Below are 288,358 nucleotides of genomic sequence, written 5' to 3' on the forward strand. Positions count from 1 at the left end.
CGTGAGGCCCCTTTTGTAGAGGGCAGAGACTGTGGGCATCTCAATCATAGTGCATTTTGCTCCTCAATCAGCAGTGCATTAGTTTCGAGTTTGGGTTGCAACAGAATCTTGGCAGTAGGAATTGTGGTCCTGGTGCAATTGGAAATGATTTGCTGTGCTGACAAGCAGGCCCTGTCGTACTCGATTTCACAGGCATAAGGGTGCAGCAGTAGAGTAATCTGTGCAGTCCCGGGCACATTTCTCCAGAAGCTCTGCCAGGCCATTGTTTTGATTTGATTTGATTTATTATTGTCACATGTATTAGTAGACAATGAAAAGTATTGTTTCTTGCATGTTTTGCAGACAACGCATACCTTACATAGGGAAGGAAGGAGAGACTGCAGAATATAATGTTACAGTCATAGCTAGGGTGCAGAGAAAAGATCAACTTAATACAAAGTAGGTCCAATCAAATATCTGATGGCAGCAGGGAAGGCGCTGTTCTTGAGTCGGTTGGTACATGACCTCAAACTTTTGTATCTTTTTCCTGATGGAAGAAGGTGGAAGAGAGTATGTCCGGGGTGCGTGGGATCCTTAATTATGCTGGTTGCCTTTCCGATGCAGGGGGAATTATAGACAGAGACAATGGATGGGAGGCTGGTTTGTGTGAGGGACTGGGCTACATTCACAACCTTTTGTAGTTTCCTGCGGTCTTGGGCAGCAGGAACCATACCAATCTGTGATACAACCAGAAAGAATGCTTTCGATGGCGCATCTGTAAAAGTTGGTGAGATTCGTAGCTGACATGTCAAATTTCCTTAATCTTCTGAGAAAGTAGTTGTTGGTGGGCTTTCTTAACTGTAGTGTCGGCATGGGGGGACCAGGACAGGTTGTTGGTACTCTGAACACCTAAAAACTTGAAGCTCTCGGCCCTTTCTACTTCGTTCCCATTGATGTAGACAGGGGTATGTTCTCCACCAAGCTTCCTGAAGTCATCGACAATCTCCTTCATTTTGTTGACATTGAGGGAGAAATTATTGTCGTCGCACCAGTTTACCAGATTCTCTATCTCATTGGACTGTGGCTATAGGGGTTTATTTTGGTGCTATGCTCAAAGTCTCATGTGTGGGCAAATTTTTGAAATTCAGTGGAGACAAATTGGTGAGTGCTGTCTGTCATGAGTCACTGTGGGTTCCTGTGTGTGGTAAAGTTCCTCTTGAGCTTGATGATGACTGTGTTACTCGTCACATTTGGCAGGTAGTCGAGTTCAAACCACCCGGAATGTGAATTGACTAAGACCAAATGTTGTTTACCGTTCCATTTGAAGATGTCAGCTGCTGTGAGTGACCATGGGCGGTCCAGGACTTCATGTAAGTAGAACATAGAACATAGAACAGTACAGCACAGAACAGGCCCTTCGGCCCTCGATGTTGTGCCGAGCAATGATCACCCTACTTAAACCCACGTAACCCGTATACCCGTAACCCAACAATCCCCCCATTAACCTTACACTATGGGCAATTTAGCATGGCCAATCCACCTAACCCGCACATCTTTGGACTGTGGGAGGAAACCGGAGCACCCGGAAGAAACCCACGCACACACGGGGAGGACGTGCAGACTCCACACAGACAGTGACCCAGCCGGGAATCGAACCTGGGACCCTGGAGCTGTGAAGCATTAATGCTAACCACCATGCTACCGTGAGGCCCCAATGTGCCCCATGTGCAGCGGTTCTTTTGCTTGATGCGGTTTGAGGACATTGTATGGTGCACATCTGGAGACTTCCATTTCCATGTCTGCGTACATGGAGGGCCAATACTGTGATTCCTTGGCCTTGTATCTGGTTGCTTCCAACTCCGGGTACCCCTGTTGAATTGCTGGTGTGGTACCTCTGAATAGCAGTATGAAGAGGCTTTTTAGGATAGTTATGAGTGGCTGATGATCAGTTTCAACAGATGCAGGACGACCTGTCATGAAGTCATGAACTTTCTGACAGGTGAAGACGAGAGTGAGGAGTTCCATTTTGATCTGTGCATAACAGATCTCAGTGTCAGTGAGGATCCTTGGTGCAAAGGCTATTGGTCTGTCATTCTGGATTCACTGTGCCAAGTCCGTGCTGGGAGGTATAGAACATAGAACATAGAACAGTACAGCACAGAACAGGCCCTTCGGCCCTCAATGTTGTGCCGAGCAATGATCACCCTACTTAAACCCACGTAACCCGTATACCCGTAACCCAACAACCCCCCCCCCCCCCCCCCCCCCCCCCCCCCCCTTAACCTTACTTTTTAGGACACTACGGGCAATTTAGCATGGCTACAGGCCAGAATGTCATTTTGATGGTTTTACAGGGGTGGCCTGCAAAGAGTTGCTCCACGCACTACAGGAAGACCTCATTACCAGTAGGCATACAATAAAAAAATCTCTGCACCCCGGAGACATGAAGTGGTAAATTTCAAAGATTCATCAACTTATGGGATCTGCCAGAACCCACATTCTGCATCCAGTATGCTTAAAACTGTGGGTGTGATGAATTTAGGAATTTCAGATAAATTGTATTTGATATATTTTGTGCAGTGATGGTTCAAAACCTGAGTTGGGATTAGGCGGCATGTGGTGCACTGGTTAACACTGGGACTGCAGCACTGAGGACACAGGTTCGAATCCCAGCCCTGGGTCACTGCCCGTGTGGAGTTTGCACATTCTCCCCATGTCTGCATGGGTTTTACCCCCACAACCCAAAAGATCTGCAGGGTAGGTGGATTGGCCATGCTAAACTGTCCCTTAATTGGAAAAAAAAATTGGGTCCTCCAAATTTATTTTAAAATCTATTTACAAAACCTAAGTTGGTATGAGTGCGGCTGCTGCAGTAGTGTTTCTGAAAATCCTGGTTTGAAAGACAGCTAAGCTTTCTGGAGCCAGAGGTGCAATCAAAGCATTGTAAATGTTTGGGCTAATGGACTTTCTTTTATTTAAGAGGATTCCCTGGAAAGTAGTTAATTCGAGACTTTGGGCTGACCCGGCGTGGGAACAGTGGCATTTTACGACTGAGAAAATAACGCAAAACGGCCACCGATCCTCCGTCTGGTGGGGGGCTAGCAGGCACGCAGCGTAGAGTACCCGGCTCTAGCTGCTGCGGATAAAGCCGGAGTATTGCCGGGTCCATGGCTGCACATGCGCGCGGTGGGGCCTGCAGCGGCTGCGGCGTTCAACATGGCGCCGGCCGCGTGAGGACCCGGCCTGCCAAATAGTGCGTCCCTTTGGCCAGGCCCGCCACCCCTGAACCACCTCCCACCTAGCCCCCTGCCTGCAGGTTGGCTCCCCCCCCCCCACCCCGACGGTGCTGGACTCAGTCCGCAGCCACCATGCCGGGTTCCCGAAAATAAAAGCACACGTGTCCCACGCTGTTGGGAACTCGGCCCATCGGGGGCGGAGCATCAGGGAGCTCCTCAGGTGATGTCCTGTGAGTACGCCATTTTGGAGGGCGCGGTGCATCCCGAAAACGGCGTTGCCGCAGATATCAGCTCCAAAGGGTATTCTCTGGCCAATCGCTGGACGCAATTTCAACGTCGGAGACTGGACAGTCCCACCCTTTATGTTCAGTTTAGTGAGATGATATTGTTAATGGGAGGAACCAAGTGCTGAAGCAGTCAGGTGTTGCGATTCAGACTTAGTCTGTGGGTGGAAGACAAGCTGAAAGGTTTCGGAAGAAATACATCCAGAGATTCTGAATTGTTCTGAGAGAATTCAGGTCTATCTTTTCAGGCAGTCTCCAAAGACATCTCTGTACAGCAAGTATTCTTGAGTGCTTACTGTATTTAAAAGTGGATTGGTTCTGAGAAGGTTTTGTTGTTTGAGTGGGAATAAAGATAGCAGTTAGGGGTTATTATGTCACGGTATTCATTAGCATTGTTGAAGGGACAATTGTGAACTATTTTCTTTTGTGACGTTAAAAATATTTACGACTGTGTATTACTAAAGTTTGTTGTAATATTCCATATCCTTATTTTGCATGAATCACTCCTAGAGCGAGATATCCTTTCCTCACAGTCTTACAAAATTAAAATAAACTATTTTAATAATCTATGGAATTCCTTGCCCAGTGAAGCAGTTGAGGCTCCTTCATTACATGTTTTTAAGGTAAAGATAGATAGTTTTTTGAAGAATAAAGGGATTAAGGGTTATGGTGTTTGGGCCGGAAAGTGAAGCTGAGTCCACAAAAGATGAGCCATGATCTCATTGAATGGCGGAGCAGGCTCGAGGGGCCAGATGGCCTACTCCTGCTCCTAGTTTTTATGTTCTTATTGAGGTTTCTGTCCAATATCTTAACAACTGTTGGGGTCTGATCTGGGGTCATAATTGTTGGGTATATCTGCTAGCACCTGTTCCACTATCTTTGTTGGGTGATGAGATTTGAACAGCGCTTTGTTCAAATGCACTGAGTCAATACATATCCTGACTTTCATTATTTTCTGCGGCCATCATTGCTGCAACCCATTCTGTGGCCTCTTCAATAAGAGTCATCACACCCAACTTCATCATGCAATGCAGCTCATTGAATACTTTCTAATTCTTGGCTATTGATAGTCTTCTCAGAGCACAGACTGTTGGTGGTACCAAGTCGTCTAGTCTCATGTGGTCATCCAGCAGAGGGCAGTAGAGCGGAGCTGCTGATTGGCTGTTTCAGGGAATATTTGCATCAGTGCATTGCGGTCACTGCATCCAGAATGTGTACCTGAGCAAGACACTCTCCGTGTTCAAGTGAAGGCAAGCATCCAGCAGAGGGCAATAGAGCGGAGCTGCTGATTGGCTGTTGCAGGGAAAATTTGCATCAGTGCATTGTGGTCACTGTATCTTGAAGGTGGTTTGTGGAGGAGCTGTTATCAAGTGACAGTAAGTAGCTGGGTAAGTAGTAAAGATTTAAATTGTCTGTGCATGCCCATAACAGCTGATTGTGGTTCTCGTGTGGGACACGGTGGTTGCTGGTTAACTATTTTATTTTTACCTGTATTTAAGTTGGCCAGTTCCTAAACCCTAGACACTACACTTGTAGTGTCCCCCACCCTTCCACCTCCTTTAACCTAAGGGGTAGAGTGAATAACAGGTAAGCTCTTTGTTTCTTTTTACTTTTTTATCTAGAGGATATGACAGGGAAGGCAGTGCAATGTTTCCCCTGCAGAATGTTTGAGGTGAGGGTCAGTGTCCCTGCTGATTTCACCTGTGGGAAGTGCACCCATCTCCAGCTCCTCAGAAACCGCATTGGATCATTCGGGAGGCAGAGGTGGTCATAGATAGTAGGTTCAGGGATGTAGTTACTCCAAAGAATCAAGATAGATGGGTGACGGTGAGAGGGGCTGGGAGGAAGCAGTCAGTGTAAGGATCCTCTGTGGTCGTTCCCCTCAGTAACAAGTATATTGTTTTGGATACTGTTGAGGGGGACGACCTACCAGGGATAAGCCACGGTGAACAGATCTCCAGCACTGAGTCTGTCCCTGTGGCTCAGAAGGGAAGGAGGGAGAGCAGGAGAGCAATAATTATTGGGGACTCGATAGTTAAAGGGACAGATAGATGGTTCTGTGGCAGCAAAAGGGACTCACGGATGGTATGTTGCCTCCCGGGTGCCAGGGTCCGTGACGTCTCGGACCGTGTTTTCAGAATCCTTAAGGGGGAGGGGGAACAGTCACAAGTCGTGGTACACAGCGTACCAACGAAATAGGTAAGAGAAGGCACGGGGATTTAAAACAGGAATTTAGGGAGCTAGGATGGAAGCTGAGAGCCAGGACAAACCATGTTGTCATCTCTGGTTTGTTGCCGGTGCCACGTGCTAGTGAGGTGAGGAACAGGGAGAGAGTGCAGATAAACACGTGGCTGCAGGGATGGTGTAGGAGGGAGGGTTTAAGGTACGTGGATAATTGGAGCACATTCTGGGAAAGGTGGGACCTGTACAGACAGGACGGTTTGCACCTGAACCAGAGGGGCACCAATATCCTGGGAGGGAAATTTTCTACAGCTCTTCGGGGGGGGTTTAAACTAATTTGTCAGGGGGCTGGGAAAACGAGTTGTAGTCCAGAAGCCAGTGTTGAGAGTAGTGAGGTACTGAGGAGGGTATCAAGGTCGCAGGAGTGTACCGGCAGACAGAAAGGTGGGTTGAAATGTGTCTACTTCAATGCAAGGAGCATCTGGAATAAGGTAGGTGAAGTTGGAGCATGGATTGGTACTTGGGACTACAATGTTGTGGCCATTACGGAGACATGGTTAGAACAGGGACAGGAATGGTTGTTGGAAGTTCCGGGGTATAGATGTTTCAATAAATGTAGGGAAGATGGTAAAAGAGCTGGAGGAGGAGCATTGTTAATCAAGGATAGTTTTACGGCTGCAGAAAGGCAGTTCAAAGGGGATCTGCCGACTGAGGTAATATGGGCTGAAGTTAGAAATAGAAAAGGAACGGTCACATTGTTAGAAGTTTTCTACAGGCCCCCAAATAGTAATAGAGATGTGGAGGAAGAAATTGCAAAACAGATTATGGATAGGTGTGGAGGTCTCAAGGTAGTTGGCATGGGTGACTTAAACTTTCCAAATATTGATTGAACCTCTATAGGGCGAACAGTTCAGATGGGGCAGTTTTTTTACAGTGTGTGCAGGAGGGTTTCCTGACACAATATGTGGATAGGCCGACAAGAGGGGGGCCACATTGGATTTGGTACTGGGTAATGAACCGGGCCAAGTGTTAGATTTGTTGGTGGGAGAGCACTTTGGAGATAGTGACCACAATTCGGTGTCTTTCACTATTGCAATGGAGAGGGATAGGGCCATGCGGCAGGGCAAGGTTTATAATAGGGGGAGGGGTAATTATGATGCGATTAGGCAAGAATTAGGGAGCATAAGATGGGAACAGAAACTATCAGGGAAAGGCACAAATGAAAAGTGGAGCTTGTTCAAGGAACAAATACTGTGTGACGTTGATAGAAATGGCCGTGTGAGGGTACCATGGTTCACAAAAGAGGTTGAATGTCTTGTCAAGAGGAAAAAGGAAGAGTATATAAGGATGAAAAAAGAAGGTTCAGTTGGGTCACTTGAGTGTTACAAGGTAGCAATGAATGAGCTAAAAAAAAAAGGGCTTAGGAGAGCTAGGAGGGGGCATGAGAAGTCCTTGGCGGGTCGGATCAAGAAAAACACCAAGGCTTTTTACTCTTATGTGAGAAATAAAAGAATGACCAGGGTCAAGGACAGTAATGGGAACTTGTGTATGGAGTCAGAAGAAATAGGAGTGGCGTTGAATGAATACTTTTCTTCAGTGTTCACCAAGGAGAGGGGCCATGTTTTTGAGGATGAGAGTTTGATACAGGCGGCTAGGCTGGAGGAGGTGGATGTTCTGAGGAAGGATGCATTTGCAATTTTGAAAAACCCGAGGGTCGACAAGTCCCCTGGCCCAGATGGGATATATCCAAGGATTGTTTGGGAGGCAAGGGATGAGATTGCAGAGCCTTTGACTTTGATCTTTGGGTCCTCACTGTCCACGGGGATAGTGCCAGAGGACTGGAGAGTGGTGAATGTTGTTCCCCTGTTCAAGAAAGGGAATAGGAATGACCCTGGTAATTATAGGCCAGTTAGTCTTACTTTGGTGGTCGGTAAGTTAATGGAAAAGGTCCTGAAGGATAGGATTTATGACCATTTGGAAAGATGCAGCTTAATCCGGGATAGTCAACACAGATTCATGCCTCACAAATTTGATTGAATTCTTTGAGGAGGTAACTAAGTGTGTAGATGAAGGTAGAGCAGTTGTATACATGGATTTTAGCAAGGCGTTTGATAAGGTTCCCCCATGGTCGGCTCATGAAGAAGGTAAGGAGGTGTGGGATAGAGGGAAATTTGGCCAATTGGATAAGTAACTGGCTATCACATGGAAGACAGAGGGTGGTGGTGGATGGAAAATTTTCAGACTGGAGACCAGTTACCAGCGGTGTACCACAGGGATCAGTGCTGGGTCCTCTGCTATTTGTGATTTTTATCAATGACTTGGAGGAGGGAGATGAAGGGTGGGTCTGTAAATTTGCTGATGACACCAAGATTGGTGGAGTAGTGGATGACGTGGAGAGCTTTTGTAGGCTGCAAAGAGACATTGATAGGATGCAGATCTGGCCCGAAAAATGGCAGATGAAGTTTAACCCTGATAAGTGCGAGGTGATTCATTTTGGTAGAAAAAAATTTGAATGCAGATTACAGGGTCAACGGCAGGGTTCTGAGGAATGTGGAGGAACAGAGAGATCTTGGGGTTCATGTCCACAGATCTCTGAAAGTTGCCACTCAAGTGGATAGAGCCGTGAAGAAGGCTTATAGTGTGTTAGCATTTATTAACAGAGGGCTTGAATTTAAGAGCCGCGGGGTTATGCTGCAACTATACATGACCCTGGTGAGACCACACTTGGAATATTGTGTGAAGTTCTGGTCACCTTATTATAGGAAGGATGTGGAGGCATTGGAAATGGTGCAAAGGAGATTTACCAGGATTCTGCCTGGCTTGCAGGATAGGTCTTATGAGAAAAGGTTGAGGGAGTTAGGGCTTTTCTCTTTGGAGCGGAGGAGGATGAGAGGCGACTTAATAGAGGTTTATAAGATGATGTGGACGTTCAGAGACTATTTCCTCAGGTGGATGTAGCTGTCACTAGGGGGCATAACTATAAGATCAGGGTGGTAGATATGGGAGGGATGTCCGAGGTAGGTTCTTTACTCAGAGAGTGGTTAGGGTGTGGAATAGACAGCCTGTTGTGATCGTGGAGTTGGACACTTTAGGAACGTTCAAGCGGTTATTGGATAAGGCACATGGAGCACACCAGAATGACAGGGAGTTGGATAGCTTGATCTTGGTTTTGGACAATGCTCGGCACAACATCGAGGGCCGAAGGGCCTGTTCTGTGCTGTACTGTTCTATGTTCTATGTTCTGTGTTCTATATTACAGGTCGCTTAGAAATAGTGTCACAGTTGATGAGGTCTTTGTACTCTATCATTTCTGGGGCCTGTTGTTGTCGAGCATGTACCTCTGGCCCAAGTGTGGTGAGCCCCTGTGTGATATTATCCCAAAGACTTAATAATGGGCTTACGTTCTGGTCAACTATATTGTTACCACACCCTTGGCGAGTGCGCGGTCAATTCCAGCCCCCTTCGACCCAAAGTCGTAACTTAAGTGAATTAACAAATAATTCTTAGCAACTTGTCAAGAGGTTTGGTCTTGACTGTTCCAATGAGTTACAGGCACCAGAGTTATAAGTACAAGATTAGAACTGTCTATTTATAACAAGGAAAACGATGTACATATAATAATAAAAATGTAACAATGGTCTGACAATCTAGCTATTCCCAAAACCCCATCCCACCCCCCACCCAGCCACACACAGGACAGACACACGGTGGAGAGGGGGGGGGGGGGGGGGGGGGGGGGGCGGGGAAGGTCCAAAGAATAACAGGAATTAAGAGGTATGAGATGGTTATTTGCTGCCAAGGTAGCGGTCTTTGTAGCCAGCGATCTCCGAAGGATGTCTTCAACCAGATTCTACGTCCACTCTGCCTTTCAACTGCTTCTCTGGTCTCTGTGCAGAGATTCTGGCTGTATTGTGCAGAAAGTTCTCACACTGGACGTTTCCCAGCCATTCAGGCTGGTAGGGAGAAACTGCTTGCAGCCTTTTAAACCAGTAGCATGTACCTCTGGCCCAAGTTCATACGTCTGGCTCCTGCCTGAGGTCGTTTCAACAGGGGTGACTTCTAAAGGTCTGGCTGCAACCCTCTTGAATCGCCAGGCAGAGAGTGGTGAGGGACAGCGAGAGAAAGAGATATAAAGCTGCCTCATGCTTGTATCTTTAACAGAACGCAGGACAAAATGGAGCTCTTCTCGTGACCCTCCATTCTACCGGAAGGTTCCGAATGGCTCCCCCAGTTGCAAGCGAGAACAGAATTGTCTCAGAATTCCAGATGCACTGATTGACTGCTTGCCAAGTTCATCAAACTGACATCACGGACTGTGCCGCAGAGCATAAAGGGAAGATCTGGGATCAGCCCAAATAGCAGCTTGTAGCCGAGGGATTCAGGGGGACCAGTTCAAAACCAAACGTCTTGCGATTTCAAAACAAGCCACCAGGACAGGCATTAAACGGACCCAAGAATTAGACAAGAGGTGTTTTTGATTTGACCAAATTGATCTGCAGTTTAAAACAAAACTGCAATGTTGCAGGGAAAGGGATTGAAAAAATAACATGAAACAGACAAAGATGTAACAAGGTCCTTGCAATATGAAACGTGAAGTTGCCCTGTGTGCAGTGGACACTGGCTACACCTTCAATGCGGATGATTTGTCCACCTGGATACTGGGGTTCGTGCTGCACTTGGGTCTAGTTCCCATAGCATTCAGCTAGGCACTACGTTACACTTAGTTCCAGCGACGACCTTTACTTTGTCTTTTGTTGCTGCAAATCATGTTCACGGTGGTAAAGATCGCATCCATTTCTGCAACGGTGTCGACACTCTCACAAGGGTGTTGCGGGGGGCTCAGTGATTTTTCTGCTTTGCCTGAGCCTCACTTCGATCACCTTGTTGACGCTTCCACACTTGGAGGACTGATCGGCTGCAATGAGGCTGGTGGCAAAGGAAGATTTCTGCAGTTTCAAACTGCAGCGTTTTGTGAAATGATTCCACTTGCCACATTTATTGCAACATTTCCCATATGTGAAACATTCTGATCTGCTTTGAGGATGATGTCCACCGCAGTTGGAGCAGGGTGTGCCCTGTACCGCAAAAAACCTGTTTCCCGCCTCAAATCTCTGCTGCTTTTTTCTGATTGTTCGTTTAACTTGCAGATGTTGATGGCTGTTTGTCATGTTAAATCTTTCTCTCGCAACAGCTGCTCATGGACAAGATCACTGTGGACCCCACAGACCCCTCGATTCCTGACTAACTCATCAGTAAGGGTGCCAAATGTACATTTCTTCACTAAAATTTTCAAGGTTGCAATATGCATGCGTGAGTGTACAGGCTTATATGTGTATGCATGTGTACGTGCGTGCAGGCTTATATGTTTATGCATGTGTACATGTGTGCAGGTTTAGTGTATGCACGTGTACGTGTGTGTAGGTTTATATGTGTATGCATGTGTACGTGTGTGCAGGTTTATATGTGTATGCATGTGTACGTGTGTGCAGGTTTATATGTGTATGCATGCATATGTGTGTGCTGGTTTATATGTGTATGCATGTGTACGTGCGTGCAGGTGTATATGTGTGTGAGTCTCTCCCAATTGTTTTCTGGAAGCCAGTTTCAAACTGCAGCGTTTTGTGAAATGATTCCACTTGCCACATTTATTGCAGCATTTCCCATATGTGAAACATTCTGATCTACTTTGAGGATGATGTCCACCGCAGTTGGAGCAGGGTGTACCTTATATGTTTATGCATGTGTACATGTGTGCAGGTTTAGTGTATGCATGTGTACCAGTGTGTAGGTTTACATGTGTATGCATGTGTACGTGCGTGCAGGTTTAGTGTATGCATGTGTACATATGTGCAGGTTTAGTGTATGCATGTGTACATGTGTGCAGGTTTATATGTGTATGCATGTGTACGTGTGTGCAGGTTTACATGTGTATGCATGTGTACGTGCGTGCAGGCTTATATGTTTATGCATGTGTACATGTGTGCAGGTTTAGTGTATGCACGTGTACGTGTGTGTAGGTTTATATGTGTATGCATGTGTACTTGTGTGCAGGTTTATATGTGTATGCATGCATATGTGTGTGCTGGTTTATATGTGTATGCATGTGTACGTGCGTGCAGGTGTATATGTGTGTGAGTCTCTCCCAATTGTTTTCTGGAAGCCAGTTTCAAACTGCAGCGTTTTGTGAAATGATTCCACTTGCCACATTTATTGCAGCATTTCCCATATGTGAAACATTCTGATCTGCTTTGAGGATGATGTCCACCGCAGTTGGAGCAGGGTGTACCTTATATGTTTATGCATGTGTACATGTGTGCAGGTTTAGTGTATGCATGTGTACCAGTGTGTAGGTTTACATGTGTATGCATGTGTACGTGCGTGCAGGTTTAGTGTATGCATGTGTACATGTGTGCAGGTTTAGTGTATGCATGTGTACGTGTGTGCAGGTTTATATGTGCATGCATGTGTATGTGTGTGCAGGTTTATATGTGTATGCATGTGTACGTGTGTGCAGGTTTATATGTGTATGCATGCATATGTGTGTGCTGGTTTATATGTGTATGCATGTGTACGTGTGTGCAGGTTTATATGTGTATGCATGTGTACGTGCGTGCAGGTGTGTATGTGTGTGAGTCTCTCCCAATTGTTTTCTGGAAGCCAGTTTCAAACTGCAGCGTTTTGTGAAATGATTCCACTTGCCACATTTATTGCAGCATTTCCCATATGTGAAACATTCTGATCTACTTTGAGGATGATGTCCACCGCAGTTGGAGCAGGGTGTACCTTATATGTTTATGCATGTGTACATGTGTGCAGGTTTAGTGTATGCATGTGTACCAGTGTGTAGGTTTACATGTGTATGCATGTGTACGTGCGTGCAGGTTTAGTGTATGCATGTGTACATGTGTGCAGGTTTAGTGTATGCATGTGTACATGTGTGCAGGTTTATATGTGCATGCATGTGTATGTGTGTGCAGGTTTATATGTGTATGCATGTGTATGTGTGTGCAGGTTTATATGTGTATGCATGTGTACGTGTGTGCAGGTTTATATGTGTATGCATGTGTACGTGTGTGCAGGTTTATATGTGTATGCATGTGTTCATGTGTGCAGGTTTAGTGTATGCATGTGTACGTGTGTGCAGGTTTATATGTGTATGCATGTGTACGTGTGTGCAGGTTTATATGTGTATGCATGTGTACGTGCGTGCAGGCTTATATGTTTATGCATGTGTACATGTGTGCAGGTTTAGTGTATGCACGTGTACGTGTGTGTAGGTTTATATGTGTATGCATGTGTATGGGTGTGCAGGTTTATATGTGTATGCATGTGTATGTGTGTGCAGGTTTATATGTGTATGCATGTGTACGTGCGTGCAGGTGTATATGTGTGTGAGTCTCTCCCAATTGTTTTCTGGAAGCCAGTTTCAAACTGCAGTGTTTTGTGAAATGATTCCACTTGCCACATTTATTGCAGCATTTCCCATATGTGAAACATTCTGATCTACTTTGAGGATGATGTCCACCGCAGTTGGAGCAGGGTGTACCTTATATGTTTATGCATGTGTACATGTGTGCAGGTTTAGTGTATGCATGTGTACCAGTGTGTAGGTTTATATGTGTGTGTACGTGCATGCAGGTTTAGTGTATGCATGTGTACATGTGTGCAGGTTTAGTGTATGCATGTGTACATGTGTGCAGGTCTATATGTGCATGCATGTGTATGTGTGTGCAGGTTTATATGTGTATGCATGTGTACGTGTGTGCAGGTTTATATGTGTATGCATGTGTTCATGTGTGCAGGTTTAGTGTATGCATGTGTATGTGTGTGCAGGTTTAGTGTATGCATGTGTACGTGTGTGCAGGTTTATATGTGTATGCATGTGTACGTGTGTGCAGGTTTATATGTGTATGCATGTGTACGTGCGTGCAGGCTTATATGTTTATGCATGTGTACATGTGTGCAGGTTTAGTGTATGCACGTGTACGTGTGTGTAGGTTTATATGTGTATGCATGTGTACGTGTGTGCAGGTTTATATGTGTATGCATGCATATGTGTGTGCAGGTTTATATGTGTATGCATGTGTACGTGCGTGCAGGTGTGTATGTGTGTGAGTCTCTCCCAATTGTTTTCTGGAAGCCAGTTTCAAACTGCAGCGTTTTGTGAAATGATTCCACTTGCCACATTTATTGCAGCATTTCCCATATGTGAAACATTCTGATCTACTTTGAGGATGTTGTCCACCGCAGTTGGAGCAAGGTGTACCTTATATGTTTATGCATGTGTACATGTGTGCAGGTTTAGTGTATGCATGTGTACCAGTGTGTAGGTTTATATGTGTATGCATGTGTACGTGCGTGCAGGTTTAGTGTATGCATGTGTACATGTGTGCAGGTTTAGTGTATGCATGTGTACGTGTGTGCAGGTTTATATGTGCATGCATGTGTATGTGTGTGCAGGTTTATATGTGTATGCATGTGTATGTGTGTGCAGGTTTAGTGTATGCATGTGTACGTGTGTGCAGGTTTATATGTGTATGCATGTGTGCGTGTGTGCAGGTTTATATGTGTATGCATGTGTATGTGTGTGCAGGTTTATATGTGTATGCATGTGTGCGTGTGTGCAGGTTTATATGTGTATGCATGTGTATTTGTGTGCAGGTTTACATGTGTATGCATGTGTACGTGCGTGCAGGTGTATATGTTTGTGAGTCTCTCCCAATTGTTTTCTGGAAGCCAGTTTCTCGTGTAGTTTAGATAATCAGGAGTGTTGACATGACTCGGATGTGATGGAAAAAAATCCTTGACAAACTCAAAGCTGGGTGGGCAGGGGAGAGATAGAGAAAGGGAATGGAATGATAATAAAGGACTGCGAAGTAAGAAAGAGAGGAGCGTAAGAAAGTGAAAGCGAGAGGAAATGGTAAGCGTGTCATATTAATGACAGTTCTTCAAACCCTCAAGCCAATTTCTTGTTTTGGATCAATATTTTTATGATGTTTCTGGAGATATTTTTCTGCAGAAGGGAACTACGTTAATGTAAGTTATCATGGAGTTGGTGCTTCAATCTCCCGCCTTCCACTCCCCCATTTACTTGGGATCATCCAAAACTCTGCTGCCCATGTCTTTACTCATTCAAAATCCCATTAATATATCTCCCGTGTGCTTGCTGACCTTCACTGGTTCCTAATTTGAAATCCTTATCTTCAATTACCTCCAAAGCCCTGACCTTCACCATCTCTAGAATTGCCTTAGCTCCCTCCAAAACCCAAGTTATCTGGAATCAACTCATTTTGGCAACTTGAGCATTGCAGGTTTTAATTTTTCCACCAATGGTGGCTGTACCTTCAGCTGCCTCAGCCCTACTCTGTGGGAGACATTCCCTCTCCCTCTCCGTCCCTCTCCCTCTCCGGCCCTCTCCCTCTCTGGCCCTCTCCCTGTCCAGCCTTCTCCCTCACTATCCTCCTTCAAGACACTCCTTAAAATCTACGTTTTGACCAAGATTTTTGTCATCTGCCCGAATTGCTACATATGTCTCTTGATGTCTACGTTTGTTTGGTAATGCCCCAGTGCAATGCCTTGGCATGATTTACTGAGCTCATGGTGAGATGGAGCACAGTGGTATTTTCACTGGACCAGTGCTCCAGAGACCCAGGGTAATGCTCTCGGAATCTGTATTCAAGTCCCACCACGGCAGCTGGTGAAATTTGAATTCAATTTTTTTTTCAATCTGTAAAAAAGTATCTAATGATGATCATGAAACCATTGTCAGAAAAACCCATCTGGTTCACTAATGTCCCTTTAGGGAGGGAAATCTGCCGTCCTTACCCAGTCTGGCCTACCTGTGAATCCAGACCCACAGCATGTAATAATAATCTTTTATTATTGTCACAAGTAGGCTTACATTAACACTGCAATGAAGTTACTGTGAAAATCCCCTAGTCGCCACACTACAGCGCCTGTTCGGGTACACTGAGGGAGAATTCAGAATGTCCCAATTACCTAGCAGCACATCCTTCAGGACTTGCTGGAGGAAATCCACGCAGGCACGGGGAGGGCGTGCAGACTCCGCACAAACACCCACCTGGTTGACTCTTAACTGCCCCTCTGAAATGGCTGAGCATCCTACTCCATTCAGGGGCAATTATGGTTGGGAAACAAAATGCTGGCCTTGCTTGCGATGCCCACATCCCATGAAGGAATGACAAATAAAAGAGCTCTGTATAAATGCAACTTGCTCTTGTTATTATTCACTAGATGTTTTTGACACCAACAGACAACTAATACTGCAAATTGCTCATTTTAATTCATGGTCATTTTATGGGAGTATTCAGAATCATGAGGAGTTTTGATGCGGACTCTATCGGAGAAACTGTTTCCATTGACAGGAGGCTGGGAAACCAGAGGATGCAGATTTCATGTAATTACATAGAACATAGAACAGAACAGGCCCTTCGGCCCTCAATGTTGTGCCGAGCCATGATCACCCTACTCAAACCCACGTATCCACCCTATACCCGTAACCCAACAACCCCCCCTTAACCTTACTTTTATTAGGACACTACGGGCAATTTAGCATGGCCAATCCACCTAACCCGCACATCTTTGGACTGTGGGAGGAAACCGGAGCACCCGGAGGAAACCCACGCACACAGGGGGAGGACGTGCAGACTCCACACAGACAGTGACCCAGCCGGGAATCGAACCTGGGACCCTGGAGCTGTGAAGCATTTATGCTAACCACCATGCTACCCTGCTACCCCCCAGGGTATTCGCAGGAGAACCAGTGGGAACAGGAGCTTTATTTTTTTTAAATCAGCAGAGTGGGTTGTTATGAGCTGGAATGCTTTGCCTTGAAAGGGTGGTGGATACAGATTCAATTTCAATCTTTAAAAAATAAATACTTGAAAAGGAGCCAGTCACAGGACTATCGGGTAACTTTTTTCAAAGGTTTGGCACAGACTCAATGATCCAAATGACCTCCTTTTGGCTGTTTAATTCTATTAATGTTAAAGATGTGTTTCGAAATGTTTCATTCAACAATACAACTTCACCCTCTCTGCTTCTTCAATGGAGGCTTTAAATAGCAGCCACTTACAAGGTGGTGTAGTGATGTTGTCACTGGACAAGTAATTCAGAGGCCTCAGGCTAATCTTCAAAGGTTCAATTCCCAGCTGATAGAATTTAACTGACAGATTCAATTAATTAATACATTTGGAATTAAAAGCCAGTCTCCGGAATGGTAATGAAACTCTAATCACTTCCGCCACAAACCCATTGGTTTACTAATGTCCTTCCGGCAAGCGAATTGCCATTCTTACCTGCATCTGGCAGGTAAGAATGTAGTTGAACCTTCTGAAATGGCCTCACAAACCACTCAGTCAATGCCAATGAGGGATGGGCAACACATGTTGTTTGCCTTGTTAGCGATAACCAACTCCCATGAAGGAATTCAAAAAATCATCATATCAGGGATCCATTACCAGAATTCACCAACAATAACTTCATGGCTCATAAAAATTAGAGCAGGATTAGGCCATTCAGCCCCTTGAGGCTGTTTCCTCCTTTCCCTTCGATGACCACGACTCATAGAACATAGAACAGTACAGCACAGAACAGGCCCTTCGGCCCTCGATGTTGTGCCGAGCAATGATCACCCTACTCAAACCCACGTATCCACCCTATACCCGTAACCCAACAAACCCCCCTTAACCTTACTTTTTAGGACACTACGGGCAATTTAGCATGGCCAATCCACCTAACCCGCACATCTTTGGACTGTGGGAGGAAACCGGAGCACCCGGAGGAAACCCACGCACACACGGGGAGGACGTGTAGACTCCGCACAGACAGTGACCCAGCCGGGAATCGAACCTGGGACCCTGGAGCTGTGAAGCATTTATGCTAACCACCATGCTACCGTGCTGCCCGAGGTGTTGTTGGAGACTGTGGACTTACATGGATCGGTCCATGGTTATGCTCGGCAAAATACTCTCAGTACCAGCTGACCAGGAAAATCTCCTGCACTCACCCTCTGCCATATTGAAAAGATTTGCCAGCTGATAATCAACTTTCTGGACACACGTTCCATGACCATAAAGCCCTGAAATAGGACTTGAACCTGGAGCTTATGGAACAGAGGTAGGAACGGTACCACTGTGCCACCAGACTTCCCAGCCTGCTTCACCAGCCAATAGGACCATCTTCAATCTCAATTACACCCTTCCAGACTATCCCAATATCCCTCAATTTCTTTAGTATCTTAACATCTATTGATCTCTGACATACTTTGCACTCTGCTGGAGGCTCAGTCAAGAATAAAAAACAAGTTAAAATTCCAAAGTAACTGAGCCTGAAAGAATCCACAGTTTGATACAGAATGGTGTAATCTGAGAAGCAGCCAGCTGGCCCACTGAACCAGATTATAAAGAATACTCTCTCACGCAGTGCGAAGGGAAAGGCTTTATTGTTCCTGATTTCTCAAATTTATTCTCAAATTCCAAGCATTTTTTTTTTCTTTTTCTTTTTAATAAATTTAGAGTACCCAATTATTTTTCCAATTAAGGGGCAATTTAGCACGGCCAATTCACCTAACCTGCACATCTTTGGATTGTGGGGGTGAAACCCACGCAGACACGGGGAGAATGTGCAAACTCCACACGGACAGTGACCCAGGGCCGGCATTCGAACCCAGGTCCTCAGCGCCGTAGGCAGCAATGCTAACCCACTGTGCCACCGTGCTGCCCTTCAAATTCCAAGCATGAGGGGCACGATTCTCTGCTCCGACGGCAGAGTGTCGGCGCCGGCGTCAAAATGGGAGTGTTTCACTCTGCAGTTGGCGCCCGTACCAGGACTCCATTCTGCGCCGTACAAGGGGGCTAATAGGGGTACGGCGGAAGGCAAGGGGGCGCGGCGCCAGAGCAGCATCGTAAATGCGGCGCCACGCAGTTGGCACGGCACCATGTCGCACATAAGGCCATGCGAGCGCACAGGCCACCGATGGAGCAACATGGTGCCACGCAGAGGAGCGCCCCGGTTCACAGGTCATGACCTGGAGATGCTCCTGGATGCCCTCGAGGGGCATCTGTACCCTGGACCCGGCCAGAGGGTCCCACCCAACGTGGCCTGGCATTTGTGGAGGGAGGTGGGCGCGACAGTCAGTGTCATAGCGTTGACATCCAGGACTGGCGAGCAGTGTTGCAAAAAGCTCAACGACCTACTGAGGGCAGCCAGGATGAGTACCCAGCAATGTGCCCATGGCACCAATCCCCCCCTACCCCTCACATATGTGACACCTACCCCCTCCCCAGATGGATGGTACAACCACAGCCGTGGTCCGCATGGCTGCAGCCACCCATGCAAGCTGCGTTGGCCGTGTGCCCTATGCACCTATGCCAACATAGATCCAACCGCATGCACAGGCCGCCTAACAATGCTGTCATCACCCCCACCATCTCCCGCAGGAGAAGAGCGCCCATAACCAACGGGAGCGTGCCTGAACCGGAAGGGGTGACCCTGATTTGCTGGCAGAGTGCTGAGGGGAAAGGGCTGATGGGAAAGGACTGAGGGGAGAGTGCCAAGGGGAGAGGGCTGAGGGGAGAGGGCTGGGCGGGAGAGGGCTGAGGGGCAGAGGGCTGAGGAGGAGAGGGCTGAGGAGGAGAGGGCTGAGGGGGAGAGGGCTGAGGGGAGAAGGTTGTGGGGGAGAGGGCTGAGGGGGAGAGGGCTGAGGGGAGAGGGCTGAGGGGGAGAGGGCTGAGGGGGAGAGGGCTGAGGGGGAGAGGGCTGAGGGGAGAGGGCTGTGGGGGAGAGGGCTGAGGGGAGAGGGCTAAGGGGAGAGAGCTGAGGGGGAGAGGGCTGAGGGAAGAGGGCTGAGGGGAGAGGGCTGTGGGGGAGTGGGCTGAGGGGGAGAGGGCTGTGGGGGAGAGGGCTGAGGGGAGAGGGCTGAGGGGGAGAGGGCTGAGGGAGAGGGCTGAGGGGGGAGAGGGCTGAGGGGAGAGGGCTGAGGGGAGAGGGCTGAGGGGGAGAGGGCTGAGGGGAGAGGGCTGAGGGGAGAGGGCTGTGGGGAGAGGGCTGAGGGGAGAGGGTTGTGGGGGAGGCTAGTGGGGGAGAGGGCTGAGGGGAGAGGGTTGAGGGGAGAGGGCTGAGGGGGAGAGGGCTGGGGGAAGAGGGCTGATGGGAAAGGACTGAGGGAAGAGTGCCAAGGGGAGGTCTGAGGGGAGAGGTCCTCTCCCGCCCAGCCCTCTTCCCTCAGCCCTTTTCCCTCAGCCTTTCCCCTCAGCCCCCTCCCCTCAGTCCTCTCCCCTCAGCCCTCTCTCCCTCAGCCCTCTCCCCCTCAGTCCTTTCCCCTCAGCCCTCTCCCCTCAGCCCTCTCCCCCTCAGCCCTCTACCCCTCAGCCCTTTCCCCTCAGCCCTCTCCCCTCAGCCCTCTCCACCTCAGCCCTCTCCCGCCCAGCCCTCTCCCCTCAGCCCCCTCCCCTCAGCCCCCTCCCCCTCAGCCCTCTCCCCGCCCCAGCCCTCTTCCCTCAGCCCTTTCCCCTCAGCCCTTTCCCCTCAGCCCCCTCCCCTCAGCCCACTCCCCTCAGCCCTCTCCCCTCAGCCCTCTCCCCTCAGCCCTCTCCCCATCAGCCCTCTCCCCTCAGCCCCTCTCCCCTCAGCCCTCTCCCCTCAGCCCTCTCCCGCCCAGCCCTCTCCCCTCAGCCCTCTCCCCCTCAGCCCCGTCCCCGTCAGCCCTCTCCCCTCAGCCCTCTCCCCCCTCAGCCCTCTCCCCTCAGCCCTCTCCCCTCAGCCCTCTACTCTCTGCCCTTTCCCCTCAGCCCTCTTGCCTCAGCCCTTTCCCCTCAGCCCTTTCCCCTCAGCCCCCTCCCCTCAGACCACTCCCCTCAGCCCTCTCCCCTCAGCCCTCTACTCTCTGCCCTTTCCCCTCAGCCCTCTGCCCTCAGCCCTCTCCCCCTCAGCTCTCTCCCCCTCAGCCCTCTCCCCTCAGCCCTCTCCCCCTCAGCCCTCTCCCCAGACCTCTCCCCCTCTGCCCTCTCCCCTCAGCCCTCTCCTCTCAGCCCTTTCCCCTCAGTACTCTTCCCTCAGCCCTCTCCCCTCAGCACCCTCCCCACAACACTCTCCCCTCGGCCCTCTCCCCTCAGCCCCCTCCCCCTCAGCACTCTCCCCTCGGCCCTCTCCCCTCAGCCCCCTCCCCTCACCCGGTACCACAACTCACACCCCTTTCCACCTGCCTAACCATGATGGTGTATTGTCGCGGTGACCGATCTGGAGCACCTGCCAGACACCTCCCGCATCCAGCGCCTGGACGACGAGCCGACGCAGATCAACCGGGCACATCAGGCTTACACCGCCCCCAGCCAGCGCCTGGGCGGCCAGCCCACAGGGACTCGAGCAGCGACGGGGAGGGCAGCTCCAACAACAGCCCTCCAGCCCAGTCCAGTGGTGACACGCCGACCCAGGACACCAGCACACGGGACAGACAGTCACGTCACAACGACACAGGACACCAGCACACAGAGGACAGACCGACATGAAAGAACACAACACGACACCACCACGGAGGGGACGGACATACAGGACATGGCACCCCAGGGGACCCCCGACCACAGGTCCGATGAAGACACTGAGGTTGTATCACAGCTGTCCACTGCTCTGCCACCACAGATACTCTCACCTCGGTTGGCCATTTTAGAGGTGAGGCTTCTGGGGCATTAACTGATGAGCACCACACAGCTGCTTCGGTACAGCAGGTGGAGGTAGGAGCAGCCGAGGGGCCGGACGGTGTGAGAGCAGCCCAGCCCCGGCAAACACCTGCGGCCCGGATGGGTCCCGGGTTCCTGGAGTTCCCCCGCCCACCCATAGACCCGAGGCAGTCAGGGACCCAGGGGCATGAGAAGGTGACGGCCGGTTTCCAGCACCTGCAGACGCAAGTGCAGGAGTGCATCCGAGTCCAGGAGCAGGAAATGGTGCCGGTCAGGAGTGCCACACAGGCCAACACCGCACGGGTGGCATCTGCGGTGGAGACAATGTTGGCGACGGTGTCGGGCATGGGACTGAGTTTGCAAGGACTAGGGCTATCTGTGTATGCGGCCTCCGTGGCCCAGGACAGGGCTGCCCTCTCACAGGCAGCCATGAGCCAGGGCCAGCTGAACATTGCAGAGGCGCTCAACAACCTGGCCCAGTCCCAGCAGGCCATGGCCCAGTCCCAGCAGGCCATCGCTGAGAGCATCAGCGCCATTACGCAGGTGATGGACGGCGTTGTACAGAGCCAGACAGGGAAGGCAAACTCCCTGAGCTCCATGGCTGCGAACATCCAGACCCTGGTCGATACCAGCGCGGGTCTCCAGGACTGGCAGCGTCAGGTGATGGTGGTGTCGCCCGGGTGCTGGATCCGCTCGCATTCCCATCCCATGGAGAGCCCCAGGGCCACCGAGCACACCGAGGGAGGAGGAGGTGCCGGGGCCCATTCCGGCTGCCTCTGCAGGGGAGGTGCTGGAACCCCGTGCCACCTCGGAGTCCCTCCCTACCGTCCCTGGTGCATCTAGTGGGCAGCGGGCAGAACAGGGTGACACCACGCCATCCCAATTGCCCAAGGTGCAGCCTGGCCCATCCAGGCTGGGCTGCCCCAGGAAACAGCCACCAAAGGTGACCCTAGTCACAGAGCAGGAATCACAGGAGTCCACCTCCAGTTCTGCTGTACCATCTGGGGGAACACCGAGACGTAGTCATAGGGCCCGTAAGGCCAGAAAGGTAGACACTGATAAGTTGGCACGGGTACAGGGCACAGAATAGTTAAATGGGCTAGGGCACATGTACAGGACGTCTGTTATTAAACACATTCCACACCTATGTGAGCTGCCTCTGTACTCTGTCCGATGCGTGCAGGGGCGGGGCGGGTGTGTGCCAGTGTATGTTAGGGGTGCTGCAATAGAGGTTGAGCTCCGGTGTGTGTGACGTGCAGCCCTGCGCCCCCACCCCCCAACAGTTCTCCCACGCCAACCCGCCCCCCCCCCCCCCCCCCCCCCCCCATACGACAGGGCCATGGGATGCAGTGTCTGGGCCGCATGCAGGGTCCACCCAGGTGGAGGGTCTTGATGTGGCCATGAGTCAGACATTGTCGAACGATGTATGGCTCGGAAACCATCGCCGAGCGGGCTGTCAACATTCACCATGCCTTGTACCAGACCCGCTTACACCAACAACCGTGTGCCCCAATCCCGTAGTGCCGCAGGCAAATGTGTCACGGAGGGGTGGTATGCATGCGGGTGATGTGGTGATGGGGAGGTGAGGGTGGTCGGTGGTGGGGGAGGTGAGGGTGAGGTGGTGGTGGGGGAGGCGAGGGTGGTCGGTGGTGGGGGGGTGAGGGTGGTCGGTGGTGGGGAGGTGAGGGTGGTCGGTGTTGGGGGAGGTGAGGGTGAGGTGGTGGTGGGGGGGTGAGGGTGGTCGGTGGTGGGGAGGTGAGGGTGGTCGGTGGTGGGGGAGGTGAGGGTGAGGTGGTGGTGGGGGGGGGGGTGGTCGGTGGTGGGAGGTGAGGGGGCTACGGTGTTGGGGGAGGTGAGGGTGCTCGGTGTGGGGGAGGTGAGGATGGTCGGTGATGGGGGAGGTGAGGGTGATGTGGTGGTTGGGGGGTGAGGGGTGGTCGGTGGTGGGGGGGAGGTGAGGGTGCTCGGTGGTGGGGGAGGTGCGGGTGGTCGGTGGGGGGTGGTGAGGGTGGTGGTGGTGGGGAGGTGAGGGTGGTCGGTGGTGGGGGAGGTGCGGGTGATGTGGTGGTGGGGGAGGTGAGGGTGAGGTTGTGGGGGGGGTGAGGTGGTGGTGGGGGGTGAGGGTGGCGGGGGGGGTGGTGGGGAGGTGAGGGTGATGTGGTGATGTGGGGAGGTGAGGGTGATGTGGTGGTGGGGGAGGTGAGGGTGGTCGGTGGTGGGGGAGGTGAGGGTGAGGTGGTGGTGGGGGAGGTGAGGGAGGTGAGGGTGGTGGTGGTGGGGGAGGTGAGGGTGATGGTGGTGGGGGTGGTCGGTGGGGGGGAGGTGAGGGTGAGGTGGTGGTGGGGAGGTGAGGGTGATGGTGGGGGGAGGTGAGGGTGGTCGGTGGTGGGGGAGGGGAGGGTGGTCGGTGGTGGGGGAGGTGCGGGTGGTGGTGGTGGGGGAGGTGCGGGTGGTCGGTGGTGGGGAGGTGAGGGCGGTCGGTGGTGGGGGAGGTGAGGGTGGTCGGTGGTGGGGGAGGTGAGGGTGGTCGGTGGTGGGGGAGGCGAGGGTGATGTGGTGGTGGGGGAGGTGAGGGTGATGTTGTGGTGGGGGTGGTGAGGGTGAGGTGGTGGGGGAGGTGAGGGTGGTCGGTGGTGGGGGAGGTGAGGGTGCTATGGTGGTGGTGGTGAGGGTGATGTGGTGGTGGGGGAGGTGCGGGTGGTCGGTGGTGCGGGAGGTGAGGGTGAGGTGGTGGTGGGGGAGGTGAGGGTGATGTGGTGGTGGGGGAGGTGAGGGTGATGTGGTGGTGGGGGAGGTGAGGGTGATGTTGTGGTGGGGGTGGTGAGGGTGGTGGTGGGGGAGGTGAGGGTGGTCGGTGGTGGGGGAGGTGAGGGTGATGTGGTGGGGGAGGTGAGGGTGGTCGGTGGTGGGGGAGGTGAGCGTGGTCGGTGGTGGGGGAGGTGAGCGTGGTCGGTGGTGGGGGAAGTGAGGGGGTCTGCCATCCCGTCTGGTGGCATTGCCCTCAACGGGGGACTGCCGTGTGTGCCGCCCTTGACCTACCCGCTGATGGGTCCACCAGTTTGGTGGTGGGGTTGGGGGGGGGGGGGGGGGGTGTCTGGCACATGTCAGGATGGCTGGGCCACTTGAGCTGCGACAGCGAACGGGTTGGGTGGACAGCCGCGTGTCCGCTGTCATGGAGTATGGCCGTCGGATCCACCCTGCCTTGGTGGGCTGCAGCCACCTGCAGCCTTTGTCGCCCCCACCACTCCTTCCCCACCCCCACCCCCACCCCCAGACGTGTGGCCCCCCACCCCCACCCCTCCCCACCTCCACCCGTGGATGTGTGGGACCATTCCTTACCCCACCCCCACCCGCGGATGTGTGGGAGCCCCCACCATCACCCCCACTCGTGGATGTGTGGGACTCCCCACCCCCACCCCTGCAGCCTCCCCCACACCGCCGCAGACACGGCTGTGCCGCTGCCCCTCCCGGGCTCCCCACCCCCAGCGCCGCCAACCACCCCCACCAGTGGCCGCTCCACGCCATCACACACATCCTCCCACAGCGTCAGCCAGCACGACTGGTTGACACTATTTTATAGCATGTTAGAACGGCGCCATCAAGTCACACCAGCCACCCGGAGAATCCCTGCTCCATCGGAGAATCGCCGCTACGGCCGTTTTCGGCGATTCTCCATGTGGCTGGGTGCCATGCGCGGGCGCCCTTTTTGGTAGGCATTGGAGAATGGCGTCCCGGCGTCGGAGCAGCATCGCGTGGCGATTCTCCGACCTGGCGGGAGATCGGAGAATCCCGCCCCAGGTTCTCACTGCTCTGTGACAAAGAAAACACTTCCTCAAACAACTGACTGGAGTCAGAACCACACACACAGACACACACATACACACGCACACATAAACACAGATACAGATGTGCCTGCATACACAGGCACAGACACACTGATACAGATGTGCCTGCACACACAGGCACAGACACACATTTACAGATGTGCCCACACACGTACAGATACAGATATGTCCACACACAGACACAGATGTGTCCACACACATAGGCACAGCCACAAATGTGCCCATGTGCAAACACACAGATACAGATTTGTCTATACACACAGACAGGTGCCTCCCCCACACACACGGATACAGATGTGTCGGCACATACACAGGCACACACATGCACTCACGTGCCCCCCCCCCCCCCACACACACACACACACGGATACAGATGAATCAGCACACACACAGGCACACATACACACACTGACGTGCCCCACACACCCATGCACACGCACACATACAGATGTGCCCACAAACATACAATAATTTATGGATTGTTACTGGAAACATGTGCCAGTTGGCATAAGGTCAACTATAAGCTCAACCTGGGTAATTTAATCGTATGGTTCTATTATTACTAGTAAGGATTACTAGCAGTAGGAAAGTTTATTCAGAGCAGTAGGGTTCAAGTTTCTATTCTCCAGTTTATTATGAATAATCTGTAAAGTTAACGCATTGCTGCTCAGTTACGAAACATGTGGAAATTCCTCAACACTTCCTGTGCACATAATGACCACATGCACAGAAAGTGTCACCATCTACAGAAACTTGAGCTCCCCAGTTTGAGCTCAAACGATGGCTAGTTCCACTCTGGCACAGCCGTGTGGCTGGGAGCTATATGAAAAGCACATTTAAAGAGTTGGTTGACCGACTGAAAGTCATCCACAACGACCTCTGCCATCTGGGGGTCACCCGCCTCGCCCACTACATCAGAGCCCGAAACCTGCCTTTCTCCAACGAGGAGGTAAAAGCAGTCACCAGGGGCTGCCCGATCTGTGCGGAGTGCAAACCGCACTTCTATAGACCAGACAGGGCCCACCTGGTCAAGGCTTCTAGGCCCTTTGAACGCCTCCCGATTGATTTCAAAGGGCCACTCCCCTCAACTAACAAGAACATTTACTTTCTAAATGTCGTAGATGAGTTCTCCCATTTCCCATTTGCTATCCCGTGCACCGACTGATGGAACCATCAATTCAGCGAACACGTGTAGTTGGATCTGAACAGAGGCTTTAATGCACTTACAATAGAGCCAGCCTATTCGTCGTTGAACTTCAGGTGAAATGGCAGGCTGGCTCTAAGGCACTGATCTTTATGCTGTACCGGAGCGGCTTTATACATCGGTCCCAGGGGGAGGAGTCCTGGGCGGAGCCAAGGGAGGAGCCCAGTACAAACTCTCGCGTACTCCCAGAGCGACTCCCCCTGGTGGTCGGATAGTGCAACTGCTTACAATGGGTAGATAACGAACATATATACATGGAGTGATACTGGCAACTATATATAGTGTGAATCACATTCACCACACCGACATGACCTCCCACACAGTCATTAGGATCCTGCATAGCATCTTCACCCTGTTTGGTTTCCCCAGCTACGTGCACAGCGACCGGGGTCCGTCCTTCATGAGTGACGAGCTGCGTCACTCGACAAGGGCATTGCCTCGAGCAGGACTACCAGTTATAACCCCAGGGGGAACGGGCAGGTGGAGAGGGAGAACGCGATGGTGTGGAAGACCGTCCTACTGACCCTCCATTCTAGAAAGCTCCAAGTCTCCCAGTGGCAGGAAGTCCTCCCAGACGTGCTCCACGCTATTAGGTCCCTCTTATGCACAGCGACCAATCAGACCGCCCACGAGAGGCTCTTCATTTTTTCCAGGGGCAGTACCACGGGGGTCTCACTTCCGGCATGGCTGAGGACACCGGGCCCGGTACTCCTGAGGAAATACGTCAGGGCACACAAAACCGACCCTCTTGTTGAGAAGGTGCGCCTGCTCCACTCCAACCCCCAGTACGCCTTTGTCGAGTTCCCTGACGGCCGTCAGGACACAGTATCCCTCCGGGACCTGGCACCCGCCGGATCCAGCACCCCCTCTACCCCCACAGAAGGACCCCTCACCTTACACCCCATGCTGCCGCCCCCTCGCGCTCCCGAGCCCACGAGCTCGCTCCACCAGTTCCATGCACCGCGCCAGCCAGTCCCCAGCGCCCCCAGTCCCCGGTTGAACCAGAAGAGTATGAAGCTCTCAGTGCTCCCGGAGTCGGAAAGGCATGGCGTGTTGTACCCGTTGATTTGGACCTCTGCCATCGAATTTCGCAAATGCTTCGGCCGTGATTGATCCAGAGTGACTGCGCTGAGTTGCGGGCCGCGTGACGAGCGCCCGGGGAGGTCGTACTCTTCCGATGCGTTGTCCAAGCGTGGAGATGCAGGTCGGGCCCGTGGATCACACGTGGCGGGCGGCGAGGAAGATGGCGTCCAAGATGGCGGCCCCCATGAGTCGCACGTGGCCGGCCGCATGAGGGAGGTTTGCCAAGATGGCGGGCCCCATGGAATGCACGTGGTGGGAGGGGTCGGGGTATAGGCCGCAGCGTTTCGGGCCCCACGGGCCTGCGGGTGTGGGGAGCGATTACTTTGTGCCGCTGGGGAGTTGGAAGCTGGGGCCCTTTTTGCAAGGCACACTCTCGCGTAGTGGCCTTTCCGCCCGCAGCTGCTGCAGGTCGCGCTGCGGGCCGGGCAGTGTTGCTGCGGGTGCTGATTCTGGCCGCAGAAATGGCAGGCTGGAGCAGCATAGTGGTTGGCTGGAGCAGCATAGTGGCTGGCTGGGGTGTAACTTAGTAATTCACACTGTATTTACCAATACCATTGTAAGCGCAATAGCGTTATCCGACCACTAGGGGGAGTAGCTCTGGGAATGCTCAGGAGTTTGTACAGGGCGTAGAGATTCTGTGGCTCAACCTCGCGTGCAGTAGACTTAACTTCTGTTCCTCTGTTGTTTCGGCTGTACTCGCTTCTGCCAGGTAGGCCTTAAAGCACCGCAGCCAGTGGGAGAAGATTTCTTTTGCCTCTGCATCCTGTGGATCGAGTTCTAGGCGTCCAGGCTTGAGGGCTGATTCCATGATCGATCCTGGCTGTTCTTAAGTAGATTAAATTGATGGAACCATCAATTCACGAGACACGTGCTTTAGATATGAACAGTGGTTTTAATCTACTTACTTCAGAGCCAGCCTGTTACCCGTTGAACTCTCGATGAACTGCAGGCTGGCTCTGGACATGGTTATTTATACAGCAGTCTAGGGGGAGGAGTCGTCGGCGGAGCCAAGGGTGGAGCCCTGTACAAACTCCTGAGCATTCCCAGAGCTACTCCCCCTAGTGGTCAGATAACGCTACTGTGCTTACAATGGTATTGGTAAATACAGTGTGAATTACTAAGTTACATTCACCACAGGTTACACTACAGGTTAGGAGAGTACAGGCAGAGAGGGAATGGGTGATCTCCAGACAGTCTAGGAACACCAGGCAGGGCAGTGCAGGACTTCCCTCAGTCCATCTCACTCACTACCCGGTTTACCATTTTGGATACTGAAAAGGGCAATGGATTCTCAGAGGAGTGCAGTCAGAGCCAAGTCAATGGTACCAAGGGTGGCGCAACTGCACAGGAGGGAGGAAGATGAGGGGGAGAGCAATAATAGTAAGGGATTCATTTGTTAGGGGAACAGAGGGCATTTCTGCATCCGCAGATGTGACTCCAGGATGATGCCTCCCTGGTGCCAGGGTCAAGGATATCACTGAGCAGCTACAAGATATTCTTATGGGGGTTGCAGGACAGCCAGAGGTTGCAGTCATGAGGATTAGGAGCATTTTAGAATTCAGCAAAGGAGGACCAAGAAATTGATAAAGAACGAGAAAATGGAATATGAATATAAACTAGTGAGAAACATAAAAATGGACTGTAAACATTTCTACAGGCATTTAAAGGGAAATATTAGCAAAGACAAATGTGGGCCAACGATGGCAGAGACTGGAGAATTTATAATGGGGGAATAAGGAAATGGCAGATAAACAAAACAAATACTTTGGGCGGGATTCTCCGCTCCGTCGGAAGTGGGAACCTCTGTCCCGGCTGCCAGCCAATGGGGTTTCCCATTGTGGGAACCCCCACACTGTTGGGAAATCCGCGGGGATGAATGCGCTGTCAGCGAAGCGGAGGATCCCTCCGACTGAGAATCCCGCCCTCTATGTCTGTCTTTATGGAGGAGGCAAGAAACCTTCCAGAAATACTAGAGAACCAAAGGACCAGCAGGAATTAGGAACTGAAGGAATTAGCATTGGTACAGAAGTAGCACGGGAGAAAGTATGTCGATAAATCCCCTGGACCTGATGCTCTACATCCCAGAGTGATAAAAGAGCTGACTGTAGAAATGGTGGATGCATTGACGGTCAACTTCCAAAATTCTCTAGATTCCAGAATAATTGCTGCAAATTGGAAGATTTGAAATGTAACTGCACTATTTAGGAAGGAAGGGGGAGAGGAAAGAGGGAAATGTTAGCCTGGTAGAAGTGAAAATGCTAGAATCCATCCCAAAGGATGTGTTGAGTACTTAGCAAATATTGGTGAGATTGTGAAGACGCAACATGGATTTATGAAAGGGAAATCATATTTGACAAACCTAATTGAGTGTGTTGAGGAGACAAACGGTTATGTGAAAACAGGTGAATTTGGTGTATTTTCTGAAGGCTTTCGCTAAGATCCCACACAGGTTAGGAAGCAAAATTAGAGCTCATGGGATTGGGGTTAATATACTGACATGCGTTGATCATTGGTTAAGGGACAAAACAGAGTAGGAATAAATGGGTCATTGTTAGGTTGGCAGGCTGTGAGTAGTGGAGTACCACAAGGATCAGTTCTTGAAGCCCATCCATTCAAAATCTATATCAATAATTTGATGTGAGGGCAAAATGTAACAATTCCAAAATAAGACATTCTGATATCTTACCATTAAACCACTGTCAGCATCTTCCATAGTTGTTCACATTGCCTTTAATACTCGCTTTGCCTTGTGCCTTACACATCTTTAATGCGATCTCTCCTGGCTCCCACTTATCAGTGACCTTCTACATTACAGGGGGTTGATGATAACGCACAGAGAACTGAGTGCTGGTGCTCCTCAATCTATGCCATTGCCGGATCCCTGCCTGTCCACTGAGTGCTCGCTCACACCAATGATGCATTGCAGAAGCAAGTGACAGAGACATCCTACTGGTTGTGCACAAGAGTTTTTATTGTTCAATACAGGGCAGCACTCTCTCGATGGGGTGGCCTCCCCAAACCCCACCTTGCACACCCCCCTCACCCTCTACCTACCCTGTCCCCCTCCCCTCCCCCTGTGCTCTCAGTGATTCTTGACGTGCCTGGCCCTCCTAGCTCCACCACTACATCTAGGTGTCTCCCCAGGGTGCACATCTGAGGTGGAGGCAGCCTGCTGCTGGCCTGCGATCCCCTGGTGGGTGGCCTCTGGGGGCTCTAGGGCTGGAGGGCCCCGGCTCACTTGTCGACGACGCGTGCACAGCCGTGCCGTCCTGTCCCCTGTGCCGACTGCGAGACGCGACCTCATCAGAGGGGTGGCACTCAAGGGAGCTGGTGGCCACTGTCGCCATCCCATGAGATGGGTCCAGGTTGGCACTCAGCGCCCCCTCGTCCAGGTCAGTGACCATAGGGCCCTGGGGTCCACCTTGGCATGGGCGTTACCGACTGAGCGACGCCTTGGACACTAATGGTGCAGATGTCATTCACCAGGCTCTCAACGCCTACGCCCGCAGCCTCTGAGACTCATCCAATCGGCTATGGATCAGCTGGTTCAAACACCGGATGCCTCTGCATCATCTGACTCAGTCACCCCTGGCGGTTCCCAATGTTTCCATCACGGTCCCGACGCCCTCGGCGATGCTCCTCAGTGACTGGGACACATCCCCCAGTGACCGGGCCACAATCTGCAGTGCCTCGGTAATGCCCACCTGCGACTGGGACAAGCTCCATAGCGCCTCGGTCATTCCACCTGAGACCGGGACATGTCCCGCAGAATCTCATCAAGGCAGCCTGTTACTGGATGAAGGCCCCCAGCGAGGCAGACATTCTGTCGAGACCCTCGGCCATGGCCGTTACCGGCTGAGCGACTCCTTGGACACTAATGGTGCCGATGTCATTCACCAGGCTCTCAACAGCTCTGCCCGCAGCCTCTGAGACTCATCCAATTGGCTATGGATCAGCGGAAGAGGCACTGACATCTCCCTCCGAATGTCCTGGCCACTCCCTACCATCTCCATCAGCTCCAGGTAACTCTGTTCCAGAGGCTCAGCATCCAGCTGAGGCCTGGGATCCAGCAGCCCTCCAACTACTGTCTCGCCTGGAGGTCCTTGCCTCCATCAGATGTGGATCATCTGCAGGGTGCGGCTCACCAGATTGTGCCACAGAAGCTTGTCCGCTAACATGTCCCACCGAGGTGTGTGTACCTGCGCTGGTGGAGGGTGGGGATGACAGCTGTGCTGTGACTATGATGGTGGCATCCTCAGAGCTGTCCTCCAAGGCGGTCTCCTGGGAGGCTGCAGAAGGTGCCGCCTGGGATGGGCTGGCGCCGTCAGCTGGAGGACCTGCAGGAGAACGGACATGTGGTCAATGGGAGGGATGCGTCAGTCAGTAAGACAATCACTACTCATGTTTGACAGGTCCCCGGGGTGGAGCCAGTGGCTCCTCACCTCTGCGGCATCTGCCAACTTCCACTTGGGTGACCGCCCTTTCCTTGGCCAACCTGGTCACCTCCAGGGCATGCTCCCTGAAGGAGGTGAGGATTCTCAAGTCCGGCACACCACTGCCAGTCTGGGCCCTCTCCTGTCGATTATGGCAGAGATTTTCCTGAGGAGACACAGAGAGTGCATTATTTGCCACATGTGGTGTGGCGGGGGTTAGTGTGAAGGGAGGGTTAAATGGGTGGGTGGAGGGAGGGTTAAATGTAGAGGGAAGTGGAGGGTGGGTTGGTGGTCATCTGGGGGGTTGGGGGGGTGGATGCTACCCGGGGGGGGGGTATTGTTGTCTACTCACTCGTGCTTCCCGGTGTTGGTCGGTGACCTTCCTCTGGCACTGCTGGCAAGTCCTCCTCGTCACACTCCCTGAACTGCCACCACCTCGACCCATGCAGCACTGGCTGATCTGTGGCTCCGTGGCCCCTGGGGGAATAGGACATCTCTCCTGTCCTCCACCGTGACCAGGGACCTTTCCAGCTCTGCATCCCCAAATCTTGGGGCCAGTCTCCTCGGCGCCACTGTTGCAAGCTGGCTGGGGTTGGCCGAGCAAGTGCTGCTTAAGTGCCTAACAACCTATTTAGCGGAGGACTGGCGAGCGCGTTGCCAGCAAATCAGCTATCGAGCCGCCATTTAGGGCGAGAAGCCCATGAAGCCTCGTCAAGTTGACCAATTAATGTTGAATAGCATTGCTGGCCTCACTGGGCCAAGCACTGAAAACACCCAGCAATTCCCGCTCGCTAGCACACTTAGAGATGTTTCTGGAGAATCGTGCCCTATGTTTCTATGTAGTTTCTCTGCCTGAAAAGATACATTGTGCCCTTGTAATATCTGTTACACTTGGCAGACACAGTCTAAACTGAAGAATTCAACTTCCCCTGTAAAATGGTAGAACTGTAGATTTGAAATGGTTGCAGTATACCATCTAGTATCTAGGGATGTCCAATTGTCCTCTTCAAAGACATTTACCTCTCCTCTCTATTTCCTGTTAGCTACAGTCCACTGGTGATATGTCCACTATCTATGCTAATATGTTACCTCTCTGTACCACGAGCTTCCTTAACCAACCAATCTTTGATCTGCAATATTAGGTTACCCCTTACAATACCTGCTCTATTCTTGTGTAGTAACCTTTAATGTGGCACCTGATCAAATATCTTTTGGAATTCCAAGTACACCAATTCCAAGTACAAGAGCCAGTCAGAGGTTGGGAATTCTGCGGCATGTCACCCCCTGACTCCCCAAAGCCTGTCCACCATCTACAAGGCACAAGTCAGGAGTGTGATGGAATACTCTCCACTTGCCTGGATGAATTCAGCTCTAATAACACTCAAGAAGCTTGACACCATGCAGGGCAAAGCATCCTCGCTTGATTGGCACCTCTTCCACAAACATTAATTCCCTCCACCACCGATGAACAGTGGCAGCCATGTGTACCATCTACAAGATGCACTGCAGGAATTCACCAAGGTTCCTTAGTCAGCATCTTCCAAACCCATGACCACTTCCATCTAGAAGGGCAGGAGCAGCAGATACCTGGGAACCCCATCACTTTGAGGTTTCCCTCCAAGTTACTCACCATCCTGACTTGGAAATGTATCAGCTGTTCCTTCACTGTCGCTGGGTCAAATCCTGGAACTCCCTCCCTAATAGCACGGTGGGTGTACCTACACCACATGGGCTGCAGCAGTTCAAGAAGGCAGCTCACCACCACGTTCTCAAGGGCAATTAGGGATGGGCCGAGTCAGCGAAGCCCACATCCCGAAAAAGTGAATTTTTAGAAAAATCTACCGGTTCCCTTTCTGCACTTTGAATATTATTTCACCAAAAAGTCTATTGGAATAGTTAAAGATGATTTCCCTTTGACAAAACCATGTTGCCTGTAAGTGATCACATTGTGATTTTCTAAATACCTGCTATAACCTCCTTAATAATGGATTCCTTTTGACAGATATTAAGCAAACTAGCATCCAGATTCCTGTGTTAAGCCTCCCTCTTTTCTTGAATAAAAGTGTTGCATTTGCTATTTTCCAACATGCTGGAACCTTTCCAGAATCTAAGGAATTTTGAAAGATTATAACCAATTCATTTTCTATCTCTGCCACCTGACCTTAGGATGCAGACCATCCTTTCAGCCTAATAGCTCTCTTTCTTTGGTGATGATGATTGTTTTAAGTTCCTCCAACCCTCTCACCTCTCAATTTTTAATTAACTTTGAAATGTTTTCTCAGTCCTATACCATGAAGATAAAATACTTGTCCAAGACCTCCGCCATTTCCTGTATTCCATATTAAGTCACACCCTCCTATCCCTGATCACTGACTGATATACCTTCAATTTACAGTGAGGCAGAGAGAGTGAACCGTAGGCTTTATTAGTCATGAACTTGCCTAGCCAGAGTCAGTAGTATAGATGAATGCCACCCACAGGAGGCCGGCCTTTATATGGCCCCGGTGTGGGCGGAGCCATAGGCGGAGCCATACTGGGGTTACAGTACAGTACCTGGAAGCAGTTCATATCACCACTTCCAGGTCATGCATCACAGGTTATGGTATCATGCATGCATTATGGTGAATACATTCACCACATTCACCCCAGTCGCACATGTCGGTCGGTGTTGGGGCCGTGACCTAGATGTCACACGACACCGAATATGACGGGCGCGTTCCGGGCAAGCAGACAGCCACATTGCGGGATCTGTGGGGCTGTGGGTCCATGGGTCGGGTGTGTTTTCGATTTCTGGGCCTTAGGCCGGTCCAGACAGACTCTAGCGAAGTGCCCCTTTTTCCCCACAATCGCTACACATCGCTGTGCGGGCTGGGCAGCGCTGACGGGGGTGTTGGCCCTGGCCGCAGAAGTAGCACTGCAGTTCCCCGGCTGGCAGACGAGCGGCACAGGCCTGCAATATAGTTGGGTCCAACGGGGGTCGCGATGAGGGTGTCCACGAGGGGTTCGGCAGGCCTGCGGCGAACACGCTGAGGTTCTGGTAGGCCACCTCTAGCGAGGTAGCTAGCTTTACCGTTTCCCACAGGTCGGAGGTCCCGTTTTCCAGCAGGCGCTGCCTGATATAGTTCAAGCGGACCCCCGCCACGTAGGTGACCTAGATCTGTGAGTTCCTCTGTTCTTCCGCCGTCACATCTCGATAGCTGCAGTTCCTCACGAGTAGAGTCAGGCTTTCGAGATACTCGTCCAGTGATTCTCCGGTGCATTGACGGCGAGTAGTGAGGAGGTGACTGGCGAACACCTCATTTACGGGCTTCACGAAATGTGCCTTGAGAGTTGCGACCGCCGCCTCGTACGTGGCCGCTTTTTCAATCATTACCGAGACTCGATGGCTCACCCGGGCATGGAGGAGTCGCTGCTTGAGAGCCTCTGTGGGAAGCATTGTGGAGGAGTCGAGGTAGGCCTTGAAGCATCGGAGCCAATGTTCGAATATTTCTTTGGCTTCGAACGTGCGGGCATCGAGTTTGAGCCTGTCTGGCTTTAGAGCGGCTTCCATAGTGCTGTCTATGACTAATAAATTGATATACCTTCAATTCACAGTGAGGCAGAGAGAGCAAGTGATTAGGCTTTATTAGTCATGAACTTGCCTAGCCAGAGTCAGTAGTACAGATGAATGCTGTCCATAAGAGGCCGGCCTATATATGGCCTCAGTGTGGGCAGAGCCATAGGCGGAGCCATACCGAGGTTACAGTACAGTACCTGGAAGCAGTTCATATCACCACTTCCAGGTCATAGGAAGTTATGGTATCATGCATGCATTATGGTGAATACATTCACCACACTGAGCAAATGAGCAGCTCCTATCCTAAGGAGTGTAACTGGCTCCTGGTACAAAGTGTCCGGCTAATGTTCCCCCTTCCTGATCCCCGTCTTCATTATTCGAGTTTATACTTCCAATGATGTGCAGCTGCTGCAGATCACCCTCCAGCTCAATGACTCTGGACCCCAGTTCCTCCAGCTGGAGACCCTTACTGCAAACATATTTATCTTGGATCACACAAGATCAGCTTCCACATACTGCAATTGTAACACATCATCCACCCCGCCTTTCTTAATGCATTAAAATTAACTAATACATTCACTAATTATTTAATTTTATTTAATTAATTTTAATTTATTAAAATGATTTTTATTTTACTTTGTGCCTTCTCATCTGTACCAATTTAAACATTCATAGTAAAATAAACATTGACCACTTAACATTAAACATTAAATGATTTATGGTTTTCCAATTTTCAATTAGCACATTCTCCTTAAGAGCAGTTGGTCAGCGGCCAATTAACTTATGGCTTTTTGCTGCTGTCACTATTCACTATTGCTTTCACATTGAATCTCCAAGCTCACATCCTGAAGTTACATTTTTTTTAATATCCCCCTCTCCTGAAATCTCAGTGTTTCTATCTCTCTGTCTGCAAGGATTGTTTTCTTCGTTCACAGGATGTGGGTATCGATAGCTAGGTCAGCATTTATTGACCATCTCTATTGCCCTCGAGAAGGTGGCGAGCTGTCTTCTTGATTCGCCCGTCGGTAGCACAGTGGTCAGCACTGCTGCCTCACAGCGCCAGGGACGTGGGATCAATTACAGCCTCGGGGACTGTCTGTGTGGAGTTTGCACGTTCTCCCCATTTCTAATTTGCCCATTGATGTCTAGCGATGTCAGGTTAGGTTATGGGATTACAGGGAGGGGGCGGGGTGGACACACATAAATGGGTAGAGTGTTCAATTGAAGGGTCGGTGCAGATTCATTGGGTCGAATGGCCTCGTTCTGCACTGTAGGGATTCTATGATTCTATGTGGTGTAGACACACCCACTGTGCTATCAGGGAGGGAGTCCCAAGATTAGAATTAGAACAGTACAGCACAGAACAGGCCCTTCGGCCCTCAATGTTGTGCCGAGCAATGATCACCCTACTCTAGCCCACGTATCCACCCTATACCAGTAACCCAACAACCCCCATTAACATTATTATTTTTTTTTAGGACACTAAGGGCAATTTAGCCTGGCCAATCCACCTAACCCACACATCTTTGGACTGTGGGAGGAAACCGGAGCACCCGGAGGAAACCCACACAGACACGGGGAGGACGTGCAGACTCCGCACAGACAGTGACCCAGCCGGGAATCGAACCTGGGACCCTGGAGCTGTGAAGCATTGATGCTAACCACCATGCTACCATGCTGCCCCTTAAGATCTTGGCCCAGCGGTAGTGAAGTAACAGATATAGTTCCCAATCAGGAGGGGAACATCCCTTTGGGCGTTGTTCCCATTTCTCTGCTGCCCCTGTCCCCCTCCAGAATCCTCACGCTTACAGAGACATGGTTACATGGTGATCAAGGTTCAAATATAAGTATTTCAAAGCACTGGGCAGCACAGTGGTACAGTGGTTAGCACTGCTGCCTCACAGCACTGAGGATCCGGGTTCGATCCCGTCCCCAGGTGCGCAGATTAGATTGGGGTTATGGGGTTACGGGGATAGGGCAGGGGTGTACAGCTAGGTAGGCTGCTCTTTCAGATGGTTGGTGAAAACCCAATGGGCTGAATGGCATTCATGGATTCTAAGATTGCGAATCATTGGAATTCTCTACCCCAGACGGTTGTGGGTGCTCCAATATCAAATATATTTAAGGCTGGGATGGACAGATTTTTAAAAAATCTATAAACGAATTTGGCAGGGGGAGGGGATGCAGACTGTTAGAATAGGGGTCCAATGTATCACAGAAAAACAATCAAGTCAGAGGGAATACAGCGGTAATACGTTTCAGGAGAGTTGGACAAGGCTGAATGGCCTCTACTTTAATGCCCGGAGTATGGTTGTGAAGAAAGCATACGGCATGCTTGCCTTCATAGGACAGGGTATCGAATATAAAAGCTCGAAAATTATGTTACAATTACATGGAATGTTGGTTGGGCCACATTTGGAATACTGTGTCCAATTCTGGTCACCGCACTACCAGAAGGATGTGGAGGCTTTGGAGACTCCAGAAAAGGTTTCCCAGGATGTTGCCTGGTATTAGCTATGAGGAGATATTGAATAAACTGGGATTGTTCTCCCTAGAGAGACGGAGGCTGAGGGGGTGACCTGGTTGAAGTTTATTAGGGGTAAAGATAGGGTGAACAATTGGAGGTTTTTCCCCAGGGCAGAAATGACAATTACAAGGGGCACAAGTTCAGGGTGAGGGGGGGAAAGGTTCAGTGGAGATGTGCGAGGGAAGTTGGGTGGTGGTGGCCTGGAATGCACGGCCAAGTCAGGTGGTTGATGCAGATACTTTAGCGACCTTTAAAATTTTTGGATAGGTACATGAACAGACGGGGTATAGAAGGATACAGGCGGTTGGTCTAGATAGCACACGTGATCGGCGCAGGCTTGGAGGACCGAAGGGCCTGTCCCTGTGCTGTATTGTTCTTTGTTCTTTGTATTGGGGCTGGTTTAGCTCACCAGGCTAAATTGCTGGCTTTTAAAGCAGACCAAGCAGGCCAGCAGCACGGTTCGATTCCCGTACCAGCCTCCCCGGACAGGCGCCGGAATGTGGCGACTAGGGGCTTTTCACAGTAACTTCATTGAAGCCTACTCGTGACAATAAGCGATTCGAACCGTATTACAGGTAAAACAGATGAGTTAAGGCCGAGGGTTGGGAACTTAACATCTCAGGGTACAGAATCTTCAGGAGGGGCAAAAGAGGGGGGAAGCATTGCGCTATAAGTTAAAGAGTTAATTACTGCAGTAAGGAGAGATAATACCTTGGGGGTGGCGTTAAATGAAGTTTTGTGGATAGAGCTTGGGAATGAAAAAGGGACAGCCACATTGCGAGATGTTTATTATAGACCTCCAAATAGTCAGCAGGAAATTGAGGCGCAAATATGTGCGCAATTTGCAGAAGTGTGTAAAAATAATATTAGGGTAATTATATTGGATGATTTCAACTTTCCCAACATTAACTGGGATAGTCATTGTGTTAAGGGCTTAGATGGAGCAGAGTTCATAAAATGTATGCAAGAGAACTTTTTAGCTCAACCTGTGGAGGGTCCAACAAGGGATGGTGCAGTGCTGGACCAAATTCTGGGGAATGGTTGATAGTGATGGTGGGGGAGCATTTTAGTGGTAGCGACCACAACATGGTGCAATTTATGTTTGTTATGGAGAAGAAAATAGACAAATTGCAGAAAAATGTCTTGGATTGGGGGAGAGTAGATTTCAGTAAAATAAGGCAGGATCTAGCCAAGATAGTTTGGACCAAGTTACTGGTGGGGAGATCTACAGAAGAGCAGTGGAGGAAATGGGGAGGGTATAGGCCCAACATGTTCTCTCTAGGGTAATAGGAAGGAGTAACACGCCCGGAGAACCATGGATGCCCAGAAATCTTCAGCATTCAATGAGAAGGGAGAGAGAGACTTTTAACAAGTACAACGGGAGCAAATAAACAGAGACATTAGTGGAGTACAGAAAGTGCAGGATGGAGCTCAAGAAAGCAATTAGGAGAGCAAAGAGGGGATATGAGAAATTTTTAGCTGGTAAAAGTAGGGAAATCCCAAGATATTCCATAAGTATATCAATGGAAGAGGATAACGAGGGAAATAGTTAGGGCCCATTAGGGACCAAGGGAGGAACCTGTGGGTGGAGCCAGAGGACATTGGTAGGGTGTTAAATGAATATTTCACATCTGTCTTCACCCAAGTGAATGAGGCAGATATGGAACTCGTGAAGAGAGAGTGTGAGGTTATTGAGCAATTTGCCATAGGGAGGGACAAGGTTTTGGAGGTGTTGGCAGGCTTACAAGTAGAGAAATCTTTAGGTCCGGACAAATTGTGTCCAAGGTTGCTATGGGGGGGGCGAGGGAGGAGATTGCAGGAGCCCAAATTTTTTATTCTTTTCAATCCACGAGAGAGGTGCCAGAGGACTGGAGAACTGCCAATGTGGTCCCTACTTAAGAAAGGCAAGAGGGATAAGCCAGGGAACTACAGGCCAGTGAGTCTCACGTCAGTGGTGGGGAAACTAACAAAGAAAATTCTGAAGGACAGAATCTATCTCCACTTGGAGAGGCAAGGATTGATCAGGAATAGTCAGCATGGCTTGTAAGAAGGAGGCCATACCGAACAAATTTAATAGAATTTTTTGAGCATGTGATTAAATGTGTAGATGAGGGTAGTGCAGTTGATGTAGTGTACATGGATTTCAACAAAGCATTTGGCAAGGTCCCACATGGGAGACTTATAAAGAAGGCAAATGCACATGGGATACAGGGGAACTTGATTAAAAAAAAATTACTAATATTAACCATTTATTGTCACAAGTATGAAGTTACTGTGAAAAGCCCTTAGTCGCCACATTCCGGCGCCTGTTCGGGTAAGCTGGTACGGGAATTGAACCCGCGCTGCAGGCCTTGGTCTGCATCACAAACCAGCTGTCTAGCCTACTGAGCTAAACCAGCCCTAAGGTGGATTCAAAGCTGGCTGAGCTGTAGGAAACACAGAGGCGGGAGGTAGCACGCTGAGGTCATCGTCGGGGGATCGGAGCAGCATTGCAATTGTCCCTCAACCCTTCATTCTCTGCCCCACCGGGAATCCCGACACCAGCATCAGGCATTGGGGAATCCACCCCACTGTCTGCAGGGATGGTCAGACTATTCTCCTATTGACCCCGTTCTATGGCAGTACTTCAGACAGAGAAAGCACTGCACAATCATTAATCTCACAGTTTTGAATGACTAGTGCCTTTGAGAACACTTTGGCTTGATGGTTTCCAAAAAAATCAATAAGGTCATTTAGGGTTCGGAAAATGTCTAACAAGAGCCAAGCAATCAGCCTGGCAGCCAGGCATTATTTATTCTATAGTAGAAGTAGTTTCAAATTGCCTTTTGTGTTCTATTGAGTCTATGAGAGTATCCGGGAATGGATTAATTTTATTTTAAAGGCAAAGGGCAGGATTCTCCATTTGGGAGAGTAGGGGCTGGATTCTCCGTCGGTGGGATCCTCCGTACTGCCGGCAGCGCACTCACACTCTGGGATTTCCCGATGGCGTGTGGGTGCCCACAATGGGAAAGCCCATTGGGCGGCTGCTGGGACAGAGAATCTCGCTGCCGGCGGGGCGCGCCACACCAGAAAATGGGTAGGGCGGGTCGGGGAATCCCACCTTATGTTCTCCCACCGGAAATGAATTGCGATGAATACGAGGGATTCCCAAGGGAATCCCACTATCAGGCCACCATTTTGAGCAGGTGGCTCAATAGCGAGGTCTCATTTCCGGCTAACCCTCCCTCCGGCATCACAAGGCTGCACCCCTCCTGCCCCCCCATCCCCCGCCCTCCGCATTGCGGATTAGCGGTGCCTCCCCCGCCGCAGAACAATTGAGCTGTACTCCACCAGGTTTTCAGGACCCACCTGGCCCCAGGTATGGGGGTGACCCGACCAGCCTGCCCATCCCCCAGAGATCCCCTGAACAGGGAGACCTCCTGGATAAGAGGGCCCCTGAGACTGCTTGAATAGGGAGACCCCATAATAGGGGAACCTCCCCTGAGACCCCCTGGATAGAGGTAATCCCAGAGACACCATAGATAAGGGGACCCCCTGGATAGGGGGACACTCCGAGACTCCCTAAATAGGTGGACCACCCAGAGGCGCCATAGCTAATGGAACCTCTTTCAAAGACCTCCCAACCAACGGGACCCCCAGACAACCCATACCTAAAGGGACCCATTTACAGATCCCCCCCCCCCGGAAAAGAAACCCCTGCCTGAAAGCCAGAGAGCAGTCCAGACAGGGGCAGTGAAAAAAACTACTGTTGTAACACTCTCCCGGGCAAACATGTGCTGGCTCAGACGGAGTCCCCACGCCCGCCGGAAAATGGGTGAGAATCACTCCGGACTTTTTCCTCAAAGGTCCAGGGTGAGTCTCCATTTACCAGGGGGCTAGCAGAGCTCCGGCATACGTCCGCGGGACCCTGCTAGCCAGACCGCGCGGCCCGCGCATGCGCACAGCGGTCGCAAGCCAGTCCGTGCGTGTGCACGGTGGCCCACCTCGGCATGGGCGCCGCTGACATGGCGGAGAGACACAGCGGGCCCGCATGCAGGAAGGTAGATCCCTCCTAGATCGCGATCTGTGGACCCCAGTCGTGGGCCTGGCCACCGGTGAGGCCACCCCCAGAGTCAGATACCCCCCCACACCCCACCAGAACCGCCATCTTGGCCGCGGGTCCTAGCTCCTGCCAGGTAAGTACCACATGTAAACCACGCCGCGAGGAGTTCAGCCGATCGACCACGGAGAACCGCCGCGGGGGCCTGTTCCAATGCCTCCCAATTGGTGCTGTGTTGACTGTGCGCACGACTGGTCCGCAGAGAACTGCGGAAGCGCCGTCCCGCTGGATTCCTAGCGTGAACAGCTATTCTCCACTCCAGCGCCGGGCGCGATTCCAGCGCGGAGGGTCGGTGAATCCCGCCCCATGTGTCCATTTCTGAAAAGAGAAAAGCACTGACCTGTGTTTAAACCCCTCAGGTCCTTTAGCTACAAGCCATTCATTCATTTCTCCTCATGGGCTGGGATTGCCAGCTTGCACAAACACAGGTGTCACTACTGCTTCATTCATCTTCTTTAAACTCTAAGTGCTGTAACCACAATGCTTACAAACATCAACCACATCAAAGAGAATAAAGTGCATTCCAATCACCCCTCTTGGCTTGAGTGAATTTGAAGTACTGAGCTGGAAATTAACAACACTTAACTCTCTTTTAAGTGGCTTTAGGTACGAAGGGAGAACTGCACACCTGCGAGATAATTGCTCACCTGGTACCATGGTGGTTTGGAGGAGGATACATGCCTCTGGTGGCCTTCAAGGTGACAGTCGCCCTGAATTTTTCTGCACTGTGACAGATGCCCTATGCGCACTCACAGCGAACGATATAAACTTTAGTCTGGACCAGCCACAGCAGGGTGCCCGAGCAACAGGATTTTCTGCTATCACTGGTATACCCCAGGTTCAGTGGGTGATTGATGGCGCAAATGTTCCCCTCTAAACACTGGTTGATCAGGGGTTGCCCTTCATCAACTGGAAGGGCTTCCTCCCCCTGAATGTGCAGTTGGTATGTGACCATCAGCTGCCCATCATGCAAGTCTGCGCCTGATACCCAGGCAGCGTGCACAACGCTTACATCCTGGTATGCTCGTCGGTTCCCGACACCTTCGAGGCATTCCATTGTGTGAGGGGTTGGTTCTTGGGCGGCAAGGGTTTCCTGCTGACGTATTGGCTAATGGCGCAGTTCAGAGGTCCCAGACCGGCGCAGAGAACCGCTATAATGTTCCTCATGCAGCAACCAGGAGCGTCATTGGGCAGTGCATCGGCACCCTGGACCCCTCCAGTGGGACTCTCCAATACAGCCCCAGGAGGGTCTCTAAAATCATCTGATGCCTGCTGCATCCAGCACAACATCGCACAGCTCTGGAGGAGGAGGAACAATGTCAGGCCTCATCTGATGAGGGGGATGGTCAGGAAGAACCTGGCATGGATCCTGGGCTGACACAGCAGGCTGACCAGCGTGTGCTTAGGGCCGTCGCATACGGGATAACCTCATCACCAGATAGAGCCATGGGTTTGGAGGGGGCTGTCGAATGAGCCTTGGTGTGTTGCTGTAGTGCATCTTGCAGATGGTACACATGATGCCAACGTGCATTGGTGATCAGGTGGTGTCAACCAAATGGGCTGCTTTCTGCTGGATGGTGTTGAGTTTCTTCAGGTTTGTTGGAGCTGCACTCATCCAGGTAAGTGTAATGTATTCAATCACAGTCCTGTCTTTGGGGAGCCAGGAGGAACCAAAAGACTTGTTACTGAATTCCCAGCCTATGGCCTGCTCTTGTGGCCACGGTGTTTTCGGTCAATCGTAGCCTCAGATACTGTTTACCACCAATGCACAGTGGCAGCAATGTGTACCATATACAAAATGCACTGCAGCAATTCACCAAGGCTCCTTCGACAGCTCCTTCTGATCCTACAACCTCTCCATCTGGAAGGACAAAGGCAGCAGATGCATCGGAACACCACCCTTCAAGCTTCCCTCCAAGTCACACAACATCCTGACTTGGGAAATATATAGTTGCCTTTCCTTCACTGTCACTGGTATAAAATCCTGGAAGTCCCTGTCCTATATCACTGTGGATGCACCAACACCAGATGGACCAGATGCAGCAGTTAACCATCTCCTTCTCAAGGGCATTTGGGGATCGGACTATGCCAGTGAAGTCTACTTCCCAGGAAAAAATTTTGAAAAGGAGAGTATGAAGCAAGAGATATGCATGGGATGATTGAATCATTGATTCTTGTAGCACAGAAAAAGGCCATTCAGCCCCCTGCCCCTATGCTGGTTCTTTGAAGGAACTATCCAATTAGTCCCACTCCCCTGCTTTTTAGCCACAGTCCTGTAATTGTTTCTGTTCAAATATTTCGCAAATGTTCTTCAGAAAATAAGTAGGAAATCTGACTCCATTAACATGTCAGAACGTCCCTGTTCACAGCAACTCACTGTAAAAATAAACATTTCCTCATGTTGGCTCTGGTTCTTTGCCAGTCATTTTAAATATTAGTCCTCACATTACTGACCCTTCTGCAAGTACAGACAATAAATATTTTGCATACTTTCTTCTGTCTCTATTAATAAAGCCAACAATAACATGCACTTATATAGCAGCTTTCTGAACTTGTGCTGTCAGCTTCAAACGTTTGTGTACAAACACAAACAGCTTTCTCTGTTCCTGCTCTCCATTTAAAATCGTAACACTTAGTGTACATCACCTTGTCTCAATCTTTCTACCAAAGGTACCACTTTGCACTTCTCTTCATTAAGTTTTGATTTCCACAGTTCTGTCCATTTTACCAGTCCGTCTATGTCCTCCCATCCCTCTTGCACCTTCCTGTGCAAGCGTAAGAAATGCAAAACTTGTCCTTTCACCTCTTACCTTCTCACTATCCGAGGCATCAAACACTCCTTCCAGGTGAAACAGCAATTTACTTGTACTCCCTTCAATTTAGTCTGCTGTGTGTTCACTGCTCATGTTGTGGTGTCCGGTGGAGGCAAAGCTCAGGCCACCACTTTGCGCAAGGCTCCATTCAGTCCTCAAGCTTGACCTCGAACAAAAAATATCATGATACAACATGCACAGGCAGTGGTAATGGATGTGGTAAAGAAGCAAAGGCCAATGGCCTCAAGCTTCCTGTCACTTGTAACTTCAGTTCTCCACCTTGCTCCAACTCTGACTTTTCTGTCCTCGACCTGCTACAGTGTTCCAATGAAGCTCAACGTAAGCATGAGGAACAGCACCTCACCTTGTGCCTTCTTAACATTGACTTCAACAACCTTAGATTATAGCCTCTGTCTGCACCTTGTTCGATGTATATTTTGTTCGTTTTGTTGGGTTGGTCTTGCTTCTTTCTTATCCCTTCATGTTCCAGATGGTTCTGATGTAGCCATTTCGACTCAAACTTTGCTTCTTTACCATATCCATTACCACTCCCTGTGCATGTTGTATCATGAATTTTTTTTCTTATTCAACCTGCCCCGGCCTCCACCCTGTCACGGTTTATTATTCCTGTCCCCTCCTCCTTCCACAGACTTGAAAACTCTTACATTTCTCTCTTTCTTCAGTTCTGATGAAAGATGATCATTTCCAGAAACGTGAACTCTGTTTCGCTGCCCGACCTTGCAGAGTTTCTCCAGCTATTTGTTAAGCTTCTGTCCTCCTGAAATCTGGTACTGTCCTCCCCATTTTTCACGAGCTTGCGTAGCCTTGCGTTATCTGAATATTTTACAATTAAACCCTGTACATCCAGGACCAGCTCATTAATGCATATGAAAAGGAGCAGAGATCCTCTTATTCACCCTGAGGAACATTCATTTATATCACGGCCCAGCATTTTAATCAGAAAACAATAATCTCTGCCTGTTTTTCTGAACACAAACCTGCAGGGTCCACTAAGCATCTCGGATGGTCAGCAACAACAAGACTGGAGCCAAGAGGTGAGGAACCAACCACTGACCATTCACTGCACATCTGGTGTGAGTTTCAGGAGTGAGGTTACAATGGATGGGTGGTAGAGAAACTTAATTTTCCATGGGAGGAAGTTGCCATGTGACAGATAGGGAAAATGGACAGTCAATGCAAACCGGAAGGAAACTCAACACAGTACCAACTGTGGGGCTGAGAGCTGACAGCAGTAACTGGCCCAATACTCCGAGAATAAACCGGGAGGGGGGTGGGGATATTAACATTAACAGGGGGTAACCAGTATGGTAAAGGACTCAGCATGAACCTGGGAGTGGTAACGCAGACTGTATGTTACTGAATAACTGTGTGACGAATGTAGGAATTTCAGGTATATTGTATTATATGCATTTGGTGCAGTAAGGGTTAAAAGCACAGGTTAGTGTGTGTATGACTGTTGCAGTCATAGAACATAGAACATAGAAAAATACAGCACAGATTAGGCCCTTCGGCCCACGATGTTGTACCGAACCTTTGTCCCAGATTAATCATAGATTATGATAGAATTTACAGTGCCGAAGGAGGCCACTCGGCCCATCGAGTCTGCACCGGCTCTTGGAAAGAGCACCCTACCCGAGGTCAACAGCTCCACCCTATCCCCATAACCCAGTAACCCCACCCAACACTAAGGGCAATTTTAGACAATAAGGGCAATTTATCATGGCCAAGCCACCTAACCTGCACATCTTTGGACTGTGGGAGGAAACCGGAGCACCCGGAGGAAACCCACGCACACACGGGGAGGACGTGCAGACTCTGCACAAAGAGTGACCCAAGCCGAAATCGAACCTGGGATGCTGGATCTGTGAAGCAATTGTTCTATCCACAATGCTACCGTGCTGCCCTTAAGAGCAAATTAATCTACACTCCATTATTCTACCATAATCCATGTACCTATCCAATAGCCGCTTGAAGGGCCCTAATGTTTCAGACTCAACTACTTCCACAGGCAGTGCATTCCATGCCCCCACTACTCTCTCTGTGTAAGGAACCTACCTCTGACATCCCCCCTATATCTTCCACCATTCACCTTAAATTTATGTTCCCTTGTAATAGTTTGTTCCTCCCGGGGAAAAAGTCTCTGACTGTCCACTATCTATTCCCCTGATCATCTTATAAACCTCTATCAAGTCGCACCTCATCCTTCCCCGTTCTAATGAGAAAAGGCCTAGCACCCTCAACCTTTCCTCGTAAGACCTACTCTCCATTCCAGGCAACATCCTGGTAAATCTCCTTTGCACCTTTTCCAAATCTTCCACATCCTTCCTAAAATGAAATGACCAGAACTGCACACAGTACTCCAAATGTGGCCATACCAAGGTTTTGTACAGCTGCATCATCACCTCACGGCTCTTAAATTCAATCCCTCTGTTAATGAACGCTAGCACACCATAGGCTTTCTTCACAGCTCTATCCACTTGAGTGGCAACTTTCAAAGATCTATGAACATAGACCATAAGATCTCTCTGCTCCTCCACATTGCCAAGAACCCTACCGTTAACCCTGTATTCCGCATTCATATTTGTCCTTCCAAAATGGACAACCTCACACTTGTCAGGGTTAAACTCCATCTGCCACTTCTCAGCCCAGCTCTGCATCCTATCTATGCCTCTTTGCAGCCAACAACAGCCCTCCTCACTATCCACAACTCCACCAATCTTCATATCATCTGCAAATTTACTGACCCACCCTTCAACTCCCTCATCCAAGTCATTAATGAAAATCACAAACAGCAGAGGTCCCAGAACTGATCCCTGCGGTACGCCACTGGTAACTGGGCTCCAGGCTGAATATTTGCTATCCACCACCAATCTCAGACTTCTATTGGTTAGCCAGTTCGTTATCCAAATGGCCAAATTTCCCACTATCCCATGCCTCCTTACTTTCTGCATAAGCCGACCATGGGGAACCTTATCAAATGCCTTACTAAAATCCATGTACACTACATCCACTGCTTTACCTTCATCCACATGCTTGGTCACCTCCTCAAAAAATTCAATAAGATTTGTAAGGCAAGATCTACCCCTCACAAATCCATGCTGACTATCCCTAATCAAGCAGTGTTTTTCCAGATGCTCAGAAATCCTATCCCTCAGTACCCTTTCCATTATTTTGCCTACCACCGAAGTAAGACTAACTGGCCTGTAATTCCCAGGGTTATCCCTATTCCCTTTTTTGAACAGGGGCAGGACATTCGCCACTCTCCAATCCCCAGGTACCACCCCTGTTGCCAGTGAGGACGAAAAGATGATTGCCAACGGCTCTGCAATTTCATTTCTTGCTTCCCATAGGATCCTTGGATATATCCCGTCAGGCCCGGGGGACTTGTCTATCCTCAAGTTTTTCAAAATGCCCAACACATCTTCCTTCCTAACAAATATCTCCTCGAGCTTACCAGTCTGTTTCACACTGTCCTCTCCAACAATATGGCCCCTCTCGTTTGTAAATACTGAAGAAAGTACTCGTTCAAGACCTCTCCTATCTCTTCAGACTCAATACACAATCTCCCGCTACTGTCCTTGATCGGACCTACCCTCGCTCTAGTCATTCTCATATTTCTTACACATGTGTAAAAGGCCTTGGGGTTTTCCTTGATCCTACCCGCCAAAGATTTTTCATGTCCTCTCTTAGCTCTCCTAATCCCTTTCTTCAGTTTCCTCCTGGCTGTCTTGTATCCCTCCAGCGCCCTGTCTGAACTTTGTTTCCTCAGCCTTACATAAGTCTCCTTCTTCCTCTAAACAAGACATTCAACCTCTCTTGTCAACCATGGTTCTCTCACTTGACCATCTCTTTCCTGCCTGACAGGGACATACATATAAAAGACACATAGTACCTGTTCCTTAAACAAGTTCCACATTTCACTTGTGTCCTTCCCTGACAGCCTATGTTCCCAACTTATGCACTTCAATTCTTGTCTGACAGCATTGTATTTACCCTTCCCCCAATTGTAAACCTTGCCCTGTTGCACGCACCTATCCCTCTCCGTTACTAAAGTGAAAGTCACAGAATTGTGGTCACTACCTCCAAAATGCTACCCCACTAACAAATCTATCACCTGCCCTGGTTCATTACCAAGTACTAAATCCAATATGGCCTCCCCTCTGGTCGGACAATCTACATACTGTGTTAGAAAAGCTTCCTGGACACACTGCACAAACACCACCCATCCAAACTATTTGATCTAAAATATGTTTTAAAATATTCCTGTGTTTGGATTAAAGGTGGGGAGGCGTGGTCCCTGTGGAGTTAAGTAGATGCCAGCTTGGTAAAATAATGTAAATACTGGGTGGATCTAAGGTATCAGGCATTTTGCAGAAAAACAGTTCAGTTCAATGTTGGCTGGGGATTTGAGCAGAAGTCAAGCATCTCAATTCAGATACAAGAAACATCTGTAGCTCGATTAACAGTTTCTTTCCAAGCAGTTCAGAATAGTGTGAGCAGGAGGTGAGCTGAAACAAGGTGAAGCAACCTCTGAACGAATACAGCCAGAGTTTCAGCATGGTTCTGACAGGATTCAGATATTTTCTTTAAGGCAGTGTCGAAAGAGTTATTTCACAAAGTACAGTATCCAGACATGACTATAAAGCAGGTATTCCTGAGTGCTAATTGTATTTAACAGTGGATTAAAAGCTGAGATGGTTTTTTTAGTTGTTTGAGTGAGAATAAAGAAAGCAATTAAGGGTAACAGTGTCACTATATTGATTAGCATTGTTTAAGGGGTAATTGTAAGTTATTTTCTTGTGTGTTGTTAAATATATTTTAATACTGTGTTTGGAATAAATTTTGTTTTAATCTACCATAATCCTATTTTTCATTAAATCAATCCTAGAGCAAAGTGTCCTTTCCTCACAGTCTTACAAAATTAAAATAAATATTGGTGTTTCTATCCAGAATCCTAGCCACTGGGGTCTGTTCTGGGATCATAATAACTGATTCTGGTGTTAATTCAGCAACCAGAAGGTCACAACAACCAGGGATGTGGGCCAATTCAGATTTAGAGCTGTTCTTACCCATTTATCATGAGGAGAGTTCACAACAGTGAACGAGAGGAGAGGTTGGCTCGCTGGGACGGTGATACCACCATATTCAGAGAACCAATGAAATGTAACATCACAGGATAACAGGTAAATGATTGGTTGGTGAGTATTTTGCCATTTTATCTTTCAAAATTCATTTATCAATAATTGTCAGGTTTTATAAGTATTAGTAAAATTTACTCACAGTAATAAAGCTAATTGGGAGGTGTAGCGCTTATTAATCGAAAGTCAATTAAATAACAAAAAATGATCACATAATAAAGATGACGTGGGTGGTGATGTGTTCCGGCTGGGGGATGTGGGAGCTTCTGGATACCAGTGTAATCCAGAGGGAGCAGGTTTACACTAAGTGTTGGTGGCTGCACCAACTCCGGCTCAGACACTGTGAAGAGGGGGAAAATTACCTGGACATTTTTTACCAGAAGCTAAACCTCTTCACACAGTCACACAGACAAAGTCACACCTCTTCAGATACGGGTCTTTCGATTTGGTCCATGGTCAGGGACAGGAGGATGTGACTGCGAGTGAGGCAGGTAAGGGGATCTGGAACATAGCAATTCAAGATCCTCAGCTATTCCAATTGTCTAACAGGTTAGTAGCCCAGAATAACGGCAAGCTAACCTACTACCCACCACTCCCCCATCCCTCCTCTCCCCCCTTACTGCATTGAAGAGAGTTCTGCAAGATGGATGAGAAAACCGACCATGGTAAAGGAAGCCATTCAAGTAAGCCATTAATAGGAATGTATTGGTTGAAGGGATCCGCACAGTAAGGGGTATAGATACTTCTCTCTGGCTGAGAGTACAGATGGTTGCATGGCCTGCCCAGTGCCAATTATTTAAGATATCTGCTCTGGGCTGGAGAGGAAAGAGGTTCAGCTGAGGGAGTATGAACAGCTAGGGGCTAAATTGGAAAACAGAACCTCAAAGATAACAATCGCTGGATATTGCCTGAGCCACGAGTAAATTGGCATGGAGTAAATCAGATTAGAGAGTTAAATGCATGGCTCAAAGATTGATGTGGGGGAAATAGGTTTCAATTCATGGGGCATTGGCACCAGTACTGGGAAAGTGGGAGCTGTATTGTTGTATTGCTGGGACCACTGTTCAGGCAAGTTGTATAACTAAGGCAATAGAGAGGGCTTTAGACTGTGGGGGTGAGGGATCAAGGTTTGGAAGATGCGAAAAGTTTAGAGAAGACAAGGCCAGAGGGAAAGGTCGGAATAAAAGTGAAAATTCAAAAGTGGCAGGAAAGAACATAGGTTGTAAACCTAAAAGGGAACTAGTAGATAAGACTAATGGCTACAAAAATAGCAAAAAGACAAATGAAAAATACTTCATCTGAATGCACATAGCATTCGTAACAAAGCAGGTAAATTAACAGCTGTTACAACACCCTGGGCTATGGACGGTCAATTCCAGTCCCACAGGCCCCAGAGTCCCAACACAAGTGAACTAACCAATAATGAATCTAAAATTTCAGAAATATTTGGCCGTTGGCTGCCCAATAACGTACAGTCACTGGTGTGTAAGTTGAAACATAATTACCGTTTATTCATAACAGAAATAATGACGAAATATGCTGTAATTACAACAGAATAACGGCAGGTTAACCTAGTACCTGTACCTTTTACCGCACCACTCTCTACCCACAGGTATAAGACAGACAAACACAGAAGGGTGGAAAGAGGTAAAAAATAAAAAGGATGAGTCCTTGCTTTCGATGTTGAATTCTTTGCAGTATAAGCACAGTGTAAGCACAGTCTCCTCAACCTCTCCTCAGTCAATCTGCTCATCCCAGGAACCGGTCCAGTGAGCCTTTGTGAAACTCCTTCCGAGCAAATATCTCCTTCCCTGGCTAAGGAGGGACTGCAGGGGCTGGTTTAGCACAGTGGGCTAAACAGCTGGCTTGTAATGCAGAACAAGGCCAGAGAGCGGGTTCAATTCCCGTACCGGCAGGTGCTGGAATGTGGTGACTAGGGGATTTTCACAGTAACTTCATTGAAGCCTACTTGTGACAATAAGCAATTATTATTATTAGTAGTAGCAGTAGACTGTCCTCCTAGTACCCTGAGTGATCAAAGACACTGGTGTATAGTTAATGGAGGTCTTTCAGCAGAAACATTCATTCAATACACAGAGGCAGTAGGATTTCCTCTGGAGAGACATGTTAGTCTTTATTAAACTGGGCCTTCAACTCAAAGATCCACCTTGGGGACTATTTCTCTCATAAGACTCTTAGCCTCACATCAAACCCAGCTTCCAGCCCGATCTCAATCCTTTGCAGTTTCACTAAAATGGCATCCACCTCACTGGGAAGAGCAAGAGGCCCTTACACTGGATTTTCTTGGAGAGAATTCATCAGATCGTTGAGAGAGAAACTTTCAAGAAGCTTCTTCCAGCTTCTGAATTTAAAGGGAAACTAAACAACCGGGTCTTACTGGGGAGAGTGACATTCCAGAGAAATCAGAACCAATCACCACAGGCTATTGGCAAAGCCCAGCATTTCAAGCCAGTTCATTGGCCACCAGCCAAGTCAATCAAACTGAGTCATCACTGATCTCTTCTGCCTGAATTAAATGCAAAGTCTGCATTAAAGGCACAGGCCCATTAATCGTTCACAGGCAAAAATTGTAATAGCAAAAAAATAAAATCAAACAAAGGGGGAAACAGAAAACACACAGGTTTGAACAGGAGGATCCTTACACAGTACAAAAGAATATATATAAATGATCTGAGCCATTACAGAGACATAGTTGCAGGATGACAAAAACGGGGAACTGATTATTCAAGGGTATAGGACATTAAAGAAAGGCAGGAAGCTAGGAATAGGTGGAGGAGTGGCTCTATTAAATAAAGATGACATTGATACAATAGAGAAACATGCCAATAGTTCTGGAGATCATGATGTGGAGTCAGTTTGGGCAGAGATGAGGAATAGCAACAGTAAGAAGTCACTTGTGGGAGTGGTTCATAGGCTCCATAACAATAATCATGCTGTGCGACAGGGTAAACAAGATGTGACAAAATTATGGTGATATAATCATATGTGATTTTAATCCGCACAAAGATTGTTAAATCAGATTGGCAACGGTAACTTGGATAATAAATTCATACAGTTCATAGAACTGAGACAGTTTATTGGAGCATCATGCTCTAGCACCGACCAGAGAGCAGGCTATACTGGGTGGTATTCTCCGTTTGCGAGATTATGGGCTGAATTTTCCGCCATCGAGATGCTCCGTTTGCCGGCAGCCCGGGGGTTTCCCGACGGCGTGGAGCTGTCCCACAATGGGAAACCCCATTGACCAGCTAGCGAAACAAAGAATCCCAACGGCATGCCACATCAGGAATATGGTGTGGCAGGACGGAGAAATCTGCCCTTGGTTCTCCCGTAGGAAGAGAATCACAACCAATTTATGTTCCCCCTGGGAGCACAAATCGGGAAGCACTTCCGTATCCCTTGCCATGCAAATTTATGCATGGCGAGGAATATGAGGGATTCCCAAGGGAATTCCACTATCAGGCTACCATTTCAAGCGGCAGCCCAATAGCAAAGTCTCACATCCGACCATATGCTTGAGTGATTGCAATGCACTTACCGCTCTTTGCTGTACTTGATCTTTGTAAACATTTGGGTTTCAGCACTTAGAGTCACTCATCCATGAAGGGAGATGAATGAATCAAGGCTGCAGATATTTTATGGAAGCTGTCAATCACAGCCCACTGCTAGAAATTAACGAATGGCTTTCAGCTAATTGATCTGAGGGGTTGAAACACAGCTGTTCACCTTCCAGGAATTGACACGTAGAGCTTCAGGTAAGTGTTACAGCTGTACATTTTTTCATTGCCCCTGTCTGGATGTTCCCTAGGCTCCAGAGAAGGATCTCCTTTCTGGGAGAGAGGGGGGGTGGGGGGGGTCTGTTGTGGGGGGACGGGGATTCATTTAATCAGGGAGTCCTGTTAGTCAGGGGGTCACTACATGGAACATAGAACAGTACAGCACAGAACAGGCCCTTCGGCCCTCGATGTTGTGCCAAACAATGATCACCCCACTTAAACCCACGTAACCCGTAACCCAACAATCCCCCCATTAACCTTACACTACGGGCAATTTAGCATGGCCAATCCACCTAACCCGCACATCTTTGGACTGTGGGAGGAAACCGGAGCACCCGGAGGAAACCCACGCGCACACGGGGAGGACGTGCAGACTCCACACAGACAGTGACCCAGCCGGGAATCGAACCTGGGACCCTGGAGCTGTGAAGCATTGATGCTAACCACCATGCTACCGTGAGGCCTGTGATCACCCCACTCAAACCCACGTATCCACCCTATACCCGCAACCCAACAACCCCCCCCCCCCCCCAACCTTACTTTTTTTTTATTAGGACACTACGGGCAATTTTAGCATGGCCAATCTACCTAACCCGCACATCTTTGGGCTGCGGGAGGAAACCGGAGCACCCGGAGGAAACCCACGCACACAGGGGGAGGACGTGCAGACTCCACACAGACAGTGACCCAGCCGGGAATCAAACCTGGGACCCTGGAGCTGTGAAGCATTTATGCTAACCACCATGCTACCCTGCTGCCCACTGTGGGGGTCCCTTTAGTTAAGGATTCTCTGTGGGGCGTTCCTTCATTTAGGGGATCTTGGCAGGGTCTCCTTATTCATGGGGTCCCTGGGGCAGTCTCCCTCCTCCCTCTTTGTGGGACTCTGGAGTGTCTCCCTACTAAGGGGGTCTCCTGGGGGTTCTCCCATTTTGGGAGTCTCTGGGGATGGCATAGGAGGTAGAGGAGGGATGGACTGGTAATCCATTATGGAGGGGGGTGGAAGAGGGTGGCGCTCGGATGTATTTAGGGGAATACTCACTAAAGGCCTTACCCCGTTGGCCCACCACGAGGACCATCATGTCAGGCTCACATTTGGTGAGACCAGGAGTAACCCCACCCATAACTTCTGGTGGCGGCCATGGAGTGAGTGGCCGCACATTTGGCAGCTACTGCTCGAGGCATTTTTTTCTGTCCTTTTCCCCGTTTGCCAGGCGGATGTTTTGGTGGCGAAAGGTGTAGAGGTGGTGGAGGGAACTTAAACTGCTGGTGTTGTGGATGGATCCACGGACCAGAAGTGAGTCGAGAAGGAATGAAATGAAATGAAAATGAAATGAAAATCGCTTATTGTCATGAGTAGGCTTCAATGAAGTTATTATGAAAAGCCCCTAGTCGCCACATTCCGGCGCCTGTCCGGGGAGGCTGGCACGGGAATCGAACTGTGCTGCTGGCCTGCTTGGTCTGCTTTAAAAGCCAGCTATTTAGCCCAGTGAGCTAAACCAGTCCCTGTTGGGGCAAGAAATTCTTCGTATGCCACAAGTGAAGGTGGTGGAGGGTAAAGAATAGGCCCTAACTGCCCAATGGTCAACGGAGCAGCTGGTGCACTTCTTGAATGAGTAGTTTAACCAGCAGAGCAGGGAAGCTCAGTAGGACCTGGGTAAGGTGGTGCACCTGCTGAAAGTGGGGATCGATAGGGTGAAGCAGAGGCTGGAAACCCAGAGCCAGGTAATTGAGAAAGTGGAGGAAGCGGTGGGGAGCACGAGGATTTTGGATTTGTTTATTATCACGTGTACCAAGGTACAGCGAAAAGTATTTTTTTGCGAGCAGCTCAAACAGATCATTAAATACATGAAAAGAAAAGAAAATACATAATAGGGCAACACAAGATATACAATGTAAATACATATCGGCATCGGGTGAAGCATACAAGAGTGTAGTAGCTGTTTTTGAATCTGTTCATGCCATCTCCTGCCCGATGGAAGAAGTTGGAAGAGTGAGTAAGCCGGGTGCGAGGGGTCTTTGATTATGCTGCCCACTTTCCCCAGGCAGCGGGAGGTGTAGATGGATTCAATGGATCGGAGGCAGGATGGACTGGGCTGTGTTCACGACTCTCCGAAGTTTCTTGCGGTCTTGGGTCGAGCAGTTGCCATACTGCTTTCTATGGTGCATCTGCAGCTTACCTCATTAGCGGCTGAGATAGGGATGATGCGTGAGACCCAGAAGTGGTGAAAGGAGCAAGTGGAGGATCCGGAGAACGGCAAAATGTAAGTATTGTTGGGATGCCAGGAGGTATCGGGGGGGGGGGGGGGGGGGGGGGGGGGGGCACGCTGGCTCTTATGTAGCCAAAATGCTGGATCAGCTGATGGAGGAGGGGGCCTTTGACCAGTCCCTGGAGGTCAATCGGGCACATAGGGCGCTGATGAGGAAGCCACAGGCTGTCACGACTGCCCTCTTCAGAAAGGGGGTGAAGTTCGGGATGCTGTACCCGGCCCGCCTTTGGGTGACTTACAACGGTCAGGAGCATTATTTTCTGACACCAGAGGAGGCAATGGAGTTTTTGAGAGACAATGAACTGGCAGGAGAGGGAGGACATTGAACTTTGGAGGTTTCGTGAGGAGATGCTGGTTCGGCCTGCCTTTTTGCTTTATTGTTTTTGGGTTGTTGGTCAGGGAAAACCTCTCTATTTTTAGATGTTTTTTGGGGGGTACTGTGAGGGGTTCCCTGAGGAACATGGAGGGTAAATGCACCTTTTTCCTATTTCATTGTTATTTGTGCTATGGAGATTTGTGATTGGGGGGAATCAGTAGGGGGTAGGAGGTTTTGCACTGTGGGCGGATGCTACCAGGCTCGCTGGGCGGGCTAGTTAATGGGAGCACAGTGGGGGTGAGCAGGTGGTCAGTGTGATAGAGGGGGATGGGAGTGTTGTTATGTTTGAGGGGGGAGGGGCAGGTTGCTGACACAGGTGAGGCTGTTGTGGCGTAGTAAGAAAGGAGGTGGTAACGGTGGACACCGGAGGGCGGGCCTGGAGGATCACGTGACACGGACCGGTGGCTGGCTCAAGAAGGGATATGGTTATCACCAACTTAGAAAGCAGGAGGCAGCGAGTGAGATTGGCAAGGTGTGATTGGAGAAGGGTGGGAGGGGAAGAGCGGTTGGGGTTTTCAAGGAGTTTTACAAGAGGCTCTGTGAATCAGGGACCCCCTCGGCCGGGGTGGGGAGAGGGGGAGAAATGCTCCGATTCCTAAATGGGTTGGAGTTTCCCAAGGTGGAGGAGGACCTTGTCGAGGGGCTGAGTTGCTGGAGGGTATGGAGGTGATGCAGGCAGGGAAGGCTGCGGGCCTGGATGGGTTTCGTTCAGAATTTTATAAGATATTTTTTGGGGATCTGGGTAAGGGCATACAATGAGGCAAAGGATAAGGGGTGCCATGGGAGTGTCCCTTTAAGAAATGTTTTTGTCTTACCACATGACTCAGTGATGTCATTGTGTGGGTGCAGCTGGGCTGTGGCTCTGTGAGTTTTTACTTTCGCTTTGAGTTTGGACTGGTTTTGAACTGCACAGGTTGAAAGACGTGTCTCTCTATCTTCATTTTAAAAGCTGTTTCCAGACTGCTTGATCATTTAAAATAAATAATTGCTTTCTGAAAAGAATTCAAACCTGCTGTTTGGAAAGGGCGATAGAATATCAATAAAAGTCTTATACCAGTAAGAATGCCGTGTGCTGGGCCACATCTTTGAAAAAGGGTTTCTGGTTTTACTTGGATTTTGTTATTGAATTGGAACAGTTAAGGGGGAATTCATTAAGGGTTATACCTAGATTACTGTGGCTGTGTGGGGTCTTTGTGTTTGTAATTGATAAAAGTTCTTGCTGTATGTGTTTATACAAATATTAACTAAATTCTTAAAATAAAGTTTGGGCTTTTTTGATTAAAAGTACCTAAGAAGACCGTTGAATAACACCTGAAAGGCAGGCTCTTCTGCTCATCCGAGCCAAAATCAATAAACAGGTGAATTCCATAATATACCTTGGAGATTTCTAAACCCTGGCCCATAACAAACTGTTGGCAAAGATCTTGACCTCGGGGATCGCGCGGGTGATAGGGGAGGACTAGACAGGGTTTGTAAAGGGGAGGCAGCTGTCGGCGAAGGTTAGACAGTGATTAAACATGATAATGATTAGTAAGCCGACTGTGTTGAAAAGGCCTTTGAGATGTAGATGGGGAGTAAACAGGTAGAGGTACCTGGGCAGTACGTTCATTTTGATCATCTGTATTGTTGCTGCGAGGGAGAGTGGGAGTGGGCCCCAATCTGCTGGTCCCTTTGGCTTCCTCCACCAGACTCATCAGGTTCCTATTGTGGATCCTGTCGTGGGCTATTTAGATTCCCAGGTAGTGGAATTTGGTTTGGGCCTGCTGAAACGTCAGCCCCCCAGTTCTGTCCCTCAACTCTGTGGGGTCACAGGGAAGATCTCGCTCTTTCTCAGGTTAAGTTTGTAACCCGAGAAGGCTTTTATTATCTCTTCCATGCTGGTCTGGGGATTCGTAATGTAAAGGAGCTGTTCACCTGCATAGAGTAAGACTCTATGCTCTCTGTCACCCCCCCCACTTTGGATACCTCTCCACCCCTTCGCCGTTCTGAGTGCAATCCCCAGTGGTTCGATTACCAGAGCAAATAGTAGCGGGGATAGTGGGCATCCCTGTCTCGTGCCCTATCTCGAGTACTGTACAGTAGTTTCACCCAGGAGGTGAACCCTGGTCCGAATGCAAACAGTTCCAGTACCCCTAAGAGGTACTTCCACTCGAATCTGTCAAAGGTCTTTTCTGCATCCAGGGAGATGATCACTTCTAGTATTCTCACCCTGGGTGGGGTCATTATTGCGTTCAGCGGGTGCCTGATGGTTTGATGTTAGCTGCCTGTCCTTGACAAAGCCCGTCTGGTCTTCTGCGACTACCTCTGGCATGCAGCTGTCTATCTGCTTTGCCAGGGTCTTTGCCAGGCTTTTTGTGTCTATGTTGAGGAGCGACTAGGGGCTTTTCACAGTAACTTCATTGCAATATTAATGTAAGCCTAAATGTGACAGTAAAAAGTATATTTTTTTCATTTTTATTTTATGTATACTTTCTTTCAAAGCAAGCATGCTCTGGGAAATATTTGCACCTGAGAGGAATGGCAATGGGTTTAGTAAAAGTAACAAATTACTTTCAGAAAAGTCCAATGCACTTTCTTGTTCAAGTTTGTTGTCTTCTTTACTAGCTTTGGAAGAATTACTTGCCAATTGTACAGGATTAGTCAGTGACAGGTCTATTCGATAACAGCTGTTTTTCTTTACTTTGTAATCAGAACCGAGTTGATGGTCACCTTCAGTCTTAGAAGTCTCAGAATCTGGTTCAGTATCACTGTCATTTGATATGTGACCAACATCTTTCAACATTTCTTCCGTTGAGTCACTTAATGCCCAATATGTTTTTCTAATTCCCACACGCAGTTCCGTTGGCATCTCATGTGCTAACTGGAATACTTTCCTCTGACTCTCCATAATAATGGATGACGCGACCACCTTCACTCCTGCCAAATCATTCCCCACAAGAAAGTCTACTCTTTCCACTGGGAGTTCCTTAACCAGCCCGACAACGGCAGGACCTGACATTAAATCACTTTCCAATTGTACTTTATACAATGGGACTGGGATACAATTTCCACCTATCCCACTCACTAAAAGCTCAGCTTTCATTGAGCTCTCTGGAGGGGAAACCAAATCCTTCTCCAGTTTGAGAGCTCGAGTAGCACATCTATCTCTTCAAATCGTTATGGGTGTGGCTACATCACCTGAAGAAAATGGGGTGACCATCTCCTTTGACACAAAGTGGCATATCTCTCGGCTACCTCATTCCTCACACCTGCTCCCACAGCACTGTTTACCTCAGGTCTCCTAATACCAGTTAAAGCTACAGTCTGTCCTGTTGTACTCTCTACTTTTGTTCCCTTTTCTTAAACCTCCTTATGAACTCCCATAACTCCCATGGGCTTCCCTTGCCACTTTCAACATGCTGAATGAATGTGTCCCACCTTGATACAATGGTAACACAAAGGCTTCCAAGTTTCGCCTCCGCCCTCAGTACCTTTGCTCCTAGTCTGAAGAAGAGATCTCGGAGTTTTCCCAGCTATCCATTCTTTACCTGGGCTACCTGCCTTCCTTTCACTTTCTGACTTCCTATCCATTTCAAAATTATGGGGGTTATGAAACAAAGATTTATGGATGAACTCATAATCATCAGCCATAATTGCTGCTTGCCTAGTAATCACCTTCTGGTCTTTAACGTGGGTACTTACTATAGTACGTAGGAATTCTTAAATTCCTCTAAGAAAATGACCTCTTGGACTCTCATAGGTAGTTTCAACACTCAATGCTCGTACCCACCTTTCAAAATTATTCTGCTTTACCCTTTCGAATTCGGCATACATCTGTCCCGGCTGTCTCCTTAAATTCTGAAACTTGTGCCTTTATGCTTCAGGAACTAATTCATATGCATCCTGAATGGCCTTTTTTACGCCTCACGATTTTAGACTCCCATTCTGACAGGGAAGCATAAACATTTTGTGCCCACGCTTGCAGCTTACTCTGCATGGGTAATGTCCACTTTGATTTTGACCACTCCATTTGGGTTGCTATTTGCTCAAAAGCTCTTTAAAAAATGGTTTCTACCTCCTTCTCATCAAATTTTGAGAGGGACTGTATAAATTTAATCATATCGCCACTGGGTTCCATTCTAGGATTAAACATCCCTCTATTTTCTGGCAACACCCCGCTCATTTTGAGTGCCTTAAGCTGGAAGTCTCATTTCCATCTCCATTTCTCTTTTTCTTTTTTCCTGTGCCTCAGCTCCATTTCTTTCTCTTTTTAATTCCCTTCCATCCTCTAACTACAATTGAACTCTCCCCAGCTCAACATCCCCACCAGAAAATATCCCTGATGCTACAATACTTTGTGGGCTCTCTTGTGTTCCTAGCATCTCTTTCAAATTTAAATGTTAAACAATCGCTTCAATTATCTCCACCTTCTTAGCTCTAGCCGGTACCTGTATTTCTCATTCACCTTACGATTCGACTAGCTTGCCTTTTCGGTAGCATGGCGGTTAGCTCTGTTGTTTCACAGTGCCAGGGTCCCAGGTTCGATTCCCGGCTTGGGTCACTGTCTGTGTGGAGTCTGCACATTCTCCCCGTGTCTGCCTGGATTTTCTCCGGGTGCTCCGGTTTCCTCCCACAAGTCCCGAAAGATGTGCTGTTAGGTCATTCTGAATTCTCCCTCTGGTACCCGAACAGGTGGCAGAATGTGGCGACTAGCGGCTTTTCATGGTCCCTTCATTGCAGTGTTCATGTAAGCCTACTTGTGACAATAAAGATTATTACTTTGTATGCCCTTTTAAATAACCTAGAGATAAGTCTCCCACCTCAAGAAAACAGAATTATTTCATAGACTTTACAGTGCAGAAGGAGGCCATTTGGCCCTTCGAATCTCTACTGGCCCTTAGGAAAGAGCACCCCACTAAAGCCCATGCCTCCACCCTATCCCCGTAACCCCATCTAACCTTTTTAACACCAAGGGCAATTTATCATCACCCACGCACCTTACCTGAACATCTTTGGACTGTGAAAGGAAACCGGAGCACCTGGAGGAAACCCACACACTCACGGGGAGAATGTGTAGATTCCGCACAGACAGCGATGCAGGCTGGGAATCGAATCTGGGACCCTGGAGCCATGAAGCAACTATGTTAACCACTGTGCTACTGTGCTGCCCCGTTATATCACCACAGAGCTGGTGTCTCTTTTAATTTAGACTGTTACCCAAACTTCGCTGTCTACCATTCCAAAGATTACGGAGGAGCCCCAAAATTATGTCACCTCACCCTGGGCAAATGCGCAGTTAATTCCAGATGCCCCTATCCTGGAGTCGCTACACAAGTGAATTAACCAACAATTTGTATAAACCTACCCAAAGTCTCTGGCCCTTAGTTGCCCACTAATTACAGTCACCAGGTTTGTAAGTTTAAATACAATTTGCCAACACTTAGAAACACCCAAAAGTGGCTCCTCTTACTTCATAATGATCCTTCCAATCTTTCTTTAATATTTTTATTCCTCATATTTTCAACATTTTTACAATTTGCAACAACCCACAGACTTCCCAACCCACCAATGCCCCCCCCCCCCCCAACCCCTCAGCAAATAACGACAACCAACTCCCCAAGATGCAAAATAAGCAAACTCCAACAATTGAATAACCCACCACTCACTCCCCCTGAGCAAAGGTAACATTTTCCAGGGTCAAAACTCCAGCAGGTCCCCTCGCTACACCAAGTCACCGGTGAAGAAGCTGACCTCACCTGAACAAGACCTGCCTGTGAGCAATCAGTGAGGCGAAGGCTGAAACATTTCCCCCCGCATCCCGCTCCAACTCCGGCCAGTCCGACACCCCGAATATGGCTTCTATGAAAATGAAATGAAAATAGCTTATTGTCACGAGTAGGCTTCAAATGAAGTTACTGTGAAAAGCCCCTAGTCGCCACATTCCAGCGCCTGTTCGGGGAGGCTGTTACGGGAAGGCTTTGGGGAGGCTTCTAGGCGATTGGGCTCCACGTCCACATGTACAACCCCCGAAATAGTGCTGAACATCTGTCCTCCAAAACCTTTCCAGCTTCGGGCAGGACCAAACCATATACACATGGTTCACAAGACCCCTCCCACATCCTCCACCCCTTTGAACAACCCAGATCTTGGAAGGTGTGCCCCGTATGCTACCTTCAGCTGTATCAGCCCCAGCCTCGCACACGGAGGCACACGCATTTACCCTCCACAGCACTTCACACCACAATCCCTGTTCCAGCGCCACCCCCAGCTCTTCCTCCCACTTCGCATTAACCCACTCCATGGACACCCCATCCGCCTCCAAAACCCATTTAAATCGCCAAGACAACCCCCTTCTCCAACCCTTCCGCTACAGCACCACCTCTAGCAATGAGGAGGCAGGCGTTCTCGGGAAAGTTGGGAAGGTCGGGAAGACCTTCCTCGCAAAGTCCCGCACCTGAACATACCTGAAACCTACCCCATGCCATCCCAAGCCTCTTGCCCAGCTCCTCTAGACTCAAATTCTCTCCCAGAAATAGATCCTTAATTTCCTTGAACCCCCAGAAACTTGCATCCATCCTCCCCGGCTCAAAACCATTATTCCCCAAAATCAACATCCCCCTGACCTAAAATGCTGCCGAAGCTGCCTCCAGATTTTCAGCATGGCCACCAACACTGGACTCACAAAATACTTACCTGGGGGCCATCGGAGTGAAGCCGTCGCCATCTCCCGCAACCCTGACTCCATGAAAGAGCCCGCCTCCATCCTCGCCCACAAAGCCCCCACCTCCCTAATCCATGCCTGAATCTTCTCTGCATTTTCTACCCAATAGTAATACATCAAGTTTGGGAGGCCTGAAGGAGGGATAGTGTATACAGGAGGTGGAGGAAATGGGGCTGGTCAAGGTGAGGGATCTGTATTTGGAGGAATGGTTCGCCAGTCTGGAGGAGCTAAGGGAGAAGGTAGATCTGCCGAGGGGGAGTGAGTTCAGGTATCTGCAGGTTAGGGTCTTTGAGCTTGTAAAATTAACAATTGATGTCAAAATCTTCTCTTTCACGCCCCTCCCCCTTCTCTTCCTTTGCATCCTCTTCCCTCCCCTTTACAAATAGGCAGAACCATATATGCTGTTGGCCATTGTGTTCAAGTGAGAAAATACATTTCATTCCAATAAATTTGGAAAAGTTGAGGTAGTTTTACGTCATTGTTCAGCTAGTAAAGTTAAACGTTAAGTTAAATGTTCAAAGTTTTGTATTTATAAAATAATTTTCCACTGAACTTTGCAAGCTTCTGCAAATGTCTTACTGAGGCATCAAAACACAACGGGCGGGATCTACTGGCCATATTGCACCTGAACGGGAGCATGACGCGGCTTCCCGTGGGCTTCCTTACAATCAGAAATGCAGGAATTCATAATGGGGAACAAAGAAATGGTCGAGGTATTAAATTTGTACTTTGCTTCGGCCCTTACAAAGGAAGACATGAATAATGCACTTGAAGTTCTGACTGAATAACAGAAGTTTTAATGAGGAGCTGAAGGAAATTAGTATTAGTAGATAAATATTTTGGGGAAATTAATGGGATTGAAGGTGTGTAAATCTCCAGGGCCTGATAATCTTCATCCCATAGAATTTAAGGTAGTGGCCCTAGAAATAGTAGATCCATTGGTGGTAATTTTCCTAAATTCTTTGGATTCTGGAATGGTTCTTGCAGATTGAAGGATAGCAAATAAACCAACCTATTCAAAAAGGGAAATAGAGAGAAACAGGAAATTATAGACCAGTTACCTAACATCAATAGTAGCTAAATTGATATGATTCATTATCAAGGACTTCATAGCACAGCATTTGGAAAGTATTGGTATAATCAGACAAAGTTAGCATGGATTTGCAAAAGGAAAATCATGCTTGATAAATCTACTGAATTCTTTCAAGGTGTAACCGGTAGAGTTGATCAGGGAGAAGCAGTGGATGTGGTTTATTTAGACTTTCAGAAGGCATTCAACAAGGTCTCACATAGCAGATTACTATGTAAAGTTAAAGCGCATGAGATTGCAGGTAGTGTCTTGAGATGGATAAAAAACTGGTTAGCAAACAGGAAGCAAAAAGTTGGAATAAATGGATCTTTTTTCGATTGGCAGGCAGTGACCAGTGGACAGTGGGGCACGGTAGGGATCTGTGCTAGGGCCCCAACTGTTCACATTATATATTGGGCAACACGGTAGCATAATGATTAGCACAATTGCTTCACAGCTCTAGGGTCCCAGGTTCGATTCCCGGCTTGGTGGCATGTACATGTGGACGTGGAGCCCAATTGCCTAGAAGCCTCCCCAAAGCCTTCCCGTAACAGCCTCCCCGAACAGGCGCTGGAATGTGGCGACTAGGGGCTTTTCACAGTAACTTCATTTGAAGCCTACTCGTGACAATAAGCTATTTTCATTTCATTTTCATAGAAGCCATATTCGGGGTGTCGGACTGGCCGGAGTTGGAGCGGGATGCGGGGGGAAATGTTTCAGCCTTCGCCTCACTGATTGCTCACAGGCGGGTCTTGTTCAGGTGAGGTCAGCTTCTTCACCGGTGACTTGGTGTAGCGAGGGGACCTGCTGGAGTTTTGACCCTGGAAAATGTTACCTTTGCTCAGGGGGAGTGAGTCGTGGGTTATTCAATTGTTGGAGTTTGCTTATTTTGCATCTTGGGGAGTTGGTTGTCGTTGTTTGCTGAGGGGTTGGGGGGGGGGGGGCATTGGTGGGTTGGGAAGTCTGTGGGTCTGCACGTTCTCCGCGTTTGTGCGTGGGTTTCGTCCGGGCGCTCCGGTTTCCTCCCACAGTCCAAAGATGTGCGGGTTAGGTGGATTGGCCATGTTAAATTGCCCTTAGTGTCTGAAATTGCCCTTAGTGTTGGGTGGGATTACCGGGTTATGGGGATGAGGTGGGGGTGTGGGCTTGGGTAGGGTGCTCTTTCCAAGAGCCAGTGCAAACTCGATGGGCCGAATTGCCTCCTTCTGCACTGTAAATTCTATGAAAAAAATAATGAGGGAACTAAATGTATTATCTCCAAATTTGCAGATGATACAACGTTGGGTGGGAGGGTGAGCTGTGAGGACGATGCAGAGATGCTTCAGCAAGATTTGGACAGGCTGAGCGAACGGGCTTATGAATGGCAGCTGCAGTATAATGTGGATAAATATGAGGTTATCTGCTTCAGTAGCAAAAATGGGAAGGCAGTTTATTATTTGAATGGATGTAAATTGAGAGACGTGGATACTCAGCGAGACCTTGGTGTCCTCGTCCATCAGTCATTGAGTATAAGCGGGCAGGTAGAGCAGGCAGTAAGGAAGACAAATGGTATGTTGGCCTTGATAGTGAGAGGATTTGAGGATAGGTATAGCGATGTTTTACTACAATTATATATGGCCTTGGTGAGGCCACACCTGGAATGTTATGTGCAGTTTTGGAGTTCTTTTCTGAGGAAAGATGTTCTTGTCATGGAGGGAGTGCAGCGAAGGTTTACCTGGCTGATTTCTAGGGTGGCGGAACTATCATCTGAGGAGAGACTAAATTGGTTAGGATTATATTCATTGGGTTTAGAAGATTGAGGGAGGTGAAGAGGACAATTTGGGATAACTTAGATAGGCGAGAGTATACTGGAACCATTTGAAAAACCACCATTTTACTGAAGAAGTTGAATTCTTCTTTTCAGATAATGGAATTGCCAAGTGTAACAGATATTACAAGGACACTATATGTTTCTGAGAAGCCCGTTTCAGGCAGACGCACTGCATATGTTACAATTCAAGGTCTATTCTACAATGTGTAACAACATACCTTTGTGATGGCCCCAGTAAGTCTGCTGACAGCAAAAGGGAGATGATTTAATGGCTACACCCAGATATCGGACCACCAATATCACTAATTGCAAAACAACATACATGCCTTTGGAATAATTGGATAGGTTCATTAAGCATGTGGGCCTTTAATGTGATTGATAAATTATTCTCATATACTATGCATGATGTAATCGATAGTCATGATTGGACATCGATAATAGTAACAAATGATTGGTAGATGCTAATTTCTTGTAATTGAATCTCAAAATATAACTGTCTGTATCGTTCTTGAATCTGGGCTTTTTGGTTTCTAATTAGCATCAACAGAGCCCTCGTTATAGCTTGTAAATAAAGACTAGTTTCTAACTTCAAGAGTTTTCATCTGCTCTCTCATGAGAATGAGGGTGAAGTACATTACAGTCAAATAGCTGTATAATGTTTCCCTCAACAGGGGATCGCATAGAAACTATAAAATTCTAATAGGATTAGACCAGGCAGATTCAGAAATAATGTTCCCGATGGTGGGGGAGTCCAGAACTAGGGGTCATTGTTTGAGGATAAGGGGTGAATCTTTTAGGACTGAGGTGAGGAGAAATTTCTTCATCCAGAGAGTAGCGAATCTGTGGGATTCACTACTACAGAAAGTCATTAAGGCCAAAACATTGTGTAATTTCAAGGAATTAACATAGCCCTTGGGGTTAAAGGGATCAAGGACACGGGGGGAAGGCTGGATCAAGATATTGAACTTGATGATCATCCCTGATCATAATGATGTTCTTGTTATGGAGGGAGCCATGGAGCAAGCCCAAAGAGCCGAATGGCCTCCTCCTGCTTCTGTTTTCTATGTATGTTTCTATGTATTATTGCCCCCAGAAGGCGAAGGGTCTCTAGTCCCAAGGTGGTGCCCTCAGTGTTTGAACACACCCAGAATCGGACGGGGACCTCTACATTCCCGATTTCAAGTGTTACCCACTTTCTTCTTTCATTTATATTCGCACCCCTTCCCACCCCCACTCCTTGAATCAAAAGAAAAGTGGGCAGCATGGTGGCACAGTGGTTAGCACTGCTGCCTCACAGCGCCAGGGACCTTGGTTCAATTCCGGCTTGGGTGACTCTCTGTGCGGAGTCTGCACTGTCTCCCCATGTCTGCGTCGGTTTCCTCCGGGTGCTCCGGTTTCCTCCCACATTCCTAAAATGTGCCAGTTAGGTGGATTAGACATGATAATCCAGTGTCCAGGGATGTGCAGCTCAGGTTGTGGGATTTCAGGAATGGGGGGATGTGGTAGAGTGCTCATTTGAAGGGTCGCAGACTCGATGGGCCAAATGGCCTCCTTCTATCCTGTAGGGATTCTTTTCTATTCAAGTTTTTAGCTGTCCAGAACATCAACAACCTGTCCTGGTCCCCCCATGCCGACACTATAGTTAAGAAAGCCCCCCACAGCCTCTACTTTTTCAGAAGACGAAGGAAATTTGGCATGTCACCTATGACTCTCACCAACTTCTACAGATGCACCATGGAAAGCATTCTTTCTGGTTGTATCACAGCTTGAGATGGAGCCTGATCTGCCCAAGACCGCAGGAAACTAAAACAGGTTGTGAATGTAGCCCAATCCATCACGCAAACCAGCCTCCCATCCAGTGACTCTGTCTATAATTTCTGCTGCCTCAGAAAGGCAACCAGCATAATTAAGGACCCCACCCATCACAGACATACTCTCTTCCACCTTCTTCCGTCAGGAAAAAGATACCAAAGTTTGAGGTCACGTACCAACCGACTCAAGAACAGCTTCTTCCCTGCTGCCATCAGACTTTTGAATGCACCTACGTCATATTAAATTGATCTTTTCCCTGCACCTTGCTATAACTATAACATTATATTCTGCAGTCTCTCCTTCCTTCCCTATGTACTGTATGCGTTGTCTGTACAGCATGCAAGAAACAATACTTTTCACTGTATACTAATACATGTGACAATAATAAATCAAATCAAAATCAAAATACTTCCACTTTCCTTACGGCAATCCCTGGTTGGATATCCCTTCTTACCAGAGCGGTGTCACGTGACATCCATCATGGGCGCAGCTGCAGTTATTTCTAGTGGCACAGTGGTTAGCATTGCTGCTTCACAGCTCCAGGGACCCGGGTTGAATTCCGGCCTCGAGTGACTATCTGTGTGGAGTTTTCTCCTCATGCTTGCATGGGTTTCCTCCGGGTGCTTCGGTTTCCTCCCACTGTTAAAAGGATGCAGGTTAGGTGGAGTGGCCATGCTAAATTGCCCTCAGTCTCTAAAAGGTTAGGTTGGGTTACTGGGTTACGGGATAGGGTGGAAGCATGAGTTAAGTAGGGTGCTCTTTCCAAGGGCCGGTGCAGACTTGATGGGCCAATTCCATGATTCCATGCTCCTATCTCGGCTGCTGCTATTTTGGGTTTTCCCCTGTTACGCTCTATGTTCTCACCCACATCAGTAATCCATTACAGGTTTCAAAAGTGACCAAGCCAGTGTTTAAAACCTTCTGAGCCTTTCCTTAAGCATGCTGAGGAAGAGATTGTCATCCCACTCTGGATCCATCGTTCCCCCATGGCTTTGGTAAGCCCCCCATTTCCGTTTCGCACACTCTGAGGGTGATTCGCCTTTCTTTTATTTAATTGTGGGTGATGAGACCATCAATTCACACGACACGTGGTTAGAAGCGGACAGTGGTTTTAATCGTCTTGCAACAGAGCCTGCCTGTGACAAGATGAACTCTTGATGAACTGGCAGGCGGGCTCACAACAGCAACCTTTATACTTCCGGTTAGGGAGAGGAGCCATGGGCGGAGCCATGGGCAGAGCCAAGGGTGGAGCCCAGTACAAGCTCCTCATCTCCCCCTATGGGTACAGCCGCGCAACTACACATGATCTGATCCAAGGTACAGGCTCAACACATGTTGTACAATACAGTGTGGATTATTAGTGTTTATAATTCACCACAGTGGGCAGCACAGAGGCACTTTGCTTCACAGCGCCAGGGTCCCAGGTTCGATTCCCGGCTTGGGTCACTGTCTGTACGGAGTCTGCACGTTCTCCCCGTGCCTGCGTGGGTTTCCTCCGGGTGCTCCGGTTACTTCCCATATTCCAAAGATGTGCAGGTTAGGTGGATTGACAATGATAAATTGCACTCAGTGTCCTAAGCAAAAAAGGTTAGGTAGGATTACTGGGTTACGGGAAAAGGGTGGAGGTGTGGGCTTAAGTAGGGTGCTTTTTCCAAGGGCCGGTGCAGACTCGATGGGCCTAATGGCCTCCTTCTGCATTGTAAATTCCATTAATAAAAACCTTTTATTAAGAGAGGGTAAAGTATCGAGCAGCATCTTGCGCTCTGTAGTGGTGAAAGGGAGGACAACAGCATCTGATCTTGCCTTCCCGTGTCTGTCTCGGCCCGTTTTGTTCACCTGGTGATCAGGTGCCATAGGGGCCAGTTTTAAGGGCATCCCTGATTGTTCACAGGTGTTACAGGGAGGGAGGGGGGGGGGAGGGTTTCTGTTCCCATCCTTCCCAGTGGCTGCAGTCTACTACCAGATCCCTTTCTGCATCTTGATCTAAACCTCAGTATTGCTGTGCATTGAAGCTTTCTCCACAGCAGCCACACAAGAAGGCGACGTGGGGTAATGCCGGTTCAGGAACGATTCAGGATACTTTGTATTAATTTAGTTTGTTGTAAGTAGAGGCTCTAGATCACTACACTGGCTAACGGGCTGCCCAAAACAGGGCACAGGGTTCTAAGACTGCTTTTGAATTTGGGGCGTCTCTCTGTAGTCCCTTCGTCTGGTCTACTCTCGGTCTGGATTAATTATTTTAAATTGGCTGTCGGTCTGTGACATGACCCAGTCGGGAGCATAATCACCAAACGGTACTCATGCCTCCACTTCCAGCCCAAGTGAATCTGAGTCGCAGCACCAAATTGTAGCGTGGAAAATTGTACAGCTACTCAACTGTAGTGTACTTCACCCTCACACTCATGACAGACAAGGCGAAGACTCTTGGACTGATGAGCAAAGCTTTCATTCCATTTATAACTGGACTAGTGGCGCATGCAGCTCGCACACCAGACAGCCCTGCTTCCCTCCCTGTACAGACAGCTATAACTCACATTAAGTTATGGAAATTTGCGTTTACCAATCGCTTGTTACTAGTTATCTACATCCAATCATGACTATCGATTAGGTTTACATCACGCATAGTATATGGGAATAATTAACCATCTAAGGTCTGCATGTTGTCTTGCAATTTGTGATATCGGTGGTCCGATATCTGGTGTGTAGTTATCAATCACCTTCCTCCTGCTGCTTCACGGCTTTTCTTGAGGTATGGATGCTATCCATCACCCCTCCCTGTCATTATCAGCAGACACCTTGGACCCAGAGTAAATGGTAGACTGTCCCACATTGTGATACAGACCATGGCCGGGATTCTCCGCCTGAGAGACAAAGTGATGACGCGGGATTGAATTGTGAGAGTTCTACATTGACAAAAGCAGTGCCGGTTCAGGAGCGATTCAGGATACTTTAATGACCTTGCACTGGTGCCACGTGGAACGCGTGCCGACATCTGTTTCGCAGGGATTGGCATTGGCACTGGGCTGCTAGACAGGCTACAGCAGCAATTACAACCCCACACATAAGCACAATACCTGTAAATGGCACAATTAAGACCTGTTCACCAATGTTCCGAACTGCCTTGGTGCTCTGTCAGAAGAGTGTGAGGGATGGGCTGGGCTGGACGCCAAGGGTGTTCTGGGTGGGGAGTGGGGGGAGGAACCGGCTGGTGTGGGGCGCGGCCGTTGGAGGTGGGCATGGGCCAGGGCCCGCAAGGCGGCCACCATACTGCCACGTTCCCCTGGCCCGCCCTCTCCCACACTCTTCACCCTACCCCAGAACCTGTCCCCACCTCCACCACCCCAGAGGTTCGATGGGACCATGAGATGGACTGACCAGAACGCATGCAGGGATTTCCCGGGCGGATGGTGGAGAGTGTGATTGGATTGGGGGGAAGGGGGTATGGTATAAGTGTGGGGATGGGATGAGATGATCGAGCCACCAGTGGCCAGGCCCCCTAGTCGGTGAACCTGGAGGCGATTAGAATGTCCTGTGTGGGGCCTCCAGTGGCTGACCGCACCCCATGCCGTGCCCATCCTCCGGCCCCCACATCCTCCTCATCAAACAAGGCCTGCCGTTATTCCTCCTTCTCCATCCTATTGCCCCTCTGCTGTGCAATGTTGTGGAGGATGCAGCAGGACACCACAATGTGGGAGACCGTCCTAGTGCTATACTGGAGGGCCCCTCCAGAGCGGTACAGGCACTTGAAACATGTCTTCAGGGCGCCGATGCACCGCTCGATCATGCCCCTGGTCGCAGCATGGGCGTCGTTGTAGCAGTTCTCCACGTTGGTCTGTGGCCTGCAGATTGGCACCATCAGCCATGACTGCAGAGGATAACCCCTATAATAATAATCTTTATTGTCACAAGTAGGCCTACATTAACACTGCAACAAAGTTACTGTGTAAAGCCCCTAGTCACCATATTCCAGCGCCTGTTTGGGTACACAGAGGGAGAATTCAGAATGTCCAATTCACCTAATAACACATCTATCGGGACTTGTGGGAGGAAACCGGAGCGCCCGGAGGAACCCCATGCCGATACCCGGAGAATGTGAAGGCTCCACACAGACAGTGATCCAGCTGGGAATCAAACCTGAGAGCCTAGTGCTGTGAAGCCACAGTGCTAATCACTGTGCTATTGTGCTGCCCTGTCGCCCAGGAGCCAACCTCTCACCCAGGGATGCGCCGTGAATGTGTTGGAAACCGTCGAATGCAGCAGGATGCAGTCCTATGCTATGCACTACTGGCCCCATCGATGTCTGGCATCTAGGGGTCCTCTGACCCAGGCACCCATCCCTGCCAGCAGGGGTGCCGGTGGCTGGTGCTACCCATGCCAGCGGCACGCTCTACGGCTCCTGTCCTGCACCCTTCCGTGGGATCTACTGTGGGTGCCTCCCTTGGGTGGACTGTGTGATGCCTGGTTCTGGGGGGTGGGGTCTGTGGGCTCATTGGAGGGCGCCATATGGCCGGTGGCGCTTTTCACAACTAAGGGGCACAGTGGGCGGTCAGAGGTGTGCTGCCTTGCACACCGTGGCAATTGCCGTCTATGCCTGGACAACCCGGCCCGGGGGATACCGCAACCCCACAGAGTATCCCATGCCCAGATGGATACCCCCCTCCCCCCCCCCCCCCCCCCCGGTCAACAGCAGGACCGTCATCCCACAGCTGCACCTTCGAGGTCATGTCTTACCTACTCTCTCTCCCGCAGCAGCCATGGCGTCTGTTTCCCTATTTGCCACGGTGATACAGTGGTTAGCACTGCTGCCTCACAGCTACAGGGGCCCGTGTTCAGTCACTTTGGGTGACTGCGGAGTGTGCACTCCTCCCCCCTCAACCCCGTGTCTGCATGAGTTTCCTCCGGGTTGTACAGGGTTTTGATGAGGCCACATCTGGAATACTGTGGGCAGTTTTAGTCTCCACGTACTACTAAGGATATACTTGTGTTGGAGTCTGCACAGTGAAGGTTTGCTAAATTGGTACCCCGGATGAATGGGTTTGTCCTATGATAAGAGGCTGAGTAATTTGGGCTTTTATTGCCTGGGGGGTTAGAAGAATGAGAGGCAATCTCATTGAAACCTACAAAATTTTGAAGTGCCTTGATAGGGTGGACGCTGAGAGATTGTTTCCGCTGTCCGGGGAATCTAAACCACGAGAGAAGGCGGTCAATCATTTAGGACTGAGGTGAGGAGAAATTTCTTCACCGACAGGTTGCGAATCTTTGGAATTCTCTACCCCGGAGGGTTGTGCATCCCAAATCACTGAATGCATTTAAGGCGGGCATGGGCACATTTTTGGTGTCTCCGGGAATTAAGGGACAGAAAAAATGGAGTTGAAGCTGAAGATCAGCCATGGTGGTATTGAAAGCCGGAGCAGGCGCAATGGGCCGTGTGGTCTGCTCTTGCTCCTATTTCTTGTGTTCTTGTGCGTTGGTGAAGGGGATACAGAGACCTCCCGCTGGATAGGGTTGGGAGTGGAGATAGACTACTGAGCTTTCCAAGAGAGATGTCCCATTGACTTTCACTGGAAGAAGACCCCAGTGAAGGGAAGTGGCCGAATCATTTAAGAGAAATCTCACATTGGTGAGAGCAGTTCTGACTTCTGAGTATCCCCGTTGCCCGAGTGATCTTAAATGAGGAATTAGGCCCTTCATTAGTCTGGGCAAGGAGCCAAATGCAATACCTTAGCAGTTGTTTTGTTACCTTTGCGGTCAGCCTAATTTGAAGGTGGTTTGTGAAGGGGCAGTTATCAAGTGACAGTTAAACCCGAAACACTTCCTCTGTGTTTCCCTCCCAACCCCCTCCTTTAACCAAAAAAAAACAACCGTGGTTGTCGGGAAGGTAATTTTATCTCTTTAAAAACTTACCTTGAAGAGTGACATCACAGCAGGGCAGTGACCTGATTGGCTGGCAAGGAAAGTGCTCCAATTAGCAGTTGCTGGGAGAAATTTTACTCTTCGTGTGTTGGTGAGTATTGTGATTGGTAAGTAAAATCTTTATTCCTTTCACTTATTCATTATTTGATACTATATTTGTAATCAGTTAAGGTAAAGGGTAAAAATGGCAGGAGATCCCAGATCCATGTCATGCTCCTCGTGCGCAATGTGGGAGTTCAGGGACGCGGCCGATGCCCCTGACTCCTTCATGTGCGGGAAATGTGTTCAGCTGCAGCTCCTGTCAGACCGCATGATGGCTCTGGAGCTGCGGATGGACTCACTTTGGAGCATCCGCGATGCTGAGGAGGTCGTGGATAGCACGTTCAGTGAGTTGGTCACACTGCAGATTAGGATTGGTGACAGAGTCAGGGAATGGGTGACCAAAAGGCAGAGAAAGAGCAGGAAGGCAGTGCAGGTGTCCCTGCAGTCATCTCCCTCCAAAACAGGTATACCATTTTGGATACTGTCGGGGGAGATGACTCACCAGGGGAAGGCAGTAGTAGCCAGTCTCATGGCACCGTGGCTGGCTCTGCTGCACAGAAGGGCGGGAAAAAGACTGGCAGGGCTATAGTCACAGGGGATTCAATTGTAAGGGGAGTAGACAGACGTTTCTATGGTCGAAAACGAAACTCCCGAATGGTATGATGCCTCCCGGGTGCTCGGGTCAGGGATGTCTCTGATCGGCTTCAGGACATACTGAAGGGTAGGGTGAACAGCCAGTTCTGGTGGTGCATATAGGCACCAACGATATAGGTAAAAAAAAGGGATGAGGTCCTACAATCAGAATTTAGGGAGTTAGGAGATAAGGTAAAAAGTAGGATCTCAGGATTGCTACCAGTGCCACGGGACAGTCAGAGTAGAAATACAAGAATAGTCAGAATGAATACGTGGCTTGAGAGATGGTGCAGGAGGGAGGGGTTCAGATTTTTGGGACATTGGAACCAGTTCTGGGAGCGGTGGGACCATTACAATCCAGATGGTCTACACCTGGGCAGGACTGGAACCAATGTCCTAGGGGGTGCTTTTGCTAACACTGTTGGGGAGGTTTTAAACTAATGTGGCTGGGGGTTGGGAATCAGATTAGGAAGTTAGAGGTCAGTAAAGAAGCAGCAACTAAAGCCAGTACGGTACGAGATAATAAACTCAATGTGACTAGGGGGAAGAGTAGACAGAGAAGAGATGATGAACGCAAAGGTGGTCTGAGGTGCATTTGTTTTAATGCGAGAAGTGTAGCAGGTAAGGCAGATGAACTTAGGGCTTGGATCAGTACCTGGGAATATGATGTTATTGGTATTACTGAGACTTAGTTGAGGGAAGGCAGGACGCAACTGAATATCCCAGGGGTATAGATGCTTCAGGAGGGATAGAGAGGGAGGTAAAAGGGGTGGAGGAGTTGCATTACTCGTCAGAGATGATATAACAGCTGTGATTAAGGAGGGCACGATGGAGGATTCGAGCACTGAGGCAATATGGGTGGAGCTGAGAAATAGGAAGGGTGCAGAAACATTGTTGGGACTTTACTTACTACAGGCCTCCCAAAAGCGAGCATGAAGTAGAGGTACAAATATGCAGACAGATTATAGAAAAATGTAGGAGCAATAGGGTGGTTGTGATGGGAGATTTTAACTTCCCCAACATTGAAGAGATTATAAGGAGCATCCAGGAGAGTTTTTTAGAGCAGTATGTAAATAGTCCAACTCGGGAAGGAGCCATACTGGACCTGATATTAGGGAATGATCCCAGCCAGGTGGTTGATGTTTCAGTCAGTGATTACTTTGGGAATAGCGATCACAATTCCGTAAGTTTTAGAATACTCATGGACAAGGACAAGAGGGGTCCGAAAGGAAGAGTACTAAATTGGGGAAAGGCAGAGTATAACAAAATTCGGCAGGAGCTAGGGAATGTGGATTGGGAGCAGCTCTTTAAGGCTAAATCCACATTTGAAATGTGGGAGTCTTTTAAGGAAAGGTTGATTAGAGTGCAGGATAGACATGTCCCTGTGAAAATGAAAGATAGAAATGGCAAGATTCGGGAACCATGGATGACGGATGAAATTGTGAGACTAGCTAAGATGAAAAAAGTAGCATACATAGGATCGAGGCGACTCAAAACTGATGAAGCTTTGGAGGAATATCGGGAAAGTAGGTTGAATCTCAAACGCGCAATAAAAAGGGCTAAAAGAGGTCACAAGATATCTTTGGCTAACAGGGTTAAGGAAAATCCCAAAGCCTTTTATTCGTATGTAAGGAGCAAGAGGGTAACTAGAGGAAGGATTGGCCCACTCAAAGACAAAAGAGGGAATTTATGCGTGGACTCAGAGGAAATGGGTGAGATTCTTAATGAGTACTTTGCATCGGTATTCACAAAGGAGAGGGACAAGACGGATGTTGATGGATGTTTAAATACTCTAGGTCAAGTTGTCATACGGAAGGGGAAGTTTTGGGTATTCTAAAAGACATTAAGATGGACAAGTCCCCAGGACCGGATGGGATCTATCCCAGGTTACTGAGGGAAGCGAGGGTCGAAATAGCTGGGGCCTTAACAGATATCTTTGCAGCATCCTTGAGCATGGGTGAGGTCCCGGAGGACTGGAGAATTGCTAATGTTGTCCCTTTGTTTAAGAAGGGTAGCAGGGATAATCCAGGGAATTATAGACCTGTGAGCTTGACGTCAGTGGTAGGCAAACTGTTGGAGAAGATACTGAGGGATAGGATCTATTCACATCTGGAAGAAAATAGACTTATCAGTGATAGGCAGCATGGTTTTGTGCAGGGAAGGTAATGTCTTACAAACCTAATAGAATTCTTTGAGGAAGTGACAAAGTTAATTGATGAGGGAAGGGCTGTAGATATCATATACATGGACTTTAGTAAGGCGTTTGGTAAGGTTTCCCATGGCAGGTTGATGGAAAAAGTGAAGTCGTATGGGGTTCAGGGTGTACTAGCTAGATGGATAAAGAACTGGCTGGGCAACAAGAGACAGAGAGTAGTGGTGGAAGGGAGTGTCTCAAAATGGAGAAGGGTGACACAGGGATCCGTGCTCGGACCACTGCTGTCTGTAATATATATAAATGACTTGGAAGAAAACATAGTGGGCCTGATTAGCAAATTTGCGGATGGTACTAAGTTTGCAGGAGTTGGGGATAGTGATGAAGATTGTCAGAGAACACAGCAGGATATAGATAGGCTGCAAAATTGGGCGGAGAAATGGCAGATGGAATTTAACCCGGACAAATGCGAGCTGATGCATTTTGGTAGATCCGATTCAGGTGAGAGCTATAAAATAAATTGCAGAACAATCAGGAGCATAGAGACAAAAAGAGATATCTGGGTGTGCAGGTCCACAGTTCCTTAAAAGCGGCAGCACAGGTGGAAATGGTGGTAAAGAAAGCATATGGCATGCTTGCCTTCATCGGACGGGGTATTGAGTATAAAAGCTCGCAAATTATGTCAGTTATATAGGGTTAGGTCACATTAGGAATATTGTGTCCAATTCTGGTCGCCTCACTACCAGAAGGATGTAGAGGCTTTGGAGAGAGTACAGAAAAGGTTAACCAGGATGCTGCCTGCTATGGGTGGTATTAGCTATGAGGAGAAATTGAATAAACTGAGATTGTTCTCCCTTTGAGAGACTGAGGGACAACTGGATAGAAGTTTATAAAATTATGAGGGGTATAGATAGGGTGAACAGTTGGAGGCCTTTTCCCAGGGCGGAAATGACAATTACAAGGGGGCACAAGTTCAGGTGAGGGGGAGAGAGAAAGAGAAAATGCTGGAAAATCTCAGCAAGTCTGGTAGCATCTGTCAATGCTTTGATAAAGAGTCACCAGACTCGAAACATTAGCTCTTTTCCCCCCTGCAGATGCTGCCAGACTTGCTGAAGTTTTCCAGCATTTTCTCTTTCTTTTCAGATTCCAGCATCCGCAGTTATTTGCTTTTCTCCAGGTGAGGGGGGGACAGGTTCAGTGAAGATGTGTGGAAGATGTTTTTTTACACAGAGGGTGGTGGTGGCCTGGAATGCACTGCCAAGTATGATCGTTGAGGCAGATACATCAGCGACCTTTAAGACTTATCTGGATAGACACATGACGAGACAGGGTACAGAAGGATATAGGCGGTTGGCCTAGATAGAACACGTGATCGGCGCAGGCTTGGAGGGCCGAAGGGCCTGTTCCTGTGCTCTACTGTTCTTTGTTTGTTTGTTTGATTATAAGGCCTTATACTTACATTGCACATTTAACATAAAACAGCACATTTAACATAAAACATTCCAAAGTATTCCACAGGAATATTATGAAACTAAATTTAACGCCAAGTCAGATTACAAAATATTAGGTCAAATGATCAAAATCTTGGTCAATAATGTAATTTTTAAGATGTGTTTCAAATGAGGACAGTGTGACAGAGCTCAGGGATGCGACCCGAATGTGGGTCGGGTGGGTGTGGGGAGCCCCATCCACCAGCTTTTTAAAATGTCGGCAGCGCCCGACTTTCAGAATGTCGGCCGTCCCACGCATGTGTGCCCCCTCAGCGGTGAGCAGTGGCAGAGCCCAGGGGGGCAGACGTCCTCTTCCTGATGACAGCATGCTGACCCAGGAGGAGATTTTTTATTTTAAATTGATGGAGTCTTTCTACCGCAAGAAGAAGTGGCAGAGAGCAGGTCACGTGCCCGGTTCACTGATGTCACCTGCTCTGGGCACGAGACAGATTACTCCATTTTGAGCTGCCAGCAAGCGAGCAACAGGACTGAAGAATTGAAAATGGATTATCTTGTAATAAAGAAGAGAGGGCCAGAGACACAGACAGGCCAGGATCACACAACTAAATCTGCTGGGGAGAGCTTCTCAGCAGAGGGCAACGTAGTGCTGGTGTGAGCCCCAGGGCCTCTGGTGAACAACCCATGAAGAAGAAGCTGAAATCGGGAACAAAGGTATAAGGATGATTTCTTGAAATATTCCTTTATTGATGGTGCTAATGCAAATAAGGATGCAATTGCATGTGTGTTATGTGCCTGGAAGTGCTGGCAAATGAAATTTTATAACCTTCAAAACTTCAAAGGCACGGCGAGTTCGAGGACAAACATCTTGATTTTTTTTCACACGCTGCAGTGAGAATTTAAATCATCATATGAAGGTCTTGCAAAAATGTAACATTAAATGAGAAAGCAAGAGAGATTGTGAGGGCCAAGCAGGCTCACCTGTCACATTAAAGGTAAACAAAAATGGTAAAAGTGGGCCCTGGGAAACATTTTGAAAAACACTGCGATAGAGAGATAGAGAGGTCTAGAAAGGGAATTCCGGAGCTGAAGGTGCAGGCAGCTGAAGGAGTGGCCACAAGTAATTGTACAATTAAACTGGATATCTTTCTGGAGAATTAAGATAGTGTGGATATCTCAAAGGACTCCTGGGGCTGGAGGAAATTACAGAGATGGGGAGGAGTGAAGTCATGGAGGAATTTGTAAAGATAAGGATTGTAAAATCAAGGCATTACTTTTCCGAAGTCAATGCACAAGAATGCCAGGGGAACAGGGTGTTGTGCCAGTTAAGACACCAGCTGCAGAGTTCTGAATTAGCTCAAGTTTACAGAGGATAGAATGTGGCAGAACAGCCAGGAATACTCGAGTCTGTAGGGAACAAAGAACAGTACATCACAGGAACAGGCCCTTTAACTCTCCTAGCCTATGCCGACCGTGCTGCCCGGCTAACCTAAAACTTCTACACTTCTGGGGTCTGTACTATTCCCATCCAATTCACGTATTTGTCAAGACACCCCTTAAACGTCACTATCGTCCCTGCTTCCACCATTTCCCCGGCAGTGAGTTCCAGGCACCCACTACCCTCTGTAAAAAAACCTCCCTCGCACACTCCTCTAAACTTTGCCCCTCATACCTTAACCTATGTCGGCTAGTAATTGACTCTTCCACCCTGGGGAAAAAGCCTCTGACTATCCATTCTGTCCATGCCCCTCACAATTTTGTAGACCTCCATCCAGTTGCCCCTCAACCTTCGCCGTTCCAGTGAGAACAAACCGGGTTTATCCTAACCACAGTCCAGTGTTGGGGCCAGATGTGGGGACCTGACAGTAAAACCCCAGAGTTTTCAGAGCTCTCTCACGGGGTCACAAGAGAAGCTGAATTTGACTGAGAGATCGTGTTTTTCATGAGCAATGTACAAGTTGTCAGCTCTCTGGATAAATGGATCCAGCAATATCTCCAGTCTGGATGGCCCAGCAACACACTGCTTGTGGAAGGAGACTTGTACACGTTTTAGGAATTCCATTCTCTGAACCAATTAAAATCTCCCAAAACAATCTTATTGTTAATCCATTTCCCTCTCTAATTTTGCAGATTTTCTCTTCCTTTTCATTCTCACACTTTCAATGTCAAGTTGAAATAACAACCCCCCTTTTATCTTTTTAGCTTCTGTTTGTTGTGTCTGACTGTGAACCTAGCATGTCTACATCAACCTCTCTCCAGGAAGGATTCCTGTTTATATTGACATTTCACCTCCCTTCCCCTATCCCTCATGTTGTGTTATGCTGCTTCGGATAACACAGGCTGCTACTTGATGCAGTCTTAACTAAAGGATGCTCCAGACTAGGAAATGAGTTCAACGTGTTTATTGAACTATTAACACAGTTCTGAAATGAGTTCGACTCTCTGCTAATTGATGCGCTAACAATTGCACACAAAGACTCGAATCGGTACAAGAGAGGCTTTATTACCATGAGATGTTATTCCTTCGGCTGCAGCTGTAGAATGGCAGCTCAGGGGAACTCATGAATATTTATACTGCTCCCTGCGGGCGGAGCTAGCCAGCAGGGGCTTACCGGTAAACCTGTAATACAGGTACTGCTGTACATCCCCTAATACAGACACACACATACAGTGGTAGATCACCACACTAATATAACTGCAGCAACTCAAACTGTACCAGCTTGCTCGAAGCTACGTGCTGGGGTGTGATGGTGCTGATCAACCCTGTCTAACTCTCTAGCTGTCTGTCTTAGAAAGAGGCAGGGTGTGAGTGCCTCATCCCTTTTATAGTGTTTATGTCATGCCCCCTTGTGGTGATGCCACCTCTAAGTGTCCTGACTGCCCATTGGTTGTGTCCTATTCTGAGTGTTCATTGGTTGCATGTTTGCATATCATGATATCTCCCCCCCTTTTTTTTTTAGATGTATATACATGTGAATGTATCTGTCTAATGTGACTTACTGAGGAATACAGAACAGAACAAACAAAACAAATGCGCATAAGTCAGTCTCTGAGGCTAGCATCTGATTCTCGTCGACCTCTGGAGAGGTGGTGGAGGGGATGATGGTGTCTTGACAGGTGAGTGGGAGGCACGACTGGTGGCCTCGTGGTTCGAGGCGTCTGGAGGCAGCAATTCGACATGCGGAAATGGAGGGCAAAGTGGTTGTGGGCAAGCAACTTTTCGCAGTGCCCTTTGATTCCTTCGCACAATGGAGCCATCAGCCATACGTATGACATAAGATCTGGCGCGGCCTGTCGAACAACGACAGCCGGAGCAGACCACCCACCATCCAGTATCTTGACCGTGTCCGCCGGGAATGGCACATCCAGATCGTTGGCATGTGCGTCATAGCCCTACTTCTGGCTGTCGCGAAGCTGCTGCATCTTCTGCAGCACCGGGAGATGATCAGGTTTGGGCAGGTGTATGGCTGGAAGCATCGTCTGCAGGTCCCTGTTCATCAGCATTTGAGCTGGCAACATGCCAATGGACAAGGGAGTCGCCCGGTACGCAAATAGTGCAATGTGTATGTCGGAAGCGGAGTCCAAGGCCTTGCGGATGAGCTGCTTAACGATGTCCACCCCTTTTTCGACTTTGCCATTGGACTGCGGATAGTGCGGACTGGAGGTGACATGCCTGAAATTGCAGCTGTTGGCAAACAGGGACCATTCTCGACTGTGGAAGCACGGGCCATTGTCGCTCATGACAATATATGGGATGCCATGCCGTGAGAATGTCTCTTTACACACTTTGATGACGGTTCGCGACGTGAGGTCTGTCAGCTTCAGCACTTCAGAATAGTTCGAAAAGTAATCGATGATTAAGATATAGCCACGACCATTCACGTGGAATAGGTCAATGCCAACCTTGGACCACGGAGAGGTCTCTAGGTCATGTGGTTGGAGCGTCTCCTTGCTCTGCCCTGGTTGGAACCTCTGACAGGTTTCGCAGTTCAGGGCCATGTCCGTGATATCCTGGTTGATGCCGGGCCAGTAGACAGTTTGCCGGGCCCTGCGTCTGCACTTTTCTACGCCCAGGGGTCCCTCATGAATCTGCCGCAGCACCATGCTCTGGAGACGTAGCGTCATGACTACTCTGTCCAGCTTGAGCAGGAGGCCATCGATCAGTGTCAGGTCGTCCTTGACGTTGTAGAATTGAGGGCATTGCCCTTTCTGCCAGCCATTGCTGAGGTTGTGGATGACTCGCTACAACAGGGGGACTTTGGCCATCTCTTCTCGTATGAGAACGATCTTCTCATCTGTTGCCGAGAGAGTGCTTGTACACAGTTGTACCTGCGATTCGATGTGCTGGATGATCTCCAGTGGCTCACTGGGTGAGGTGACGGAGCGGGACAATGCATCGGCGATGATGAGCTCCTTGCCAGGTGTGTACACCAAATTGAAATCATACCTCTGGAGTTTGAGCAGAATTCTCTGCAAATGTGGCGTCATGTCGTTCAGGTCTTTTTGGATGATGTGGACCAGAGGCCTATGATCCATCTCAACAGCAAATGTTGGCAAGCCGTAGACATTATCATGAAATTTGAGGATGCCGGTGAGACGACCTGAACACTCCTTCTCAATCTGCGCATATCTGGTCTCAGTGGGTGTCATTGCCCATGACGCGTATGCTTCTGGTACCCAGGATGACGTGTTGTCTCTTTGAAGCAACACCGCCCCAATGCCATCCTGACTCGCATCTATGAATATCATGGCGTCTCGGTCTGGGGTCAAAGAATGCAAGGACGGGTGCAGTGGTGAGCTTGGCTTTCACCTCCAGCCACTTTGTTCGGTGCTCCGCCTTCCACTCAAAGGCGGTTGATTTCTTTCACCAGATTCCGTAGGGACGTGGTGTGTGTGGCCAAATTTGGGATGAACTTGCCAAGGATATTGAAGCGCAGTACTGCCTTCTTGTCCTCGGGGACTTTCATTGCCTCGATGGCTTTAATTTTGTCTGTGTCCGGGTGCACACCGTGTCGCGAAATCAGATCGCACAGGATCTTCAGCGTGGATGTCCCAAAACAGCACTTGGACCTGTTTAGCTTGAGGCCATGTTCATGTATGCGTCGGAATACTTTCTTGAGTTGCAACACATGTTCCTCTGGGGTTGTGGACCAGATTATGATATCGTCAATCTAGACACAAACCCCTTCTATTCCCTCCATCATCTGTTCCTTGATGCGATGGAAAATCTCTGAATCCGAGATGATGCCAAATGGCAATCGGTTGTAGCAGAATCTGCCAAAAGGCGTGTTGAAGGTGCAAAGCCTTCTGCTGGATTCTTCAAGTTGGATTTGCCCAAATCCTTGAGATGCGTCAAATTTTGTGAAGAAGCGCGCGTGTCCCATCTCACTCGTGATTTCTTCCCTCTTCGAGATGGAGTAATGTTCCCGCATAATGTTTTTGTTTAGATCTTTGGGGTCAATGCAGATGCATAGGTCCCCCAAAGGCTTCTTTGCGCACACCATCGACCCAGTCAGTTGGTTCAGTGACCTTGGAGATTATGCCTTTTTAGTGTAGACTCGTGAGCTCTGCCTTCAGGCCCTCTCTCAGTGGACCAGGAACATGTCGTGGTGCGTGGACCACTGGCTTGGTATCAGGCCGCAGTAGAATCTTGTACTCGTATGGCAGCGTGCCCATCCTGCTAAATACATCTAGGTACTGGGTTGGGATGTTGTCGATGCTGGCCTGAAGATCTGGATGGGACGGCGTTGTGGTGTAGATCCTTTGAATGAGGTTCAGTTGCTTGCAGGCGTGCGCACCTAGCAGGGACGTCCGATCTGGTTTAACAATCTCGAAGCAAAAGCTTGCTTGTGTGTGTCGACTGGACACCTGCAGATGGCAGGACCCCAGTGCCTTGATTGCGTTTCTATTGTAGTCCACGAGTTTGCAGGCAGCTGGAAGGATTGTGGGGACTTCTTCATTCTAGTTCACCTGCAAGTTCACCTGCAAAATCAGGTTGGCGGAGGCACCTGTGTCCAGTGTGAACTGGATGGGGCAATGGTTAACTTTCATCACCGCATGCCATTCGTCCTCGGAATCCACGGCCAGGATTGATTAGACTCGCCATGTGGCCGGTGTTGCATATTCTCACTTCGTAATAATGCCCACTCGGTAAGTATTGTCCAGGTATTCATCATCTGAATCCGTCGCGCTGCCTGGATCAGAGTCATGCATTCAATGTTGCACAATTCTGATGCGCCGCTGTCGGCATTGGGAGCACTGGCTCCTGACTGGTGGTGTAGATCTGCACAGGGCTGCATAGTGGTTTGGCTTCCCACAGTTTAAACAGTGTTTGTCTCTTGCAGGGCAGTTTTTAAAAAAATGATCGGTGCCGCAGTTCGCACACGTCATGACGTCGGCGTCATGATGCTCAGTGCGTCGTTGCGCATGCGCGGTGCTTGAACGTCTGGACATGTGCAGTGCGGTTTTCGGCCGTTTCGTGTTCCCGATCATATTGCGCATGTGTCGGGCCCTGGGAAGAGTGCGCAAAATGGCCACTTTCGTCAATGTGGAGGCGCTGCATCCGCGAGATGGACTGAACACGAAACGCCTCATGGGAGGCTTGTATTTCACTTTCTGCCGTTTTGTACCGTGAATAGCAATTTTTAGAGTGCTCATGCACAGTACACGTTTCAATCGCGACTGGCAGGGTCATGTGCTTGATTTTCAACAATTGCTCTCGCAGAGGATCAGACTGGACTCCAAAAACGATTTGGTCTCTGATCATGGAGTCAGTGATATCACCGAAGTTGCAGGATTGTGTTAGCAGTCTAAGATTAGTTAGAGAGGAGTTGAAGGATTTGTCTTTACCTTGCATCCTCTGCTTGAAGATGTAGTGCACGAAGATTTTGTTGGTGTCCACCTCGCAGTGGCTGTCGAATTTGTCCAGGATGGTTTGGTACTTCGTTTTGTCCTGCCCATCGGAAAAGTGAAAGGAGTTGAAGATCTCTATCGTATGGTCACTCGCAGTGGTGAATAGAAGAGCTATCTTCCCAGCATTGGTGTTGCGCCATTGACATCAGATGCTTCCATGTATAGTTGAAATTTCTGCTTGAATGATCGCCAGTTGGCACTAAGATTGCCGGTGGTCCTGAGCTGATGAGGAGCCCGAATCTTGTGCATTGTGCCTGTATTTAGTAGCTGGTTGTCACCGGTCTTGCTGAGTTGCTAAATAGAGTGAACAGTGACCCCTGGTACCATGTTGTGTTATGCTGCTTTGGATAACACAGGCTGCTACTTGATGCAGTCTTAACTAAAGGATGCTCCAGACTCGGAATGAGTTCAACGTGTTTATTGAACTATAAACGCAGTTCTCAAATGAGTTTGACACTCTGCTAATCTAACTGTAGCAACTCAGTCTAACTGTACCAACTTGCTCAAAGCCACGTGCTGGGGTGTGATGCTGCTGATCAACCCTGTCTAACTCTCTAGATGTATGTTTGTGGAAAGAGACAGGGTGTGAGTGCCTCATCCTTTTTATAGTGTTTATGTCATGCCCCCTTCTGGTGATGCCACCTCTGAGTGTCTTGACTGCCCATTGGTTGCATCCTATTATGAGTGTTCATTGGTTGCATGTTTGCATAAGGTGACACCTCCATTTCATTTCTATTTCATTTTGTTACTTTCCATTCTTGACCAGTTTGCAGTCAAGTTTTCATTACTAACTCGAGCTCTTAATATAAAATCATTGACTCTGGTTCATCCATTTTAGTTTCCTCAGTGCTGACAATGTAATAAATGTAGTTAATCATTGGATAGGCCAAAGTAACCATTTGCATTTACTGTAGCCTATCTCCTGTTTAACTGGTCAAATGGATTTCACTGCACTACTCAACATACCGATCATGGGAAAGGCAGTTGAGTAATGGTATTCTCGCTGGACTAGTAATCCAGAGACCCATGCACTGGGACCTGTGTTTGAATCACGCCATGGCAGATAGTGAAATTTGAATTCAATAAAATCTGGAACTAAAAGCCCCCCCAAAAAAGACGACCATGAAACCATTGTTGATGGTTGTAAAAACCTATCTGGTTCACTAATGCCCCTTTCAGGAAGGAAATCTGTTGTCCTTACCTGGTCTGGCCAACGTGTGACCCCAGACCCACAGCAATGTGGTTGGCTCTTCAATGCCTGCAGGGATGGGCATAAATGCTGGCCTAGCCAGCAACACCCACATCCCATGCCTGAATAAAAAAATGTTTTGCACATTCAACCATTGGTGGCCATGCCTTCAGCTGCCCTGGAATTCGCCCAGCTGACCTTTCCCCTTTGTCTATAAACCTTTCTCCTTTAACACACTCCTTAAAAACCTACCACTTTTGGCACCTGTCTTGATGTCTCATTAATGACTTGGTGTCACGTTTTGCTTGATAATGCTCCTGGGAGGTTTTTAACCGCATTAAAGTCTTTGTATAAATGTCAGTTGTTTGTGACATAGTCTTAGTTGGAGATTTTCCACCGCTTAGTGCAAACTCAGACCCTGTCCCCTCTCTGAACTCGACATGAGCAGCCTGTGTTACATCATGTTCTTCCAGATTTTGTGTTTGCTGGAGATTGGGATGTGGAGGCAGGAAGCAAGATCCAGTAACTGGCGAAGCACCCAGCATAGAGAATTATCATTGAAAAGCCATGCTGTGAATGTGAACACCCAACTCTAAGCTGCTGACCCAACCCAACAACAGGACTCATTAAACCAACCATTTAAAATCCAATTTATAGTGTCAAAATAATCAGAGATTTATATATTTATATTATGTACACAATCAAGAATACAGAAACATTGCAGTCAATAAAAAAAATTCCCTTCAGATCCATTCATCACGTGTTAACAGATTTAAATCAAAAACTGTTACATTAGTTTAATGGAAAACATTCCATTCACCACTTGAATCAGAAAGAACTTAACTTCCTTTTGAAAGAAAAGTATAGAAATATATCTATACTTCAAATATACTTTGTAAAAAGCATCTTACAAATAATTTTTCAGATCAAAGTGACTTTCAGATGCTATTTTCTTTTTCAGATGTCAGATAGAAAATTCATTCCCCTATCGGCAGCGTCACCAAAATTAAACACACCACTTCATAAATCCTCAACACAGTCAATAATTAGAGGGGGGAGTGATCGGGACCAAAATGATTGTGTGATTCCGCTAGAGATGGGGTTCCAGAAATATCTCTGCATCTCAGAGCAAGATGGTGGAGGATCAAAGATTAATTAAATCTCATGCAATCAAAATAACTTCAAGATTTTGCGAGTAGATCACACAACGCATTGCATTATTCAAGAGAAGAATTAGACCTGGTTTCACAGAAACAGGATCGGATTCCCAATTTTTGTGCAGGAAGATTCCTGTTGGAACTGCTGCAGACAACATAATGTGATGGGCAGGAACACTGACATACACGGAGAGCGCAATGATGTGGAGATGCTGGCGTTGGACTGGGGTGAGCACAGTAAGAAGTCTTACAACACCAGGTTAAAGTCCAACAGGTTTGTTTCAAACACGAGCTTTCGGAGCGCAGCTCTTTCCTCAGGTGGAAGGAGGAAGGAGCTGAGGAAGGAGCTGCGCTCCGAAAGCTCGTGTTTGAAACAAACCTGTTGGACTTTAACCTGGTGTTGTAAGACTTCTTACAGAGAGAGCAAGACACAGAACTTCCTGGAAAACAAGGAAGTGTTTCAAGCACTTGCTCCATTTGAGTGCAACAACAGCACATCGACCTCTAGAGATTTTTTTACAATGGTTTGTTCCCACTGCCACCATGTTACTTACTCTCCATAGGGTAGCTTCAGAGGCACCTGTCAGTTCACCAACTTGAATGAGATTTCTCGTCAAATATGGAAATGGTGCAGCAAAATGGTACTGCTGGAGAGACAGACAATCCCCTGACATTCCTGTGTCTTACCTCAGGCACTCTCAAAGCCAGTAGGTCCCCCAGTGTTAACTGTGTGTGGACTATGACCCCTGTGATCTACCACACAAGTAACAGGGCAAAACTAGCGATATTAACAGCAATGAGCAGAAACACAAGCCCTTTTTTAATTAAAATATCAAAATTTGAAATTATAAATGCACTCCGTCTAAATAATTTTAGTGATCTGGTGGGTTTCAGGCAACTACCGCTGTTGATGAATAACTTTGGCGTCTTCTATCTTAAGAAGACTAAATTCATTGGACAATTGGCCAATAAGTAACTATTTAGGAGTTGACATAAAAACAAAAAGCTGCAGTCGCTGGAAATATGCAATAAAAGCAGAAAATTCCGGAAATACTCAGACTTTGAAATGAGCAAGCCAGGGTAAAATCATTAAGGACATTAAAAAGAAAACACTTTCATTCAACAAACCCCCTGATTAGTTCTCTAAATCTTGGAGGTAGCAAAGAAAAACAGTTTAATATCATGAAGACTCTGGAAGCAAAATCAAAGTTCAAAAAGCAGCAGGTTTAAAAACGTAAGGCTGAGGGAGCAGATGTGAGGAAAGAGAAAGTCTTCCTGGCTTGCATCTTCAATGAACTGTCTGGTCTACTCATTAGCTGTCAGATAGGGCAATTTGGAATGAGACCGCCACTTCACTTCACAGGCCAGACAAGGATGCTGATTTTGAACAGAGGGCTAGCTGAGATCACTATGCCAAGAGTGATCTTAAGGTTGCCCAGGATTGGAAAGGGCAGCCCAGACACATGACCCCCATCTCGGGGAGGGCCCTGGGGTCAACCCCTGACCCACAGCCTGAGCCCACCCAACCCCCTGGACCCTTGGAACACCGTCCGTCCTCAACCTGGGAACAGCAGAGGGGCACATGAGTAATGGGCTAAACTCTTGACCCACTCCCACCCCACCCCCAGGGTCCGTCACACCAGCAAAGCACTCTTGAACACTCACAACAAAGCCCTCCCCCCCCCCCCCCTCCCCCGGGTGGAATTCATATTGTGGGGGTCAGAGCAGATTTGGGCTTCCAGCCTATTAATCCCATTCTAATGAATTCACATCGGCTGTTTGCATGTTCCCGTCAGCATGGGGCGGGAAACTCGCCATGGTTGGCGGGCAATACCTGGGTCTGCCGCCGTTCCAGTTTTAGAGCTGGCATGGGATTCTCGGCTTGATCGGAATTCTCAGTCTCGGCAGGCAACAGGCAGCGGGGAATCCCAGCCGATATCACAATGGGACCAATGTTCCAAACTTGGGGTTTTGGATTCACCGGCCTGTTACAGTGCATCAAGAAATAGGATTCTACAATATTGCATTAAATGGCTTCATTAGGAGCACAGTCAGAAAAATGCAGCCTCACAGTTTTTACAGTGGTAAGATTGATCTGTATTGGGGTGCAGAGAGACGGTCCCTATTGGGCCTGAGTAGAGACCGGTCCGCATTGGAGTACTGAGAGACACTCCATATTGGGGTACCAAGAGGGACGGGTCCGCTTTGGGATACAGGGAGAGCCATGTCCGCATTGGGGTATAGGGAGAGCAAAGTTCGTATTGGGGTACAGAGAGATGGGTTCATATTTGGATAGAGAGAGAGACAGGTCCGTATCGGGGTGCAGATAGAGCGATCAGTTTTGGAGCACAGAGAGATGGCTTCATATTGGGATATAGAGATGGCTCCACATTGGGGTACAATGAGACAACTCCGTATTAGGATACAGAGAGATGGCTCCATATTGGGGTACAATAAGACAACTCCATATTAGGATACAGAGAGATGGCTCCACATTGGGGTACAATGAGACAACTCCGTATTAGGATACAGAGAGATGGGTCCATATTGGGGTACAATAAGACAGCTCCATATTAGGAAACAGAGAGATGGGTCCATATTGGGGGTCCAGTCAGATGGTCCATCGTATTGGAGTTGAGTAGAGACCGGTCCGTATTGGAGTACAGTGAGACGGGTCGTTAATGGGATACAGTGAGATGGATATATGAGATATGTCCATAATGATGTACAGCAAGACGGGTCTGTAATGAGGTATAGTGAGATGGGTCTGTAATGGGATGCAGTGAGACTGGTCTGTAATGAGGTACAGTGAGGCAGGTGAAAGCAGTAGGCAGAATGGGAAACTAAGACAGCAATCAAATCAGCCATGATCTTATTGAAGGGCAGAGCAGGCTTGAGGAACTGAATGATCTACTCCTAATTCATATGTTCGTGTGAGTAATAAACACTGCATAATAAACGCTGTGTAAAAAACACTGCACCATCCATTAAACATCCCAATTTAATAAATATTGCCATTCCTGCATCGTGGTTTGGAGAATAAAAGCTTCACTTCAATTGTAACAACTAAACCAAATTGAATACTGCACAAATGTTAGAATTCCTTTATTACAATCACAGAAAGAATAGATTTATTGAAGCTGTAAATTTTCAATGAATAATAATAATCGCTTATTGTCACAAGTAGGCTTCAATGAAGTTACTGTGAAAAGCCCCTAGTCGCCACATTCCGGCACCTGTTCGGGGGGCCAGTACGGGAATTGAACCCGCGCTGCTGCCTTGCTCCCATTACAAGCCAGCTATTTAGTCCAGTGTGCTAAACCAGCCCCTGGTCTGGGCATAGCGGAGCAGGGCTCAGAATGGTAAACAACAACTCTGACTCAGTACTGAGGCTCTTTTACTTGGAGCTGACTGGGGTCTGGTTCGAGGCTTGCGCCAGGCCTGAGAAGTAGGGCTGAGGCACAAGGGAATGACTTCAATGAAAAGAGAGCAAAGTCATGAATCGATTATTTACAGGGAGTTGACAATGATTGCAACCAAATCTCTAGATTGTAACTTTGTCTACCCATACATGTGGGGTCACAAGGGTTAAAGGTCAGTGCACCAAAGCATGGTTGGTATGAACGTTATCGTTCTCACTGAAACATCTCACACACAATGTGAGATACTCCATCACATCACATCACTGTGCTCCGAAAGCTAGTGATTCAAAACAAACCTGTTAGACTTTAACCTGATGTTGTAAGACTTCTTACCCACCCCAGTCCAACACCAGCATCTCCACATCATGGCGACCATCACTTCAGTGAGAGATCATCAGGCGACTAGATGCTGTCCCTTTGGGAACAGATGTTAATTGACAGCACGCTCGAGCCCAAAGATCCTCTCACAGCTCCCAACCTTAAAAGCGTGGAAAGATATCTGTTGTTTTTCTACAGTGACTTGGCATTTCTCCACTCTTCACACAGACATGTTTACTCCGAAGTAAAAGGATATTTATGTCAGTAAACAGACAGAAAACATAAAGGGAGTTTGAGAGGAGGGATGAAAATAATCAAAACAATTTCAGAGTGAAACATTAAGATTTACATGGAAACCAATAGACAGTTTTGTTTTAGTGTTGCTTGTTACAATGTGTAACTCCTATGACTGCCTCTGCCATCATGACTCCAACACACACTCAATTATAGCATCAGGGCATCCTCATTGGAAGAGGAAAGTCAACAAGAGTCCAACCTTCACTAGGTCAGAAATTACTATCCAATTACAAATATATTAACAAGAATAACTCTTGGGAAACAGATGGCCAAACAGATAGCCCTTCTCCATTCTTCACCCTCCAGACTTAAATCTCATCTCCTTGATCAGGAGCACAGCAACATAAGAATTAGGAGGTCGGCAGTTCAGCCCCTCATGCCCGTTCCGCAATTCAATCAGAACATGGTTGATCTCTCCCAGGTCTCAAATCCCCCTCCCTATCCTGTTCCCCATGTCTCTTTAACCCGTTTTTTAAAAATCAGAAATATATCTACCTCCTTCTTGAAACCATAATCCGCTCATAATTACGAAGGAGAAAAAGACAATTAAACTTCACTCATCGCAACTGATCAAGATTAGAGTGACAAAGATGGTCGCTACCCATCCTGTCAGCTGCTGAATGTCATTCGGCATGGGACATTCGCAAGACTGGAAGAGGAAATTAGATATAGCTCTTGGGCTAAAGGGATCAAGGGATATGGGGGAAGGCGGAATCCGGGTATTGAACTTGATGATCAGCCATGATTATATAATGAATGGCGGAGCAGGTTCTAAGGGCCTTCCTCCTACTATTTCCTATGTTCCTGTGTGTATTGCTGCTTTAAATTGGAGAGGTTTCAAAAATATAATTCATAGTTTAGGAAAGAGGGGCAATTAGTTTTGGTCTCAAAAAAGCGATCATTGCCTTTGAGTGGACACTTAATGGGAGGTGGAAAGCTCAACTTCATTCAGAACTTTCATGCAGGGCCACTGTTGGCTCCCAATTTCAGTGAGGGGCATTTTTAAAGTAAGAAGACAGATATCCCAGTGCAGGATCACTGGTTAAAGTTAGAGTTTTTACCCCTGCCACATCAGGGAGATTAGAGCTTCAGAACATAAGCGATGGCTTACTGTAGCCTGTCAATGGAATGAAGGCTTTCCGCCCACAAGGGGTGAAAATTTAAGAGAATGAGCAGCCTTTGTAATCCTCATCACTTGAGAAGCTCTCACACGGAGGGGATTTTCACTGCCCACAGCGGGCACACTGATGGTGACTGTGTGTGATACTTGGTGCCTCGCCCAATTAATGTTTAACGATTCTATAATTGAGTGTGTGTTGGAGTCATGATGGCAGAGGCAGTCACAGGAGCTGCACATTGTAACAAGCAACACTAAAACAAGACTGCCTGTTGGTTTCCATGTAAATCTTAATGTTTCACTCTGAAATTGTTTTGATTATTTTTATCCCTACTCTCAAACTCCCTTTATATTTTCTGTCTCTTTGCTGATGTAAATATCGTTTTACTTTGGAATAACCATGTCTTTTGTGCCGCCTGCTCCTGCCGCCAATCAAAGTAAAATTCAATTCTAACCAAGTCAGTCTTGCACAGCAGGAACAGAAAATGGAATCATGACTGAATATTGGTTACTAATTGACATGCCTGGATATAAATGGACATGAGCTCAAACAGAGAACAATAAAAAAAAACATAACACAGACGAGGACAAGGCATTCGGCCAGGAATCAGCTCTACTCAATACATGGGGCATCTGCACATGATTCTTCCCTCCTAATCATGACAGGCTCCATCACATCATGACAAAAACAGCACAATAGATGTTCCACCTCATGAAAAGGTAGCCCTGTGCCAGGGCCACTACCTCCAGTACAGAGGTAAGCCATTGGACGTATCCGCTGCTCACATTCGGACCTGGATTCTTTCCATAAAATTGGTCCTCATAGCACAAATCCAAATATCAGAAACGTAGGGCAGGAGCTGGAGATAATAAGATATAGTAACACTGTCCCCATCAGACCAACACATAACCTGCTCCACTTCAGCGAATGGAAGAGTGGGAATGTTCTTCAGGAGACAGGTCTGATCTGAGCCTCATAGGCTTGAGGGCCAAACAGTGCAAAACGTCATCCTTGGGCCTCGCACTAGCAAGTTTGCAGCAGGTGGAGTATAACTCCAGTCCATTGTAACAAACAGACCTTCTGCGTCTGGCTGCTTTACACACTTTCAATATTATTCACAAGGCACTGGGCCGACTGAGCTGCAATCGCATTCATTTTTTTTTATCTTAAAAAGAAATTCCAATTAAGGGGTTATTTCGTGTGGCCAATCAACCTACCCTGCACATTTTTGTGTCGTGGGGATGAGACCCACGCAGACACAGGGAGAATGTGCAAACTGCACACGGACAGTGACCTGGGGCCAGGATCGAACCTTGGCGCCCTGAGGCAGCAGTGCTAACCACTGCACCACCATGCCGCCCTATTGCAATCACAGTAATGATAACAGACAGAGCTTCCACACAGAGAATCTCAGTGATATGCAGCAAGTTGACACAATGCCTCAGGCAAAGCAGCTGTGTGCCTCACGCAGACATGGTTCAAGACTGTTAGTTGTGGGGAGGGAGGGGGGCAGCTGTTTCTTAAGAGTTGGCCAGATCTTTCTTTTCCAAATCCAACTGCAGATGAACCAAAACCATAATTTCACAAAGTGACAGCTCCGTTAGTGCAATGAAAAAGGCTTAATCTGCAAGGTCATTTAATTTAAAGACTCATTCAAAAAAAAATCATCCAATTAATCAATAGGCAACAATAGTGCAAAGTTTTCCCTTATGTCACTGAAAATTGAAGATCTTAAACAGAAGTCTGTTATATAAAAAAGTCTAAATCAAACTTTTCCCAAATATAAAAAAAGAAACAATATATGCATCCAGTGTTTATCAAATACAATCTCAATAAAGGCAAGAGGCAGTGATTCACTCAGTAGACAATATAAACGTCAAAATTAAATTCCCCAGAGATTAGGAATATATCGTAATCTATTTGCATAAAAAATAATCTTACCCACGTAATGGACCCTTCCAATAGTAAAGAGTAATACACTAGTGTTATGCAGGATATTGCACCAGAAAGTGACAGCCAGGCTATCAGAGTGTTTGGCTATACTTTCTCCAGAAATATTTGTCCAAGGAACTGCAAAAGCCTAATGACAAATGAAAAGGGACAGCCTAGACAGTCTGTAGCAGTTACACTATGGACTCCGGTGAAGATAGCGTTGATTAGCGGCACCTCCCAATGTTAAACCTGCATCCATTCTTTACACTGTGTACCGTCCAGTCCCAATAACACTGATTTTCCATTGGAGAAAATTATTCAATCATTTGAAGTAGTCAACGTCAATAATACAGGATATCAGGGCTAAAAAAAGCCAATGGGTAATTGGAATTGAATAATTTTGAATTAAGATGCGTCAATTGTAATAGAGGCAGGGGCCTCAGGAAGAGGCCATTGACACACAAAAAACTGGTGTCAACGATCTTAGTGCAGCCACTGAAGTTTGTGTGGGATGGGAGGGTGGAAGGTAAAACTAGAGACAGAATACCACTTTTCCCATTTCCTATTACCCAGCAGTCACAAAGACAGCAGGAAGTTACAAATGAAGAAGTAATGAGATGAGGCTGAGTGGGGCCCATTGGTACAAGTCATCATGATTGATTCGGTTAGCAGTAATTCTTAGGGATTAACATTCAATGCAAGTACGCAAATCAATGTAAAAACCAAACACCAAATTTAGAGCAATGAATATGTCATTGGACAGTATTTACTAAAGAAGTAATCTAGTAACGATCGACTTCCTTTGATCGGATCTTTGTGTGAACGACTTAGAAAATTCCAGATATGTACCCCACTAGTATTTGAGAATTCATTTTGAATAGCAGAACTATCCTTGTCCCATCGACCTTTTTCAAAGTACTTTTCCCAATCGGTGTATGGAACTGGGTAGAACCAGTTGCTGGACAAGTAGAAAATCCCTTTGCAGTCTTTGTCAAGGAACATATCAAGATCATCAGTATTGCACCATTTCTTCAACATTCGAGTTATCAGGTCAGGACCCTGGTGGCCCCAGATATCACCACTGTAACTCTCAACATAATCTGTTATGCACATATTTGCGAAGGGATGATTGTGGTTAAATCCCAGAGCTGCACCATTAGCATAATTTTTTGATTGTGCACAGATGAAGCTGAAGTTGTGGAGTTCCAAGGGCTTCAGTGATATGATATCTGTGTCCAAATAGACTCCTCCATACTTCCATAGCAGTGCTATCCGGCAGGCATCGGATAGCACGTGAATCCAGTACATTTCTTGGGTATAATCTACCTGTATAACAGAATAAAGGTTCATCATTTGCATGTTTTGATACTAAAATTGTCCTTTCCCTCCAGATGCTGTCCCTTGGTACGCACAATGATCACTGGTTAAGGACCAATTACTGCAAGATGGGATATGCGGATAGGAGAAACTGCGAGAGCGTAGCCTTGAACTTGCCTGGTTTTTCGGGCAAGGTCTGCATTTTTAATTTGATGGGAAAATGTAGGAAATATCACAAGAGCCAAACATTTCATTACACATACAAAATACAACTCTAGTCAAAAATATACAAAAACACATCAGACTTCAGGGGCGAAATTCTCCCACCCCCCACAGGGTCGGAGAATCGCCCGGGGCCGGCGTAAATCCCGTCCCCGCCGTGGCCGGAATTCTCAGCCACCTGGGAATTGGCGGGGACGGGAATCGCACCGCGCCGATCGGCGTGCCCCCCGCGGCGATTCTCCTGCTCGCGATGGGCCGATGTCCCGCCGCTGAGAGGCCAATCCCGCCGCCGTGGTTTCAACCACCTCTGGTGGCGGCTGGATTGGCGGCGCGAACGAGCTCCCGGGATCCTGGGGCCGATCGGACCCCGGTGGGTGCCCCCACGGTAGCCTGGCCTGCCATTGGGGTCCACCGATCGGCGGGCGAGCCAGTGCCGTGGGGGCACTCTTTTTCTTCCACCGCCGCCATGGCCTCCACCATGGCGGCGGCAGAAGAGAACCTCCCTACCGCGCATGCGCCGGTGGTGACGTCAGTGGCCGCTGACACACCGGCGCATGCGCGAACCGGCGAAGGCCTTTCGGCCAGCCCTGACACCGGGCCGCGGGGGTCAAAGGCCTTTGGCGCCAGTTTTGGTGCCAGTCGGCGTGGCGCCAACCACTCCGGCGCGGGCCTAGCCCCTAAAGGAGCGGAGAATTCCGCGCCTTTGGGGAGGCCCGACGCCGGGTAGGGGAGAATCCCGGCCCAGATCAAAATATAACCAAGTAAGAATTTCTGACCACATTAGTCGTGTGCCCTATGGCTCATTCTGAAATATTTTGTGCAGTTCACACGGCTGGTTTAGCACAGGGCTAAATAGCTGGCTTTTAAAGCAGACCAAGACAGGCCAGCAGCGCGGGTTCAATTCCCGTACCAGCCTCTCTGAACAGGCTCCGGAATGTGGCGACTAGGAGATTTTCACAGTAACTTCATTTGATGCCTACTTGTGACAATAAGCGATTTTCATTTCAATTTTTCATTTCAAGTATGGATTTTGTTTGAACCCAAAATGCTCCACGTACAGCAGGCAGTAAGAAGGCAAATGGTATGTTGGCCTTCATAGAGAGAGGATTTGAGTATAGGGATAGGAATGTTTAACTGCAATTGTATAGGGCATTAGTAGGCCACACCAAGAGAATCATGTGCAGTTTTGGTGTCCTTATCTGAGGAAGGATGTTCTTGTTATGGAGGGAGTGCAGCAAAGGTTTACCAGGCTGATTCCTGGGATGGCGGGACAGTTGTATGAGGAGAGACTAAGTCAGTTAGAATTATATTCATTGGAGTTTAGAAGAGTGAGAGGGGATCTCATAGAAACTTATAAAATTCTAAGTGTTATATTACGATTTTGTAATATATATATTACTTTTTTTGCCTAGCCGAGTTGTTGAAATATAGATGTAGTCTTCCAGTGATGATAAAGTAATTTAATGAGTAATATAAATAATCTTGGGAGTTCTTTTTACTTAATACTAAACTGGTAAACAAACAGATAATTGTTGATTAAACTATTAAAGATAAAGATAATTACTGATATCTATTAACTTCTTCTCTCTAGCTTTGTATTCTTTGCACTCCAGGCATACACTCCCCTAGGAAAGTGCGGGAAAACTTTTATATATGTCCTGATAGTGTGGCCATCTAGTGTTCAGTTGCCTGTACTAGCTTAACATAGTCTGATCATAGAATCATAGAATTTACAGTGCAGGAGGCCATTCGGCCCATCGAGTCTGCACCGGTTCTTGGAAAGAGCACCCTACCCAAGGTCAACACCTCCACTCCATCCCCATAACCCCATAACCCAGTAACCCCACCCAACACTAAGGGCAATTTTGGACACTAAGGGCAATTTATCATGGCCAATCCACCTAACCTGCACATCTTTGGACTGTGGGAGGAAACCGGAGCACCCGGAGGAAACCCACACACACACGGGGAGGATGTGCAGACTCCGCACAGACAGTGACCCAAGCCGGAATCAAACCTGGGACCCTGGAGCTGTGAAGCGATTGTGCTATCCACAATGCTACCGTGCTGCCCCATGTTTTACTAAATACAGAGATAGATAGATAGAGATAGAGAAATACAGCACAGAACAGGCCCTTCGGCCCACGATGTTGCGCCGAACCTTTGTCCTAGGTTAATCATAGAATTTTGGACAATTTGTCATGGCCAATCCACCCAACCTGCACATCTTTGGACTGTGGGAGGAAACCGGAGTACCCGGAGGAAACCCACGCACACACGGGGAGGATGTGCAGACTCCACACAGACAGCGACCCAAGTCGAAATCGAACTTGGGACCCTGGAGCTGTGAAGCAATTGTGCTATCCACAATGCTACCGTGCTGCCCTTAAGAAGTTAACCTACACTCCCTTATTCTACCCTAATCCAAGTACCTATCCAATAGCCGCTTGAAGGTCCATAAATTTTCCGACTCAACTACTACCACAGGCAGTGCATTCCATGCCCCCACTACTCTCTGGGTAAAGAACCTACCTCTGACATCCCCTCTATATCTTCCACCATTTATCTTAAATTTATGTCCCCTTGTAATGGTGTGTTCCACCCGGGGAAAAAGTCTCTGACTGTCTACTCTATCTATTCCCCTGATCATCTTATAAACCTCTATCAAGTCGCCCCTCATCCTTCTCCGTTCTAATGAGAAAAGGCCTAGCACCCTCAATCTTTCCTCGTATGACCTACTCTCCATTCCAGGCAACATCTTGGTAAATCTCCTTTGCACCTTTTCCAAAGCTTCCACATCCTTCCTAAAATGAGGTGACCAGAACTGCACACAGTACTCCAAATGTGGCCTGACCAAGGTTTTGTACAGCTGCATCATCACCTCACGGCTCTTAAATTCAATCCCTCTGCTAATGAACGCTAGCACACCATAGGCCTTCTTCACAGCTCTATCCACTTGAGTGGCAACTTTCAAAGAACAATGAACATAGACCCCAAGATCTCTCTGCTCCTCCACATTGCCAAGAACCCTACCATTAACCCTGTATTCCGCATTCAGATTTGTCCTTCCAAAATGGACAACCTCACACTTGTCAGGGTTAAACTCCATCTGCCACTTCTCAGCCCAGCTCTGCATTCTATCTATGTCTCTTTGAAGCCGACAACAGCCCTCCTCACTATCCACAACTCCACCAATCTTCGTATCATCTGCAAATTTACTGACCCACCCTTCAACTCCCTCATCCAAGTCGTTAATGAAAATCACAAACAGCAGAGGACCCAGAACTGATCCCTGCGGTACGCCACTGATAACTGGGCTCCAGGCTGAATATTTGCCATCCACCACAACTCTCTGTCTTCTATCGGTTAGCCAGTTTGTTATCCAACTGGCCAAATTTCCCACTATCCCATGCCTCCTTACTTTCTGCATAAGCCTACCATGGGGAACCTTATCAAATGCCTTACTAAAATCCATGTACACTACATCCACTGCTTTACCTTCATCCACATGCTTGGTCACCTCCTCAAAGAATTCAATAAGACTTGTAAGGCAAGACCTACCCCTCACAAATCCGTGCTGACTATCCCTAATCAAGCAATGCCTTTCCAGATGCTCAGAAATCCTATCCCTCAGTACCCTTTCCATTACTTTGCCTACCACCGAAGTAAGACTAACTGGCCTGTAATTCCCAGGGTTATCCCTATTCCCTTTTTTGAACAGGGGCACGACATTCGCCACTCTCCAATCCTCTGGTACCACCCCTGTTGACAGCGAGGACGAAAAGATCATTGCCAACGGCTCTGCAATTTCATTTCTTGCTTCCCATAGAATCCTTAGATATATCCCGTCAGGCCCGGGGGACTTGTCTATCCTCAAGTTTTTCAAAACGCGCAACACATCTTCCTTCCTGACAAGTATCTCCTCAAGCTTATCAGTCTGCTTCACGCTGTCCTCTCCAACAATATGGCCCCTTTCATTTGTAAATACTGAAGAAAAATACTTGTTCAAGACCTCTCCTATCTCTTCAACTCAATACACAATCTCCCGCTACTGTCCTTAATCGGACCTACTCTCACTCTAGTCATTCTCATATTTCTCACGTATGTGTAAAAGGCCTTGGGGTTTTCCTTGATCCTACCCGCCAAAGATTTTTCATGCCCTCTCTTAGCTCTCCTAATCCCTTTCTTCAGTTCCCTCCTGGCTATCTTGTATCCCTCCAGCGCACTGTCTGAACCTTGTTTCTTCAGCCTTACATAAGTCTCCTTCTTCCTCTTAACAAGACATTCAACCTCTCTTGTCAACCATGGTTCCCTCACTCGACCATCTCTTCCCTGCCTGACAGGGACATACATATCAAAGACACGCAGTACCTGATCCTTGAACAAGTTCCACATTTCACTTGTGTCCTTCCCTGACAGCCTATGTTCCCAACTTCTGCACTTCAATTCTTGTCTGACAGCATTGTATTTACCCTTCCCCCAATTATAAACCTTGCCCTGTTGCTCGCACCTATCCCTCTCCATTACTAAAGTGAAAGTCACAGAATTGTGGTCACTACCTTCAAAATGCTCCCCCACTAACAAATCTATCACCTGCCCTGGTTCATTACCAAGTACTAAATCCAATATGGCCTCCCCTCTGGTCGGACAATCTACATACTGTGTTAGAAAAGCTTCCTGGACACACTGCACAAACACTACCCCATCCAAACTATTTGATCTAAAGAGTTTCCACTCAATGTTTGGGAAGTTGAAGTCGCCCATGACTACTACCCTGTGACTTCTGCACCTTTCCAGAATCTGTTTCCCAATCTGTTCCTCCACATCTCTGCTGCTATTGGGGGGCCTATAGAACACTCCCAACAAGGTGACTGCTCCTTTCCTATTTCTAACTTCAACCCATATTACCTCAGTAGGCAGACCCCCCTCGAACTGCCTTTCTGCAGCTGTTATACAATCTCTAATTAACAATTACATCTAATTAACTACATAATCTTTTTTTCTTAACATTTCCTTGTGTATACATAAATACAGTGGTTTACACAGTACAGCAAACACTAGAATTATTTGGGCAGCAGGGTAGCATGGTGGTTAGCATAAATGCTTCACAGCTCCAGGGTCCCAGGTTCGATTCCCGGCTGGGTCACTGTCTGTGTGGAGTCTGCACGTCCTCCCCCTGTGTGCGTGGGTTTCCTCCGGGTGCTCCGGTTTCCTCCCACAGTCCAAAGATGTGCGGGTTAGGTGGATTGGCCATTCTAAATTGCCCGTAGTGTCCTAATAAAAGTAAGGTTAAGGGGGGGGGGGTTGTTGGGTTACGGGTATGGGGTGGATACGTGGGTTTGAGTAGGGTGATCATGGCTCGGCACAACATTGAGGGCCGAAGGGCCTGTTCTGTGCTGTACTGTTCTATGTTCTATGTTCTATGTTAAAGTTCATAGCTTAAACTTTAAATTGTTAGCACTGTGGCTTCACAGCGCCAGGATCCCAGGTTCGATTTCCTCCAGATGCTCCGGTTTCCTCCCACAGTCCAAAGACGTACAGGTTAGGTGGATTGGACATGCTAAATTGCCCCTGAATGTCCAAAAAAATGTTAGGAGGGGGTTATTGGGTTACGGGGATAGGGTGGAAGTGAGGGCTTTAAGTGGATCGGTGCAGACTCGATGGGCTGAATGGCCTCCTTTTGTACTGTATGTTCCAAGTCAATTTGGCTTTCTTCTCCTTCTTGTAGATCTTCTTAATTTCAACGGTGAGGAAGAAGTTTTAATGTTCTTGCTCAGTGATGAAGTAGAATGTTGTTGTTGGTCAACATTTCTTAACATTGATGTAAGTCAAGATCAGGAAAAGCTGGTGTGTGAATCTTATCTTGAAGAAGATCACGCCGATTTCTTCTGATTAACAGGTCACCTTATGTTTTTTACCAGATATGATCTAGGTCATACCTGTCTGAGAACCCAAGCACTGTCTGACCAACATGCTTCAGTGCAGGAGATAATCCTGTGGTCAGAGGTAATGATATGTAAGTTAACAAGGCGACGTACAAGTCAGATTGTAAGTCTCTGGCTTTATTTAATAACTGCTTAATTATATGACGCCAACCTTTCAGTCAAATTGCAGGAAATGAGGACTAGATGTGATATGTCTGAAATTGTATGCCGTGGCAAATTCAATCCATTCCCAACTGTTAAAACACGGACCATTATCAGACATTATGGATTGAGGTATACCAGGTCAAACAAAGATGTCTTTGCCTGGTTTAATAACAGTTGTGGATGTGATATCATTCAGTTTCATGACTTCTGGAAAATCTGAATAATAGCCAATGACTAAAATGTAACCTCTGCCATATGAATGAAAGAGATCGATACCTACTTTCATCCATGGTGATAATGTAATATCATGTTGCCGCAATTTCTCTTTGCACTGTTGACTTTGGCCAGACTTTTCTGGCAGGTGGAACAGGAAGTAATCATGTCTGAGATGTCTGGATTAATACTTGGCCAATAAATCGAATGCCTGGCTCTGCGTTTACATTTCTCTATGCCTAGATGACCTTTGTGAAATTTAGTTCACATTTTTGACTTCATACTCTCTGGAATGATGATTCTGTCATGTCACAGTAGAATACCATCTGATATCATCAGTTCAGACTGTATACTTTGGTATTGTGGACAGTGACCTTTTGAAATGAAAATGAAATGAAAAATGAAAAATAGCCATCCATTCTGCAAATGATGGATCACTCTGGTCCAAGTGGCATCCTTCTGTGTTTCATGACGTATCTGTTGAAGTTTGTGATCGGACGCAGGAAGTAATTCTTTAAATAATTGTAGATGAGCATCAGTATTATTTATTGATTCTGGCATGATCGCGGTGTCACAGATCTGGACAGAGTGCCTGCTATAATTAACTCTACCTGGAGTATAGATAAGGTTAAAATCATATCTACGCAGTTTCATTATAAGCCATTGTAGTCTAGGTGTCATATCATTAAGATTCTTATCAATAATGTTGACAAGTGGATGATGGTCTGTTTCCACAGTAAATTTTGGTAAGCCTTATACATAATCATGAAATGTTGTTATTCCAGTAACAGGTCCAAGACACTCTTTCTCTATCTGAGCGTACCTACACACAGTTGAGGTCATTGACCTTGAGGCGTAGGCTATGGGAACCCAGTTGTTGTGGTGAACATCCTGTTGTAGCAAAACGGCACCAATGCCATTCTGACTGGCATCAGTCAAAACTTTAGTGGGTTTAGTCAGGTCAAAAAATGCCAATCTTGGAGCCTGAATCAACTGTTGTTTCAAATCTAACCATTCTTCATTGTGATGCTGAGTCCAATCAAACTCAGTTTCTTGGTTAGAAAACGAAATGCAGTAGTTCTGGTGGAAAGACTTGATAGATATTTCCCTAGGAAGTTCACAAATCCTAGAAAACGCAACACAGCCTTATCTTTCGGTTGCTACATTGTTTTTATGGCTTCAATTTTGTCATCGTCAGGTGTGATACCAAGAAATTTTAGAGATGAGGTGGCAAACATGCACTTCGATTGGTTGAGTTTTAAACCATACTTATGTATCCGTTCAGAGTCGAATCATGTGTTCTTCTGCTGTCGTAGGCCAGATGATTATGTCATCAACATAAACACGAACACCTTCAATGCTCTGTCATTTGCTCCATTATACGATGAAATATTTCTGATGCAGAAATAATATCAAAGGCCATTCTATTGAAACAATCCCTCCCAAAAGGTGTATTGAACATGCAGAGGAGCTTGCTGCAGTTATCAAGCTGCATCTGCCAAAATCCTTGAGATGCACCTAATTTAGTGAATATTTTGGCATTGGCCATTTCTGAGGTGATTTCCTCTCTTTTAGGTATTGGGTACTGTTCTTCGCAAATATTTCTGTTGAGATCTTTAGGATCCATGCATATCCTCATATCACCAGTCGAATAGTCGGTATTGGAACTCTATTGTCTGTGTTTGAATTTACTTACTAGTCTTTCTTAAAGCTTTTTAAACCTGGTACCAGGTTATATTACAATGTTGTAATATATATATTACTGTTTTAGCCTAGCTGAGTTGTTGAAATATAGATGTAATCTTCCAGTGATTATAAAGTAATTTAATGAGTAATGTAAAATAATCTTGAGTTCTTTTTACTTAATCCTAAACTAGTAAATAAACAAATAACTGTAGATTAAACTATTAAATAAGATACAGATAATTACTGATATCTATTATCTTCTTCACCTGAGGAAATTAGCTGCGCTCCGAAAGCTCGTGCTTGAAACAAACCTGTTGGACTTTAACCTGGTGTTGTAAGACTTCTTACTCTACTTCTTCTCCCTAGCTCTGTACTTTCTGCACTCCAGACAAGCATTCCCCTAGGAAAGAGCGGGAAAACATTTATATAGGTCCTGATAGTGTGGCCATCTAGTGTTCAGTTGCCTGTACTAGCTTAACATAGTCTGATCATATATTACCACATACAGAGATCACTACACTAACAGAACTAGACAGAGTAGATTCAGAAAGGGAGTTCTTGATGGTGGGGGAATCCAGAACTGAGGGTCATAGTTTGAGGATAAGGGAGCCAACTTTTTAGGACTGAGGTGAGGAGAAATTTCTTCACCCAGTGAGTGGTGAATCTGTGGAATACCCTCCCACAGAAAGTAGTTGAGGCCAAAACATGGTGTAAAGGAATTAGATATAGCTCTTGGGGCTAAATGGATCAAGGAATATGGGGGAAGGTGGGATCACGGTATTGAACTTGATCAGTCATAAATGGCGGAGCAGGCTTCCAAGGGCCAAATAGCCTCCTCCTGCTTCTATTTTCTATGCATGTTTCATTGTGTGTTAGCTATCACAAGAATGAGTCAGTGATCATATACCACATACTGTATAGTTGATCCTGTTCTTACATATTGAATGCATCACCAACGTAGGTAAAGATGTAGTTTACAGCAGACTCACTCAGATGTAACCAAGTCATTAAATTTGGTGTTTATACACTGTTGCGTTCCAAGAGGACATGTTGTAGCCAGAATGAATTCAGCATTGAAACACTGTAAACATAGTTACTGTGAAGAGAAAAGTATAGTTCTCCGTATCATTACGGTGGCAGATTATCGGAGACAACCCACAGAATACTGACTGCAAACCCAAACTTAAATTTGGCAATCAATGCATCGGATCCCAAGACTAGTCAGTCAAGCATCAAAACAGCTGGGGTTTTTCACATTGTATAATTTATGAGTTTGAAAATACGGCTCCTTCGATAGAATGGACAGCAAAACCTTTTGCCTTGCAGAAAAGCAGCCAGCAAGAAACCACCAAGCATGTTGGATCAAAGCAACCAAGAAGCAATCTTCCAAGAAGATTTTAAAAGAAAAAGCCAGCTGAAGATTTCTTGGAAGGAAAAATTATGAAATATTCGTCTCCAGTCGATAGTATAATTGAACGATGGCAATCCAAACTGGTTTGGTCTATTATGACCCCTTTAAGGCCAAGGAATCTCTATGATTCCCCCTTCAACAGCTGTGTATGAACTCCTTTGGTAATTGGGGGCGGGATTCTCAGTATAGAAACTCAGTATAGATACCTTCGGGGAGAGGAGTTGTAGTTTTGTTATATGTGGGGCGGGGGGGGGGGGAAGGGGGGGTTCTTGGGATGTGGGCATTGCTGGCTGGGCTAGCATTTGTTGTCCATCTCTAGCTACCCTTGAACTGAGTGGTTTGCTAGGTCATTTCAGTGGGGGTCAGTTAAGAGTCAACAACATTGCTAGTGTCACATGGAGGCCAGGCCAAGAAAGGATTGCAGATTTCCTTATTTCCTTCCCTGAAGGACATGAGTGAAGCAGATGGGTTTTTACGACAGTCAACAATGATTTTATGGTCATCATTAGGCTTTTAATTCCAGATTTTTTTATTGAATTCAAATTTCACCATCTGCCATGGTGGGATTCGAACCCAGGACATCAGAGCATTAGCCTAGGTCTCTGGATTACTATTCCAGTGAAAATACCATTATGCCACCACCTCCCCCATATAACGTTGCATACAATGAAAATAAAACTGGAGAAATTCTTAACATCTTAACATTGGCATTCTGCAATTAAATTCCATGGGACCAGTGTAAGGAACAAATGAATGAAGTGATTTTAGCTTGAACTGGAGGGAATGGTTAAGCACCAGCTATTGTTATAATTGGAAGAGAGAGAATGTAAAGGTCGGGGAAGGGGGGGGGGGGGGGGTAAAGAGTATTTATTGATTATAAATGAACCAAATCTTTCTCTCAGCATTGATAATATATCTTGTAGGTTGGCTTCAGAAGATCTTGTACATTTGGGGGAAGATCCAGTGGTCAATCAGAAAAGACTGGTTGCATTGCACAAGAAACCGCAAGGGACAGAAATATGTAACTTATTCAGGGGTCTCTCTAATTTGAACAATCAGAAACCTGACAAAGGGAAGCATGTTGTCTTTGATTTTGTAGCCGAGAACAAAAACAAGACACTGTCTGAAGATACTACTGGGAGTTCTAAAATCAAAGGGCAGCACGGTAGCACAATGGTTACCACGATGGTTACCACAGTCTCTTCACAGCTCCAGGGTCCTAAGTTCCATTCCACGCTGGGTCACTGTCTATGCAGAGTCTACACGTTCCCCCTGTGTCTGTGTGGGTTTCCTCTGGGTGCTCCGGTTTCCTCCCATAATCCAAAGATGTGCAGGTTAGGTGGACTGGCTGACTGGGTTACGGGGATAGGGTGGAGATATGGGCTTAAGTGGGGTGGTCTTTCCAACGGCCAGTGCAGACTCAATGGGCCAAATGGCCTCCTTCTGCACTATAGATTGTACGATTCAAAGATGCAAACCTATCAACAGAAGAAGAAGAGAGAGAATAAAAGCAAATTACTGTGGATGCGGGAATCTGAAACAAGAAAGAAAATGCTGGAAAATCTCAGCAGGTCTGGCAGCATCTGTAGGGAAAGAAAAGAGTGAACATTTTGAGTCCGATGACTCTTTGTCGAAGCTAACAGACAGAGAAAGTGGGAAATATTTATACTGTGGAGCGAGAATGAAAGTTGAGTCACAGCCACAGAAACCCAGGGAAACAGGGTGCTAATGGCCACAGAAACCAAGGGGAAAAAGTGCTAATGGCAGTCCCCAGAGAGAACAAAAGATGTGAAAGGCCAAACAGCAGAGAAACTATCAGAGGGTGAACTGTAGATGTGTGGGAGAGGGGAAGAGGGAAGCAAAGAGCAGAAAGGGTAAGGAAAGGTGGATAAGATGGGGGTGTAGTATACATTAAGAAAGACAAAAAAGAAATAAATGGTAAAAGACAGTTAAAATGAAATGGGATAAAAACAAATGGGTCGAGGTGGGGCACAGCTAATCATCTGAAGTTGTTGAATTCGATGTTGAGACCAGGAGGCTGTAGCGTGCCTAACCGGAAGATGAGATGTTGTTCCTCCAATTTGCTCAAGAACAGAGAGAAGATATAATAAAGATACTGAAAGAATACAGAGTTGTAGGGAAATACCAGGGACACTCCATTAACAAATCATGATGTACACATAAGAAAGTCTGAACCAATAAAACCATGGTGACTAGCTCAGTTAGACTTCTAATTCGAGACTTCTGATGACGGTGATGAGCTGAGCGGACGCACATCAGGTGGCTCTCCTCCCAATCGGACACAAAATAGCAAAATTTCTGGAACTTTTGGCTCAAAATATCACCCAAAACTCCTCTAAACCCAAAAATTATTAACAGCGAAGAAGTAGGAAGAAAGATGCCGGCAAACGGTAGCTCAAAGGGCCAGCGAGAAGGCAGTAGAGGTGGCAAGGGGCAGGAGCAATGAGCAGTTGGGCCAGCAGACCCAAGAGGCAAGGTGGAGGCCCCGGCCAACCAAGAAGGGCAGCGACCAGCGACCCGAACGGCGGAACAGGAACAGGCAGCGATGCCCCCCCCCCCCACCACACCGGAGGATGGATGGAAGACATTTCTAAAAAAAGGAGCTGACCACCATGAGGGAGGCGATTTTAAATGGAGTTCCAGGTGGTGGTGAAAGAGATGGTGACGGAAGCAATGGCCGCCCTCCCGCGCACATAGAGAGCCTGGGCCTGGGAAGGAAGGTGGAAGCCCAGGAAAAGCCGATCCTGGACTTGGAAAAGACGTCAACTGACCAGAGCAACAGGATTGTGGCTCGGGAGAGTGAAGTGAAGAGGTTGGTGGCGGCCCAAGGGAACTTGAAGGGGAAAGTTGAGGACCGGTAAAACAGGTCCCGGTGACAGAATGTCCGTATTGTGGGAGTGCCAGAGGGAGTGACGCAACAGTCTACATGGCCCAAATGCTGGGCAAGGTAGTTGGGAAGGACAGCTTCCCCACTCCCCCAGAACTCGACAGAGCAAACAGGTCGCTCCAACCAAAGCCAAAAACAGGTGAGCAGCTCGAGAGCGATATTTGCAAAGCGGCACCGGTACCAGGACCGGGAAAAGATCCCGAGGTGGGCCTGACAGACAAAGTCGTGCACATGGAAAGGACACAGAATTAGGGTGTACCAGGACATTGGGGCAGACCTTCCAAAAAAGACGGCAGAGTTTAATAAGGCAAAATTAGCACTCTATAAGAGCGGGATGAGGTCGGAGACCAGGACGGTTATGGACCCTGGTAGACGGTACGTCATAGTCAGCGGTGTCCTGGAAGGGGCACTAGTGGTGCTGGTAAATGTGTTCGTTCCCAACTGGGATAACACAAAATATAAAAAAGACGGTGGCGGAAGTGATTATGGGGGGGTGACTTTAACTGGGTATAGGACCCACTGACCAACGATCGAACCCCAGAACAGGGAAAAAGACAGGCATGGCTCAGGAACTAGGAGCATTTATAGAGCAGATGGGGGTGGTGGACCCGTGGACATTCCTACACCCTGTAGAAAAGGAATTCTCATTCTTCTTTGCAGTGGGGAAATCGGTGCTTCCAGGAATTATAGGAGCAGAATACTCCGCGATATCTCAGAACACGCTCCGCACTACGTGGGTGTGAGGTTGGAGACGGGCCGTGCCCAACGGCCCACACGGAGACTGGACACGGACCTCCTGGCCGACAAGGCCGCCTGCCTGAAAACTTTGCAGGCCATAGGCGACTACGTAAGTAACAACCGGAATGGAGAAGTCTCACCTTCCACGTTCGGGGAGGCACTGAAGGCTGTGATCAGGGGGGAAATTGTAGCCTACAAGGCGAGTAGAGATAGGGAAGAGAGGGAGGGGAGGCAACAACTGATCGACTAAATCTTGGAGGTCAACAGAAAATACTCCGAGGTCCCGACCGTAGAGCTGATGGCGGAGAGGTAAAAGCTACAAATGGACTTTAGCCTGCTATCCATCAGGAAAGCAGTGAACCAACTCCACCAGACACGGGGAACGTTGTACGAACACGGAAAAAGGTTGGCCGCCTACTGGCTCACCAGCTGAGAAAGCAGGCAGCCGCGAGGGAAATAGCGCAGGTGTAAGACAGCAGAGGCAGACTGGTAGCGGAACAAAAGAGGTTAACAGCATTCGAGACATTCTACTGAGGGCTCTACATCTCCGAGCCCCCATAAGAAACAATCCTTCGACGCACTGGAAATACCAGTTGTGGGGGAGGACAGACGGGGGGGGAGCTGGGAGCACCAATAGATCTGGGAGAAATCATGGAGAGCATCAGCTCCTTGCAGGCGGGGAAGGCACCAGGACCCGACAGGTTCCCGGCGAATGTCTATAAAATGGCCCCACATCAAAGGGGCATGATCGCGGTCTTGCTGGCAAGGGGCACTTTGTCTCCTACATTAGTGCAGGCCACAATCTCACTGATACCCAAAAAAGACAAAGACCCGACGGAACGTAGATCATAGAGACCCATTTCGCTGCTTAATGTGGATGTGAAAATATTCGCAAAGGACCTGGCTAAAAGGCTGGAGAATTGTGGGCCACAGGTGGTCGCTGAGGACCAAACTGTGCACAGACAGTGACCCAAGCCGGGAATTGAACCTGGGACCCTGGAGTTATGAAGCACAGTGCTACCCACTGTGCTACCCGTGCCACGCTGACCAGAGCCCCAATGAGCAAGTTTTTCCCAGAGGTAAATATGAACGGTGCCAGAGGGGCCTGGCCAACGCCCACGTGTTCTGGGCTTGTCCCAAACTTGTTGGGTTCTGGACAGCCTTCTCCGAGGCAATATCCAAGATGGTGGGGGTGAGAGTGAAGCCATGGCAAAATTTGGCAACCTTCGGGGTATGAGAGCAGCCAGAGATACACATAGGGAAGAGGGCCGACGCCCTAGTTTCCACTTCCCTAATCGCAAGCCGGAGAATCCTGCTCGGCAGGCGATCAGCAGCTCCACCCACAGCTGCAGACTGGCTGGCTGACCTCTCGGAATTTCTCCAGCTGGAGAAGATCAAATCTGATCAAATCTGCCATCCGTAGGTCGGAGGGCGAACACCACCCCCGCCCCGGACAGACCATGGTGGGGGGGGGGGGGGGGGGGGGGGGGGGGGGGACATCAGGAGGGTGGGGGGGGGGGAATGACTCGCCGTATCAGAAGGCAAGAATATGTAAAGAGAAAAGTAAGAAAAAGCTTTTTTGCACTGTATGATAAACGAAAACGAACGGCAATGTAACTTTGAAAATGGCAGTAAAAAGATTTTTTTTAAAAGACTTCTAATTCAAAGGTTGTGGGTTCGAATCCCACCAGAGTCGCCAATTGTTGTTGCTAAACCACAGTGTGTCTTAACCCGTATACGGTGGACAAATGACTGCAAGTCTGTTTCATTAAACAATCAATATTTAGTCACGAGCACACAATGTTAAAGTTATACAATCACACACAGAACATAAGTTTTATTACAGAACAAGTTCATACCAGGCCTTGACTGAACTTTGGAGTCTCAGTTAAGTACTAGACAGATATTGACCTCGAGCTTTATCTGTGATTCTAAGTTTTGCAGTCCTCGATCTTCGGCCCTTAGTCTGGTCTGTTCCTGGCTCCGGTCTTCCTTCTGCTGGTTGGGTGATGATTGGTCTTCCTCGTTGGCCGGTGAAAATCACCGTTTTTTGGTTGCTGCTGCAGAGAGAGATCGTTGGGTTGCGCAGCATCTTTTATCCGTGGGGATTGCTCTTTCGGGCAGTCCCAGGTGGGCCACCAATCAATCGACCAGGGTTCGATCACCCCGATTGATAGTCCAGTCAAGGTCCGCCACCTTGATGGTGGGGCGTGCCTTTACTAGCAAAGTCCATAGGTGGTCAGGGCACATAGGCCCTTCCAAACAAGGAAAGTCGGCGCCATAATGGTGTCTGTTAGCTGAGTGAAATTAACATGCAAGTCCTATTATCCGGGATGACCTGGAGATGGCCTTTTTCCTGTGTATTGCAAGAGTCTGGACTGCCGTTTTAGCGTTTATTTGAGCTGCAGCCTGTTTATCCTCGAACTTGGCCACTTTTCCCAGCATCACTTACTGGATGCCATTTTAAGTGACCACACTGAAATACAGTGTATATTGGACAATTTGCAGAAACCAACCAAAACACTGTGATCCAAATAGAGTTTGAGAGATTGAAGGCCATGTTAGTGGGTGAACAGGACAGGTGCTGGCTGCCAAGGACATTTCCTGGCCATTTAAAAAATGGTCAGATGTCAGTGACCAAGGGCTAGTGGCAATTTTGCTGCAAGACAACAGGGCAGGGTTAGAGAGGCCAGCAGGATATTTTTCAAAAAAGACTGTGCTAAAGGAAGTATTTTATCATTGAAAAGGAAGCCTTTTCCTTGCTACTAGCCCTGCAGCACTTTGAAGCATACGTCTGACATGACAATCAGGAAAGCTTAATTTACACAGAACATAATAGTTAGGGCAGCACGGTAGCCTTGTGGATAGCACAGTTGCTTCACAGCTCCAGGTTCGATTCCGTCTTGGGTCACTGTCTGTGTGAAGTCTGCACATCCCCCCCCCCCCCCCGTGTGTGCGTGGGTTTCCTCCGGGTGCTCCGGTTTCCTCCCACAGTCCAAAGATGTGCAGGTTAGGTGGATTGGCCATGATAAATTGCCCTTAGTGTCCAAAATTGCCCTTAGTGTTGGGTGGGGTTACTGGGTTATTGGGATAGGGTGGAGGTGTTGACCTTGGGTAGGGTGCTCTTTCCAAGAGCCGGTGCAGACTCGATGGGCCGAATGGCTTCCTTCTGCACTGTTAATTCTATGATTCTATGATAATCCACTTCCGCTTATAGAGAAGTTTAAAACCCGAAATGTTGGAGTTTCTTATTACAACAGTTAAAATTGTACACAATCCTGGAAAGGATAATGTGATTGCAGATGCTCTGTCATGGGTTTAAGGGCTGACTAATCCCAGATATAGAGACTGCGAAGGGAAGTTGCATAATAAGTATGGATTGAATGGATATGTGTTTGTGATTTATCGTTTGCATACCTCATAAAAGAAGTATCTGTACCTTGAAGTTTCATTATTTTAGGGGGGAGGGAGGTAAGTAAGGATCCTTCCTGTTTATTCCCTTATTTTTCCTGTCTTTCATATTTGCTGTTATGATTTTTGATCCATGGATGATTAATGGACAAGTATCTTTAAGTCAAGCAGGATTACTGGACATGTAAGGCAAGCAGCAGAATTCAGAAGTTACTGGAAAGAATGACTGTATGTTTATAGATGTGGGAGGCAAGTTAGAGTGGGGAGTTAGGAATTAGTTAATAGTTAACCAGTTGTATTTGCTGCATAGTTCATTATAGTTCTTGTTATAAATAAACAGTAACTGTGTTTAAACTTACAAACCTGGCAACTGTAATTATTGCGTAGCCAAGGGCCAAAGACTTTGGGTATTTTTAGAAGAATTATCGGTTAATTCGCTTGTGTTGTGATTCCGGGGTCCATGGGGCTGGAGTTGACCGTGCACTTACCCAGGATGTAGTGACAGTAATATATTGCCATGAATTGAGAATTTGTTAGCAGACAGAAAACAGAGTCAGAATAAATAGGTCTTTATCGAAGTGGCAGGCACCGAATCGTGGGGTCCCACACGGATCAGGGCTTGGGCCCCAACTAATTACGATCCGCATCAATAATTTGGATGAGGGAACCAAAAGTAATACTTCCAAGTTTGTTAATGACATGAAACTTGGTGGGAATGGGAAAATACATGGCAGATGCAGTACGATATCCACTTCAGACAGAGAAACAGAATTGCAGTGCATTATTTAAATGATAATGTAATTTTGGGGTACACAGGGACCAGAGTACACCAATCATTAAAAGCAAGCATGCAGGAACAGCAAACAGTTAGGAAGGCAAATGGTATGTTGATCTTCATTGCAGGATGACTCGAGTACAGGAGCAAGGATGTCTTACTGCAGCATTCCAGGGCCTCGGTGAGACCACACCTAGAGTACTGTGTGCAGTTTTGGTCTTATTGTCTAAGAGAGGATATGTTTGCCATAGAGGGAATGCAGTGTAGGTTAACCAAACTGATTCCTGAATGGAAGGATTGTCGTACGAGGAGAGATTGGATCAATTGGGCCTCCATTCTCTAGAATTTAGAAGAATGAGAGGGGATCTAATGGAAATGTATAGACTGGACAGACTGGATGCAGGGATGTTGTTTTGTTTGGCTGGAGGAGGGAGTGGGGGCTAGAATAAAAGGCCATAATCTCAGAATAGGCCATTCAGGACTGAGATGAGGAGAACTTCTTTCACTCAAAGGGTGGAGAACGTCTGGAATTCTTTATGCCAGAGGGTTGTGGAGGCCAAATCACTACATATATTCAAGAAGGAAATAGATAGATTTCTAGACTCTAAAGGTGTCAAGGGGTATGGGAAGAGAGCAAGAGTATGATGTTTTGATAGAGGATCAGCCATGATCAAATGGAATGGAGGAACAGGTTCGGAGGGCCAAATGACCTAAAATGTCTATTAATTAACATCCTCCGGAATAGGTGGTTTCCAAACTAATAGTCCCCATAACACCAAAGTGCGGTCTGAATAATTGAGATAAAGACTGATATTCAAAAAGAAAATGGCACTGACCATCTGGGGCAGCAGGGTAGCATGGTGGTTAGCATAAATGCTTCACAGCTCCAGGGTCCCAGGTTCGATTCCCGGCTGGGTCACTGTCTGTGTGGAGTCTGCACGTCCTCCCCCTGTGTGCGTGGGTTTCCTCCGGGTGCTCCGGTTTCCTCCCACAGTCTAAAGATGTGCGGGTTAGGTAGATTGGCCATGCTAAATTGCCCGTAGTGTCCTAATGAAAGTAAGGTTAAGGGGGGGTTGTTGGGTTACGCGTATAGGGTGGATACGTGGGTTTGAGTAGGGTGATCATGGCTCGGCACAACATTGAGGGCCGAAGGGCCTGTTCTGTGCTGTACTGTTCTATGTTCTATGTTCTATATCTTTTCAATTCTGTTAATGATGCCTCTCGAACTGAACTTTTGCTTCAGAGAAACTGAACGCAAGTCTATAACACGCAGAGAATTCAGATTCAGCAATTATGCACCATCTTAACACATGAAAACTGGTATGTAGCTAGTCAGTGTCAGGCTCACTCTTGCATGTAGATGACCAATAGTAGTTTCAAACAGCAAACTCTGTCCCAACTCCTTACCTTTTTATACCATCCAGCCAAGCGAGTGTTCTTGAACAACTCCTCAAGATTCAAGGGCATAATAACAACATTCTTGATTGAAGAAAGTGTAAGTATGTCTTTGTGCTTAGGTTCTCTGTGGGCTGAAAAATTCCCATTGAATCCTTTCATGAAGTAATAAACAATTTGGTTTGGGTTCATTTTCGCAGCTGATTCGATGGCGCACATTGCCAATTCCGAAGGGTTTCGCTCATCAGAGGTCTGCACAAACATAATTCCGGGATTTGTGGCCGGGTGTGGTTGCTTCAAACTGACTGAGTGGTTGGGAAAGTCTTTGCTCAAGACATGGTTAGGTGATTGATCCCATTCCAGGATGATGTAGTAGATGGCAGTAATTGAGACGATTAATATCAGTCCGACAAATACTTTCATCAGGAAACATAACAATCCTGTTCTGTCACAGATCTTCATAACTGGCGCTCGTTCTTCAGTGATTACTGTGAACAGAAATAATAGTTTAAGATGTTAAAATGGGCCAGTTGTGGTTTTATGCACTCATCCCTGTGGAAAAAACATAATTTCGGAGCTCAAATACAAAGTACTGCGGATGGCAGAAATCTGAAACAAAAACAGAAAGGGACCCAACAGGTCCGGCAGCATCTGTGGAAAGAGAAACAGAGCTAACGTTTCCGTTCTGATGATGACTATCAACATGATACGTTAATTGTTTCTACCCTCAGCCCCCACCCGCTCCGCCATAGAGATTTCCTGACCCTTTGTGTATCTCCAACATTTCCTGTTTTCAATCATCACTCAAGAGTTGTTTGGATGAACCTTTATCAAATCAATCCCACATCAAATCAGCATATCATTTCTGACAGACTGGAATTAATGTCCAGCTTTTTCAAAGTTAAACATTAAGTTCAGATGCAGTGCAACTAAAAACTGAAAATGGCAGACTGGCAAATTGTTTGACAGGAGTTCATCCTCCACAGGCAAATATGAATTATCTTCATTCCATAAGTGACAAATGACGATAGGCATTGAACCTTGAATCACATTTACACCCGGCACACTTTGCTTTGTTCTATTAACACCAATCTCAAGGCTGATTATCACTTAAGGCCTGGAAAAGGCAGCAATGAGATCATCAAACGCAATGATCTCTAAATTGTTACTTGAGCCAAGCACCAATTGGCATAGGATCCAGTTTCCTCCCACAGTCCAAGATGTAGAGGTTAAGTAGATTGACCATGATACATTGTCACTCAGTGCACGTCAGGTGGGGTTACGAGGTTACCGGGATAGGGTGGGGGTGTGGGCCTAGGGTAGGGTGCTCTTCCAGAGGTTCGGTGCAGACCAGATGGGCCAAATGGCCTCCTTCTGCACTGCAGGAATTCTAGCTGATTAGAGAAATAATTGCCTGGTTTTTGAAAAGCTGTGGAGGAGAGCGGTTTTTGGAGAAAGCTGTGAAGAGACATTTTGAAGGCCTTTAGAGAGGCAGGTTTTGGAGAAACTTCAGAGAGAGGAGTTGAATTCTGATCTGTTTGAGGCCAAGTCCACAATTCTCCCATTGCAACACAGATATAGAGCTGTGTGCTTATTTTCTTGTTGTTGAATGGGAAATTAAGGAGTAGTGTTAATGGGTAATTGTAGGCTATTCTTTGTGGGTGTGAAGTTGAAAGGTTAATATTGTATTCATAATAGAGTTTTGTTTTTAAAAATACCAAAGCCCTATTTTTCATGCATTCACTCCTGGAACGAATGATTCTTTCCACACAGTCTTAAAATAATCTAAATTATTGGGGATTTGGTTGAGTGTCCTAGCCACTGTTGAGGCCTGGTCTGGGATTGTAATGAAATTAGGAGCTCGTCAGGGATCCTTATGTATTCCTTGTTTGGCTTGGGGGTTGTTGAATTTAATGACAGTGGGTGTGTATGAAATGATTGCATTCTTTCAGGGTTTGAAATTTAAAGAGGGAGTGACTGGAGATGGCTCTTTCCTGGGTGTGGAAGCGATTACCTGGGATGATTTACAAAAGGGAGACTAAAGCAAAGCTTTTGGGTTTGGAGGAAAAGTTGCAATTAACCTTATCAAAAGGGTTGTGCTAGGTTGGGATAATACAAGCCACAGCTCAATATTTAAATTTGCCAGATACAAAGTGTTACGACACCCTGGGTGAGTACGCGGTCAATTCTAGCCCCACCCACCCCAGCATAAGTGAGTTAAACAATAATTCATATATTTTCATGAGATCTTTGACCCTTGACCGCTCCAGTGACTTGCAGGCACCAGATTTGTAAGTAAAACATTTAAAAATCTGTTCATTTATAAGAGTAGAGATAAACATGTCATGGAAATAATCGAACAATGGTCTGCTAAACGCATTATTCCCCCAACCCCATCCCATCCCACCCCCCCCCCATCTAGACACACACAGGACACAGACACATGATGAGGGGTAGGAAAGGATCAAAAATAACACATATTAAGCTGAGAATAAGAAGTGCCTGTCCTCACTGCTGAGGTGGTGGTCCAGTGGGTTATGACCTTCTCTGAATGAGAGAGGTTGCAAACCATTGGTTGGTTTTATATCTACCTTCAATTAGAGCTCTCAGGCTGGAAGACAGCCACTGGAATCGCCTTCACTTCTAATGACCTGGACTATCTGGTCCCCTCTGGTCTATATAATTCTCAGTTGCATCCATCAGATGAACCATAAGCTTCACTGAGTTGAATCTCCAATTCTCAACATGAGGGTTTTGAATTAATTTTCAAACGGCTCCTCTGTCAGCGGGTGGTGCTGGTCTGGAACATCCCACAGGTTAAACTGACTGCAGGGGAAAAGGACTTTACCTGGACTCTCAAGCAGAATCCAGCAGTGAATTTAGAGCACTGGCTTCACAGATCTTAATCAGATAGAAATGTCTCCTCTCATAAGTTACCTTCACAAGCTAGTTGTAAGCAGCCAACCCATCAGGAAGAGAGTTGAGAGGTCTGCTTTACCTTCCAGGGGAACGTTCACAGGCTAGCTGGAAGCCCTTTTAAATTGCCAGGCAGAGAGTTGAGACAGAGATCCAACTTGCTGTGTGCTGCCTTTCACGTTGAAGCAGAAACTGAATTAAAAAATGGAAAGTGCTCTCCTTTCAAGCCTTTCATCCAGAGGTTACTGAAGGGCAGCACCAATCACAGTCGAAAGCAGGATATGTCCCGGAATTTCAAAGCAGATGATTGACTACTAGCCAAGCTCATCAACATTACATCACAGGACACATGCACTGAGCACATTGCACAGAAGAAGCTCCGTGGTCCAGTTCAAATAGGGGCTGGTTTAGCTCACAAGGCTAAATCGCTGGCTTTTAAAAGCAGACCAAGCAGGCCAGCAGCACGGTTCGATTCCCGTACCAGCCTCCCCGGACAGGCGCCGGAATGTGGCGACTAGGGGCTTTTCACAGTAACTTCATTGAAGCCTACTCGTGACAATAAGCGATTTTCATTTCATTTCATTTCATCAGTGAATTAGCTAGAATTCAATTACAAATGAAGCAATTAGAAATGCAGGGACAAGATAAACACCAAGAAATAGAACTGAAGAAATTGGAAATGAAAGAAAAGGAGAGATTGGCAATGGCAAAAGGAAAGGAAAAAGAGAGGCCCAGGAAAGGGAAAAAAAAGAGTTTTTCAAAAAGAAATGGAAAGGAGGAAGGTCGAGATAGAAATGGGAGCAACAGAAGAAAGAGATAGGGAAGAGAGAGAATTTCAACTTCAGAAACTGGCACTGCAAGGAGAAGATCAACTTAAAAGATTCGAGTTAAAGACAGAAGCTGAAGAAGGTTGAGTGGAAGAAGAAGTAATTCCTCATCGAAAAATTAATAGGGATATGTTTAAACATATTCAAGCATTGCCAGGATTTTATGAGAAAGATGTGGAAGTATTTTTCCTCTCATTTGAGAAAGTGGCTAAACAATTGGATTGGCCAAACCATGTGGGTAGTGTTAGTTCAAAGTTGGTAGGTAGAGCTAGTGAAGTGTTTGCATCACTATCAGAGGAGGTATCTAGGGACTATGATGAGGTGAGGAAAACCATATTAAATGCATCTGACCAGTGCTGGAAGCCGACAGTCAGGAGTTTAGAAATCTAAGGAAAGAACCAGGTCAGACATATGTAGAATTCAAAAGATTTAAACAAAACGATTTTTATAGATGGATAGGAACATTAAAAATAAACCAAAAATGGCCGATGATTTTGAATTGATTCAGAAGCAAAGATTGGTTTTCAACATCAATTTCAATCTGTACAGGGTAGAAACTGGGGAAATGAGAAATTCACAGGTGGTCAATGCAAAAGGAACGTTAGTTGAAGATTTTAAGAAGAGTGTACCTCAGATTTAAAAACAAAAAATGATGATCGTGGAAGAAAGATAAGAAATCTTTTCATTACAATGCATTCGTCATGTGAAATCGCAGTGTTGGTGGATTCAGAAAAGTACTGGGAAGGCAGACTTGGTAAAACAGGATAAGCCAGTGGGGTTTATTAAAGTGGGAAGAAAATAATTGCCCCGGTGGAACAGATGCAACAGAATGTACAGCCTATTCAGAGGTTGGTGGATACGCAGGTGCCAGAACTTTCAAAGCACTTCATTTGTGAGTGTAAGGTTTATTCGTGTGTACAAGGTCGAATAGGTAAAGTGTTATAACCCTCACGAGACCTAAGAAGAGGGACATATTAGCCTCTCATGAGTCTCGTGAAGTCCGGGCTCCTCTGATCGGGGCAGGGCCGATCAGCGGGAGAATTGATTACAGACATAAAAGACTCCAGATAGGAGTCTAGGCAAATTAGTCCCGGCTACGACCTGGACTGTGACTTTTAAATAGTTTGCTTTAACAATAAATCGTTTGTGTTATACTCTCGTACCTGACTCCACTGTGACTACTAAATTGGCGACAAGGTAAAGTGGAACTACAGTTGATGCTGCTAAGCATTTGGAGCACAGCCAACTCCTCTCTTCATACTGGAATACAGTAAGAAGTCCTACAACACCAGGTTAAAGTCCAACATGTTTGTTTCAAAGACTAGCTTTCGGAGCACTGCTCCTTCCTCAGGTGCTCCGAAAGCTAGTGTTTGAAACAAACATGTTGGACTTTAACCTGGTGTTGTAAGATTTCTTACTGTGCTCACCCCAGTCCAACGCCGGCATCTCCACATCATAGTGGAATAAGTTTGGCACCATTTTAAAATGCCACTCTTTGGAAAACTCAATATGTTCAATATCGAGCTGGATTGCAATATGTATACCATATGCGCTATTTCTTTAAGGCTTGATTGATTGATTGATTTTTATTGTCACATGTACTGAAGTGCATTGCCAAATGGTACATCAACAAATAGTAATTGGAGAGCAGCATAGGGTGTCGTGAATAGTGTTCTTTCAGGGAAAAGATCAATCCGAGGGAGAGTCATTGAGGAGTCTAGTAGCTGTGGGAAGAGGCTGTCTCAATGTCTGGATGTGTGGGTCTTAAGACTTCTGTACTTTCTGGCTGATGGAAGGGTCTGGAAGATGTTAAAGCCTGGGTGTGAGAGGTCTCTGACAATGCTGTCTGCCTTCCTGAGGCAGCAAGTGGTCGAGACAGAATCAAAGGGAAGGTGGCAAGCTTGTGTGATGCGTTGTGCTGAGTTCACCACACTCTACAGTTTCTTGCGATCTTGGCTCGAGCAGTTGCCATACCAAGCTGTGATGCAGCCGGATAGAATGTTCTCTATGCACATCTGTAGATGCCTGTGAGAGTCGATGCAGACTTGTCGGATTTCTTTAGCTTCCGTAGGAAGTAGAGACGTTGTTGGACTTTCTTGACTGTTGCAACAACGCAAGTGGACCAGGACAGACTGTTGGTGATGATGACCCCCCAGGAACTTAAAGCTATCGACCACCTCTACTTCGGAGCCATTTATGTTGACAGGATTGTGCTTCATGCTACCCTTCCTGAAGTCGATGATCAGTTCCTTGGTCTTCCAACATTTAGAAAGAGGTTGTTTTCGGGACACCATGCAACCAAAACAAAAACAAACAAAAAAATTGCTTATTGTCACGAGTAGGCTTCAATTGAAGTTACTGTGAAAAACCCCTAGTCGCCACATTCCGGCGCCTGTTCGGGAAGGCTGTTACGGGAATCGAACCGTGCTGCTGGCCTGCTTGGTCTGCTTTCAAAGCCAGCGATTTAGCCCTGTGCTAATCAGCCTCCTCCAACCAAGTGATCTATCTCCTTTCTGTAGTCTGATGTGTTGTTGTTTGAGATATGACCCATTGTCTATGACTGTGGTAGGAGATGAGCAACAGACAACGGTTCTTCTGACCGCCCCTCAGGCTCCCACTTCCAGCATTATAAAAAGCCCGATGTACTCCACAGCCCCGGACTCCCAAGATATTCAAAGAGCTGATGTAATCGGTGGCAAACCACTATGACCCCAAGTCATCAGTCATAGTATAACAGTACCATTTAAATACAGCTGAGAGACCCCAGGGGAGTGGATTACCAAGTTCTTGACACCCTAATGAAAATCAACTGAATTTGTTTTTGAGGTGGAGGGGGGGTTGTTACCCTCAGGAAACCTGCAGGAAGGGACCGATTCGCCTCCCCAAGAGCCTCGTGGAATAGGAGCTCCCCCAATGAAAGGGCGGGGCCCACAAGTGGGATAATTGCAGGCCTAGATAGGAGCCTAGGCATAGACGTCCTGGATGGGACATGGATTGTGACCTGTAAATAGTTTGCTTTAACAAAAACTAATTTTCCTTATACTCTCGTTCAGAATTCCTCTGTCACCTCTAAATAAGGAGATTATAAACATTTTTTTTTATAAATTTAGATTACCCAATTATTTTTTTTCAATTAAGGGGCAATTTAGTGTGGCCAATCTACCTACTCTGCACATTTTTGGGTTGTGGGGGTGAAACCCACGCAGACACAGGGAGAATGTGCAAACTCCACACGGACAGTGACCCAGAGCCGGGATCGAACCTGGGACCTCAGCGCCGTGAGGCAGCTGTGCTAACCACTAGGCCACCGTGCTGCCCTGAGATTATAATCTTAAGGGATACAGGAGCAAATCCATCTTTAATGGTGGGCAATAAAGAGATATGTAGGTTGGAAGGAGTGTTTCCAGAAAAGGTTATAATATGTAGAATTAGTGGTGACAGCCGTAGTGTGCTGCTTTGTAGGGTAAGGTTAGACAGTCTGGTAAAAAGTGGTGAAATGGTAGTAGGAATAATAGAAAAATTATTTTCTTCAGAGGTACAGTTTATCTGAGGTAATGATTATAGCTGGATCACAGGTGGGAGTGATCTCTACTTTGGTTGAAAAGCCAGTGTAAAGTCAAACATCTGAGATGTTGCAAGAAGTATATCTGGGAGTGTTTCCCGATTATATGGTAACCAGATCACAACGCCACAGGTTGAGACAGGAGGAAGAGAGCTGGAGGAGTGCTGATAGGGAGGCTGAGGTTCAGTTGTCAGAAACCATGGGCGGGATTCCCCATTTCTGAGACTAAGGGCTGGATTCTCCGATTTTGGGGCTCTGTCCGGAAGAAGTGTCTGGTCTTACGACCAAAAGGTTGCCGCCAGCTCCACACCGATGCTTCACCCGGTGGGGGGGGGCAAGCAGCTACATCGTGTAAACTAATCCTTGAACTAAAGATATTAACTTCATCCACCGCCTCCTCTTTACTAACCGTCTGATCAAACATGGGACAGGATTCTCCGTTAGACAATGCTGAAATCGGGAAATGTGATTGGGCAGAGAATAGCTACCAATGCCGAAATCTCCGATGGGCCAACTACCCGACGGCGTCGATCGCGTGTCCTCTCAATTTTTGGGGACCTCGCGAGGCGGCTGTGGACTGTGGCCCCTGGCTTTACCTGCAGATAAGGATGCAGAATGGCCGGCTCCGTGGCCGCGCATGTGCACAGCCGTGACCTGCTGCGGCCTAGCCGTACAACATGGCGCGACCAGATAGCACCCCCATTTCCCCCATGGATCACCCCCCACCAATCCCCCGCAGAAGCCCTCCATGCCAGTGGAACCCCCCCGACTATGGCGGTGCTGGACACAGAGCGAGGTCTTTAAAAATTGAGGGGACACGCGACCAACGTCGTAGGAAAGTTGGCCCATCGGCTATTTGTGTTATCAGACTTCTTACTTTGAAATAAAAAGCCAAAATTCCATTTACCTTCCCTATTACCTGCTGAATTTTCATGCTAGCTCTTTGTGATTTATGCATGAGGACCCCCCAAATCCTTCAGTGTTGCAGCTTTCTGCAGTCGTTCTCTATTTAAGTAATATTCAGCTCCTTTATTTTTCTTACCAAAGTGAATAATTTCACATTTTCACACAATATATTTAATTTTACAAGTTTTTGCCCACTCTCTTAACCTGTACGTATCCCTCTGTAGACTCTTGTGTCATGCTCATCACTTGCTTTCCGACCTATTTTGTGTCATCAGCAAACTTGGCAAAAGTGCATTCATTTCCCTCATCCAAGTCATTAATATATATTGTAAATAAGTGTGACCCCAGCACTGTTCCCTCTGACTAGTGGAGTGCCAATGTGACCTAAGGTTGCTATGGATGAAAGTTAAAAAGCAAAAAGGGTAAATGAACTCATAGTTGGGAGATCAAATTATAGCTTATTGCAATCCCATACCAGACACTAATTGTAGCTAGGATAGCAGACAGAAACCCAAATATTTAATTTAATTTGTAAGACTGTGAGGAAAGGATACTTCACTCCAGGAGTGATTTCACACTCTGCCAGGCTGGAAAGACATGGACAGAGCCGCAATACCAGTTGCCAGGTTGTCCATGCCTGGGGTCAGGTGCCAGGGAGCCTTGCCCATAAAAGGTGAGGTATGGGGGTGCTTGAGGACCCCTGAAGAGGTAAGCTGGGTGAAGTGGGAGAACAGAGGACATGGTTGGGGTACTGGGGTGGGGGGGTCGAAAGATTGGGGCTGCCTTTAAAAATGGTACGCCGATCTGCGAATAGCCTTTCTGTATTGGCGGTTTAGCTTAAAGAGTGGCCTCGATGGAGTTCCCCGCAAATGCCATTGAATAGCAGGGTCCTTGTCAGCACTGCAGCCACTGAGAATCACCCTCTTAAACTCACCATTCAGTGGACTTTAACTGAATTGCACCCAATGTCTAATTATCTACTCCCAGGGAACCCTCTTAATATAAACAAAATTCCATTAACCAACTTTTATTATGCTTTAATTGCACCTCTGTAGCCAAAAAGCCTGCTACCTTTCAAATCAGGATTTTTTAAAGAACAGTCAAATACTAACAGGCTTTAAACCTTTATTGCACTAAATGCGTATAATATATGTGAAATTATTACATTCATCACACTGGGCTCAACCACTTAACCCTACGGTTAAGAACATATTCTTGTTCAAAGCAGGGAGAAGGCTCTAATACAGCAGGGACTATGTCACTGTTTGTGTTGTATGGTTTAAAGGACAGCTTAAAAAAATGTGAAAGCAGAGTGAGGATTTGACAAGATCTCCATTGATACGGTGTCAGTTTTGGCTTAGCCAACCAGGTCATTTTTTAGGCATTGTAGAAGGGAGTCTCTGGGAATTGTATGCTATCAAGACTGGTGTGAATCTAGCGAAGGATAGTCTGCAGAGGTGTGCTGTTTGGGTGTCAACCATACCTGGGAACTTCAGATAGAATACATAAACCACTAGAGGGCCAAACCCAACGAGTTGGAATTGAGAGATCCCGTGCACCATGGGAAAGATTGTGGGAAGATGGTGTGATTTCACTTGTAGCAGGAGTGATATGAGTGCTCGTACCAAGATGAGGCATTTCTTCATTGCATTGACTACTTCTTTAAATTACATTTTTCCAATTAAGGGGCAATTTAGCGTGGCCAATCCACCTACCCTGCACATCTTTGGGCTGTGGGGGTGAGGCACACGCAGACACGGGGAGAATGTGCAAACTCCACAGACAATGACCCGGGGCCAGGATCGAACCCTGGTCCTAGGCGGTGTGAGGCAGCAGTGCTAACCACTCTGCAGCCAATGCATTGACTATTTAAAGTGAAATTAAACTTTGTTTGAAATATTTTTCTCCAGTTTCTTAGTGTTTGTATTATGTTGGTTTATTACAGTAAAAGGTTTAAAAAGTGAAATTATATCTATATGGCTTTCTTTCCATTGCCATTGTGGTGACCCCAGAGGTGTGCTGTTTGGGTGTCAACCATACCTGGGAACTTCAGATAGAATACATAAGCCACTAGAGGGCCAAAACCAACGAGTTGGAATTGAGAGATCCTGTGCACCATGGAAAAGATTGTGGGAAGACGGTGTGCAGAAGGTTAGCAGTCTGTCGAGCTAATCCAACAACCCAATATGTTATAAACTGGATAATGGAATGGAGATTTATATATTCAAGTTTCTAGATGATCCAAGTTGAGAAGGAGCAGTAATTTGTTTACATGCTTGAGGATGGCACGGTATAACCATGGCAGATGGAGTCTGATGTGGGGAAGTCGGAGGTCATACTCTTCAGATCCGAGAAAAACAGTCAGAGTATTTATTCCATGATGAAAAACTAAAATCTGTAAATGGGCAAAGGGATTTGAATGATCATGTAGATAAATTATTAAAAGCTACGGGACAGATAAAATAAATAATTAAAAAGGTTAATGGAGTATTGGCCTTTATTGTACAGTGGTTGGAATATAAAAGTGACCAAGTGAAACCTCAATTGTTCAGAGTCCTGGTTTAGAACAGTACAGCACAGAACAGGCCCTTCGGCCCTCAATGTTGTGCCGAGCAATGATCACCCTACTCAACCCCACGTATCCACCCTATACTAGTAACCCAACAACCCCCATTAACATTATTTTTTAGGACACTAAGGGCAATTTAGCCTGGCCAATCCACCTAACCCGCACATCTTTGGACTGTGGGAGGAAACCGGAGCACCCGGAGGAAACCCACGCACACACGGGGAGGACGTGCAGACTCCGCACAGACAGTGACCCAGCCAGGAATCGAACCTGGGACCCTGGAGCTGTGAAGCATTGATGCTAACCACCATGCTACCGTGCTGCCCTAAATGCTACCGTGCTGCCCTTGTTCCCATGTGAAGCACTGAATTCATTCCTACACTTCAGGAAGGATGGACAGGCCTTGAAGAGAGTGCAAACACTCACCAGAATGATAACAGCAATATCTGCTGAGTTTATTCATGATGCCGTAGTAACTATTGATGGGTCGATTAAACCACTCTGTCTTGTTACCTTTACTATTTCTCATTTCTCCTCAAACTGATTCCACATCTTGATCTGCATTAACGTCATCTTTCTCTATTGTACCAATGTCATCCTTAATTCACAGAGTTATCCCTCCACTTTTTTCTAGCTTCCTGTCCTTTCTAAATATCATTTACCCTCGAGTATTCAGATCCCAGTCTATTGTCATCCTGCACCATGTCTCTGTAATGGCTTTCAGCTCAATGTATTTATTACTATAATAATAATCTTTATTGGGGCCCAAGTAGGCTTCCTCTGAAAATCCCCTGTTCCCCACACCAAGGCACCTGTTTGGGTACACAGAGGGAGAATTCAGAATGTTCAATTCACCTAACAAGCACGTCTTTCGGGACTTGTGGGAGGAAACCGGAGCACCCAGGAGGAAAGCCACGCAGACAAGTGGAGAATGTGCAGACCTCGCACAGTGACCCAAGCCGGGAATTGAACCCAGGTCCCTGGCTTTGTGAAGCCACAGTGCTAACCAATGTGCTGCCGTGCCACCCACCATAGAAAAAACTCAAATCACTGTGGCATGGTGTTAAAAGCCACTTTGTCCTTGGGCGAGATCAAACCACCAGTCTTTACATTAACAGCCGAACACACTAACCGACTGAGCCATAGAGACAACTTTACTATTTCCACCGCTGATTCATCCCAATGTTACATAATTTCCGATATAGAGCCTTTAGTTGTATTTTTATGCTTTTTGGAACCTCTATCCTCATCTGTTGGTGCACCCTTAGGTTTGTACACTCTGCCCCTTCCTGCCACACTATGATCATAATTTGTGCTAAACACTATACTTCCGTGGGGGGGGCAGCACAGTAGCATAGTGGTTAGCGCAATTGCTTCACAGCTCCAGGGTCCCGGGTCAATTCCCGGCTTGGGTCACTGTCTGTGCGGAGTCTGCATGTTCTCCCCGTGCCTGCGTGGGTTTCCTCCGGGTGCTCCGATTTCTTCCCACAGTCCAAAGATATGCAGGTTAGGTGGATTGGCCATGCTAAATTGCCCTTTGTGTCCAAAAAGGTTAGGTGGGGTTACTGGGTTCCGGGGATAGGTTGGAAGTGTGGGCTTAAGTGGGGTGCTCTTTCCAAGGGCCAGTGCAGACTCGATGGGCCAAATGGCCTCCTTCTGCACTGTAAATTCTTTGAAATTTCCCTTACTCCTTCCCATCTCTCTTGCCTTGACGTCTCTATTGATCACATCTTCCCAAATTTGATCCCTCATCCCCAATACTTAGTTTAAATACCTCTGCACCATGCTAGGGGAGGCAGTGGCATGGTGTTATTGCCACTGGACCGGTGCTACAGAGATCCTGGGGACCCAGGTTTGAATCCCGCCACAGCAGATGGTGGAAATTGAATACAATAAATATCTGGAATTATAAGTCCAATGATAACCATTGTCGATTGTTGTAAAAAAATAAAAGTTGGTTCACCAATGCCCCTTTCGGGAATTAAATCTGCAATGGGCCCCACAGCCACAGCAATGGTCTTAAATGGCCCAGCTCAGTTGTATCAAACTGCTACAGAGTCAATAAAAGGGGAAAGAAACCAGACGGGCCGCCCGGCCTCGACAAAAGCAAACCCATTCCTTTTTAAAAAAATTTAGAGTATCCAATTATTTTATTTCCAATTAAGGGGCAATTTAGCATGGCCAATCCACCTACCCTGCACATCTTTTGGGTTGTGGGGGTGAGACCCATGCAGACATGGGGAGAATGTGCAAGCTCCACACGGACAGTGACCCAGGGCTGGGATTGAACCTGGGACTTCACCGCCATGCTAACTACTGCGCCAGTGTGCTGCCCAGTCCTGTCGCCCCAACATCTGGGGACTTCTGCCAAACTTGGGAAAGCGGTCTCACAGGCTAGTCAAGCATAAGCCTGACATAGTCATACTCACGCAACCTTACATTACAGATAACGCCCCAGACACCACTATCACCATCCCTGGTTATGTCCTGACCCAGCAGGGGTGGTAGCATAGCGGTATTCAGTCGGGATGCAGTTGCTCTGGCAGTCCTCAACATACACTCCAGACCCCATGAAATTTCATGGATTCAGGTTAAACATGGGCCAGGAAACCTCCTGCTGATTACAACGTATCGTCACCCTTCAGCTGATGAATCAGTACTCCTCCATGTTGAACACCATTTGGAGGAAGCACTGAGGGTGGCAAGGACACAGAATGTACTCTGGGTGGGGGACTTCAATGTCCATCACCAAGATAGACCCAAGGGAGGTAACTGCTGGACTGGGACTGTGACAGGTGGTGAGGGGTTCCATTTAGTTGGTTCAACAAGAGGGAAAACATACTAAATGGCATCCTCACCAACCTGCCTATCACAGGTGACAATATCGGGAGGAGTGTCCACTGTACAGTCATTGTAGAGACAAAGTGCTGTCTTCACACTGAGGATACAGTCCATTGCATGCTGTGGCACTACCATCGTGCTAAATTGGATAGATTCATTATAGATCTAGCAACTCAATACTCTGCTTCCATGAGGCACTGTGGGTAACCAACAGCAACATTCACTCAGCCACAATTTATAATCTTATGGCCTGGCTTATCCCCGACCCTACCGAGACCACCAAGCCAGGGGATCAAGCTTGATTCAATAAAGAGTGAAGGAGAGCATGCCAGGAGCAGCACCCTAACCCTAACAAAATGAGGTGACAACCTGGTGAAGCTACAATACAGGACAACCTGCATGCCAAACAACATAAGCAGCATGTAATAGACAGAGCTAAGTGGTCCCACAACCAACAGATCAGATCTAAGCCCTGCAGTCCTGCCACATCCAGCCATGAAGGGTGGTGGGCAATTAAACAAGTTACTGGAGGAGGAGGCTCCACAAATATCCCCATCCTCAAATGGAACATGGGAATAGGAGTAGGCCATTCAGCCCCTGGAGTCTGTCTTGCTATTTAATGAGATCATGGCTGATCTGTGGCCTAATTCCTTATAGCTATCTTTGCCCCATTTCCCTTAGATGTATTTGTGTTCAGCAAATATATTATCTATCTATCTATGATGGAGGAGCCCGGCACATCAGCACAAAAGAGAAGGCCGAAGCATTTGCAACGATCTTCAGCCAGACGTGCAGAGTGGACGATCCATCTCGGTGTCCTCCAGGGGTCCCCAGCATCAGAGATACCAGAATTCAGCCAATTCAATTCACTCCACATGATATCAAGGAACAGCTGAAGGCTCTGGATATGGAAAAGACAGTGGGTCCTGACAATAATCCCACAATAGAAGTGAAGACGTGTGTTCCAGACCTTGCTGCGGCACTTGCAAAGCTCTTCCAGTACAGCTACAAGACTGGCATCTACCTGGCAATGGGAAAATTGCCCTGATATTAGAATTAGAACAGTACAGCACAGAACAGGCCCTTCGGCCCTCAATGTTGTGCCGAGCAATGATCACCCTACTCAAGCCCACGTATCCAACCTATACCAGTAACCCAACAACCCCCATTAACATTATATCCTGTTCATAAAAAACAGGACAAATCCAACCCAGCCTTACCACCCCAGACTACTCTCGATCATCAGTAAAGTGATGGAAAGTGTCATCTACAGTGCTATCAAGCAGCATTTAGCAATAACCTGCTTACGGATGCTCAGTTTGGCTTCTACCTGGGTCACTTGGCTCCAGACTCCATTACAGAAAATTGGTTCAAACACGAACGAAAGAACTGACTCCAGAGGGGAGGTGAGGTGGGAGTGACTGCTCTTGACATCAAGGCAATATTTGATTGAGTATGGCATCAAGGAGTCTGAGCAAAAATAGAGTCAATGGGAATTTGAGAGAAAACTCTGCGCTGGTTGGAGTCATACCTTGCACAAAGGAAGGTGGCTATTTTGGTTGGAGGTCAGTCATCTCATTCCAGGGACAAGACTGCTAGTTTCCTAGGCCTAACCTTTTCAGCTAATTCATCAATTATCTTTCCTCCAACATCAAGGGCAGCAGGGTAGCATGGTGGTTAGCATAAATGCTTCACAGCTCCAGGGTCCCAGGTTCGATTCCCGGCTGGGTCACTGTCTGTGTGGAGTCTGCACGTCCTCCCCCTGTGTGCGTGGGTTTCCTCCGGGTGCTCCGGTTTCCTCCCACAGTCCAAAGATGTGCGGGTTAGGTGGATTGGCCATGCTAAATTGCCCGTAGTGTCCTAATAAAAGTAAGGTTAAGGGGGGGGGTTGTTCGGTTACGGGTATAGGGTGGATACGTGGGTTTGAGTAGGGTGATCATGGCTCGGCACAACATTGAGGGCCGAAGGGCCTGTTCTGTGCTGTACTGTTCTATGTTCTATAAGGTCAGGTGTGGGGATGTTCGCTGATGATTGCACAATGCTCAGCACCACTTGTGACTCCTCAAACACCGAAGCAGTCCACATACAAGTGCAGCAAGACAAGTGTAATATCCAGACTTGGGCCGACAAGTGGCAAGTAACATTCACGCCACACAAGTGCCAAGTGATGACCATCTCCAAAAGAGAGAATCAAACCATTGCCCCTTGACTTTCAATGGTATTACCATCACTGAATCCCCCACTATCAATATCCTGGGGGTTATCATTGATCGGAAATTGAACTGGACTAACCATATAAATACTGTGGCTACAAGAGCAGATCAGATGTGAGGAATCGTATGGCGAGTAATTCACCTCCTGACTCCCCAAAGCCTGTCCACCATCTACAAGGCATAAGTCATGAGTGTGATTAAATACTCTCCACTTGCCTCAGGGATAAATGCAGCTCCAACAACAAAGAAGCTTAACACCATCCAGCAGCCCGCTTGATTGGCACCCCTTCCACAAACATTCACTCCCTCCACCACTAACACAGTGGCAAATGTGTCTACTATCTACAAGATACACTGCAGCAACTCACCAATGCTCCTTAGGCAGCATCTTCCAAACCCACAATCACTACCATCTAAAAGGACAAGGGTAGCAGATACATGGGAACACCATCACCTGAACGTTCCCCTCCAAGTCACTCACCACCCTGATTTTGAAATAAATCGCCATCCTTCACTGTCGCTGGGTCAAAATCCTGGAGCTCCATCCCTAACGGAACTGTGGGTGTATCTACACCACATGGACCACAGCGGTTCAAGGAGCCAGCTCACCACCACCTTCTCAATGGCAATTACGGATGGGCAACAAATGCTGGCCTAATTTAAATAAACTAGTTCAACAACTCTCCAGAACATTGGTCACACGGTTGTCCGATGAACACCATCCCAAGGATACAGTTCCCAATTTCTCCAGAACTGGTGCCAGTGTCCCATGAATCCAAGTGTATTCCTCCTACACCAGGTTTTCAGCCTCCCATTTAACGATCGAATCTGATTTACCTTACGCCAATTTGGCTTGTGGCTCAGATCGTAAATAGAGAGATTGTTACCCTTTTGAGGTTCAGCTTTTTAATTTGCCCCTCTAGCTGCTCATGGACCATGCAAACTTGACAATAAACTATGATGACAAGCGCATCAACCTGGTTTGTATCAGCTGGAGTTTATAAGACTGAGGTGCTGACAATGATAAACATTAAAGAAACCAATAAGGTCAACACATAAAAATTACTTCCTCTGGTGGGAGAACGCAAAACAAGGAGACACAATCCGATCATTGGAGCCGGGCCACTTCACTGTGAAATCAGGAAGCACACTTCAAACCAGGGGAAATGAAAATCTCAAACTTAGTAGTGTTGTGATAACTGAAATTGGTGAGAGAGAGTCAGACAGGGTAGATTACTTTATGAGCACCCTGTCAAGATCCCCAGCCCTGTGCCCGAATATGAGGCAGGTAAATAATCCAAAATATAAAGAGCAAAAATTATCGAAGAAACAAAACAAAACAATGGGGGGATCTTATCGAAACATTTAAAATTATGAAGGGAATAGATAGGATAGATGCGGGCAGATTGTTTCCACTGGCGGGTGAAAGCAGAACTAGGGGACATAGCCTCAAAATGAGGGGAAGTAGATTTAGGACTCAGTTTAGGAGGAACTTCTTCACCCAAAGGGTTGTGAATCTATGGAATTCCTTGCCCAATGAAGCAGTTGAGGCTCCTTCATTAAATGTTTTTAAGGTAAAGATAGATAGTTTTATGAAGAATAATGGGATTAAGGGTTATGGTGTTCGGGCCAGAAAGTGGAGCTGAGTCCACAAAAGATCAGCCATGATCTCATTGAATGGCGAAGCAGGCTCCCGGGGCCAGATGGCCTACTCCTGCTCCTAGTTCTTATGTTCTTATGTATTGCTGATTAAGTGCTGTTTGATAGCACAGTCAATGACACCTTCCATCACTCTGCCAGGGTTTGATTCAAGACAGATGGACAGGTCATTGCTTGGAATGGATTTGACCAGTGTTTACTGAAGCGAGCATAACTGGGCAATTTTCCACATGGCTGGTTTGTAGCCATTATTGTAGCTGTACTGGAACAGCGTGGCTATGGGCTACTTCTGGAGCACTTGTCTTCGGCATTATTGCCAGAATATTGTTCAGGGCCCATAGCCTTTGCAATATTCTGTGCCTTCAGCTGTTTCTTGATATCACATCTATTCAATCAAATTGGCTGAGAACTAATGTCTGTGACCTCAGGAGGAGACCAAGATGGATCATCCATTAGTTTGAAGATTGTAGCAAATGCTTCAGCTTTGGCTATAAGGCATGATTCTGAGAGTAAGAAAATGCCAGACTATTCATCTCTCAATTTTGGCGCAGGTCCCCAGAAGTTAGTGAGGAGGGATTTGAGGGGTCAAGTGTGCCTTTTGTTCTGTGGTTGCTGCTCAACAGGAGGCTCATAATTAGTGAAGCACAGACGGCACAGTGGTCAGTTCTGTTGCCTCACAGCGCCAGGGACCCGGGTTCGATTCCGGTCTCGGTTGAATGTGTGGAGTTTGCACTTTCTCCCCGTGTCTGTGTGGGTTTCCTCCGGGTGCTCTGGTTTCCTCCCACAGTCCAAAAATGTACAGGTTAGGTGGATTGGCCATACTAAATTACCCCTCAGTGTCCAAAAGGTTAGGTGAGGTTATGGGAATAGGGTTGAGGTCTGGGGCAGGTGTTCTGTCACAGGGTTGGTGCAGACCCGATGGGCCGAATGGCCTCCTTCTGCACTGTAGATATTCTATGAATTAAAGAACTGCCCGACTGTCAAAACGGTTGGGTGATGCCCGAGTAAAAACGCAGAAGGCATCAACAAAAAGATCACTCAATGAGAGTTTGCATATAAATGGCGTTCCACATTCGGCTGTTGATATCGTGCTTTTGATGAAATCTGATAGGAACTTTGTTGCCTAAATCCCCTGCTTGGCATGGCAAACCCGGAAAGACCTATTGGAAATATTTTGCGAAACATTTCAAAGAACGAGGAGCCGATATCAGAAAAATTTTATGTCTGGCAACAGATGGTGCTCCTGTCAAGGTCCCAAAACAAAAGGGATTTGTGATTTCTTTGTGGATCAAATTGCCACCCGAAAGTCATATTTCACTGCACCGTCCATCATAGCCTGTGTGCTGAAATTTCGAAATCAGACCTTAATAATGTGATGAATACAGTGGTATGATCAAATTCCTTGTCATTCAATTTGCTTTGATTTGATGCTAGAAGAAATGATAGGGCATATGATGACATTCCACTTCATAGCAACATTCAGTTGCTAAGTTGTGGCAAGGCTTTGGCTGCTTTGTCAACTGCCTTTTTTGGCACACAAAACCTTAAATTAGAGCGAATAAATAAAGAATTAGCACACCACTTCTAAAAAGTTGCCACCCCCCCCCACCTCGGTCTCAGCAAAGTAAAGTCATCATAGTCCCAGATGACCAGAGGCTGCTTTCCCCTTTGAGGAGTGAGAGCTGGTGGTGATTTAATCTGAGGGTCACCTCGGGCACGGAGCAAGGTTGAGAAGGCGGAACCTTCACGAGTAACCTCAGATGGTACAGGAATTGAACCCACGCTGCTGGCCTTGTCTGCGTAAGGGGCAACCAGCTGTTCGGCAACATAGCTAAACTGTGCCAAAATTGGGAGAGGTGGCCCACAGGCTAGTCCAAAATTAGGAGAGGTGGCCCACAGGCTAGTCAAGCAACAGCCTGACATCATCTGCAAGGTATGATTCCATGAGTATGACTACGTCTCAGACACCACCATCACCATCCTAGAGGTGGCAGCACACAGTAGGAGGGTGCGCCCTGGGATTTCTCAACATTGCCCTTTGAAACCCGAGAAGTCTCCTGGCATCAGGTCAAACATCACAAGGAAACCTCCTGCTGATCACCACCTATCACCCCTCCTCAGCTGATGACTCAGTACGCCTCCATACTGAACACCACTTGGAGGAAGAACTGAAGGAGGCAAGGGCACAATGTAGTCCGGGCGGGGGACTTCAATGTCGATATTGAAGCATTCCATGTCCACTTGCGGCAAGACCTATCCAAGCTTGGGCTGAGAAGTAGCAAGTCACATTGCCGCCACAGAAGTGCCAGGCAATGACCATTTCCAACAAGAGTGAATTTTAAAATCTCCCCATGACACTCAATGTCAATTCCATTCTGAATTCCCCCCTGACCAACATTCAGGGGGTGAAACAGAACTGGGGCAGCGATATAATTATTGTGGGTAGAAGAGCAGGTCAGAGGCTTGGAATTTGGCAGCAAGTAACTCATCTCCCAACTTCCCAAAGTCTGTCCACCATGTACAAGACGCAAGTCAGGTTTTCTTTGGGTGTCGCTGGCAAAGCCAGCATTTTTTGGCTATCCCTAGTTGCCCTCAAACTGAGTGGCATTTTAAGAGTCAACCATATTGCTGTCAAGGGTGGCACGGTGGCGCAGTTGTTCGCACTGTTGCCTCAAGGCACCGATCGCCCAGGTTCGATCCCAGCCCCGGGTCACTATCCGTGAGGAGTTTGAACATTCTCCTCATGTCTGCATGGGTCTCACCCCCACAATCCAAAGATGGTGCTAGGTAGTTGGACTGGACATGCTAAATTGCCCCTCAATTGGAATTTTTTTTAAATTAAAAAAAACATATTGCTGTGGGGTCTGGAGTCATATGTAGGCCAGACCAGGTAAGGATAGCAGATTTCCACTGATCCCATCCTCATTGCCAGTGTGTAATCCAGGAGTCATGGGCTGAAAGGTTAACTTTGTTTATTTATAACTAAAAGGTAAAGTCATTACAATGACGTATAACAGCAGAGGCCCAGCCTGGAGCTACCAGTCCAGCTTCACGGCAGCACATAAAAGGGCTGAGTTAACGAGTCCCATCTGGGATACCACCCATTACCAGGGAAACTCTTACTCCATGATCCGCATGGGGGGATCTAACAATGATCCCCCATGGTCCTCCTCAGGGTTGTCACACCTTCCTAATCACTTATTGCACCTGCATACTAACTTGTTGGGATCCGTGTATCAGGACACCCAGATTCCTACTGCAGAGTTCTGCAATCCCTCTGCATTTAAATATACTGCTTTTCTATTCTAGTGGATAAATTCACATTATGCTCCCATCTGCCAAATTTTTGCCCAGTCACATAACCCTATCTATGTCTCTTTTCAAACTCCTGATGTCCTCTCCACAACTTACTTTCCTACCTTTGCATCATCAGTGAATTTAACAACCATACATTTGTCCCTTCATCCAAGTCACTGATATAGATTGTCAATAGCTGAGGCCCTCTCTCTTTCCTGTTAGCTAACCGATCCTCCATACATGCTAATCTATTGCCTCCTATGCCATGAACTCTTATTTTGTGGAGTGACTTTTGATGTGGCAACTTGTGTTCACAGGTTCCCCTTTATCCAAGTTACTTGTTTCAAAGAAGTCCAATAACCTGTTCAAATATGTTTTCCCTTTCACAAATCCATGTTGACTCTGCCTGTTGCATTGGGAGTTTCTTGTTGCCTCGCTCCCTGTATGCCTACAATCCTGTATGCTTCACCTGATGCCGGTGTTTTGTAGTTACATTGTGTACCTTGTGTTGCCCTATTATGTATTTTCTTTTATTTCTTTCTCTTTGCATGTACTTAAAGATCTGTTGAGCTGCTCGCAGAAAAATACTTTTCACTGTCCCTTGGTACACGTGACAATAAACAAAATCCAAATCCAATCCTTTGTGTTAGATTCCAGCATAATCCCTATGGCAAATGTTAAGCTGATCAGTATGTAGTTCCTGCTTTCTGTCTTCCACCTTTCTGAAATGGAGAAGTCACATTCACTATTCAATGGAACCATCCCAGAGTCCAGGTAAAACCAATGCATGAATATTAAAACCAACCCAGGGCAGCACGGTAGCACAGTGGTTAGCACAGTTGCTTCACAGCACCAGGGTCCCAGGTTCCATTCCCGGATTGGGTCACTGTCTGTGTGGAGTCTGCATGTTCTCCCCGTGTCTGTGTAGGTTTCCTCCGGGTGCTCCAGTTTCCTCCTACAGTCCAAAGATGTGCAGGTTAGGTGGATTGGCTATGCTAAATTGCCCCTAGTGTCCACAAAAGGTTAGGTGGGGTTATGGGGATAGGGTGGAGGTGTGGGCTTGGGTATGGTGCTCTTTCTAAGGGCTGGTGCAGACTCGATGGGCCAAATGCCCTCCTTCTGCGCTGTAAATTCTATGATTCTATGATTTATTATCTCAGCAACCATTTATTTTCAGACCCCACGATGAATTCCATCAGGATCTGAGAACACGTCAGCTTTTACATAGTATTAAATAGAACTTAAAGTACAGAAGGAGGCCATTCGGCCCATCGCGTCTTCACCGACCCACTTAAGCCCTCACTTCTACCCTATCCCTGTAATCCAATAACCCCTCCTAACCTTTTAGACACCAAGGGCAATTTAGCATGGCCAATCCACCTAACCTCCACGTCTTCGGACTGTGGGAGGAAACCGGAGCACCCAGAGGAAACCCATGTAGACTCAGCACAGACAGTGACCCAGTGGGGATTTGAACCTGGGACCCTGGCGCTGTGAAGCCACAGTGCTAGCCACTTGTGCTACCGTGTTGCCCCAACTAGTTCCAACAATTTCTCAGTACGTTTTAGCTGGTGACTGCAATTGTTTTAATTTCCTCCCTCTTTTTCACTTCCCGATTCACTATTATTTCAGGGATGTTATTTGTATCCTTTACGGTGGAGATGGATGAAAAATTTCTGTTATTTATTTTTCATTATTAATTCCACAGACTGGTTCTCTGCAGAATCAAGGCTCACTCCATTTATTGATTTCCTTTTTAAATACCTAAATATATTACTCCCAGTTTTTATATTTCCAGCTAGCTTTACCTCATACTCTAATTTCTCCGTCCTGATTAATCTTTCAGTTATTCTTTGCTGTTCTTTATATTATGTCCAATCTTCCGATCTGCCACTCAGATTTGTGCCATTATACACTTTTCTTTCAATTTGATACGATCTTTAACTTCATTCGTTAGCTCTGGATGGTGTTTTCTTCTTTTAGAATCTTTTTTCTCATTGGAAAGTGTCTTTTCTGAGTATTCTGAAATATCTCCTTAAATGCCTCCCATTGTATCTCTACTGACCTATCCTTTAACCTAATTTACCAGTTCATTTTAGCTAGTTCTGTCCTCGTATCCTCATAATTGCCCTTGTTTAAGTTTACAGAACTAGGTCAGCATGGTGGCACAGACTGCTGCCTCATGGCACTGAGGTACCAAGTTCGATTCCGGCTCTGGGTCACTGTCCATGTGGAGTTTGTACATTCTCATCGTGTTTGCGTGGGTTTCGACCGCACAACCCAAAGATGTGCAGTGTAGGATTGGCCACACTAAATTGCCCCTTAATTGGAAAAAAGTAATTGGGCACTCTTATTTTAAAAAAGAGTTTACAGAACTAAATTTTGGTGCACTCCTCTCTCTTTCAAACAGAAAGTTTAACCACATTATGCTCACTGTTATCTATTAAATAATTCATTAGTTTCTCTTTGCACATTTTCAGAACAAGTATAGCCTGCTGTCTGGTTGACTTATTTCTAAACTATTAATACACCTGTTTTATTATGAATGTCACACACACAGGGCAAAGGGTGTGATGCGGCCGTTAACTCCCACGAGGCCATTCACGGGATTCACCCAGCTTTTCCCACCCGCGAGATCCCTTGGGATCTCGCCAGATGCCGCAATCAGTCTCACTTTAATATGCAACTGTCTGATCTAACCCAGGCTTTGGGAACAAATCCAGTCACCTCATAGACCCCAGGTGAGCCCCAGTTAATACTAGTCTCCACAAACAGGGACCAGGTGTACCGGCACTTAGGGGCGTCTCCCAGGGGATCGGGGGGCACCAGAGTGGCTGGGCTCTGGACAGGGTGATGCTCTGGCACCCCTGATGCCACCTGGACATCCTGGAACTGCCAGGCTGGCACCTTGGAAGTTCACCCAGGGGTGCCCTTATTTGATGGCATGTGGGGGACTTGTGACCCCCTAATGGTGAGTTGGAGCATTGGGGAGGGGGGAGGGGGGAAGCGGCGGAAACGAGCTAAGCCCCTCGGTGCAGAAATGAGACTAAATGCGGCCTTGACGGGACGTTCGCTGCTGAGGCTCCAAAATAAAACAGCGCCCTATTAGATAGCGGGATCTTTCTCGGCACTTCTACGTCGGGAAACATCCGGCTGAATATGCTCGACACTGGACTCTGTTTCATTTTCATTAAATCACGCCCAAATCTTTCAGTCCTGACTTTTTACTATTTTTGTAACCATTAGTCGCATCTGTTGGTCCATTCTGTTGGTTAGTACATTCTGTCCCTTCCTACCATACTCTCTGATCATCATTTCCCTTTCTCCTGCACCATTTCCCTTTCTCCTGCACTCCTCTCTACCCTTATCATCTCTATTGATCGCAAACCTCCCAAACTTGACCCTCACCCCCAGTGTTTTGTTTACAGGCCTCTCTACCAGCCCAGTTATATGACTAGCCAGAACTCTAGTTCCAGCAGGGTTCAAGTGAAGACCATGCCATGAGACATTTCCCACTTTCCACTGTTTTGGTAGATGCAGGCATGCTGGGATTCATTTTGCACGGTTCTATGAAAATCTGGAACTCGCCTCTAAAATTCCATAGCTGCTGTCGTATTTGAAACTGATAACAGAGAGCTTCAAAATTACTTTTACGTCAGACTGGATGGAAGCTGGAATCAGGCCAGTCACCAGCCACAGGGGTGAGGTGCTGAGGTGGGCTGTTTGAAAAATGCAGCTAGGTGTTGTGGAACGTCACAAGTTCAAATAAAAACACAAATGCTTCCTCACCCCTGACACCCCTATTCTATCTACGCCACCTCATGCCCCCTATGCTAGGCTATGCTCCCCTACAGCAATAGCCCTTGATAATGGACTCCATTCTGGATAGTCAGAAACTTTTTCTCAGGGTGAAAGAGTCAATTCTAGGTGACATACGTTTAATATGCGAGGGGCAAAGTTTAGAGGAGATGTGTGAGGGAAGTTTTTTGACGCAGAGAGTAGTGGATGCCTGGAACTCGCTGTCGGAGGAGGTGGTGGAGCAGTTACGATAATGACATTTAAGGGACATCTTGACAAATACATGAATAGGGTGGGAATAGAGGGATACGGGACAATGAGGTGTAGAAGGTTTTAGGTTAAATGGTCAGCCTGCTCGGCACAGGCTTGGAGGGCAGAAGGGCCTGTTCCTATTTTGCACTATTCTTTTTTTCATACCAAGCTAGGCTCCTCCAAATACCAATGGCCCCTCATACACCCACGGTATTGCACCTCGCTCACCCCCTTCACCTCTCATAACCACCCTGCCAATCAATGGCACTTCCATGTTTACTGATACACTGCATGAACCCTATAGTGACAGTAGGAGGTGTTAAAAACAAAGCTTTTAAAAAGTAATTCTTTGGTTTCCAATATGTTACATAGTCAATAAAAAATATTAAGTGCATAGAGATAAAAGTATGAATAATCCTTTAAAGTACCGGTAATGGCAGCCACAAACCCTTAAACCACTTAACCTTGTGTAACTAAAAGAGCGTGATATTGACTGCAGAGGTCAGAACTTCTGAGCTATCAATCAAGCAACATTTTCTCTGGGGTGCAGCTGTTTCAACAAGACTAATGGATATCTGGGCTCTCAGTCAAGTCATATTACGAAAATGGTACAGTGGGATCACTGAACGTATATAATTATTCCAGCATTCCGTACACTATAAAAGCCTTTATTATGAAAAGGAGATCCAACACTGGATCGGCTGCATCGGCTCAGCTTTCTACAAACTCTGGTAGCTAGTGTGCTTCACAACAAAAACCTCTAAGTCAACAAAAGTCCCAATGTACAGAGCAGTTATCACCTCTGTGTACTGCAGTAAGGCCTGCATACTCGCGACACATAGAAGCACTAGGGAAATCCCATCAGCAATGCTTCTGGATTCATTAGGAGAACCTTTAACAAATGCTAGTGTCCTCATTGAAGCCAACCCCACAAGCATTCAAATAAAACTCATGCAAAATCGATTTTTACAACGGACTGGACATTTTGCTTGGAAGGTTGAAAAGAGTCTCCGTGCTGGGTCCTGTATTCTCAACTCTGGCCCACTTTCGAGGGAGGACAAAAAAATGATTCAAATACACCCTGAAACTCTCCTTCAGTCACGGCAGCATTGATGTCAATAGTAGGAGGAGCTCACTATCAATCACTCAAAATGGCAACAACTTGTCCATCAAGCTGCATCACACTTTGAGTGACAATGCCTCAATGTTGAGGGAGAGCGGCAGCAGCAAAGAAAAGGAAGTAAATCCTGCTCTCCGATCCCACTGCCTCATGGGACGTCCTGCCCCATGTGCCCAAAGATTGGCGGGTTGAGAATTGGCCTGTTCAGTCACACGAAAACCCACGGCAGAAACCCGCGACCCTGAGATGTCAGCCCTCAAATCGAAGGACAGTCGATGACATCAATTTGTCAGGAAGAGTGCAGGTGCGTTTCTGAATGAGTCGGAACTGATCGAGAATCAACATGGATTGGGAAAGGGTAGGTCATGCTGGTCTAAGTCTATTAGACATATTGAAGTCATTTACAGGCTGATGGTATCACTCTGGACTTTCAGAACGGATAAGATTTATAAAAATAACAGGAGGTAACCTTGGGTCATTTGTTGGTAATTAATTAGCAAACAGAAAAAGGATAAAGGGAATGTTCTCTCATGAACAAGAGGCGAGAATAGATGCTCCCCAAGGTTCTATCCTGGCACCTCAACTTTACATCATATATTAATAGCTTGAGTGAAGTAAATAAATATGAAGTAGGGGGTTGAAAGAGAAATAACGTTACTCTGTACACCTTTTTGTTCATGGGTGGAGGCAGAGATATTTCATTTCATAGAATCCCTCTAGAGCAGAAGGAGGTCATTCAGTCCATCGAGTCTGCAATGACCTTTCGAAATACGACCTACCATGCCCACTCCTACACCTTATCCCTGTAACCCCACCTAACCTTTGGACACTTCAGGGCAATTTACCATGATCACATGATCAATCCACCATACCTGCACATCTTTGGACTGTGGGAGGATACTCGGAGTATACCCATGCAGACACGGGGAGAAGGTACAAACTCCACACAGTCACCCAAGATCGGAATCAAACCAGGATCCCTGACGCTATGAGGCAGCTGTGCTAACCCACGGTACTGCCCCAGATGATCAATTTTCTTCTCACTCTTAACATTCTTCTCCTGCGGGCGGTACGGTAGCGCAGTGGTCGGATGCTGAGGAAAGGTTACAGGACTGCGCTCTTAACTTAAAAGCTGCTTAAAGAATCGACTGACTTCCCTCTTCTCTGCAGCCTTTTTCTGAACATGTAGCGTTCATAGGTCTCATTCAACTGCTTCTTGCAGTGTGTATCGAACTTTTGTCGCATCATGTTGTATTTTGTTCGGTCCTCATCAGCAGTAAATTCAAAGGAATCATAAAGTTCTGATGCTTGCGGTGCAGCCAAATTTAATAGGAGTGTTATTTTTCTTTGATCAGAGATACTTTCTCGCAGAGAGGCAGAAAGGATAACTTCAAACAGCTGTTTTAAAAAATGTCCAGTTTTGACATAGTCTACGGTTTGTCCTGAAGTGGTCAGGTATTTTGAGGTCCTCCATGTTATGATTTGTCGTTGATGTAGATTTTTCACAGTTCTGTAGTGTCTTGATTGTTTTCTTCAATCTTCTTGTGCTAATCTTTTCTAATCTAACTGCTTCTTACTTGGAGAAATTGCGCCTGGTACCATGTGGTGTTCTTTGTGTTGTTAAACTTAGGATGGTTGGCGTAGTGTTCACAAAGACCATAAAATAGCTCGAAATTGAACAAACCCAAAAAATTATTAACACTACCAATTTGGATTCAACCCGTACTCCTAAATAATAGTTGATTGATAACATATAAACTACACTCATCTACAACTAATCTTAATACTGTTATAAACTATGATCTGCTCTTCCTCACACTATCAATACTTCTGTCTGACTCCTTCACTACTCTCTCCCACAAGGCTTAGCTTCAATGCCTTACATATTTGCATCTGTAGCTTCCTCTAGTGGCTACTCTGGACATTTCATTAACCCTTGCAGTTCTTATAGTTATTATAATACCACAGTAACAGGGTGGACATGTGCAACTGCGATGTACCTTGGGTTGCCATCTCTAGTCATGTGTAATGCTGCAGGTTTTATCACATAATCTACCAGCCCACACTCCCATCACTGGTATATTCCCTCAATGACTTGCTTTCCCTCGCCATCTGAAAAAGGAAAAGTATTTTTGAGAGCCAGTTGGATTCATCTCGACTAGGTCTTCCGGTGGCGACATGAAGGTGGAAGTCACACCTGGGTGGCTCCTGCTAGCGTCTTTATGTTTTGGATCTTTATGCGCAGTATCAGGGGTGAGCAGGTTTAGGAAGTTAAAGCTCCAGAAGAAAGGTCAGGGAAGGATTGAGGGCAAGCGAATATCCGCCAGCGAGTGCTGTTGTGAGTCCAACAGGAATGAAAATGGCGGGTGCAGGTTCATCGGTGGGGCTCCCATTATGGTTGAGACTCTGTCTGAGGTGATATTGGGGGAGTTTGAAAGACTGGTCAGCAAGCATTTAGAGGTGCTTCTCAGAGAGATCATAGAATCATAGAATTTATAAACTATAAATTACCTAGCCGAAGGTTAGGGCATGACCAGGGGGATTGTTGAGCTAAAGGAGGAGACGAGGAAGGTCAGGGACCCCGAGTAGTATCAGTAGTGGTGGATCGGGGCCCCGGATCAATACTACAGGTCTCAGCCGAGGATCTGGCAAAGATGTTCAGCGCAATGAAACAATGACAGATCTCGGCCCTCAGAGAGAGAGAGAGAGAGAGAGTGGGACCCCCGGGTATTTATTGGCGTGCTGTTAGGGGTCCGGGGTGCACGATGTTAATAGATACTGGAGCTTCAATATCCATAGCCAAGATGGATTTACCCCTAACCTATAAAATAATCCAGATACAGAGAGTGAGAGATGGAGTTCGGGTGGCAGCTTTAAGTGAGCCCACCCTTTGAGGTAAAAGATTGTGTGATACAAGTTCAGAACCCAAAGCATTGAGTTGGGGAAGCCATATTCAGGAGACTAGTGGGGAAGGAAGGCATGGTACTATGTCCAGACCATTGCTTCAGTCACAACGGAATGGGAGCAACAGGGAATATAGGGGATAATGGCACATACCTACTCAGCGGTGTGGGCAAAAACAAGCAAGATTGTGGGAGGTTGGAGGTCCCCCGATCACCATAGAGGAAGAGCCACATCTGCCACACCGGCAGTACCCCATAAAGCAGGAGGCCATAGATGTTGCGTGGGCTAAAGTGCAGGAGCTACAGAAACACGGAATAGTGAGAAGCACCCAGACACCCACGAACTCCCCAATCTGGCCGGTTAGAAAACCAGACAGCTTGTACTGATTGGCGATAGATTACATGAGCCTGAACAAATATGCAGGAATATCCAATCGTGGCGAACGCGACCACAATCTGGTACAGCCTCAGTCCAGAACTAAATTTATTCTCCTTAGTGGACATCGCAAACGGGTTTTGGTCCATCCCCGTGTGGGAGGAACATCAGGATAAATTGACATTTTATGTAGGAGAACAGCACTACACCTAGACTAGATTATCCCAAGGGTTCCACAACAGTCTGGCCATATTCCACAGGCACATGGCCCACATAATAGCCCAGATAGACTTTAGCGGGACACAGAGTAGCATACTCCAGTATGTAGATGATATCCTGATAGCCAGGGGGAGCAAGAACACATAGTCGCCTTACCTGGACTTTAGCGACCATACAGCGAGCTGCCTTAAGATCAACCCTAGGAAAGCACCATTGGGCCGAAACAAGGTGCTGTACCTGGGATACCAGATCACACGGGGGAGGGGGGGAGGGGGGGGGGGTGGAGGAGGGGGGGGGGGGGGGGGGGGGAAGAGGAAAATCCCAGTAGAAAGGAAGAAAGCCATCTTAGAGATGCCCAAACCCCAGATGGTAAGAGGGGTCAGGCAAGCACTGGGGCTATTCAACTATTGTAGGAGCTTTGTAAGGAGTTGCTCTGAACTTGTTGAGACATTGCAAGTACTGACAAGGGGAGGGTAAACAATCCCGAGGGCTTGTAGAATGGGGACCGGAGGAGGACACCACCTTTGAGTGGATAAAACATACCCTTACCTCCACCCCAGCCTTGGTGCTACCAAATTTAGCCAGGCCCTTCCACTTGTATTGCAACACATGTTTCCAAATCCCTTTTTAATGGAATCATCGGAGTTCGATGATTATGAAGCAGAATTGAAGGGGGAAATGCTTGAGGGACACAAAAGATCCAAAGCTAAAAATACAGAAGATGTTCGGTTAGTTCCTTTAAAGTCAAAGCGGTATAAAATGGGGATAGTAGAACCAGTCACTGAAGAAGGGGATAGAAGTATAACTCAAGCCCAATATAATCAATATATAGTCCATGAACCTGCTGACCCAGATAGAATTGACCAGTGGTCCAAAGAATTGCCTAACCCAAAAAAGAGAGGTATGGCAACATGGGAGAGGCTCGAGAGATTGAGACAGATTTACAATCTCCATCCATTAGATGGAGTTCAAATTCTGACTGTAATAACCCCCAAACGAGAAAGTGACCAACTTTTAGAGAAGTCAAAACGGCATTAGGGGATGATGAACAATTAGTGCATGATGGATGACTGGTAATCAAACAGTGGTTATTAAGATACAGTATAATCCACCGAAAACTAATTGGACTAGAATTACTGATTGTCGACACAGAAAAATCTGAGGGTGTCTCCGAATCCGAACAGAGACTTATGAAAGTGGGGCAGAACACTCAGGTAACGAGTTGCCAGGGAGACTGGAGTCGTGGGATGACAGTGCTTTTGAACCGTTAAAGACTGCACTCCTTGCTGGTTTAAAAATAGACGGGTCCAATGCACAGAAACTCGTGTTTCCTGATTGGAATCAAGGGCTAACAATGTATAGGGCATTAGTAACTCGATGTGCTCAAATTGATAGAGAATTAGATTCTAAAATCCATGTTTTTCAGAGACGCAGCCTAAAGGAGAGACAGTTCAAACAGTAAGAAATGCCATGTATATTTCGAATGCTTCTCAAGAACCAAAAATTGGAAGAGGACAATTTTATTTTTGTGGGAAAGAAGGACACTGGGCTAGGTCATGCCGAGCTAGATTACGAGAACGGCAAGAGCAATATTGTAGTGATCTGTACATCTGTACATACATCCGCACATACACCAGGGACTACAGACAGATGTAACAGCCACAGCATCACTAGAGGGCAGTATCAGAGATGGGTCCAGCCCAAGGGAGGATCTGCCTCTTTCAGAAGCACAGGGCTAGTGAGCAGCAGCAGACAGAGACAGCTCAGCATAGGTAGTTTACCTCAGCTTCACTGGTCATACCTCCTGACTGTATTATATCTAGTTAAGCTCTGGAAACAGAACAAACCTATTGAATAAAGTATTTGTGTTAACTGGAAGTCTACAATCTTTATTCAGACTTAGAGAGTAACATATGATACCAGGAGTGATTTCAGAAAGCTAGCTAGATAACAGCAAGAGAAGAAAAACTTAAACCGGATATTCGACTGCGGAAGACTGCGCATCAAATTGATCCTCGACGACTAACTGATTCGATGGAACTTGTTGGAACTCCATGGCAGCTGAAAACAACCGATAATTTAAGTTATAACTGGAAAATGTTTGAACAGCTGTTCCAAATATTTATCACAGCTAATGATTTAAGCACTGCCTCTGACGCAACGAAAATAGCCCGACTACTCTCAACAGGAGGGCATGAAGATAGAGAAATCTATAATTGCTTTAATTACCTAGAAGGTGAGGATGACACCAAAGTAGACGTTATACTCAAAACATTTGCTGAACGCTGTTACAGTCAATCTGGTGAGATGCTGGAAAGATTTAACTCTTGTCAGAGAAACAGAAGGCCCATCTCTGATTTTATTACAAATCTCAAGTTAATACCACAAGGCTGTGAATATGCTGATTTCAGAGACACTATGATAATGCATCAATTAATTTCTGGACTATCTAATAAAAATCTGAGGGAAGAACTTTCACAAAATAAGTATCTAACTCTAGACATCGCTATACAAAAATGCCTTGCTTATGAACAAAAACAAAATCAATACTTTGAGTCTCTAGAAACACAATCATCATTTACAAAACAAAATCAGTAAAAATGGTGTGAACACTCACCACGAGGCGGAGGCAGGGTTGAATCAGAGAAAGACGGAAATTCTGAGCGGCGGCCATCTTGAGAAATGAGCCACAATGCTCAGTTGCGAAAAGAGGGCACAGTACAGGAAACTCTGTGTGCGCATGGACAATCGAGTCCAACGCATGACGTCACGAGCGTCATGACATCAGAGGACCAGGACCATGCCGACTTAAAAGGGAAATGCACGAAAATTAGCAAAAATAAATTTAAAGCTGCAAAACCCAATTTCCTTGCCTCAAAAGACAGAACAATGCCCGAACTTACAGCAGTAGTTGAAAATAACTTTCAGAACACCCTGGAGCAAGCAGTTAGCACCGCCTTAGAAGATTATATGGTCCTTGTAGACTACGATTCAGTCGAAGATTTCATCTTGGGAGATGGCTACCCCAGTACCAAATCCGAACTGCAACTAGAGGTGTTGTACCGTGAAGACCCCGACGATGAGCTCTTCGGAATGGGGAATCTTCAGCCCAGCATATATGACATCCTGACTCGTGAGTGCTGGATTATGCTGCGGCCTGACGCCAAGAAACAGAGTGTGGTTCACGCACCATGAAGGGTCCCAGCCTCCACACAAGAAGCTGCTTTGTTCACTGAACATGAAGAGAACGATCACAACTCTGAAACAAAAAGCAATGATTTGTCCAACGAACAAGACACACAATACTGCTCAGACATGGCTGTTATTCGGAGATCCTGATCACAGCATCAGCAACATGGTTGAAAAGCTCAATACAACTCTTCTCATGGTTGATGAATCCAATACCATGGTGCCATGGCAGATCGTCGGTACATTGGATGACAGTAATACCCAAGACAAAGATGATGTCACACAGAGAGCACAGAACGATTCCGTTGAGAGAGCACAGATCGACTCTACAGCGAGAACACTGCACGACTCCACGAAGAGAGCCATGACAGACTCCACACAGAGAGCGATGACAGACTTCACAGAGAGAGCGATGAAGGACTCCACAGAGCAACCGATGAAGGACTCCACAGAGAGCGCGATGAAGGACTCCACAGAGAGAGCGATGAAGGACTCCACAGAGCGAGCAATGAAGGACTCCACAGAGAGAGAAATGAAGGACTCCACAGAGAGAGCAATGAAGGACTCCACAGAGAGAGCAATGAAGGACTCCACAGAGAGAGCGATGACAAACTCCACAGAGAGAGCGATGAAGGACTCCACAAGGAGAGCATAGCAAGCCTCCACAAAGAGAGTGACGCAAGCCTCCACAGACAGCTCGGTGACAGACTCAAAAATGGAAGCAAGCAAATACTCCATAGCGAACGCCATGCATGTACAAGACCATGAAGATCTATCAAGCTTATTTGAGCCACCAGAAGAAGACACTGAATGTCTACCCACTGTATGTGAGACAAGTGACGAAGAAATCACAATTCCCATACAGGATGTACAGGGTCACAGCGAGACTGACATATCTCAGCTCGTCTGCACAGAAGCACTCAATAATCAGAGGACAGCCACCCATGAGACCAGAGAGACCATGTCAATTGAAATCTTGAAGATTTAAAGTCCAGAAGAGGAGCACCAAGAGTCAAGAGAGGCCACGTCAATAGAAATTCTGAAGATTTGGACTCCAGAAAAGGAGCACTACGACCCACAACAAAATGAAATCGTGAAGATTTGGACTCCAGAAAAGGAGCACAAAGAGATCACAGATGATTCAAATGAACCTGAAATGATTCCAAAAGAGGAGCACCAAGAAATCAATGAAAGTTCAAGTGAACCAGAAATAACTCTAGAAGGGGAGTACCAAGTAAGCAAAGAAGAGGAATCGAATCCACCACAAATGACTGATCTCACGAACATCAATGCAACATCAGATCATTCTCATAATTCTCAAGAAGATACGCTCAATGTAGCACATACCACAAAGGACACTAACACCAATAACTGTGACAATGACTCAAATCATCCACCTGGCACACTCATTGAGCGCAACAAGAACAAAAACCGCAAGAAGCACAGCAGAAACAAGAACAACAACAACAACAAAAACAACATGCAGCGCAACAAGAACGAAAAAAGCAATAAGAAGCATCCCAGAAACAATAAGCACGACAAGAAAAAGAACAAGAATAAAAGCTATAACACCGAAAACAGAATCAACAAGCGCAAAAATAAAACAAGAACGACAACGACAAGAACCCCAACGAAAACAGCCAAGACAGAAACGACAAAAACAACAAGAACGACAATGAAAACAACAAAGACAGAAACGACAGAAATAACAACAACCTGTACAACATGGTGCAACTCTGCTCATGAAGGACAATGCCACAGCACACTGCGAAACAATCACAAGACTACAAACATGCCATGGCATGATAAAGAATCTCACAAATTCACATCTGCTCCAGAACAAACAAGCAAAACAGCTTTCATGAACGATGACATACAGAATCAATACCACAAACACAGGAAAAAGTCAAGGTCAGACAATGGTGCGACACAGAATTGCTACCCGCAATCAAATGGAACAGGGGAAAAAGGTGTCCACATCATTAAACGACTCATCAGCAAAACAGCTGAGTCATGTTCCAACATCAAACTAGCTCTGTTATCGTACCGAGCAACCCCATTGAGCTCAGGACTGTCGCCAGTACAAATGCTCTTCGGCAGAGACATCCGGACAACCCTACCGGCAAAGCAATTCCGAGACTCCGGCAACGCACCGGTTCTCGATGACATGCAGGCACTATGCTCCAAACAAAAACTGTACCACGATCAACACGCGATCCCACTCAAGCCACTGACAATAGGCGACGCCATCAGCATCAAGGACCCAGAAGGCGGATGGTCTGAGTCAGCAACGGTGATCAGGCAGGAGGCACCGCGCTCCTATGTTGTCTGCAGTACTTTTTCACCGTAACCGCCGGGATCTATTAGAGATTCGACCTACAACGCCAGTATTTCCCACACTGGACTTGACCGAGTCCATTAGTCCACAGGACGTTCCTCACCACGCAACGTCAGACAGTACTCTTGAGGACATCAAACCATCATCCCTACTACCACCGTTAAGACGCTCCAGCAGAAGCCGTAAGGCATCCAACCGCTAGATTTGTAACGACACTTCAACACACGCACAAGACGAATATGGACATTTCTCACAATGAACTCACAACACAGTTAATTGTTTCTGTATTACTTTATCATTTTCAAAGTGTGCAGATTTGCATATTCTCACCACTTGTTATGTAGTTTTCTTGAGGCCAGTCTAGAAAATGTGTCCAATAAAAGGGGGGGGGGGGGATGTAGTGATCTGTACATCTGTACATACATCTGCACATACACCAAGGACGACAGACAGATGTAACAGCCACAGCATCACTAGAGAGCAGCATCAGAGACGGGTATAAAGGGTCCAGCCCAAGGGAGGATCTGCCTCTTTCAGAATCACAGGGCTAGTGAGCAGCAGCAGACAGAGACAGCTCAGCATAGGCAGTTTACCTTAGCTTCACTGGTAATACCTCTTGACTGTATTATATCTAGTTAAGCTCTGGAAACAGAACAAACCTATTGAATAAAGTATTTGTGTTAACTGGAAGTCTACAATCTTTATTCAGACTTAGAGAATAACATAAATATGTGCCTGCAAACTCGGCTCCTGCTCCCAATTCCACACCGACATACCATCCATAATTTTCACCACCCCTCTCTGAAGAGGATTGGCCTGAGTAGGAAGTGTTAAAAAAATGATCACCGCAACGTAGAGCTGCACTATTGGAGATATTAAAAAACTAGAAACTCCCGCCCTCAGCCCCTCTATCTCTGTCACTCTTCACACATTGCTTGAAAATGGAAGAGATGGATTATATGTATTAATGAGGGTGGGCGGTATGGAAGTGGACTGCCTCTTCGATACAGGAGCAGAGATAACATGTTTTCCTTTGGAATTTGAAAGGATATTTCCTTTTGATTACAAACAGACTGAGGGTCATGGAATAGGGGAGATCCAGTAACTATTAAAAGAACTAAACCTATATCAGTAGAATTCGGTCGTCATGAATTAATTTCTCCAGTTGGGGTAAGCAAATTGGGTCAGGCCATTCTGGGTTTGGATATTCTATCCCAACTGAATTCTTCCTGACACTTTGAGTATAATGGGCAGTTAGAACATTCAGGAAAGATCAGGAGCTGAATTCTCTGCTGGAGGGATGCTCCATTTAGCCAGCAGATCGGAGGTTTCCCGACGGCGTGGGGCTGTCACACAATGGGAAACCCCATTGACCAGCCGGCGAAACGGAGCATCCCGCCGGCGGGGTGAAACAGAAATGAAATGAAATGAAATGAAATGAAAATCGCTTATTGTCACGAGTCGGCTTCATTGAAGTTACGGTGAAAAGCCCCTAGTCGCCACATTCCGGCGCCTGTCCGGGGAGGCTGGTACGGGAATCGAACCATGCTGCTGGCCTGCTTGGTCTGCTTTAAAAGACAGCGATTTAGCCCAGTGAGCTAAACCAGTGTGGCGGGACAGAGAATCCAGCCCCAGCTTTACGAGCACCCGATATGGGCCAATGATAAGAACGATTGTGGATTATTAGATTTGGAACCAGCATCATTTACTGGTATGGCTCCACCGTGTACCAAACAATACCTATCAACCCGTCCTCAATCGAAAGGATTTTGCCTACAGTAAAGCAGTTAGAAGGAAAAAGAGCTATTGATCAAAATACACAGTTCATCAAACAGTCCAGTTTGGCCTGTGAAAAAGGTAAATGGCACATGGTGTTTGACTGTAGATTACCGAAAAGCAAAGAAGTGTATTGAGAAATATGCTCCTTTTTTAGCCGAACCCTCAACTATTTTCATTGCTTTAATGCCAAGACTTGAATGGTTCTCGGTTATTAATTTGGTTAATGGCTTCTGGACAATACCAATAGCACAGGAGGTGCAACCTTGGTTTGCATTTACTATTCAACAGCAACAGTACACCTGGACAATATTACCACAGGGTTTTCACAACAGTGCGAGGTGATGCATTTTGGAAGATCAAATTCAAGAGCGGACTATATGGTCAATGGAAGGGTCTTGGGGAAAATTGATGTACAGAGAGACCTGGGAGTTCAGGTCCATTGTACCCTGAAGGTGGCAACGCAGGTTGATAGAGTGGTCAAGAAGGCATACAGCATGCTTGCCTTCATCTGACGGGGTATTGAGTACAAGAGTTGGCAGGTCATGTTACAGTTGTATAGGACTTTGGTTCGGCCACATTTGGAATACTGCGTGCAGTTCTGGTCGCCACATTACCAGAAGGATGTGGATGATTTGGAGAGGGTGCAGAGGAGGTTCACCAGGATGTTGCCTGGTATGGAGGGTGCTAGCTATGAAGAAAGGTTGAGTAGATTAGGATTGTTTTTGTTGGAAAGACGGAGGTTGAGGGGGGACATGATTGAGGTCTACAAAATTATGAAAGGTATGGACAGGGTGGATAGCAAGAAGCTTTTCCCAAGAGTGGGGGTGTCAGTTACAAGGGGTCACGATTTCAAGGTGAGAGGGGGAAAGTTTAAGGGAGATGTGCATGGAAAGTTTTTTACGCAGAGGGTGGTGGGTGCCTGGAACGCTTTACCAGCGGAGGTGGTAGAGGCGGGCACGATAGCATCATTTAAGAGGCATCTAGACAGGTATATGAACGGGTGGGAACAGAGGGAAGTAGACCTTGGAAAATAGGAGACAGGTTTAGATAAAGGATCTGGATCGGCGCATGCTGGGAGGGCTGAAGGGCCTGTTCCTGTGCTGTAATTTTCTTTGTTCTTTGTATTCCATGAGGCATTACAAAATCATTTGAGGGAATTACCTGAGGTGCCCTCGACCATTCTCCAGTATGTAGATGACATTTTGTTAGCTACTATTAAGGAAGAAGATCATGAAAAGGATTTGCATATGTTGTTAAACCATCTCAGTCAAAGGGGTCATAAAGCCAACATGGCCAAAGCACAAATTGCTTAGAATGAAGCAAAGTTTAGGTCAGAAAATTTCAAAAGACATTGTTCTGGATCAAAAATTGATCATTAAATGCCCTCACATGGTTCATGCATTACTTTCAATAAATAGAGTCACACAAGTCACCTCAGCGAGGTGGGCAAAATGGACAACAATCTTGGAAGCGGCCAACCTTTATTTTCAAAAAGCAAGCCCAGTGAACCCATCATCCTTACTCCCGCTCGCTGGGGAACAAAGGTGAGGTGAAGAAAAGCATGACTGTATTGAGACAACAGAGGAGTTGGAGGGCATTATACATTACATTGTGTATCTTGCAGAGAATTCCCTCGCCAACACTAAACGCATTCAAATGGTCATTGGATAGGCATATGGACGATAAGGGAATAGTGTAGGTGGGCTTTAGAGGGGTTTCACAGGTTGGCGCAACATCGAAGGCCGAAGGGCCTGTACTGCGCTGTAATGTTCTATGTTCTATGTTGTGTTGCCCTATCTTGTGTTGCCCTATTATGTATTTTCTTTTCTTCCCTTTACTTCCCATGTACTTAATGATCTGTTGAGCTGCTCACAGAAAAATACTTTTCACTGTACCTAGGTACACGTGACAATAAACAAATCCAATCCAATCCAATCCAGGAGGCACATCTTGGAGAGCAACAACCATTACAGAACCCAGACCTAATATTATTTACAGACGGGTCCTCTTTCGTGGAAAAGGGTATTTGAAAGGCAGACTAGGCAGTCACAATACATGTCGAACACTTGAAACCCTGTCAAATCACAGCAAGGTATTAGTCCGATGTTCTGCCATTTAAGGAAGCTTTCAAAGCCACACAATTCGGGCCAACCCAGTAGTGTTTCACCACACCAGAGACAAAGATAATCACAAGGGGCCTGCTTTGTGGCATCATAGAATCATAGAATTTGCAGTGCAGAAGGAGGCCATTTAGCCCATCGAGGCTGCACCGGCACTTGGAAAGAGCATCCTACTTAAGACCACACCTCCACCCTATTCCCGTAACCTAGTAACCCCACCTAACCATTTGTTTTGGACATTAAGGAAAATTTAACATGGTCCATCCATTGAACCAGCACATCTTTGCACTGTGGGAGGAAACCGGAACACCTGGAGGAAATCCACGTAGACACAGGAGAGCGTGCAAACTCCACACAGATAGTGATCCAAGACAGGAACCGAACCTGCGACCCTGGAGCTGTGAAGCAACAGTGCTAACCACCGTGCTGCCGTGCTGCCCAAGGCGTTGAAGGCATAGCTTCTGTATGCAAGTGACGGACTCTTTAACCATGGGAGAGTTTTACTTCCCAGGAAGAACATCAGGTTAGCTTTTCGGGGCCTGGTGGGACGATTCCCTGTATGTCGACGAGGCACCAGGTATTATAATCAGGCAGGCCGTGCACAGGACAACAGAGCTCGCTCAGGGGTATGTCAGGCACTCAAAGGAACAGACAAGCAAGGGAAGGATCAAGGTGAACCTAGCAATTCAGACAGCCATTCAGGTGGGACTCTCCATTGTGGGACATATTCGTTCCACGTCAGCAGGGAACCGATTGACAGGTGGGTGGGTGGTGATTAGAATAAGGATGACCATTGGCATGGGCACAGTACTGGCATGGGCAACCGTCATGTGCTGTCAGCAATGTAAAGGGGACAACACCCCTGTGCCCACTCCAGTCGCATCCCTCCAAACCCAGGAAGGGGAAACATTAGTAGCTGATAATTACAGCAGGATTGTTTCGGACACATTCCGTGATCTGGAAGGCTGGCCACCTGAACGACCCCGCTAATCCTGCCCAGATCTTATTTTTTCGGTTATCCATTATCTTTCGTGATATAGTACAAGATGATAGGGAAGGAGATGAGTGAACTGCCATGTTTAATTTATAGAAATTAAGCCGCAAAATGGAGATGCAAAGATAAAACATCCATTAAATAGTGTATTCAGAATTAATAGCCCTATGCATTCCTGAATGCTATTAGGTGAAGGATATACTGAGAAAGTGAAGACCTTCTCATTTCAATACAGATGAAAAATGGGTTGAGCTTCATCAAATTGTATTACCATTTGAATATAGGAAAGAAATTCAGCAAAAAGCGAATGAGATCCCCTTAGGGAAACATTTAGGAATAAGGCAGATACAGAAAAAGTTTTCCTGGCCTGGGTTACACAAAGATGTAGTTAGCTTTTGTCGAACATGTCACCTATGTAATGGGAAAAATGCAAGCTGCAATAAAAAAGTGGCCTTTAATTCCTGTTCAAGCTTTTGAGGAACCTTTCATGAGAGTTCTGGTATATTGTGTCGGATCCCTTCCAAAAAAATAATAGAAATCAGTATTAACTGATGATTATGGATGTATCCACTAGATTTCCAGAAACCGTACTGTTAATAAACATTACAGCAAACAGAATTGTAGAAAAACTGACCAAACCTTTTACCAGATATAGCTTATCATAAGAAATATAATCAAATTTTGAGTCAAGTTTCATCTGCGTACCATCCAGAGTCACAGGGTGCGTTAGAGAGATGGCATTAGATTTGAAAACAACAATTAAAAAGTGCATAGTCAGAATTACTCTCATGATTAGAGTCATAGAGTTTTTATATCAAGGAACGAGGCCCTTTGCCCCATCATGTCCATGGCAGCCATCAAGCACCTATCTACTCCAATCCCATTTTCCAGCACAAGGCTTTACATGCTATGGTATTTCAACTACTCATCTAAATACTTCATAAATGTTGTGAGTGTCCACACACTTATCCCTTTTTCATGCAGCGAGTTCCAGATTCCAACTATCCTCTGGGTGAAATCGCTTTCCCTTAAATCCCCTGTACACTTCCTGCCCCTTACCTTAAATCTACGCACAGCTTTTTTTACATGGAGCAGACTGGTTACCGTGCCATTGACTGACTCTTTGGGGGGTGAGTTACTTGCCGTAGGATTCCTAGTCTGTTAACCTGCCCTGGTAGCCACAATATTAATATAGCCAGTCCAGTTCAGTTTCTGATCAATGGTAATCCCCAGGATGTTGACTGAGTGGGATTCAGTGATTGGTAATGCCATTGAAAGTCCAAGGGGTGATTTCCCACACGGCTGGGTACATGCCAGTGTTGTAGCTGTACAGGAACAGATTGAATAGGTGTGCGGCAAGTTCTGGACGTTAGATCTTCTCTTGTAGGAGATGGTCAAATATAACTTGTCACTTGTCAGCCCAAGCCTGGTTATCGTCCAGGTCTTTCTACAATTGGACATGGACTGTTCCATTATCCGAGGAGTCACGAATGGTGCTGAACATTGTGTAGTCATCTGCAAACGTCCCTACTTCTGACAGCACGGTGGCACAGTGGTCAGCACTGCTGCCTCAGATTTCCAGGGTCTCAGGTTCAATTCCAGCCTTGGGTGATTGTCTGTGTGGAGTTTTCACTTTCTCCCCGTGTCTACGTGGGTTTTCAGTGGGTAATCCATTTTCCTCCCACAGTCCAAAGATGTGCAGGTTGGTGGATTGGCCATGATAAATTGCCCGTTAGTGTCAAAAAGGTTAGGTTGGGTTACAGGGATAGTGTGGAGGTGTGGGCTTAAGAAGTGTGCTCTTAACAAGGGCCGGTGAAGACTCGCTTGGCCGAATGATTCTATGATTATGATGGAAGGGAGGTCATTGATGAAGCAGTTGAAGATGGTTGGGCTTTGGACACAACCCTGACTTGTGACAATTAAGATTATTGTTATTATTTCTGAGGAACACCTGCAGTGATGTTCTGGAGATGAAATGATTGAGCTCCAACCACCACAATCATCTTCTTTTGTGCCCGGTATGACTCCAACCAATGGAGAGTTTTCCCCCGATTCCCATTGACTCTAGTTTAGCTAGGGCTCCTTAATGCCATACTCGGTCAAATGCTACCTTGATATCAAGGGCAATCACTCTCACCTCACCTCTGCCATCAGGCTCTTTTGTCCATGCTTAAACCAAGGCTGCAACGAGGTCAGGAGCTGAGTGACCCTGGCGGAACCCAAACTGAGCATCCGTGAGTAGGTTATTGCTGAGTAAGTGCCGCTTGATAGCACTGTTGATGATTCCTTCCATCACTTTGCTGATGATGGAGAAGAGACCGAGAGGGCGATAATTGGCTGTGTTGGATTTGTCCTGTTCCTTGTGTACTGGGCACATCTGGGCAATTTTCTACATTTCTAAGTAGATGCCAGTGTTGTAGCTGTACTGGAACAGCTTGGCTAGGGGTGCGGCAAGTTCTGGAGCACAAGTCTTCAGGACTATTGCCGGAATATTGTCAGGGCCCATATCTTTGAAGTACCCAGTGCCTTCAGCCATTTGTTGATACCATGTGGAGTGAATCGTATTGGCTAAAGACTCTCATCTGTGATGTTGGGGACCTCCGAAGGAGACCGAGATGGATCGTTCACTCGGCACTGGCTGAAGAATGTTGCGAATGCCGACAGCGAAGTCCATCAAGATGTGTCATCATTGCTGTTGTGACTTCTCACCAGTGCTGTTTCTTGTATTCCGGTGGTGCAATTTGAGGGGAAGATGCACACGAGTTTGCTCCCGCTGGAACCCTGACTTTTTTTTTTACCATGCTTCCCCGCGCCACGGATCTTTAACTACTCAGGAAAATCCTTACATTTAGTCGAGCTCTCTTCTCTGAGATGCCCAAGGGAGGCAGAGCCAAAAATGCATTGGTCGGAAAGTAGTTGCTTGACTCTGAAGCCTCTCACAGATCTATTGGATACAAGATGGATGAGTCCGCATCTTCGCCAACCACTCTACTAATGGCCGAAGGTCTCACCGATTTTGGCGATCGAGCTCGATAAGCACGAACAAAACTTTTCGGTGAATGTGAAAGAGCCCTTGGCCCCTATTCATTTGGCTCTTGAAGCCACCAGCAAATCCATTGAAGCACACAAAGCCACAATTAAAGGCACGAGGATGGTTTTGTTGAACCACCGTGCAGTCCAACCTTGATTCTGTGGTCGGAGTTAACAGAACATTAACAACTAAGTTGGCTGACCTGGAGAATAGATCCCGAAGACAAAAAAATCATATTGTGGGGTTACCAGAGGAGTTGAGGACCACACACCTGTACATTATTTCTCGGACATGTTACACAAGATGGTCAGTGACAGTCACCTCCCCTCCCCGAATTAGACAAGGCGCATTGCTTGCTTCGACCTAAGCCTCACCCGGGACATCCTCCTCATGCGGTGAGCATAAGACTTCATAATTTCAGAGAGAAAAAGGTCATTCCTCACTGGGTAAAGGAGCACCGGAAGTTCACTTGGGAAAGCCACTCGTTTAGGCGGTAGCGGGTCAGGAGTGCAGACCTAGCTAAGAAAAGAGCCGCTTCTCATGAAGTGAAATCCACCCTATCCAAAAGGGTGGAGTCAAGTTTGGGATGATCTATCCAACTCACCTTCAAGTAACATTCTGAGGAAAAGACCACTTTTTTGACTCACCAGGAGGTGCTGCCTCCTTTGTCTAGAGGCACAGGTTATGCTCGGTTTAATTTGCTATTTGGTTCTCTGTACGGGCATTTTGTATTTTGTTAATTTTCATTCTCGTTGTTTGGGTGTATTCTTAATGCCCTTAGTTATATTTGAGAGGTTTCTACTGTTCTTTTTTTTCCCCCCTTTATCATTTTATTGTTATCATTTGGCATGGCTTTTAGTCGCTGGCGTGTCGTTCTAAGTTGAATACATTTTTACATTCCAGTCGGGTGTCTCACAAGGTGTGCTAGTTAACGAAAATGGTATTAGAGGGGTTTCTGCAGCTCAAAGTAATAGCTTTTAAAATTAGTTTTCATTCGAGTATGTTTCAGCATTTGTAGGCTTTAGATTAAGTAATAGATGATTTGGAGTTGGGGACCAAGGGCAATGTGTCCAAGTTTGCAGATGACACTAAGATGAGTGGTAAAGCGAAAAGTGCAGAGGATACTGGAAGTCTGCAGAGGGATTTGGATAGGTTAAGTGAATGGGCTAGGGTCTGGCAGATGGAATACAATGTTGACAAATGTGAGGTTATCCATTTTGGTAGGAATAACAGCAAACGGGATAATTATTTAAACAATAAAATATTAAAGCATGCTGCTGTGCAGAGAGACCTGGGTGTGCTGGTGCATGAGTCACAGAAAGTTGGTTTACAGGTGCAACAGGTGATTAAGAAGGCAAATGGAATTTTGTCCTTCATTGCTAGAGGGATGGAGTTTAAGACTACGGAGGTTATGCTGCAATTGTATAAGGTGTTAGTGAGGCTACACATGGAGTATTGTGTTCAGTTTTGGTCTCCTTACTTGAGAAAGGAGGTACTGGCACTGGAGGGTGTGCAGAGGAGATTCACTAGGTTCATCCCAGAGCTGAAGGGGTTGCATTACGAGGAGAGGTTGAGTAGACTGGGACTGTACTCGTTGGAATTTAGAAGGATGAGGGGGGATCTTATAGAAACATTTAAAATTATGAAGGGAATAGGTAGGATAGATGCGGGCAGGTTGTATCCACTGGCGGGGTGAAAGCAGAACTAGGGGACAAAGCCTCAAAATAAGGGGAAGTAGATTTAGGACTGAGTTTAGGAGGAACTTCTTCACCCAAAGGGTTGTGAATCTATGGACTTGCCCAGTGAAGCAGTTGAGGCTCCTTCATTAAATGTTTTTAAGGTAAAGATAGATAGTTTTTTGAAGAATAAAGGGTGTAGGCCCAATCGATAGGGAGCGAGGGAGAGTCAAACAAAAATAAACATTAAAATGGCCCAGAGAGGGTCGTGATTATGATGGGTGCTTCGGGAGTTGATCAATTAACTGAGTTAAAAACCAAAGATGACCTAACTCCATGATGCGTTACTACCTCTTGCCGGAGCTTCGGAAAAACACACAAAAGCGGCTGCGGCGAGACTCATCCCTGGTCCAACAGAAATAGGAAGGTCAAAGGATATTGTCAGGATATTCAGAACATGCCCTTTTGAATTAGAATCCAGCTGACCTACTGCCGGACTCCAAAATGTTTAAGTAACATACAGAGCAATGGTTTCTTGGGTGTCTGGACCAGTCAAGCAAGTCATAAAAATTTGCCTGGTAATTAGGAATGAAGGTCCACACAGCCTCAACACATCAGGATTAACAGAAGGGCGAAGAAATCCCCAAAAAACATGGGCTACATGGGAAAACCAATTCAGAATCAGGGTCAACTTCCGTATTCAACATCAGGAGTTTGTCATTTCAGCAACCGCTTACAGAATCCATAGACCGCTTTGTCAGCAGATACAGTGAAAAGGGTATGTACTGTGATTTCCAAAATGCAGAGCTAGTAGACAGAATTGTTGAGATGATGCATTCAAGAATCACAGAATACTACAATGCAGAAAAGGCCCTTCAGCCCATTGAGTCTGCACCGGCGCATGAAAGGCCCTGACCTGCCCACCTAATCCCACTTGCCAGCACTTGGCCCATAGCCTTGAATGTTATGGCGTGTCAAGTACTCATCCAGGCACTTTTTAAAGGATGCGAGGCATCCGGACCCTACCACCTCCAGACCTTCACCACTCTTTGGATAAAAACGCTTTTCCTCAACCTCCCTCTAAATCTCCCCTCCCACCCCTCACTTTGAACTTGTGGCCCCTCGTAACTGACCTTTCAACTATGGGGGACAGCTGTTCCCTATTCACTCTGTTCATGCCATTCATCTTATACATCTCACATTATCCCCCCTAAGGAAGTTGATAACTGTTATTGGTCAAGTTTAACACAGGGGAAAATCCCAACATACTACATCTCTGAATATTGAAAGACAAGTAGCCTCACTTGTGGAAGGCCATGGTGAAACTTACTTCTGTGAAACCTTCAGTGGACAACAGCTCACTAATTCCATGTTCAGGAGCCATAGGCCTGAAGTTAATGTGCAGTAAATCCTCCAGGATGTCACAGATGTTCCACATTGTGGAAATTAAAGGCCCCGTAATTGCAGGTCTACCGGCATGTCGTAAACTCACACTAGTAACAATCCAGGGGACCAGTCATCACAAGGCACAACAACCTCAGGAACTACTATCATGATCTGACTTTGAAATTCCCAGACTGTTTCGCACAAAATTAGCAATTTCAAGGGAGCTGCAACATTACACTTACAGAAGAATACAATTCCATCAATAGATCCACCACATAATTGCAGCGTCCACATGCAAGAGAAATTGAAGTTCGGATTATACAAAATGAAGAAAGGTGGAATCATCATAAACATACAAGTGCACACAGACTGGTGAAGCTCAATCTTATGCCATCAGGACAGATCAGTGGGAGTATGTCTTAATCCACAATGTTTAAACACAGCTTTGAAACATTGCCCTTGCAAAATAACCATAATGGAATAATTCAATCTGAGATTTGCAGGTGCACAATTCATCTCTAAACCACGTATGGTTATTAGTTAGCACATCCCACAGAGAAGTCCCAAGAGCTTGCTATATAATAATAATCTTCATTGTAACAAGTAGGCTTACATTAACACTGCAACGGAGTTACTGTGAAAAGCCCCTAGTCGTCACATTCCGGGCAGCACGGTAGCATGGTGGTTAGCATAAATGCTTCACAGCTCCAGGGTCCCAGGTTCGATTCCCGGCTGGGTCACTGTCTGTGCGGAGTCTGCACGTCCTCCCCGTGTGTGCGTGGGTTTCCTCCGGGTGCTCCGGTTTCCCCCCACAGTCCAAAGATGTGCAGGTTAGGTGGATTGCCTATGCTAAATTGCCCTTAGTGTCCTAAAAAAAAAAGGTTAATTGGGGGGTTGTTGGGTTACTGGTATAGGGTGGATACGTTGACTTGAGTAGGGTGATCTTTGCTCGGCACAACATCGAGGGCCGAAGGGCCTGTTCTGTGCTGTTCTATGTTCGGGTACACAGTGGGAGAATTCAGAATGTCCAAATCACAAACAGCACATCTTTCGGGACTTGTGGGAGGAAACGGGAGCACCCGGAGGAAACCCACGCAGATACGGGGAGAACATGAAGACTCCGCAAAGACAGTGACCCAAGCCGGGAATCGAACCTCGAACCCGGGCGCTGTGAAGCAACAGTGCTAACGACTGTGCTACCGTGCTGCCCATCGAATAACACATTCAGACAACACTGGTTTGAATAATTTCCTTTCGGGCTCTTCGCCTGAATCTCATTCAAGGCCTCTCAGACCACATGACGCACTGTACCAGGGTGCACCAGAATTGCGGATTATGATATAGCTGTTGTGGGAAGAAAAAGCAAGAATATAACCAGAATCTGCACTTACAAATCAAGCGGCCTGCAATGAAAGATTGGTGTTCAACTGTCTGAAATGTGCCAACAACACGTAGCAAATCAGTTTCATCAGTTCTATTTATTCCAGTGCTGACCACCCACATAAAAAATGCCCAGCACATGGAAATCCTTGCTCCAAATGTGGCAAACTGAATCACTTTGCTGTCCAAATCCAAACTGCATTAAAAGGGATACACTTTAAAACATCAAATTCAATGAAGAAAAAAATGAATGTTCAGAGTATTCATACAAGTGCAGAAACTTCAAAGATGGATAACCCCAATGTTACTACAGATGCTTATTGTCTTGAAGATTCTTTCTTTGTGGGTAATGTTGAGAAGTACCAAGTGCCAATCTGTAAAGAACACTTCCTATTCACAGGTACTGCATTCCATACATTCAATTAACAAGGAAGCTGAATGGAACACTCCATTACAGGTCAATGGTTCCGAGATTGTGTTCAAACTGGACACAGCAGCACCTGCTAATTTAATCAATACTCTTGGTTTATCACAACTATTCATCGTCCTAAGATTCAAAAAACAGAATGCCAGTTACGTGACAACAATGGTAACACAATTACTTCTCTCAGGTCATGCTATCTCTTAGTAACAAACAACGACACTGCGATACCCTTGCGGTTTGAGATTGTTGAAGCGAGACGTTCTTCACTATTACCTGCACAAGGCTTTCAAGACTTACACCTTGTGAAACTAATCTGCAGCACAGACAAAACTCTCCCACCTGTGCAGGAAGGTATTGATAGCATCATCATCAAGTTTCCTCAGGTGTTTGAAGGTATGCTAAGCCAGTGGTACACCTTGCAAGAAGAGTTCCTGCTCCGTTACGTGACCGTCTCAAGCAAAAACTGTAATGCATGCAGCACTTTGGAACTATTTCCAAGATCACAGAACCTACAAATTGGGAAGCTCGATGGTGTGCTTTAAAAAATGCAATGGTGTACGGAGCTGGGTCAGAGGGGTTGACTCCCAATGGGTCAGAATGGAGGAGAGTTTAGGTAGGGGGTCGGGATTGAAGGCGCTAGCAACAGCACCGCTCCCGATGGCCCCGGGGAGATACTCAGGGAGTCTGGTAGTAATAGCTTTGTTGTGAATTTGGAGCCAGTTTCGACAGCACTTCGGGTTGGGTGCAGGCTCAAGGGAAATGCCGATTCGGAGGAACCATAGATTTGAGCCAGGGAAGTGGGATGGAAATATTCGGAGAAGAGAGGAGAAAGGAATTAGCACACTAAAAGATTTGTTTCTTGGAGGTCGTTTTGCGGGATTAAAGGGGCTGGGAGCGAAGTATGGGCTGGAGCAGGGGGAAATATTTAGATAGATGCAGGTTCGAGACTTTGCCAGATAGGAGATACAGAGCTTCCCAGTAGAGCCGGCTTCTACATTGCTGGAGGAGATGCTGACGACAGGGGGACTCGAAAAGGGGGTAGCATCGGCAGTTTTCGGGACTATTTTGGAGGAGGAGAAAGCGCCTCTCATGGCAAAGTGGGAGGGAGAGTTGGGAAAGGGTTTGGAAGAGGGGTTCTGGTGTGATGTGCTCTGGAGGGTGAACGCCTCCAGCTCGAGTGTGAGGTTGGGGCTGATACAGGTGAAGGTGGTGTATAGAGCACACCTTACAAGGGCAAGGATGAGCTGGCTCTTTGAGGGGAGAAAAGAGGCCCGGAAACCACATTCATATGTTTTGGTCCTGTCCAAAGCTGAAGGATCACTGGAAGCAGGCTTTTAGGGTAATCTTTAAAGTGGTGCATGTGAAACTGGACCCAGGCCCTTGGGAGATCATATTCGGGGTGTCGGACCAGCCGGTGTTGGAAACGGGCGCGGAGGCAGGTGTTGTAGCCTTCGCCTCGTTGATCACCCGAAGGCAGATCCTGTTAGGGTGGAGATCAACCTCTCCACCCTGTGCCCTGGCGTGGCAGGGAGGGGGGCCTGCTGAAATTCTTGATGCTTGAAAAGGTCACCTTTGAACTGAGGGGAAGGATGGAGGGGTTCTATAATTCATGGGCGTTAATCATTAAGCACTTTCGAGAATTGGATCACATCGAACATTTGTGAGGGGGGCGGGGGGGGGGGGGGGGGAAAGAGTGCTGGGAGGGTTGGGTGGAGAGGGACTGTTATGTTAATGGTGACTGTGTGTGATTCCGGATTCCTTTTTGTCATTTGTTTATGTTAACATGCGGGCTAATGTCTGGGGTTTGGTGGGAGGATGGCATCGTTGTTATTCATATGGGGATTGACATTACCTTCGTTACTGATTGTTGCTTATTGTTGGGTGTAAATTTGGGAGAAAATGTGGAAAAGGAGAATAAAAAATATTTTTAAAAAAAACAATGGTGACCTCAGGATGTGTATTGATCCGAAGGATCTGAATATGAACATCAGGCGTGAACACTATCCGATAGCGAAACACGAGGAAATAACTAGTGAAATGGCTAATGCCAAGATAATCTCCAAACTAGATGCTTCCAGAGGTTTTTAGCAAATGCAACTGATGACAGAAGCAAAAAATTGTGCACATTCAACACACTGTTTGGTCGTTACAGCTTTAGCAGAATGCCATTTTATATAATCTCAGCGTCAGAGATATTCTATTGTGCCATGGACCAGATGACAGAAAGCATAGATGGAGTTTGTGTGTATGTTGATGACATTATTATATGGTGAACTACTTGTGAAGAACATAATGCAAGACTCCTGCAAGTGTTATAGAGAATACGCAAATACGGGATGAAGCTTAATGGGGCCACGTGCAACTTTGGAATCTCAATGTTACAATTTCTCGGTGACCAAACATCAGAACATGATGTGCAACCAAATAATAATAAGATTCCTGCCATCCTGAAGATGTCCATCCAAGAAGATAAAAAAGCAGTTCTGAGATTCCTTGGTGTAGTGAATTACGTAGGAAAATTTATCCCCAACCTTGCTTCACAAACAACTGCCTTGCGCTACTTCATAAAGAAGAACACATTCTTCTCATGGACTGAAGAGCACACAAAAGAATGGTCTGAAATAAGTCAGCATTGACTACCGCACCTGCCCGTTCCTTCTTTGACCCTGGGTGAGAAACAAAGATTTCCACAGATGCGAGTCAAAATGGGATTGGGGCAGTCCTCCTTCAAAAGAATGATGATGCTTTTTGGAGACCCATTGCATATGCATCCACATCTGTGACCACCACAGAGCAACGTTACGCTCAGATTAAGTGTGTTTAGGCTTGCTTACGGGAATACAGAAATTCCTTGGCCACGTGCATGGACTTCCGATGTTCATGGTTGAAACAGATCACCGACCATTAGTTCATATGATAAAGAAAGATTTGAATAATCTGACTCCCAAGACTGCAACAAATAATCATGAAACTTGGAAGGTACGACTTTCAGCTGGTCTACACTCCAGGGAAAGATCTTATCATTGCCGTGCATTATCTCGTGCTACAGAAACAGCTGAACAGCAACCTGAGATAGTTCATAGAACATAGAACAGTACAGCACAGAACAGGCCCTTCGGCCCTCAATGTTGTGCCGAGCCATGATCACCCTACTCAAACCCACGTATCCACCCTATACCCGTAACCCAACAACCCCCCCTTAACCTTACTTTTATTAGGACACTACGGGCAATTTAGCATAGCCAATCCACCTAACCCGCACATCTTTGGACTGTGGGAGGAAACCGGAGCACCCGGAGGAAACCCACGCACACAGGGGGAGGACGTGCAGACTCCACACAGACAGTGACCCAGCAGGGAATCGAACCTGGGACCCTGGAGCTGTGAAGCATTGATGCTAACCACCATGCTACCCTGCTGCCCCAAATTCAAATTGTAGAAACTCAAGTGGAACTTACAGCTGAAACTCTTCCTGTCTCTGATGAAAAAACTCAAGCTCATCAGAGCAGAAACTGAAAAAGATGCAATATTACGAGTAATCAGCCATATGAAACAGGGTTGACTGAAAGGAAACTGTTCAAACTTCGGAAATATTAAATCTGATCTCACTGTCGTAGGTGGATTTCTACTTTGTCTCGATCGTCTTCTCATTCCTTCAAAACTAAGGCACATGATCCTCCAGAAGGTTCATGAAGGTCATTTAGGTATAGAAAAGTGTAAGCGCCGAGCAAGACTAGCAGTATGTTTCCTGGAATAAGTACTGACATCGGCCAATTTTGTGCGAGAATGTGAGACATGCCAGCGTAATTAGTCGATACAGAGAAAAGAGAAACTCAACTCATGACCATGAGAAGACTCAGTGGTCAAAAGTTGGTATTGAACTTTTTCATTTTCATAGTCATGATTATGTATTGATCATTGACTATTTTTCAAACTCCCCGGAATTAATGAAAATGTCTGATTGTACTTTGAAATCTGTGATCAAAGCGACTCAAGAAATACTTGCTCATCATTGGATACCTTGCAGATTAATGGCAGACAATGGACCTTGCTTTGATAGTATTTGGACAGAATTTGCTCGGAAGTATAATTTCACTCATATCACGTCTAGTCCTCTTTATCCGCAATCTAATGGCAAGGTTGAAAAAGGCGTTCACATTGTGAAACATCTTTTCAAGGAAGCACTTGACTCTGACTTAGATATGTTCTTTGCTTTATTGAATTATAGGGCTACTCCTCTCAACTGGTTTATCTCTTGCTCAGTTGTTAATGAACAGATCATTGCGTACAACCTTTCCATGTTTACAACTAGCTGATCCTGATCTTCAGCAAGTCACAGAGAAAATGAAGCATCGAAAGCATCTATAGGAGAAATACTACAATGAACTTGCGAAACCGCTGGAACTACTTGATCCAGATGATACAGTGAGAATTCAGATTCCCACTGGAGGATGGTCTGACTTAGCTAAGGTCATACACCAATCAGTACCTCACTCGTATATTGTTAAAGCGACTGATGGTTTGCTTCTTAGAAGAAATCGACGTGCTCTTTTTTTTTCCATAGAATTTACAGTGCAGAAGGAGGCCATTCGGCCCATCGAGTCTGCACCGGCACTTGGAAAGAGCACCCTACACAAGGTCAACACCTCCACCCTATCCCCATAACCCAGTAACCCCACCCAACACTAAGGGCAATTTTTTTTTTTGGAAACTAAGGGCAATTTGTCATGGCCAATCCACCTAACCTGCACATCTTTGTGAGTGTGGGAGGAAACCGGAGCACCCGGAGGAAACCCACGCACACACGGGGAGGATGTGCAGACTCCGCACAGACAGTGACCCAAGCCGGAATCGAACCTGGGACCCTGGAGCTGTGAAGCGATTGTGCTATCCACAATGCTACCTTCTGAAAGTCAAATCTTCTCATACTTTATTTCCATGTCTTCAGTTTGATGGTAATTTATTACATATGACAACAGGATCTGATAATCAATAAGATGACTTCCAGAAGTCGTTGGTCAAATCTACAACTCAATTGACTGGATTGAGGAGATCATCCAGAATCAGAAAGAAACTTGAAAGACTAAATTTATGAAGAAAAACAAACTTTTTAACAAATTTGGTCTATTGTTAACTTTCAGCCTACATATAAATGTATCATGTAATATTACTTCCTCATACTTTCCTGTTTGTACTGGTTCCAAAGACTCATTAATACGAACAAATAAAGGCTGTTCTTTTGACAAACCATAAATTCTTTGACAATAACTCCCTTCACCTAGAGGTAATCAAAACATAAGGACATGGAATTCTCCAGATAAATAGATACAGAACTCTTTCCCTAATTATACCTCTTGACACTTAAAATAACACCCTCACAGAAAGTGTCTGTTTTGGTATCTAAAGAGCATGACAACACTGAAAAAAGACAGGCCTCTATGCGGGTCCCCCTTGCCAATATATCTCAGGACACCTGACATTTACACAGACCCTAGGACCATTAAAAGATGTATTAAAGATAATACATCCAATTAGCCATTTGGCTATAGGTAATTAACCAACAATAAGTGACAAGATAACAGATGCCGTCCTTGACCAATAAGGGATTTTTATGTATACAAAGAGGAGACATTTTAGCAGAAAGTTACATTCCTTCTGACCCCCCTTCGGGAGAGAGAGTCAGTTCTGTTCTTAAAAGCTTGTCTCGTCGGACAAAACCTCAGGTTTTGTAAGTATGCTTTTGTTTAACTTCTTAGAAATGTATTAAGAAATTGATCAGAGATACTTTAGGATTTTCCATGTTTCAGATATCTCATTCTATTGAGAGAAGTTAGTGTGTAAGCAGATAACATAGGACTATTAATGATTTATATTTTTAACTCTACAATTCTGTATGTATCTATTGGGAGAATTTTTTATAATAAAAATACTTAAATTAAAATTATAGAGTGTAAGAATTACTCTCAAAATCTAAACTCCGAGACACTCATTTAGGAAGCCTTAAATTCTTAGGACCCACGATGATAGAGGTAAAGATTTAATTATGAGTGACGCATCCGAACTTTCCCCGTAAAAAGTAACTGAAATCCTGTTTAACTGTCTGAGACCCATAAAAGCATTCTCCCTTCGTGAGATCTATTCTGAGTCTTGGCAGGAAAACAGGTTTCCCTCTTTTGGTGGGTTAGCCTAGAGCATAGGTTATTAATAAAGTATCATCAGGCCCGGAATAACCTAAATCCTTCACAGAACGTGCAGACTCCGCACAGACAGTGACCCAAGCGGGGAATCGAACCTAGGTCCTTGGCATTGTGAAGCAACAGTATTTTTTTGATAAATTTATACAAACATACATATAAACATACAAATTAGGAGCAGGAGTAGGCCAATCCACCCTTAAACCTGCTCTGCCACTCAATAAGATGCCATGATGTGGAGATGCCGGCGTTGGACTGGGGTGAGCACAGTAAGAAGTCTTACAACACCAGGTTAAAGTCCAACAGGTTTGTTTCAAACACGAGCTTTCGGAGCACGGCTCCTTCTTCAGGTCACCTGAAGAAGGAGCCGTGCTCCGAAAGCTCGTGTTTGAAACAAACCTGTTGGACTTTAACCTGGTGTTGTAAGACTTCTTACTGTACTCAATAAGATGGTGGCTGATCCAATTGTAACTTCAATCCCACATTCCTGCCCACCCGAGAATCTTTCATCCCCCTTGTTCATCAAGAATCTATCTAGCTCTACCTTATGAATATTCAAAGACTCTGCTTCCACTGCCATTTGAGGAAGAGTGTTCTGGAGAATCACAATCCTCCGAGAAAAAATGTCTCCTCATCTCCAGTCTTAAATGAGCGACCTTTTATTTTTAAACAGTGACCCTTAGTTCTAGATTCTCTGACAAGAGGAAACATCCTCACCACATCCACTGTGTCAATACCCCGCTTCAATTAAGTCACTTCTTACTCTTCTAAACTCCAGCAATGCAAGTCCAGCCTGCCCAATCTTTCCTCATAAGACAACCCGTCCATTCCTGGTATTTTTTTTTAAATTTGGAGTATCAAATTCTTTTTTTTTCCAATTTATGGGTAATTTAGCGTGGCCAATTCACCTACCAGCACATCTTTGGGTTATGGGGGAGAGGCCCACGCCAACACGAAGACAATGTGCAAACTCCACACGGACAGTGACCTGGGGCAGGATTCGAACCAGGGACAGGGGCGCATTGAGGCAACAATGCTAAACACTGGGTCTCCGTGCCGCCCTGTATTAGTCTAGTATTCTTCTCCGAATTGATTTTGGTGCATTAATATTTTCCCTTAAATATGAATACCAGTGTTGTGCACATTACGCCAGATGTGGTCTCACCAGTGCCTGTGCAACTGAAGCATAAACTCCCTACTTTTATAATCAATTCCTCTCACGATAAACAAACTGACCCAAGTTGGGAATCGAACCTGGGAAAATGACGATGTGAAGCAGCAGTGCTAACCACTGTGCTACCGTACCGCCCATCGAATAACACATTCAGACAACACTGGTTTGAATAATTTCCTTTCGGGCTCTTTGCCTGAATCTCATTCAAGGCCTCTCAGACCACATGACGCACTGTACCAGGGTGCACCAGAATTGCTGATTATGATACAGCTGTTGTGGGAAGAAAAAGCAAGAATATAACCAGAATCTGCACTTGCAAATCAAGCGGCCTGCAATGAAAGATTGGTGTTCAACTGTCTGAAATGTGCCAACAACACGTGGCAGATCAGTTTCATCAGTTCTATTGATTCCAGTGCTGGCCTAAGTGCCAAGACTCTTTAATTTCTTGTCTCCATAAATTCCCAATTTTGCTCAAAACATCTTTATCAGAAAAGGGAATTACTGAGAACGGACTGGACTGAGAGAGGAAATTCCTGCGACATGAAGACCACAATAGCTCTTTGAAGCACCAAAACAGTCCATTATCTGAAGCATCAGCATCAGCATTGCAATTTTACAATCCTAGGGAAAGGACTAACCTGGAGATGCTTCATAGAAACGCCTGGCAGCATGCATACTGCAAAAAGGCATTTGTAATGATATGTATAATCTAAGGAGAGTAAAGGGTTAACAAAATGGTGTTCATGTATATCACCACTAGATGGCATCACTCAGTAGTTGTATTAAAGGTTGCGTCTCTAAGCATTCCGGGAGAAGCTGATGGAGAAGTATAGTGCGAGGTTGAGTTAGAGCGTTGATTATATTAGACATAATATATTGCTGTAACATGGAGTCAATATGTTAGCTATTACTCAGTAGAGTGTGCGAACCATTTCAAGTGGTTGTAAAATAAACTAGCTTTGTTTTAAGTATATAGCTTAATGCTTTTTGTAAACACTACGACTTTTGGCTATCTTGGAGAACAATACAAGGAACATTGCATGGTACCAGGTATTAACTGAAATAATTGGCTAAAATTAGAATCTAAGAAGAAAGAAAATCAGCACACGCTCAGACTTCGATGACAAGACTGCTTCTAGACCTGTTACATCACCTCACACAGAAAAGTCGAGACCTCGTGGGGAAACTGCAGACTCCGAAACAGTTTGGGCATCTGGTAAAATTGATGCAAATTGGAAAATCTTTAAGCAGCAATTTCAACTGTACCTCTCTGCCTCGGATTTACATACAGCTTGTGATAACAGAAAACACACGTCATTTATAACAATGGCTGAACCACAGGCTATTGAGCTATATAACTACTTCCAATTCTCCACGGAAGATGATAAAATGAAATGTAATATAGTTAATGAAAAATGTAACCTTCATTGCAAAGCTCAAATTAATGAAACTTATGAACGATTTGTCTTTGAAACGAGAGTGCAGAAATATGGAGAATCCGTAGATTGCCTCATTACTGATTTAAGATTAAAGTCACAAACCTGCAATTTCTCAATTTTGTCAGACTCAATGCTCAGGGGTCAAATCGTTTTTGGCATCAAGATGAGAAACTCAGAAAATGTTTATTAAGACAAAAAGAATTAAAATTGGAAGATGCAAATGAAATGTGTTGAGCGAATGAAATATCCAGGAATCAGTATTCAGATATACTGATAAAGGAAACGGACGCAAAAAACGCACCTCAGGAGCGACTGGGTTGGATCTGTGGCGCAGTTCAGAAACAAGCACGTTTCGGACGGAAACTGTATTGTGCATACGCACACGTGATTTGGACAAAGACCGTTCTGCGCCTGCGCACAACCAATTTGGCGCATGACGAAAGCATGGTGATGATGTGCGGATGTTGTAGACATGCCCACCCACATGTATGTGACAGTACCTTTAAGAAATGAATGTTTATCAAATAGCTGTAGTGGATGTACCTTTAAGAATTGGGGTTTATCAAATAGCTGCAGTGACGTCAGAGTGCGGGTGGAGCTGGGCTGTCTGTCTGTTTTACTTTTGCTTTGGGCTGGCAGCTACAGGGTGTGTTTTGGTTTCGTTTGAAGATTGGGAGCTGCATCCAGAGAAACAGGGTGTAATTCTGATTTCTCTTTGTCTGAAAATAATGCCTTCAGATCACTTGCTAATTTAACAATGATAACTGCTCTCAGTAGAGAATTTAAACCTGTTGTCTTTCTGTAGAAAAGGTATTTTGTCTTATGGATGTTGCAAGGAAAGATTAAGGGTTACTTATAGAGTACAGCATTCTTTGGGGGGAGTATTTGAGTTGATAGTTGCTGAGATGTTTACTGTGCGTGTTTAAAAATGTTAACTGGGCTCATACATTTGATTAACACGTTCAATGGAACACTCCATTACAAGTCAATGGTTCCGAGATTGTGTTCAAACTGGACACAGGAGTATCTGCAAATGTAATCAATACTTTTGATTTATCACAACTATGCCATAGTCCCAAGATTCAAAAAGCTGAATGCCAGTTACATGACTACAATGGTAACACGATTACTTCTCTTGGGTCATGCTATCTCTTAGTGACGAACAATGAGACTGCGATATTCTTGTGGTTTGAGATTGTTGAAGCGAGACATTCTTCACTATTAGGTGGACAAGCCTTTCAAGACTTACACCTTGTGAAACTAATCTTCAGCACAGACAAAACTCTCCCACCTGTGCAGGAAGGTATTGAAAGCATCATCACCAAGTTTCCTCAGGTGTTTGAAGGTATGGGTACTCTTACTCTCCAATACAAAATTCAACTAAAAGCGAACACTAAACCAGTCATACACCCTCCAATAAGAGTTCTTGCTCCGTTACGTGACCATCTCAAGCAAGAACTGGAATGCATGCAGCACCTTGGAATTATTTCCAAGATCACAGAACCGAGATTGGGTAAGGTTGATGGTGTGCGTTAAAAAACGCAATGGTAGCCTCAGGATGTGTATTGATCAAAAAGATCTGAATAAGAATATCAGATGTGAACACTATCCAAGTCAGTACTGACCACCGCACCTGTCCTGTCCTTCTTTGACCCTGGGCGAGAAACAAAGATTTCCACCGATGCGAGTCAAAATTGGATTAGGGCAGTCCTCCTTCAAACGAATGATGATACTTTTTGGAGACCCATTGCATATGCATTCACATCTGTGACCACCACAGAGCAATGTTACGCTCAGATCAAGAAAGAATGTTTAGGCTTGTTGACGGGAATAGAGAAATTCCATAACTGCGTGTATGGACTTCCAATGTTCACGGTTGAAACAGATCACCAACCGTTAGTTCATATAATAAAGAAAGATTTGAATGATATGACTCCAAGACTGCAACGAATAATCATGAAACTAAGAAGGTACGACTTTCAGCTGGTCAACACTCCAAGAAAAGGTCTTATCATTGCTGACGCATTATCTCGTGCTACAGAAACAGATGAACAGCAACCTGTGATAGTTCAAATTATAGCTCAAGTGGAACTTATAGCTGAAACTCTTCCTGTCTCTGATGAAAAGCTCAAGCCCATCAGAGCAGAAACTGAAAAAGATTCAATATTACAACGAGTAATCAGCCATATGAAAAAGTAGACTGAAAGTAAACTGTTCAAACTTCAGAAATATTAAATCTGATCTCACTGTCGTAGGTGGATTTCTACTTTGTCTCAATCGTCTTATCATTCCTACAACACTAAGGCACATGATCCTCCAGAAGGTTCATGAAGGTCATTTAGGTATAGAAAAGTGTAGGCGCCAAGCGAGACAAGCAGTATATTGCCTGGAATAAATACTGACATCGGCCAATTTTGTGCTGCCAGCGTAATCAGTCGATACAGAGAAAAGAGAAACTCAACTCATGACCATGAGAAGACTCAGTGGTCAAAAGTTGGTATTGATCTTTTTCATGATCGTGATTATGTATTGATCATTGACTATTTTTCAAACACCCCGGAAGTAATGAAATTGGCTGATTGTACTTTGAAATCTGTCATCAAAGCGACTCAAAAAATATTTGCTCGTCATCCCGCTCTTGTTCCTATTCCACACAGACTTTATGATCCTAGAAATCTTAACACAGCGCCAGCTGAGGTGTGTAAAGTGGACATATACGAGTACGGTGCAGGCTAGCCGCCTTTTTACTCATCAGTTATGCTTTTAGGAGGCTGCCCGGGGAGAGGGTGCTTGTTTCTGCCCCAGAAAAGGTAAACAAGGTGTTAGAACATAGAACATAGAACAGTACAGCACAGAACAGGCCCTTCGGCCCTCAATGTTGTGCCGAGCCATGATCACCCTACTCAAACCCACGTATCCACCCTATACCCATAACCCAACAACCCCCCCCTTAACTTTACTTTTATTAGGACACTACGGGCAATTTAGCATGGCCAATCCACCTAACCCGCACATCTTTGGACTGTGGGAGGAAACCGGAGCACCCGGAGGAAACCCACGCACACAGGGGGAGGACGTGCAGACTCCACACAGACAGTGACCCAGCCGGGAATCGAACCTGGGACCCTGGAGCTGTGAAGCATTTATGCTAACCACCATGCTACCCTGCTGCCCCAAATGTTTCAATCCTGTTATGACGGGCCCTATAGATCGGAGCAGGCAGAGGATTGGGGAGGGCGGGGGGGAGGGGAGAGAGATAATGAAGTTTTTGGAGGGATTAGAGTTTCCTTAAAAGTCCCACATCCAGTCTCCAACGCTGCTCCCACCCTGCTTCCAACTTCAGGCCCACCAAATGTGGCGCGTTGTTCGAGATGACCATAGCCGAATACCCATAACAAGAAGCCCACCCTTTAATACACCCCAAGCACCAGTGAAAAAAAACGAAAAATCCTTGCCCCCGGATGAATTACCTGCCATGGATCCACCCCAGCCCCACCCCACACCCCGTCTCCCTCCATGAATGTTGCCATCCCCGAAGGAACTAACGATGTAGGCCTTCAACATCAGATCCGAAACACAATTAAAATCCCCTGCTAAAATCAGTTGCCGTGTATCTAATTCTGGATCAGCCTTGTTGGGGTTCTCTCACCACCTTTCCCCTCGAGCCAGCCATCTGCTCAGTAATATTCCTACCATAATTCCTGGGTCCCACGCCCACCTAAGATGGCCATTGGCACCACCCCTAGGGTGAGAGACAAAGAAAAGCCAATCTGGTCACAGATAGTTCATCTCCCCACCCCACCGCCCACCCCCACCCCCTTCTAGGCCCACAGACTGCACAGCGCCACATCCTTCCCCAGGCCCCACCACACAAATAAACATCTTCTTACCCACTCTCCCTGTCTCAGCATTGACAGGAACTACTTGTCCCTTCCATCCCATCTGCCTCTGTTTTTAGCACCACTTTCTGGCCGCAGACCCAAGCACATTTTCCCTGTTTCTTCACCATTTCCTGGATGTCTGGGCCCCAGTGGAGGCACAAGCCCATTTCCCTGCCTGGTGCTCTTCTTCATGCACCAGCAATTCACCATGAACTGACACTGTAGTCCAGGACCTGAAACATTCCATGCAAGACGCCAATTTCAAAGCTTCATCCAAAGTGATCGAAGTGTGAACAGAACAGATACAAGCACCAAGGCCGGAATTCTTGCTCCTGAGATGGGCATGCAGAGTCAGGAAATCTCCCGGCTGGCTGCACAGTAAACATGCCCTGAACTGCAGATTTTCATCCCAGGCTTGGGTGTTGTGTGTGTGTGTGTGGTATGTGACTGTGGTCGGTGCGCATGCACCATCGGTGCGTGGGTATGTGTGTCATCTGTGTGTGTGTGTGTGTGTGTGTGTGTGTGTGTGATGAATGTAGGAAAATCAGAAATATTGTATTATAGTATGTGACTGAAAAACAGAAATGTTTTTTTAAATCCTCATTTGAAGGATAGCCAGGCTTTGTGGCTACAAAAGGGATAATTAAAGCATTGTAAAAGTTGGACTAATAAATCTGTTTATATAATCAAGGTTCCCTGGGGAGAGGATAATTAGAGATATTGTGTTTAGCTTTAGTAAGATTATGTAGTTAATGGGAGGAGAAGCAGTCAAGCGTTGAGTTTCAGTTCAGTTAGATTGGGTATGTGAACAGACAAGCAGCTTTTTGCCAAATACTGGAAAGTTAAACAGTAATTTGACACAGGCAAGAATTTTCAAGCTGGTTTCCAGAAGGATCTCTCTCTCTCAAAGCAGTGTATCCAAGACATCGTTTCACTGCAAGTATTCCTGGGTTGGCTAACTGTATTGAAAAGTGGATTTTGACTGGGGAAGAGCTTTGCTTGAGTGGAGATAAAAGATAGCAGCTAGGAGTTATTGTTTCATTGTCATTGTTAAGCAGATAATTGTAAGCTATTTTCTTGGATGATGTTAAAGTTATTTTAATCCTGTCTTCATAATAAATTTTGTTTTTAGAAGCCACATATAAATAAATAAATAAATAAATAAATAATCCTCATTGTCACCAGTAGGATTCCATTAACACTGCAATGAAGTTACTGTGAAATGCCCCTAATCGCAACATTCCAACGCCTGTTCGGGTACACAGAGGAAGAATTCAGAATTCTCAGCTGGTACGGGAATTGAACCCGCGCTGCTGGCCTGGTTCTGCATCACGAACCAGTTGTCTAACCCACTGGGCTAAACCATCCCTGGCATCTGCCATCTCTGGACACAGAACACCACAGAGGCTGCGGAGGACCCAGGTGGGCTATTTAAAAGGCCTCCCTCAATTCTTTGCGAATTCACCCTACTTGTTCTGTTAAATATTAGGCCTGCTAAGGCTCCCCACCACCCCCTCATTCCCACCAACACCACATGCTCATACATGTCAACTCATGACCCCACACACCCCATTGCCCCTTATAGCCCCTACGCTAACTGAAGCCAAGACCTTTGGGGGGGGGGGGGGGGAGTGCACCCACACCTCCCCTAGGCAAAAGTAGGAGCTGTTTGAAAAGGGAAGAAAGAAGTTATGAATCTGGGGCCCATTCGCCATTTTGGATAGGCTCCATGACTCTGCAAAAACCCAGGTCCAAGTTCTTCATCTCACACACAGCTGGTAAAAGCTGGGGAATTGTAGCCACTAAGTTGCAACGCACCAAAAATATTTGCATTTTCTAACTAATCTATGCAAGCACACAGCGTGACACACACAATCATTGTAATCAGTTGTATCGAGGGCATCTAGGCACGGGCTAGCAACCCATGACACCCAGGCAGAACATTCATCCACAATCTGCAAATACATCAACGTTGCGGCCTCCCTTCCCCTTCCAGAATTCCGATCACCTAACATTCCTGGCCTGCTACCTCACAGCCAAGAATAAAATATTAACAACAAGAAGCAAAAGCTCATTGTTTCGTTGAGGAAATAGTCGTTTACGGCAGAGCGCATTCTAAAATCAGACAAGCTGTACTTTTATCCGTGGGCATTATTAGTCAGCAGAGTGAGCAGATATTTAAGCCTGAGAGGGCAGCCAGCCCCACCTTCCAGCTGGGATCCATGTCAGAGCAGCCTCGTGGTCATTCATGGGTGCCAATCAAGGATGTCCCAATATTTCTGGCTCTACTCCACATCCCTGTGGTGTTGACACAGCGAATCAAAGGGCAGTGCACAATGTAGGCTGAACGTGCTGTTGGAATGTCGAACACAAACAAAGAGCCATCAGATTCAGGAGCAGGTTAAAAATATGTTGTCCGAGATACACATCTAGGAGTTGCAGAGATCTTAACTGTTTCTGGATAATGGACCAAAATAGATTTAGTAACTTGGGGTACCTTGGGTATGTTAAGTGCTGCATACCAACCCCAAATCCTTTTCATAAAACCAAACACACATTGCCTGGTAACAGCAAATTTATCTAGAAAACAATGCAGAATTGCTGATTGCTTATGTCAGGGTATTTGAAACATTCAACACGCCAGCTGCAAATTCCTGCAAAAACCTTCTTCCAAACACAAAGGTTTAGAATTCTTCTTTCCAGAAGTAGCTGGACTTGGACTCCGCAGCAGAGCAACAATTTTCGGATTTTGGAAAATACGACAAAGATCTTCAGGAAAAGAACTTGGGGCCCACCACAAAATCCACGTCAGTGGACCCACCACACGATTGTTTACTTCGGAATCACTTCCTTACCGCACCTCGTCCGGATTTAACAGACAGGCCTATTGATAATCCAGATCTAATTTTTTATGTTGACGGCAGTTCTTCCATTTCCCCATTTCCCGTCCCACAGTCGGGATATGCCGTGGTAACCGACACAGACGTGCAACAAGCAGCAGCCTTCCAGTATTTTGGCCACAGACAAAATGTATTTTGGCCACAGACAAAAGTACTAATGTTTACACTGATTCTAGATATGCTTTTGGCGTGACCCATGATTTCGGCTGCCTCTGGCAACAGCGAGGTTTTCTCACCTCTGTGGGAACTCCCATTCAAAATGCACTTTGGGTTAAAAATCTCCTCGATGCTATTCAGCTTCCCCGTCAATTGGCAGTTATTAAATGCGTTGCGCACATGAAGGGTGACACTCCTGTTCAATTAGGAAATGCCCGTGCTGATTCAGCTGCTAAAACTGCAGCTTCATCAACCTCTTTAATTATTCCCAGTGGGGCTAATCAGGCTCTAAACCAGGTACCTGCATTACGGAAGAAGGGCATGCCAGAGATAGCTGAAGTTCAAAATTTACAGAGGGACGCCTCTGATTCTGAGCGAACACTATGGAAGTCAATGAGGTGTTCGCACTCCTTGACACGAGACCTCTGGCAGACTCCAGTTGGTCAAGTTTGTATTCCGAATTCTTTATTGCCGTTACTTGTTGATTATTTGCATCTTGTACCCATCTTGGTAAGGAGGGAGTGGTACAGCTACTCCTAAAAACTTGGTGGCACCCAGATTTGAATACAGCAGCGCAAACGCGGCTGGATCGATGTGTCATTTGCATGAAACATAATAAGATTAAAGGTCCTCCGGGACCACCCCTTTGCCAGATGATCCTTTTGCTTGTATACAGCTTGATTTTATCGAATTGCCAAAAGCACAGTGCTATAAATATTGTTTAGTAATAATCGATGTGTTTAGTAAATGGATTGAAGCTTCCCCACCACTAATTGTACGGCACATACAGTAGTGAAGTTTTTGTTAACGTAAGTCATTCCTCGTTTTGGGGTACCCAAAATGGTGAGCTCAGACAATGGACCACATTTTGTAGCTCGGATCAATACTGAATTGTGCAAAGCCCTTGTAATTAAACAGCAACTGCACTGCGCGTATCACCCGCAGGCAGCAGGAATTCTGGAAAGAGCCAACGGGACTTTAAAAGAAAAATTATCTAAATTAACTGAAGAAACTGGGTTAAATTGGCTAAAAGTATAACCCTTGGCACTGTTTCACATGCGAGTGACTCCCCATTCGCGGACCGGACTGTCAGCTGCAGAGATAGTCTATGGTCGGCCAATGAGGACTCCCTGGGATGCCCATGAAAAAAAACTCCTAGAGGGAGTAGACCTCCATGTGATGGGGGAACAAATGCAGAACTATTTGATGCAATTAACACTTTCTTTGAAGTTTCTTCACTCACAGGTAAAACAGGTACATCTACCAGTAATGACAGGGACAGCCGTCCCTCGATATCCAGTGGTCAAACCCGGAGACCACGTGTTGGTAAAAAAACTGGGACAGAAAGAAACTAGGACAACGCTGGAGCGGACCATTCCTCGTACTACTGACGACGCCAACATCGGTCAAACTTGAAGGACGTTCAAGTTGGATACATCTATCCAATTGCAAGACGATAGTCTCCAACCCAGACGAGAACACAGGATGAAGATCTTCAGTATAATTTTTGGACTTTCTGGACTACTTAGCCTTGATGGCCACTCGGTAGTAAAAAAACGAACTAAACGAGACCTGCCTTCCAATACCTATTTACATATGTCATATCTTTACGCCGAAAAATTGAATATTAGCAAGTGTTGGGTTTGCACCCACATTCCTGTCCATTCAAGGGAAGGAATACCTCTCCAATCCCTCGCCCTTCATACCGCAGAAACAGTTGAATGGATTTTACGACAAAACCAAACAGGAATCAGGGGAGATAGGGGGAATATGAAAATATGGAGATCTGTTGGCTATGACATGACTAAATTTTCAGCTTCGTATCAACCTACCTGTAATCATGCCTTAACTCCACCCTCCCTCACTGTCCACTCATATAATGTTCAAGGTTCCGTATGTTTTAATAAATCAGGGAAAGGAAAGTTAATGGGGCAAAGTAGGTGCAACCTACCAATATAATCCCCTGGATGACATCAGCTGATGATTTTACAGCCTACAATGGAATCTATTTCATATGCGGCACTAAAGCATATCCGTGGCTCCCCATTGATTGGACAGGATCCTGCTTTTTGGGATATGTCATACCCCAAATGCATCATCTACCCACCCTTAAGCACTCCCCCTTGCGAGTAAAAAGAACAATTTCTAAAATGGAACGGGCAAGGCATGAACGAACTGATCTACATGGCCTCAGCATTGGAACATCTGGCAAACGTAACTGCAACAGAAGCCAGGGACACTGGACAGGCAATGGCCGAGGTCTCAGCTGAGCTAGTGGCTGTCCGGACCGTGGCATTACAAAATCGACTGGCTTTGGATTATCTGTTAGCCTCGCAGGGAGGAACGTGCGCTATCATAGGCCAAGAGTGCTGTACTTACATTCCAGATGGCTCTGAAAATATCACTAACCTGGCCGACCATATTAAGAAACAGGCTGCTCAAATTCAAGAAATTGGCAGTGAATTTCACGACTATAACCCGCCGGGTTGGCTAGGATGGTTGGGTCATGGATTATTTGACTGGATCTTTAAGGCCTTTCTTCTACTGCTACTAATACTACTAGGGATAGGATTGCTTTCCTGCTTGTGTAAATGCATTTTCAAACAAATCATGGATATACCTATTTAGCTAGTTGTCATGATATGACAAAAGGGGGGAGTGTGGTATTGTGTGAAGCAAATAATGGCATGATGGGAAAACTAGTCAAGTCTTCTTGGTACAATTGAATTTAACCTAAGACACAGATTCATAATACACATAGACAGCATGTCCTGAGAGTCTAGATAAGGCTTGGAACTAGAAGTAGTCTCAATACATAACAAGCTGAACAACTGTCTCTTTCTGTATGTAAACAACTTCTTCCCTTTCTTAAAACAAAGACAAGATAATGATATGAAACTCAAGTCCCCTAAAGGTCAGAAGGTGACGCCATTGTAACGATTATTACTTATGTTTTACTTTCAATCAAATTCCTGACCAAGCTGTATTCATGTTATCTTGATCCTATAATGTATAAGAATCGCCTTCTTTTCTGTACTATCGCAGACTTGGGACGGACTCCGCAGTTTGTAATTGACTGCCTTCCGACTCCAAGTATCAGCCATTTTCTGCTAGCAGTTCTAATTAGTGAATAAAGTTCAGTTTTGCTTACCTAATGAATGCTGTTTGAATTTCTCTATCACAGTCAAGACGCGGGGAAAATATAAAATACAACATCTACAGATATATTCAAAGTCACAGTAAGATTCACATATAAGCTTCCCATTGGTCATTCTATATACCTCGTGACCTGGCCATATATCCTGATTGGGTCACTTTGCATTTCTCAATCCTGGGCCCCTTGTTACCCAGCATCCTTTTCACCATTCTCTCCATGAGGCTACCCTCCCCCTTATCTAGCCAGGCTTTGCTAAATTCCTTTGTTCTTTGTCTGTGAGCTCACTACCATCGGACCGGCCCTATTATCTACACTATTTTAACTAATTTTTTTATCACATTCATTTGTTCAATTCCTCAGCAAGACCAAATTTGTTGCATGATGGTGTCCGAATGAATTAGATTTACTTTTAATGCGAGAGTTTCCTGGATTGCAATTCAGCTCAATTTTCTGTAGTCGGCAAATCTCCATGAGATCATAAATAGAGGAGCAGAATTAGATCACGGCCCATCGAGTCTGCTCCGCCATTCAATCATGGCTGATATTTTTCTTATCCCCATTCTCCTGCCTTCTCCCCTTAAACCCAGATCCCCTTCTCAATCAAGAGCCTATCTATCTCTGTCTTAAAGACACAGTGAGTTGGCCTCCACAGCCTTCTACGGCAAAGAGTTCCACAGCTTCACCACCCTCTGGCTGAAGAAATTCCTCATCTCTGTTTTAAAGGATCGTCCCTTTAGTCTGAGATTGTGTCCTCTCCTTCTAGATTTTCCTGCAAGTGGAAACATCCTCTCCATGTCCACTCTATCCAGGTTTCGCAGTATCCTGTAAGTTTCAACAAGATCCCCCTCATCTAAACTCCACCAAGTATAGACCCCGAGTGTTCACCTGTTCCTCATATTTTAGTTAGTTTCCCTAATTTAACAGAAGTGAATCCCAAAACGAATCTCTAAATAGGACTCTCAGCTGAAAGGAGGGTCTGCAGCTCATGCTAGGAGAGTTATCTTAATTAATAAAGTACAGATAGCTGCATGAGAAGAACAAAGGTGCCTTAGAGACTGGGGGGGGGGGAAACTGAACAATCAGCAAGCTTTGTGATTCGCAAAAGGACGAACACTGGTGTGCACTCCTTGTAGTATTTGTTAATAATTTCCCACGGTACTTGTTATATGTATATGCTCTGAAGTATTGTTCAAAATAAATTCTACGCCCTCTCACAGGTCGTCCCGAAACCTCAGTAAAGGCATCCAGAGCGAGAAAGAAGGTGAACTCCTTAAAGAGGACAGATAGGGGAGTCAAAATTAGTAAGAAAATGAAAAGAAACAATCGTAAAGCAACGGAATGAGGTAGGAAAACCTGTATGTTCCCCATAGGAATCTAATGAAGTTGATCCCCTCTCGGAAAAAAAAACAGGGGAGTAAATATAAATAGATTAAGGTAAACGCGTAACAGATGGGTTCCTGTCAAAAAGGGAATTCAGATTTTCTGTAGCCGTGAGATAAGGCTAACGGTTAACTGTGATATTTGTGAGCTGTAAGAATCTGTGTTTTGTTTAACCAATTAATGTTGGTCAAAGCATGAAGTGCTAAGTGGGTTGTATTTTTTAATCGTCTGTCATTGTGAATATACAACTTAAGTGATTTGTATTGAGGTTTCTCTAATGCACGGAAACATTGGAAATTGAAAGAAAATACAAATAAAAGTAATTGAATATGAATACGTTTTTAGATTATGTGAAAAGATGTAAATTGCATCATTCCAAGTTATCCGCACCCTTAGGTTCTGCAGGAAACATTAATCATTTCAGCAGACAGTTGACCTTTTCTGAATTGACAAAGTAAAGCATACGTCTCCAAGAATAGCTAATGCCTATAAAATCAATCATTGGAAATTGACTGAAATGTGTGGTATTTATAGCCCCTCCCAGGGGATGTTTTACTGCTTCTAAAATACTCTTATGGTGCACCTTGGCCAGCTTTGAAGGATGGGATTGCAGTACCATCCGGCATAAACGAGGACTGGGCTCACAATGATGATCATTTGAATGAATGAAATGAGTCCCTTGAACACTGGTTAGCAAATAGGGGGAAAGAGGCTATCATGCAAGGGGCCAAGAAGCGTAGTGACATAGGCGAGGTGACACAGTGACTGCAGAAGGGTGAGAGGCTGCCCGAATTTGTGGCCAGATTTAAGAATTGTTGGAAGGAACATGCCGGTGTTGCATTGGAAGACAATGGACCTTTAGCGGTGCAGACATTGTTGAATTGCATGCTACCAGAGCAGGCGTAAAGTTACAAATTGATTAATCTCACCTGGCAAACACAGCTATGGACGGCAGTGGTTACCTTCTTGGTAAACATGGACCGAGAATGACTGTTCATAGCTCCCAAAGATCAATAGCCTAGAATCACAGGGCAATTCTACCAAGGAGAGTGGGAAGGGTCAATATCAGCAGGTCAGCAGGGGGTAGAGAGGTAGGGGTAGAGGCAGAGGACAGTGGCAAAGGAGGGATAGATCCCAGGATCAATGTAGAAGATGTGGAGCAATGGGACATTGGGCTCGTGAATGTAACGTTAATCCTCAGGAAGGATGCGCCCCACTTGGAGACATGCCCCCTCCCCCACCTCCCTTTACGTACTCTGACCCGAACCCTAATCAAAACCAATAGGGGCGCCATGGAGAAAAGGTGGTACAGGTGGCCATGATCAGAATGTCCAACTCAGTAAGAGACGAACCTATGACAACGGTTAAAATAGGAGATCATTATGTAGACCTTCTGGTCGATGCCGGCACTACTTTGTCGTCTGTGCCCCCTCTGTGGAACTAACCCCCCAGTGAGTCCTCTATTGTCACGGTGGGAGGAGCCGGTATTCCCATGACGGAGCCGATATCACACCCGACTAACCTGGAAATTGATGATATTCCCCGGGTCGATACTATGATTATTTCAAAAACTACGCCCCTCCCTCTGCTTGGCAGACAGACGCACTGAAAATCGGGGGCAATAATATATTGCACTAACAATGGCATGTTTATGGAACTGCCTCAGATACGTGCTCATCAGTTGTTGAATTTAATAGCTTCTGACCAAGAGCCAGATCACTCCGTGTCTGTGTTGTATGCTGGCAGCTGAACGTTAACCCTGACAGTACCATTGTTAAAAAAATATATAATAAAACTGCAGGAAGTCTTACAAAAGGTTAATGACTCTTGGGCACAACTACTAAAACACCTGATAGAGTCCAGACGAGAGAATATCGTGACCCACTGCACGGCTTTGAATGCTCGTGAGGTTGAGCACGCAGACAATTTACAAGTGCAAAGTCACCTACAACAAAGAACAAAGAAAAGTACAACACAGGAACAGGCCCTTCAAGCCTGTGCCAATCAAGCTGCCCGTCGAAACTAAAATCTTCTACACTTCTGGGGTCTGTATCCCTCTATTCCCATCCTATTCATGTATTTGTCAAGATGCCCCTTAAACGTCACTATCGTCCCTGCTTCCACCACCTCCTCTGTCAGTGAGTTCCAGGCACCCACTACCCTCTATGTAAAAAGACTTGCCTTGTACATCTCCTCTAAACCTTGCCCCTCGCACCTTAAACCTGTGCCCCCTAGTAATTGACCCCTCTACCCTGAGAAAGTCCCTGACTATCCACTCTGTCTATGCCCATCATACTTTTGTAGACCTCTATCAAGTCGCCCCTCAACCTTGTTCGTTCCAGTGAGAACAAACCAAGTTTATTCAACCTCTCCTCATAGCTAATGCCCTCCATACCAGTCAACATCCTGGTAAATCACTTTTGCACCTTCTCTAAAGCCTCCACATCCTTCTGGTAGTGCGGTGACCAGAATTGAACACTGTACTCCAAGTGTGGCCTAACTAAGGTTCTAATCAGCTGCAACAAGACTTACCAATTTTTATACTCAATGCCCCGGCCAATGAAGGCAAGCATGCTGTATGCCTTCTTGACTACCTTCTCCACCTGTGTTGCCCCTTTCAGTGACCTGTGGACCTGTACACCAAGATCTTCGGACTGTCAGTACTCATTACCTCATGCATTACCTCACATTTGTCCGAATTAAACTCCATCTGCCATCGCGCCGCCCAAGACTCCAAACAATCTAAATCCTGATGTATCCTCTGACAGTCCTCATCGCTATCCACAATTCCACTAACCTTGGTGTCATCTGCAAACTTACTAATCAGTTCAGTTAAATTTTCCTCCAAATCATTTATATATACTACGAACAGCAAAGGTCCCAGCAGTGATCCCTACGGAACACCACTAGTCACAGCCCTCCAATCAGAAAAGCACCCTTCCATTGCTACTCTCTGCCTTCTATGACCTAGCCAGTTCTGTATCCATCTTGCCAGCTCATCTCTGATCCCATGTGACTTCACCTTTTGTACCAGTCTGCCATGAGGGACCTTGTCAAAGGCCTTACTGAAGCCCATATAGACAACATCCACTGCCCTACCTGCATCAATCATCTTTGTGACCTCCTCGAAAAACTCTATCAAGTTAGTGAGACATGACCTCCCCTTCATAAAACCGTGCTGCCTCTCACTAATACAACCCCTTGCTTCCAAATGGGAGTAGATCCTGTCTTGAAGAATTCTCTCCAGTAATTTCCCTACCACTGACGTAAGGCTCACCAGCCTGCAGTTCCCTGGATTATCCTCGCTACCGTTCTTAAACAAAGGAACAACATTGGCTATTCTCCAGTCCTCAGGGACATCACCTGAAGACAGTGAGGATCCAAAGATTTTTTTGGAAAGCAGACAACATTGCATGTCACCCCATTTTATTTTTCAGTGTTGTGGGATCAGGAATGTTAGTACAGTTGACCGATAGTCAGAAGGACTTAGTTCGGACGGGTTTAACTTCAGAACCCCATTTAACATTGCCCGTAAGACATCCTGCAAAGGCAAAGCAAATTGGAGAACTGATGAAAGAAGCCAGAAAAAAAAGTGATACATCAGATTGATGTTGAAGTAGACGGACAAAATTGCTTGGTAGAGGTTTATGGCAAACAGGAGGGCAGAGTGACCTGGAAAGAGGAAGAATGGCCTGCTACATTTGAAAGACCACAACCGCCCCGAGAGAGCCATCATTTACTCCCTTCAGTCCTGGCCCAGGTACTTGCACATCTATGGGCCTAACATAAAAATCATGTTGGAAAAGTACATTCTGCCCCAGTGCATAGGGTGCAGTTACAGAAGAATGTCGCGCTGCCCTGCTTAAAACTATACAGGTTGGCGCCGGAAGCAGAAAAAGGGATCGAGGGAGTGATCAATGCACTATTACAGCAAGGGGTGCTGAAGAGAGCGCAAAGCCCCTGTAACACCCCTGTACTCCCCATTCCAAAGGTTTTATAGACCCAATGTGACGTGGTTTGTGCAAGATCTCAGAGCTATCAATAAAATTGTTATCACTATTGCTCCATTGGTGCCAGACACAAATGTCATTTTGTCTTCCATACCACCAACAATGGATACTTTCTCAGCCTTTTTCTCCATACCATTGCACCCGGAAAGTCAATATCTATTTGCCTTTACATATTGGGATCAACAGTATTAAAAAAGACTTGGACGAGTGCCAGTTGTCTGCAGGCTCAACATTCCCTCAATATGATGATGACTTTTTGATAGCCTCAGAGGGAGGGCTAGTTTGACAACAGAATACCCTTTTCTTATTATCACATCTGGCAGAAAGAGGGCACAGGGTCTCAATGGACAAGATGCAATTCTGTCAGGAGACAATTCAGTATTTGGGATTTCAGCTTCAGCAAGGACAGCAGAGGCTTGGGTCTGAAAGAACACAGGCTTTAGCAAGGGTACCAACACCACGCACGAAAAAGGAAACCCTCACCTTCTTCTGCATGGAGGGCTATTGCAGGCAATGGAGAGATGGACGCAGTACTGCGCAAGAACATAAGAACATAAGAACTAGGAGCAGGAGTAGGCCATCTGGCCCCTCGAGCCTGCTCCGCCATTCAATGAGATCATGGCTGATCTTTTGTGGACTCAGCTCCACTTTCCGGCCCGAACACCATAACCCTTAATCCCTTTATTCTTCAAAAAACTATCTATCTTTACCTTAAAAACATGTAATGAAGGAGTCTCAACTGCTTCACTGGGCAAGGAATTCCATAGATTCACAACCCTTTGGGTGAAGAAGTTCCTCCTAAACTCAGTTCTAAATCTACTTCCCCTTATTTTGAGGCTATGCCCCCTAGTTCTGCTGTCACCCGCCAGTGGAAACAACCTGCCCGCATCTATCCTATCTATTCCCTTCATAATTTTAAATGTTTCTATAAGATCCCCCCTCATCCTTCTAAATTCCAACGAGTACAGTCCCAGTCTACTCAACCTCTCCTCATAATCCAACCCCTTCAGCTCTGGGATTAACCTCTGAATCTCCTCTGCACACCCTCCAGCGCCAGTACGTCCTTTCTCAAGTAAGGAACGCCTTCAGTTATTACCTGGACCCCTGAGAGGGAGCAAGCATTTCAGAACTTGAAACAAGCCATGATGAGCGACCCTGCCTTGGGACTTCCTAATTTCACAAAGCCCTTTACTCTTTATGTGAAGCAGGGGGATTTGCAAAAGCGGTCCTGGTGCAAGAGCATTGAGGAGGGTAAAGACCCCTTGCCTATTACTCGGTGGCCCAATGTGCAGTGGTAAAGGGTATGCCAAGTTGCTTAAGAGCAGTAGCAGCCACGGCGGCCATAGTAGAAAAATCAGTACCCCTTGTACTCGACCACCCGTGTACAGTATTGGTTCCTCACTGTTTTGCTGCTGCTTAATTCATTCACAACGCAGCATTTTACTGCGGCTTGACGCACTTTACAAAGTAATCCTCTCTAAAACCAACTTTACCTACAAGTGAGAGCCAGCTGTCAACCCTGCTACACTCTTACCTGCGCCCTCGGAAGAAGAATATTTGTTTAATCATGACTGTGTATAATTGGTTGAAGCCACTACAACCCCTCGCCCTGATTTATTGAGTCACCCACTAGAAAATCCAGACATCAGTTTTTTCACCGATGGGTCAGCAAACCGACCAAATGATACGACCCTCCTGGCCGGCTATGCAATAGTAACTCCATTCAAGGTAGTGGAAGCTTTTGCACTGCCTTCGGAAACATCTGCTCAAGCGAACGAATAGTTTGTCCTTACTGAGGCAAACTATTCTAGCTAAAAATAAAACAGTCAATATTTATACTGATTCCCGATCTGCTTTGGGGGAGTACATGATTTTGGCCAATTATGGAAAAACAGGGGACTCACAAGTTCCTCCGGCCAACCTATTAAACATGCTAAATTGGTTTTAAATTTACTAGATGCTGTTCAGCTGCCCAGCAAGATACTGCAAGCTGCTGTAGTCGAAATTCCGTCCACCATAACAGAAACAGAGTTAAAGCAGGCACAGGAGCAAGCCTCCCTAGAGGAGCATTGCTTTTGGCTAAAAGTCGGTTGCTACCAAGACAGCCATCAGATCTGGGTCCACCCCGATACCTGCGCAGTATGCCCAAGGAGTCTGTTTTTGCCACTATGTCGCCTTGCCCATGGGCAGGGCAAAGGAGGGATGACACATGCCATGTATGATTTGTCAGAGGAATAATCGGGGCAAAACACCCGTTGCCTTTGATCATCTTTCACAGCCTGAAATGCCTTCTGAAAATTTGCAGATATGTTTTGTACATATGCCGATGGCTAAGGGATTCAAATATATGCTGGTGATAGTGGATACGTTTTCCCGGTGGGTGCAGGCTTGTCCAACCAAAAGAGATGATGCTAGAACAGTGGTAAATATTCTGTTGAAGGAAATAATACCTCGGTTTGGAATACCAATGGGTATTAACAGTGACAGGGGAACTCATTTCACTAGCAAATTGACCAAAGCCGTCACAGAAGCCATGGGATTTGATTGGAAATTGCATATCCCATATCAGCTGCAATCCTCAGGAATGGTGGAACGGGCTAATGGAATAATTAAAACTGCAGTTACAAAAACGTGTCAACGTAATGGGCTGCTATGGCCAGATGCCATACCCATAGTAATGTATGCCATGAGAAATCAGAAAAATCGCAATACAGGCTTAACCCTGTATGAGATATTAATGGGACGTCCCATGACAACTGGAACAAAACCCCCAATGACTCCAGCGGCAGTAGCCTTAATATGGGCAGCTGAGGCATCACTAAAATATGCCCAGGCCATGTATGAAACCGCTGAAAAAAAAACACATGAAAAGGTACAACAGGCTCAGGTGCATCCAAAAGAGGGAAATACACACCCTTTAAACCTGGAGATAAAGTATATGTGAAAGCACTAAAGAAAGATTATTTTTCTCCTAGGTGAAATGGACCCTACCAAGTGCTGCTAACAACCCGAACAGCCATTAAAGTAAAAGAAAAGCCAGATTGGATCCACGCGACTCGGTGTGAACTACATCATACGGAACTTTGAGAGTACTAGCGAGACGCTGACCTGAAGAGAATGATGGCATTGATGTTTTTATATTATCATATTAATCCAATGTAGAGGGTAAACTGAACACGAACACCTTGATACACATGTCCAACTCATACGCAGAGTGTGTAAATAAATCCAGTTGTTGGGTTTGTACACAAATTCCCAGATGCTCGGGGGAGGGCATCCCCGTGCGACCCATCTCATTCACAGTAACAAGATAGCAGAGTGGGCCCTGCGACGGAATGATACAGGGTATGGTGAAGATACACATGATATGTTAGTTGGAGATCAGCTGGATACAATATGAATAGGTTTAAAGGTGGCCTAGATTTAATGTGACACGCCAGCCGCCCTGTTTGATCCTTCCCAATTATACCAAAGTCCCAAAGGGTAGTATATACTTTAGGAAACATAAAACATATGGGACCTACCCAGTAGGTACAATTCAGTGCGACCAGACCTTGAATTGGCAACCCCCTATGCTCCGCCTTACAGTTAAAGGACTATTCATCTTTGACTGGTCAGCGGTTGAAAATCAAACTAGTAGAGGCAAAGAAGCCCCTGGGAAGGGGATCAATTAGACTAATGATGACTGATAGTAAAGGAAACCTGACCGCATATAACGGCACATATTTTATCTGTGGACGTAAGGCGTACCCGTGGTTACCAGAAAATTGGGAGGGCTCCTGCTATTTGGGATATGTAGTCCCTTATGTACATCACGTCCAGCAACTGCAGGAGCATCCCCATCACAGGACGACACAAAGTGTTATGACATGGGCACAAATGCTGGGAATCGTGATACCACCGTTAGGAATAGCCACTAATGCATACGACCTACGCGAATTACGAGACATCCTTGAGCAGGTAGCTAATGACACTGCAGCAGCTGTTAACCAGATAGAAACTGAGACGGTTGCTATAAGAGCGGTTGCCCTACAGAATAGGAGGGCCCTTTATTTCTTGTTAGCTGAAAAGGGAGGGACTTGCGCCCTGATTGGCAGTGACTGTTGCACATACATCCCTGATAACTCAGGGAAAAGTGATAACCTGGTGGATCACATTCGTAGAGAGGTAGCACGATTGCATGTGGATGGGGGATAAGACTTCGGCTTTGGGTGGTTGGGAATATTAGGACAGAGGATTGTGATTTGGATTATAATCATCGTTGTAATCCTGATTGTCGTATGGTTACTGTTTAAATGTTGCTCGGGATATTGTCAGGGCATGGGAGCAAATATGTCGGCATTGCCTCCGTGGTCCCAGCCACTTAACAATCAGGTGCCTGTCAAATATCCATTCCCCTTACATTACAACCCTTTGCTGCTGAAGACACTGTAATGTACTAACAATGTGTCGATCATACGATCAACAAGGAGGAAATTGTAGAAAGGACTTTAATTGGAGGATTAGTTGCCTTAATACCCTGTATTCATTTTAACCAGCTGCTTGACTATATTTCATGGAAATAGGCACTTGGCAAAGCATGATGGATATTTAGCCTTATTTTTAGTCAAGTTGTTCTGTATGAAACAGTCAGAAGGTCATACAATGTAAACAAGCGTACATTGTTTTGCTGACAGCGGACAATTGTTATTTTTCTCTAACTCCAGCCTGCTCGCTTTTCTGTCTCTTTGCTAATCTAAAGAATGTCTTTTGTCCAAGATATTGCTTACTGTATCATATAAATTGCTTGCCTTACCTTTGTAAAGCGGGGACATTTGGAATGACTGTGGTCTCCCTAATGCCCCAACGAACTTTGTGTTAAATAAGGGACCTTTGGCGAAAACTCGAAGTGCTGACTTATAATTTCTTCAACACAACCTCTCCTCATAGCTAATACCCTCTATACCGGGCAACATCCTGGTAAATCTCTTCTGCACCTTCTCTAAAGCCTCCACATCCTTCTGATAGTGTGGCGACCAGAATTGAACACTATACTCCAAGTGTGGCCTAACTAAGGTTCTATACAGCTGCAACATGACTTGCCAATTCTTATGCTCAATGCCCCGGCCAATGAAGGCAAGCATACCGCATGCCTTCTTGACTACCTTCTCCACCTATGTAGCCCCTTTCAGTGACCTGTGGATCTGTACACCAAGATCTCTCTGACTGTCTATATTCTTGAGGGTTCTACAATTTACTGTGTATTCCCTACCTGTATTAGACCTTCCAAAATGCATTACCTCACATTTGTCTGGATTAAACTCTATCTGCCATCTCGCCGCCCAAGTCTCCAAATGATCTAAATCCTGCTGTATCCTCTGGCAGTCCTCATCGCTATCCGCAATTCCACCGCAAATTTTGTGTCATCCACAAACTTACTAATCAGTCCAGTTACATTTTCCTCCAAATCATTTATATATACTACGAACAGCAAAGGTCCCAGCATTGACCCCTGCGGAACACCACGAGTCACAGCCCTCCAATCAGAAAAGCAACCTTCCATTGCTACTCTCTGCCTTCTATGACCCAGCCAGTTCTGTATCCATCTTGCCAGCTCACCTCTGATCCCGTGTGACTTCACCTTTTGTACCAGTCTGCCATGAGGGACCTTGTCAAAGGCCTTACGGAAGACTATTGCCAGTGGGGCCTGTACATAACTCCCATTAGGGTCTTTTTACGCTTTCTGATCCTATATCGCTCCTTGCTGTCGATTTAACTTCATTCCTTACCAACAATTCAACCCAACCCCTTTGCCCATCTGCCTGTCCTTTATTTAAAATTTAACCACCTATTTTCATTCCTTAGCTTCCCAGGTCAAAGAGCATTTTCCATGTTCACCCAACAGGAACATTAGAGAACTGGTATGAGAAGCATCACTAACATTCACGTCCTTCAGAGCACCAAAACTGGAAATCTGAGGATAGAATTCTCTGCATTTAATTTTTTTTCATGTTCTATTTGCCCTATTTCATCAGTGCTATGACCCATTATATCAAAACTTGCATTCTCGCATCTGAGTGCATAACCAATTCAACTGATTCCAATCAAGCTGCTCAACTTATCTGTTTCTTCTTTAGATCTAACATCATCTTTCTGTGATGACCGAGCACAATTTGTCAGGGTATGAATAACGTTTTTTCATTTCATAGAATTTACAGTGCAGGAGGCCATTCGGCCCATCAAGTCTGCACTGGCTCTTGGAACGAGCACCCTATCCAAGCCCATACCCAATCCCCATAACCCAGAAACCCCACCTAATTCTAAGGGCCTAAGGGCAATTTAGCATGGCCAATCCACCTAACCTGCACATCTTTGGACTGTGGGAGGAAACCGGAGCACCCGGAGGAAACCCACGCACACAGGGGGAGGACGTGCAGACTCCGCACAGACAGTGACCCAAACCGAGATTCGAACCTGGGACCCTGGGGCTGTGAAGCATTTGTGCTAACCACTATGCTACCGTACTGCCCTAGTTTTCTAGATATAATTGTTCATTCAAGGTTACTCCAGACCTATTCTGCTTAATGTCTAAATCAATGGGCGCGATTCTCCGCTGCCCACGACGGGTCGGAGAATAGCGGGAGGGCCTTCCCGACATTTTTCCCGCCCGCCCACCCGCTATTCTCCGCCCCCCCCCCCCCCCCCCCCCCACGGCCGCCCCACGACACGAATCGCTGCTCGCCGTTTTTTACGGCGAGCAGCGATTCTCCCCAGGCCGATGGGCCGAGTTCCCAGGCCTTTACGGCCGTTTTCACGAACGCTAACACACCTGCTCTCACCGTTCGTGAAAACGGCCGCAAAGTGCCGTCCCGGACAACCATGGCACCGATTGGCACGACCGCGCCAAGGGTGGCATGGGCCTGCGATCGGTGGGCACCGATCGCGGGCAGCAGGTCCGATACCCGCGATGCCGTGCTTCACGGGGCCGCGCTGCTAGCCCCGCCCGGGGGGGGGGAGAATCGGGTTCCGGGAGGGGGCACGGAGGCTGCCGTGAAACACGGCCAGTTTCACGGCAGCCTTTACGACTCGCCGCATTTGCGGAGAATCGCGCCCAATGTGTTTAAAAATTCCCCAAAGCCCAACTTCTAATTTTAAATTCCCCTTTCACCCTATTTACAACAAATTTCTCAAATTCCTCAGAACCTTCCCACAGAAAAATCATAAAGGCGCCCCAGAATTTCCCCTTGCATTACCAATAGAACATTTCTGGATCTGGATCTGCTGAGTCCACTAAACATCATAATCTCCAAATTGCTCTTTGAAACCCCAAGCCACTTGGGTTACAATTCATAACTGGGAGGACATTTTCTGTCAGGTCCATTTATTTATACATTGATGCTGCCTATTTCCTATCTGGAAATTCAGAGTAGACGTTAAATTCTTTCCATTCTCTCAAACTCTTCTTCTTCTTTTGCTCCTCTTATAAATTAATCTTCTAATTTGTTAGCAGACGCCAGAACATTCCAGTTGTTAAAGCGTCTAATTCTAGTAGAGTTTCTAGATTGTTCTGCAGTCCTTGTTCTATTGCATAATTGAGTCAAGCTTTGGCCTCAACAACGCCATCCTTCCTGGACAAATGCAGTCTCTCTCCCTCCCATGATCAGAGGTTCTATCGCTGGTACATCACTGTTTTCTACTACAAGAATCCCTCCCAGATTCATTACAAGAACTCTTTTCATTCTCTCGTCTTATGCCGTCAGTCAATAGATCTTACTTCTTATCCATCATTTCAGACATACAGCCAATATTAGGATTTGCAGCAACTGTCTCTGCTCCCCCTACAACAGTCACAGAAGAGGTCCTTAGGCCCATCATGCACATGTCAGCCATCAGATACATGTGTACTCCATTCCTATTTTCCATGTCAAAGTCATATCCCTCCATTTCCTACGCCCTTCAGGAACTGCTGCAAAGCCAGAGGTACAATCTTTCAGGTGAGGGGTTAATTGAGGCCCCGTTTTACCTCGCAGGTGGATGCTAAGGATTCCACAGCACTACTGCAAAAGAAGAACTGGGGAGTTCAGTGAGCAGAATTGGTTCTTTTTAAACTATCTTTATTGTCACAAGTAGGCTTACATTGCAATGAAGTTAGAGAAAAGCCCCTAGTCGCCACATTCCGGCAAGAGAATTTAGAATGCCCAAATTACCTAACAGCACGTCTTTCGGGGCTTGTGGGAGGAAACCGGAGATTCCGGGAGGAAACCCACGCAGACACGGGGAGAACGTGCAGACAGTGACCCAGCCGGGAATCAAACCTGGGACCCTGGCATTGTGAAGCCACAGTGCTAACCACTGCGCCACCGTGCTGCCCTGTATCTGGCCAGTATCACAATTCCTTTTGTGGAAGCATGCTGTGTGCTAATTTGGCTGCTGAAACCACTACATTACAATTTCTACACTTAAAAAGCACTTCATTGGCTGTCAGTGCTTTGCTTCACTGGCTGATGCCCTGGAAGCCACTATGTGCATGGAACTATTTCTTCCTTTCTTTGAGCAACTTGTTTGCTTCTTTGTTCCAGGTGCTCAGTTGAGTTAGTGACGAAAGGAATTACTCACTTTCTTGTTCCTGGAGTTCTTGTACTCGCCTCGCAACAAAGCCCTTGGCATCTCAGCTTTTAACCCTCAAGTGGCCATCATCCTATCTCAGAATTTGCTTTTTCCAAATTTCTTAATTGGCTCTTCCTGTTACCAGGTTAGTGTCAAGAAAAAGATAATATTGTGGAGGAGAATGCTGAGACCCAGGCTATTAGAATAGATGGCATTGAGGTGCGTAGGGAAGAAGTGTTGGCAATTCTGGACAAGGTGAAAATAGATAAGTCCCCGGGGCCTGATGGGATTTATCCTAGGATTCTCTGGGAAGCCAGGGAAGAGATTGCTAAGCCTTTGGCTTTGATTTTTAGGTCATCATTGGCTACAGGAATAGTGCCAGAGGACTGGAGGATAGCAAATGTGGTCCCTTTGTTCAAGAAGGGGAGTAGAGATAACCCCGGTAACTATAGGCCGGTGAGCCTAACGTCTGTGGTGGGTAAAGTCTTGGAGAGGATTATAAAAGATACGATTTATAATCATCTAGATAGGAATAATATGATTAGGGATAGTCAGCATGGTTTTGTGAAGGGTAGGTCATGCCTCACAAACCTTATCGAGTTCTTTGAGAAGGTGACTGAACAGGTAGACGAGGGTAGAGCAGTTGATGTGGTGTATATGGATTACAGTAAAGCGTTTGATAAGGTTCCCCACGGTCAGCTATTGCAGAAAATACGGAGGCTGGGGATTGAGGGTGATTTAGAGATGTGGATCAGAAATTGGCTAGTTGAAAGAAGACAGAGAGTGGTAGTTGATGGGAAATGTTCAGAATGGAGTTCAGTTACGAGTGGCGTACCACAAGGATCTGTTCTGGGGCCGTTGCTGTTTGTCATTTTTATAAATGACCTAGAGGAGGGCGCAGAAGGATGGGTGAGTAAATTTGCAGACGACACTAAAGTCGGTGGAGTTGTAGACAGTGCGGAAGGATGTTGCAGGTTACAGAGGGACATAGATAAGCTGCAGAGCTGGGCTGAGAGGTGGCAAATGGAGTTTAATGTGGAGAAGTGTGAGGTGATTCACCTTGGAAAGAATAACAGGAATGCGGAATATTTGGCTAATGGTAAAATTCTTGGTAGTGTGGATGAGCAGAGGGATCTCGGTGTCCATGTACATAGATCCCTGAAAGTTGCCACCCAGGTTGATAGGGTTGTGAAGAAGGCCTATGGTGTGTTGGCTTTTATTGGTAGAGGGATTGAGTTCCGGAGCCATGAGGTCATGTTGCAGTTGTACAAAACTCTAGTACGGCCGCATTTGGAGTATTGCGTACAGTTCTGGTCGCCTCATTATAGGAAGGACGTGGAAGCTTTGGAACGGGTGCAGAGGAGATTTACCAGGATATTGCCTGGTATGGAGGGAAAATCTTATGAGGAAAGGCTGATGGACTTGAGGTTGTTTTCGTTAGAGAGAAGAAGGTTAAGAGGCGACTTAATAGAGGCATACAAAATGATCAGAGGGTTAGATAGGGTGGACAGCGAGAGCCTTCTCCCGCGGATGGAGGTGGCTAGCACGAGGGGACATAGCCTTAAATTGAGGGGTAATAGATATAGGACAGAGGTCAGAGGTGGGTTTTTTACGCAGAGTGGTGAGGCCGTGGAATGCCCTACCTGCAACAGTAGTGAACTCGCCAACATTGAGGGCATTTAAAAGTTTATTGGATAAGCATATGGATGATAAGGGCATAGTGTAGGTTAGATGGCCTTTAGTTTTTTTTCCATGTCGGTGCAACATCAAGGGCCGAAGGGCCTGTACTGCGCTGTATTGTTCTATGTTCTATGTTCTATGTATGGAGTCATAGAGTTTTACAACACGGAAAGAGCCCATCGTGTCTGCGTCGACTATCAAGCACCTGGCTATTCAAACCCCATTTTCCAGCACTTGGTCCGTATCCTTGTATGCTTTGGCTTTTCAAGCGCTCTCATCTAAATGGTTCTCAAATGTTATGAGGGTTCTCCCCCCCAACCCCCCCGTACCACCACCGTCTTTCAGGCAGTGAGTTCCAGATTCCCTCCATCTTCTGGGTGAAAAGGTTTTTCTTCAAATCCTCCTAATCTTGTACACCTCAATCACGTCCCCCTTTCAGCCTTCACTGCTCTAAGGAAAAGAAGCCCAGCCTAACCAACCTCACTCGTAGCTGAAACACTGGAGCCCAGGCGACATCCTGGTGAAACCGCTGCACCCTTTCTAATACAACCACGCTGATGAATCCTTCTACGCCCTTTCTAGTACAACCACATCTCAACTCATCACTGGAAGATTCCACCCCACTCCCCTTACCCCGTTCAGTCAGAAATGTCTCTACCCGTTTCTCCTTGACTTTACCTATAATCACACTTTATCTTCACCATATAATATGGTAGAAAACTGAATCCAACTACCATACCCATATAGTCTAAAATGAAAATGTTTGTAGATTTGTCCCAGAACTTTAAATTCATGGTGAATACTTCCTTAAATTTAATGCCATGGAAGACTTACAATGGGCACAGCAACACACTTTGACTCTTTGTACCCATGTCACATTCCGCATTAATCTTTTCGATGAATCTAGTGTATTAATTGGCATCCTTTAAGTAGGATTGTCAAGAAGGGTGTAACTTTCAGAAAATCTGCTTTCTTTCCCTCTCAGATCCTTTTCACTGGATGTCATTCAAAATTATATTATATTCTGATTAGAAATCTCCGGTTTTGTTAAAACAATGCAACAGTGTCCCAATTTGGGTGCACAGCACTCCCATTACCAAAAACAACAGCTTTATCATACAATCTCTAAAGTGCAAAAGGAGGTCATTTAGCTCATCACGTCTGCACCAACCCTGCGAAAGAGCACTCTACCCAGTTCCACTCCCCCACCCAATCCCCGCAGCCTAACCTGCACATCCCTGGACACGAAGGGGAAATTTAGCATGGCCAATCTACCTAACCTGTACATCTTTGGACTATGGGAGGTGTTCAATGTCCAGTTTCATTTTTTTCATGAAAGGCTTGCACAGCATCAAGGGTATCTCACTAGATACTACATCTGTATTAATAAAGAAGCCTATTCCATCTATTCTGCATGGAATCGCCAAAAGGTGACTTCAATGTCACCTTTTGGCAATAGGGCAGCACGGTAGCATGGTGGTTAGCATAAATGTTTCACAGCTCCAGGGTCCCAGGTTCGATTCCCGGCTGGGTCACTGTCTGTGCGGAGTCTGCACGTCCTCCCCGTGTGTGCGTGGGTTTCCTCCGGGTGCTCCGGTTTCCGCCCACAGTCCAAAGATGTGCGGGTTAGGTGGATTGGCCATGCTAAATTGCCCTTAGTGTCCTAAAAAATAAGGTTAATGGGGGGGGTTACTGGTATAGGGTGGATACGTTGGCTTGAGTAGGGTGATCATTGCTCGGCACAACATCGAGGGCCGAAGGGCCTGTTCTGTGCTGTACTATTCTATGTCTATAATGTGTTGTCATCTCTGAACCTGAAACAACAGAGCTTTCATTCTCCCCAACTCTTACTGTGATTCTTACTGCTGAGTGATTCTTACTGCTGAGTGAATCTTACTGCTGAGTGAATCTAAATAACATTTTAACCAACCTGCTCCACACACTGTTGAGGTGCAACCACTATCTAACATGACATGGCATGCCAACTTTGACAAAGGGTCATCTGGACTCGAAATGTTAGCGTTTTTCTCTCCCTACAGATGCTGCCAGACCTGCTGAGATTTTCCAGCATTTCCTTTCTGGTTTCAGATTCCAGCATCCGCAGTAATTTGCTTTTATCTAACATGGCATTATTAAATGAATCCATGATTAATACCACGATTAATATACTCATCACCAGACTAAAACTTCTTGTGACATGCCCAGTTCTGTCAGTCAGATCCTTACCATCTTTAACCTCCAAATTCTGTGTGATGCATCACTTCAAAAACCTTGCTTAGGACAGTTCATAACAATGACATTTTGAGTCACATCTGAAGCGCCTGCTAACTTAATTCGTCCATTACTGCTTCTCCAATCCAGTCATCTGCTGTGGTATTCGGATTTAATAAAAATTGTTTTATCCTCATTTCTTCAGCCTGTAACTCTGCCTTGGTATACTGAGTTATGACATCACGGAATGCCCCATTTGCGCTATTATGTCGACTGGAAATGGCTGCTTCCCTTGGACTTCTTTTTAAAGCAGCAGACATTCGATCCAAGAGGATGTCTTTTTTGGAGAATGGCACATTATTTAAGACAGAGGGCATATTCATATGCGACACTTTAGCACAATCCAGCAATTGAAATATGTGCGCTGAATAAAGACATTTAATTTCTGAAATGTTTCATACGGTCTGTTAAACTCCATGATATATTCCTCGCTGGAATGATGATTTGCCTTTTGAATTCTGTTAAAGTCTGACAACGTCTCGTAAACATCTCATTAATCATTTGATTGCTTACCTATCTTAAGCACATATAAAGTTAGTCATTTAATTATTTGCTCATTTGCTTACTTGTTTGCTCAAATTAGTATAAAGAGCTATTACTCGTGTGCAGGGCATTGGCAAGTATAAGATTGCCCTCTGGGTTCCTATTTCATCATCTGCTTATCAAAAGTTTCACACGGTGGCAGTGAACGGTTGCCAAAAGGTGAAGATCAGAAAATATTTTTTTTATTTTATAAACAGAATATTGCAATCCAAGTTACTTTTGTGAAGAATGGCTGAAAGGATGGATAAATTGTCAGGGTGTGATTACCACTGATGTTCTCCAAGTCTGACCCTTGTGACCAGAGCTGAAATTAAGTGACTTATATAAGACGAGTAACTTCTCTCTTTATATGTGCTCAGATACTTAAGCAATCAATGCATATACCTGTATATCCTTGACTGGAAAATTACAATTATGATCACATTTACAGTTCTCCTTAGCCAAGGGAGCATTCAGTGGACATTTGATCAAATTGTTCACTATCATAGGGCTTTAAATATTGGAGGGGGGGGGGGGGGGAGTTGGAGAATTAGAAAATCAAAGTTAAAGGAGAGGGTAGACGTGCAGGTTAATGACAAATACTTTAAACTAGTTAAAAGAGTCGAGGGCTCAGGAGAGGTTAGTAAGTTTCCAGACCAAGTAATAGAACAGAGAAAATTGAGGGTGGCAGGAATCTAATCTCAGGCAGAGCAAAAAAGGTGACAAGTATGAGAAGGGAAGTGGTCAATGTAGGACTGAGGGTGTTGTATATAAATGCTCGCAATATACGGAACAAGGTAAATGAGCTTTTTGCACACATTGAAATTGGCTGGTACCATGTTGTGGATATCACAGGGACGTGCTGCAAGGGGATCAGAGCTGGGATCTAAATGTACAAGGATATGTGTCCTATCGAAAGGATAGGCAAATGGGCAAAGGGGGCGGGTTTGCATTGTTGGATTGGATTTGATTGGATTGGATTTGTTTATTGTCACGTGTACCGAGGTACAGTGAAAAGTATTTTTCTGCAAGCAGCGCAACAGATCATTCATTAACATCATTCAATGTTAATAAAGAATGAAGTTAAATCGATAGAAAGAAGCGATATAGGATCAGAAGGCATAGAATCTGTGCGGGTAGAGTTGAGGAATCACAAAGGTAAAATGACCCTAATAGCAGTAGTCAGGAGGTGGGGCAGAAAATAAATCAGGAGATAGAAAAGGCATATAAGAAAGGCAATATTACAATAATCATGGGAGACGTCAATGTGCAGGTGGACTTGGAAAATCAGATAGGAAGTGGATCCAAAAAAAAGGAATTTGTGGAATGTCCAAGGTATGTTGTTTTGGAATAGGTTGTGGCAGAACCTACTAGGGAACAGGCAATTCTGGATTTGGTGATGTGTAATGAGAACTTAAGGTGAAGGAACCCTGACGGAGCAGTGACCACAATATGACAGAATTTACCACGCAGTTTGAGAGGAAGAAGCTTGAATCCGATGTAACAGTATTAGAATTAAATAAAGGTAACTACAAGACATGAGGGAGGAACTGGCCAGAGTTGATTGGAAAAGGAGCCTAGCAGGGAAGACAATGGAACAGCTATGGCAGGGGTTTTTGGGGGCTATACGGGAGGCACAACAGACATGCATCCCAAGGAGGAGAAAACATGCTCAGGGAGGACAAAACACCCATGGCTGATGAGGAAAGTCAAGGACAGCATAAAAGCAAAAGAAAAAGCATACGAAGTGGCAAGGATTAGTGGGAAGCCTTTAAAACCGAACAGAGGACAACTATAAAGCAATAAGGGGGAGTATTTGAAATAGGAGTGCAAGCCAGCTAGTAATACAAAAGAAGATAGGAAGCGTTTTTTTCAATACATAAAAGGTAGGAGAGAGGCAAAAATAGACATTGGACCACTGGAAAATGAGGCTGGAGTAGTAGTAATAGGAAACAAAGAAATGGCAGATGAACTGAATTATTACTTTGCATAGGTCTTCATGGTGAAAGATACCAATGGGATGCCAGAGCTCCAGGACAATCAGGGTGCTGAAGTGAGTGTAGTGGCCATCACTAAGGAGAAGATTCTAGGGAAACTGAAAGGTCTGAAGGTGGATGAAACACCTAGACCGGATGGACTACACCTCAGGGTTCTAAAAGAGATAGCTGAGGAGATAGTGGAGGCATTCATGATAATCTTTCAGGAATCACTGGGGGCAGGGAGCGTCCCAGAGGACTGGAAAGTGGCTAATGTAGCATCCCTGTTTAAGAAGGGAGGGAGGCAGAAGATGGGAAATTATAGGCCGGTTAGCCTGACTTTGGTCACTGATGAGATTTTAGAATCCATTATTATAGGTGAGATTGCGAAGCATTTGGTATGGTAAAATAGGACTGAGTCAGTACGGCTTCATCAGGGGAGGTCATGTCTGACAAATCTGTTAGAGTTCTTTGAGGAGGTAACAAGGAAATTAGACAAAAGAGGACCAGTGGACATGATTTATTTAGATTTCCAGAAAGCCTTTGACAAGGTGCCGTATAGGAGACTGTTAAATAACTTAAGAGCCCATGGTATTAAGGGTAAGATCCTGGCATGGATAGAGAATTGGCTGGCTGTCAGAAGGCAAAGAGTGGGGATAAAGGGGTCTTTTTCAGGATGGCAGCCAGTGACGAGTGGTATGCTTCAGGGGTATCTGCTGGGGCCACAACTTTTCACAATATAAAGATCTGGAACAAGGAACTGAAGGCACTGTTGCTAAGTTTGCAGATGATACAAAGCTATGCAGAGGGACAGGTAGTATTGAGGAAGCAGGGGGGCTGCAGAAGAACTTGGACAGACTAGGAGTGGGCAAAGAAGTGGCAGACGGAATACAATGTGGAAAAGTGTGAGGTTATGCACTTTGGAAGGAGGAATGGAGGCATAGACTATTTTCAAAAAGGGGAAATGCTGAGGAAATCAGACTCACAAAGGGACTTGTGAGTCCTTGTTTAAGATTCTCTTAAGGTTAACGTTTAGGTTCAGTCAGCAGTTAGGAAAGCAAATTCAATGTTGCTATTCATGTCGAGAGGGCTAGAAAACAAGAGCAGGGATGTACATCTGAGGCTGTATAAGGCTCTGGTCAGACCCCATTTGGAGTACAGTGAGCAGTTTTGGGCCCCGTATCTAAGGAAGGATGTGCGGCCTTGGAAAGTGTCCAGAGAGGTTCACAAGAATGATTCATGGAATGAAGAGCTTGTCGTATTAGGAACGGTTCTGTACTCGGAGTTTAGAAGGATGACGGGGGGATCTTAGAACAAAGAACAATATAGCACAGGAACAGGCCCTTCGGCCCTCCAAGTCTGCACCGGTCATGATGCAAACCTTGGCCAAAACCTTCAGCACTTCCTTGTGCTGTATCCAGCTCTACCCATCCTATCCATATATTTGTCAAGATGCCTTTTGAACGCCGTTAATGTATCTGCTTCCACAACCTCCCCTGGTAACGCGTTCCAGGCACTCACCACCCTCTATGCAAAAAACCTGCCTCGCACATCTCCTGTAAACTTTGCCCCACAGACCTTAAACCTATGCCTCCTGGTGACTGGCCCCTCCACCCTAGGAAAGAGTGCCTACCCATCCACTCTATCAATGCCCCTTATAATCCTGTAGACTTAAACGTGTGGAAAATTTTACAGGATACTTTGAGGCCTGGAGAGAGTGGACATGGAGAGGATGTTTCCACTTGTAGGAAAAACTAGAATCAGAGGGGACAACCTCAGGCTAAAGGGACAATTCTTTAAAACTGAGACAAGGAAGAATTTTTCAGCAGGAGGGTAGTAAATCTGTGGAACCCCTTGCCGCAGTAGGCTGTGGAGGCCAAATCGGAGTGTCTTTAAGACAGAGATAGATGGTGGGCACGATTCTCCCATGCCGTGCAGTATGGGAGAATCACCGTTTGCACCGGTCTGAAGCAGGCGGGCGATTCTCCAAGGAGCGGAGAATCAGCGCCATTTGTGCCGGCGCGTTTGGCACGGCGCCGTTCACAGCTAGTCGCTGCGCGAAGGGTTGGGGGCGGCCTGTGGGACGGGGAAAAGCACTCCTTCACCGGGGGGGGGGCCTCCAATGGAGTCTGACCCGCGATCGAGGCCCACCAATCGGCAGGCCGGCCTCTCCAGCCCCGGCCCTATTTTATTACGCGGCTGGCCCATAAACCCCCTACCATGTTACGTCAGGGCCGGCGCGCTGAAGAAGTCCCCCGCGCATGCGCGGGTTGGCGCGGCCCAACTGCGCATGCGCGGTTTGACGCGAAGGGAGGCTGGAGCGGCGTGACCTGCTCCAGTGCCGTGCTGGCCCCCTGTGGGGGCCACAATCGGTAGTCCCCGCGCCTGTTTCACATCATCATGAAAAGCGACGGCGTTCACGATGGCGCAAACAGTCTGTCTCCATTTCGGAGAATCGCACCCAGGTTCTTGATTAATAAGGGGATCAGGGGTTATGGGGAGTAGGCAGGAAAATGGTGATGAGAAAATTACCAGCCATAATTGAATGGCGGAGCAGACTCGATGGCCTGAGTGGCCTAATTCTGTTCCTATGTCTAATGGCCTTGTCATGATTGTGCTAGACAGAGTAGATGGCGAGACTGCTCCATTGGCCAAAGGGTTGAAAACTAAAGGACATTGATTTAAGGTTATTATGATTTTCAAAGCTACTGAAGGGAAATTTTTTTTAACATGCAGCTGCTAGCTGAATGGATGGCACAACAAGATTTCAACATTTACCATAACAGACTAAAACTACTCATGACTAAATGTTACTAATGCAGACAACCTACACTTTGTAGATCAGAACTCTTCCTTTGTACAATTAACAAAACTGTAAAACACATATTATGCAGTCTCTTAAGTTGTTATTCAATTTTCATAGACCAAGTTCAAAGTGATTCTTAGCTTCCAGGTGTTTACTCCCATTCATCTTTGTCACCCTGATAACTTTTAACCCGAGAACAGTCTTTTCTGGTGAAGACTTCGCCTGGCAATTCTCCCTCTTACGCAAGCTGGGCAAATCTTCCAACCTTGTTTAAAATCCTCAAAAATGTCATCTTTTCAATCGGAGCAAGAGCTCCCACCCAAACACCTATGAGGATAGCCAAACAGATGTTGCATATCTAGCTGCTCTCTCTTACCCCAGATCCTGGCAGACTAACCTGTCTGAGATTCAGTAAGATTTGAGGAAAGCTTGTAACCTAATCCTTCAATAATTTCCTATAAACTCTTTCCCCTCTGAAAGCCCTTCTCCATGGCAACGTTACTCATATGGGCTTTGTGTGCAGGTAGAGATGTGTTGGTTAGCTATTCTTTCAATTCTGTTCAACTCTATCTACATTGAAAGTAAATAGAAAATTTAAAGTGTAACCGTTTACAGCCCAACATTCTCAACACCTTCCTGGGACTTTGAAGACCACCAGTCTAATTGTTGTGAGCACAGATGCTGCTGCCATTGTCTCCAAGTGCAAACACCTTTCACCTTTAAAGAACTTGGGCCTCCCTTAAATAGTTAACAGTCCGGTCATTCAGGTCTGTTGTCAGGCAGACTACAGAGCGGGTCAAATGACCGACCCTCCACCCCCCCACCCCCCCTTCATTTAACCTAAATCAAAGTCAGTCCTGTAGTGACCTCAGTATGTGTTAATACATGTTCAGTTAATATAAAGTAAGTACAGACAAATGATCACTAGATGGCAACACTAACAGAACCTATAAAAAGGACTTTCCCACTCTTTCTTAGTGTGTGCGAGTTAGTGTGGGGAGAGAGCAGCTAGAGCGAAGACATGATTAGCTCAGAGTACAGTGTATTATAATTATAATACAAACTTACTTATTTTTTCTACTAGTTTAGTATTGAAGTGAAAGAACTCACTAGTTTATTATATATTACTCAATAAACATTCTGTCATCATCTGGAAGACTTTGACTATTTCTCATCAGAATTCAAGACAAAAGAGTAATATTTAGTAATATAACAAGTCCCAATTCATGATCTTATAACCTCAAATTTGTAATGAGCTGAATGGCAAAAACAAAAAAAACAAAAAGTTCTTATTCAGCAAGCGACTAGGATCTGGAGCGCACTGCCTCAGTATGTAGTGGAGGCAGATTCAATTATGGTCCTCAAAAGGCAATTGAATAATTATACGAATAGAAGAAAAAACTCAGGATGGGGGAAAAAGGGTGGGGAGCAGGCGTAGCTGAGCTCTTCTTTCAGAACTAACATGAACACGATGGGCCATCGATCAAACTAGCATGAACACGATCCTTCCATGCTGCGATTTTACAAAGTCGGGAGCATTCCATCAAACTCCTGGATTGTACCTCAATGTTGGGCAGAAAAGATCTACTTGCTACAGACCGCGTACATCTATGTTCCTGGTTAAAGTTCTGATTTGATGGTATGGGTTTTGCTAACCATGGGCGAAATTCTCCCCTACCCGGCGGGGCGTGGGTCCCGGCGTAGCCGAGTGGTGCCAACCACTCCGGCGTCGGGCCTCCCAAAAGGTGCGGAATTCTCCGCACCTTTAGGGGCTGGGCCCGCGCTGGAGTGGCTCCCGTTTCGCCGACTGGCGGCAAAACTGGCGCCAGCGGCCTTTGGCGCCACACCGCCGGGTGTCAGGGCTGGCCGAAAGGACTTCGCCCATGCGCCCGAGCATCAGCGGCCGCTGATGTCACCACCGTCGCATGAGCGGTGGAGGGGGTCTCTTCCGCCTCCACCATGGTGGAGGCATTGGCGGCGGCGGAAGAAAGAGAGTGCACCCACGGTGGGCCCCGATCGCGGGCCAGGCCACCGTGGGGGCACCCCCTGGGGTCCGATCGCCCCACGCCCCCCCCAGGACCCCAGGGCCCGTTTGCGCTGCCAATCCCGCCGGCACAGAGGTGGTTTAAACCACGTCGGCGGGAGAGGCCTGACAGCGGCGGGACTTCGGCCCATCGCGGGCCGGAGAACCGCCGCGGGAGGGGCATGCTGATCGGTGGGGCCCGTTTCCCGCTCCCGCCAATTCCCCGGTGGCGGAGAATTCCGGCCACGGCAGGGGCGGGATTTACGCCGGCCCCGGGCGATTCCCCGACCCTGCGGGGGGTCGGAGAATTCCGCCCCATAATTTTGTTGAATGCCAAGAGAAATGGTTTCACTCTCATTGGAGATGGTCATTACCTGGCACTTTGTGGCAGACCCCGAGCAGTTTGCTGGAGTATTTCACTGGTGAGAGAATTTTGTCACAATTTGTTGGCAAAGTCTAATCAAGTACCTGTTTCTACCAGTAAAGATGCTCGTTAGATCTACAGGTTATGAAACCATACAACTTTGGTACACTAGCCTATACCTAATGGGTTGCTGCTTAAAAATAAAAGTCACCAGTTTAAAATGGACATAAACTCTCTTCCTGAAAAGGCTGTGGAAGCAGCACCTACGTATACTATTAAGGCAGAGGTGGATAAATTCTTGGTGAGTGTTAGGTTATCGAGGGTAGGCGGGACACAGATTTCACAGAATTGTTACGGCGCAAGAGGAGGCCATTTGGCCCATCGTGTCTGCACCAGCTTTCCGAACTAGCATCATGACTTGGTGCCATTCCCCGCCTTTTCCCTGTACCCCTGCACAAATAATCATCTAACGCCCTCTTGAATGCCTCAATTGAAACTGCCCCCACCACATTTCCAGGCAGTGCATTCCAGACCTGAATCACTCACTGTGTGAAAAGGTTTTTTCTCACATCACGTTTGGTTCTTTTGTAAATCACTTCAATTCTGTGCCCTCTCATTCTAAATTCTTTTAGGAGCAGAAATAGATTCTCCCTATCGCCTCTGTCAGTCCGTCCCTTCATGATTTTGACCACCTCTATTAAATATCGTCTCAGCCTTGTTTTCTCCAAGGAGAACAGTCACAACCTCTTCAATATATCCACATAAAAGTTTCTCACCCCTGAAGCCATTCTTGTAAACCTCTTCTGCACTCTCTCCAATGCATTCACATCCTTCCTATAGTTTGGTACCCGGAACTGTAGTGTTTTCTCTGATGTCCAGCAAATGTTCCTTTCTCTTAGACACTAAGCCTCTATAATAAAGCCCAAAATACTACATGCTTTATTAACTGTTCTCGCCACCTGTCCCGCCACTTTCAATGATCTATGCACATATACGCCAAGATCCCTCTGCTGCTGCACCCCTTTAGGAATTTGACCCCTTATTTTACATTGTCTCTCCATGCTCTTCCTATCTAAATGCATCACCTCACGCTTCTCCCCATTAACCTTTATCTGCCACCTATCTGTCCATTCCACCAACCTGTCTGTGTCTTTTTGAAGTTCTACATGTCCTCCTCACAGTTTAAAATACTTCCAACTTTTGGGTCAAACTTTGAAATTATCCCCTGCACACAAAGATCTACATCATTAATATATATCAGGATAAGAAAGGGTACCAATACCGACCCCTGGGAACACCACTATAAAACTTCCTCCAGCCCAAAAAATATCCTTATTCTCTGCTTCCTATTATTCAGCCAATGTTATATCCAAGTTGCTACTGTCCCTTCTATTCCATCGGCGATTACCATTAGATCAGCTGTGAGCTTATTAAATGGCGGGGCAGGCTCGAGGGGCTGAATTGGTCTCCTCCTGCTGCTTGTTCACATGCTCATAGCCATGGTCAGGTGATTTTAGTAGATTAGGAGAAAGTCAGCTGAAACATATTAGAAATCCTGAGAGATTGACAAATCCATTTAATGATGCAACCAACCAGCTCTAATTGTGAGGAAAATGTTATAATTCTGAAGGTAAGCATGTGCACATCTTATTCACAAATAAATTCTCCGCCCCAGGGGGTCGATAGTTTTTTTTGCAAAAGAACATTCCAGAGTTTTAGTGCCTTCTGCTTCCTGATTTCCCTCCTAAATAACCAAACTTCAGTTTTAAGATTCTAGATCTACCTTGCACTCATCAGATGAAATGCTGTCTCAATGTCTGCCCTGTGAAGCCTCTTTTACCATTTTAAACACCTCGACAAGATCAACCGTCTAAATTCCGCATTCTACATCTGTCCTCTTATTGCAACCTGTCCTCTGCTTTCATTCTGGTGAATCAGAGCTGTATCCCTTTCATCACCAATGTATCCCTTCCAGAGGCTGGCTGTCCAATACAGAACACGACACTCCCAATGGGGTCTGACCAAGATTCAACACCAGGTTCATCACTTCCTTTTACTCTTACCAGCCTCACAAAGGCTGACCATCATTTTCCAAGCCTTCCGATATGACAAAGGGGCATCTGGACTTGAAACGTTCACTCTTTTCTCTCCCTACAGATGCTGCCAGACCTGCTGAGATTGTCCAGCATTTTCTCTTTTGTTTTCAGATTCCAGCACCTTTATGGGACGCCGCGGTAGCACAGTGGTTAGCACAGTTGCTTTGCAGCTTCAGGGTCCCAGGTTCGATTCCCGGCTTGGGTCACTATCTGTGCGGAGTCTGCACGTTATCCCCGTGTCTGCGTGGGTTTCCTCCGGGTGCTCCGGTTTCCTCCCACAGCCCAAAGATGTGCAGGTTAGGTGGATTGGCCATGCTAAATTGCCCTTGGTATCCAAAAAGGTTAGATGGGTTTGCAGGTTGCCGGGATAGGGTGGAGGCGTGGGCTTGAGTGCAGTGCTGTGTCTGAGGGCTGGTGCGGACTCAATGGGCTGAATGGCTTCCTTCTGTGCTGTCGATTCTATGAGGCAATCATTCTGTGATCAGTTGCTGCATCGACAAGTGGATCGGCTTTGATGTTAGCAATCCTGCAGGGCCTGCCCAGAACAGCCTGGTTCGCCCCATGTCCGGGGTTCTGGTTTAAGGGCAGCACAAGTGAATAGCACTGTGGCTTCACAGCGCCAGGGTCCCAGGTTCGAATCTCCGCTGGGTCACTGTCTGTGCGGAGTCTGCACGTTCTCCCCGTGTCTGCGAAGGTTTCCTCCGGGTGCTCCGGTTTCCTCCCACAGTCCAAAGACGTGCAAGTTAGGTAGATTGGCCATGCTAAATTGCCCTTAGTGTCCAAAAAGGTTAGATGGGGTTATTGGGTTACGGGGATAGGATGGAAGTGAGGGCTATAGTGGGTCGGTGCACTCGATGGGCCGAATGGCCTCCTTCGGCACTGCATGTTCTATGTTCTTTGCTTTTATATGTAATGATTTGACGTAAATGTAGGGGGAACAACATAAGCATTTACCACATGGTTGACAGTGAGGAGGATTGCTGTAGACTGCAGGAAAGTATCAATGGACTGATCAGGTGGGCAGAAAAGTGACAAATAGAATTCAACTAATTGTGAGGGGCCTGGATAGAGTGGGTGGGAAGGGCCTATATGCTTTAGCAGAGAACTCAGTGACTAAGGGCATAGGTTTAAAACGATTGGCAGGAAGGTCAGAGCGGAGATGTGGAAAAATATTTTTACCCAGAGGGTGGTGGGTGTCTGGGACTCACTTCCAGGCACAATATCTGAACTAGTCTTTTATGTAGGTTTAACATAAGCTCCTTGTACTGTGTGCCTATACTTACAAGGTTGAATACAACGGAGTGGCTTGCTTGGCCATTTCAGAAGACATTTAACCACATTCCTGCCACTTTCAATAATTTGTGCACAAACACCGAGAAGGCTTTCACTTCTTGTACCCCTTTAAAATTATATGATTTAGCTCGAGTTGTCGCTCTTCATTCTTTCTCCCATTAGAATGGGACGGGATTCACCGGCCTTCCAGCCGCGTGTTCCTCAGCTGCGTGCCGTTTGCTGGCTTCGGGATTCTCTGTTCCCGCCACTGTCAATGGGATTTCCCATTTAAGCCACCCCACGCCACCAGGAAACCCACAGGTGGGGGTGGCCTCCCGTGGGAATGGAGAATCTATTATGTTTAATTACTGTTCACACCAGCAGTGCATAACATCAGATTTTTCTGCACTAAATTTCATTGGTCATGTGTACACCCTTTCCATCAGCCCAAGTCCTTTTGAAGTCAAATACTGCCCTTCTCACTCTTTACCACGCTTGGTAAGCATAAATGCTTCACAGCTCCAGGGTCCCAGGTTCGATTCCCGGCTTGGGTCACTGTCTGTGCGGAGTCTGCACGTCCTCCCCGTGTGTGCGTGGGTTTCCTCCGGGTGCTCCGGTTTCCTCCCACAGTCCAAATATGTGCAGGTGAGGTGGATTGGCCATGCCAAATTGCCCTTCGTGACCAAAAAAGGTTAGGTGGGGTTACTGAGTTATGGCGATAGGGTGAAGGCGTGGGCTTAAGTGAGATGCTCTTTCCAAGGGCCAGTGCACACCCGATGGGTCAAATGGCCTCCTTCTGAATTGTAAATTCTATGATTCGACCTCCAAATTACATGCCATCGACAAATATTGTCGTTGTACCCTATACAATCTAAGTCATTTACATCTTATTTATTCTTTCACAGGATGTGACCTAACCTCAGGCAGTTTTACATCCTATGAGCTGCAGTTTCATTTTTACCCACAAGTTTAACCTGTGACACTTCATCAAATGCCATTGAGACATTCACTATTCACTTGCACATCAGCCCCATTGCCCTCAGAGACACTATCTCATATGATGGGTGCAAGGTAGATCTACTTTAGTTCTAGCAATGACAAATAATCAATTTAAACCCATTTGTCAGTATGCATCAGGCAGAACACATCAAAATAAAAAGTCATGGCTCCAGTGAACAAAAGTGGAGAGGAATTCACATGAGGAAACTGAAACATTCAGGTTAAACATGGTGAAAATGAGCAAAACAGCCCCAATTGAGATAGTCCTTACATTAAATGGAAGACCCCAAAATTTGAGGCTGGCACCATGGCGTCGCCCACGGTTTTGGGTGAATAAACATTCAAATATCTTCGAGAATTACTTCTTCTATGAACCCAAGTAGCACAACAGTAAAGTTGGCGATTTGGGGACGGTGCAATACCAATGTTGTAACAATAACAGGAGACCCAGTTACCGATGATCATTGTCGAGGGACATCAGCCAAGTCTCATGGGTGGTGGATTTGAACAGTAGAACAGTGCAGAAACACATTGACCAGGTAAGAAGCCAGGGGACCACAACCCCAATCTTGGAACAGTTGGAGCGGGCAGGCAGGTCCCGTATTCCTGTGGTGGAGCCACAACGTAGAGAATCTAGAAGTTCTCGGGAGGCCCGAACGACAACCCAGGAGGGAGCTGGAAAAGGGAATGCCCCAGACCCATCCACCAGCTGCACCAGAAACAAGTAAGTCCAGGATCAACGTTCGCCACCAGACGGATGACCTTAGCTGTTCCCTTGTACCACCTCGACCCCAGCAGCCTCAGATCGGAAAAACGGCCATTGTTCCTCTCACTGAGTGGGCACCCGAAGCTAAGTATAGGCATTAGCGATAGTTTAGTCTGTAGTATTTCGTGCATGAGTAGATATTGCTGTGTGTGTAAATAAATAGCATTGACTTTGACCTAACTGGTGCATCGGCTCTTTGATCAGTATTCGGGTTTGAACCTTGTGGCAGTATCGAAAGATACCTGGCGACTCTAAAGCAAACGTAATTAGGATTAAGGAAAGCGACCATATTGACCGCCATATTTAGAACCAAATAAACAGAGGAATACCAGTTTGGGGTCTAAGGTGGTCTACGAGACCCAGAAACTCCCCCGACAGATTGACATTGTTGTGACACAATGTAAAGAATTGTAAGGGTTAATGTAATGTCTAAATCTACCCCTAGAGAGAGCTAGATGTATAACTATATCAGGCATTGATGCTGAGCCTTGTGTGCGAGAGGTTGAGGAGAAAACTAGTGTACAGACTGAAGGAAAGATAGTGTGTGAGAGCGGATCATAGTTAATGTAATAGTGTAGAGACTAGTAGTAAATGAGTGCAGATCATATGTTTATTAGCAATTGTGTATTATACAGGAGTAAGTGTTGAATCCCATTAAGTAGTGTTAATCAATCAGTAGCTTTGTTCAATGCAAAGGCTATTTGTGGTCTTTGTGAACACTATGCCAACCATCCTAAAATTAGCAACACAAAGAACACCACATGGTACCAGGAGTTATTTCTACAAATAATAATCAATTAGATTAGACAGGTTAGCTTTAAGAAGATTGAAGAAAACAATCACGTCACTACAACGATCAGAAAATCTACACAGAAAAATTGTAAGGTGGAGTGTATAAAAAAACCTGACTACTTCAGAACAAATGGTAAACTATGTCAAAACTGGGCAAGTTTTCCTATCTGCCTCCGCGCTAGAAAATGCTTCCAGAGAAAAATAGCACTTCTTAATTTAGCTTGAACTCAAGCATTAGAGCTTTATAACTCCTTTGAACTTGCTGAAGATGAGGATAAAACAAAGTATAACATAGTGCTGGAGAAATTCAATGCTCACTGCAAAAAGCAAGTGAATGAGACCTATGAGCGCTGTCAGTTCAGAAAAAGGCTGCAGCTGAAAGGAGAATTGATTCTTTCATTGCAGCTTTAAAGTTAAGAGCGCAGTTGTGTAACTTTTCCTCCTTTACTGATTCAATGCTTCGCGATCAAGTTGTATTTGGGATTAATGACAAACGTTTGCGAGACGAAGTGCTAAGACCACAAATTTTGCCACTAGGTGAAGCGATCAATCTGTGCAAAGCCAATGAACAAGCATCCTCTGACAATGCGGAGTTCAAGTGAAATGAAAAAGGCACAAAATCGGGAAACGTGGCTGATACCATTAATGCTGTGTCGCAGCAAAGAAAACTGCAGGAGGCCATTTTGTGAGTGACATCACAAGCGATGACATTCACGGGCAGTGGCCACGCCTACAGTAAAAAAAAATGTTCAGCAAAAGGCACACAATGTTCCAATTATTGCAAATACAATCACGTTGCAGCACATTGTCGTTTCTCAACAGCTTGTCCAGCAAACAAATTTTTTAAATCCTACCATGACCACAGAAAGATCCAAAGTGTCCAGAGTGAAGTAAAAGACAAAATATCTCAACTGATGATAATGATTTCTCTCTATACACACTAAAGGATACTTTCATGATTTATGTAATTACTATGATTAATACACTCTCTATGATTAACAACTCTCAAAGATTATTAAAAGAGTGGGCTGTACTACTTGATATAAATGGCTCAGAAATTCCATTTTAGATACAGGAGCACACGCAAATTTAATAACTGAAAATAATTTAAGGTAAGCATACAGTACACCGCAAATACAGAAATCAATCTGTCGATTGACCGACTATAATGGAAATACCACAGCTATGAGAGATTCCTGCTGTCGCATTGTTTGGAATGGCGATATCAAATTGTCAATCGACTTTGAAATAGTGGAAGATGATAAATCATCGCTACTTGGGGTGGATGCTTGCGATAAATTAAGCATAGTTGAAAGGATACACACAACCAAGACTTCGAAAGACCAGCTCAAGAGCCAGGAAAAGACTTAGTTGTTGCTGATGCCCTATCAGAGCTACAAATGATACTGATACCACGGTGTCAAATATAGTGCACATTGTGGAAGCACAAGCTTCAATAGTTGCTGAGATGCTATCAGTGTCTGACAAAACACTACGAATCATAAGAGAATAAACGGAAAAGGACTTGACACTCAAAAGGGTAATCAAATACCTCAAAGGATGGCCATTTGGATATTGCACCGCTTTTCACAGTATCAAAGATGACCTCAAAGTAATTAATGGATTCATACTCAAAGGAGATAGAATAGTTATTCCTTCGTGCCTCCGACAAGGTATCTTGGAACAGAAACACAACGGTTACCAAGGTAATGAAAAATTTTGTAGACGAGCTAGACAATCTGTGTACTGGCCTGGAATCAACAAGGATGTGGACAAGGAATGCAGCATTTGTCAGATGCATCAATCTGTGCAATGCAAAGAGAGTTTGGAAGAAAATGAACTCATCACGAATCCATGGATCAAAGTTGGTATGGATGTATTCTAGTTTAAAGGTCATGACTATCTAGTCATAATTGACTACTATTCCAAAAACATTTTCATTGGCCTGGAATACATAAATATGTAGTTAAATTTTGTCAATCATGTCACACATGTCAAGTGATAGGGAACCCTCAAGCAGTGATAAAGCCTTAATACCCATTCCAGCATTTTCGGAACCTTTTACAAGGGTCCTAATTGATTGCATAGGACCGCTTCCTGAAACAAAAAGTGGGAATCAATATCTTTTGACAATAATGGATGTGACTACTAGGTTTCCAGAGGCCATTCCAGTACGTAATATTACAGCTAAAAAGATTGTGGCGGAGATACTTAAATTCTTTACTAGATATGGACTACCCTCAGAAATACAATTGGATCAAGGATGGAATTTTACCTCAAGGTTATTCAAATAAGTTATGGATAGCTTAGGAATAAAACAATTAAAATCAACTGTGTACCATCCAGAATCGCAGGGAGCGTTAGAAAGGTGGCATCAGATATTAAATATAATGTTGAGGGCTTATTGTCATGATTATCCAGAAGATTGGAATAAAGGAATTCCATTCGTACTGGGTGCAATTAGGCATGCACCTAATGAATCAAACAAATTTAGTCCTTTTGAACTAATTTTTGGTCATGAGGTAAGAGGACCACTTAAGTTGATTAAGGGAAAATTGGTCAGTGAGAAATCAGAAATTACATTATTGGATTACGTGTCAAATTTTAGGGAATGATTAAATAGAGCAGGTGAATTGGCTAGACAACATTTTAAAGTTACACAAAATCTGATGAAACGGGTAGCGGACACGAAATCCAAAGTTCGTTGTTTTGCCAGTGGAGATAAAGTTTTAGTGTTGTTCCCAGTGGCAGGTGGACCTTTAAAAGCAAGGTTTTGTGGACCTTATCAGATTGAAAGGAAATTAAGTGAGGTGAATTATGTGGTAAAAACGCCGGATAGAAGGAAAACTCACCGAGTATGAATATGCTTAAAAGGTACTTAGAAAGGGAAGGAGCGAAAAAGGAGGTTTAATGATTCTAACTCAAAGTGACGAACCAAATCCAGGTGACTGTGAATTTGACATACCTCAAATTAAATTGGAAAACGAGGATGTTCTTAAAAATTGGGATAAATTGTTGAGTTACCTTCCAGAAGAAAAACAAACAGATCTGAAAGAGTTATTGATATCACATGGGCATATTTGTGGAGATAAATTGGGAAGTACTAAAATGGCTATACATGATGGAGATGTGGGAAATGCTGTTCCAATCAAACAACATCCATATAGACTGAACCCTTTAAATTTGGCACAGGTTGACAAAGAGATTGAGAGTATGCTTAAAATTGGCATAATTGAAGTGGGTTACAGCCAGTGGAGCTCACCCATAGTGATGGTACCTAAACCAGACGGTACCAACGGTTGTGTGAGGACTATAGAAAGGTTAATGCAGTTGCAAGAACTGACTCTTATCCTATCCCACGTTTGGAGGATTGCATTGAGAAAGTGGGACAATCATCTTTTATTTCAAAACTGGATTTACTTAAAGGTTACTGACAGGTACCTTTGTCCGAAAGGGCGAAGGGGATTTCAACTTTTGTGACTCCAGATGGTATATACCAATTCAAAGTTATGCCATTTGGCATGAAAAACGCCCCAGCCACATTTCAACGGTTAACTAACGAAATTGTTTCAGGATTACCCAATTATGCGGTAGACATCGACGGTCTGGTAATTTTCAGCTAGACATGGAAAGAACATTTAAAACATCTGATGGAGTTATTCGATTGACTTCAGGAGGCGTGTTTGGTGATAAACCTAGCCAAAAGTGAATTTGGAAAACCCAAGTCACTTTCCTTGGCCCTACAATTGGACAGGGTTGAATGGTCCCATGGGATATAAAAACAAAAGTTATTGGGGAGTTTCCAATCCCCTCTACGCGACGGGAAATAATGCAATTTCTTGATATGTGTGGATTCTGCCGGAAATTTGTACCGAATTTCAGCAGTGTGGTCACTGCACTGACAGACTTGCTCAAGAAGCGAAACAAATTCCAGTGGACAGCGGAGTGTCAACAGGCATTTGACAGCCTAAACGCTGTGTTAACCACTGCTCCTGTGTTAGCCATCCCAAATTACAGGAAACCATTCCAAATGGCGGTTGATGCAAGTGATGTGAGTGTAGGTGCGGTGCTTCTGCAAGACGACGACGAATGGCTAGAGCGGCCTTTTGGTTATTTTTCAAAGAAATTGAATTCTTACCAGAAAAAGTATTCAATGATTGAGAACTAGACATTGAGTTTGGTGCTAGCTTTGCAACATTTTCACATTTATGTGACCAGCTATCCGTCTGATACCATCATATATATGATCATAATCCGTTAACGTTTTTGGATTCTGGAATAACAATGCAAGGCTGTTTCGCTGGAGTTTATTGTTACAGCCATTTCATTTTAAAAATAGTACATGTGGCAGGACGAGAAAACGTGATAGCAGATGCTTTGTCACGAATGTGATGAACGGAAGCAATTTTAGTTGGAGGAAGAAGAGAAAAAAAATGGACTATATTATTATATATGATTGCGTGTGGTTTTTTTAAACAAAAAAGTATATTTCCTGTATGCATTTCTTAAAGGATAGTGAAAAGGTGAAAAATGAAACCATCTTGAAGTTGATGGCTTTTTTTTTCTTGGGGGGAGGTGTCATGTGAGAGCACCTTGAAGAAATGGGTGTTTATAAATAGGTATGTATATAAAAATCTGTAGTGAGAGTACCTTTAAGAAATGGGTGTTTATTACTGCAGTGATGTCAGAGGGTGGGTGGAGCTGGGCTGTCTGTCAGTTTTTACTTTCATTTTAGGCTGTTTGCTGCAGGGTGTGTTTTACTTTCATTTTCAGAGCTGGATAGCTGCAGTCACAGCCAGAAGGTGTATTAGAGTCTCTCTCTGCAACCTAAAGACTGTAAATCGATCCTGGTGATTTAAATCTAATAACAGGAGTGACTTTAACTTGATGTGCTTCTGGTAAAAGGTGTTTTAAGTCTTATGGATGTTAAAAGGAAAGCTTAAAGAATTACTTAGTGTTGTATTCTTTGGGGGTTGTATTTGAATTAATGATTGCTAAGATGTTCACTGTATGTTTTAAAAAGGTTAACTTGAGTTCATAGAATAAACATTGTTTACTTTTCCATTTCTGCTGTACCACACCTGTAGAGTGGGCCGTGTGCTCCCCATACCACAACCTATGAAAAGTTGTGGGTCAGGTGAACTCCATGATACACTTTGGGGTTCTCTAAACCCTGGTCCATAATAATAGGAGTAAGTGTCGAATCAAATTAGTGTTAATTAATCTGTACCTTTGTTCAATTTAAAAGCTATTTGTGGTCTTTGTGAACACTATGCCAACCATCCTAAAATTAGCAACACAAAGAACCCCACAATTGAGATAAACTTGTGTTTCTCTATCTTTTTACTGTAGATAGCAACTGTGCGTAATCTGTTCTGTAAATATGTTATTGCCTCTTTAAAAAGGGCAAGCCCTCATGGTCCACCTGACTGGCTCAGAGCCTATCATGTGGGAGCACCCGAACCACAACAAATGGGGAAGAAGCACAGGGCCCTGGAAGTGGGGTCCCGGGCAGAGTGTACCGCAAGCCAGAGACTCTGTGCCTGTGTATAGTTTACCTTTACTTGTTACCAATAAACCCTTGTTCTATTATACTTGAAGCCTCCCTAGTATCCCCCATAGGGACATAGCCTAAAGTTTCAGGAGTGAATTAAGGAAACACTTCTACCTGCAAGGGTGATAGAATAGAAGTTTGAAATTCTCCTTCGGGTGACTGTCTGTCTGAAGTTTTCACTTTCTCCACGTGTCTGCGTGGGTTTCCTCCATGTGCTCCGGTTTCCTCCCACAGTCCAAAGATGTGCAGGTTAGGTGGATTGGTCATGCTAATTTGCCCCTCAGTGTCCAAAAAATGTTAGGTTGGGTTACTGGATTATGGTGATAGGGTGGAGGCATGGCCTTAAGTGGGGTGCTCTTTCCAAGAGCCAGTGCAGATTTGATGGGCCAAATGGCCTCCTTCTGCACTGTAAATTCTATGATTTTATGAAATGGCAATTAATGCTAGATCAATTGTTAACTTTAATCTGGGTTTGGTGGATTGTTGTTAGCTAATGATACTAAGGAATATGGGGCCAAGGTGAATTGTACAATAGGCTGGTGGGGCTAAATCGTTTCCCACCTATTCAGTCCAGAGTGGCTGCCCTTGATATCATGGCAGCATTTGGCCAAGTGTGGTATCAATGAGCTCTGGCAATTCCCATTGAAGTCAATGGGAATCAGGGGGAAACTCTCCACTGGTTGGAGTCTTACCTCGCATAAAGGAAGATGGTTATGGGTGCTGTGTCAATCCACACAACCGCAGGACATCACTGCAAGAGTTCCTGGGGATAATATTCTGGGCTCAATCGTCTTCAGCTGCTTCATCAATGACCTTCCCTCTATCATAAGGTCAGAAATTATAGGGATGTTCACTGATGACTGCACAATAGCATCCTATCAGGCTGCATCACAGCCTGGTATGGCAACTGCTCGGCCCAGGACCGCAAGAAACTTCAGAGAGCCGTGAATACCGCCCAGTCCATCACACGAACCTGCCTCCCATCCATTGACTCCATCTACACCTCCCACTGCCTGGGGAAAGCGGGCAGCATAATCAAAGATCCCTCCCACCCGGCTTACTCACTTTTCCAACTTCTTCCATCGGGCAGGAGATACAGAAGTCTGAGAATACGCACGAACAGACTCAAAAACAGCTTCTTCCCCACTGTCACCAGACTCCTAAATGACCCTCTTATGGACTGACCTCATTAACACTACACCCTGTATGCTTCATCCGATGCCACTGCTTATGTAGTTACATTGTATATCTTGTGTTGCCCTATTATATATTTTCTTTTTTTTCCCCCTTTTCTTCCCATGTACTTAATGATCTGTTGAGCTGCTCGCAGAAAAATACTTTTCACTGTACCTCGGTACACGTGACAATAAACAAATCCAATCCAACCCAATCCAATATTCAGTACCATTTGCGGCTCCTCAGATACTGAAGCAGTCGGTGTTTGCATGCTGCAAGGGCAATGTGCAATCTTGGGCTGATAAGTGACCAATAACATTTGCGCCACACAAGTGCCAAGCAGTGACCACAAGAGAGAATCTAACCATCTTTCTTTTGCATGCAATGGTCTTACCATCAATGAATCCCCCACCATCGACATTTCATCACCAACTAGTTTCTGATTCACTGCTCTAATTGCCAAGGTATAAATTAGCCAAGAGTTTCCCCTGGTGGAGCATCCCAGCTGTAAGATTGTGTTTGAGCTGAAGCATGAGGATTATTTTGTGCGACAATTGTTGGTGAGGGCACATCAATGGCATTTAGGATTTAAGTGGCCAATGTACCAACAGTCTATCTGCTTAACAAATGATATTGGCGGATCAAGAAAGGAATGGAAGAATGATGGAGAAGGAAATTAGGTAAATTAGTAAAGTAAGTAAAATTATTTAAATGTAAAAATCCTCTGGAAACAATGTACTTACCTGCAAGAATGAGACACCAGTTTCAATAATTTGATTTCAGGGCCTGGAGAGGTTGTAGAACATTACAGAATTAAAAATGTCCTTGCCTCATCAAGTACCAGCCCTAACTTTGTGGTGACTTTAAGACGAAACGTAGCAGTTTCTTGAGCCCCACAGGGCAATTTTTGGGGGGCTAGATTTTGCATACTGCAGCGATTCACAACTCTCAATGAAGTCATTCCCTCTGCAGAAGTCTATACACGAATACCACAGTGTAACATGGCTTTATCCCGGTAAATTCTGGGCCAAACGTTCATCAGCCCTCCAAAATATTCCCCCCCCCCCCCCCCCCATAAGTTTCCCACTGGAGGATCAGGGTCCGCAGCAGTCAAAGTTATTATTGTCATGACAACTTTTCAGTCTTTCAGAACCAACCTGCTGATGGAGTTCAGAAAATACTCCAGCCATCACAGGAAGGTTTCACATTGCTCTGGCCCCCTCCCCTCCCCACTCTCTCCCCTCCCCACTCTCTCCTCCTCACTCTCTCCCTGGGGAATAGGCAGGAAAGTGAACCTGGGGCAACGATCACTTCGGCTATGATCTGACTGAGTGGCAGAACAGGCTCGAGCGAGGGGTCGAATGGCCTACTTCTGCTACTACAGTATTTCGATATGCTCATCAACTTCGCAATGCTGTGGTTTTCTCATGATAGAGGAGGCCAAGAAAAGGGGATTTTTTTTAAATAGAAAAAAGCTCGTTTTCAAAGCACTTTAGAATGTGGTTTTTTTTTCTACAGTAAAGGCCGGGGGTCTGTGGAGGAGGCCGGGGGTCTGTGGAGGGGGCCGGGGATCATCAGTTCCGGCCTATAGCCAGACACTAACCTCAGCGGCGAGAGGTTTAATGGGACATTTGCCCTAGCTCCAGGCTGAGTCAGCGGCTCAAGGCGAATATTCTCAGTCCGAGGGGAGGGGGGGAGAGAGAGGAACCTCTGGCTCACAATTCAACCCACCAGCTTTCTGAACTCTGCAGGCGGGGGGGATTCCTGCTGTAAAGTTGAGAAATAATTCCAACAACAACGGGGGTGGGGGGCGCATTTTGGGTTTTCACGAAACTCCGCAAACAGCAACTTCGAAATAGACAAAGACGGCGGCGGGGGGGGGGGGGGGGGGGGGAAGGTGTGGTTATAGAGAAATAGGGAGGAAGATTGGGGTCAAATCAGTCATTTACCTTTGTAAGCGGACGAACCCATTGTCGGTTTCTGGGACACAGGCTGTGATCTTGCACCGTTAGCAGTGTTGGGGTCGAGTTGTGCTGACGGCTTGTGGTGAGAGCTTTCTCATTCACTGGGCGGTGTCAATGAGCCTCTCTCCACCAGTTAGTCTCTGCAGTTCAGCTTTCTGTCTCGCATCATTAACCCACCCGCGACAGTGCAGAAGGAGGCCATTCGGCCCATCGAGTCTGCAGGGACCCACTTAAGCCCTCACTTCCACCCTATTCCCGTTACCCAGTAACCCCTCCTACCCTTTTTTGGTCACTAAGGGCAATTTATCATGGCCAGTCCACCTAACCTGCACGTCTTTGGACTGTGGGAGGAAACCCACGCAGACACAGGGAGAACGTGCAGACTCTGCACAGACAGTGACCCAAGCTGGGAATTGAACCAGGGACCCTGGCGCTGTGAAGCCGTAGTGCCGCCCCTCTAACTGCAGTGATGTGAAAAACTTCAGCAACCTTTCACAGGGTGAGCTTGGTAACTTCTCATTTTTAAATGTGGTTTCGACTACACTGCCCCAGTTTGGATCAGAGGCCAGCAGGCTTCCTGTTTATCTTATTAAATCCTCAGTTACGTTCATTATTCATCTTGTGTTCCTTGATGGCACATCAATTTAATAAGCTGAACTTTTCAAACGAATTCATCGCTCAAGCCTGATCGCCTGGAGCGGACCCACTGCAACATTCGAGCACTGGCTAAGCTGCTTCGAAGCTTACCTCGGATCCTCCACCGAAGACGTCACCGACCTCCAAAAGCAGCAAATACTCAACGCAAGTTTTCCTTCTCATCAGAGACGCCCCCTCGTACACGGAGGTGATAATGCTGCTAAGGGACAATATGTAAAGTCTGTAAATGAGGCGTATGCTAGGCACCTTCTTGCCACAAGGTGTCAACGCCCCGGAGAATCACAAGCCGAATTCCTGCGTGCCTTGCGGGTACTCGGCCGGAACTGTGCTTGGCAGGCGGTATCGGCTACCCAACACACGGAGCTGTTGACCAGGGACACCTATGTCGCAGGCATTAAATTGAATTACATCCGCCAGCGATTGCTTGATTCGGCCTCCCAGAGACAGTGCAGCTCTCAAACTCGCTGGAGGTGGCTTTCGAGAACATGGAGACCTACACCTCCGACCAAACTGCACCCTCGTGGACCTCGTGGGCGTCGCCATCATCCGACTCGAGTGCGGCGCAAGCCATTGCCGCGCAGCAGCCCACCAATGCCGGAAGCCCGAAGTGCTATTTTTGCAGCCAGGGTAAGCATCCCAGACAACTCTAACCTGCACAGAATGTGACTTGCAACGGGTATGGGAGGAAGGGCCACTTTGCGAAAGCCTGCCAGGCCTGACCTCTCCCTAAAACTCCTAGGCCCAGCAGCACTGCCTGCTGCCTGTCGGGGCCACCCCCCAGCTGCCACACCACCCGCCATGTGCGACCCGTGGGCGCTGCCATCTTCACCACCATCTTCAATTTCGCCCGCCAAATGCGACCCATGGGGGCCGTCATCTTTGACGCCATCTCCGATGCCACCCACCATGCGTGACCTATGGGGGCCGCCATGTTGAGACCACTCCACAGCCTCCCTGGAGCCCTGGAACCCGCCGCTATCTCCGACCGGTACACCCATCACCTTCCGAAGCTCGCCTCCATCACACTCAACCAGTCTCAACCTAATCGTCTCACAAAATCCACGATGACCGTCTGGATCAACGGCCTGCCTCTTCGACTCCGGGAGTACAGACAGCTTTATGGTAAGGCGCTGTTCCCTCCCAATTTTAACCGCGACCCAGAAAATCTCCCTGGCTTCCGGATCACATTCAGTAGAAATCCGGGGGTACTGTGTCGCAACCCTTCCTGTATCAGGTGTAGAGTACACTAACTTTAAGCTCGAAGTCCTTCCCCATCTCTGCGCTGCCCTATTACTGGGGCTCGACTTCCAGTGCCACCTCCAAAGACTTACCTTAAAGTTCGGTGGACCCCTGCCCCCCTCCCCGCCTGTAGCCTCACGATCCTTAAGGATGCCCCACCCTCGCTCTTCGCTAACCTCACCCCAGACTGTAAGCCGGTCGCTACTAGGAGCAGATGACACAGTGCCCGGGACAGGGCCTTTATCAGGTCGGAGGTCCAGCGACTCCTACGAGAGGGGATCATTGAGGCTAGTACCTGCCTCTAGAGAGCCCAAGTGGTGGTCGTCAAGGCTGGGAGAAGCACCGGATGGTCATCGACGACAGTCAGACCATCAACCGGTAAACGCAACTCAATGCGTACCCCCTCCACCGCATTTCTGACATGGTCCACCAGATTGCGCAGTATCGAGTCTTCTCCACAGTTGACTTGAAGTCCCCGTACCACCAGCTCCCTATCCACTGGGAGGACCGCCAATGCACTGCCTTTGAGGCAGATGGCCGCTTCTACCACTTCCTCAGGGTCCCCTTCGGCATCACTAATGGGGTCTCGGTCTTCCAGCGAGAAATGGACCGAATGGTTGACCAGTACGGCGACGGGCCACGTTCCCGTATCTGGATAATGTCACCATCTGCGGCCATGACCAGCAGGACCATGGTGAAAACCTCCGGCATTTCCTCCACACCGCTAAACTCCTTTAACCTCACCTACAATAAGGAGAAATGTGTTTTCCGCACAACCCGCCTAGCCATCCTTGGCTATGTTGTGGAAAACGGAGTCCTAGGGCCCGACCCTGACCGCATGCGCCCCCTCCTGGAACTTCCTCTCCCCACTGCCCCAAGGTCCTGAAAACTCCAACCACCATCTGGGTGAAAACATTTTTCCTCATATAACGTTTATTCCTTTTGTCAATTATTTTGAACCTGTGCCCTCTGGTTACTGATCTTCTCCTGAGTGGAACAGTTTCACACAGGTTACCCTGTCCATGTCCCTCATGACCTTGAATCCCTTTATCAGGTTTCTGCTGAGCCTTCTTTTCTCTCAACCTCACCAATATATCCTCAAGCTACCATTCTTTATCCTTGGAATCATTCTTGTGAATCTCCTCTGTACTCTTGTCAATGTCTTCACATCCTTCCTCAAGTATGGTGCCCAGAACTGGACGCGGTCTCTAGATGAGGCCGAATATTTCATTGAAGGGATGTGGACATTCATATGCCCATCCCTAATCGCCCTTAACAAGGTGGTGAGCTGCCTTCTTGAACCCCTGCAATCCATGTGGTGTAGGTACACCTTCCGTGCTGTTAGGAAGGGAGATCTAGGCCTTTGAACCAGTGACCATAAGACCATAAGACATGGGAGCAGAATTAGGCCACTCAGCCCATCATAAGGTATGCTCCGCCATTCAATCATGGCTGATATTTTTCTCATCCCCATTCTCCTGCCTTCTCCCCATAACCCCTGATCCCCTTATGAATCAAGAACCTATCTAAGTCTTAAATACACTCAGTAAGTTGGCCTCCACAGCCTTCTGTGGCAAAGAGTTCCATAGATTCACCAACGTCTGGCTGAAGAAATTCCTCCTCATCTCTGTTTTAAAATATTGTCCCTTTAGTCTGAGATTGTGTCCTCTGCTTCTAGTTTTTCCTACAAGTGGAAACAACCCCTCCACGTCCATTCCATCCAGGCCTCGCAGTATCCTGTAAGTTTCAATGAGATCCACCCTCATCCTTCTAAACTACAACGGGTACAGACCCAGGGTCCTCAACCATTCCTCATACGACAAGTTCTTCATTACTGGGATAATTCTTGTGAACCTCCTCTGAACCCTTTCCAAGGCCAGTACATCCTTCCTTAGATACATGGCCCAATACTGCTGACAAGACTCCAAATGGGGTCTGACCAGAGCCCTATACAGCCTCAGCAGTACATCCCTGGTCTGTATTCTAGCCCTGTCGACATGAATGCTAACATTGCATTTGCCTCCCTAACTGCCAACTGAACATGCACGTTAACATTGAGAATCTTAAACAAGGACTCACAAGTCCCTTTGTGCGTCTGATTTCTTCAGCATTTCCCCGCTGTTTGATTCACAACTGAGGTGCTGTTTTCCTCAATTGGTTTGGTTGGTATCCGGTTAACAGGAGGGTCCTGGATTTGGATTTGGACTCTCTGTTGGTTCTGCCTCTGGTGATTGGTTATTGTCGTCAAAAGTGGATCCACATGCCTTCTCCTTCTGGGGTTTGTACAGTGTAGGAGACGGGCCCTGTCTGTGCTAAGATGGTGACAGGAATCCATTTTTCACTCGTTGTATAATTTCTTGCCAAAACACAAAGTTTTGTCTTATTCTCCCGCCGTCTGACCAGATCCTGCTGCTTTCTCTCAACAATTTCTTTTATCGGTTTTAGCAAATCGAATTCTGTGCCGAGGTGAAGTTTAACCATTAACAACGCGGGAGAAACTTGGGTTGTTGAGTGCGCAGTGTTCCTGTATGTGAGCAGGAATTGGCTCAAACATTTACACAATGAACATTGTTCTCTGGTTACCTTTAACAAATGTTTCAGCATTCTGCCAGCCCATCTGTGTCAGGGTGATGAGGAGCGGACGAGATGTGTTGAATTTCCTCCTCCTTCAAGTAGTTTATCTTGAGACATGAACTGTGGTCCATTATTGTTCTCCAGTGGTTCAGGATAATGGAATCTGCTGAAGATTTCACGTTATATCAGAATTGTTTTCTCCAATCACGTTGACTTCATGATGGCAACTTCAAGCAGTTTTGAGTGAGAAATATTCGCCCTTCAAACGGTCCGGCCTATGTATCCATTGCCAGGTCTATTGTGGCTATTCCCAAGGGTGCAACGGGGCTAATGACGGCAGGTTCCGCACTTTTACACAAGACAAACACATTCCCACCTTCCCCTTGATTTCGGCATCCAGCCTCGGCCACCAAAAATAACTGTTGGCCATTCTTAACTCATTACAATACACAGTGGCCTTGCTGCAACTGATTCAATACACATTTTCATAACAATGCTGGAATGATGACTCTCATTCTCCACAGGAGGCAACCTGCCTGTACGGTGTGGTAAACCACTGTTACACCTGTTTTAGGTGATGTAAGGTAGGACCTGTACTACAGGTTCACCGGTAGCCCCTGCCAGCTGGCTCCGCCCAGTAGGAGGAGTATAAATGCATGTCCTCTATTCAGCAGTTATTTCGCTAGCTGCTGTGGGAGGCCACACATCTTACTGCAATAAAGCCACAGTTGTTTCCAACCTTAGTCTTTGTACAATTGATCGTGCATCAATTTATTGCAGTAAGATTTTCTAAAAGATGGACGTCTGAATCAAACCAAATCGCCTGCAGCTGGATCCGTAATCAAGCGACGCCAAAAAGGACTTTAATCACTCGCTAGCTTGCTTTGAGGCCTATATCAACTCGGCGACCACCCGTCCGACCTTAGTCTTTGTACAATTGATCTTGCCTCATACGGATAATGCAAGTCTTCGAGTGGAAGCTTTAACTCCGAGCTTGCTCCTGAAGTCTTACCTTGAAGCACCATGTCCATAACCTCTGCCAGTACTGGATCACTGCTGGTTTACTCCTCCACCTGTCCTGTGGTACAGAAGCGTTATTTACTTGCTTGAAGTAGAAAATGTTTGCACACAAACTGCTTATCGGCAAACTATCTGGTAAGGGTGTTTGGAGAATCCATCTGCTTTCTCATGAAGGTTTGATTGACGATACTTGGTCGTGCACATGTATGCTGACAAGAGCAATGCCCACCTCTGCATTCTGCTCGCTGCCAGTGATGGAATCCTGGGATTTAGTCCAAGAATCATTGTTAGTGGACAATGGTCCGTATATAAAATGAATTTCCTCCCATGCAGGAATTGGTAGAACCGTTTTGTTCCAAAACAATGTTTTCTAAGGCTTCTTTTTCTATCTATGCATACATGCTTTTGGTTTTATTCAAAGTGCTTGATGCAAAGTTTATCAGTTTCTGTTCACCTGTAGGAGCCACCATCACAGCCCATAAGGTGAATCGTGACATGCCAGTTGCAGGAGTAAATTTGAATCAAAATGTCAGGACTCCTGACTTGAGTAGCACCTCATTTGCTTTCACAAATGCTCTCTCATAATGATCCCCCCCCCCCCTCCCCCATTTTCACTTTTTATTTTGACGTACGAGAGTTCTAGAATAATCACCAGATTAGGGACATAACTTCCGTCGTAATTCAGGAAGATACAGAAAGATCGATGTTGGTCATCATTTTGAGGTGCAGGTGTCTCAGGTGTCTTCAGGGGCAGCAGGGTAGCATGGTGGTTAGCATAAATGCTTCACAGCTCCAGGGTCCCAGGCTCGATTCCCGGCTGGGTCACTGTCTGTGCGGAGTCTGCACGTCCTCCCCCTGTGTGCGTGGGTTTCCTCCGGGTGCTCCGGTTTCCTCCCACAGTCCAAAGATGTGCGGGTTAGGCGGATTGGCCATGCTAAATTGCCCGTAGTGTCCTAATAAAAGTAAGGTTAAGGGGGGGGGGGGGTTGTTGGGTTACGGGTATAGGGTGGATACGTGGGTTTGAGTAGGGTGATCATGGCTCGGCACAACATTGAGGGCCGAAGGGCCTGTTCTGTGCTGTACTGTTCTATGTTCTATGTTCTAATGTTTTTGACTGTCGAAATAGTTTGACGATAAGCAGTTTATGTTGCAGTCCCTTTGTGTGGCAGTCCCTAAGATGTCATTAACAGACACGGTTAATGTAACACCATTTAAACCAGAGATTCCCGCCTCCTCTCTCCTGGAAACAGCGCCTGTAAAGGTACTTGAGCAGTTGCTTTAACTCAAATGACAGGACCCAAATATTCAACTGAAGATTGGAGAAATTCACATTTGTTTTTTTTGGACTCTTTTGTGAGGGCCACAAAGAATCCAGCACGAGTTTGTAGAATAGGAAGAAATAACATTTTTTTACAATTACATATACAGCAGCAGTACTCTTGCTCCTCACTCCTCTTTGGCTGGTTCCAAACTGGCCAGCTCTATTTATGCAGGGACTCTGCTAATGATTTCTCTGCCCCCCTCATTGGAGAGGCTCGTGCTCCCTAAGGATTGTGGGATTGACGTCAGTCTCCAGCCAGTGGTAAGTAGGCAGGTTATAACAGACTCTTAATCTCTTCAAATCTCTGAATTGTGGTATCTACATTGTGGAGATAGAACATAGAACAGTACAGGCCCTTCAGCCCACGATGTTTTGCCGGCCATTTATCCTAATCTAAGATCAAACTAGCCTACACTCCTTCAATTTACTGCTGTCCATGTGCCTGTCTAAGAGTTGCTTAAATATCCCGAATGACTCTGACTCCACCACCCCTGCTGGCAATGCATTCCACGCACTCACCACTCTCTGTGTAATGTTCTTCCTTGTTCTTCCCAGTCACCAAGATGTCATCCAGGTAACACTGGACGCTTACGATTTGCTTGTTGGAACAATTCTACCGCTGAAGTGATTCCAAATGGCAATCTTTTGCATCAAAATAACCCTTTTTGTGTGTCACAATCATTTAGGACTGTTGTGAATCATGATCCATGTTCATTTTAAGTTACGCTTGACTGAGGTTGACTGATGTGGTGGCCTCCAGTGAATAGGTCGTCAATCTGGGGTAGAGGGTACTGTTCTTCCCACAGTACAGGATTCACAATGACTTTAAAATTGCCACAAATGCATATAGATCCATCTTTTCTACGGGTACAAATGGCGTATCATTCAGCTTAACGGGTTCAAGGACTCCTACTCTGACTTGTGTTTCCAGCCCCCCATTTCTGAGAATCTTTCCAGGCTTATAATTGTCTGGATTATCCTTGCAACCCTTGTTAAATAATGGTACAGCATTGGCTACCCTCCTATCTTCTGGGATCTCACCTGTGGCCAATGAGGACACAAAGATTTCTGTCAGAGGCCCAGCGATTTCATCTCTTGGCTTCCTCAGTAATCTGGGATGGATACCATCTGGCGCTGGGGACTTGTCTACCTTAATGCTTTTTAACACACCAAACACCTTCTCCCTCGTAATAATGACCTGTTCTATAGTGTGTACGCATCCCTCTGAGACACCACCAATCAACGTGTCCCTCTCCTTTATGAATAGCGATGCCCTCTTCTTGGTTACACTTATGAAACTGAAGCGTTATGAAACTTAACGTCCACAGTTTCCTGCCATTTCTCCCTATTGGAGGACCCGAGTATGTTTAGCACTACTTTGCTTCTTTTGTCCGCAAAACAAGGTACACCCTAATGTCATGTGAGAGTACCTTTGAGAAATGGGTGTTTATAAATGGGTGTGTGTATATAAATATCTGTAGCGAGAGTACCTTTAAGAAATGGGTGTTTACTACTGCAGTGATGTCAGAGAGTGGGTGGAGCTGGGCTGTCTGTCAGCTTTTTACTTTAGTTTTAGGCTGTTTGCTGCAGGGTGTGTGTTTAGTTTTGTTTTCAGTGTTGGAGCTGAAGCCAGACAAAGCAGGTGTATTGCTGTTCTATCTTCCATCAAAAGACTATCCCTTGATCATTTGGTGAATTCAGAATTATAAATGTTCTCAGTAATGAATGTAAACCTAATGTGCTTCTGGTAAAAGGTGTTTTAAGTCTTATTGATGTGAAATGGAAAGCTTAAAGGATTACTTAGTGTTGTAGTCTTTGGGGTTGCATTTGAATTGATGGGTTGCTAAGATGTTCACTGTTTGTTTTAAAAAGGTTAACTTGAGTTCATAGAATAAACATTGTTTTGCTTTAAAAACTACTTTTCCATTTCTGCTGTACCACACCTGTAGAGTGGGCCGTGTGCTCCCCATACCACAATCTATTAAAAGTTGTGGGTCAAGTGAACTCCATGATACTCTTTGGGGTTCTCTAAACCCTGGCCCATAACACTGAGCTCAGCCTGTTTCCCTTTATGTTTTGCAACATCCCCAGCACGAAATTTGTTGGTGCAGGGTGCTTGCTACTCACGGCTACTGAGTTCATTTCGGGCAGAGTCTCTGAGTGTTTCCGTCAGATACTTTGGTGATATTTTTGGTTCCTGTGGCTCCTCGGTCGCCAGCTCTCATCTGGCCACGATTTCAATCATTTATTATTTTTTTGGATGTCTACAAATGCTGTTCGCCTACCTCATCGCCAGTTTTAGTGTGGTGATTCAAGAAATTGTTGTTAGCACTGCTGCCTCACTGCGCCAGGGAACCGGGTTCAATTCCGGCCTCAGGTCACTGTTTGTGTGAGTTTGCACTTTCTCCCCGTGTCTGCGTGGGTTTCCCCCGGGTGCTCCGGTTTCCTCCCACACTCCAAAGATGTGCAGGTTAGGTGGATTGGCCATGCTAAATTTCACCTTGGGGTGGATTTACAGGGCGAGGGGATTGGGCCTCAGGAAGGTGGTCTTTTGAAGTGTCGGTGCAGACTCCATGGGCCGAATAGCCTCTTTCTGCACTGTAGGGATTCTGTGATTCAACCAAAATGTTGCGATTAATTTAAAAGATGTTAATATTAAAGGCTACAATGTTACACTGCCATTTGCCTGTACAAGCGGCTGATGACATCATTAAATGTTCAGCTGCAAGATTGCTTGTGGAGAAAGGCTTAAAAATACTGAATACAGACAGAGGGGAATATCAAGTGGTGGTGCTTCCATGTGTCCGCTGCTCCTGTTCTTCTAGATCAGGGGTGGGCAAACTTTTCCGTGCAAGGGCCACATTCAGAAATTCACAATTCACAAAGGGCCGCATAGTATATTAAGTAAAATAATTACTTCACCCGGTTATGATTCTGGGCGCCTCATATAGAACAGTACAGCACAGAACAGGCCCTTCAGCCCTCGACGTTGTGCCGAGCAATGATCACCCTACTCAAGTCAACGTATCCACCCTATACCAGTAAGTAACCCAACAGCCCCCCCCCCCCCCATTAACCTTAAAAAAAATTTAAAAAAAAAAAAAAAAATTTAAAAAAAAATTTTTTTTTTTTTTTTTTTTTAAATGACTTGGTGGGCCGCAGAAATACCTTTGGCGGGCCGCATGCGGCCCGCGGGCCGTAGTTTGCCCACCCCTGTTCTAGATGATACTGATGTTGGGTTTGAAAGGTGCGGCCCAAGTAACCTTTGTAGGTTATTGCAGTGCATCTTGTAGATGGTACACAAGGCTGTGACTGTGCATCGGTGGTGGAGGGAGGAAATGATTGTTGGCGGGCTGCCAACCCAGCAGGCAGCTTTGTCTCACTGCCGTCTACTTCTTGAATGTTGTTGGAGCTGCACTTGTCCAAGCAAGAGGGGATAATTTTATCACACTCCTGCTCTGGAGTTCATTCTTTTGTCCCTATTTGAACCAAGGTTGTAATGTTGTCAGGAGCTGAGTGACCCTGGTAGAACCCAAACTAAGCATCAGTGAGTAGGTTATTGTGAAACAAATGCTGCTTGCTGGCACTTTCCCTCAGTAGACTGATAGTAATTGCATGGGTTGGTTTTGCAATGTGTTGCTGAGAGATAAAGCTTATCTCTGAAGCCTTGAAATGCCTGCCAGACATCCAATTTTAACCCTCAGTGGTTAGCACTGCTGTCTCACAGCATCGGGGGCTTGGGTTCAATTCTGATCTTGGGTTTGTGGAGTTTGCACTTTTTCCCCGTGTCTCTGTGGGTTTCCTGAGTGCCCCAATTTCCTCCCACAGTTCAAAGATATGAGGTGGATTAGCATGATAAATTTTCCGTTAGTATCCTGACATGTACAGGTTAGACGAGGTTACGGGTATAGGGTGGGACAGTTGGCCTGGGTAGGATGTTCTTTTAGAGGGCTGGTGCAGACCTGATGGGCCGAATGGCCTCCTTCTACACTGTAGGAATTCTATGGTTCTCCAAAATATTTTTTTGATTTTAAAAAAAGAACTAGTCTGAAGGTTTTATCGATGGAAGTAACTTTTCTTTTAGTTTGTTTTTCTGTCTATTGAAAAGGAAAAAAGGAGGATAACGTAATTTATCTTTTGCTTAAAAAATATGCATTTGTCAAATTTTTTGTCTTGTACTCAGCTGATCTAAAGTGGGGAAGTTTGCTGATTCATACCAATGAATTACACCAGCAGTAACACCTAATGAGATTAAAAAGCTCCGGAAAAAATATATTTTTTTCAGCAATACTTAAGTTCTGAACCAAATGACTAATTAATTTTTTCTTCGAATATATGCTATTTAGTCAAAAGTGTTGATTTGAACTAAATTGGTTGTCTTAAGTTTTTTTTTAAAATAATTTTTATTGAAAAATTTTGATTTTATACATCATTGACGCACCTTAGTAAAATACCGAAAATAACAATAATATTAACAATCATATACATTCGCCCCATCCCCATGGACAACCCAGCATTTTAACAACAACGCAAATTAACACACTATAAAGTTACAGAATAAACACTACAATAATGCACCCCCCCCCCCCCCCCCCCCCCCCCCTCCCCGGGTTGCTGCTGCTATTGACCAAGTTACCTATCTCTGAGCCAGGAAGTCCAGAAAAGGCTGCCATCGTTTATAGAACCCTTGTATTGATCCTCTCAGGGCAAATTTGACCTTTTCCAATTTTATAAATCCCGCCATGTCACTGATCCAGGTCTCCACGCTTGGGGGCCTTGCATCCTTCCATTGTAACAGAATCCTTCGACGGGCTACTAGGGACGCAAAGGCCAGGACACCGGCCTCTTTCGCCTCCTGCACTCCCGGCTCTACCGCAACTCCAAAAATCGCGAGTCCCCACCCTGGTTTGACCCTAGATCCGACCACCCTCGACACCGTCCCCGCCACCCCCTTCCAGAATTCCTCCAGTGCTGGGCATGCCCAGAACATATGGGCGTGGTTTGCTGGACTCCCCGAACATCTGGTGCACATGTCCTCACCCCCAAAGAACCTACTCATCCTAGTCCCGGACATGTGGGCCCGGTGCAGCACCTTAAATTGGATGAGACTAAGCCTCGCACATGAGGAGGAAGAGTTGACTCTCTCCAAGGCCTCCGCCCAAGTCCCGTCCTCTATCTGCTCCCCGAGTTGGTTGTCTTAAGTTAACTAACCTGTTGTGAAAAGTGGAATTTCATTAATAGCCCATGGTGACATTCCAGGTATTATATCAAGGTGAATGTGGGAGTCTTTATTTCAGATAATAAAGCTCCCACACCTAAAGGTTGGCAGGTTTAAATTATTTTTTTCTTCACCATCCCCCATCCCAGGCAATGCCACCGCTCCTGCAAACATGGGCATCACTACGTTCCCCCCAAGTGAGAACACTCCACTATGGGGTCGATGAGGGGGCCCCCCTTTCTGCTCCCTTTCATCGACCCCCTCCATCACCAGCCTGCACCCTTCATACCCACTTTCATGGCCATGGCACCTTTCAGGCCCTGGCACCCTGGCAGTGCCCCTGATCCCCAGGCAGTGCCAGCTGGGTACCTGGTATGTTGGCACTGCCAGGATGTCAGGGGATTGCCAGGCAACTGCCCTACACTGTCTCCAACCACCCGCGGGACTCCAATAGACTCCCAGACCCTTGGAGTGGCCATCTCACGCCTGGTCTCCACTTGTGAAAACCAGTTCTAACCAGTGACCGTTTGAGGTATTGACAGAGGCTGGTTACTCACAGGCGCCGGGAGAATGCAACCTCAAATAAGCGGTGCATATTTAAATGATACATTAGGCTAATTAACCTGATGGCTCATTTAAATATGATTATCTTTTCACACCCAGTGGCGGGTGTGATCCAGGTTGTGCCGGGCACCACCAATTGGGTGACTCGCGTGCTGTTTTGTACCTAGCGCGAAACTCAATTTGGGCCTCTCCTGTGATGCCTCCGGCACACCCAGGTAAACGGCAGGTCTCACAACACAACTCGGCAGTCTTGCATTTTAAATGTTCGATCATGTGAATTGGGAATTGAAGCTGGTTAGTTATCCCAGACTTCCGGTGATGGGATATAGAGGATAGATGCACACAGAGTGGCTCCCACCAGGGTATTGCAATTTTAGCTCTTTTTGTCCAGTTTTTCAGTGTACTTTTGTTTAAAATCCCACCTGTTCAATTTGTAAGATGCCCACCTAAGGGGACAGATGCCCAGATGACGGTTTTCCATATCCTAGGGTTCTTTCCTGCCCAGGCAAAAGTCATGGTCAGTTTATTCACCTTGGTGAAGAAGAATTTGGGGATGAAGACCAGGAGTGATCTGAATAGGAAGAGGAACCTTGGCAGCATGTTCATTTCATTGTCCGCACTCTTCCCTTCAGGGATAGAGGGAGCGAGTCCCATCTCCGTAGGTTCCCCGCCACCTCCTCCACCAGGCTGGACACGTTCCACTTCTGGAGCTACATCCAATTGTGAGCTTTCTATGCGCCCAGATGCCTGAACTTGATTTGAGCCAGTTTGAATGGCAGCATTTTCCAACACTGCTCCTCCATCCCAGGGGCTCACGGGGAAGATTTCACTCTTGCTCATGTTTAGTTTGAATCCTGTGAACACTCCGAACTCCATCAGGAAGCCGTTATCTTGCCCATGCTGGCTAGAGGCTGAAACGCAGAGCAGCAAGTCATCCACAGAGAGTGAAACTCTGCCTCCTGACTCCTCTCTGGATGCCTATCCACCACTTCGCTGCTCTGAGAGCGATGGACAGTGGCTCAATTGCCAATGCGAACAGCAGCGGGGCACTAGGTAATCTGCCTCGTGCCTCTGTTCAGACTGAAATATTCAGAGCTGGTGGTATTCGTCCACACGCTCACCATGGGAGCGCTGTACAGTAGTTTCACGCACGAGGTGAACACTGGCCCAAACTGTTCAAGGATCTCCATGAGGTACCTCTATTTCATCCGATCGAAGACTTTTGGTGTGTCCTCCCCAAGTGGGGTCATAGTCATGTTCAGCAGATGTGTGATCTTCGCCGTTAGCTGTCAGCCCTTGACAAACCCGGTCTGATCTTCCGCGATCACTTCTGCCCATCAGCTCTCCAGCTTACACAGGCCTCATCTCCAAGACCTCATCTTGCACTGATCTCCAAAAAAGACAAAGACCGGGGCGGGATTCTCCGTTTTGCTGGCGCCTGGGGGTTTCCCAACGGCGTGGGGCTGCCCCACAATGGGAAACCCCATTGACCGGCCGGTGTAATGGAGAATCCCGCCGGCGGGTCGGGGCAGAAAAGTGGCGCGGCGGATCGGGGAATCCAGAGGATATGATACTGCAGATCATAGAGACCCATTTCCCTCCTCAACACGGACACCAAAGTCACTAAGCACCCTATATGCTATTGATTCCCCTCTTATCATTGCTTTCAGTGCCTCCCTGAATATGGAGGGCAACACCTCCCCATTTTGGCTGCACGCCAAATCACACCTGAGAGGTCTGTCCTACCCAGCTTTTCCTTAACCCTCCCTCAGTCAGTCCTTCTCTTTCAAATGTGTCTCCAGTAAAAAGACGAGGTCGGCCCTTAGGCTGTCCAGATGAGCGAAGACTCTGGAACATTTCACTGGTCCGTTAAGTCCCCTTAATGCATTTTGGAAGATCAAATTCAAGAGCGGACTATATGGTCAATGGAAGGGTCTTGGGGAAAATTGATGTACAGAGAGATCTGGGAGTTCAGGTCCATTGTACCCTGAAGGTGGCAACGCAGGTTGATAGAGTGGTCAAGAAGGCATACAGCATGCTTGCCTTAATCGGACGGGGTATTGAGTACAAGAGTTGGCAGGTCATGTTACAGTTGTATAGGATTTTGGTTCGGCCACATTTGGAATACTGCGTGCAGTTCTGGTCACCACATTACCAGAAGGATGTGGATGCCTTGGAGAGGGTGCAGAGGAGGTTCACCAGGATGTTGCCTGGTACGGAGGGTGCTAGCTATGAAGAAAGGTTGAGTAGATTAGGATTGTTTTCGTTGGAAAGACGGAGGTTGAGGGGGGACCTGATTGAGGTCTACAAAATTATGAGAGGTATGGACAGGGTGGACAGCAACAAGCTTTTCCCAAGAGTGGGGGTGTCAGTTACAAGGGGTCATGATTTCAAGGTGAGAGGGGGAAAGTTTAAAGGAGATGTGCGTGGAAAGTTTTTTACGCAGAGGGTGGTGGGTGCCTGGAACGCTTTACCAGCGGAGGTGGTAGAGGCGGGCACGATAGCATCATTTAAGAAGCATCTAGACAGGTATATGAATGGACGGGAACAGAGGGAAGTAGACCTTGGAAAATAGGAGACAGGTTTAGATAAAGGATCTGGATTGGCGCAGGCTGGGAGGGCCGAAGGGTCTGTTCCTGTGCTGTAATTTTCTTTGTTCTTGTTCTTGTTCTTACCTTCCAGGTGACTGTTCTGATGAGGAGTTTCTGTTTCTCCCCCTCCCCACACTCCTGTGGGGTCAGCCATTATTTTCCTCTTTCCAGCCATCTCCACGTGTGACTTGATGTAACCAGCATTCTACTCTCTCCTGTTGTGAGAGCGGCATTTTCAGAACCCACTTACAGGACCACGTGCTCTTCGCCCACCTCAGGATTGCTCTTTGTCTTGGAATCCATGGAACCTTACTATCATTGCCCATGGTGGTTCTCCCGACTTGGGTCTCTGTCAGTGCGACCTGTGGGCCAACCACCTCTGGGGGCTAGATGAAGCCCTCCTCCCCAACCATTGTGATGAACTTGATCAGCTCCTCCATCGTTGGCTGGGTCAGCGTTGGGTCTTCGGCTTCCTCCCGGGACTCACAGTTTTGGGGTTGGGGTTTTCCAATCTCTACTTTTGTTGTTTTTGCGGCCTGGTAGCTGGCTCATCAGCATCTTAGTCGGTTGAGTAGCAGTTGGGAGTCAAGCTAACCAGCACGGTAGCATTATGGATAGCACAATCGCTTCACAGCTCCAGGGTCCCAGGTTCGATTCCGGCTTGGGTCACTGTCTGTGTGGAGTCTGCACATCCTCCCCGTGTGTGCGTGGGTTTCCTCCGGGTGCTCCGGTTTCCTCCCACAGTCCAAAGATGTGCAGGTTAGGTGGATTGGCCATGATAAATTGCTCTTAGTGTCCAAGATTGCCCTTAGTTTTGGGTGGGGTTACTGGGTTATGGGGATAGGGTGGAGGTGTTAACCTTGGGTAGGATGCTCTTTCCAGGAGACGGTGCAGACTCGATGGGCCGAATGGCCTCCTTCTGCACTGTAAATTCTATGTAAATAAAAAAAAAAGCTGGGGAACTGTTTCTATGGGAGAGCCACCTTTCATGCGACCGCTCAGCTCATGGCCGCCACCAGAAGTCATCTAGTTTAAATTTGGACAATGTTTTTGTTTAGTCTGTGGTTGGGATTAGTAGATGTAGGATGTAGATGTAGGGGTTTATGGTTGCCTCATTGCCATGAGTATGTACTTTTGGGTGTGGTGTTGATGGGGATCGGGGAAGACCATAAGAGCATAATAGGACCAGAAAGGCCACCTGGCTCATCGAGTCTGCTCCGCCGTTCAATCATGGCTGATATTTTTTCATCTCCATCCTCCTGCCTTCTCCCCATAACCCCTGATCCCCTTCCTGATCAAGAACCTATCTATCTCTGTCTTAAAGACACTCAGTGATTTGGCCTCCACAACCTTCTCTGGCAAAGAGTTCCACAGATTCACCACCCTCTGGCTGAAGAAATTCCTCCTCATTTCTGTTTGAAAGGATTGTCCCTTTAGTCTGAGATGGTGTCCTCTGGTTTTAGTTTTTATCACAAGTGGAAACATCCTCTCCACTTCCACTCTTTCCAGGCCTCGCAGTATCTTGTAAGATAGGATCCCCCCCCGGCCCCCTCATCCATCTGAACTCCAACGATTACAGACCCAGAATCCTCTACCGTTCCTCATACGACATGTTCTTCATTCCAGGGATTATTCTTGTGAACCTCCACTGGACCCTTTCCAAGGCCAGCACATCCTTCCTTAGATACCAAAACTGCTGACAATACTCCAAATGAGGTCTGACCAGAGCCTTGTACAGCCTCGGAAGTAAATCCCTGGTCTTGTATTCTAGCCCTCGCGACATGAATGCTAACATTGCATTTGCCTTCTTAACTGCCGACAAGTGTCAGGGGAAGATGGTGGGCTATGTTGGGTGGAGGGTTGGGTTGGTTCGCAGATGGCGACCACGAATTTCTCTTTGTTTTGTCTTGTTGGTGGGTTTGGTGGCCATCGTGGACCTGGTGCCTGTACTTTTTAAAAATTAATTTAGGGGGTGTGGGCGTCGCTGGTTCGGCCAGCATTTATTATCCATCCCTAGATGCTCTTCAGAAAGTGGTGGTGAGTTGCCTTCTTGAACCAATGCAGGTGCCAAATTGCTTGATCAATGGTGTTGGCATAGTGGTTGGAGTCCTGCCTCCCAGAAGTGATTGTGGGATTGTGGAGGACCAAACAGGCTTCGTTAAGGGTCAGCAATTGTCAGCCAGTATAAGTCAGCTGTTAAACATTGTCCTCTCCTGTGCCTGAATTGGAGGTGATTATTTCTGTGGGTGCCGAAAAAGCGTTTGATAGAGTGGGAATCGTTGAGATTCCTGGGAAGATTAGGTTTGGGCAAAAGTTCATTTTTTGGATTGGGTTGTTGTACATTGCCCCCACTGCTGGTGTTCGTCCCAATGCCTTAAGCTCAGGTTATTCTCCGCTAAAGAGGGCTATGAGGCAAGGATGTCCATTGTCTCCGCTTCTATTTACTTTAGCAATTGAACCACTGGCTATAGCATTAAGAACTTCTGGTAGGTGGAAGAGGATAAGTCAGGGAGGGAGTGAGCATAGAGTGTCCTTGTATGCAGCTGATCTGCTTCTTCACATTACAGATCCAGTTTCTACATTGGATGAGACAATGAAGCTAGTTGGGAGAATTTTGGCTCCTTCTCTGGGTTTCATCCGGGTGCTCTGGTTTCCTGCCTGTGGTAGTATGACTAGAGGTACTATGTTACCTGCGAGTGTGAGCTACCATTGGTGGAGAAGGCTCGCTGCTTATTGGCCCAAGTGTTTGCATTTAATTGGTCGGAATGTAAGGTAGCTCCGCCCAGTGAGGTGGGGTATAAGGACCCGTGTTTCCCAGCAGCCAGCCTCTTTCTGTACTCGAGCTGCTGGGGAAACATCTTGTTGATTAAAGCCTTCAATTCGGACTGCATCCTCGTTTCAGTAGTTATTGATCGCGCATCAATTTAATCAACACAATTCTAAAAGATGGAGCTCCGCATCAAGCCGGAGTGTTTACGACTCAGCCCCCACGCAGCTAACGCAGCAGCTACATTCAAGCATTGGCTAGCTTGTTTCAATAGCTACCTCAGCATGGCAGAAAACGTACCGACGAGGGAGCAGAAGCTGCACATCCTGCACTCGTGCGTAGGTCCCGCCATCTACACGCTCATCGAAGACACGTCCGACTATGGCTCCGCCATGGAACTGCTAAAGAGACACCACATCCGACCGGTGAATCAAGTTTACGCTCAGCACTTGCTGGCTACAAGGCAGCAGACCCCAGGTGAGTCGTTAGACGATTTTTACCGTGCGCTCCTTGTACTGGGGAGGAACTGCGGCTGCCCGCAAGTTTCTGCTAATGAGCACACCAATTTGTTAATCCGAGACGCATTTGTTGCGGGTATGTGGTCCCCACAAATCCGCCAGAGACTGTTAGAAAAGGAAACTTTGAGCCTCACGGAGGCACGGGCCCTCGCGAACTCTCCCGATGTTGCGTTCAGAAACGCCCGTTCATACGCCCCGGACCACGCGGCGGCCCCCTGGGCAGCATGGAATTCATCTTCACCTCCGGACTCTGAATCACCTCAGGCCTGCGCTGCAAGACGTCCTGGAAACCCCGTTGGGCCCCGTTATTATTTTTGTTGTCAGGCAAAACACCCCCGACAGCGTTGCCCAGCCCGATCGGCAACGTGCAAGGGCTGCGGTAACAAGGGCCATTTTCTGTCGCTCTGCCAAGCCAAGGAGGTCGCTGCGGTTCCGGGCAGCGACTGCGGGACGCCGCCCCGTTTCTCTCCGAGGGCCCCGTGTGGCCCACGAACGTCCCCGTTCCCATCCCCCAACGCCACGTGCGGCCTCCGGGCGCCACCATCTTGTGCTTCCGACGCCACGTGCGGGGGATGGGTGCCGCCATTTTGTCCATCCCCGCCATGTGCGACCAGTGGCCGCCGCATCTTGGACTGGCTCCGAGGACCCCGGCACGGGTGACTACGCACCGCCCGATGATGACTCCGATCTTCTGCCACGACTCGCATCAGTCACCTTGGACCAGTCTCGACCCCGCACCCTCTCTACGGCGACGACGAAGGTCCTGATCAATGGGCACGACATGTCCTGCCTGCTGGACTCCGGGAGCACGGAGAGTTTCATACACCCTGACACGGTAAGATGCTGTCCTCTTCCTGTCCATCCCGTCAATCAAAAAATCTCCCTGGCCTCTGGCTCCCATTCGGTTGAGATCAAGGGGTATTGTATAGCGAACCTCACAGTCCAAGGGAGGGAGTTTAAAAATTACAGGCTCTATGTCCTCCCCCACCTCTGCGCGGCCACACTCCTGGGGTTAGACTTCCAGTGTAACCTCCAGACTCTAACATTTAAATTCGGCGGCCCTATACCTCCCCTCACTGTCTGCAGCCTCGCGACCCTCAAAGTCGATCCCCAGTCCCTGTTTGCAAACTTCACCCCGGATTGCAAACCTGTCGCCACCAGGAGCAGGCGATACAGTGCCCAGGACCGGGTCTTCATCAGGTCTGAGGTCCAGCGACTTCTAAAGGAAGGGGTCATCGAGGCTAGTAACAGCCCCTGGCGAGCACAAGTTCTGGTGTTAAAGATCGGGGAGAAGAATAGGATGGTCATAGACTACAGTCAGACCATCAACAGGTTTTCTCCCCCGTATATCCGACCTGGTCAACAGGATCGCACAGTACAAGGTCTTCTCCACGGTAGACCTGAAGTCTGCCTACCACCAGCTCCCCATCCGCGCAAGCGATCACAAGTACACTGCGTTCGAGGCGAACGGGCGTCTCTACCATTTTTTAAGGGTTCCCTTCGGTGTCACAAACGGGGTCTCGGTCTTCCAACAAGAGATGGACCGGATGGTCGACCGATACGGTTTACGGGCAACTTTCCCGTAGCTCGATAATGTCACCATCTGCGGCCACGATCAGCAGGACCACGACACTAACCTCCGCAAATTCCTCCAAACCGCAAAACTCCTGAATTTGACCTGTAACAAGGATAAATGCGTGTTTAGCACCGACCACCTTGCCATCCTCGGCTACGTAGTGTGAAATGGAGTGATAGGCCACAACCCGGAACGCATGCGCCCCCTGATGGAACTCCCCCGCTCTTACTGCTCCAAGGCCCTGAAGCTATGCCTCGGATTTTTCTCCTACTATGCTCAGTGGGTCCCCAATTACGCCGACAAAGCCCGTCCCCTCATACAAACTACCACTTTCCCCCTGTCGACCCCTCAGCATGGACTTCAAAGGTCCCCTCCCCTCTACCAACCGCAACACGTACTTCCTCAATGTGATTGATGAGTACTCCCATTTCCCGTTCGCCATCCCCTGCCCCGACATGACCACAACCACCATCATAAAAGCCCTACACAGCATTTTCTCCCTGTTCGGATTTCCCGCCTACATACATATAGGGGGTCCTCCTTCATGAGCGACGAACTGTGTCAATTGCTGCTCAGCAAGGGCATTGCCTCAAGCAGGACGACCAGGTATAACCCACGGGGTAACGGACAGGTCGAGAGGGAGAACAGTACGGTCTGGAAGACCGTCCTACTGGCCCTACGGTCCAGAAATCTCCCAGTCTCCCTCTGGCAGGAGGTCCTCCCAGACGCCCTCCACGCCATCCGGTCCCTACTATGCACTTCTACTAATCAAACGCCTCACGAATGTCTTCTTGTCTTCCCCAGGAAGTCTTCCTCAGGGACCTCGCTCCCGACCTGGCTGGCAGTCCCCAGGCCCATCCTGCTCCGGAAACACGTGCGGGCGCACAAATTGGACCCGTTGGTCGAGAGGGTCCAACTGCTCCACATTAACCCGCAATATGCGTATGTGGAGTACCCCGACGGCCGACAAGACACGTTCTGTCTACGGGACCTGGCGCCCGCCGGATCCCCTCCATCGCCCTCGTCACCAGCCCCACCCACCCCTCTGCCGGCACCACTCACCATAGCCCCCTTCGCTGGACAACCCTTTTTCCAACAGGCTATGCCGGGACCCCCCCCCCCAACCGCAACTGCACCCACTCCTCCATCAACATCTCCGCCAAAGCTCCGTCGGTCGCAGAGCACGTCTAAGGCCCCGATCGTCTGATCGAGTCGATGTGAACTATTAATGGATTTTTTTTTCTGTCTCTGTAAATAGTTATGGGCCAGTGCGCCATGTATATACCACAACTCCGTACATAGTTAGGGGCCAGTGGGCAGCCGCCATTCGAGAGGGGTATAGTACCATATCACTAGTCATACCACCAGTAAGTTATCCCACCCACACCGGACTACCAGTAATGGCTGGACGCCCGAGCAGATTTTTCCCCCCCTACCGGATTCCTTTCTCAACAGGGGGTGAATGTGGTAGTATGACTAGAGGTACTACGGCACCTGGGAGTGTGAGCTACCATTGGTGGAGAAGGATCGCTGCTTATTGGCCCAAGTGTTTGCATTTCATTGGTCGGAATGTAAGGTAGCTCCGACCAGTGAGGCGGGGTATAAGAACCCGTGTTTCCCAGCAGCCAGCCTCTTTCTGTACTCGAGCTGCTGAGGAAACACCTTGTTCATTAAAGCCTTCAATTCGGACTACATCCTCATTTCAGTAGTTATTGATCGCGCATCACTGCCACAGTCCAAAGATGGGCAGATTTGGTGGATGGGCCATGATAAATTGCCCTTTGTGTCCAAAAACGTTGGGTGGGTTTACTGGGTTATGGGAGGGGGGATTAAATGGGGTGCTCTTTCCAAGGGCCGATGCAGACTTGATGGGCCAAATGGCCTCCTTCTGCATTGTAATTTCTGGGATTCTATAATTCTTTAATTTGAAATTGGATAAGAGCGAATACTTTCTCGTCAACTTTCTGGGGAGGGGAGCCGATTTGGGGATGTTTGCTTTTTACCTTCCAGATCCAGCTTTTGTTCTTGGGAAACCGGTTGCCCCATAATGTAATTATGCTAGCCTGGTGAATGGGGTTAAATCGGGCAGAAGTGGGATAACCTCCCCCTGTCCTTGGCAGGCAGAGTTCAGACTACTAAAATCAATCTGAAAGGAACTTACTGCGGATGCTAGAATCTGAAACAAAAACAGGAAATACTGAACAACCTCAGCAGCTCTAACAGAATCTGTGGAGGGAAAAGGGAGCTAATGGTTCCGTCTGGATGACTCAAAATAGTTTCGACAAAGAGTCATCCAGACTCGGAACGTTGGCTCCCTTTTCTCTCCACAAGAAAACTTAATAATAACCTTTAATTGTCACAAGTATGAAGTTACTGTGAAAAGCCCCTAGTTGGCACATTCCGGCGCCTATTCGGGTAAGCTGGGAAGTGAATTGAACCCGTGCTGGAGTGCGGGGGGGGGGGGGGGGGGGGGGGGTGGAGTGTGGTGGTGGAGAGGGTGGAGTGGGGAAGGGAGGGAGGGGGAATGGGGAAGAGAGGAAGGGGAAGTGGGCAAGAGAGGAAGGGGAAGTGGGGAAGAGAGGGATGGGGGAGTGGGGTGTAGGGAAGGGGGGAATGTGGAAGGGAGGGAGGGGGAATGAGTGGGGGGGAGGGCGGTCTGGGAAGGGAGGGATGAGGGAGTGGGTGGGGGGAGGGCGGTCTGGGAAGGGAGGGATGGGGGGAGTGGGGGGGAGGGCAGTCTGGGACGGGCGAGGATAAGGCCAAGGAGGAGTGTGAGGGAGTACACGGAAGGGGGAAATGGGGTTGCGGACGGTGGCGGTGTTGTGGTCCTGGGAAGGGGAATGGAGGATGGAGTGGGGCAAATGATCCCACCATCCTACCGGGTTGGGGGGGTGCCCAACCAACTGTTGGCCGCGGGACGGAGACCCCCCCCGATCGACTGCGGCGGTAGGAGGGTGGCGAAGACATCGTACCAAACCGGCGCCATGGTGAAGGGGTCTGTCTGCTGGCCCTGCGATGTGGAGGGACGGGTTGAGCGGTGCGGGAAACGGATACTGTGGCGGGTGGGACGGTGCATGTCTGATTGAACAGTGTCCAGGGTCCAGGCTGCCTGGGCACCCATTCATCCAAAGGGCCTTGCTGCCGCATGTCAAAGCGCCCGACTAACAAACTTCCTTGCCTCTCCCTCCCATACCAACCCCCCCCCCCCCCCCCCCCCCCCCCCCCCCCCCCCCCTTCAAGTGTGTGATGTTTTCGCAGCAGCCTTCGATGTTCGCCGCCGTGGCGGCAGCAATGCAGATGGTCAACCGACGCATGCGAGGAGGGTGACTCATGGAGGGTGCGGCAGTAGGAGTGGCTGCGGAGGGCCCCGTGCAAGGCGCTGCTGCTGCAGGGCACCATGCCCGACAATTCCACGAGGAAGCGGAGGGTGCGGACCACCCCCACGTCGCCAGCCGGGAACAGGACAACGACACAGATCCTGAAGGGTTATCTGGGGACGAGGACGTGCCATGCGTGACCGAGTGTACCGGGACCGCAATTTATACGAGGACATGACGAAGGTGGCATGCAGGAGGCGACTCCGGATGAGCCGTGGGACGGTCGCACATATAAGTGACCTACTGGCGCACCTCGAGTCACATGGAACAGGGGAGGACATGCTCTCCCAGTGAGGGTGAAGGTAACTGTGTGTGGTGAATGTATTATGCCAATAATCCATCATTGTATTTGTATCTGTGCTGTTGCCCTTGTGGGCTTCTCCTATGAGCCATTGTATGGCATTATCCAAAGGGGAACATGTCCTCCCCTTGAAGGGAGGTATAAAGAGCAGTCGACTTGTAAGCGGTTCTCAGTATTGGTTCAGTCGCAGGCAGGCACTGTTCTAAGTTGATTTAAAGCCACAGTTTACTTCTACTCTTGTCTCAAGTGAATTGATGGTCGCAACAATTTAATCAACTTAAACGCAACTATGGAATTAGCCCTCAAACCTAACCGACTGGAACTCAATCCTCAGGCCGCGGAGGCAAAATAAATTTTTTCGCACTGGCTCCGCTGCTTCAAGACCTATCTCGCAGCCTTCTCCACGCCTTCCTTCACCGACGAACAGAAGCTGAGCTTCCTCCACGCATGGGTGAACCATCGAATCTCTGTTCAACTCGTTGAAGCCTCCTCCTACGCAGATGCCCTCGCGATGCTCGAACGCCTCTATGTACGGTCCGTGAATGAGGTCTACACGCGATGCAACCTCACCACCTGCCGCCAGCGTCCCGGGGAATCGCTAGAAAACTACCTACGCGACCTCAACGTCCTCGCCGCAGCTGCAACTACCAGGCCGTTATGGCCACTCAACATATCGAACTTGCCATCCGAGACATCTACGTGGCGGGAATCCAGTCCAACTACGTGAGACAGCACCTACTCAAAAAGGGGGCCCTGGGCCTGGATCAGATGGTAAAGTTAGCCTCCTCTCTGGAAGTAGCATTCCAGAGCTTTAACGCGTTCCCGGCTGACCACGCGACCCCTCGTGGACCCCCGACGAAAGACTACCCCAGGATTGTGCCACGCGGCCACCCGCCCATCATGGGGGGCTACCCTGCTATTTCTGAGGTCAGTCCCAACACCCCCGGCAGCACTGTCCGGCCTGTAACGTGAACTGCAGCAGCTGCGGGAGAAAAGGACATTTCGCCAAAGTTTGCCAGGCCAGGTCCAAGAAGTCTAACGCACAGGCCCGATCCTCAAACTCACGGGCCCGCAGTGTGGCAGCATGTCTGCCGACTCCGCCCCCTGCAGACGCGTCATCAGCCTCGTGCTACCCGTGGGGGCAGCCATCTTCCAGCCATCACAGCACGTGGCCATCCTCCCCCACGCGGCCGAACACGTGCGATCCATGGGGGCCGTCATCTTGGACACCATCTTCCTCATCAACCGCCACGCTCGACCAACGGGGGCCGCCATCTTGGCCGCCGTCTGCTACGCTGCTCGACGCGTACGATCAACAAGGGAAGCCATTGCGGAGCTGCACCAGCACCTCCGACCACGCCGGCTACCCATAACTCAGCGCGGTCACCCTGGACCAGTCGCGACCCAAGCACCTCCGGAGCTCTATGGTGACCGTCCGGGTAAACGGGCACGAGGCGCCTTGCCTTTTCGAATCCGGGAGCTTCATTCACGCGGACATGCTAAGACACTGCTCGCTCACAATTTCCCCGGCGCACCAAACCATCTCCCTCGCCTTGGGCCGCACTCGGTGCAAATCCGTGGGTGCACGATCGCAACCTTAGCAATACAGGGCGCCAAGTACGCCAATTTAAAATTATATGTGCTCCCAGACCTCTGCGCTCCTCTCCTATTGGGACTAGATTTCCAATGCAACCTCAGGAGCCTAACCCTGAAGTTCGGGGGGGCCCCTTCCCCCCACTCACCATATGCAGCCTCGCGACCCTAAAAGTCGTCCCTCCCCCACTCTTCGCTAACCTCAGCGCTGACTGCAAACCAGTCGCCACCAGAAGCAGGCAGTATAGCATACTAAGATTGGTGGAGATAGCGATGAGGACTGTCAGAGAACACAACAAAATATAGATAGATTGGAAAGTTGGGTAGAGAAATGGCAGATGGAGTTCAATCCAGGCAAATGCGAGATGATGCATTTTGGAAGATCAAATTCAAGAGCGGACTATGTGGTCAATGGAAGGGTCTTGGGGAAAATTGATGTACAGAGAGATCTGGGAGTTCAGGTCCATTGTACCCTGAAGGTGGCAACGCAGGTCGACAGAGTGGTCAAGAAGGCATACAGCATGCTTGCTTTCATCGGACGGGGTATTGGGTACAAGAGTTGGCAGGTCATGTTACAGTTGTATAGGACTTTGGTTCGGCCACATTTGGAATACTGCGTGCAGTTCTGGTCGCCACATTACCAGAAGGATGTAGATGCTTTGGAGAGGGTGCAGAGGAGGTTCACCAGGATGTTGCCTGGTATGGAGGGTGCTAGCTATGAATAAAGGTTGAGTAGATTAGGATTGTTTTCGTTGGAAAGACGGAAGTTGAGGGGGGACCTGATTGAGGTCTACAAAATTATGAGAGGTATGGACAGGGTGGATAGCAACAAGCTTTTCCCAAGAGTGGGGGTGTCAGTTACAAGGGGTCACGATTTCAAGGTGAGAGGGGGAAAGTTTAAGGGAGATGTGCGTGGAAAGTTTTTTACACATAGGGTGGTGGGTGCCTGGAACGCTTTACCAGCGGAGGTGGTAGAGGCGGGCACGATAGCATCATTTAAGAGGCATCTAGACAGGTATATGAACGGGCGGGAACAGAGGGAAGTAGACCTTGGAAAATAGGAGACAGGTTTAGATAAAGGATCTGGATCGCGCATGCTGGGAGGGCCGAAGGGCCTGTTCCTGTGCTGTAATTTTCTTTGTTCTTTGTTCATACAGGTCAGGACGTTTATCAGGTCCGAGGTCCAGCGACTCTTGCGGGAGGGTCATCGAGGCCAGCAATAGCCCCTGGAGAGCTCAGGTGGTGGTTGTCCAGACCGGGGAAAAGAACCGGATGGTTGTAGATGATTGCAGCCAAACCATAAACCGATACACGCAACTCGATGCATACCCTCTTCCCCGGATTGCAGACATGGTAAACCAGATCGTACACTACCGGGTGGATCTGAAGACTGCATACCAACAGCTCCCAATCCACCCGGAGAACCGCCACTACACGGCTTTTGAGGCAGACAGCCACCTTTTCCACATCCCTTTGGTGTCACGAACAGGGTTTCGGTGTTCCAAAGAGCAATGGACCGAATGGTGGACCAATACGGGCTGTGGGCCACATTTCCGTACTTGGACAATGTCACCATCTGCAGCCATGATCAGCAGGACCACGATGCCAACCTCCACAGATTTCTCCAAACCGGCCAAACCCTAAACTTCACGTACAACAAAGAGAAATGCGTTTTCCGCACAACCAGACTAGCCATCCACGGCTACGTCGTGGACAACGGGCTTCCAGGACCCAACTTCATTAAAGAGCGCGGGGAGACACGGGGCGAGACTTGATTAAAGAGCACAGAGACAGGGACGAGACTTCATTAAAGAGCGTGGAGAGACAGAGGCAAGACTACATTAAAGAGCGTGGAGAGACAGAGGCAAGACTACATTAAAGAGCACAGAGAGACAGGGGCGAGACTTCATTAAAGAGCGCGGAGAGAGAGGGGCGAGACTTCATTAAAGAGCGCGGAGAGAGAGGGGCGAGACTTCATTAAAGAGCGCGGAGAGACGGGGCGAGACTTCATTAAAGAGCACAGAGACAGGGACGAGACTTCATTAAAGAGCGCGGAGAGACGGGCAAGACTTCATTAAAGAGCGCGGAGAGAGAGGGGCGAGACTTCATTAAAGAGCGTGGAGAGACAGGGGCGAGACTTCATTAAAGAGCACGGAGAGACAGGGGCAAGACTTCATTAAAGAGCATGGAGAGACGGGGGCGAGACTTCATTAAAGAGCAAGGAGAGACAGGGGTGAGGCTTCATTAAAGAGCGCGGAGAGACAGAGGTGAGACTTCATTAAAGAGCACGGAGAGACGGGGGCGAGGCTTCATTAAAGAGCACGGAGAGACAGGGGCGAGGGGCGAGGCTTCATTAAAGAGCACGGAGAGACAGGGGCGAGACTTCATTAAGTAGCATGGAGACGGGCGAGACTTCATTAAAGAGCGCGGAGAGACAGGGGCGAGACTTCATTAAAGAGCGCAGAGACAGGGGTGAGACTTCATTAAAGAGCGCAGAGAGACAGAGGTGAGACTTCATTAAAGAGCACGGAGAGACAGGGGCGACACTTCATTAAAGAGCAGGGAGAGACAGGGGCGAGACTTCATTAAGTAACATGGAGAGACGGGCGAGACTTCATTAAAGAGCACGGAGAGACACGGGCGAGACTTCATTAAAGAGCGCAGAGAGACGGGCAAGACTTCATTAAAGAGCGCGGAGAGACAGGGGTGAGGCTTCATTAAAGAGCATGGAGAGACACGGGCGAGACTTCATTAAAGAGCGCAGAGCGACAGGGGCGAGACTTCATTAAAGAGCACGGAGAGACACGGGCGAGACTTCATTAAAGAGCGCGGAGAGGCAGGGGCGAGACTTCATTAAAGAGCACGGAGAGACAGGGTGGGGAGACTTCATTAAAGAGCACGGAGAGGCAGGGGTGAGACTTCATTAAAGAGCAGGGAGAGTTTTTCAGTGGTAGCAGCGAGAGCAGTAACCAGGGGGCTGTTGGGAAGGGAAGTTTCCCATTTTAAAAACTTCCCTTACAGGAGCGGTGAGAGGGAGGAGCTGAATGGGAGCGGTCGAATTGCGCTCTGGGAAGGTGAGTGAACTGTTATACTTGGGCAGCGGCTGACCCGAGACACTACATGTGTAGTGTCTCCCACCCGCCCTCCTCTTCTAACCAAAAAAAAAGACTGTGGTGATAAGGAGCAGCGGCCTTCAGATTTTTGGTGAGAGTAGTGACCAGGGGTATGTCGGAAAGGTAAGTTTACCACTTTAAAAACTTACCGTGAAGAGTGACATCACAGCAAAGCAGGGATCTGATTGGCTGGTAAGGAAAGTGCTCCAATTAGCAGTAGCTGGGAGAAATTTTACTCTTCATGTGTTGCTAAGTATTGTGACTGGTAAGTAAAATCCTTATTCTTTTCACTTATTCATTATTTGATATTATATTTGTAATCAGTTAAGGTAAAATGTAAAAATGGCAGGAGATTCCAGACCCGTGCTCTGCTCCTCGTGCTCAATTTGGGAGTTCGGGGACACGGCCGATGCCCCTGACTTCTTCATTGCGGGAAGTGTGTCCAGCTGCAGCTTCTGTTAGGCGGCTCTGGAGCTGCGGATGGACTCACTTTGGAGCATTCGTGATGCTGAGGAGGTTGTGGATAGCACGTTCAGTGAGTTGGTCACACCGCAGATTAGAATTGGTGATGGTGACAGTGAACGGGTGACCAAAAGGCAGAGAAAGAGCAGGAAGGCAGTGCAGGTGTCCCTGCGGTCATCTCCCTCCAAAATAGGTATACCGTTTTGGATACTGTTGGGGAGATGGCTCACCAGGGGAAGGCAGTAGTAGCCAGGCTCATGGCACCGTGGCTGGCTCTGCTGCACAGAAGGGCAGGAAAAAGACTGGCAGGGCTATTGTCATAGAGGATTCAATCGTTAGGGGAGTAGACAGGCGTTTCTGTGGTCGAAAACGAGACTCCCGAATGGTATGTTGCCTCCCGGGTGCTCAGGTCAGGGATGTCTCAGATCGGCTGCAGGACATACTGAAGGGGGAAGGCGAACAGCCAGTTGTCGTGGTGCATATAGGCACCAACGATATAGGTAAAAAATGGGATGAGGTCCTACAATCAGAATTTAGGGAGTTAGGAGATAAGTTTAAAAAGTAGGACCTCAAAGGTAGTAATCTCAGGATTGCTACCAGTGCCACGAGACAGTCAGAGTAGAAATTCAAGAATAGTCAGAATGAAAATGTGGCTTGAGAGATGGTGCAGGAGGGTGGGGTTCAGATTTTTGGGACATTGGAACCGGTTCTGGGGGCGGTGGGACCATTACAAATCGGATGGTCTACACCTGGGAAGGACTGGAACCAATGTCCTCGGGGGTGCTTTTGCTAACACTGTTGGGGAGGTTTTAAACTAATGTGGCAGGGGGTTGGGAACCAGATTAGGAAGTTAGAGGTCAGTAAAGAGGCAGCAACTAAAGCCAATAAGGTACTAGATAATAAACTCAATGTGACTAAGGGGAAGAGTAGACAGGGAAGAGATGATGATCGCAAAGGGACAGGTGGTCTGAGGTGCATTTGTTTTCATGCAAGAAGTGTAGCAGGTAAGGCAGATGAACTCAGGGCTTGGATTAGTACCTGGGAATATGATGTTATTAGTATTACTGAGACTTGGTTGAGGAAGGGCAAGACTAGCAACTAAATATCCCAGGGTAAGGTATGGACAGGCTGGATAGCAACAGGTTTTTCCCAAGAGTGGGGGTGTCAGTTACAAGGGGTCACGATTTCAAGGTGAGAGGGGGAAAGTTTAAGGGAGATATGCGTGGAAAGTTTTTTACGCAGAGGGTGATGGGTGCCTGGAACGCTTTGCCAGCGAAGGTGGTAGAGGCGGGCGCAATAGCATCATTTAAGATGCATCTAGACAGATATATGAACGGGCGGGGAACAGAGGAAAGTAGATCCTTGGAAACTAGGGGACAGGTTTAGATCGGCGCAGGTTTGGAGGGGCGAAGGGCCTGTTCCTGTGCTGTCATTTTCATTGTTCTTTGTTCTTGTTGACCCTGACCATATGCGCCTCCTCCTGCAACTTCCCCTCCCCCAAGACCCTGAAGAGGTGCCTTGGTTTCTTTTCATATTATGCACGCGGTGGACGAGTCCGTCCCCTTCCAGGTGGAGAGCGGCGCATCAGAGGTCACTCTCGCCGCTACCCTCAATCAAGCAGGCAAAACGGTAGCGTTTTTATCATGCACCCTCACCACCTCCAAAATTTGGCACTCCTCAGTCGAGAAGGAGGCCCAAGCCATCGTGGAAGCCGTACGGCACTGGAGGCACCACCTCGCTGGTAGGAGGTTTACCCTCGTCACCGACCAACAATCGGTAGCCTTCATGTTCGACAATACGCAGCGGGGCAAAATCAAGAACGATAAGATCTTGAGGTGGAGGATTGAATATATTATACTTATGATATAGTATATCGTCCTGGGAAGCTCAATGAGCCCCCAGATGCCCTGTCCAGCGGCACATGCGCCAGCACGCAAGATGACCGACTACGGGCTATCCACAGTGACCTATGCCACTGGGGGGTCACCCAGCTTATCCACTATATTAAGGCCTGCAACCTGCCCTACTCTTACAAGGAGGCCAGAGCCATGACCAGGGACTGCCAGATCGGTGCGGAGTGTAAACCGCACTTCTATCAACCAGATAAGGCCCATCTGGTAAAGGCATCCCGGCCCTTTGAGCACCTTAGTATCGATTTCAAAGGGCCCCTCCTCTCCAATAACCACAATACATATTTCCTCAATATTATTGATGAGTTCTCCCACTTCCCCTTTGCAGTCCCTTGCCCTGACATGACCACGTTCACCGTCATAGTGTCTTCACTGTGTTTGGTTTCCCCAATTATGTCCACAGTGACCGGGGTTCATAGTTCATGAGCGACGAACTGCGTCAGTACCTGCTCAGTAAGGGCATCGCCTCGAGCAGGACTACCAGTTATAACCCCAGGGGAAACGGGCAGGTGGAGAGGGAGAACGCGATGGTCTGGAAGACCGTCCTACTGACCCTGCAGCCCAGGAATCTCCCAGTTTCCCACTGGCAGGAGGTTCTCCTCGATGCACTCCACTCTATTAGGTCCATACTTTGCACGGCCACAAAGGAGACCCCTCATGACCGCCTATTTGTTTTTCCTAGAAGATCCACCTCAGGGGCTTTGCTTCCGTCCTGGCTGAAGACACCGGGGCCAGTCCTACTCAGAAAACACATCAGGAGCCATAAGTCCGATCCTCTGGTAGAGAGGGTCCATCTCTTACACTCCAACCCCCAGTACTCTTATATTGAACACCCCGATGGCCGACAGGATACGGTCTCCCTCCGGGACCTGGCACCCGCCAGTTCCACCACCACCGCCCCTCCACCATATCCCGCCCAACCTACCCATGACCAACGCCCCCGCCCTTATATGGCTCCCGCGCTCCCTCCCGCACACCATCCCCCCTTCACTGGTTCACAGGAATAAAGCTCCAGAAGAGACGCTCCCAGAGTCCACGTCTGCACCTGCACCGGCACCCTCATTACCGATGCCAGCACGGACGAGTTCGACACCCGGGCCAGCAACAACGCCAGAGCTTCGCCGATCACAGCGCACAATTCGTGCGCCGGACCAGCTGAATTTATGAACCCATCACCCCCCCGCCGGACTTCATTTTTTAAGAGGGGGTGAATGTATTATGCCAATAATCCACCTTTGTATTTGTATCTGTGCTGTTGCCCTTGTATTTGTATCTGTGCTATGCTGTTGCCCTTGTGGGCTTCTCCTATGGGCCGTTGTATGGCATTATACATAGGGGAACATGTTGGGGCATGTATGGGCTCCGCCCATGGTTCCTCGCCTTCAAGGGAGGCATAAAGAGCAGTCGACCTGTCGCCGGTTCTCAGTATTGGATCAGTCGCAGGCAGGCACTGTTCCAAGTTGATTAAAGCCACAGTTTACTTCTACTCTTGTCTCGAGTGAATTGGTGGTCGCATCACTCTGGCCCTGAATATTTTTGTGACCGGCTCCTTCCAGTCGCCGAGCGAGGACCTGGGTGGGATTAGACAGGCCTCGGTGCACCGGTGCATCCGGGCAGTAACCGATGGCCTCTATGCAGTCGCGGGACGGTTCATCAACTTCCCGGAGGACCAGGCTGTCAGGGCATCGCAATTCGTCAAAGTGGCCGGCATACCGATGGTACAGGGCATCGTGGATGGTGTTCATGTCAACCTGTGTGCAGCACTGCGGGACAGGGACGTCTTCATGAACAGGAAGTGGGCATACTCGATGAACGTACAGGTGGTGTGCGCCTAGTATCCGGGAAGCGTGCAGACGCCTTTATATTGGCACAGTCGTTCATCCCTGCAATTTTTGAGGGTCACCCAACCTCGGATGAGGGGCTGGTTGCTGGGCGACAGGGGTTATCCGTTGCGGCTGTGGCTAATGACACCCATACGGAGGCCACAGACAAACGCGGAGTGCCAGCACAATGAGGCACACGCAGCGACTAGGGGTGTCATGGAGAAGTGCTTCGGCCTCCTCAAAATAAGGTTCAGCTGCCTGGACCGATCAGGGGTCGCCCTGCAATACAACCCCGACAGGATCAGACGGATTGTCGTCGCATGCTGCGTTCTGCACAACATTGCCCAACAGAGGGGTGATGTGATGGAGGATGTGGACGCACGTGAGGCCGCCGATGCTGATCATGAGGAGGAGAAGGTGGTAGGGGAAGAGGGGGGGAGGAAGGTGGGTGGGTGACGGGGCACAGACACCATCAGGGTACGGCCGAGAGGCCGCACAACGGAACCGATTGGGGCAGCAGGCACGAGATGCGCTGATCGCCGCACGGTCCGTTCACTAGGGGGAGGGCATCGTTCTTCAGGGCACTGGCACCATTGACCGCGTACGTTGGCACCACCCAGCACCCCTTCACACACGTCCCACATCAACACCGAACCCTGCCAGACATGGCACCACCATCACGCCGCACTGCACCTGCGGTACCTCGTTACTGTCAGTAGACTGCTACCTCCGTAAGCGGGTGTGAACACTGCCATGCTGGATGATGACAACCCACTCTGCGATGAGCTGTGAACTACAAATCGCTACTGACCGTCGGACTCATGGCCATATCTGAACACCACCACCTCGGTGTCCCCACTGTGTATCAGGGACACTCCATCAAATGTCCATGTGGGCAGCAGACGTTGTCGCTTGGAGCACAAGGTGTGTTTGGTGTCGGGATGGGGTCCACTCCCAGCCTCACCCTTGCGATGATCCTCGGCCAGAACCGTCAGTGGGCAAGACTGCTTCCCAACCCCCCACACCGCCACCCCCGCTCCCCTCCCCAAACCATTACCCCCACCTGCAACCCCCTCCACCCCACCCCCATCCCCCAGACTGCACAGCAGGAGTGGAGGCGGACTGCTGAGGGTTCTGCCCGTCAAATTGACTTCCCGTCAGCGTGCGCTTCCTGGGGCGGCCCGGCCAGGATGGGCCAGCCTGCTCGGCGGGCGTGCTGGATGACATGGTGACCCCCTCCTCTGCCCGCTCCCCACCAGATGCACCAGGGACATGACAGGGGGAGTGCGAGTGCTCCGGTTCCTCCCTTGCTGTGGCTACAGGGACAGGCACCGGGACCTCCTCCTCCCTCGGGGAGCCAGTTGGCCCCCGGGCCTCTCTAAGGGACGGCGATGCGCGTGGATGCAGGCCCCGTTGCACCACCGACACCTGGCGCTGCCAGTCCTGCAGGCCCGCTGTGGAATCGACCAGGGTCTGAACGCTGCCGGTAATGGAGCTGAGGGAGTGCGACATCCCTGTCAGGGACATCGCTACCTCCCGCTGGGTTTTGGCGATGCCCTCCATTACATGGACAAGGCCGCCTATGCTCTCAGCGATGGCCTGCTGAGACTGGGCCGGAGCGCGGCGGTAATATCCATGTGGCTCTACAGCATGGCTGCCTGTGAGAGGGCAGTCCTGTCATGGGCCATGGGTGACGCGTGCGCACTAAGCCCCACGCCCTGAAGAACCTGACCCATGGACGAAGCCGTTTCCCCCATTGCCTCCAAGGTGGACGCCACCCGTGCGGTGTCGGCCTGGGTTGCAGCCATGACCGGCAACACTCCCTGCTCGTGGATGTGGATAGACTCCTCTAGCTGCGTCTGCAGTTGCCGTCATCCCGTCGTCTGGTCCCTGGGGTGCCAAATGCACCTGGGGTCTGTGGGTGGGCCCGGAATGGCCAGGAAAACGGGAGCCATCTGGGCAGCAGCTGGGTGCTGGGCCCGGCCTGCCCTCCGACCGTCCAGGCCCTAGGCTTCGCATACCTCCACCTGCTGTACCGGTTCGACTGTGTGGTGCGCACCAGAATGTGTACCAGGTGCCTCGCCACTAACTTGCCCAACCGAGGTGAGTGCACCTGCGATGCTGGGGGGTGTGGGTGACAGCAGTGCCACGGCCGCTAGGTCTTCGTCTGTCCCCAGCTCTGCCTCCTGTGTGGAACCGTGGCCCGCTGGATTTCGACCACAGCCGGTGCGAGTTTCCGTGCCTCGTACGCCACAACTTCCTCCGTGTGTCACTGTCCTGACTAGCTGTCCCCACCCCATCCGTCACACTTTCATATGAGTCGTAATCGTGCGTCCTGACATCTCTGTCTGTCCTCTGTGCGTCAGACCTCGGTGCCGGCCTCAGAGGATGGCCCTCCTGCCCGTTGTCCTTCCCGTCTGTCCGGATGTACACTGCAGCCGGAAGAGGTTGCTGAAGCACGTCAGCGTGGTGAACGGTCGGTCCCATGGCAGTGTGGCCCCGGATAACACATTAAGGCAGGTCTCGTTAGTCTTGCATTGTCGTTTGTTAGGGGTTGAGGGGGTGCGTAGTGAGAGTGTGGGCTGTGGGGTGGTGCAGTGTCAGGTGGTGGGGTAGTGAGGGTGTGGACTGTGGGGTGGTGCAGTGTCAGGCGGTGGGAAGTGAGGGGGTGGACTGTGGGGTGGTGCAGTGTCAGGCGGTGGGGTAGTGAGGGTGTGGACTGTGGGGTGGTGCAGTGTCAGGCGGTGGGTTGTGAGTGTGTGGACTGTGGGGTGGTGCAGTGTCAGGCGGTGGGGTAGTGAGGGTGTCGACTGTGGGGTGGTGCAGTGTCAGGCGGTGGGGTAGTGAGGGTGTGGACTGTGGTGTGGTGCAGTGTCAGGCGGTGGGGTATGAGGGTGTGGACTGTGGGGTGGTGCAGTGTCAGGCAGTGGGGTGGTGGGGGTGTGGACTGTGGGGTGGTGCAGTTTCAGCCGGTGGGGTGTGAGGGTGTGGACTGTGGGGGTGGTGCAGTGTCAGGTGGTGGGGTGTGAGAGAGGAACTGTGGGGTGGTGCAGTCAGGCGGTGGGGTGGTGAGGGTGTGGACTGTGGGGTGGTGCAGTGTCAGGCGGTAGGGTAGTGAGGGTGTGGTCTGTGGGGTGGTGCAGCATCAGGCTGTGGGGTAGTGAAGGTGTGGACTGTGGGGTGGTGCAGTGTCAGTCGGTGGGGTAGTGAGGACGTGGACTGTGGGGTGGTGCAGCATCAGTCGGTGGGGTAGTGAGGGTGTGGACTGTGGGGTGGTGCAGTGTCAGGTGGTGGGGTGGTGATGTTGTGGACTGTGGGGTGGTGCAGTGTCAGGCGGTGGGGTAGTGAGGGTGTGGACTGTGGGGTGGTGCAGTGTCAGGCGGTGGGGTAGTGAGGGTGTGGACTGTGGGGTGGTGCAGTGTCAGGCGGTGGGCTGTGAGGGTGTGGACTGTGGGGTGATGCAGTGTCAGGCGGTGGGGTAGTGAGGGTGTGGACTGTGGGGGTGGTTCAGTGACAGGTGGTGGGGTAGTGAGGGTGTGGACTGTGGGGTGGTGCAGCGTCAGGCGGTGGGGTAGTGAGGGTTTGGACTGTGGGATGGTACAGTGTCAGGCGGTGGGCTCTGAGGGTGTGGACTGTGGGGTGGTGCAGTGTCAGGCGGTGGGGTAGTGAGGGTTTGGACTGTGGGATGGTACAGTGTCAGGCGGTGGGGTAGTGAGGGTTTGGACTGTGGGGTGGTGCAGTGTCAGGCGGTGTGAGGGTGTGGACTGTGGGGTGGTGCCATGTCAGGCAGTGGGATGTGAGGGTGTGAACTGTGGGGGTGGTGCAGTGTCATGCGGTGGGGTGTGAGGTGTGGACTGTGGGGTGGTGCAGTGTCAGGCGGTGGGGTGTGAGGTGTGGACTGTGGGGTGGTGCAGTGTCAGGCGGTGGGGTGTGAGGGTGTGGGGTGGTGCAGTGTCATGCGGTGGGGTGTGAGGTGTGGACTATGGTGTGGTGCAGTGTCAGGCGGTGGGGTGTGAGGGGGTGGACTGTGGTGGTGGTTCAGTGTCAGGCGGTGGGGTAGTGAGGGTGTCGACTGTGGGGCGGTGCAGCGTCAGGCGGTGGGGTAGTGAGGGTGTGGACTGTGGGGTGGTGCAGTGTCAGGCGGTGGGGTAGTGAGGGTTTGGACTGTGGGATGGTGCAGTGTCAGGCGGTGAGCTGTGAGGGTGTGGACTGTGGGGTGGTGCAGTGTCAGGCGGTGGGGTAGTGAGGGTTTGGACTGTGGGATGGTGCAGTGTCAGGCGGTGGGCTGTGAGGGTGTGGACTGTGGGGTGGTGCAGTGTCAGGCGGTGGGGTAGTGAGGGTTTGGACTGTGGGATGGTGCAGTGTCAGGCGGTGGGCTGTGAGGGTGTGGACTGTGGGGTGGTGCAGTGTCAGGCGGTGGGTTGTGGATTGTGGGGTGGTGCAGCGTCAGGTGGTGGGGTAGTGAGGGTTTGGACTGTGGGATGGTGCAGTGTCAGGCGGTGGGCTGTGAGGGTGTGGACTGTGGGGTGGTGCAGTGTCAGGCGGCGGGTTGTAGATTGTGGGGTGGTGCAGTATCAGACGGTGGAGTGTGGACTGTGGTGTGGTACAGTGTCAGGCAGTTGGGTGTGGACTGTGGAGTGGTGCAGCGTCAGGCGGTGGGGTGTTGAGGGTGTGGACTGTGGGGTGGTGTAGTGCATGCGGTGGGGTGTGAGTGTGTGGACTGTGGGGTGGTGCAGTATCAGACGGTGGGGTGTGGACTGTGGTGTGGTGCATTGTCAGGCAGTGGGTTGTGGATTGTGGGGTGGTGCAGTATCAGACGGTGGAGTGTGGACTGTGGAGTGGTGCAACGTCAGGCGGTGGGGTGTTGAGGGTGTGGACTGTGGGGTGGTGCAGTGTCAGGCGGAGTGAGGGTGTGGACTGTGGGGTGGTGCAGTGTCAGGCGGTGGGGTGTGATGGTGTGGACTGTGCGGGTGGTTCAGTGTCAGGTGGTGGGGTAGTGAGGGTATGGACTGTGGGGTGGTGCAGTGTCAGGCGGTGGGGTAGTGAGGGTGTGGACTGTGGGGCGGTGCAGTGTCAGGCAGTGGGGTAGTGAAGGTGTGGACTGTGGGGTGGTGCAGTGTCAGGCGGTGGGTGTGAGGGTGTGGACTGTGGGGTGGTGCAGTGTCAGGCGGTGGGTGTGATGGTGTGGACTGTGGGGTGGTACAGTGTCAGGCGGTGGTTGTGAGGGTGTGGACTGTGGGGTGGTGCAGTGTCAGGCGGTGGGGTAGTGAGATGTGTGGACTGTGGGGTGGTGCAGTGTCAGGCGGTGGGGTAGTGAGGGTGTGGACTGTGGGGTGGTGCAGTGTCAGGCGGTGGGGTAGTTGAGGGGGGGGTGGTTGGGGGCAGAGATGGGATGACGGACTGCATACATACAGTGGATTCTCATTTGGAGCTTTGCCTCCGACCTGGCACGGTGCAGCCTCCCGGCTGGCGGCTCCCCCAGTCCAGTGCCCGCTGCTCGTAGAGGGTCAGGGGGTGCAGCTGGGGAGATCCACCTCCGGTTCTTGCACGCTCCCGGAAACTGTGCACTGTCTTGCCCCTTGGGGGGGGGGGGGGGGGGGGGTGGAAATAGAGCGCAGGGTTAGCCGCACATTTGCAGGACGCATGTACGAACATAACATTGTCACACGGCGGGGTCACTCCGACACACGCTCTGGCACCTGCCCACTGGAGGGGCGGTGGTGGAATCCACATGTGTCCTGGGTGCAATATCGGGCCCCCAAACCCCCAACACCCCACCCCACCAGATCCCCCAGCCCCCCCCCCCAACTCCCCAGACCCCACACCCACCCACCAAGCCCCTCTCACCCCCCCCACCAAACCCACCCCCCAGTGCCGCGCTTTGACGCCAGCGCTCCGCACACCGCGTTCCTTGCAGCTCCGCTGCTGGCCCCCTCTCAGGCAGTGAATTGGCCGCAGCGTAGTCCCGTTTGTGCCGTCGTGGAACGCGACGGCGTTCACAGCGGAACGGGCACTTGGTCTGCGCCGCGGAGAATCGCCCCCACCATCTTTACATTCTGAGAATACTTCAGAATCCCCGCTTTCTGATTCTTTTTCTTTTGATTCTGAAGATGGTTCGGGATACGGTTCTTCCATATTTGATACATCATTCTTCAGCTTCGGTTTCGCTGTTTTCCTAAATGCAAGTATGTACTGTTCTATATCCATTTAACTCTACAGGAACCGTTTCAGAAGTTCCGTCTCTGAACTGAAAATTTCTGTTTCGGTCGATGGCAAATCTTCTCCTGCACAATTATTAGAAGCATCTCCTCCACATTATCTGGACTCATATTTGAAGCACTTTCCTCCACCATCTCAGAGCTGATGTTTGAAGGGCTTCCTCCCATTTCAAGATACTGCACACATCAGCAAACAGCTGATGACCTGCCCCGTTTACGCCGTACAACATGTCGCCGGCTGTGCGCATAACCTAACCCGCAAACTGTGACCCCACAGTCCACCCTCTGACAAACCCCCATCGCCCCTCTCCCAGCCGTAGCCGATGCCACCCGGCTAGCAACAGGGACCCCGGCCGAGCATGGCAGCGCTGGACACAGTCCACCGCCGGCTCAGGCTACACGTGCCACACGCCGTCCGAAACTCAGCCCATTAGGGTTGGACACCACGGGCGGACTAGCCGATGACCCACCAACGGCGCTGAAACGGTCATGATGATGCCATTTTGGAGGGGGCGGATCATGACAGACTGGCGTCAAACCGGCGCCGGCCCCGACTTCGGTGTCTGCCTGACTGCCGAATTTACATTCATCCCCCACCATCTGGCCTGGACTTGCAAAATCCTACCAACTGTCCTGGCTTGAGACAATTCACACCTCTTTAACCTGGGGTTACCCCTATCTCTGGATCTGTAATGAATTGATTACCCCCAAATGCTCGCATTCCAATCATTGTCTGGCATCTCTGACTTTGTCTATATAAATGTTTCTGGAACATACCTCTCCATTCACCTGAGGAAGGAGCAGCGCTCCGAAAGCTTGTGTTTGAAACAAACCTGTTGGACTTTAACCTGGTGTGTAAGACTTCTTACTGAGCACAATTTCGGCATCGGGTTACAGAGAATCCCGCCTCCCGTCAGAGATTCTTGTCCGTTGGTGGGCATTTTCCGGGCATCGGACCCGTCAATGCTACAGATGGGGGCGAAGGTGAATGTCTTCGTCTTTGCCTCACTAATAGCCTGGAGGCAAGTTCTGCTTGAGTGGAGGTCTCCTACTCCGCCCTGTGCCTCGGCTTAGTCGGGTGACCTCATGTCATTCTTGCATTTGGAGAAGGTCAAGTACACCATTAGGGGGTTGGTGGCTGGATTCTATCTAAGATGGCAGCCATTCATTTCCTTTTTTAAAGAGTTAGTTACTGTCAGCTGTTAAAGGGACTTTTTTAGTTTTTGTTCAGAGGCTGAAATTTTCAACAGAAGCTGCAATTATCATCCTTTGCATTGATGATCTTGGGGGAGGGGTGGTTCGGATTGGATGTGTTATTTGCTGATTGTGCGCTTTGTATAGGAATTGTTTGATATTTTGTTATTATGTTATTTTGTTCAAATGAAAAAAATCTCAATAAAAATATTTTTTTTAAATAATTAACCCGGTTGTACCAGAAAAAGTACATTTTGAAAAGAAAATCTCTTACCAAAAGGCTAAATGATTTTGGGAACAATTTGGCATTTAATCAAAGATGCAAAATATTTCTTTTGAGGTTAATGTTACAAAGGATTCTTGTTGTTTATAATCCTTAAGGATAAAATTTATAGAAATTGAGGCAGGAAGAAAATTAACGATGTGGCGAACCCTGAGGAACATATTTAACCAGAAGTCAGTGATCGGGAGTTTGGTGGCCACAAACTATAGTTCCTGAACTTCTTGTAACTTCTATACACAGACCAGATGGGAGCTGGTCGCACATATATACACAATTTAAGTTTTTAAAAATTCTTCAGCAGGGAACCGGCCCTGCACACATGCACAGAAAAAAGAAAGACGATAGTGAAATGGAACAAAAAGCAGATCAGGTGACCATGAACCCGAGCGCCATCAGAGATATGTCGCAGGAGCAGGACACTGGGGGGGGGGGGCTGGAAGACAGTCCCAAACCAGGAGAAAGTCTCAGGCAGGGACAAAGACAGATATATCCCATTAAGGCAAAATAAACGACAGAGACAAAGGTTCCAAAGATAGAGCTGCAAGCAGTAGGGAAGTAGATTTAGGACTGAGTTTAGGAGGAACTTCTTCGCCCAAGGGGTTGTGAATCTATGGAATTCCCTGCCCGGTGAATCTTAAATGTTTTCAAGATAATGATAGTTTTTTGAAAATAAAGGAATAAAGGGTTATGGTGTTCGGGCGGGAAAGTGGAGCTGAGTCCTTAAAAGATCAGCCATGATCGCATTGAATGGCGGAGCAGACTCGAAGGACCAGATGGCCCACTCCTACTCCTTGTTCTTATGTTCTAAAATGGGCTCAAGTGAAGCTTTGAAGATTGTGGCAGGCAGCCAAAGGTTGGTGAATCCTTGCTGCGGGCTTTTCGGAGCAGTGGTGTTCTGCTTGGCACTCTCTAAGATCTGAAGTTGGGCTTGGAAGATGAAGCCTGAGTGCACATGGAGATCCCGAGGAAAGTAATATCAGATTGAAACCCTGGGGGAAGATCCTTGTTGAAGCTGTCTGAGTGGGAGCGAGTTCGTCAAACGTGGATATTGGAAAGCATTGTAAGAAAGACAAAGTTTCAGTGAGACGGGTTGGCCCATGGTGTGACAAACATCTGGGTGGCTTGTTGAAAAACCCATGGCATCTGCTTTGGTAGCATCAGTCATTTACTTTGGAGTGTGGTATGTCTAGCCACTGTTCATAATATATTTACCCTGAGTATTAGAGTATAAGATGGAGATGGTAAATTGTTAATCTTTCTAAATTTCTATGTGTCTGTAAAGATACAGCTGGCATGAAGGAATAAGGAATTTTTGAATAATTTCCTTGTGTTTCTATTGTGATCTTTACAACCTTTTTGTCTGCTGTAATATAGTTCATGTTTTCCTGTTTAATTTGTGTTTTATTCTTTGTGTTAAAAGTTCATCAGCAGACTCCTGTGAATTTGTTCAGTAACTTTCCACCAGGGTTTCTAATAAATGAAAGTTTGGATCAATCAAGCCAAGTTTCAGCCTGGGGTCTGACCTGCCCAGTATTAACATCAGCGATCGTAAAATCAAAGAGAAATGCATTTTAAAATGGGACTGAATATATTAACCCATTGTGTTCCTAACCAGAACCACCATAAGACATAGGAGCAGACTTAGGCCACTCAGCCCATCGAGTCTGCTCTGCCATTCAATCATGGCTGATATTTTTCTCATCCCCAGTCTCCTGCCTTCTCCCCATAACCCCTGATCCCCTTATTACTCAAAATGCATCAATGGATTTTGTATTATTTTCAAACAGGAAACAGTGGATCGCAGTTCAACATAAAGAACAAGAAATAAACATGTGCAAGCAACTTTGATTAAATAAAACAAAAAAAGGACACGAGAATAGTCTACATCAGACTTGTCCAATCATTTTTCACGAGGTGCCACATTTCCATTCTTTTTCCTCTCAAGGGGCCGATCAGGAAGTTTCAGAAATATATGGTTTGTAAACAGGAAGAAAGTGTGTGTGTGTGGGGGGGGGGGGGGGGGGGGGGGGGCGTGGTTCCGGGAGCTCCAGCTCTGCTCATCCTTAAATCCAGAATTTCATCCTGGTGCTCGCTTCATATTCACCTTTCACTGGGTTACATGATGTGTGCTGTGCCCCAGGAAGTTCCTGACTGGTGTTTCTGTGAGGAAGAGCTGAGATAAAATGTTAAAATCCTCATTTGTTTGTGGTGGGCGGAGTGGGGCCCAGCCGGCGCTGGTGCAGTTGCTGCTGACCAGACGTTCTCCTTAGTGGTGCTGCCTCCATATGGATGATGGCTTCCGTCGAATTTGTCTAGGCTGAGGATCTCTGCGGCGCAGGTCGTTAACGCTCACTTTGAAGAATTGTGCAAGAAGGGTCTCGCACCTGAAAGAGCATTCTCCCTGCTGAGGGCCCACCTTCTTGTTGGTGAAATCCTGTTGGGTGTGTTATCCATCCTGTCTGATTTGGGAGAGGGGAGCCAGGCGGTGTGTGTCCCTGAGCCCAGTTCCTGGGAGGAGGTGAGAGACAAGTTTCTGATTTTGTTCGAAACTTGGCTGCCATGCTTTGGTGATCCTGATTTGGAGGTGGGGTGCATCAGATTGGATGGAACATGCTCTGGAACATTGACCGCAGGACAGCCCTGCACACCAAGCTGTATATTTTAACAGTGAAGCACAAAGCTCCTCTCTGCAGCCGGGGTACACCATTGCTCCCAATGATTGCACCTGCTACATACCCACTGCTCTTCTGCGCTGTTTCCATCCCTGAATTCAGTCTGTGAAGTCCACAAAGCCCCTGGACTGCCCATCATCTGTGACTCCATTTTTCAGGAGGAATGTCTGCACTCTCTGACTCCTCTCTGCAGCCCCTGAACTTAAACGGGAGACTTGACATAGTTCCCGCCGCAAAGTGGACAATGGACAACAATGGCCTTCGCAAACCACTGCAGCCCCAACCTGTTTAGTATTTGCGTGAACCATTCCTAATATGCCACACTAACTCGCACCCACCCCATATACTGGAGTCTGCGTACATCCCCTTCTAGTAATACATGTGCTATAATACATGTGCTATCCCTTAGACCCTCATGAAGCCTTGTCAGGGTCCAGCTTCCCTCCCCTTGGTTTACCCTTTGTTTTCCATTGTTCACCTTTTTCATCCATTGTAACTTCTAGGTATTATTTGAACTTCAATTCTAGTTGTGTTCATTTCAGACTTTAACCACTTAAGCAACAGGAGACAGTTTGGTGAAGTATCTCTGGAAATCTTTAATAAGCTGTAGAATACCTATTAAAGACAGAATGGGATGTGACTAGTGCGCTACAGCTCTTGCTTTCCAGTCCAGCCTTGGGTGCAGGTTGACACTCGATCTCTGTTTTCTTTCCATAGCTTCTGCTTCCCTCTGCACAGCAGTCACTTGTACTGCAACTTGCTCAGTGAAAACTTCTCTCTGCTAACTCATTCCAAGCCACACCCCACAGCTTGATCATTGGCGTTATTGCATTCTGATTGGCCTAAATGAGGCAAAGCTAATTATGATATGACACCCTGCGTAAGTGTGCAGTCAATTCCAGCCCAATATGCCCCAGAGTCGCAACACAAGTCAATTAACCGATAATTCTTAGAGGGGGAAAGTTTAAGCGAGATGTGCGTGGGAAGTTTTTTTATGCAGAGGGTGGTGGGTGCCTGGAACATTTTGCTAGCGGAGGTGGTAGAGGCGGGCACAATAGCATCATTTATGATGCATCTAGAGAGATACATGAACGGGCGGGAAACAGAGGGAAGTGGATCCTTGGTAAATAGGCGACCGGTTTAGATAAAGGATCTGGATCGGCGCCGGCTGGGAGGGCTGAAGGGCCTTTTCCTCTGCTGTAATTTTCTTTGTTCTTTGTTCTTTGCACTACTACTGTTTATTTAAAACAAGACTATAATACAATCTGCAGCAAATACAACTGGTTAACTATTATCTAATCCCGAACTCTCTGTTTTTATTTTCCCCCCACTGTCTATACACACACTAGACAAACACAGAGGGGAAGAAAGGGATTTTAAAGGAACATAAGTAAAAGATAAAAAGTGTCTTTGTTCAGATGGGTGTTTCCAGCACCTTACTCCTATTTAAGTTTGAGGTTTTACAGTAGATTCCTTCAGGTCTCTGGAATTTCAGGAATACAGCACTTTCTTAAGAGAGAGAGTCCTGGTCTTTGCTTGCAACCTGTAATGGTTTTCCTGTAGATGTATTCATTCAGGTTCTCTGCAGCTTCGGGAATACAGCCTTTCTGGAGAGGGAGAGGAAGCGAAGCATGTCCTTGTCTTTCTGTGTCCAGGATTCAAACTGAAACTCCTTGGGACTCAGAACCATCCCATTGGGATAGGATCCAATCACCACCTGTTACCGAGCAGAGGACAGTCTTTTGACCAATTCATCGGCCACCAATCAATCAAACCGAGTCCCAGTCCATCTCTCTCTCTCTCTAGTGCCCAAATGTTTGAAGCTCCTTTTTAAACGAGCAGAGTGTTCTCTCCGCATACTTCTGAATTCCTCCTTCCCCACCTCTCTGCTGCTTGATTTAAATATTTTATGAAATAAATTTAGAGTATCCAATTCTATTATTCCAATTTAGGGGCAATTTACCTTAGCACATCATTTGAGTTGTGGGGGTGAGACCCACACAGACATGGGAAGAATGAGCAAACTCCACACAGACAGTCACAACCACATATTAATCCAATCCATCCCCATTATCCAGCTCTTAAACCCATGACAAAGCATCCAAAATCCCATTATCCTTGCCAGAAATATGTACAATTTGACATTAAACTGTTGTACTAATAAACTCCCACAGAATAATCTTATGTTCTGGATTTTAAACTTCTCTATAAATGCAAGCGGATTATGGTCTGTATAAACTAAGCTTTGTGAACTATCATGTCGGACATATACTTCAAACATGCTGAAGAGTTAATTGCACTGCCCTCACCCCCAGGTCACTGGCATCTGTAGCTCCTTTAAATGGTCTGAAAAGTCCAGGGCATCCAGCAACGGTTTGTCCACTAACATGGACTTCACTCGCTGTAAACCACAATGCTTTCGCTTCTTTCTGCAACATGTCCAACATGCATTGTATTTCAGTCGCCAACTCAGCCACTCTCCATAGTTTTAATCAAGATGGACATGGCTTTATTGTTTCAGAGTTTCTTCTGTCGACATCATGATTAATTAACCGAGAGCTCCCTGGCATGTCACTACAACTCTGTCTACTCTTTCAGTATCTTTATTATATCTTCCCTCTGTTTTTCTCCTGTTAATAGGTTTGCATATTTGGTTTTAGAACTCCCTCATATCTTCAAACAGTGTCTTGTTTTCACTCTCTTCTTCAAAGTCAAAGAGAATGGGCAGGATTCTCCATTCCTGTTGATGCCAGGGCAGGATTCATGGACTTTCACCACAGCAAAAATTGGCACCAAATCTAGACCGATGCAGTGACTGCGGAGGGGCTAGCACTAGCACCACACAATTGATTCCAATGAAAAACGGTGCAGGATTCACCAGGTCTGTGATTGATACTTGAGAGGCTGACAAGCTGCAGCCACATATACACATTACAATCCCCATACACACTCACCTCAGGAACAAGATGGCACTGGTTGCGCTGGAGCGCTCCCATAAAGCTGATGGGTCAGTTGGTACCTGGGGGAACACCCAGATGACCCATGACCCTAAGTTCACAGGGGTCAGTCAGCAGCATGCACAACTGCATGGCTGCCTTGTAGGCTGCAGCAATAGTTTTCCATGCCCGTCCAGCCTGACCCCACAGCCCATCTCCTGCTCCACTACTCCCCTCCCCCCACCCAGCCCTGGCAGAAGCCTCCAGGGCCAGCGGCACAACTGTCAGCAAACTATGGCGATGTTAGACAATTCCCTAACTACCTCTCCCTCAGCAGCCATGACGATTTTTAAAAGCGCAAGTAAACCGCGCCATAGGGAACTCGCCCCATCAGAGGCAGACAATCAGAGGCCCCAGAGAATATTCGCTCAGGCCTGCTAATGATATGCAAACAGTGATTACTGTACTTGCATTCCGGAACGCATTGACACCTCCTGTCGAGGTGACAGAGAATAGCGATTTGGTGTCAAATCGGTGGCCGCTGATTTTGCTTTCGGAACCTATTCTCCGCCCAACCGCGTTTCCCGATTTCTGTGTCAGTCGATGCGAATCATGCCCAGTGTGCTTCCCTTTGCCTGGTTTCTGACTGTCCAAATTAAGAGGACCCCACAGCCCACCTCCTGGCCAGCCCCCGCTACTCCCCCCAGCCCCGACAGAAGCACCCCAGCCAGCGGCACAACTGTCAGCAAACTGGGGCTGTGGTTTAGCTCACCAGGCTAAATCGCTGGCTTTTAAAGCAGACCAAGCAGGCGAGCAGCACGGTTCGATTCCCGTACCAGCCTCCCCGGACAGGCGCCGGAATGTGGCGACTAGGGGCTTTTCACAGTAACTTCATTGAAGCCTACTCGTGACAATAAGCGATTTTCATTTCATTTCATTTCAAACTATGGCGATGTTAGACAATTCCCGTACCCACTTTCTCTCCCTCAGCAGTTACGACGCCGGATTCACGATTGTTAAAAGCACAAGTGAACTGCGTCATTGGGAACTCAGCCCATCAGAAGCAGGGCATCGCAGAGGCCCCGGAGAATACTGGGTCGTGCCTGCTAATGATATGCAAACAGTGTTCACTCTATCTGCATTCTGGACCTCATTGACACCGCTATCGAGATGTCGGAGAATTGTAATTTGGCATCAAATTGGTGCCAGCTGCAATTTTGGCTTTGGATCCTATTCTCCGCCCAATCGCCTTTCCTGATTATGGTATCAGTCAATGGAGAATCCCACCAATATCTTTGACAAGTTTCTGTGAGGAATCATTCTCGTAGAGATAAGATCATCAGTGTCAACAGAATCAAATTCAGTACCATTGTCATTTGATGTGTCTTTCAATATTTTCCTAGAACAAGGAAAAGTACAGCACAGAAACAGGCCATCGGCCCTCGAAGCCTACGCCAACCATGCTGCCTGCCTAAACTAAAATCTTGTACGCTTCCGGGGTCCATATCCCTCTATTCCCATCCTATTCATGAATTTGTCAAGGTGCCCCTTAAATGTCACTATCATCCCTGCTTCCACCACCACCTCCGGTAGCAGGTTCCAGGCACCCACTACCCTCTGTGTAAAAAAAACGTGTCTCATAGGTCTCCTCTAAATCTTGCCCCTCGCATCTTAAGCCTATGCCCCCTAGTAATTGACCCATCTACACTGGAAAAAATTCTCTGACTATCCACTCTGTCTATGCCCCTCGTACTTTTGTAGACCTCTATCAGGTCGCCCTTCAACCTCCTTCTTGAGAACAAACCAAGTTTATTCAACCTCGCCTCATAGTTAATGTCCTCCAGATCAGCCAACATCCTGATAAATCTCTTCTGCACCCTCTCTAAAGCCTCCACATCCTTCTGGTAATGCGTCAACCAGAATTGAACACTATACTCCAAGTGTGGCCTAACTAAGGTTCTATACAGCTGCAACATGACTTGCCAATTTTTATACTCAATGCCCCGGCCAATGAAGGCAAGCATGCCGTATGCCTTCTTGACTATCTGCTCCACCTGCGTTGCCCCTTTCAGTGACCTGTGGACCTGTACACCTAGATCTCTCTGACTGTCAATATTCTTGAAGGTTCTGCCAGTCACTGCATATTCCCTACCTGTATTAGACCTTCCAAAATGCATTACCTCATATTTATCGGGATTATCGGAGCCATCTCTCCGCCCATGTCTCCAAACGATCTAAATCCTGCTGCATCCTCTGACAGTCCTCATCGCTACTCGCAATTCCACCAAACTTTGTGTCGTTCGCAAACTTACTAATCAGACCAGTTCCATTTTCCTCCAAATCATTTATATATACTATGAACAGCAAAGGTTCAGGCACTGAACTCTGCGGAACACCACTAGTCACAACCCTCCAATCAGAAAAGCACCCTTCCATTGCTACTCTCTGCCTTCTATGACCTAGCCAGTTCTGTATCCATCTTGCCAGCTCACCTCTGATCCCGTGTGACTTCACCTTTTGTATCAGTCTGTCATTGGCATTGGAAGCACAGTGGTTAGCATAGTTGCTTCACAGCTCCAGTGTACCAGGTTTGATTTCCGGCTTGGGTCACTGTCTGTGCGGTGTCTGCACGTTCTCCTCGTGTCTGTTTGGGTTTCCTCCAGGTGCTCTGGTTTCCTCCAAAGATGTGCAGCTTAGGTGGATTGACCATGATAAATTGCATCTTTGTGTCCAAAAAAGGTTAGGTGGGGTTACTGGGTTACGGGGATAGGGTGGAGGCATGGGTTTAAGAGCTGGTACAGATTTGATGAGCCGAATGGCATCTTTCAGCACTGTAAATTCTCTGACTCTATGTGCTGTCCTCTGAGTCCCTGTAATCATGGGTGGGCTACAATCTTGACTCCTGCCAAATCATTCCCCATAAGTAAGTCTACTCCTTACACTGGGAATTTCTTAACCACCCCAACAACTCCTGGAGTTGACACTAAATCGCGCTCCAATTATACTTTCTACAATGGAACTGAAATATAATCTCCACCTATCCCATTCACTAATACCTTAGCTTTCGTTGAACTCTCTGGAAGGAAAACCAAATCCTTCTCCCGTGAGTTTCGGTCGCACCTCTGTCCCTTAAGATAGTATGGACTGAAGGAGAGGGAGAGACTGGTAGGAGAGCTTCTGGAGGTGGACAGGAGATATGCGGAGGCACCGGAGGAAGGGTTGCTGGGAGAACGGCGCAGGTTGCAGGCCAATTTTGACTTGTTGACCACCAGAAAGGCGGAGACACAGTGGAGGAGGGCGCAGGGTGCGGTATATGAGTATGGAGAGAAGGCGAGCAGGATGTTGGCGCATCAGCTCCGTAGGCGAGATGCGGCTAGGGAAATTGGGGGAGTGAAGGATGGGGGTGGAAATGTAGTGCAGAAGGGGACAGAAGTAAACGGGGTCTTTAGGGACTTTTACGAGGGATTGTACCGGTCGGAACCTCCGAGGGGGAGAGAGGGGATGGAGAGCTTCATGAACAGGCTATGTTTCCCAAGGGTTCAAGAGAGGCTGGTTGAGGGGCTGGGGGCGCCGATAGAGTTGGAGGAGCTAGTCAGGGGGATCGGGCAAATGCAGTCAGGTAAGGCCCCGGGGCCGGACGGGTTCCCGGCAGAATTTTACAAAAAATATGCGGACCTGGTGGGTCCCCTGCTGGTGCGAACTTTCAATGAGGCATGGGAGGGGGGGGCTTTGCCCCCGACGATGTCGCGGGCACTGATCTCTTTGATCCTAAAACGGGATAAGGACCCCTTGCAGTGCAGATCATATAGGCCTTTTTCACTCCTTAACGTAGACGCTAAGTTGCTGGCGAAGATCCTGGCTACCAGGATAGAGGATTGTGTGCCAGAGGTAATTCATGAAGATCAGACAGGGTTTGTCAAGGGGCGGCAGCTCAACACGAATGTGCGGAGACTGCTCAATGTTATCATGATGCCGGCAGTGGAGGGGGAGGCGGAGATAGTGGTGGCGCTGGATGCAGAGAAGGCGTTTGATAGAGTTGAGTGGGGGTACCTATGGGAGGTGCTGGAGAGGTTTGGATTTGGGGAGGGATTCATCAAATGGGTGAGGCTGCTTTACGCGGCGCCGATGGCGAGTGTAGTCACAAATGGAAGGATATCGGAGTATTTTAGGCTTTATCGTGGGACCAGACAGGGGTGTCCCCTGTCCCCCCTGCTCTTTGCACTGGCGATTGAGCCGCTGGCCATGGCGTTGAGGGAGTCAGGGAAGTGGAGGGGTCTGGTGCGGGGGGGGGGAGGAGCACCGGGTATCGCTGTATGCGGACGACCTGCTGTTATATGTGGCGGACCCAGAGGGGGGAATGCCGGGGGTGATGGAACTGTTAGCGGAATTTGGGGGCTTCTCGGGCTATAAGCTGAACTTAGGAAAGAGCGAGGTATTTGTAGTGCACCCGGGAGATCAGGAGGAGGGAATTGGGAGGCTCCCCTTCAGGAGGGCAGTGAAGAGTTTCAGGTACCTGGGGGTGCAGGTGGCCAGGAGTTGGGGGGCTCTTCATAAGCTTAACTTCACCAGACTAGTGGAACAGATGGAGGAGGAATTTAAAAGGTGGGACATGGTGCCGCTATCGCTGGCGGGCAGAGTGCAATCCGTCAAAATGACGGTTCTCCCGAGGTTCTTGTTCCTCTTCCAGTGCTTGCCCATCTTTATCCCTAGGGCCTTTTTTAAAAGGGTGACCAGCAGCATCATGGGATTTGTTTGGGCGCATGGCACCCCGAGGGTGAAGAGGGTCTTCTTGGAGCGGAGTAGGGATGGGGGGGGGCTGGCGCTGCCCAACCTCTCGGGGTACTACTGGGCGGCCAACGTGTCGATGGTGCGTAAGTGGGTGATGGAGGGGGAGGGGGCAGCATGGAAACGGATGGAGAGAGCGTCCTGTGGGGATACAAGCCTGGGGGCCCAGGTAACGGCGCCGTGGCCGCTCCCTCCCACGAGGTATACCACGAGTCCGGTGGTGGCGGCTACCCTCAAGATTTGGGGGCAGTGGAGGCGACATAGGGGAGAAGTGGGGGGCTCGATGGAGGCTCCGTTAAGGGGGAACCATAGGTTCGTCCCGGGGAACATGGATGGGGGATTTCGGGGATGGTATAGAGCGGGCATTAGACAGCTGAAGGACCTGTTTATCGACGGAAGGTTTGCGAGCCTGGGGGAGTTGGAAGAGAAATTTGGGCTCCCGCCGGGAAACATGTTTAGATATCTGCAGGTAAAGGCATTTGCTAGACGGCAGGTGGAGGGATTCCCTGCGCTCCCCGCGAAGGGGGTGAGTGACAGGGTGCTCTCGGGGGTCTGGGTCGGGGAGGGGAAGATATCCGATATCTACAAGCTTATGCAGGAGAAGGAAGAGGCGTCAGTAGAGGAGCTGAAAACGAAGTGGGAGGGGGAACTGGGGGAACAGATCGAAGACGGGACATGGGCTGATGCCCTGGAGAGGGTAAATTCTTCCTCCTCGTGCGCGCGGCTTAGCCTCATCCAATTCAAGGTGCTGCATAGGGCCCACATGACTGGGACGAGGATGAGTAGGTTCTTTGGGGGTGAAGATAGGTGTGCCAGGTGCTCGGGGAGTCCAGCGAACCATGCCCATATGTTCTGGGCATGCCCGGCATTGGAGGAGTTCTGGAAAGGGGTGGCGAGGACGGTGTCAAGGGTGGTGGGATCCAGGGTCAAGCCAGGATGGGGACTCGCGATCTTTGGGGTTGGGGTAGAGCAGGAGGCGAAAGAGGCCGGTGTGCTGGCCTTTGCGTCCCTAGTAGCCCGGCGAAGGATTTTGCTACAGTGGAAGGACGCGAGGCCCCCAAGCGTGGAGACCTGGATCAATGACATGGCGGGCTTCATTAAGCTTGAGAAGGTTAAATTCGCCCTGAGAGGATCGGTGCAAGGGTTCTTTAAACGGTGGCAACCTTTCCTCGACTTTCTGGCTCAACGATAGGGTACTGGGACAGTAGCAGCAGCAACCCGGGGGGGGTGGGGGGGGGGGGGGGACGTTGATTATGTTAGCTTATTTTATTTAAATTTGATTTATCTAATTTTAATTTAGGGTTAAGTTCTCTTGTTTGGGGGGGGTTGGGGGAATGTGATACATGTGATGTTACGGTATGGGGGGAATTGTGGGTGTTATGGGGCTGTTAGTTGCATATTACTGCTTTTTGCTATACTTTTTGTTATATTTTCTGTAAAAAATTCCAATAAAAATTATTTAAAAAAAAAAAGATAGTTATGGACTTGGCTACATCAGTTGAGGAAAATAGGATGACCTTCCCCTTGGACAAAAACCTTGCAAATCTCTCCTCTACCTCATTCATTACACCTGCTCCCACAGCAGTGTTCATCTCAGACTCCTAAATACAGTTAAAGCTACAGTCTGCCCTCACGTGTTCTCCCATTTTGTTCTCTTTTTAGAATCCTCTTTATGAACTCGAGCAAGTCCCATGGACCTTCCTTGCAACTACGAACATTCTATATGAACGTGTCTCACTTTATTACAATGGTAGCACCAAGGTTTCTGACTCTCATTTTCGCCCTCAGTATCTTCCTTCCTGGTCTGAGGAGATCTTGGAGTTTTTCCAGCTATCCGTTCCTTACCCTGGCTACCTGCCTCCCTTTCACTCTCCACTTCTTATCCTTTTGAAAATTATGGGAGTGATGGAACTGGTGAGCCATCAATCGAACGCGAGACGAGTTGCTGAACAAAAGTTAGGCTTTAATAAGCTAGAAGTTAGCCCTGCGGTCGACTACAGTAAATGGACGACCGCCGGGCGTTCTGGGTATTTATACCTCGCTCTGAGGCGGGGTTAACTCAGCCTCTCGACCAATCGGGGAGCAGTCACATGACTGGTCTCAACCAATCGGTCGAGAGGCACATGACTGACCAGGGCCAATGGTAAGCCAGTGTTCTGCACCAATGGCAGACAGCTATGCAAATCATACCACCACAGGAACAAAGGTTTAAATTTCTGGATTAGCTCATAATCATCAGCCATAATTGCTGCTTGTCTAGCAGTCTTCATCCTCTGGTCTCCAACATGGGTTCTTCTAATGATGTCTCTCAGTACCTCATAGATAGTTTCTACTCCCAATACTCGTACCCACCTATCACAATTATTCTGCTGAAACCTTTTAAATTTGGCATATGTCTATCCTGGTTGTCTCCTTAAATTCCGAAACTTTTGCTGATTTGCTTCAGGAACAAATTCATATGCACCAGAGTATTGCTTTTTTTTTAACCTAGTCATAATTTTTAGGCACCCCCTCTGACAGGGAAGCATAAACCTCCTGTGCCCACCCCACCAATTTACTTTGCATGGGTAATGTCCACTTTTCTTTTGGCCACTCCATTGGGTTGCTATTTTCTCAAATACCCTGAAAAATCTTTCTACCTCCTTCTCTTCGAATTTTGTGAGTGCCTGTATAAATTTAAATGTATCACCACTGGGTTCCGTTCCAATACTAAGCTCCCCTCTAGTTTCCAGTGCCTTAACCTGGAACTCTCTCTCTTTTGCTTTTTTCTTTCTCTCTAATTCCAACCTCCTTATTTCCACCTTCTTTCTTTTCCCTTTTTGCTGCATCTCTAATTGTTTCATTTGTAACTGGATTTTAGCATTCTACTGATGGTTGCCATGACCCTGGCTGTCTTTCTGCACCTCAGATTTAAATGTTGAGCAATTGCTTCAGTTATCTCTACTTTCCTAGCTTTAGCTGGTATCTCTATTTTTAATTCACCTGTCAAATCGACAAGCTGCTCTTTTCAAAGCCCTTTTAAATAAACCAAAGACAAGTCGTCCACCTGAAAAACAATCTTAGCTTCCAGAGCCATTCCGTTATATTACTACTTACCTGGTGTCTCTTTTTAATTTACACTGTGACCCAAATATCGCCGTCTACCGTTCCAAAGATCCCAGACCAGAGCCCCCAAATTATGTTACGACACCTTGGCCTATTGCGCGGTCAATTCCAGCCCCACTTGACCCAGAATTGCAAAGCAATTGAATTAACCAATAATTCTTAAAAATATATCTGAAGTCTTTCGTCCTTGGCTGCCAAATAATTACAGTCACCAGGTTTATAAATTTAAACACAATTACTTTTTATTTACAACAAAAACTATAATGAAATATGCAGCAAATACAACAGTTACCTAATTCCTAATCACACACCATGACCCCCTCGCCCTTTACACAGACAGACACATAAATGACAGACAAACACAGAGTGGAGGAGAGAGGTGAAAATCATAAGTAAAATGAATTGGTCCAAGGCCTGATTGCAAACAAGTGAATTGGCTGCTTGCCAAGTCCATCAGCATGATATCACAGCGTCAAACTGGCACCGGCCCCGATTTCCTCATCGGAGTGGATTCTCCGTCTGATGGCCAATTATGATACCCTCTTTCCCCCTCTTAGGATATCAGCATTCCAGTAGATTCACTAGATTCCTGGATTGCTCCAAGGAAATGCATCTCAATATCATAAGAACATAAGAACTAAGAGCAGGAGTAGGCCATCTGGCCCCTCGAGCCTGCTCCGCCATTCAATTAGATCATGGCTGATCTTTTGTGGACTCAGCTCCACTTTCCAGCCCGAACACCATAACCCTTAATCCCTTTATTCTTCAAAAAACTATCTATCTTTACCTTAAAAACATTTAATGAAGGAGCCTCAACTGCTTCACTGGGCAAGGAATTCCATAGATTCACAACCCTTTGGGTGAAGAAGTTCCTCCTAAACTCAGTCCTAAATCTACTTCCCCTTATTTTGAGGCTATGTCCCCTAGTTCTGCTGTCACCCGCCAGTGGAAACAACCTGCCCGCGTCTATCCTATCTATTCTCTTCATAATTTTAAATGTTTCTATAAGATCCCCCCTCATCCTTCTAAATTCCAACGAGTACAGTCCCAGTCTACTCAACCTCTCCTCATAATCCAACCCCTTCAACTCTGGGATTAACCTAGTGAATCTCCTCTGCACACCCTCCAGCACCAGTACGTCCTTTCTCAAGTAAGGAGACCAAAACTGAACACAATACTCCAGGTGTGGCCGCACTAACACCTTATACAATTGCAACAGAACCTCCCTAGTCTTAAACTCCATCCTTCTAGCAATGAAGGACAAAATTCCATTTGCCTTCTTAATCACCTGTTGCACCTGTAAACCAACCTTCTGTGACTCATGCACTAGCACACCCAAGTCTCTCTGAACAGCGGCATGCTTTAATATTTTATCGTTTAAATAATAATCCCGTTTGCTGTTATTCCTACCAAAATGGATAACCTCACATTTGTCAACATTGTATTCCATCTGCCAGACCCTAGCCCATTCACTTAACCTATCCAAATCCCTCTGCAGACTTCCAGTATCCTCTGCACTTTTCGCTTTACCACTCATCTTAGTGTCATCTGCAAACTTGGACACATTGCCCTTGGTCCCCAACTCCAAATCATCTATGTAAATTGTGAACAATTGTGGGCCCAACACGGATCCCTGAGGGACACCACTAGCTACTGATTGCCAACCAGAGAAACACCCATTTATCCCAACTCTTTGCTTTCTATTAATTAACCAATCCTCTATCCATGCTACTACTTTACCCTTAATGCCATGCATCTTTATCTTATGCAGCAACCTTTTGTGTGGCACCTTGTCAAAGGCTTTCTGGAAATCCAGATATACCACATCCATCGGCTCCCCGTTATCTACTGCACTAGTAATGTCCTCAAAAAATTCCACTAAATTAGTTAGGCATGACCTGCCCTTTACGAACCCATGCTGCATCTGCTCAATGGGACAATTTCTATCCAGATGCCTCGCAATTTCTTCCTTGATGATAGTTTCCAGCATCTTCCCTACTACCGAAGTTAAGCTCACTGGCCTATAATTTCCTGCTTTCTGCCTACCTCCTTTTTTAAACAGTGGCGTCACGTTTGCTAATTTCAAATCCACCGGGACCACCCCAGAGTCTAGTGAATTTTGGTAAATTATCACTAGTGCATCTGCAATTTCCCTAGCCATCTCTTTTAGCACTCTGGGATGCATTCCATCAGGGCCAGGAGACTTGTCTACCTTTAGCCCCATTAGCTTGCCCATCACTCCCTCCTTAGTGATAACAATCCTCTCAAGGTCCTCACCTGTCATAGCCTCATTTCTATCAGTCGCTGGCATGTTATTTGTGTCTTCCACTGTGAAGACCGACCCAAAAAACCTGTTCAGTTCCTCAGCCATTTCCTCATTTCCCATTATTAAAACTCCCTTCTCATCCTCTAAAGGACCAATATTTACCTTAGCCACTCTTTTTTGTCTTATATATTTGTAAAAACTTTTACTGTCTGTTTTTATATTCTGAGCAAGTTTACTCTCATACTCTATCTTACTCTTCTTTATAGCTTTTTAAGTAGCTTTCTGTTGCCCCCTAAAGATTTCCCAGTCCTCTAATCTCCCAGCAATCTTTGCCACTTTATATGCTTTTTCCTTCAATTTGATACTCTCCCTTATTTCCTTAGCTATCCACGGTCGATTTTCCCTCTTTCTACCGTCCTTCCTTTTTGTTGGTATAAACCTTTGCTGAGCACTGTGAAAAATCGCTTGGAAGGTTCTCCACTGTTCCTCAACTGTTCTACCATAAAGTCTTAGCTCCCAGTCTACCTTAGCTAGTTCTTCTCTCATCCCCTTGTAATCTCCTTTGTTTAAACACAAAACACTAGTATTTGATTTTACTTTCTCACCCTCCATCTGTATTTTAAATTCCACCATATTGTGATCGCTCCTTCCGAGAGGATCCCTAACTATGAGATCATGAATCAATCCTGTCTCATTACACAGGACAAGATCTAGGACCGCTTGTTCCCTCGTAGGTTCCAATACATACTGTTCTAGGAAACTATCGCGGATACATTCTATAAACTCCTCCTCAAGGTTGCCTTGACCGACCTGGTTAAACCAATCGACATGTAGATTAAAATCCCCCATGATAACTGCTGTACCATTTCTACATGCATCAGTTATTTCTTTGTTTATTGCCTGCCCCACCATAAAGTTACTATTTGGTGGCCGATAGACTACTCCTATCAGTGACTTTTTCGCCTTACTATTCCTGATTTCCACCCAAATGGATTCAACCTTATCCTCCATAGCACCGATGTCATCCCTTACTATTGCCCGGATGTCATCCTTAAACAACAGAGCAACACCACCTCCCTTACCATCCACTCTGTCCTTCCGAATAGTTTGATACCCTTGGATATTTAACTCCCAGTCGTGACCATCCTTTAACCATGTTTCAGTAATGGCCACTAAATCATAGTCATTTACGATGATTTGTGCCATCAACTCATTTACTTTATTCCGAATACGACGAGCATTCAGGTAAAGTACACTTATGTTGGTTTTTTTACCTCTGTTTTGAATCTTAACATCTCCAGTTTTATTCATTTTGTTATTACTGGGCCTATTCACTGAGCTCCCCTCAGTCACTGTACCTTGTACTGTTGCCCTTTTAGATTTTTGACTATGTCTTCTCTGCCTTGCACTTTTCCCCTTACTTCCTTTTGCTTCTGTCCCTGTTTTACTACCTTCCAACTTCCTGCATCGGTTCCCATCCCCCTGCCACATTAGTTTAAACCCTCCCCAACAGCTCTAGAAAACACCCCCCCCAGGACATCGGTTCCAGTCCTGCCCAGGTGCAGACCGTCCGGTTTGTACTGGTCCCACCTCCCCCAGAACCGGTCCCAATGCCCCAGGAATTGAATCCCTCCCTCCTGCACCATCTCTCGATCCATGCATTCATCCTATCTATCCTGACATTCCTACTCTGACTAGCTCGTGGCACTGGTAGCAATCCTGAGATTACTACCTTTGAGGTCCTACTTTTTAGTTTAACTCCTAACTCCCTGAATTCCGCTTGTAGGACCTCATCCCGTTTTGTACCTATATCGTTGGTGCCTATGTGCACCACGACAGCTGGCTGTTCACCCTCCCCCCCAGAATGTCCTGCAGCCGCTCCGAGACATCCTTGACCCTTGCACCAGGGAGGCAACATACCATCCTGGAGTCTCGATTGCGTCCACAGAACCGCCTGTCTATTCCCCTTACGATCGAGTCCCCTATCACTATAGCCCTGCCATTTTTCTTCCTGCCCTGCTGTGCAGCAGAGCCAGCCACGGTGCCATGAACCTGGCTGCTGCTGCCTTCCCCTGGTGAGCCATCTCCCTCAACAGTATCCAAAGCGGTATATCTGTTTTGCAGGGAGATGACCGCAGGGGACACCTGCACTGCCTTCCTACTCTTGCTCTTTCTTTTGGTCACCCATTTTCTATCTCCCTCATTAATTTTCACCTGCGGTGTGACCAACTCGCTAAACGTGCTATCCACGACCTCCTCAGCATCGCGGATGCTCCAAAGTGAGTCCATCCGCAGCTCCAGAGCCGTCAAGCGGTCTAACAAGAGCTGCAACTGAACACACTTCTTGCACGTGAAGGAGCCAGGGACAGTGGACGTGTCCCTGAGCTCCCACATCGCACACGAGGAGCATGACACGGGTCTGGGATCTCCTGCCATGTCTTAAACCCTTGGTAAACTTAAACAACTAGAATTTCAAAATAAAAATAAATAAATTAGACAATGAAAAGAAAAAGAGAGACTACTTACCAGGGTAAAAAAGCACCTCCTTACACTCTGCACCGAATTACCTCACTGCACCAAATTACCAAGTTTCAATCCCCCACTCTGGATGAGTCTCACTCTGGATGTGTCTCCTGGAAAAGTGCTAGCTTACTGTCATGGGCATTGTCTTCTTCAAGGATCTTGCCGCCTTTGTGCATATTGTTTCGATGGCACACATCACGGAACTGGGTCATCTTTCTACAATCCTTACTGGTCAAATGATACCCAGGTTTTCTAGGCGGTCCAGTTCCACATGCACATTGCCCACCAATGCGTAGGGACTGAGTCGCGCCCTGAAAAAAAAGGTTTGAGCCGCCGGATCGACATGGATCTTGGCCATAGCCTTGTAGGTGGTGCTCAATCAGGCTGAAAAACTTTGGGCAATTTTAATAGAATGGGGATTCCATCGACGGAACATCGGGGGTCCCGCTGTCCGCTGCCGCCCCGACATTGGCAGCCGCACATCACACAGAGGCATGTCGCCTGCGGTTGGACCAACAAAAAGTTCCGACTGCAGAGGGCGGAGCAGTGACCAATGTCCTCGGCCCCCTGGTTGCTCAACCGGGTGAGGGGTCTGCCCTGTAGCGGCCCACGTCCTAAGGCGTTGATCTTGGATTGCCTGAATTCCCCTTCTCACGTTCTCTCAAGACAGGGTAATCAGCAGCAGCTGCTGGAGCACCAAAGCGAACTCACCCAGGAGCCTTCACTGCATCTCGGCGTCACCAATGCTCCAGACGAGGCGATGCTGCAAAGCATTGTCGCGGGGGGGGGGGGGGGGGGGGGAGGGGGGGGGGGGGGGGGCAAACTCACAAAACTGGGCCAGGCAGTACAGTCAAGTCATGAAGTCTACCACCGACTCACAAAGGGCATGCTCTTCAGTATCCATTGGACGATAATGGTGGGAAGGGGGCTGAAATGCTCCCAATGGTGTCGACCAGTTGTTCAAATGTGTGGGTGTCCGGTGCGAACTTATTCCTGAGTTCACGTTTCACCCCATATTCTGAGCTCCTCACGTAATCAGCAATATCACCGATTGTCGCTCATCAGCCATAATGGCATTGGTGCAAAAATAACAGTGCATATGATCTGTGTAATGGGTCCATCCTTCAACTCTGGCTTCGAATGCATCCAAGTTACTGAATACAGGCATTGTCACAGCCTGAGGGTCCTAACCAGCACGGGAGGTCCAGGAGGTGATCCGCAAGGAAAGTGCAACGTCAATAGAGGACCAATGGTCTTTTTCCTCATCGCCAGTGTGGTGAATGTGATTCACACTATATTTAGTTGCCAATATCACTCCATGTATATATGTTCGTTATCTACCCTTTGTAAGATCAATGCTGTATATAGTTGCCAATATAACTCCGTGTATATATGTTCACTATCCACCATTGTAATTGCAGTTGCACTATCCGACCACCAGGGGGAGTCGCTCTGGGAGTACGCGAGAGTTTGTACTGGGCTCCTCCCTTGGCTCCGCCCAGGACTTCTCCCCCTGGGACCGATGTATAAAGATCAGTGCCTTAGAGCCAGCCTGCAGTTCATCTGAAGTTCAACGATGAATAGGCTGGCTCTGTTGTAAGTGTATTAAAGCCTCTGTTCAGATCCAACTACACGTGTTCGCTGAATTGATGGTTACATCAATTTAATACACTTAAGAAGCTGCCAAAGTAAAGCATGGAATCTGCTCTAAAACCAGGACGTCTAGAACTCGATCCGCAGGATGCAGAGGCGAAAGAAACCTTCTGCCACTGGCTGAAATGTTTTAAGGCCTACCTGGCCGAGATCAGCACCGCTGAAACTACGGAGGAACAAAAGCTCAGCCTACTGCACGGAAGGGTAAGCCACAGAATTTCGACACAACTAAATCCAGCCGGTTCCTACACCGCAGCGCTGGCGATTTTGGACAAAATGTATATTAGGCCCATGAACGAGGTCTTTGGCCACCATGTGTTCACGACTCGCCGACAACGGTCTACTGAAACTTTAGCTAGATTTGCACGCGAGTTGAACAATCTCTCAAATGACTGCAATTACCAGGCCGTCACCGCGGCCGAACATAGGGAGCTTGCTGTACAGGACGTTTTTGTAGCGGTCCTTCGATCTAACTATGTACGCCAGAGACTATTAGAAAATGGGGCCCAGGGCTTAGAGACTACCATAGAGGCTGCTATCACAATGGAAGTTTCCTTCCACAGCTTCAACTCGTTTCCCGCTGACCCCGCTAACCCCGCATGGGACCCCGACCTGAGGACCCCCCAAGCCTGTGCCGCAAGGCCCCCCCGCTATCGCACTGCCACAGCCGGTCGCCGTACTGTCCCAGTCAACTACTCAAGCTATCCAGCTGCTCCAGATAATTACTCAGCTCCCCCAGCCAGCTACTCAGCTCGCCAAACCAGTTATTCAACTGCTCCAGCCTGCCACTTCTGTGGACAAAGACAGCACCCGCGGCAGCACTGCTCAGCCCGATCCGCGACCTGCAGCAGCTGTGGGAAGAAAGGCCACTATGATAGAGTGTGCCTCGGCAGAAGGGCCCCAGCCCTCAACACCCCAACAGTCCAAAAACAACGCCCCCAGCACCAGCAGGCCCGCAGGGCCCGAAACGCTGCGGCCTATGCTCAGACTCCGCCCCCTCCCGCCACGTGCGATCCATGGGGGCCGCCATCTTGGACGCCATCTTCATCACCACCCTCCACGTGCAATCCACGGGCCCTAGCTGCATCCCCAGACTCAAATAGCTCATCGGAGGAGTACGACCTCCCCGGGCAGTCACCACATGGCCCGCAACTCAGCGCAGTGTTCCTGCATCAAGCTCGCCAGAACGCAGCGGCATCTACTCGACAGGATCGGAAGAATTCGACTCCCCGTGCACCCACCACGCGGCCCACAACTCAACGCGGTCACCCTCGACCAATCTTGCCCCAAGCATCTGAGAAATTCGATGACGGAGGTCCAGATCAACGGGTACAACACGTCGTGCCTCTTTGACTCCGGGAGCAGAGAGCTTCATACACCCAAAGCTGGTAAGACGCTGTTCCCTCCCTATTTATCCCGTCAACCAAACTATCGCCCTCGCTTCGGGCTCCCATTCCATCCAAATCCAAGGCCGCACTACAGCAACGCTAACGATTCGAGGCGCTAGCTATTCCAAATTTAAACTGTATGTCTTGCCAGACCTCTGCGCGCCACTCCTCTTAGGCTTGGATTTCCAATGTAATCTCAAGAGTCTCACCCTCAGCTTCGGCGGGCCCCTGCCCCCACTCACTATCTGCAGCCTCGCCACGCTGCGCATCGCCCCCCTCCTCTCTTTGCCAACCTCACCCCGGATTGCAAACCGGTAGCCACCCGCAGCAGGCGGTACAGCCTGCAGGATAGGGTATTTATCAGAACGGAGGTCTGACGGCTGCTCATTGAGGGGATCATAGAGGCCAGTAACAGTCCCTGGAGAGCTCAGGTGGTGGTCATCAAGACCGGGGAAAAATTCCACATGGTCGTCGATTATAGCCAGACCATCAATCGCTTTACGCTCCTAGATGCGTATCCCCTCCCCAGAATTGCAGACATGGTAAACCAGATCGCCCAATATCGGGTATTTTCCACAGTGGATCTGAAGTCTACATAGCACCAGCTCCCAATCCGCCTGGAGGACCGCCACTACACGGCGTACGAGGCCGATGGCTGCCTCTTCGATTTCCTCCGGGTTCCCTTCGGCGTCACTAACGGGGTTTCGGTGTTCCAACGAGCAATGGACCGAATGGTAGACCAGTACGGGCTGAGGGCCACGTTTCCGTATCTGGATAATGTTACCATCTGCGGCCATGACCAGCAGGGCCACGATGCCAACCTCCACCGTTTTCTCCAGACAGCCCAAACATCAAACTTACATATAACAAGGAGAAATGCGTGTTCCGCACAAACAGACTAGCCATCCTCGGCTACGTCGTGGAGAACGGAGTTCTGGGCCTAGACCCCCTCTTAGAACTCCCCTCCCCCATGGCCCCGAGGCCCTCAAACGATGCTTGGGGCTCTTTTCGTACTACGCCAAGTGGGTCCCCCAATATAGAACATAGAACACTACAGCGCAGTACGGGCCCTTCGGCCCTCGATGTTGCGCCAACCTGTGAAACCATCTGAAGCCTATCTGACCTACACTATTCCATTTTCATCCATATGTCTATCCAGTGACCACTTAAATGCCCTTAAAGTTGGCGAGTTTACTACTGTTGCAGGCAGAGTGTTCCACACCCCTACTACTCTCTGAGTAAAGAAACTGCCTCTGACATCTGTCCTATATCTACCACCCCTCAATTTAAAGCTATGTCCCCTCGTGTTGGCCATCACTATCCGAATAGAACATAGAAATATGCGGACAAAGCCCGCCCACTCTTCAAGGCCACACTATTTCCCCTGTCTGCTGAGGCGCGCCAGGCCTTCAGCTGCATCAGGGACGACATCGCCAAAGCAGCTATGCGGGCGGTGGATGAATCCACTCCCTTTCAGGTTGAGAGCGACGCCTCAGAGGTAGCGCTAGCAGCTACTTTAAACCAAGCAGGGCGGCCCACTGCATTTTTCTCCCATACCCTATCCGCTTCAGATCTCCGACACTCCTCAGTCGAGAAGGAAGCACAAGCCATCGTGGAGGCTATCCGACACTGGAGGCACTAGCTCACAGGTAGGAGGTTCACCCTCATTACTGACCAGCGGTCGGTCGCCTTCGTGTTCGACAACTCGCAAAGGGGTAAAATAAATAATGACAAAATTCTTTGGTGGAGGATTGAACTCTCCACCTACAATTACGATATCAAATATCGACCGGGGAAGCTCAATGAGCCCTCGGATGCCCTATCCCGCGGGACATGCGCCAGCGTGCAAATCAGCCGCCTAAAAGCCATTCACGATGACCTCTGCCACCCAGGGGTCACCCAGCTCGTCCACTACATCAGAGCCCGAAACCTGCCTTTCTCCAACGAGGAGGTAAAAGCGGTCACCAGGGACTGCCCGATCTGTGCAGAGTGCAAACCGCACTTCTACAGACCAGACAGGGCCCACCTGGTCAAGGCTTCTAGGCCCTTTGAACGCCTTGTGATCGATTTCAAAGGGCCACCCCTCTCCTCTAACAAAAACATTTACTTCCTTAACATTATTGACGAGTTCTCCCGATTCCCCTTTGCCATCCCATGCCCCGATATGACCTCCCACACAGTCATTAGGGCCCTGCATAGTGTCTTCACCCTGTTCGGTTTCCCTAGCTACATGCACAGCGACCGGGGTGCGTCCTTTATGAGTGACGAGCTGCGTCAGTACCTGCTCGACAAGGGCATCGCCTCGAGCAGAACTACCAGCTATAACCCCAGGGAGAACGGGCAGGTGGAGAGGGAGAACACGACGGTCTGGAAGACCGTCCTACTGACCCTCAGGTCCAGAAAGCTCCAAGTTTCCCAATGGCAGGAAGTCCTCCCTGACGCGCTCCACGCAATTAGATCCCTCCTGTGTACAGCTACCAACCAAAACCCCCACGAGCGGCTCTTCATTTTTTTCCAGGGGCACTACCACAGGGGTCTCCCTTCCAGCATGGCTGAGGACACCAGGCCCGGTTCTCCTAAGGAAGCACGTCAGGGCGCACAAAACCGACCCCATTGTTGAAAAGGTGCGCCTGCTTCATTCCAACCCACAGTACGCATTTGTTGAGTTCCCAGACGGTCGCCAGGACAGTCTCCCTCCGGGACCTGGCACCCGCTGGATCCAGCCCCCCGTCTACCCCCACCGAGGAACTCCTTTCCCCGTTCCCTATGCGGCCGCCCCTTGCGCCCCGGATTCTGCAAGCTCACCCCACCAGTCCCAAGCCCCAGCACCAGCCCGCCCCCCCGCGCTCCCAGTCTCCATTCGACCAGGAGGTGTATGAGGCTCGGACAAGACTCGCCCCAGAGCCGGCAACCGTACCCCAGACCTCGGCGCCCGCCCAGCCACCGCATGAGGCTGCAACCCCGGTGCTCCGCAGATCAAAATGGACAATTCGTCCACCGGACAGACTGACTCTTTGAGCCATCACCCCCGCCGGACTAGATTTTTTTAACAGGGGGTGAATGTGATTCACACTATATATAGTTGCCAATATTACTCCATGTATATATGTTCGTTATCTACCCGTTGTAAGATCAATGCTGTATATAGTTGCCAATATAACTCCGTGTATACATGTTCACTATCCACCATTGTAAGTGCAGCTGCACTATCCGACCACCAGGGGGGAGTCACTCTGGGAGTACGCGAGAGTTTGTACTGGGCTCCTCCCTTGGCTCCGCCCAGGACTTCTCCCCCTGGGACCGATGTATAAAGATCAGTGCCTTAGAGCCAGCCTGCAGTTCATCTGAAGTTCAACGATGAATAGGCTGGCTCTGTTGTAAGTGTATTAAAGCCTCTGTTCAGATCCAACCACACGTGTTCGCTGAATTGATGGTTCCATCAGCCAGTATTGCGACTGCCCCCAAGGATGGAGTCCACATTAGGTTGCCTGGAAAATGGTGGCTTTATTAGGAAGTAGTACAGAGTCTTCCAGGGAGGGTCCACCGAGTGAGTGCCGGCTGGTTGGGAGTCAGACGACTTTATACCATAAGTATTCAAAGGCCCCATCCCCTTTCAATGGGGGGAGCGCGTACTCTCCGAGGCCTTCCGGAAAATCAAATCCCCGACTCTATAGGCCTTAGTCGGGGCCATGATATATGACTAACCAACACCCCTTGACATTCAATGGCATTACCATCGCTGAATCCTCACTATCAACATCCTGAGGTTACCATTGATCAGAAACTGAACTAGCTATATAGGGTGGGTTGGGGGGCTGTTTGGGGGGGGGGGGGGAAGAGGGGGTTGAGAGGAGGGCAGGTTGGGGGGAAGGGGAGTTAGGGGTTTGGGGGGTGAGGGTGTTGGGGGAGATGGGGTTGAAGGGAGATGGGGTTGGGGGAAGAGGGGTTGGGCAGGTTGGGGGGTGTAGGGGGTATGGGGTGGGAGAGGGGGGTTTGCGGGGGTTCCCATTGCATCTTTGGAGTACCCATAGCTTTGGGGTACACTGCCCCAGAGCTCACAAGTTAAGGCGAATATTCTTTCTCAGATTGAAGTGTGTACCAAGTGCTTTTGTTACTTCATCATTCATGGCTTTTTCCTTATCGATGCTCTGCCTGCCTGCTCAGGATATCATCTGCACAGGCACCCATCACACATAACAGCAGACTGACTTGTTCACTTCCCACCTGCACAGCGAGGCCCAATGAGGTTCGCTATCTGGCATACCTCCAATACCAATTCAGCCATGCTTCTGCTTGGTTGGGGTCTGTGACCTTCTCACAGCTTTCCGGTAGAGACTTCTGCTGCAAGTGTTCTTCCACCTGCTGCCACCAAATAATATTCTTGGCATATTTGACCAATGCAAAATAGTTACTGAGATTGCTGAAAAACAGGAGCTTTATTGAGACCCATCTTATTGAGCTGACTGCATCTTACAGGAGGCTGCAAGAGAACAAACATGTGATGTTGCTTCCTGGCATGATGTATACAATCAATATAACACACATTTAGCCCTTTATACTGCAATCTGGAGAATGAACAATCCCATTGCACTCCTATCTAGTCTCCCACATTATACCTTCTGTAAACTTGAGGTCATCCAAACCTCTGCTGCCTGTGTCTTCATTGCACCAAGTCCTGTCTGCCCTGTGCCTACTGACCGATATTAACTCTTGGTCAATCAATGCCTTCCTTTTAAAATTCTCCACCCGAGGAAGGAGCAGTGCTCCGAAAGCTAGTGTTTGAATCAAACCTGTTGGACTTTAACCTGGTGTTGTAAGACTTCTTACTGTGCTCACCCCAGTCCAACGCCGGCATCTCCACAGGGGGGTGGGGGGGGGGGGGGTGGGGGGGGGGGGGGGGGGTGGGGGGGGGGGGTGGGGGGTGGGGGGGGGGGTGGGGTTGGGGGGGGGTGGGGGGGGTTGTTGGGTTACGGGTATAGGGTGGATACGTGGGTTTGAATAGGGTGATCATGGCTCGGCACAACATTGAGGGCCGAAGGGCCTGTTCTGTGCTGTACTGTTCTATGTTCTATGTTCTAAAGGAGAACTTACAGAAAACCACTTGCTTACGCGAAATAAATGCTAGTTTTGCTAAAGACACTCAAATCCCATGAACGAAAAGAAAAATAGGTTCCA

The 288,358-nt window shown here is 47.4% G+C and overlaps 1 protein-coding gene across 1 annotated transcript; it reads right to left on the reverse strand.

Annotated features, from left to right (window-relative positions):
• Positions 1 to 94,145: 94,145 nt before the first annotated feature.
• LOC119975511 (lactosylceramide 4-alpha-galactosyltransferase-like) lies at positions 94,146 to 221,785 on the reverse strand. Its single transcript, XM_038815285.1, has 3 exons — positions 221,522 to 221,785; positions 114,636 to 115,111; positions 94,146 to 95,784 (listed from the first exon to the last, which is right to left on the reverse strand). Exons 1-3 carry the CDS (start codon positions 221,541 to 221,543, stop codon positions 95,194 to 95,196), a joined length of 1,089 nt encoding a protein of 362 aa, XP_038671213.1. The 5' UTR covers positions 221,544 to 221,785; the 3' UTR covers positions 94,146 to 95,193.
• Positions 221,786 to 288,358: the final 66,573 nt, after the last annotated feature.

Source organism: Scyliorhinus canicula, chromosome 13, assembly GCF_902713615.1.
Source record: "Scyliorhinus canicula chromosome 13, sScyCan1.1, whole genome shotgun sequence".
Taxonomy (NCBI): Eukaryota; Metazoa; Chordata; class Chondrichthyes; order Carcharhiniformes; family Scyliorhinidae; genus Scyliorhinus; species Scyliorhinus canicula.

Excerpts from the sequence above, each read along its gene's own strand:
- LOC119975511 (XM_038815285.1), bottom strand. The coding sequence starts at position 221,543 with ATGGGTTCGTCCGCTTACAAAG. Across the intron at positions 115,112-221,521 it reads GGGTTCGTCCGCTTACAAAG|TAATCACTGAAGAACGAGCG; the intron begins GTAAATGACTGA and ends TTCTGTTCACAG. Across the intron at positions 95,785-114,635 it reads TGGCTGGATGGTATAAAAAG|GTAGATTATACCCAAGAAAT; the intron begins GTAAGGAGTTGG and ends TCTGTTATACAG.